At 42.6% G+C, this 288358-nt stretch overlaps 4 protein-coding genes, 1 long non-coding RNA gene and 1 other non-coding gene across 12 annotated transcripts; 2 read left to right on the forward strand and 4 right to left on the reverse strand.

Annotated features, from left to right (window-relative positions):
* Nucleotides 1-565: 565 nt before the first annotated feature.
* LYVE1 (lymphatic vessel endothelial hyaluronan receptor 1) lies at nucleotides 566-14415 on the reverse strand. Its single transcript, XM_027579656.1, has 6 exons — nucleotides 13971-14415; nucleotides 9969-10140; nucleotides 9721-9860; nucleotides 3242-3559; nucleotides 2525-2603; nucleotides 566-1983 (listed from the first exon to the last, which is right to left on the reverse strand). The coding sequence occupies exons 1-6, from the start codon at nucleotides 14050-14052 to the stop codon at nucleotides 1797-1799; spliced, it is 978 nt and encodes a 325-aa protein (XP_027435457.1). The 5' UTR covers nucleotides 14053-14415; the 3' UTR covers nucleotides 566-1796.
* Nucleotides 14416-23162: 8747 nt separating this feature from the next.
* IRAG1 (inositol 1,4,5-triphosphate receptor associated 1) lies at nucleotides 23163-144541 on the reverse strand. 6 transcript variants are annotated; one of them, XM_027579653.1, is made up of 21 exons: nucleotides 144468-144541; nucleotides 99532-99689; nucleotides 81773-81873; nucleotides 80577-80647; nucleotides 78687-78860; nucleotides 78047-78124; nucleotides 77210-77262; nucleotides 76970-77017; nucleotides 75193-75810; nucleotides 73116-73194; nucleotides 61072-61195; nucleotides 55460-55490; nucleotides 52912-53052; nucleotides 52304-52435; nucleotides 50862-51003; nucleotides 44818-44867; nucleotides 44177-44284; nucleotides 42046-42110; nucleotides 33157-33276; nucleotides 31664-31798; nucleotides 23163-26560 (listed from the first exon to the last, which is right to left on the reverse strand). In XM_027579653.1, exons 1-21 carry the CDS (start codon nucleotides 144532-144534, stop codon nucleotides 26317-26319), a joined length of 2739 nt encoding a protein of 912 aa, XP_027435454.1. In that variant the 5' UTR covers nucleotides 144535-144541; the 3' UTR covers nucleotides 23163-26316. The 6 variants fall into 6 exon arrangements, with proteins under 6 accessions (XP_027435454.1, XP_035578788.1, XP_027435455.1 ...); XM_035722895.1 differs by lacking the exon at nucleotides 144468-144541 and adding an exon at nucleotides 144395-144433; XM_027579654.1 differs by lacking the exon at nucleotides 76970-77017.
* Nucleotides 144542-161681: 17140 nt separating this feature from the next.
* On the forward strand, nucleotides 161682-184010 carry LOC113913804. The gene is made up of 3 exons (XR_003517270.1): nucleotides 161682-161753; nucleotides 182289-182353; nucleotides 183735-184010. It is a non-coding gene; the product is annotated as an uncharacterized LOC113913804 (long non-coding RNA).
* An 18440-nt stretch (nucleotides 184011-202450) lies between these two features.
* On the forward strand, nucleotides 202451-231986 carry CTR9 (CTR9 homolog, Paf1/RNA polymerase II complex component). The gene is made up of 25 exons (XM_027580254.2): nucleotides 202451-203351; nucleotides 204603-204701; nucleotides 206683-206922; nucleotides 208178-208295; nucleotides 208872-208961; nucleotides 212204-212352; nucleotides 213716-213823; nucleotides 217506-217613; nucleotides 217753-217989; nucleotides 218225-218314; nucleotides 218568-218696; nucleotides 218805-218988; nucleotides 220596-220684; nucleotides 221388-221573; nucleotides 221659-221746; nucleotides 221920-222068; nucleotides 223749-223865; nucleotides 224044-224189; nucleotides 225116-225187; nucleotides 225664-225799; nucleotides 225952-226098; nucleotides 226497-226654; nucleotides 227731-227827; nucleotides 228062-228174; nucleotides 230909-231986. Exons 1-25 carry the CDS (start codon nucleotides 203307-203309, stop codon nucleotides 231333-231335), a joined length of 3522 nt encoding a protein of 1173 aa, XP_027436055.1. The 5' UTR covers nucleotides 202451-203306; the 3' UTR covers nucleotides 231336-231986.
* A 24854-nt stretch (nucleotides 231987-256840) lies between these two features.
* On the reverse strand, nucleotides 256841-267623 carry EIF4G2 (eukaryotic translation initiation factor 4 gamma 2). 2 transcript variants are annotated; one of them, XM_027580611.1, is made up of 22 exons: nucleotides 267214-267623; nucleotides 266178-266304; nucleotides 265798-265863; nucleotides 264992-265132; nucleotides 264321-264423; nucleotides 263456-263587; nucleotides 263302-263368; nucleotides 263066-263217; nucleotides 262588-262698; nucleotides 262319-262402; nucleotides 262138-262236; nucleotides 261714-261855; nucleotides 261447-261607; nucleotides 260979-261092; nucleotides 260319-260444; nucleotides 260072-260176; nucleotides 259768-259983; nucleotides 259422-259680; nucleotides 258884-259088; nucleotides 258549-258760; nucleotides 258340-258461; nucleotides 256841-257670 (listed from the first exon to the last, which is right to left on the reverse strand). In XM_027580611.1, the coding sequence occupies exons 1-22, from the start codon at nucleotides 267590-267592 to the stop codon at nucleotides 257605-257607; spliced, it is 3189 nt and encodes a 1062-aa protein (XP_027436412.1). In that variant the 5' UTR covers nucleotides 267593-267623; the 3' UTR covers nucleotides 256841-257604. The 2 variants fall into 2 exon arrangements, with proteins under 2 accessions (XP_027436412.1, XP_027436413.1); XM_027580612.1 differs by lacking the exon at nucleotides 260979-261092.
* LOC113915634 lies at nucleotides 260784-260926 on the reverse strand. Its single transcript, XR_003517778.1, has one exon. It is a non-coding gene; the product is annotated as a small nucleolar RNA SNORD97 (small nucleolar RNA).
* Nucleotides 267624-288358: the final 20735 nt, after the last annotated feature.

Here is a 288358-nt window from a genome sequence, read left to right on the forward strand (position 1 = left end):
CCAACATGGGGCTTGAACTCACAACCCCGAGATCAAGAATCACATGCCCTACTGATTGAGCCAGGCAGGGACCACTTGATTTTTCATTCTTGGCAATTAAACCAAAATTTAAGATAATACTCTGTAGGCCAACCACAAAAGACTGTGCTAGCAGTTTATGGTCTGTGAGCTGAAAGGATCATGGAGCTAGCTAGCTGTGGGGTCACTGGTGAGGGGAAGAAGATATTAGCAGTCCAAAAGGGAAGACCAGAGAGAGGGAGAGAGAAAGCTAGAGAAACAGGACAAATTAACAATCCTGAATCCTCAGCTCCCTGTGAACTCTGAAATGCATTATAATGTAGGACCCAAATCCTAAGTAAAGGACTGTTTTATGTGTGCGTACTTGACATGCTTAAAATAAGACCACCTGAAGCAAGAATAGCCCCATATGGTGATATATGTACTACCTGGTTTACAAATATTTGTTTTTCGACAACCAAAATTGTTCCTCTTATTTTTGCAAAAAACAGATTACTTCAGTTTTGCATGAAAGGTATAATGCATCTATGTAAATAAGAGAGCAAAGAAATTTTCTAAATACTTTTATTTTTTTGACACAAATATCTCTGCACCTTTTGGGCTCTTCTTGCTGAAAAAAGGAGAACTGGTGATACATTTGTTAATGACATTTAAAAAATGTGCTTCAGTGCATAGAGGTAATAACGTACTTTTTAAGTATGTTAATAATAAATTAAGGTTATAATGGCTGCCATGTTAGAGAAAATAATGAATAGATTAGTCTTAGTAAAAAATTAGTTTTGCAAGTAGATAAGCTAGGGATATCAAAACAGAAAAATTAGCTTCATACATTTTACTGTATACAAGTTTTTGATAAATAACATTCAATTATAGAATGTAATACCTTACCCAGCACCTGATATATTCAATAAATGTTTGTTAAATTTTACTGCATTTTAACACAGTAATTTTCCTCAGTAATAATTTCTCGGATAAAACTCAGATAAAAATAAAAATTTGTAAGAGATTTGTTTTGGTTCCTTGTAAAAGTGTATACTTCTAGAGAAAATAGCAGCAAGAGAAAGAAAAGAAAGTGTGTGTGTATTCTAAAAAGTGATTCCAACTCAGATTATTCAGAGATGACTACTTTGACCCTATCTGTATTTGTAGTCCCTGCTGGCAATATGCTGACAACATCCTTGGCCTCATTCTTTTTCTCTACTTATTTTGGCTTTACAGAGATCAAGTCTCAAGTCATGGGAATCTCCATGGCCTTCAGATGCTGAACTTTTCTTTCCTTCTTTTGTTCTTGCCTGGCTCAGAAGGGCATGCCAGATGATGTATGTTACCTTTTCAGAGTGAAGAAAGGATCTGGCCTGTGGAATCAATAGAGAAAGCCTTGGTCTCGGTGGTTTCTTGGTTCTCAACTCACCTGTTCTCGGCCAACTAAGAAGCCTCTTTATAAATGTGTTCTGATTAGCTGTTTTAGGTCCCTGTGCTTTGCGAAGCTCCTTTCTCCCACAGAGATATTATTAGGACATAGCCAGGCTAGAAAGGTTGTGGGAAGCTTTGGAGGTAGGAGGATAGGATCCAGAAAGGATTGCAGTAAGAAGAAGGGAATTCTGTTTGGTGAACTCCATAGTCCAAAGGTAGCCCTGAGTTGATTCCATTTAGGAACCAAGGGTGGACATTCTTGTTTGGTTCTTCGGCCCTTTAAGTTTCCCCATCTGGGGCGAGGATATGTATCAGGAAAGAAATCATCCTTGGTGTGTCCTCTCGTTTCTTTTTCTTCTAAACTTCTAAACTTCAGCTTCCAGGCATCGCACTGTAGTTTTGGGTGGACTCTTGGGTTCTTCTGGCTTTTTATCAGTTTTCTTTGATTCCTCATTAGGGTTGCTATCATCGGCCTTCTCCTCCTTTACTACTTTGGTTTCAATCATTTCCTTCTGCTGATTCTTGTTTGTAAAAGGAAAGTTCTTCACATACCTATAGGCATAATTATAAAATTAAAGTGAGAGATTTATTTGTAACACATACACCAATAGATAACGCTTTGTCTGTGATAGCCCATATTAGCACAGTACACTGGGTACCTTTATTTCAGAGAGATGCTAACACATGCACACTCAAATACATTAATGCATCCCCACTGCAGTGGATTCATTTAGATGAGACAGTAAGTTTGCAGGCCAGACTTGAGGCTGACCTCATAACCCTCCCACCAACAACAAAGAACTGAGAATCAAAATAAAATATCTGTTTTCCTCCTAGATGTCAGTCTGTTCTTTTTATCTCTTGATTCTCCAAGGGACAGCATTGACCTGTTTCTAAAGGCTGGATGACAGGCACATGCTGAAATAGTAGAAAGATTGGGTGTGGGAGGAAAGGTGAGATGAGGGAGAAAATTTACGATATAAGAAGACTATCATTTCTGTTTTGACGAGGAAAATGCCAATAACAACCCTGGAAAAACACAAGATAGGAATGTGACATAGATTATAAAACCAACAATGTGCCACAAACCTACCTTTTGACGTAGCAAACTGCCAGACCAGCTGCAGCAGCAAAGAAGAGGAGTGCAAGCACTAGCAGAGCCGTGGGGACACCTGGAGGAAACAGAGACATAGCCTATTGGTCCTTCGTTTATGCATTGTTGGGTGTGGCTCTCGTAACGATTCTTTACACCAAGCCCGACAACAGATAATGCAGGAGAAAAGCTTTCTCTGTGACCACAAAGAGGCTACTTAGAATGTTGGGCCCACATCTGCTTTGCTTCTTGCCTGTAGAAATCCTTGGCCTTGCCTCACATGCTCTCTCTATTTTATAAACTGCAATATGACAGAGTCCATTTCCTCTCTGTGGCCTTGAGATGATATGTTTGGAGCTAATTAAGTGTAAACCCTTCCTTTTAAATAGGAAGACAAACTTTTTAATCATTTTTAATCATTTAAGGTATATATTTTTAAAAGAACTTCGATGTATTAATAGCGATTTATTTTTAAAAGGCTTTGAGTTTTAAAAGTGAAGCTATTTTATACTCATGATTTTTAGTTTAATCATTAAGTTTCTTTAGAGTTCTCAAGTTCTATGACTTTATGAAAACTGAGTTTGCATTCAGGCTTTACTTGTATTTGGCAGGTCCTGAGTACCTAATCTGGAGACAACATGGTTTTTATGTATTGTCTGTTATACATAAACACACACACACACACACACATACAATGCAAACACAGAAAGCTTTTACCTCCAAACCCAACGGCCTCATTCTTGAATGTGGTTTTATATTCAGTATATGACTCAGTTTCTGTTTCTGTAGATATGGTGCTAGTTTCCACAAAGCCTTCTGTTACGCAAATCAATTTTCTTTTCCGTCGAGTAGAAGTGGAAGCCAGAGCAGAAGTAGGAGCAAGAGAAGGTGTAGCAGAATATGGTGCATCAGTAGTTGAAGATGAGTATGCACTGTCACTGACAATCATTTCTGTCGTGTACATTGCCTCTTCAGTGTTGAATATGGGGTCGTTGGTGGAGATAATTTCTGGAAGGCATGAGTTAATCCAAGTATCTGTTGGGGGAGGGAAAAATAAAGTAACAAGTAAGTATTAAAACAGCCTCCTAATTGTTCTTCCTGCCTCTAGTCTTACTCCTCTCCAGTCCCCTTACAGTGTAGCCAGAATGATCTTATAAAAATGCAAATCTAATCATATCACTTCCTTCCTTAGAATTCTTCAGTGACTGCCTCAATTGCATAGCCTATAAGGCCCCCCTGTGATCTGTCCCCTGCTGACATGGCTAGCCTTATCTGATCAGTGTGTCTCTTATTCCTCCTGCCTTCTCACATTTCTTCTGTTCTTTGATATGCTTTCTTTCATATCCAAGCTTTTGACCATGATGCTTTGTTTACCTGTAAGACTCTTTGCCCCTTCTTTACTTAATTCTTACTTATCCTTCAAGTCTCAGATTGAATATCTCTTTATTAGGCAGACTTGATGACTAGATTGGGTCCCTAGGCATATGTTTTTGTACCTCCTTATACTTCCCTTGTCAAGGTTCTCATTGCACTGCTCTACACTGGACTGAGCTCCCTAGAAGCAGGAACCCCATCTGTCTTGGTCATCATGGTGTGTTCTCTGTGTCTAGCACATCGTTCATGCTCAATAAATATTTAATGAATAAAGAAAGGATGCAGAAGTGACAGGATGGAAAGAGTAGATGGGGAGACTGAATATACACACATGACAATATACACTTAAGGACAGAGATCAAAAACCAGATTTCTCTGTGCTCTTCAACATAAAATTTTTTTAAGGAGGGGAGCAGAGGAGGGATATAGATTTGCTTTCCAATCTGATGAATATGATAGAGAGGAAACAACATTTTTTTGAGCATCTTATCTGAGTCAATCATGACACTTCATTTAACAATTTTATTAAACTCTCATTTTATAGGAAGAAACTGAAGTTTAGTGAAATCGAATAACTTGCTGAAATTCACGTAGCTGGTAAATGACAGATCCATGTAATATATTATAATAAGAATTTGCATCTATTTTAAATTCCTACTTATTTCTGGCAGTAGGTAGCATCAGCTGGAATGTTAGTTAAGAAGAAAAAGTTATTCCATTCATTTTTGAAAAATACAATAAATTACCAATCAAGGTCATAGATACTACTGATAAAACATTTTGACTATACACACATTCAGTCAGAATTTTATAATATTTATTTTACTTTGAAAACATCTCTATTCAAACACATATCATCCTTGACTTTTGCCTTGAACTTCTAGCTACATTTCTTATTCTTGAGCACATGCTAAGTTTTTCCTTCAAAAATTGAAAATTTTTTAATATCAGGAAAGAAATACTGAGTACAACATACTATGTTGGGAACTGAAAATACAGAGACATACAGCATAGTTTCAGTTTCCAGGACAGACGTATTTTGATAAAGGTAGGAGGAGGTCACTGGGGATTCACAGAGGAGATGGTATGGAGAATTGACGTGTTTGTTCAAATATTTATTGAGCCCCAACTCTGTGCTAAACACTGTTCCAAATGCTAAGGTCATGGTACAAAGAAGAGAGAGTCCTTACGTTTAAGGGCCCTATATGCTAATGGAAGGATAGATTTAAGGGGGGGGGAAAAGGCCAGGGGAGCCTGAGTGGCTCAGTTGGTTAAGCATCTAACTCTTGATTTCAGCTCAGGTCGTGATCTCAGAGTTGTGCAATCGAGCCCCATGTAGGCCTCCATGCTGGGCATGGAGCCTGCTTAGGATTCTCTCTCTTCCTCTCCCTCTCCCTCTGCACAACCGCCTGCTCCTTTCCATCGCTCTTAAAAAAAAAAAAAAGGCAGAAATTTTAAAGGGTGATAAGTGTTAAGAAGAAAATTAAACAGGATAAAGATTAAACCAGTAGCGGTGGGGAATGGGAAATGGATACTTTGAATAGGATGATATGAGAAAGTGGGGAGGTGGTACTTAAACTGAGACCTAAGTGATAAAAAGTAGCCAGTCACTGAAGATCTAGGGCAAAAGTATTCCAAGTAAAGAGAACAGGAAGTTCAAGAGCCCAAAGTTGAATGAACTCAGTGTGTTTGATGTTTTAGTAAAAGACCAGTATGGCTGGAACACAGCAGTAGCTCATCTAGTATGGAAGAGGGAATACAATATTCCAGTCAATAGGAATAGCATGACCCAAGAATCCAGAAGTTCGAAAAAGTAGTTATATCGAAAAATGACAAGGAGTACAGTGTGGCTGGAGAATGGGGTGTGTATATGATTGGGAGCATGAAAGACTGCAAGTAGGAGATGACTGGGAAGATAGCCTGGAGCCAGAGTATTGAGATTCATAATTGCCACGTTAAAGCATTTGGAATTTATTTTGTAGGAGTTGGAATACTGGGTCCACAAACCTCCTAACTGATATAGGAGTTCTCATACATGCTAATTTTTATGTGTAAAAGGCTTCATAGTTTACATTATATTCTCAAATAGGAAGTCACCCAAGTGCTGTGGAGCAGAGGAGTAATATAATTATCAGTGGATGCATGTGGAGGATGAAATGCAATGTGGAGAGAGGACAATCCAGGAACAAGGAAGGAGATTATTGCAATTACAAAGAAATAGGGGAATCTAGAAGTACCTGGAATCCTAAAACTTAGATCTTAGCGATCTCTTAGGAAAGAGTGATTTTGAACCCTGGCTAACACATTGGAATCATATGAAGAGCTTTTAAAAAACACTGATGCTCAGAACCTGACCAGGGCCTGGTATGTTATTGATGTATATTCATTACCATGGGAGGTGCTATGTGGAAGTAGTATGGCTCAAGACTTAAATCCTGGCTCTTTCCCTTATTGACTATGACCATAGCGAAATACACACTAAGCATCAGTTATTTCTCCTGGAAAATAGAAATGATACATTTGTGTCATTTTACTGAGGATTAATGAGATAATAAATGTGTAGGGCCTAGCATAATGGATGGGCATGTTAGATAGGATCTATCTAAGAATTAGTTTCCTTTGCCTCTCTGTTCATTAAATGTAGCCAAAAAGGCCACAGTGTGAGGGAGCAACAGCAGTCTGATCCTGTGATCCCTGCCGGGTTGAAGGCACACCTAGGAGTGTCAGGACCTAGCTCTCCTTCCCCTGCAAACTATGAATATAATTTCTTTAGAATGTGCCAAGTACTCTGATATTAAACACAGAGTGTGGTTGGACTCCAAGAGGAAAGATAGGAGTAAGGGATATGGGAAGGCTTCTTGAAGAGGCTGGCACTTGAGAATTGAATAAAGAGTAGCAGTTAGCTAAGTGGGGAGGAAGATGGGCACTGTGGCAGAGGGAACAGCATGAAACAGATGGTGCATGCAGAGCGTTCAAAGCACTTTGGTCTGGTCTCCCAGAACCCACAAAGATAGCAATAAAAAAAGACAATTAGGATAAGGTATAGGGTCAGGTTTAGGGTTATTCTAATCCCCAGACCTCACAAGATAGCCATAAAAAAGAAAGTTACAAAAACAAAGAAACATAGGATAAGTTTAGGAGTAGTGTTAGGATAAGGGTTAGGTTAACTCTGATCCTCACAAAGATGGCAAACAGAAGCACATGAGCCTAATTTATTTCAAAATGATAATATAACCACACAGAGTTGTGAATTTTTCAAGTCACCTTTGTACATAGTTTTTTTGACAGTACAACCTTAGAGGGCTATCTTCTGGGGACTGAAAGAAATGCAAAGAAATCTCAAATTTCACTCAATAGGTTCATTATTCCTAATAATGTTTGTTTTATAATTTTGAAACTATTATAGGATAAGAAAGTATATTACTATTATTTATTGGGAACTAAGATCTGTGTAAGAGAAAAAAGATGCAGGTATAAAACAAACTAAGAAAAAATTTGAATTGTTAAATTTGAGTTGGAAATATCAATACAAATTCATAATTTTTAGATATATGTATGTATGTGTAAATATACACATAGCTATCCACTAAAAATACTGAGAAGCAATGAAAACTCCAGTGGTAATGAAAATTACTTGAATCCAGATCTTGGTTTCTAATTAACATTTTCCATTACAAAGAACCTGGGCTTCTTGGAGAAATAAATGGCTGATTCCACATCAGGGGCAGAGAAAGTACAAAGTAAGTCTGGGAAATGCTATTATTATGTTAGAAAGAAAGGAATTGCTCCAATACTAATGGAATAAAGGGCACAAAAGTCAACTAGAAGGGGCTCCTATTCACCAAATTTGGGACAATTTGAGCATCCAAAAGAATAAAAGAATAATAATTGTAAAATTGATCATAACATGTTGAACACACAGAATAAGTAAAATGTCATGTGTCCATAGTAGTATAAGGAGGAGGGAAGAGGTGTGTGTGTGTGTGTGTGTGTGTGTGTGTGTGTGTGTGTGTGTGTGTGAAAGAGAGAGAGAGAGAGAGAGAGAGAAATTCTTATCAAAGAATACCAGCTAACAAATGTAGAAGGGAGATTTAGAAAGTCACCATCTTGTAGCCCTACATATAATAACTGGTTCCAGCAAGAATTACCAATGGCTGCTTAAACTACTAGGTACAAGATAGTTCGAGTCAGAATATTTGCATGGTGCCACAATATCACATTGTAGATTACCTACTCATTGCAAGGGGAAAAGCATATATTTATGAGTTCATTTAGAGAGGTCTGGCATCTTATTCAAATGATCAAAATTAGCATATTAATAATGGGACATACTGACATTAAGTGCCTTTTGTTGAGAAGTGATCTAAAGTACATGGTAATCTAAAGTACACGGTATCATCTATGAGGTCTTTTTTTTTATTATTATCGGTTAGCCACTATATAGTACACCATTAGTTTTTGATGTAGTCTTTTTGCCAAAAATATTGAACAAGAGTTGAATCAAGCCTCTAGATCTAACTTTAATTATACAGGAAAGATAGGGGATGGAAGTACAAGTTAAATGAAACCACAAGGAAACACACAAATCCAAGTCCTCTTCCTCTGATCCCATTTTGTGAAGTCCAGAGGGCTGGGTATCATATCATCACACTGACAGCTGCGAGGAAGGCCAGAAAGTTACAATACCAGGTCATTTGACAAGCATGGGCTGGCTATGAGATATACAGGCATGTGAACCACCAATTCCCCAGCCAAAAGTGGTGGGCAGAAGAGGCAGAGGAGAGGAGGATGATGGTAAAACAAATGTTGAAAGAAGCTTTATGTTCCAGTATTGACTCTGCCACCAACTGAACAAGCCAGACCTCCAATCTGAACTATCATTTCATCCATGAAATGAGGAAAGAGGACAAAGTGTCATTCAGGTCTCTTTTTAGGTCAAAGCCTCCTGATTCAGAGAACTGCTTGGACCCTATGTTGCTTTTGGGCAACACAGTGTTGCTAGTGCACATTTATTTCTTGGATCTTAGAGTATGACTTTGGAATCTATCCTTGTATGTGACCACTTAGCTGTCTGACCTTTGGAATGTCAGATTTATGAGTATGTGTGAAGAGTAATAAATCAGCAGAGGTTCTTACGATCAACTGAGAGCAAGTATTTAGTGAAAGAAAAACTTCCTGAGATATTCCTTAGGTAAAGCACTTGGGATAAAATGATTGTGGTCTCCAAGCAAGGTTAAAAGAACAACTGTGTGACCATGAGCAAACCAATTCTATTTTCTAGCTTTAACTCCTTCCTTCATAAAATGATCTTATCCTTGAAGATGTCAAGTATAGCGTCTGAATTTCTTCTCTTCTAAAAAAAATGAAGGTTATGGGAAAGAGCATGGTTTGAGAGTTAGACCTCTGTTAAAATCTTTGTAGTAGTGAGAACTTAGACAAATGTACTTACATCCTCTGAGCTAAATTTTCCCCTCTACAAAATGAGGGTGACAAAGTGTACCTCAGAGAAAGATTGTCAAGGTTCAGTGTGGTAACTCAGTACATTGCTTTGTCTATAGTGGATATTTCCTTACCTTATAAGATGGAGGGGCATGGGTAATGGAGCCTCCTGGGATGCCCTCTCCCTATATTGCCATTTAGTCATATTTTCCCTAAGTTTTTTTCTCTGAGGGGCACATGGCCACCTCTAGCCCGGTCACAGAGGCATTCTTGGAGTACTAAATGACCATCACCATGATTTCTTCTACTGCTGCTCAGGGTTACTCTTCTTAGACGGATCACAGAACCAGAGAAAACATGGAGAGACTGTAGATCAGACTTACCAGATGAGTTGTAACAGTAGGCCAAGAACTTTTTGCTGACTGAATTTCTCCAAACCAGGACACCTGTCCCATTCTTTCCGCACTTGGGGTTTGGGAGAATCCGAGGGATGACCAAGAACTTATCTGCAACCCATCCATAGCTATAACAGAATGCACAGTATTTGAATGAATACATTGATTTCTATTGCTTGAACAAGAACACAACACTGAAAAGAACTCCAGGAGTGTTTATTCTAGTTGTTTCTCACCTGCAAGTCTCAAAGCCAAACCTCCATGCTGCTTCAACCTGGTCTTTGCTGGCCAAAGTTAGTCCCATCAGCCTGCAGGCCTCCTGGGCTTCTGCAAAATTCAGCTGCTGAGCTGTCTTTTTGTTCACAAGGGTGACCCCCACAATTCTGCATGGCCCTGAGGTGGAAAGTTCTGCAAAGGAATCACAGAAGTCCTCAATTTGCTGCTGTCCTTGTTCCCAGCCTGTAGGCTGTTCTTCCTAGTAGAGCATTATTGTCTTGATATAGCAGTGAGGTCCTCGTGACTGGGATTGAAGTTTAGAAATAACAGAACACAGGCCAGGCATTTCCCACAAGGACATCCCTCTGGGTTAGCTGGGTCTTTGCTCCTGTCCAAGCTGTAACTCTCATCAGATCTGAGTCTATTGTGCCCTGTTGCATTAAGGTGCCTTGTTGTTTATGTGGAGGCTTTGGCTACCAGTTCCTGGGGTTGGGTCTAGGTGATGCAGTTGCTGCAAACCTTTTTGGAGTCTATAAAATGAAAGGTCTGAGACTTTGAGAAAGATAGAATTCAGGGCTGTGGTTAATAGAATAGTTAACAATACTCCAAACCAGTGTGGCTTGGGAACACCAGTATTTCTGAGATGGGCTGAAAAATATTGCACTTGGTGTAACAGAGTGTGAGCTTTCTCAGTCCCAGGTCTTCTCTGACCATTGGGGGGCAGGCTTACTCAGAAGTTCCTGTAGGAACTGGGCAGTGAACCTTGCATGGCAAAGAAACTAAATAAAGTTGAGTTCTAGAGTCAGACCTGTATTTAAATCTGGCCTATGTCACTTGCTAGCTCTGTGATCTTAGGCTAGTTACTTCATCTCTTTGAGACTCAGTTTCCTTATTTATAAAATTGAGAAAGTAACAGTATCTATTGTATAGGGTAGTGAGAGTTGAGTTAATTCAAATAAAAATGCTTAGGATAGTGCCTGCCGCATAGTAGATGCTCAGTAAATCATAAATAACATCATTATGTTATCTTCAAAGCTTTTTGGCTTTAGCCAGCTAATGGTTGATCTCCCTAGGGAAGCTGAGGCAGTTGAACAGATATGTTGTGATTATATTTTACTCAAAAGTTAATGAATCCAAGAATTCTTCTGATCCCCTTTCTTGGTTCTGGGATTTATAGACCTGTATGAAACTGCAAAGTTGTATTGCATTCAGGTACATTATTCCTTTTGGGCTTTATCCACAAAAGTCCTTAAGAGGACATTACAGTCTTCCAAGAAGTTGCTTGTACACAGATCTGTGCATTGGATGCCCAGTCAAATGCTTTGACCACTTTCTATGTTGGTATTTAAAGTTTCTCCTTGCAGGGGCACCTGGGTGGCTTAGTCATTAAGCATCTGCCTTTGGCTCAGGTCATGATCCCAGGGTCCTGGGATCCTAGCCCCGCATTGGGCTCTCTGCTCAGTGGGAAGCCTGCTTCTCCCTCTCCCTATACCATTCCCCCTGCTTGTGTCCCCTCTCTTGCTGTCTCTCTCTCTCTCTCTGACAAATAAATAAATAAAATCTTAAAAAAAAAAATAAAGTTTCTCCTTGCAAACATGAAAGGAACATTTCCAAGTCTTCCATTGACCTTGCTATGCTCTGGAGCCGGGGGTGGGAAGAAGGGATATGTATATGATATACAATATTTTTTTTAATGTTATGTTAGTCATCATACAGTATACGATGTACAGTATTTGTAGATGGCTTTATTTGCTTCCAGACCTTGCTTTCACCAAAAGAGAAACTAGAGAGCCAACACCCCAATATGAGTGTTTGTGACAAAACAGCCTCTTATGACTATATGCACTTATACTAATACCTATACCAATACTGATACTAATACTAATGCTAGTATTAATTCTAACATCTATCATCTGTTTATACTACTCTGTACCAAACCCTGTCTCCTTTAATAAAAAGTGGAGGCTCAGGAAGATTAAGTAACTTTCCCAAGCCCAAGGATATAAAGCAAGGATATAGGGCAGATTGGGGGCACAAACCCAATTATGACTGACTCTGAAACCCCAGTTCTTAATTAAGATACTATTCTGCTTCCCGCTGTATTATGGGGGAGATGAACACACACACACACACACACACAATACAACTAGAACTGGACTCTCCAAACACACGTGTCCTGGAATTTGGCTTATTTAGTCCATGAGCTTGCTGTTGTTCAAATCTCATGGCTGCTTCTTTGGGAATACCTGCAAAGAAGGTTTATTAATTACACTATAAAGTGGTCTTGCTACTTTTTCATCAAAACTCATTTTTACCTTAAAAGTTATTATTTAGAGTAATGATAGACCTATTCTGGGCAATAGACCTAGCCTTGATTATTTCATCTGTTATTAATTGACTCTGGGATGTTGGGCAAGTTAGTGTTAAACGGAGATGGTTATATCTTCACAGAATTTTTGTCAGAATAGATAATTTGTACCTAGCAGGGGCTGGGTCCATCATAGGTAGTCAACAAGTAGTAGTCATTTTTATGCTTTCCTATTTCATTTAAAGACAAAAAGAGGGAGCTGGAATCCAAGAGCTACTCCACTAATCTCTTCCTTAAGATTTTTTTAGGAGGGCGCCTGGGTGGCTCAGTTGGTTAGGCGACTGCCTTCGGCTCAGGTCATGATCCTGGAGTCCCGGGATCGAGTCCCACATCGGGCTCCCGGCTCAGCAGTGAGTCTGCTTCTCCCTCTGACCCTCCCCTCTCTCATGCTCTATCTCATTCTCTCTCTCAAATAAATAAATAAAATCTTTAAAAAAAAAAAAAAAAAAAAAAAAAAAAGATTTTTTTAGGAAACAGCAGGGAAATATTGTATGCTTAGGATCAGACAGAGCCGAATTCAAAGCCAAGCTTTATTATTTACCATTTATATGGCACTAGGCAAGTCACTTGGCTTTACTTGAGCCTTATTTGAGCCTATTTCTTCATCTATAAAATGTCTTCTTAAGAAGATTAAATGAAATTTATATATTACATATATTACATATATAAAAATTATATGTAATATATAGTTTAATTTCCTTAGGAAATTTTTGCCATCATCAGAGAATGGTCTAAAGAATAATTTTCAAAAGTTTGAGTAATGGCAGCATTGGGGGAAACAATGAATAGTATCCCCAGGGGAATTTCAAAGAGGACAAAACTTATTTGAGAGTAACAGTTCTGGTATTTGAAAAAAAATCAATTATATAACTGTAGCCTCTCATAAAATTAAATACAACAATAAATGAATCAAATCAGGATATCTGATTCTAAAATAGTTATATTACAGAACATCTTCCAGCATAGGAATATAAAATTTTCCTTTTAAAGTGCTCAAGTTTTCATTTGCCTGGAGCTGTAATTGAGTGATTTGTGGTTACAGTTTTTTTTTTGCGTACATTGCAGAATGAGGTTACTCCTTAGGCATCTCAAAAGCCCAGAAATCACTTAAAGTCATTCCATTGGTAGGGAGCTAATGACTAATTTTCAAGCCTACATTTTCACAGTTTTTTTTTTCCTCAGTCAATTGGCTGTTTACTTCATATTAAAAACATATATGGTAGTATAGTAAAATTGAAATTAAAATAATTATGCTGACACTTCCAAAAATATAAAACAGGTCAATATTTAGTGAAAGTTGGTCATTTTCCCCAAGCTTAAAATTCATTACAGTCATGGTTTGTTTCTGCAATGAAACACTTTTAAAATCAAATGATCTCTCCTCAATGTTTTGACTCAAGATATTCCCATTAAAAAAAGATTCTGCAACCAAAAATGAAAGTCAAGATTACATAAAGATAAATGTGAATCATTTTGGTGAAGTCGACAATATGGTGAAAACATTTCTGGCAGAGCAATCCTACCAACTAGATCTTCTGTTGACATTGAGGATAACCCCTACTCCCAACAATCCACAGTTAAGAATTAAGTAGGCTTAGGACAAGTTTGCAAGATCTTGCCTTGCCGCAGGTTGGAAATCTGGTAAGAAACCTACCTTCTACACGGAGAGATGTGACCAGGAGCCTTGTGGTCCAGATGGAGGCAAGAAGCAACACCAGGCTGAAGCATTTGGCCATTATGCCAACCCCTTCTCAGCCAGAGAAACACCCTGGATAGTCACTGGCAGTAACAGAGGCAGACAATCACCAGTCTGGATGGAGACTTCTGGAAATATATTGGAGCCCCACTGCTCCACTTCATAACTGAGACATCCGGATTTCCCTGCTTTCAAGCTTCTGACTTGTCAAGGTCACTGGGGGAAATGAGTGACGTCCCTTAAATGCCCAGGCTGTACTTTGTGGATTGCTTTCTGGAAAATTTAGCTAATGCTGACTCAGAAAACACACGAATGAGGAAGGCAGATAGCACAGCATGAACTGCTGGAGGTTTCCCCAATTCCCATATTCCCTGCCACCTCCCGCTTCCCTCACCAGCTCATTCTCACACAGTTAATTGTTATTACCTGTGGAGCCTATTCATTTATCTACTCGTAGGAATGTCCGTCTCTAAAGGAGATTGAGCATGGGTTTTCCTCCCACAGTCAGTGATTTTTTTTTTTTTTTTTCTCCAGCTGCTTATCTTCTGATCTGGGAAGGAATGATGCTAAGGCTCATGAAAGCAAGCGCCCATTTAAGTACTGAGTACAGGGTGTTTATGCCTCCCTTTTCTTTTATACACTTGAAATTTCTACACCACTGCAAGTGATTTTTTCTTCAAAGAAACAAGACATACAATTCATATTTAGAAAACACAACTGGGGGACAATTCATGAAATTTTAGTCATTTTTCACTTTACAAAAGGATTTTTGACTTTATAATAGGAATAACCACAGGGGTCCTTTATATAATAACTCTCTAATAACTTCTCTTGTATTCCGGTAGACCAAAATTCAATTTAGATTTCCTCTTTCATCTTTGATGAATGTGAGGTTTATCTGTACTATATATGAGCAGACCGCACTCTGGTATCCCAGCTAGATATTCAGTGGTTTGTCTTCCATGGCAATTTTGGAATTCTGGCTTGTGAATAATGCCTTGAGCAATGGTTTATGAGTTTTCTCCAAAATGAATGTTATTTATAGGAATGGTGTATGGATAACAATTTCTTTTCTGTACAAGTGGTATCAGTCATAAAATTAGATATCTATATAGAAAATACCAGTAATGAAAGAAGAATTTGCTCTGCATTTAGGTAACTTGTAAGAGACCAGGGGATAACTCTTAAATAACTCTAATATTTAAATATCTGTAGACCTCATTACTTGGGTGAGCACGAGCCCCAGGCTACAGGTACCTCAGAAACATATGTGATTCTATCACCATGGAACCAGGTAGACAAGAAGGCAGGAATCATGTCTTTTTCATCATTATCCTTAAAGCCTAGCACCATGGCCAAAAGAAAGTTAGCCTTCAAGTATTTGCTAAAGTATTTTGAAAAGAAAGAAGGAAGACAGGAAGGGAAAAATGAATCATGGAAAGCAAGGACCTAAATTCTGGAAACAAATTTCTAGAAGGGGAATTATTAGATAAAAGGAGTCTGCACCATGGTGCTGGTGCTTAATAATGAGTTTCTGGAAGAGGAAACAATCTTATTTGATCTGTTCAAATTTTCTACTTCTTCTTGCTTGTTTTGGTATGTTATTTTTTGGATATCCATATTGAGAGAAGTTAAGCCACCATTGGAATGTGAGAATGCTTGACAGGAACTTGTTGCCTCTCTTGTTAAATGTGAATATTCTCAGTCTTCAGCTGTAGGCCTCTCACTCCAGGCAAGTTTCTGAAGAGTTAGTTGCCAGAAGCTAAAAGCTAAACTGGAGAGCTATAAAGAAAGTATTGCCAGTTAATTTCTCTTCACTGTTTTGAGAAACAGTGTTTAGGATGTGGGAAAAAAACCCCAAAACCCAGCAGCACTATCCACTTCTGAAATAACAGCTCATGCTTAATGTCCATTAAGGAGGGCATGGGATGTAATGAGCGCTGGGTATTATATAAGACTGATGAATCACTGAACTCTACCTCTGAAACTAATAATATGCTATATGTTAATTAATTAAATTTAAGTTTAAAAAAATAAAGTAGCAATCTGCCCTAATAAATAAATAAATAAAATAAAATAAAGCTCGCGGTATAATCAAGGAGAATCAACAATTAAAGAAAAAATTTGTAGAATTAGAAGGGAAATTTGAAAAGTTACATGAAATGAAGAGAACAGCAATGAAGTTGCAAAGGAAAGTAGGAAACAGAATATCCAGACCCATTTTCTTTTTTTAATTTGTTTTTTAAATTCTACTATAATATACAGTGTTATATTAGTTTTGGATGTACAATATAGTGATTCAACACTTCCATGCATTACTTAGTGCTCATCATGATAAGTATACCTCTTAATCTCCATCACCTATTTCACTCATTCCCTACTCACCTCCTCTGTGGTTACCATCAGTTTGTTCTCCATATTTAAGAGTCTGGTTTTTTTTTTTTTATCTTTTTTCTTTGTTCATTTGTTTTGCTTCTTAAATTAGACATGAGTCAAACCAAATGGTGTCTTTCTCTGACTGACTTGTTTCATTTAGCATTATACCCTTTAGATCCGTCCATGTTGTTGCAAATGGCAAGATTTTGTTCTTTTTTATGGCCGAGTGGTACACCATATCTTCTTTATCCATTCATCTATTGATGGGCACTTGGGCTGCTTCTATAATTTGGCTGTTGTAAATAATGCTGTAAACATAGGTGTGCTTGTATCCTTTTGAATTAGGGTTTTTGTATTCTTTGGGTAAATCCAGTAGTGCAATTACTGGATTGTAGGGTAGTTCTGTTTTTAATTTTTTGAGGAATCTCCATACTGTTTTCCAGGGTGGTTGCACCAGTTTTCATTCCCACCAACAGTGCAGGGGGGTTCCCTTTCCCCCCATCCTCACCAACACTTGTGTTTCTTGTGTTTTTGATTTTAGGCATTCTGACAGGTGTGAGGTGATTTCTCATTGCCATTTGATTTGCATTTCCCTGATGATGAGTGATGTTGAGCATCTTTTCATGTGTCTGTTAACCATCTTTGTATGTCTTCTTTGGAGAAATGTCTGTTCATGTCTTCTGTCCATTATTTAATTGGATTATTTGTTTGGTTGTTTTTTGTTTTTGTTTTTATTTTTGTTTTTTGGTTTTGAGTTGTATAACTTCTTTATATATTTTGGATACTAACCATTTAGTGGATCTATCATTTGCAGATATCTTCTCCCATTCCATAGGAGTAGGTTGTCTTTAGTTTTGCTGATTATTTCCTTTGCTGTGCCGAAGCTTTATATTTTGATGAAGTCCCAATAGTTTATTTTTGCTTTTATTTCCCTTACCTCAGGAGACATATCTAGAAAAATGTTGCTACCACCAATGTCAAAAAAATTATTGCTTGTGTTCTCTTCAAGGATTTTCATGGTTTCAGGTCTCACATTTAGGTCTTTAATCCATTTTGAGTTTATTTTTGTGTATGGTGTAAGAAGGTGGTCTAATTTCATTCTTTTGCATATAGCTGTCCTGTTTTCCCAACAACATTTACTGAAGACTGTCTTTTTCCTGTTGTATATTCTTGTCTCCTTTGTTGTAGATTAATTGACCATATAATTGTGGGTTTATTTCTGGGCTGTCTATTCTGTTCTATTGTGTCTGTTTTTGTGCCAGTGTCATACTGCTTTGATTAATACAGCTTTGTAGTATACCTTGAAATCTGGGATTATGATACCTCCAATTTTTTTCTTTTTCAAGATTGCTCTGGCTATTTGGGGTCTTTGGGGGTTCCATACAAATTTTAGGATTATTTGTTTTAGTTCTGTGAAAAATGCTGTTGGTTTTTTTATTATTATTATTATGTTAGTCACCATACTGTTGGTTTTTTTGTTTTTTAAGATTTTATTTATTTATTTGACAGAGAGAGACACAGAGAGAGAGGGAACACAAGCAGGGAGGAGGGGTAGAGGGAGAAGCAGACTCACTGCTGGGCAGGGAGCCCAATGCGGGGCTCGATCCCAGGACCCTGGGATCATGACCTGAGCTGAAGGCCGACGCTTAACGACTGAGCCACCCAGGAGCTCCAACCATACTGTTGGTGTTTTGATAAGGATTGCATTAAATCTGTAGATTACTCCAGGTAGTTTGGACATTTAACAATATTTGTTCTCCCAATCCGTGAGCATAGAATGTCTTTTCATTTCTTGTGTTGTCTTCAGTTTCTTTCATCAGTGTGTTATGGTTTTCAAACAGGTCTTTAACCTCCTTGATTATGCTTATTCCTAGGTGTTTTATTATTTTTGATGCAATAGTAAATGGTACTGTTCTCTCTCTGCTGCTTATTAGTGTATAAAAATGCAACAGATTTCTACATATTGATTTTGTACCCTGTGACTTTACTGAATTAACTTATCCATTCTAGTGTTTTTTTGGTGGAGTCTTAGGGTTTTCTATATATAGTATGTCACCTGCAAATAGTGGAAGTTTTACTTTTTCCTTACTGATTTGAATTACTTTTATGTCTTTTTCTTGTTTGATTGCTGTGGCTAGGACTTCCAGTACTATGATGAATAAAAGAGGTCCTTGTCTTGTTCTTGATCCTAGGGGAAAAGCTTTCAGGTTTTCACCATTGAGTATGGTGTTAGCTGTGAGTTTTTCATATATGGCCTTTATTATGTTGAAGTATATTCCCTCTAAATCTACTTTGTTGAGGGTTTTTATCACGAATGGATGTTTACTTTGTCAATTGCTTTTTCTGCATCTATTGAAATGATCATATGGTTTATATCCTTTTTTTTCTTGATGTGGTGTATCACATTGATTCATTTGCAAATATTGAACCACCCTTGCATCCTGGGAATAAATCCTACTTGATTGTGGTGAGTGATTTTGTTAATATATTGTTGGATTTGGTTTACTAATACTTTGTTGAGGATTTTTGCATCTATGTTCATCGGAGATATTGGCCTGTAGTTCTCTTTTTTTGTGGTGTCTTTTTAAAATTTTTTAAAAAGATCTTATTTATTTATTTGACAGAGAGAGACACAGTGGGAGAAGGAACACAAGCAGGGGGAGTGGGAGAGGGAGAAGCAGGCTTCCCGCCGAGCAGGGAGCCCAATGTGGGGCTTGATCCCAGGACCCTGGGATCATGACCCAAGCTGAAGGCAGACGCTTAACAACTGAGCCACCCAGGCACCCCATTTTGTGGTGTCTTTATCTGGTTTTGGTATCAGGGTAATGTTGGCCTCATAGAATGAATTTGGAAGTTTTCCTTCTTCTTCTGTTTTTTGGAATAGTTTGAGAAGAATAAGTGTTAATTTTTCTTTAAATGTTTTGTAGAATTTTCCCATGGAAATTTGGGAAAATCTGGTCCTGGACTTTTTTTGTTGTTGTTGGGAATATTTTGATTACTGATTCAGTATCTTTGCTGGTATTTGATCTGTTCAAATTTTCTACATCTTCCTGATTTAGTTTTGGTAGGTTATATGTTTTCTAGGAATTTATCCATTTCTTCTAGTTTGTCCAATTTATTGGCATATAATTTTTCATAATATTCTTATAATCCTTTGTATGTCTGAGGAGTTGGTTGTTATTTCTCCCCCTTTTTTTTCAAATTTTGATTTAAATTCTACTTAGTTAACATATAGTGTAATACTGGTTTCAGGAGTAGAATTTAGCAATTCATCACTTACATGTAACACCAGTGCTCATCATAACAAGTGCCCTCCTTAATTACCCATCACTCATTTAGCCCATCTCCCACCCACCTCCCTCCACCAACCCTCAGTTTGTTCTCTATCATTAAGAGTCTCTTATGGTTGGACTCTGAAAAACAAACTGAGGGTTCTGGAGGGGAGGGGTGTGGGGGGATGGGTTAGCCTGGTGATGGGTATTAAAGAGGGCACGTTCTCCATGGAGCACTGGGTGTTATACACAAACAATGAATCATGGAACACTACATCAAAGACTAGTGATGTAATGTATGGTGATTAACATAACAATAAAAAATTTAAAGAAAAAAAAGAGTCTCTTATGGTTTGTTTCCCTCTCTCTTTTTTTTTTTTCCTTCCCCAGTGTTCATCTGTTTTGTTTCTTAAATTCCACATATGAGTGAAATCATATTATTTCTCCTCTTTCATTTCTGATTTTGAGTCCTCTCTCTCTCTGAGTCTGGCTACTAATCTATTAATTTTGTTGATCTTCTCAAAGAACAACACCCTTTTACTATCTCAGAATTCTGTAGGTCAGAAGTCTGGGTGGGCTCAGCTGGGTTCTCTGCTGTGGGTCTCACAAAATTAAAATCAATGTGTAGGCAGTGGTGTGCTCTTACCTGGAGGCCCTGGGGAACAATCCACTTTCTTGCTCATTCAGGTTGGTGGCAGAATTCATTTCCTTGAGGCTGTAGGAATGAGGTCCTTGTTTTCTTGCTGGCTGTCAACTGGGGTCTGTTCTCTGCTCCAAAAGGCTGCCTGCTTTTCTTTTCATGGGCTCACTCTATTTTCAAAGCAGCAGTGACACTTTGGGTCCTTCTCACACCTCTAATCTCTCTGACTTCTACCATTAGCTAGAGAAAGCTCTCTGCTTTTTTTTTTTTTAAGATTTTATTTATTCATTTGAGAGAGAGAATGAGAGAGAGAGAGAGCACATGAGAGGGGGGGAGGGTCAGAGGGAGAAACAGACTCCCTGCTGAGCAGGGAGCATGATACGGGACTCGATCCCGGGACTCCAGGATCATGACCTGAGCCGAAGGCAGTCGCTTAACCAACTGAGCCACCCAGGCGCCCGAAAGCTCTCTGCTTTTAAGGGCTGATGTGATTACATTGGGCCCACTGAGATGATTTCCCTATTTTAAGGTCAACTTTACCATATAACATAACAGTAGTAATAGTTCATATGCAAAGGTTTCAGGGATTGGGGTGGGACATCTTGGGGGGTGTATTTTAGAAATTCTTCCTACTATAGTTACTTACCTTTGATTAGATCTTGATTCAGCTTCCTGGGAGAAACTCCCGTGTCCCATGTGTCCACTGATTCTGTAGCCCTTCATTGTATACAATCTTCCTTGGCCACATTTGAAGTAGGATTTAAGGAGTATGCCCTCCTGGGGGGTAACACAGCTTTTGCAATCTGCCTTCTCTTGGTATAAAGCTGAAGATCCCAAAAGTTGTTTTCTAATTTGAACAGTTGAACTTTTTCATCTTGGCTCATGTTTCTTTGTAAATACAATTCCCTCACAAACCTAGATTTCTGACCTTTTTGGTTCCATTTGATTCCGTTCCCAATAACCATACCCCAAATCCTTTCCCAGTCATAATTAGCAAGATGCATTTCTTTGTTTTCTCACTCCATTCCTCTCTCTCTTTCTCTAATTTAATGGTGCCTACACTGAGTTCATGTGAAACCACAGATGGAAGGGCCATATCCTTAATCCGATCTTTGCCATAAGCTGAGTTGATCTGAGTTCAACTGAAAAATTTTATTGGTTCTTTCCCACTGAAAGCTCTTTTTATTCTTACTGTTTGGAGTTTAGAAGCAGTCAGGCTTTCTAAGCCTTCAGTCTGAACCCTCTGTATTTTTTTCCTTCTACTTCCAAATAGCTAATTCTTTCCCATGTGCTTCTTTTTCTTACAATATCTTGCCAAAGGCAGCCAATAAAGCCTCACATGGATTTATTCCAGCCACTTCTCCTAGGGCTATAGGCTGCCCATGGGCTGCCTTTCAAATTATCGTGGGTAATCCTTTGCCAAATATTTTTGTTTTACTCACTACATGAGTCACCATATTTCTAGCTCCTGAAATTAGTTTTCTTGTTTTCTGCTGCTTGACTGCTAAGCCAGTGCCTCATATTTTGAAAACTTGTTATTGAAGCACCACCTTCGTGGTTCAAATCTATGCATTAATCAAAGTAGGCTAACTGCTATAACAAATATTCCTGAATTTCAGTGGCCTGATACACTAAAATTTTATTTCTTGTTCATGTCACAGCTGAATTCTGTGAGTGCCCATTCAAAGGTACAGCTTCCATCTTCTCAGGCCTCAGGTCCTCAACTAAATCCTCTGAATTTGGTAAGAGGGGAAATAAAGACAGTGTGAAATATTGGGCAGGAGAGTCTGTTTTTAGGACATTACTTTCTGAAAGGTCTACATTCCCCTACATCTAGCTGCAAGAGAGATTGAAAAATATACGTATTGCATGGAGCACTGGGTGTTATACACAAATAATGAATCATGGAACACCAAATCAAAAACTAATGATGTACTGTAAGGTGACTAACATAATAAAACATTTTTAGAAAAAGACTGAAAAATACAGTCTAGCTGTGGAAATCATGTTGGTGAAAATTCAGCAGTCTCTAGCACAGCAAAAATATTAATTTTAAGGGACACCTGAGTGGTTCAGTCGGTTAAGCGGCTGCCTTCGGCCCAGGTCATGATCCCAGGGTCCTGGGATCGAGTCCCACATCAGGCTCCTTGCTCAGCAGGGAACCTGCTTCTCTCTCTCTCCCTCTGCTTGTGCTCTCTCTGTCAAATAAATAAAATCTTAAAAAAAATAATTTAAAAAATTAGACAAAAAAAACATACTCTTAAATACAGAGAATAAACTGGTGGTTACTAGAAGGGAGGTGGGTGGGGGCGTGGGTGAAATAGGTAAAGGGGATTAAGAGAACACTCTTTTGATGAGCACTGAGAAATCTATAGAATTGTTGAATCAGGGGCACCTGGGTGGTGCAGTGGGTTGACTATCCTATTCTTGGTTTTGGCTCAGGTTTTGATCTCAAGGTTGTGAGATCAAGCCCCACGTTGGGCTCTGTGCTCAGGTAGGAGTGTGCTTGAGGTTCTCTCTCACTCTCCCTTTGCCCCTCCCACTCATGCTCTTTTCTCTCTCTAAAATAAATGAAATCTTAAAAAAAAAAAAAAGAATTGTTGAATCATATATTGTACACCTGAAAAAAAAAAATTGTAGGCTGAGAAGGTGTAGGAAACTAAGATCAGGAATGAAGAAGAAAGAGAGGAAACAATCCAACCCCTAAGAGGTAGCCCATAGTACAGTGACCCAAGGGCTGGGGACTTTTGGCTTGGTTCTGGGAAGCACTAATATCTAAGGGGATTTAATTCAGAGTTGGGGCAAGATTGTGGCTTAGCTCCATAAAATAAGGAGGCATTTGGCTACTGCCATTGGTTTGGAAATGTGCTTTTATTTTCAAACTCAGGTATGTGACACTCTATAGTTCAATGCTAGCACACCTGTGTGAGGTTTAACAACATTAGGAACTGACAGCCAGTGATACACAAATCCAGTATCTCCCTCTCCATTTACTCTGCCAGGCTGTACGCAGAGAATGATATATATGGATTTTGTGGCAGCCAGAAAGTGAAGGCCCTTTAAGGAGGTGATATCAACAATGACACAAACTACACATCACTGAAACTCAAGATAGGCACCCAGAGTCCTAGGGCTAAGCAGAAATGTCAGACTTCGGAGGCATTTTGAGGGGAACTTTTATTTTAGATCAATATCACTGTTGGAAAGACAGGGCCCATTTCTCTCCATTTCACTGCTGCTTTAGTAACATTCCACCTGCTTCAGATCAAACTTTGCTTTTCATAAAAGAAATGCCGATGAGTACTTTTTTCAGGAATGCCCTTGGAAATGTGGTTACTGTTACAGTTCTTCTTTTCTTCAACCTCTCTTACAGAGTACTTTGGGTGAGGGCCTATGTCTGGAAGTACTCTTGCAGGCTTTTCTATGGAGCAGCTGGAGGTTCAGGAGCTCACTGTAGTTGTTCCCCTGCCTTTGTTTTAATTGGTAACAAAGGTGGGAACCCTGTAGCCAAGGGGACAGTGGGCCAGCTCAACCTTGTCCTTTAAGAGGACTTTGAGACTGGACATTGCCAGTAGAGAGTCCTGCTCCACAGCTACTGTCTCTAGAACTCCATTTGCATCCTGCCTGTGACTCTGAAGGCCTAAAAGATTTTTCAGTGTGTCCAGACCCCTGGTACATCAGGGAAAACCATCCTTCCAGGCCCCCAAAGTCCCTCTGCCTTGATCTGCACCTCTTTACCTTAATGGCACATTCTTGCTCAACCCTGGCTTGGGCTTCACTCACAGTGGTTTTCCAGCCACTGTAAAGGATGCCCCCCACCCCACCTTAAAACAACATGCTGTTTTACAATAGGGCTGATCTAGGTGGGTCTTTCTGAAAGGAGTGGTTGCATCAAGCCCAGTCCTTGAGCTTGGAAATGGTGTTTCCAGTTAGGTCTCATTTCTGCTCTTGCCCAGAGTAGACTGAAAAATAATAGAATAAGTTGAGACTAATAAAGATATTTTTCTTATTGAGATAGTGGCAGTGATGGTACTGGGACTGGGAAGTGTGCAAAATGTCAGCTGTCTCTAGGCTGCTCTCTACCACCTTGAATTCTCACTTGTTCTTTTGACCAGCATTTAATGATACCCTCCCATGTATCAGCCACCATGCTAGGTATTTACCCCAAAGAATGGGTAAGATATTGTTCTTGTCTTTGAGGAAAATAGTAGGGGAGATAGACACACAAAAAGTTATTGTGATATACTGTCACAATTGTCAATAATTAAGATGTTTAAAAAGTGTCAGAAAGTACAGAAGAGGGTGTGACCTATTATGTGGGATATGGTAGGGAGTTGGAGCGAGGTCATCAAAGCTTGTATGGAGGGGATAATTTCTGCACTTGGTTCTGAAGAGTAACCAGTAGAAAAGAGGAGAATGGCAGAAGAAAAACTGGTGAGTAGAGGAATAGAACTATGAGAAAATGACTTAGTCTGGGAACCAGAAATAATCTGGAGTGGTTGAAGGGCTACTTGGGGAAGTGGGACTGAAATGTAAGGCATGCAGTTAGAAGACCACTGGAAAAGGCAATTTTTTGCAGGGGCCAGTCTGTATGGACTTGAGTTCCAGGCCCATAATTTACTAACTGGATGTACTTGGCAAGTTGTGTTTTTGTGCTTCAGTTTCCTTATCTGAAAATGAGGAGATTAGTACCCACCTCATAGGTTTTTCCTTTTTTTTTGAGGATTAAATGAATTAATACCTATATAATACCTAGAACAGTGCTTGGCTCATAGTAAGTTCTATATGAATGTTAGCAACAAAACAACATCAACAACAAAACAAAAACAAGAGCAGAACAACCACAATAAAACCCACAAGAAACCAACACCCCCCAAAACTGATGAGGGATGAATGAAAGCAGTGGCTGTAAAGGTGGAGGGAGAAGTCAAATTGGAGATGAGATGTGCTCCTTCAGTTTTATGCTAAACAATTATGAATGCTCTGAAACATACTTGGGTTGGAAATCCCGTTTAAAGCACTAAGGTGCAACTGCACATTTGCATGTAGGCACACAGGAGCTGAAAGCACACTCTGTCTCCTCCTTCACCTGAGAGGTGGGTTAACTGCTCTCAATAGGAGAGGACAAATAGGGAATAGACTGTGTTGTACAACAGCTTAGAATTAGCACTTGAAATGGAGACCAGCAAGTTCACTGTTGAAACCATGAGTTTTCAGTGTTTTTCAAACATCTTAAATCCATGTGGAGAGCTCATTGAACAGGTGCCTGGTGACTGCCCCACACCTAGTGAAAATTCTGTGGGTTGGCTTTATCCAGAACACACACTGAGAGCACATGTTTGGAAGGTTGTTGGCTTCATGCACATGCATGCTGTGTGTATGTATGTGTTGTGTGTGTATACAGATGCATATATATTAACTCACATCTCCCCATTTCATTCCAAGCACTGGTCTAAATTCAGCCTAAATATTTTTCTGAGAAACCTTTCCTACTTCTGTAAAGAGAAACTCCGGTTCCAAAGGGGAGGAGGGGAGGCTGAAGGAGAGTCTGAGGATGAGATGGAAATGGGATGATAGTCATGTTGTGACTCCAAATTCTAGGTCTGATCATCAGGGTCAGTGTTAGCCTTTGGGAATAATTAATTCTTCTTGATTTCTGACTACAGAGAGGAAAAAAGGGAAGGGAGAGTGAGCTTCTTACTATCTCCTGCAGTGAAAGTGTTTTATTTTCCCCAGCCATCTGAGCTTGGGGCAGATGACTTTCCCTTCTATTAGCGTTCCTTCATAAAGGTGACTTCATCCACCAGATGCTTTACAAGGGCAGTTTTGTTGATCCTCCAAGAACATCAGTTTCTGTGTATGCATAGCTCCCACATGGGTGCTGAGTGTGAAAGAACCCTGCTCATTTCCTAATGGGCTAGCGGTACCATGCCCACACCCGGCCTCAAACACTATGCTTGGGGAAAGGGCAGTCAGCTGCGTGCTGGAGCAGGGTACTGACTGGGTGTCAGGTTTCCTACTGCTCTGCAGGTTGCTCATGCTGGAGTCCTGAGCTCCACCACGAGTCCCTCTGGGCTGATGAGCAAGTGGATCTCCCAAGGGGCCCATCAGCCTGCTCCACACAAGAGTTATAGGAACTGTAGAGCCCCAGCACAACAGTCAAGACCAGCATCACTGTGGCCATCATCCAGATGACTTGCCAGTGCTGACACAGTTTGGGATACATGACTTGTAAGAAATGAACCAATTCTTCAAGTTTGCTGTCAAATGAAAAAATAGGAGAAGGGTTTAGTATATTAGGCACATTAAAATTTTTCCCCAGGTGATTTTAATGCCACCAGTCCATAACCTTGATGTTGGGAGCTACTGGGCCAGAACACTCCTCTTACTCGTTTGATCATTCATTCATTCATACATGCCCTCATCTATTCATGAGATGTTCATTGATATCTGAACTCTCTCAGTCCCCAGGACAGAAGGTTGCCTGACCCATACTCCCATGCATGTAGATGGGACCAGCATCTTTTCTGCACTTAGTGGTATTTAGTGATCAGTTTCAAGTAATCTGTCCCCTGCCTTCAAGTTCTGATGCATACTTTATTGTCCTCAGTTCCACATCTGACTGTGTTCAGAGTAGAAGAACTGTCCTAAACCCCCAGAAAACTCTCCATGTTCAATGCTAAATGACAAGGAACCAGATCAACCTCAAGAGCTCACTTCAAACCATCCCAGGGGCAACCAGAGGACTAGTAGCCTCCAGCAACCTCCCAGTGGCTTAGTCCAGATGTTTTCTCAACCCCAGTAATCTTCACTCCCTAATTTTCCTTCTTCCTTTTTCTCCCTTCTTCACTCTCCCTTTTCTCTCTTTCTTCCTTCCCTTTCATCTCCCTCCCCCGCCCCCATTTTTTGGCTGCTTCACTCCCTTTTTCCCTTTTCGTCTCTTCTCAACTGCCTTTCAACTTTCCCTCTCTCTTTGGGGCCTAGTGAAACAACATTTGGTCATATGGCCTGCTTTGCAGAATCCATTCTTCAAGCTCTCTAGTGAAATCCTGGACATTTTCACTAGGCTAGAGTTTTTTCCTATTTTTTTAAATTTTATTATGTTAATCACCATACATTATATCATTAGTTTTTGATGTAGTGTTCCATGATTCATTGTTTGCGTATAACACCCAGTGCTCCATTCGGTACGTGCCCTCTTTAATATCCATCACCAGGCTAACCGATCCCCCCACCCTCTTCCCCTCTAGAACCCTCAGTTTGTTTCTCAGAGTCCATAGTCTCTCATGGTTCGTCTCCCCCTCCGATTCCCGCCCCCTTCATTTTTCCCTTCCTGCAAGATAGGGAGATAGGAAGATACTTCTTTTTCTTCTTCTTCTTCTTCTTTTTTTTTTTTTTTTTAACATATCTTGCATTATTTGTTTCAGAGGTACAGGTCTGTGATTCAACAGTCTTACACAATTCACAGTGCTCACCATAGCATATACCCTCCCCAGTGTCTCTCACCCAGCCACCACATCCCTCCCGCCCCCCATCCCTCCCGCAACCCTCAGTTTGTTTCCTGAGATTATTCCAATCCCTCATCTATTTTTAAAAATGGAGGAGGTGAGGAAAATGACAGGAGGGCTTTCTGAAGATCTGGAGGCACACATAGACACTGCAATATGCAGGCCATTTGCTGAGAAATAGACAGCTCTAATTTAGTCAGTAGAAAAAAGATGCCTTATGACTGATGGAAAGACTCAACAATACCTTCCTTGGAAAAGGACCAGAGGCTCAGAGTGCCTGCCTCAGATGCTAAGGTACCAATTGGTTTTTCTTCCACATGGGACCCATTTGATGATTGTTTCAGGAACAGTTAGGCAAAGCAAAACAGTGAGCACTTAGCTGAGGTGGAAATCTGGTTATTTTCACAACTGTTGGGGAGGGACAGCTTGGAAATGGAAGCTTATTTTCTTTCAGCCCTGTTTAGATTCTTTAGTTTCTACTTAGATATAATTGGATGCTAAAATGCAGTCTTTCTTTGGGGCTGTATTTCCGTGCTTCAGAACAAGCTGCTAGAGTGGGGAAAATCCCACTGTCACCCCACTCTGAAGTGGGACTGCAGAGGAGGAGGTCAAGATCTGGCTTTGTGAACCTTAGCTGGTCCCCCATTTCTAGCCTATGAAAGAGTTAGAAATAGAATTAGATTAGAAATAGAATCTCTGGGGAAATCAATTTTTGATTTTTGATCTCCCATAGGGAGGGGTGAGGTGGCTTCCTTTTCACCTGGGCCTAGGGAAGAGGGGCTTCAGAGATGCTGTTTGGAGAGCTCGATATGTTGAGGTTTAGGGGACACAGTGGACTGGTGCGTGCCTCACACATGAGCAGTTGGAAGAGCAAGAATTTTGCTGACGTGCTTGATGGCATCAGAGTGGTGGGCCATGATAGGGAAAGCTGTCCTTCTACCAATAGTGAGCCAAAGGTACACATTTTACCTCAACTGATTGTAGTCAGGAGAAGGAGAGCTGACATGGGGCATCACAGATCCTGCCCAGAAATGCTACTTAGAAGCTGAACAGGGAAGGTATACTTCCAGCTGCCCAGGGACTGAGAGGGATTTTAAGTGGCTAGCTAGAAGACTTGCATTTGATCTCATAAAGGGACCAGCAGCTGAGAGGACCTCAGCCATGGTGTGAATGTGTGTGTATGCTGGGAGATGGGAGGAGTGGTTTTCTCTAGAGGTCCCATAAAGCAACACACTAACCAAAGTCAGCAAGTCAGCTTTAAACCCCTGCCAAGCCCTGGAGCCTACTCACAATCTATTCAAGTAATACCTTCCCAATCCCTTCATCTCAGTTCCCTTTCCTAGCATTGATCCTAGAGAGGTCAGATGCTGCACTGGCAAAACTGGAAGAGAGGGTAGAAGTGCAAGTGGGATAGAGAGAAAGAAACCACACTCCCCCTGCCTACTACAGCCTTCTTTCCTGAAGCAGACAAACTGCAGGAAAAAAGAAGGTTGATCTTTGTAAGTTCAGGCTTTTGACTATTTTGGGGAACTGGGCATTTTAATTAATGAAATGAGATTATTCTTGGGACTTAAACTTGACCAGAGGACTTCTGCTTTCTGAGAGTTACTGGAAAAGTAAAGGAATCTGCCTAATATTGTCTAAACTCCATAGAGCCGATTTAAACAGGCAAATGCCAAAATTTAACGGGGAAAATCATGTCTGAGTGCCGGTGCCTGCAGGGAACTGTGTGTCTACAGAACTTAGGAATGAGTGAGGGGATTGCCTCGCATTAAAGACAACAGGCTCTTAGGACCAGTCTGGCTTTGGTGACAGGGGAAGGGACCCTGTAACTGTGAGCGGGCAGTTCATATGTTAGCAGTGTCAGTTGTTACGGAGAAGATGATGCCTCAGTACTGGGCCTGAAAAGGGGAAGCTACAGCCCTGTAATAAAGGACGAGGACCCTTCTATGTGTTGATGTCTGGTATTCATCACCTGAGGTACAGGCGTGTTCTCAAGATCAAAAAGTAAATCCGAGAGGAAGCAAAGGTTAGGAGAGAGAACGAGGCCTCTCAGGATCAGTAGGACCAAGAGGATGCTTTGGGTGGTGGATGTGAAAGGCAGCCATTGCTACGTGCTGCGGACCAGGAGCTGGACAGAGAGCCTTACTTTCCCTGGTAGTTTCACAAAATGGGAGGGAGCTGTGATTAGCAGCTCAGATTTGAGATCAAGTTAGCTAGATAAGGATTCCAGTCTTGTGCTTTGTAAACTAGACTGTTTATATTCCATGTACTCTGTTTAGTTCTCTTTTGTTCTTTCTGAGTACGTGGAAGTGTTAGAAGCTCTAGCTTGTCTTGGCTATATGCAAAGAAGCCGAAGAAAGGGCTGTTGTCCAGGTCTGGGCTTGACTGCATTAAAGGGGGGGAAGATAGTTAGTGACCTCTAAAATATAAGAGCAAAGGACCCCCAAGAAGGAGAGAAGATGTAAGGAGAATAGGATCCAGCTGCTTGGAGTAGGGACTGTACTTTCATTGTTAAAACTTGGGGATTCTTGGGCGCCTGGGTGGCTCAGTTGGTTAAGCGACTGCCTTCAGCTCAGGTCATGGTCCTGGAGTCCCAGGATCGAGTCCCGCATCGGGCTCCCTGCTCGGCGGGGAGTCTGCTTCTCCCTCAGACCCTCCTCCCTCTCATGTGCTCTCTGGCTCTCATTCTCTCTCTCGCAAATAAATAAAACAAACAAACAAACAAAAAAACTTGGGGATTTTCATTAGGGGAGGTGGTACATCCTAGCATAGGTTTGCTTTCAACAGTGAAGCATTTTCTCCAGCTTTCCTAGACCGCTCTTCCCTTGAACAGTAGGGTTGATCCAGGTAGGCTGAGACCTCTCACTCTGGCTGAATCTTTCTCCAACTGGGCTCTATTGGCTGTTCCTATGTGCTTTGAAGCATATCCATCTCACGTCTAATCTTCATTTTATTACCTTATTCACTGCATGCGTGTGATTTTGAGTCTGCAGGCAATGAGGCACAGACACATACCCTGTTTCAAGTTTAGCAGCTGATTAGACAATCATTTTGGCTGGAGCCACACTGGACTCCAAGATAGCCTAGGGTTCTAAAAACAAAGACTTTGGTGAAGTGTTCCAAGTTTTCTATAACCACATTTTTAAAAATCAAAATTGAAAACTAATAGTGACATAAGACAGAATGTATGGAATTGGGGCTATGGTTAAAATTCAAGACACTGATGAGGGCACAGGTATGACAAAATGCAGGATCTATACTATCTTTATCTACATGTTATATATTTTCCCCTATTTAGGGAAAAATACACTTGAAATATAGAGTACATTAAAAAAGAAAGGCCCAACTTTTTCTAATCCAAGTAAAAATCCAAGCTTATCTGGTCAGCATGGAACCTGTTGGAGACTCGCCTTTGCCAATGAGTTGAGTTTTCCCCTACCCCCATGTGTTCTCTTTGCCCCTGTTCTTGTAAGAAACCCACACTAGGGCTTCAGGCCAGCTCCCTTGACCTTGGTTCTTGGCTCCTGGGGATAGTTGGGAAATGAGCTAACTGTGGCTGGGCTAGCGGGGGACTCCAGTCAGGGTCTTTGTAGTTTCTCAGCTCCCACGAGCTCTTGATTGCTGTTGGCCTCACTCTTGACCACCTCTGACCTCCTGGATCTTGCAAACATCTCCTTGTTAACTATTTTGGCTCCTTCCTCTGACTCCTCCCTCAACATGAGTGCCCTCCTTGGTTTCTGTTAACTGTTCACTTGGGCCCCAGACGCACTGCTGCCCTGGAGTGGGCACCTTTAGGGATATTGTGCAATTAAATGAATTGTGACCCATTTCAGCAATGGCAAGGGCTCCAACCTGCTTCTTTGGTCCTTTTCCTCTTCCTCAGTTTCTTCTGCCTCTTCCGCTTCTTCAGGGCATTCACCCTTCTGTTCTTCTTCCTCCTCCTTCAGGTCTTGAAGCTCTTGGGTCTTCTTTAGACCTTCCTGGTATCTGCAGGGCAAAAAGAAACAACTGAGTCTGGAAAGGCCAGGCACAGAGCATCCTTTCCTGAGTTCCTAGAGGTGGGGACTTGAACACCTCCAATAATTAAACACTTCCTGTGGTTCTACACAACAGGAAAAAGCTGGGAAGCTCTACTGAATCCCAAGGTGGCTCATGTCAGTACAATTTCCCCTCACTCCTCAGTCATCCTTCCTGTTTATATGTGAATGTGTGGCAAAACTGACAGGGAAAAAGTGTGGGTGCAGAATCCTGACTGGGTTCTTATCCTACAAAATGTTCAGTGGAGAGAACAGTATATCTGCTTTCTGTGTAACCTGGGTACTTCAGCTTTTCACCTATAAAATGGAAAGTGTGGCCCCTATTTTACAGGGTGTGGGAATGTTCTGAGGAAGGGCCAGGCATATAGCTTGACCTAGGAAGGGTGATACCCATCACATTGGCTTGTTGGGAAGTTTTATGGAAGTGGCAGGCACATACTAGGCCTATAAAGGTACTCAGTAAATGTTTACAAAGCCAATCGAGGTGTTTACTCCCATGCATGCTTAGTATCAAAGATAGTTGTGGGTGAAAAGATAGGCTTCCCAAGAGATACCCTTCTGATGCCCTTCTCCCAGGATCAGTACTCTTTTTGCTTATCCTATAGCTGAATGTTTAAGACAAGCACAGTTTGGCTAGGGCAACCCCACTGCAGTATATATGGCTGCCACACAGAAGCTCACAGGTTCTATAATGATGGGAAGCTGTGTCTTCTTCAGGAGCTATGGAGAAAGAAGAAGCTCAGGATGCTACGCCTGGTCAGAAATACTTCTCTACCTGGCTGGGCTTGGGCCCTGCTTAGTACTCTGTCCCCTTAGTGGCTGACAATGGGCCAAAGGTGTTATTGAAGCTCAATCAGAAAAGGGGACAGTTGGAAGTTGAGGGGACTCCAGTTTACAGAAAGAAGGGATGGCAGTTGGCAGTTCTAGGAAGTAGGGTTACAGCTTCTCCTGCGCATTGTTGAGAGCAACATCACTCCTCTGAGCATGTGTCAGGAAGCCTCAGGCACCACCAAGAGGAACCCACCCAGGGGCCTTATTGCCAGACCATTCTGGGCAGTGGCATTCTGGTGGCTTTCTGCCTAAAAAGAGGGCAGTCTAATTATTGCCTAACCACACCCTCTCACCCTGCTTCCTCTTGTCCTTCCTGTGGAACAGTACTGTCCTTTCTTATGTAGTTCTTTATTAAGGTGAGGAGGTCCTAGGGCCACTGGTTGCTTCCTTAAATCCTCTAAGAAACAGGAAAGGCCCGTGGGAAGGTATCTTCTGAGACCTACCAGGTGACCTCAGGGTGGACGAAGTCTGACTCACCCCTTCTTGTATGCTTCCTCCTCCATCCTGGCCTTGGTCTCCTGGCTAATCTCCTCCAGGCAACTCAAAGTCGGCATGGGAGCAGAGGCTTCACAATCCGGGTCCCCATTTGTCTTTCCACTAGTGAGAAGAGGGAAGTACAGGGTGTCCTTTTAGCCACATTGGGTGTCTGAAAACCAAACCATGTCTTTGGCCTGATTCCTTTTCGGAAGTGAGGAAACTCATTCTAGGCTGAGTTCATTTCAATCCTTCTACCCTGAGACAAGATTTTATAAAGGCCGTAGTCCAAGAATCCTTCCTAGACCTCCAAACATAAAATAATGTGCTAGCTCCCTTTTTCTTCATGCACTCAAATCCACCTTTACTCTTATTCCACAAGACGCTATAAGTGGACAGACAACTGTTGGGAGCTCTATAGCACTAAGATGAGGAAGATGGAGGTGGGTCAAATGTTCAGTCAGTCATTCCATTCCTGTAGTCCATCTTTTGCTTCATTTATTTAAGTATATACTGAGTACTGACTAAGTCACAAGTACCTTGTAATATACTGGGGATACATTAGATGATAAAAGAAATAGTCTTTGCCAACATGGAGCTTAGCAGGAAAGAATGCCCAAAAAAGGAAAGAAAAAGATATGTAGTTAATTACAAATTGTGATAACTTTTATGAAAGAGAAAAACTCTGTGCACTGCAGAAAGTAACAAGGGGAGAATCTACTTCGATTGAGTGGTTAGAAAAGATCTCTCTGAGGTGGTTTAACTGGAGCAAAGACCTGAAAGATGAAAAGTCAGCCATATCTATAGCAGAGGGAAGATCATCCTAGGGGGAGAATGCCGATGTGGAAGACCCTGAGACACAAAAGATGCAGAGATATTTGAGGAACTGAAAAGAGGCAATGAAGCAGTAGTTAACTTTTGGACAAGATAAATTTTCAATGCCAGTGAAATATCCAGATGGAGATGTCAAGTAGGTAGTTCGCTATACCAAATTGAGTTGGAGAAGAGCTCTAGAGGCTGGAGATAAGATTTGGCATCATCAGAATATATATGACATTTAAAGCCAAGGGGATGGATAAGATTGTCTAGGGAGACAGTATGAGGAAATATGAGAAGAGGACCCAGGACCAAGCCGTGGGCATCTCTGCCTTTAGCTCAGGTAGAGAAGAAACTACAGAGGAGTAGCAACCAGAGAGGTAGGAGGAAAACCAGGAGAATATAGAGTCCTGGGAGCCAAGAGAGGAGAGCATGTCAAGGAGGAGTTGATTGTGTCACAGGTTCACTTCTGAGAGTCCAAGTCAGATGAGTATAGAAATCTGCAGATTATTAGATTTGATAATATGGAGGTCAAGAGGAGCTTTGGTGAAATGGTGGGAGCCAAAGACAGATTAGAATGGGCTTAGTAAAGAATGAGAGGCAAGAAAGAGGAAGACCTAGACACAGTAATCTGACTAAAAAGGGAAGTAGAAGAGTATGTTGTGGGATATATAGCTGAAGAAGTGGGTCAAGGAATGAAAGCACATTTGAATGTGGATAGAAGTGATCCCAAGAGGGGATGAGAGAAAGTGGATGACCAAAGGAAAAAATTCTTTGAAAAGAGAAGTAGAGACAGACCTTAGAAAGGTGGAAAAACTTCTCAGTTATAACAAAGGGAAGAAGGTGATGAAGATGGTGGGTTGGGGATCTGGTGAAAGAAGATGAGAGGGCTCCTATCTAATAGCTTAAATTTTCTCTATAAAATGGAAGACAAGGTCATATGCCAAGAGTGAGAGGTAGATAGGCCTAGGAAGGTTTGAGAAGAGAGGAGAAGGTGTGAACGAGTCATGTGAGAAGGGGGAAAACAAATATGCTAGAAAATCATAGGAGGATGGCTAGGCAGTGCTGGGAGTCCATTTGAAGTATGGAAGTGTGAGTTTAAAGGAAGTATCCTGATGGTCATGCCTTCCCTATAAATCCTGCAGCCCACCTAAGGTGTCTGGGACTCCCATTGGGAGTCATGCCATGGGAGGAGCCCTCGAACAAGGCAAAACAGTGAGCAAAGCTTTTCAGCCAGGACTCTGAAGGACTGCAGCTGCTACCCTCCCCAACCTCGCAGGCTATACCAGTGAGCCTTATATTTTTTTATTCTTGGCTTCAGCTTCCCATCCCTTAGTTTTCCTCAGACCTTGTAAAATTTACATTTTATCAGGCTGGAAACCAAAACCCATTGTGAACAAGAAAGATAACACTCTAAAAATATCAGCTATTCATAACATTTCTCCTTTTGCAAATTATATTATCCACTCCCTTCCATGTGACCTTTGCCTAATGTGCAGTTTCCTATTTGTCCAAATGATTGGAACAGAGCAGAAAAACATAGCTACAGGCCAAGGGCAGGGAAAGCAATTCTTTTATGAATATATTTATATATTAGAAATGAAATATTGGTATCAGCCTTTTAATTTCTTTTATCTATAGCTGAATAACCTAAGAGGTTAGTGACAAATATGTATGAAGGAGGACAGTGGAGTGTAGAGGAAAAGAACCTGCCTGAGGCAAACATGGGTTCAAATTCCAGCTGCAATACGTGCAAATTCTTAACACTTCCTGAACTTTAGATCCTCAACTGTAAAATGAGGGTAATAATATGTACCTGATGATGGTAGTGTAGGAATTAATGAAGAAATGTAAGTAAACTTTTTGGAATATAGTACTCAACAAATGATGTTTATCCTCCTCCTCCTCATCACTATTACTTATGTAATAAATTTATTGGTAAATTTGGGGAGCAGTCTGAGGTTCTTCCAAACCTGATCCATAAAAAAAATCCAAGCTGATAAATTACCAGGTGATTATTTATATCTTTAAAGGAGAACTTGATTTATATTACTGTGACACTTCAGAATCAGAGGAACCCAAACTTCCACTATCCTCGGGTCACTGCTCTCTAGAGACTAAAACTTTTCTCTGGTACAGCCAGGAAGCCCATTTCAGTGACCCCTTAACATAAGGATCTTCTGTCCAGGGCCCAACTGTCCCAGGTTATATTGATCACCTTGTCTAACTCACTCACCTCTGGGGCTTCAGTTCTTAACATGCTTTTACATACATTGCCTCACTTGATCCTCCCAATGATAAGAAGAGCTAACATTTATCTTATGTATCAGGCTCTGTGGTAAGATTTCACTTAAGACTCATGGATGACCCATAAGATAGGTAATACTATTGTGCTCAGGTTAGCAGGTGAGGAAACCAAGGCTCAGGGCTGTTAAATAACAGCCCAAGATTACACAACCAGTGTGTGGTAGAGTTTGGATTTGACCCTGGGTAATCTGACACCTGCCCATGCTCTTGACTGCACTAATTGCCACCCATGCAGGATATTATCCCATCTGTGAGATGAAAAACCCAAGCTCAGGTTGATTAAGTGACTTGCCTAAGTTCACATTATTGGTACTTAGTCGGCCTGGCTGGGACTCTCACCTTGGTCTTCCAAATTCATGTCAAGATGCATTTTTCACACCTCCCTGAGCCCTCCCTTTCAGTAGGAGTTTTCCTGGGGCTCTGAGTGGTGTGTGGGGTTCCAGGGTATCTGCTGAGTGAAGCCATTCTTGCTGTTAGGCTGGACCATGGCTTATGATGCTTTTTTTAAAGGGTGCTTGTTTAGAATGTGAGATGGGCTGGGACAGCCTTTGGTTTAATATTGAAAGTAGGGTCGGGAAGTAGGGGAAACACACAATATGTAAAATGTTTGCTGTTATCTCCTGATCCCTAGACTGAGCTAATAGTTCCTTATATATCTTCTCTAACTACCTGGAAGTTTCTTGCTGTGTATCTTTAAAACTCAGCTCAAATACCTTCTCCTCTGTAGAATCTTTCCCAGTGTTTTCCCCTCTCCTACATCTTCTGGTTAAAGTTGATCTCTCCTTCCCTCATGTCCTCATTGTGCCTCTGTTACAGCATAACTCAGAGAGAGGAGATTTTTATGTTTTATATACCTATCCATTCCTCCATATGACTGTGATCACAGAGAGAGAGACTGTGCTTGAGTTATAATTTTGCTTAGCATACAGTAAGTTCCTTTAAGTGTTTGTTGAGTTACACTGACTTCACTGTGGCTTATCCAGTCTGCCTATTAATCTTGTAAAATGGGCAGGTCCTTTCTGTAAATGGCTATTTCCTGAGAACCCAGTGTTTGGGTTGAGCTGAAGGAATCTCTATTCATGGCTGTAAACGTGGAGCTGAGCACGGCCTGTGCCCACCCTAGAGATTTCTGGGCCAAACACAGATGGATCTTGGCATCTATTCCCAGCCTGAAATCTTGCGTGCTTTCTTTCTGGGATGATTCATTAAAATTAGGTTCATTGTTTTCCCATGTCCACCGGGTCAAAATTGTTTGTCATTGTGCTTAGTTCTCAGTAATGTGAGGGGTCCTTCAGTCAAAATGTATTGTTTAACTGGGAGTTATGTTAGAGTCTTTTTTTTTTTTTCCCATGTGGTAAACAATATTTGAAAGTGACTGCAATTCTTTCCAGTGAGCAGATCTTACCTTTTTGGGTTCAGTGATGTCTTGATCACCTCAGACAAGCCCAGCCCAGGGGAACTGAGCTAGAAGACCTTCCTTACTCCTGTTACTCAGTCTAAGATTCCTGGGGTACACTACTAGTTGATGGAGGGCTAATTCATTTCAGAATACTATCAGCAAAGGGGAGTTCACTATACATATTTGATGTCATACAAAACCTTTAGGCAATTTACCCTGGCTGCTTCCAAAATGTAGAAAAATGGTTATTTTAGAGATTATAATGAAAATTTCTCTGTGATACATCATTATAATTGCCCCTTTTGTGAAACTAATGCTGTGCATCATTCACATCCATGGCTTTGCTAATCCCTCAGTGAACTGCTCTGTGTACACCCTCTGCTCCCATCCCACGCTGTACTTCATGCCCAGCCAGTCATTCAAAATAGCTCGCAAGACTTCATGGGTGCCTGGGTGGCTCAGTTGGTTAAGCATCTACCTTCAGCTCAGGTCATGATCCCAGGGTCCTGGGATCGAGTCCCACATTGGGCTCCCTGCTCCACACAGAGCCTGCTTCTCCCTGTGCCTCTGCCTCTCTCTGTCTCTCATGAATAAATAAATAAAATCTTAAAAAAAAGAAGACTTCTTAAAAAAATAGCCCTTAAATGCATCCTCTTGTCTCCAGTCATACTGCACTTCTTTTCATTCTTCTAGTTGGAGTGTCTATTAAGAGGTTAGGAGCATGAGTTCTGTTATCTACTACCGTGTAACCTCAGGCAAGTGATTTCTCTGAGTTTATTTCCACATCTATAAAAGAGGGATATTAGTAGTTAATATTAATAGTTAATATTGATATTAATACCTACCTCATGGGTGTATTGTAAGGATTAAATGAGATTAATGTAAAGCAATTAGAACAGGACTTGGCATAAAGTAAGCATGCTGTAAATAGTAATTATCACCATCATCTTTCTTTTTTTTTTTTTCAATTTATTTGACAGAGAGAGAGACACAGTGAGAGAGGGAACACAAGCAGGGGGACTGGGAGAGAGAGAAGCAGGCTTCCCGCTGAGCAAGGAGCCCGATGTGGGGCTTGATCCCAGGACCCTGGGATCATGACCTGAGCCAAAGGCAAACACTTAATGACTGAGCCACCCAGGTGCCCCATCACCATCATCTTATTATTTCTTAACTACTCCATACTTTCTCACTTCAGAGCCTGGAATGTTGTTAACCTCCAGTTCACTATGTAAAACTTTCAGGTTTCACTTTATTTTTATTTATTTTTAAAGATTGTATTTATTTATTTGTCAGAGAGAGAGACAGAGAGCACAAGCAGGGGGAACGGCAGGCAGAGGGAGAAGCAGGCTTCCCACTGAGCAGGGAGCCCAATGCAGGATTCGATCCCAAGACCCTGGTATCATGACCTGAGCTGAAGGCAGATGCTTAACCGACTGAGCCACCCAGGTGTCCCTCAGGTTTCACTTTAAAAGTAAATTCCTAGAGGAAATATTTTCTGAGGCACCCCTCCCCCACCTATACCAAATCTGGGTTAAGGTGCTCATTTTCTTGTCTACTGTTGCCTTAGCAACCTGTACTTCCTTATGATATCATCCATCACATTGTATTATAATAGGCTGTTTCCCATCTGCTTTTTCCATCAGACTGTGAACTCCTGAGTATATTCTAGATACCTAGACCTTGGTGATTAATTGTCAAAAGAATGAATGAATAAGTCTATAAATAGTTTTCCTATTTATGGAACTCATCATGAGCTTTATTCTGTTTTAATCTTTAAGATTAACTTTAAATATTACTCTGTGTATTTTCCTCTAATTCTGCATATCCCTAGATCTTCCCTGAGTGAAGAACAACTTACTATGAAGTGACCTACAATAGCAACACCCAGAATTCTCTCAAATCACATTGGGCAGTGCAATCAGCTCTCAGGTATTTGCTTGAGAACTAGCTACAGGTAATTTGATCTTCTTATCAACTTTCACATGCTTAGCCAATTCCCTTCCTGCCTGGTCACTGTATACTTAGGGAAATGTGAAATCACTTTAAATCAAGCTAAATATAACAATCTAGAAAGCAATGTATATTAACTTATAATGCATTTTTTCCTCTTTAACAATATGGAGAAGGTAGCTAGAATTGACTGTACTTGTGTTGAAACAGAAGATAGGAATTTATTTTAATTCACAGATTGTCTCATTGTTAGCCTCTTGGCAATCTATTAATATTTCCAGTTTCATGAATTCAGATGGAAATCACTTAGCACCTTTCATAAATCCAGGAGGGGGAAGCTACTGTTAGTGTTAGAATCCCTCCTCTTTTGAATATGTCCTCCCCTTTTTGCAGCCATCTTTATAGGCTGGGTATATTCCCAATAGGCAAGTCAGCCACGGCATGGGTAAAAATCATGGTAGTCTCTCTGGGTAGAAAAGAGTGAGCTGCAGATACCTTCCTTGAGCTTATTGCTTAACTTGTCTCAATCCTCACTCTGTCCCTGTCTCTCCTGGTTCTAAACTCTTGGAATGGTGATGCCACTATTGATCCTCATTCATTGTTGCTTCTGATTTGGGGTCAATGCTTGCTGCTCTTAACTTTGTATCTCACTTTCTCTTACCAAGGATAGCTCAGGTTCTTGATGATCTCCACTGCCTCAGATGGAAGCTGTCAGCTGGCATGATCAATAGTTCTACAGAGTCCAGGCCCTGCTCCATCGTGATTAGAGTCTTTTTCAAAGAGTGAGGACATAGATCTTTGTCCCTGATTGGTTCTATAGGCCAGGAATAGAGAATGGGGCCTTGTTGGGGGCCCTTTTGGAGAAGAGGTTCGTGCACCCAAAGGCAGGATTGGAAGGGAGAATTTTAGTGTCTTCTCACTCAGGGCATCAAGTAACCATTTCTGGAGAGATTCAGAGATCGTGGAGTAAATATTATGACTCTAGGGACTTGATATGTCTTTGTAACCTTGGTTATTTCCACATCATTGTTAGTTCTTCACCCCTTTACAATTTCTTTGTAATGATCTAGAAAATAAGGAAACAAAGATTGAAACAAAAATGCCCTACACAACATGAAGGACCTGTATGCTTACAGAAGGTGAGGTGTCAAAGTAAGGAATTCCTGGACAAACTTCAAGACTAAAGTAGGTGAGTCATTGAGTGATAGGTTAGTGGTTACACATACTGAGAGGTGAGTAAAACAGGCTGAGTCTGGGGGGTGGGGAGCTTGGGAGCTTGTCTGTACTGAAAAGGGACCCAACATAGACTTTCCTAGTCAGGTCAAGCAAAACTATTCTAACAGCAATGAAAAATGAAGGACTAAAGCTGTCTTAAGGCAAAGAAGAAGGAAGAATAAAGGTGTATATTCTACCAAGTGAGAAAAGACACAAGGTGAAAGTTCTGAGAGGTGACAGCTGTGATCCAGATGTTTTCCAGCAAGCTAATGAAAGAATTTGAAAAGCAAGTTATAAACTCTTCTGAGTGTAAAAACAGCCTGCCTTGCTCTGGCTGAGGATGAAAAGACCTGCAAATTGCACAGATGCCTAGAAAAATAGTGTCTGCATGGCAGACACTATTCATTGCCACTCCAGTACTCAATCCTCCTACCTGTTTCCTCATAGCAAATGTGATTTTGCTCAGAAATTTATTCTTCTTCACAGAGCCACTTTGCTTCATGGGAAGCTGACTCTTTGTCCCCATCTCCAGGGCACGGTTTAAACCCATGATGACAATCCTATTCCCAAAGCCTGTGTTTGGTTTAGAAAGGAACTATGTTCCAGATTTACTAACAAGATAAGGGAGACTAAAAAAAAAAGTTTCTGGGTTTGTTCATAAAAAAGAAGCATGGAAAGAGATAGTCCTCTTCTTCTAAATACTTCATGTCTGGATGAATACTTGAAAATAGTAGCCATTTGCCACAAGCCTGCTGATAAAGTCAATGTACAAAGTGGGCAGAAGCAAGCAAGGAAATTGTAGAGGCTGAGCTGGGGCCCTGCTGTACTATACCTGGAAAATTCCTACCTCTGTACACCCTCCGCTCCCATCCCACACTCTACTTCACGTTGGACTTACTATTTAAGCCCCTTCCGGTTGGGGCTTTCTTGTATCTGTAGCCCAAAGAATCCTAACCAAGAGAGAAAGTGTCTGTCTTCTCTGGGCTCTTCTGAGATTGAGGTACACTTGGACTCAGCCACAGCATCTTCCTGGTCCAGATTGCAAACTGACTCTGAAATCTTTGTGGGTCTCAAAGTCCCATGTATTTTCCTTAGAACTTAATTTGCTTTCCATCACATTTTGGGAGTAAGGATGGGAGGAAAAGTGAGTTAGGGAAAATTTTCTCAGAGATCCCCAGAGTTAAGAGGAAGATCAACAAACTTACTCTTCCAAAAGTGCAGGCAGTGCTGAGGTGACAGGTAGGTTGCCTTTCCCATTGGGTGATTCTGACTGGATGAAAAACAGGAGACAGACAATTGAAGATCAGGTAGGAAGGAAGAAGCCAGAGCTGCTACATCTCTGATGATGTGGGGAAGGGGCTGCTGCTCTCCCAGGTCTTCCCCCACCACCATGCTTTCTGATCTGCATCTGAACCCAGGCGTTGGGCCTTTCCTGTCCTCCATTCCTTAGTGCCCCCTGAGGCCCATGCAACTTGTACCTTTTCCTTCTCCTCCTAAGTTTCCCTGAGTGAAGAATTTACATTTTGAGGCCCCATTCTGGAGCAGAGCCTCAGTTTTTCCTCATTCTCAGGTTTACTGACTTGGACTAAATACCAGCAGGCCTCCTAGCAAACAGAGGCCCTTCTCTGCCCTGGGGATATAGCTCCAAGCATAATACTCAGGAGATGCCTGTCATTACTAAAACCCCCCAGGACTACCTCATTGTTTTGTTACAACAGATTTGGTTTAAGAAATGGTTCTTACTTCTGGCTGCATCTTAGAATCACTGGGGAAGATTTAAAGTACTGATCCAATTCAGAATCTTGGGGTGAGGCCTGGGCAATGTTTTAGAAGTACCTTGTGTGATCTTAATGCATATCCGTGGTTGCCAACTTTTAGTCTAAAGGAATATACAGTTGACCTTGAACAACATAGGTTTGAACTGTGCAGGTCTACTTATATATGGATTTTAAATACAGTACAATACTGTAAATGTATTTTCTCTTCCTTATGATTTTCTTAACATTTTCTTTAGCTTACTTTATTATAAGAATACACTATATAATACATATAACATGCAAAATATGTGTTAATTGACTATTTATGTTATTGGTAAGGCTTCCGATCATCAGTAGTTTTTAGGGAGTTAAAAGTTATACACAGATTTTCAACTGTGTGGGGTGGGTGCCCCCAACCCCTGCATTGTTCAAGGGCCAACTGCATGTTTGGAAATAATATTCTTACATTTAGTATAGTATTGGAAATAGGTCCATTAAACACACTAGCTAGACCTCCCTAAGCTCCTTTAAACAAAACAAATTTTTTAGGTTGTTTTAGTGAGTGATTTGGGAGTTTAGGATAATTTCATAGATGATTGAAAGAGAGGTGAAAGAAGCTATTGCTACATACTGGCACAATAGAGCTTGAATCTACTTTACCTATTGCTTACACAATCAGATTGCCTTATAGAGTAGTGCTGGTCATGAACACAGAATAGAGAAGCAACTGAAGAAAGAATTAGAAAAGTTTTAAATAATATTAACTAGATCCACAAAAGCCTGGGATGTAGAAAATATTTTGTTATATAGGAACTGTGTATGTTTAAAATAATTGAAATGAATTTTTTTCTGATTATTAGCAATAGATTCATATTATAGAAATATAAAAAGGCATCAGGAAGAAAATAAAAATCACCTGTGGTTTTACCATTGCCCAGGGTATCCATTAATAGTTTTACATATATTCTTCCAGAATCTGCTATATCTACACATAGAAAAATACTCTTAAAAAAAAAAACCCTACAAAACAGAATTCTACTGCATATACTGTTTTTAATTCCTTTTATTATGGACATTTTTCATGTTACTTTTAACAACTGCACAGAAATCCCTTTTTAGGGCTGTTTATATTTAACCAATTTCTTATTAATGGGCAGTCTGGTAGTTTCTTCTCAAACCCACACCCTGGAATCAGAAAGCCTAGGGTTAAAAGCTCAGCCCTACTACTTACTACACAATGCAACCTTCAGGTATTTAAATCCATTGCAGAGCGGGGTGGGGGGGGGCGGGGCACTACACCCACCTTGGAGGATTGTGGTTTAAGCATGGGAAGAGATACCATTTTCAAAGAACACTCTTTGAGCTGCCAGCACCTTGCTCAAGGATACTGAGTCTTCTTCTCAGGGCAGTGGAAGACACTGGGCCTGGTCTATATTGAGCTTTTTTGAGCCCATACTCCAAAATCTGTGCTGGGAATTTCCTTTCCTTATTGACCCTGCCCCCACCTAGGTCACCCTCATAGTCCTGAGCCTGAGGGAGAGGTTGAAAACGGCTGGGAGGTAGGCATCATCATACTCACCAGGGCTGGTAAGGAGGGGATGGGTGATGAGCTGGGAGTTTGGCCGGCCATGTTCAGGGCATTAAACTTGGGAACCACTGCAACACTGACTCTCCGGCGGGGCATGTTCTGTGGGAAGAGATGTGACCAGGCCCACTGTCAGGGAGGGAGCAGCACCCACAGTTCAGAAAGGCCTGGAAAATGCCTACTAGTTCCTGATGCTGTAATTACATTCATTGGGTATTTTGGCTTTGGGGTAGTGATGGTGTTGAGGGTTGGTTTGGAAAGACTGGCCAAAAGTTGACCCAAGTTTTCTGTTAGTGGTGAGTGATTTCTTAACATGTTCTTATTTTAGCTTATATCCTAAAGAAATGGAACAGAAATGACCCCCAGTCTCTGGGTAACACCTGGAAAGATATGAAAAGGGTAGGAACACCAAGGTTTATGCATCATTCCATGTTCATTTGGGGGATGGTCTAACCAGGGAAACCATGAGGAAGGGAAGGCTGAAGGACAAACTAACAAGTGTGGTAAGCTGAATTAAAGACTCTGTCCAGAGGTTCTCTGGCACCTGTGGATTCAAGCATGAATGACTTTCTGGTGACTATGGAAACTTCTGTTGTAATCCCCCGGGAATCCTGGTATTCCTTGAACATGCATACCTTTCCCAGTGTGAGGGACATGGACCGCGCTGTTCGAGGGACCCCGTCTTCTGCAGCAAGTGGGAACAGAGAAGAGAACTCAGGTAAATTTTCAGAGTAGTCTCCAGCAGAAAACAGATAGTCTGAAACTAAGCTGAGGTATTGATTGGTCAGAACTGGCCCTCAAGAGATAGCCCAAGAGCCTAGGTGTTGGAAACACTAAGTTTGACACTACCCCCTGAGACAATTAGCTGCAGAGTGGGACTTTTCTGGACATAACGTTTATCTTAACTCCTCTGGGCAATATGAGAAACCCATCTTGGGCCTCTGATATCCACCTGACACACTGCACAGTCTCTGGTAATGCCCTGGAGAGTGTGTGAAAAATTACTTGTAGCCATACCAAGGCTTATTGGGTCATTTCTTGCTCATTTAAGAGATGTACACTCAGGGAAATTATGAGCAAGGAAGGTGTGGTATCAGTAAAGAATGCAAACTTGTTGGCACAGTGGTTACAATAAGTCATCTCTAAAACAATTTGGAACAAAGGAAACCAGCACCCCAGGATTTTCAACGTCTTAGTGCATACATTAAGTGATATAATTTATATAAAATGTTTTGCACCACACCTGGATAATACTGCCACCAGAAAACACCAAAATGTACAGAGAAAGGTTTTTAAAAGCTCAATTTCAGTTTCAGTTTGACCAATATCATTTAGCTTGTATATCTGTTTATCCCTCTTATCTATGTATTGTCCCTGTTTTTCTATTTACCTCACTTCATTGACTTTTTTTTTCCTTCCCACCCTTCCCACCCTGCACATTGATTTAGAAGTTATACATTTTAGTTCTAATCTTTAATGTGCCCACTTAAATTTGTAACATATTACGTGACTTTAAATTTTAAATTAATCAAGATTTCTATTCTTTTCCTAATGAAACCTTAAAACAATAACTCCCTCGAATCTACATTGCTTTTCAGTATTTTTGTTTTACTTTGTATTTGTAATCTGATATTATTATGACTGTTGTTTTATATAATAAATACTTGTTTAGATTTACCCACATTTACAAATGTCTGATCACCATTCCTTCTTGCATCCTGCTCCTTTATTTGATCTCAGTTTTGTTTTTCCCTAAGTACACCCTTACTTGTTCTTTTGGCAAGGATCTGTGAGAGGTAAACTTTCTCAGTTGTTTTCTCAAGATATCTTTACCTAGCTCTCAAGCTTGTATCATAGTTTAGCTGGTTATATTTTCTCCAGGTTGATAGTTATTTTTTCTCAGCTCTTTGAAGACTTTAACTTCATTGTCTTTTTTTTAAATTCAATTAATTAACATACAGTGTATTATTGGTTTCAGAGGTACAGGTCAGTGATTCATCAGTCTTATACAACACCCAGTGCTCATTATATCATGTGTCCTCCTTAATGTCCATCACCCAGTTACCCCATCCCCCTGCCCCACTTCATTGTCTTTTGGTACCACTATTGCTATTGAGAATTGTCAGTCTTTTGTAAATCCTCTCTCTTCTCTCTCTGGTTACTTTTAAAATTTTCACTTCATCTTCTATGTGTTTTTATTTCTTCTTGGAATTCACTGTTCTTTCTGAATCCAGTGATTCATGTCTTTCTTTAGTTCTGGGAAATTGTCAGATTCCGGAAAATCTTTTTGAATATTTTCTCTCTCCCTTTCTCCTCTGTGGATCTGCTAATAAATGTATTTGGAACTTTCTCATTTGATACTCTGTATCCCATATCTTATAATACAACATTTCTTTCATATTTTTATTTTTTTAAATTTTTTTTAAGATTATATTTATTTGACAGAGAGAGAGACAGCGAGAGAGGGAACACAAGCATGGGGAGTGGGAGAGGGAGAAGCAGGCCTCCGGCTGAGCAGGGAGCCCGATGCGGGGCCCGATCCCAGGGTCCCAGGACCATGACCTGAGCCGAAGGCAGACGCCCAATGACTAAGCCACCCAGGCACCCTCTTTCATATTTTTAATCAATTTGTCCCTCTAAACTGCATTGTGGGCAACTTCCTCAAATTTGTCTTCCGTTAACTAATTTTTTTCCTCAACTGTGCCCAATCTGATTTAAATGTTGTACCGATAAGCTAGGTTATGCTACCATAATAAACAACCCCAAAGTTTTAGTCACTTATAACAATAAAGATTTATTTCTTCCTTATGTTACATGTCCATTTGCTTCTGAGTTGGCAGCAGGCTCTGCTCTGCATTTCCTCACTTTGGAGTCATATTAATGGAGCTTCTACTGTTCTGGAGCAGTGATGATTGTCATGTGAAGAGGAAGAAACATGGGGTAAATTGCACACCAGTTTCTTTCTTTTTTTTTTAGATTTTATTTATTTATCTGAGAGAGAGAGGGAGAGCACAAGCAGGGGGGCAGCAGAGGGAGAAGGAGAAGCAGACTCGCTGCTGAGCAGGGAGCCCAGTGAGGGGCCCAGGACCCCGGGATCATGACCCGAGCCAAAGGCAGAACTTAACCGACTGAGCCACCCAGGCGCCCCTGCACACTAGTTTCTTAAAGGCCTCAACTCAAAGGTGACACATGTCCTTCTGCTCACATTTTATTTGCCAAATCACATGGCATCACCTAACTTCAAGGGAATGGAGAAGTGTGTCCAAAAGGAGAAAATCTGGAATCTCCATTAGAGTAACTACCACCACTATAGTACCTACCACACCTAAACTACTGAGTTTTTTATTTCCATGATTCTGTTCCTCATTTCTAGTTCTATTTTACTCTTTTTTTGATAATTGTATTTTATTCTCATGTTTTTGATTCATTGTCTGATGCCTCTAATAATTTTTAAACATACCTTTATGTTTTTAAAAAAAAGTATCAGATTGTTTTAGTTTCTGCAATCCTTAGGATATAATCCTATTGTTTAGTGTGTCTGATGATTCTTGTTCAAGGTGGATTGTTTTGTGTATTTTATAATTTTATACTGTAAAATCATCTTTAATGAGGCTTCAGTTAGAGGAATCTTGTGTGTCCTGGGTGAAGCATGTGCCTCTCCAGAGTGGCTTTATGTTTGTTTCTGACAGTGTTCCTGCAGACATTATTGTGATGTTCTTTTCAGATTCTCTGCATATTGCACCACAACTTCTGTCATGGCATATATTTTTCCTACGAGAAAGCAGAAAGTATTTTTCCTACTACAGGGTGAAACAGACTTCCTTGATTTGTGTCTCTGCTGTTTGGCAACTGTTTTTTTTTCTTGTTCAAGTTCTATCTAAAGATGCCCAGTCCTTGGAAAATCTTAACTTTCTATGGGAGTCTCAAAGTCAACTCTCTGTCATAGGTGTCCAAGATATCTCAGATTGCATGCAAGTGCAAAAGTTCAGCACCCAGATAATTGAAGCTGACTCGTGTCCCCAAGGAAGCTGCAGGTTTCAGTTCTCTTTTCTTTTCTGGTATATGAGTATTTCAATTTCTTTTCCTGTAGATTCAGCTATTCTTTTAGACTGTTTGCTTTATTTTATCCAGCAGAAATGTCTAAGTACTTGTGGTCAAGGAGTTTCAAGTTTTCCAGTCAGTCAAAATAGCAGAACCAGAAAATATTTTTTATATGTTGAAGCATTCATACAAATGAATAAAATGCCGATCTTACAAGCAGGCGAAAGATATAATTAGAGAATTTATAAAAGTGGAACTACAAATGGTCCAGTAAACAATTGAAAAGGTAACAAATATAAATTAAAACTATGAGATGAGATATAATCTTGGCCCATCAAAGTCAAAAATAGTTTTAAAGGAAAGGACAAGAATGTCAATGGCACAGTGAACTGAGCGCTATTGTTTCCCATTAAATGGAAATATCAATGGGTTATTTGAAAATAGTTTCCTTTAAGAGCCTTATAAAAATTTCTTTCCTCCAAGCCAGAATTTACACTTCTAGAAATTCATCTTAAGGAAATAATCCAAAATGTAGACAGCCAGTATGTTTCATATTCAGGAAAAAAATTTGATTTTTTAAAATGTGTATCAACTTTCTTTAAATCAGAGATATTTTTATTTCACTATAGTCTTCAGAGTTTCAGGCATAGACAAAGATTTCCAGAAGTCATGTAAAGGCTTAAAAACCAACATTATTAGGGAATGGTCACAGAGTATCCAATGGACACACCTGTTAGGTGGATGCTGGCCCCTCTACACCAGCCCAGGCTGAGAAACAGTGGAATGGGAACAAATGTCTGAAAAACATTTAGTCACCATTTAAGATTCAGCTACCATCTCCCTTCTTATTGTAAGCACTTTCTTATGTCCCCAGACTGAATGTGGGACTCTGCGGTATGCTCCCTATAAGAATCTGCTTACTTTTGTCACTGGGCTGGTTATACTGCTCTGCCCTCTGCACCGGCTGGGAGTTCCTTTGGATCTCAGTGACCATGTGCCCTTTACTTCTATATTTAGTATCATGTGGGGCACAACAAAGGAGCTCAATAAATGTCTTTAGAATGAATGAATGAAACTCATGGGTAACTGTTCCTTTCATAAATCTTGGATAGGGCAATTTACAGGAGACCTTGCACCTTCCAGGACAATAATGCAAGATCCCACATATTAGGATTTCTTCAGTGGCAACTTCCCCAACTCCCAACACTGACAGAAACTAGTTTCCTATAGGCCCAGATGCATGTGGGTCAGGAGTTTTGCTGCCAAGATCAAAAGCAGACAGTCTGGAGCATGTGTACACTGCCTTTGGACTCTGGAAAGTGTCACTGATATTCCCCAGGAAACTTGTGAAACCTCCTGTTTATAAAGGTTTCTCCATCTGTTATACTTTCCCTCCTCCTGCTCTTGGTAACACGGATGTTTGCATTCCACAGAGATTCCTGTCACTAAAAGGTCTGTTTTCTCCTGCTTGCACCATCCTCATCAGCCAGAGCCTACACCCTGGCTCTCAAGGAGGGATCTTGGTCCAAGGCACCATCCTCCTCATCCAGGATTGCAGCAAGTGCCTCTTGACCTGTCTCTCTAGACCTCAGTGTCTACCTTCTCCTGATGTATTGCCCACTCTGAAGTCAGACAAATCTTCTGAAAATAGAATCTGACCATGTTAGATGGTATAAACTCACCAGTGCCTCCTTATAGCCTCAAGGACAAAGGCCCAAATTATTAGGATGACCTGGCATGTGGCCCTGGCCTACCAGGGCTTACCTTCAACCTGTCATCATCACACTCCAACCACATCAAATCCTTTGTTTCATAGCCTTTCCATTCCAACCCTACATCCTTGTACACACTGTTTCCTCTACCTGGGGTATATTTCCCCCTCTTGCCTGGAGAATGCCTATTTTTACTTTGAAACATTGCCCAGATGCCATCCTCTGTAAAACCTTCCTTGACTCCCTCAAGCAGAATCACCTCTGTGCTCCTATAGCAATTGTATAGACCATTTTTTAAAGAGTATTTCTTTAAAACATTTGTCTTTCCCATGAGTCTGCTATTTATCTCAGGAATATCTCCTTTAGCCAGGATCTCATGCCATCCCCACTGCCCAGACTCATCTCTCATCTGGACTATTGTAATAGCAGCTTTGTGGGTTTCCCTGTCTCTGGCTATATCCCACTAATGTAGCTGCCACCTTGTAATCGGAGGGAACGTTCTAAACTCCATATATGAAATGTCATTTCCCTGACTAAAATCTTTGGTTGGATCCCTCATACTTTCTAGAATAAAGTCCAAAATCCTTAGTATGTGTTGGCCCCAAAGCACAAAGACTATAAGGTCTGGGGTCTGTCCTTCTCATAAAGTAGAGTGAGCTCTTTCAGCCTATGGCTTCATATCAGTGGTCAACTGCTCTGGTTAATTGTGTCAGGAGTTGCTTTGGGACTATTCATGTTTCCTGGTTCTAGGTCCCTAGGCTCACCAGAACAGCTGCTGTGAGGCCCCTATGGGCAGCACTAGGCAGGACAATGAGCCTTGCTCAACTAGAACTCCTCAGGCTGCACTGATGGATGTGATCCTGGCCTACAGACACTAGGGACCAACATTGCAGGACCAAGATGGGGGCAGAAGCCCAGTTCCTTACCAGAGGGGCCACAGCTGCGGCTTGAATTCTGATTTGCAAGTTTTTTAAACTCCATGAGCTCTGCATGGTCTTTCTCATACGTCCTCTTCAGATTCTCCACATACTGCATCATTACCTCTGTTGCCTTTGACATGCGCTTTTCCTGCAGGAAAGGAGAGCATGAGCACACAGGGCAATTGGAGGAAAGACTTGTTGGCACTTGTTTGCTCTGAGCTAGCCTGTGGGCTGGGAGAATTAAAAGGACGTAATTAAAAGATGCAGCTCTCCCCTCTAAGAGTTTGCTGTCTGTGATGTGAGCTGAGAGGGGGCTTCGGCACTTGCACTCAGGGAAGACAAGAACAAGCACAACCACAACGCCTCAGGAGATGAGAGGTAGAAAAGTCATCTCTGCTGAGAGATGGGGAAGCTTCCTGGAGGTAGCCACTTGCCTTGAGCTCTCCCTTTGTTGCTCTCCCGGCCAGAGTGACTTCCTGGGTGTGCTGCTGAGTCAGTGCCCTTTCCCCGGAAGAACACAGGGGTGGGACAGCCCAGTGGCTTGTCCTTCCTTCATTCTACAAGAACTGCTCTAGGCTCTGTCCCAGGAACACCCTGCTGATGCAACCAATGCAGCATAACAAGCGAACACAGTGCTAGCAGCAGTGATAATAACTCTAGGTGCTTTGCAAATATTATGGTAAGCCTATATGACAGACACTATCATCATCCGCATTGGTTGGAGAAGTTGGAACACAGAGAGCTCAATAACTGGCCTGAGGTCACACAGTGAATCCTGGTGGAGCCAAGATTAGGCCTCAGGCAGTGTGATCTCATGACACCATCCTGGATCAGGGCGCTGCCCTGTGTGCTTTAGGACTTCAAAGTGGCTGAGAGGGAGCCAAACCTGGGCCTGCACCCCAGCTCTGCCACTCACTAGTGCTGTTACCTTTCTGAAGCTTCCTGTCTTCGTTGTGGGGAAAAGATATTTACTTTACAGGGCTGCTGGGAGGATTAAATGAAACAAAGCAGTTTTTCCTAAAAGCATGTTTGCTAAATACTAGTTCCATGGGAGTTGAATAGGTATTTTACGAGAAAATAGGTATTTTATGGTTCTTCAGTCAAGTGCATTTAGGAAACACACAGGTAGTTTTAAATAGGCTTCTTCACTATAAGATTTCTCAAAGCCTTGATGGTGCCAGTATGTATTAGAAATCTCCAAGAAAGGAAGGTAGTACATAGCAGTTCCCAACTTACATGTTCACAGAAAGCTTTTTCCAGGAAACACCTCAAGGGTTTAGAGGTCCACCAGAAATACTCTTAGTAAAACATAATAATGTACATAGGATGTCTGGCACAGAGGAAGCCATCAGTAAGTAGGATCTGTAGTTGTCATTGCTTACATTATTGCCCTAGTTACTGTGGACAGAGCTGAGCTAGTCAGAGGGCTGGGAGCTGAAGAGGCTTACCTGGCGGACGGCCCCCACCATCTCAGCTCGGCTGGAGAGGCGCGCAGCCAAGCGGTGCAGGACAGCAATATCCTCCAGCAGCTTCTGGTAGGTCTCTCGGTGCTCACAGTGGTGCCATAGTGAAGCTGAGGACTGGGAAGTGAGAAGGAACATCAGCTGGGGTCCTCACATACCAAGACTTGACTTGAGCTGTCACAGACAAGCCCTGGTCCCCATCCTGGCTGAAAAGAATGGCCTCTGCAGGGTCTGGGCTATACCTTCTTCTGGGGATTGGAGAAGCCCAATGTGGACACTATACCTGACTGACCTGAAATAAGGGAATCACATCCAGGTCTCTAGTTCCTAAGGAGCTCTCTTTGCCATCCCAGGTCACCCAACCTCCTCTTGAGAAGCTTCCAAGGACTCAAGAGTCCTTATTCACAGCCCCAAGTTAACCAGGCCTTCAGGTCTCTGCCTTAGTTCCTCCGAGCTCTCTGAGGAAGACACTATCTGGCCTGATTTCTCATGTCAGGGTACTCTACTTGGTGACTGAGAAAAGCAGGACATCTGGCATAGCCCTAGAAGACAGTCCCTCCTCCAAGGATTCCCCCATCAGGCTCCACAATTACCGTAATGGAAGCTTTGAAATTTTCCAGTTCCTTCTCTGTGTTCTCCTCTGTCAGGTTGCGTTCCCTTTCAGCCTGGTTAATTCTAGATTCCAGAGTGTAGCTGTCATTTCTAAAGGCCAAGGACAGTTGTACAAACACATTCTGTTGGGAACAAGAGTATAGGAGAGATGCTAGGAGGAGTTATTACAAGGAACAAAGTCACAGGTGTGTTTCTTGCATGAGCATTTTACATCAGCTCCTGGAACCAGTCACCAAAACAGCCGTGTACAAGTGAAATTCTCCTTTCATAGCAAACTACACAAAAGATGGTGAAATAGTAACCTGAGGTCCATGCTAGGTCCTTTCCAGAACCAGAAGACCAAATGCATTTTACTGAAAAATAATAAGAGAATAACACTTTGCTTTTTCCCAAATTTCAAGAAAATAGCATCCTGTGTTTAGGTTTAGGTAAACTCAGGCCAACATAGCTGATTATGTAAGCAGTTTGGATTCATGCTAGGATTTATTGCACATGCGTTTTGGAGGTTTTGCATGGAACCACTGTATTTAAAGAAACTCCATTTAAAATGTAAGTCTTGTTGACTTAAAGCAAACTTCAACCAGCATCTTGTCTGAGTATTATGAATCCTACACAGAAAGCAGCTTTAAGAAGCTACCAGGAGATTAAATAAGGCCAGGTATGATTCTGTTAGGAGAAGTTTTCTGGAACAAATATTCCATGCCAAAAATGCAGGATGCATGAATGAAACTTTGCAAGGTGGACTGAGCAAACATGAAACTCCTGGCATGATAGGAAACTACTGGGGAGGAGAAATAGACAGATGGACTCTACACAGGAAGAAGCAATGGCCTTCATTTTTATACCATTCATTTGCCCTGAGTCAAGTGGTAGCAGATTTATACCCTTGGCGTGAGCTAACTCTGTCTGAACTTCTGAGTTCATGTGATATGGCCCACAGTGGGTAGACATCTCCAGCTAGAACTAAAGGCCTTGAGCTGACCCAATAACAACATTGATGGCAACATTGGAAGCTACTCCTCATTAAGCATCTACTATATGCTAGCACTGTTGTGAGTTCTGTGCACCTTGACTCATTCAATCCCACAAAAAGCCTCTGCAATAGGAACTGTTATGGCCACTTTATGGGTAAAGCGACTGAGACCAGAGAGGTCATTAACTTGTTCAAGGTGACATGGAGTAGTAGAGCCAGGATTCAACCTTACACTATTTGATTTTAAACCCTGTGCTACTGTCACCATGCTGAGCACTGATTGTGTCAGTATACATCTGCAGGTAGGAGCTGGCCATTAAACAAACTGGCCATTAAACAAACTGCCCATAGCCCATCTTCACCAGTGTCAGTGGGTGGGGATTTTCTGTCCTACCCAAGCCTCAGTCCAGTCAAGTTTATCAGTAATGTTCAATGTTTATTTTTCTATACCTGAGTTATCCCCTTCATGGCAGTGTGATATAGAGAGTCCTGTATTTAGTTAGAATATTTGGGTCTAAATGTTGGTTCTGCTAAGCACTGGGTCTGGGACCTTGGGTAAATTAGTTCATCACTTGGTTTCCTCCTTTGTTCTAATTCCTGCTCTACCAATTTCTCTGAACTGCTTGGAAGATCAGTTGAAAGGATGGATATGAGTGTGTGATGAACTGTAAGTGCAATACCTGTGTGCAAGGTAATTATTACTATCTGTGGCAAACATTTCACATTGTCTTCCTCTGCTTATCCAGTCCATTGAGTCTCAGAAAGGGCATGTTCATTTTCTTATTATCAGTGGCAAACCATGCTACAAAGACTATAAAACCTTCTATTCTCCCAACCTGGAGTAAAGAGAGATTCTGGACTCATCCAGGTTCTTCCTTCCTTCCATTAACTCCAACGTAATTGTCTTGGAAACAAACTAGTGCTGGTGTTGGGGTCCTCACCACCTCACCTGGGATGCACTCTCTTTGTCCATCTACCCTACCCTTTCACCAGAATGAAATACAGACATGTTCCTCTCAGCTCACTCACCAACCCCATAGGGATAGCATCTCTACAGAAAGAAGGAGGCCGCAGGGGAGTAATGGAGGAATCAGGGAAGGCTGGTGAGCTAACAGCACAGCCTCCCACCTTGGCTGAGCTACCTTCCTTATGTCTGGAACCCTCAGAAAGAATCTTCTTCCTCTGGACCAAAGTTGAAAACTTGAAATCTGACCATCTGTTAATAATTTTGAAATAAATTTAATTCAATTCTGCAGCCTCCCAGCTAACTTTGTGTATCTAAGTCATACTTTTAAAGAGCATAAACCATCCTTGAAGAAATGTGGAATTTCCAGCTACCTTCTCATCTCTGACCAAAACTGCCAAAATCTTCCATTACCTGGGATGAGAATCTCAGCAATCTCGGTAGGGCTGATCACAATGTCCATATTACCCCACAATCACACATTCTTGTTTTTGTACAGAATTGTCAGGGCCAGAGGCTAGAGAAGGGAATGTTTTCAATAAACCTAGTCAAACCCAGGCACTAAATTTCATAAAGCACTGGAATCACTTACCTCAACTTCCTTTTCAGTGAGTGGAGGGGCACTGTGAAAAAGAAAAGACATGCAAATGAACTATATCCAACCTATGAAATAAACAAAAAAGTGACTTTGAACAACCAGCAGACCATGTCTTTCCAGGAATGTAGTAAGAAGAATTGGTGAAATGGAAAAGATGCAGGGTACCCTTTGTGTGAGCTCTGTAACCATGAGATATTTGCCCAGATATTGACTCCTACAGAGAAAGGGTGGTGGAAAATATTAGATCTTGGCATCAGTCCTCCATCAGCACCTGTCCTATCTGTGACTTTGGACAAGTTATTTGAGTTTGCTCATCTGTAAAATGGGAATAATATCTACCTTGCAGGAGCATTATAAGTATGTATACATACATATATATGTATAAATGCATGTATGTATATATTCATACACATGACATCCACACACGTATTTATTATGTATGTATGTGTAAATGTGTGTGTGTGTGTACATATTTGTATTATACATGACATCCACACTGAGTAGGCATTCAGGAGATGCTAGCTATTATTATGACTAACTCACAGGCTTGTTGTGAGGACTTAGTAAGAAAATGCATGTGCTATATACTTTATAAACTGTACACATCTGAGTAGCCTTTATAATTTTTTCAGGGCTACCCAGGTCTGTAAAGCCTGACCCTCCTCCTGTCTCTGAGGATTGTGACATGAGTGCACGTAGACCAGAGAATGCAAGGTAGGAAAGGGTGGCCAGAGTTCTTCCCCATAGTGAGAACCTCCTCTGATGGTTGGAATCAGAGACCAGGCAAGAAAGTCCCAGCCAGCACACAGGTGTCATTCTGAGAGGTTCCTCTTCATGTGTGATTCCCACAGTTAGCAGTCCTTTTATCTGCACACTCACTTGCTACTGCTGCTCTTGCTATTGACTAAAGCTAGTCCTGTTCTGAACCCAGACAATGTAAATAATGCATGGGCCCTTTCCTGTGCTGGGGTGGGAGGACTGGGAGGGGTCCCACCAGCGTCACAGGACTTGGCAACAGAGTGCGCCATCGATAAGATTCTCAGGAAACACAGCTTCCTCCCTCTGACGGGTGTGGAGGGACCCCAAGAGCAAAGGTAGGGGTCAGCTGTCTCTGCAAGGGGCTGGTTCTCACCCCTGACAAAGGACTGTGAGAGCCTTCCTGTGAGGATGAGGCAACAAGACCTGATGGCCATCAAGTCAGCAGAGTACAGAGCATGGGACAAAACAACTGCAAAGATGTTTGATGCTGTATTACAATGCTTGTCACAACCCCACCCGCCAGGACCTTTCCTCTGTGGGTCAGCCAACATAATCTTGACTGTCATATAGAGCACATATTGCTTAAACGAATTTAAGCTGCCTTTGACTCCTAGCTTTATTTGGATAGTATGTGAAATATACTGATTTCATTATTAACCAAACTTACTATTTTGATAATTCACTTTCTGCTTTTTTGCTATAGAGCACGAGTTTTCAAATGTGTGAAGCCCTGAGGACTCAAAAAAAAAAAAAAAAAAAAGCCACATAACATGGCCAGCTCCTGATGCAGAGAGCTATATCTTATGAACTGGTATAGACAGCTAGGGGCCAGAGCCGTGGGCCTTCAAAAAAGACGGAACCCAGCAGGTGATGTACAATGAGACTCTTTGGGATGGCAATGCCTGCCTCAGAATTTAAACTCCCTTAAATAGACCTTAGAATAAAATCAAGGTCTTCTGTGAACGAGCCCCTACCAGACTTTCCTTTTCCCATTCTCCAGACCCATTGACCATTCTGCTCCTCAAACAGACTTCATTGTGGTCCCAGGGGCTTTGCATTTACTATTCTTTCCTTTTTTATCCCCACTTTCTTTCATAAAAGCTTTATTTGAAATATAGTCCACATACCATAAAATTTACCCTTTTATAATTTATAATTCAGCAATTTTTAATATATTCACAGAATTATACAGCCATCAATCTACGATAGTTAGTTTTGGAACTTTTCATCATACCCCCAAAGAAACACTGTACCCATTAGTGATCCATCTCCCCCAGCCCCCATTCCCAGCCTTAGGCAATCACTAATCTACTTTCTCACTCTATGGATGTCCCTATTCTGGAAATTTCATATAAATGGAAACATACAACATGTGGCTTTTTGTGACTGGCTTCTTTCACTTAGCATAATATTTTCAAGGTTATCCATGTGGTAGCATATATCAATACTTCATCTTTATGGTTGAATAATATTCCATTGTATGGATATATCATATTTTATTTATCCATTCATGGGACATTTGGGTTTTTTCCACTTTCTGGCTATTATGAAAAATGCTGTTTTTGAACATTTGTGTATAAGTTTTTGTGTAGACACATATTTTCATTTCCCTTTGTTATATACCAAGGAATAGAATTGCTGGGCCACATGGTAACTCCATATTTAACTTTTTGAAGAACTGCCAAACTGTTATTCCAAAGTGGCTGCACCATTTTACCAAGAACTTCGGTTTCTTCACATCCTCACCAATACTTAGTTATTGTCCACCTTTTTTATTGTAGCTGTTCTAGTAGATGTGAAATGGCATCTCATTAACATTTTGATTTGTATTTCCCTAAAAACTAATGACGTTGCACATCCTTTCAGTGCTTATTGACACCTCATATATATCCTTTGAAGAAATGTCTACTTAAATCCTTTACCCTTAAAAAAAATTAGTTATCTTTTTATTAAGTTAGAGAGTTCTTTGTATATTCTGGAAATAAATCCCTTATGAAATACAGGATTTGCAAATATTTTCTCACATTCCATGGGTTGTCTTTTCACTTTCTTAATGGTATTGTTTGCATCATAAAAGCTTTTAATTTTGATGAAATGCTATTCATTTATTTTTTTCTCTTATTGCTTGTGCTTTTAGTGTCATATCTAAGAAACCATGGACTAACCCAAAGTATTGAAGATTTGTTCTTATGTTTTCTTCTAACAGTTTGATAGCATTAGCTCTACATTTTGGCCTGTGGTCCATTTTGAGTTAATTTTTTGTGTATTGTGTGAGGTTAAAGTTACTCCAACTTTACTCTTTTGCATCCATTCATCCCAGCACCATTTGTTGAAATTACTGTGCTTTTTGTCTGGAAATGTCTTCACCAAAATCTTTGCATGGATGACTTCATTTTGTCATTTGCATGTCTCATATTGATTACTACTTTATTATAGAGGCCTTCCTTGACCCTCTACCCAGTGTTGCATTCCTGTGTCATTCTCTGTATGTGCCTATCTCATGGTCTTCTTAGCAGTTTTGCTATCTGGAATTGTTCATTTAGTTACTTGAATATTATTTGTCTCTCTGCCTAGAATGTAAATGCCATAATAACAGTCTGCTTGCTTGTTCTCCATTCTAATGTCTGGCACATAATAGGCACTCAATGACTACTTATTGATTAAGTGCGTATTTATTGCTCCTATTGGTGTTTGATCCAGTGATAAGTCCTCTTTGCACTCTTGTTAATCAACCACTGACCATGTCCCTAATCTGGGTTCCAGACCTGTTTTTTCTTTTTTTTTTTTTTAAAGATTTTATTTATTGATTTGTCAGAGAGAGAGAGTGTGAGCACAAGCAGGAGGAGCGACAGAGGGAGAGGGAGAAGCAGGCTCCTCGCTGAGCAAGGAGCCTGATGTGGGATTGATCCCAGGACCCTGGGATCATGACCTGAGTTGAAGGCAGACGCTTAACTGACTGAGCCACCCAGGCATCCCCAGACCTGATTTTTCTACTGAATTCATTCAACTTGCTGACTCTATGAGCTCCTTCTTGGTATGGTCCAGTCCCAATTCACATAGCCCCCCATAGACCATGAAACCAATCACTTCATATTAAAACTCAAGTGTAATTTCCCCATATTTTTTCTAAGGGAAGGGATCTTGAAGTTCTGGCTTCCTTCTGCTGGGCAACTGTTTGCCTATCTGTCCCAAGCCCCAAACCAGGGGTAGAGAGTTCTGGGCCCAGCCAAGGGCCTAAGCTGCAAAGAGCCTTTACTGAGGCCAGGAGCCGGGAGCCTGTTATAGTGGTTGGAGCAGGGAGTTTGGGGATGGACAATGTGGCTATTGACACAATGCATGAGAGCCACTGACCTCAATCTGAGAGCCTGGACCACAGGTTCAGAAGCTTATCTTAATTCATTGACCATGCAGGCCCACACAGACCCAGTCTGACCTCATGGTTGGTAGCTAGTAGCTATTAACTTACAGAAGATAGAACTGCTCAGTTTCCCTCTCCTGGGGAAGCTGGGGGAATTTAATTAGCTGGAGGTGAGCTCTAACGATACTAATGATCTTCAACTTTACTGAGGAAAAAGAAGCCAATAATACTATTCACCAGCTTTGTTCCTTAGACTAAACAGTACCAGTGATAGTTTTGTTACTTGTAACAGGCCCCTGGTATAGATGGAAATGCACTGAGTCTGCAGTCAGCCCACCCTGAGTTCAATTCCTGACTCTGTAACTTACTAGCACGTTGCTTTGCCTCTCTTCCCTCACTGAAGATAAAATCTTCCTTTTCTGCCCCACTGGGTTGTTACAAACACCAAAAGGCACAGCATGTAAACATGCTCTGTAACCTGCAGTGTGCTGCCATGCTTTCTCCTTCAGTTTCCTGCCTCTGGACAGCCCCACTCTGCCTTCCCTGAGATGAACTGGCCCCACCCATGCCCTCCTCCAGCTGTGGTTGCAACCTGCTTCTGACTTGTTTCTGGCACTTTTCCTGATTCTGGCTTAGTTGCTAGGCCCCTCTGGGTATTGCCCTGATGACTGTTTTAGGTGATGATAATGGGCAGTTTGAATATCACCTCCCCTGGGCAAAACTTGTTTTCCTTTCCCCCAAATCAGGGAGTTCTGTTATGTCTAATTTCTCCTCCTAATGGCCTTTCCCAGGCACCCAACAATTTAGTCTCTAGGTTACTTGAGCTTGGCAGGATGCCTCAGTTGCAGGCACCCACCCAATTCCTATTACTTAGTGGTACCCTCTCTTCTCTCCTTTATATTCCAAACTATTCACTTTTCAATCCAGTTATCAAGGGTCTATCGTGCTGACATGGTTAAGACCATGCTTGCACACTGTCTCTTTTAGCTAGTGCAGCCTTCTACAATGACAGCGCACTTATAACCTCTGTTGTATGGGTGAGGAGGCTGATGTTAGGCAAGTGAAGTCACTTTCTCCCCATGTGTGGAAGAGCCTGGTAGATTTTCCAAGCAATCCTTCTTCGTGTGGTTCCAAATGTTCTACATCTGTATTTATGCAGATATCAGACCGAGAATCTCTTAGTTACAGGTCAGTGATAGATCTCGGACTGAAACCATTTCTCCTGGGCCAATGTCCACCACCCTCTGCAGCCATGAGCCTCTGATGATACCTTATGCCTACCAATAAAACCCACCTGCTCTGAATTAGAACCACCTTATGTGGCTCTTTGTTATTCTTTTTATTTTGGAGCATTAGCCCTGTCTGGACCATTAGACTTTGACCTTTCTGGGGTCAAAAATCAAGGCCCATGCTCCACTATGTCCCATCTAGAGTCTAACACAGGGCCTACCCAATACAGTGTCCTATACAACCCATGCCCTAATTTTACCTTCCAGGGAGAGACCTGTGGACCCGCAGTTTGCGCAGCAGCATATCAGAAATATTGGGCATGACATCCAAGCCACTCTTTGACTCTTCTTCCTCAATAGCTGAGGAGAGTTCAGAAGGGAGCCCTGAAAAAAAAACAAAGTGCTTAACTTATAAAATGTCTGAAACCACAGTAGCACTGTTGGCACCTTGCTTCAGTTTATAAGAACCTAATTATATGCTAGGGCCTTCATCATTGTTATCTTATCTTCACAATGATCCAATGAGCTAGAACTTAATCATCTCATTTTACAAGTAGGTAAGTCAAGACTCAGCAAGGTTAATAACTTAAAGTCATAAAACTAGTAACTGGCATAGTCAGACTTCAGACGATTTCATCTGCTTTAAATTCTAGTTCTTCCCATTGCTCCCCACAGTACCAAGCAGACTCCCGTGTTTGGGGTTCAAGGTTGGTTTCTGGCAACTGAAAGCTAGTTGTTCTTTAGCTGTAATATTTGGAAAAGTCCCCTCTCTTTGGCAGGCTTCTCGGGAGGCCTGTTGCCCAGTTATTCTTCCTAGTGGTTCAATCACCGGTGTCCTACCTAGAAATCTGATTCCATATCCCCAAACATAGAAATAGAAACAGTGTTTTTCCAGGGTAAAGCTAAGGTCATTAGATCTTTTACAGATCTCAGAAATAGGTGCCTCCTAGCTAAAAGAACCAATGAACAGCCTTTTGTTATCTCATAAAACTACCCTGGGTCTGTGCTCTGAAAGCAGAAAGAACCAACCAAGTATTCTCTTTCCCATAAATCTTTCTCCTCTTTGAAGACAGTTCTTGTACCTCTATAAAGCTTCCCTTCTCCAGGCTTTACCCTTGTTTTTCCAACTGCTGGTTGTCACCCACTATGGCCTGTGCCCTCTAGATATCATCCCCTTCCTGCACACATTCTGGTTGTTGCCAGATATGCTCTAACAAGCACTTAACTCAGGAACACGTGGGCAAATGTCCCTGGCATTAACTTTTGTTATCCATGCAGGGTAGACTCACTGTACCTTACTATGGGCTTATGGTACATTTAGGATTAAAAGCCTCAAATCTTTTACTTGATCCAAATTAGGTATCTTCATCCCGCAGTTATCCATGTTCTACCATCTCTCATGGGCAGGTTTCCAACCAGCTCAGTCATTTTCCAGAATTGTAGGCCAGGCCAGAGATCGGGACTAGAGGCATACTTGTGGTAGCCATCTAAGTGCAGCTAAGATTGGGAGTCATGTGAGTTAGAAGTTTCTCCAAAGGAGACCATGCAGAGAGAAGAGGAGTTATAGTTTGGCTCAAGGTAAAGAATATTTAAATATTTTGAATTTCCCAATAACAGAACAGTGTTCAGGAGTTTGCTGACACTCAGGATATCCTGGCAACGTCTGGAGGGCCATCTGTCAGAAATGGGGTAGTCAGTGATCCTTCTTTGGATATAAGATTGGATTAGATGTTCTCTTAGCTACCTGTCATCTCTTGGGTTCTGTCCTGGCACTTACTGCTCTCTGACATTTCCATGTGACAGATGATAAACCTTGTGGTGCCTCTGGCCTTCCTATACCTTTATGTATCCACACGGCACCCAGCAGAGAGATAATTAAGCAGTGGACTCCTGAGAAATCTATATAATTGAGCCATAGAAGAAATAATAATCAAGTAAAAGCCATAACAGGGGCTTTTGCCTAGAGAAGTTGCCTAGGTTGAGCCTCCCCTACCCCACCAAAAAAATAACTAGTTAGGCCTCCTAGTTCTGATAAGATGGCTATCCGAAGGGTGATCCTAGAACTTGTGGATCCTAAATCAGCCACCCTCCTCCTGAAGTCAACAATTACAAAAAATTTTAAACCAACCATAAATATACCAGCAACTCTCAAATATAAGAAAAGGCAATCATCTTTAAAAACAATGGCTAGAGAAGACAGAACTTCCTAGGAATAAATGTAGAGCTCCCACCCTTGACAGCCCTTTCTTCTTTCCTCAAAGAATCATTACTGAGAGGAAGATGTTAAGAGGAAGAATTCTGGCAAGAGTGTAATACCACAGAATGAGAAGGGAAGTAGACTGAGGGGGTGAGCAGGCAGCCTCCAGAGGAAATTCAGAAAGTTTCTTCAGAAAGGAAGGATCTCCATGCTACTACAACAATACTCCAACAAGGGAAAAAACTGCCTGTGCTGCTCTTTGCTTTTCTTACTGAGTAGGAGGGGAGAGGAAAAGCAGAATGATTGCACAGCATTCTACCAGAGCTGATTATCTCAAACAATATGGAGGGATTTACCAGAAAGTAAGACAAAAGAAAAAATAAATAAAGCAAGCCCATCCAATAAAGTGCGGGCAGGAGACACATGGAAAGCCCCAGTTGAAGCTGCCTCTTACCCCTGACCACCACTTTTGAAAAATAGCATAGCGACCAAACTCCTTGGATTTTGTCTACTTTTTCCTTCCTCCGTCTGGCAGGGGAGTGAGAATGGCTGCTGGGAATAGTTGGGCCAAGTCTGGAAAATAAACACCTGGGCTGACTGTCTCTACAATTCTACCCTGAATTGGGAAAATAATCTATAATCTACTACTACTTACCCAAAAGAATAAGATATGCCCACACTGTGGTGTGATAAACTCACGTGTTGGAGTATGCACAAAGTTAGAGAAAAAGAGTAGAAACCAATCCCACAAACACGACTGCCCACAGCTCCATCTGAACTTCCCCTTTTCCCCACTACCCAAGCAGTAATAAAGCAGACACAAAATACCCAGTCTTCAGCTAAGCACTGCAAGAAGACAGAGATCTCAGATAAAGTAGGAAGGAGTCAATGAAAATTGACCTTTACAATATATCTAGGTAAAGAGAAAATCCAGGTGAAAATATCCATATCAAAAAGAAATAAAATGAAAACAATGTCATGGCAACTACATGGCAACTAAGGAAGAAAGACTGAAGTGTTTAGAGATTAAATAATGGACCTGTAGTTGAGATATTGGTGAGAAATTTACAGATTGTGGTGTCTTTGAACTAGTGAACAAAACAAAAGGAACAATGAACATATTCAAAGATACAGGAGAAGAAAATTTTCCTCACTTGAGGGAAAAGCTGAATTTGCAGATTGAAAGAGCATGTCATGTTAAGGAAAAATATATATATATATATTTCTTTATCCATATATATATCCATATCCATATATATACATGTATATCCATATCCATATATATATATATATTATATATATATATATATATGGATATGTATAAAGAAGTGCTTCTCCAACTGCCCTCATGGAAAGAGTAACCCATCTACCGGGAGAGGTGGAGGTTGAGGGCTGCTAGAAATCAGCTGGTCTCAGACTTCTCTACAACATTAAATACAGTGTAGCATCTACCAAGTTCTGAGGGCAAGAATGACCCAGAATTTAAAACTAGCCAAGCTGTCCTTCAGGAATAAAGATAGCATTTTTAAACATAGTAGAATTCAGGAAACAGCACCTCTGAGCCCTTCTAGGAAAACTATTGGATAATAAAATCTAGCTAAACAAGACATAAATCAAAATCATAAACTAGGGAATGGTGAGCGATCATAAAGAGACTGACGGTCAGCATTAAATCCTTTTACATATAAGCTTAGGGCTAACCAACTATGGAAATTATAGTTACAGAATGGAATGTAAATGTTAAAGCCTTGACAGTAAAAAAAGAATAATTTATCATTTGTATCTGTGGAGATGGAAGGATGGGAAGAAATATGAAGGTGGGAAGAAATGCTGTCATTTTCATCTTTTCCCATAGGAAGTCAATAATCCAAATTTGAAACATGTAATGTAAAAAAAGTACCTCAATGACTCCAAACTCTTAATGCATTTCATAATGTATATTTTAAAACTTTTAAAAACTAATCTCTGTTCATCTCTCCCTCCAGTTCCCCCCCCGCCTCATTTTGCCTTTCCTTCTCCTAATGTCCTCCATGCTATTCCTTATGTTGGAGGGAGAGATGAACCATGAGAGACCATGGACTCTGAGAAACAAACAGCGTTTTAGAGGGGAGGGGGGAGGGGGGAGGGGGGATTGGTTAACCCGGTGATGGGTATTAAGGAGGGCACGTACTGCATGGAGCACTGGGTGTTATATGAAAACAATGGATTGTGGATCACCACATCAAAAACTAATGATGTATTGTATGGTGACTAACATAACATAATAAAATTAAAAAAAAAAACTAATCTCTGTTCTCTGGAGGAAGAAATTGCCAAAACTCAGTAATTCCCACAGTTTTACTCTGCTTTAATTCAAGTTCAATTAAATTTTCATACTTTTTATCTAAAATAAGTACATCTAGCAATATAGCATAATCTCCTTCCTTCCTCCCTTCCTCCTGAATTTGTGGGGAAGAGGGCATTTGTTAGAAGCTATATTTACTTTCTTTGTATTTTTCACTATTAGTTGAATATTTTGATAATGTGCAGGAGGTATTTTAACAGAACTATTTTAAACATATCTGCCGGTATTAGCTCGTTCCAATGAAAGCATTTGTTTCTGGCAATCTCCAGGACTTAGAAAAATAACTTTTGGGACTTCTGATTAAAGACGCTCTGAGACTCAGGATGACCCGCAAAAGGCCAAAGCTACTGGTCGGGGATAAACTTTCCTCAGATTGATCTTCTCAAGGAGGCCTTTTCCCTGTCTGAGATCTGAGGGCTCCGAGCTCAGACTGGGGGTGTCTAGAGGGACTTCCCACACCTCTCTCAACCTCCATGTCCAGATATCCAACCACTTTCTAGACGTTGTCCCTTGGATCAAGATGATGAAAACAATTTCAACAGCCACCATTATCAAACATCAACTTGCATTAGATGTAGTTTCTCATTCATTCCTTACAACAGCCTTGCAAGGCAAATACTGCTAAGCCAATTTTCTGTAAACTAGGAAACTTGGGCTCAGCTAAGTTAAGTAGATTTCCCACTGTCCCAGCTAATTAGTGGTAGAACCAGATGCAAAACTAGGTCTGCCAGACTGGGGCATCCAAGCTGCTCTCCATGGGCATTCAACACAACACATCCAAATCCGATCTTGCTGTCTTCCTCCTCAGGTGAGCTCCTTCCTCCTCTTCTCCCCATCCTCATTAATGACACCATCACCCTCCTTGGCCATGTGGACACACACCTGGTTGTCTTTCTGGTCCTCCCCTCTACCTGTCTCCTCACTAAGTCCTGCCAAGCTGACCTCCAAATAGCTCTCAAACCTGTCCCTCCTATGTCTCCTCCTGTCCATCTCAATCTACAGCCTTGTCACCTCTCACCATGCTGTTTCCATACCCTTTTACCGGTCTCCCTGTCTCCAGCCTCTCCCATTTCAGGACAGCTTTCATAATTTGTTGAGAAGAGTTATCCCCAAACTCAGCTTTAATCCTGGTGCTTCCTTATCTGCATGTTTCTCTGGCTTTCCAAGGGGTCCTGAATGAAGTTCAAACTCATTAATTGTCCCTCAAAACCTTCACTCTCCCCGCTTCCCACTTATACTCCGCCCTTACTGCCCATCTCTCTAAAACACGTGACGCACACTTAGTTCACATGGGATCCCTTCTATTCCTGAAACGTAACGAGAACCAGAAGGTGCCTGTGTGCTTTTGCTCCTGCTGTTTCCTCTGCCTAGGATGCCTTTCTTTCCCTCAGCTCAAAACTGCTCCTCCTGGAATCCTGCCCTGACACACTCACCCCTACTGAGCTGCTTGCTTCTTCCTCTGTGTTCCTAGGTACTTTGTATTGTAAAGTCTTAACACAAGGTATTATAGTGACGTTGTCTACCCTTGTGTTTCCTCTCCTAGAAGGTGAAGGTGAGCTCATTCATTTCTTCAGTATTCATTGAGTGCTTACTATGATTCAGGCAACGAACTTGGAGCTAGGGATATAATGCTGAGCAAAACAGGTCACTGTCCTCTGGGAGCTTGTTACCTCATGGGACAGAGATTAATTAGAGAAACACTCAAACATCACATTTCATACCATGGTAGATTTTATAAGACAATTATATGGTTTCACTCATATGTGGAACATAAGCAATAGCACGGAGGACCATACGGGAAGGGAGGGAAATCTGAAGGGGGAGAAATCAGAGCGGGAGAGGAACCATGAGAGACTATGGATCCCAGGAAACAAACTGAGGGTTTCAGTGGGGGCGGGAGCTGGGGGGAGGGGTTAACAGGACGATGGGTATTAAGGAGGGCAAGTGTTGTGAGGAGTACTGGGTGTTATATGCAACTAAGGAATCATTGAACGCTACATCAAAAACGAATGATGTAATATATGATGATTAACATAACAATAAAAAATTAAAAAAAACGAATGATGTACTACACAGTGGCTAACTGAACATAATAATAAAAAAAAAGACAGAAGGATCTGGAGGTACTGGAAAAGTGTTCCCTAGAAAAGTGACATTTGAGCAGAAATCTAAAGACTGAATGAGAGTTCATTAGGCAAAGAAGATGAGAGGAAAAACATTCCTGGTTCTGTGCCTGTGCCAATCCAAGAAGGAGGAATGAGTTGCTGAAGGAAGGCCAAGATATTGAGAGGGAGGAGAGTGGCCCTTGAAGATGTGGGAAAGGGAAACAGGGTTAATTACACAGGGGAAGAGCAGAATGAAGGCCCCTGAAGCTGCTGAAACAGACTTGAATTTCAAAGATTCCTCTGGCTGAGTATGGACAGTGGATTGAGCTGGGTGAGGAGGTCAGGAGTGCTGAGAGATGGGACAGAGGTTGTTGAGGTAGCTGAAGAAACCAATAATGACAGCCAAGAAAAGACCCTCTTCTTGATGGCAGAGCCTGAGTCTTTTTCACCTCTGCATTCCCAGCATGCCGCCTGGAACTAGCTCACAGTCAGCCTCACATCTTTGGCTTGAAATGGCCTGCAAATGACTAGGACCCAAACATCCTACAAATGATCTGTGAAGAGAACTTTTTGGATTGTTGGAAAGACCAGATGCAGCAGGAAAGAGCCTACCAATCTTCAGAAACTGAAGGAGAGCCAAACTTCTTAAGATTCCAGAATGTTCTGATAAGGATCTCCCCCATCTCCCAAAGGAACAGCCAACAATCATCATAAGAGACTCGAGTTTTCCCTATGAGCTCATATACACTGTTGTAATTAGAGCTTGCAAAAAGAGCTAGCCTCTTTAGCTTTCAGTGAGGGCTCCCAAAGTCTTTCATCCTGGATATGAGAGGGGATGATTCAGAATGTTCAGAATGTAGGAAAAGGAAGTCCCCACTTGGCAGATACCAGTCAAACACATGTGGCTGCTCACCACATCTCCAGCACCATCCTACATATACTGTGGAGCACACAGGACAACATCCCATGTGTGATAAAGTTCTACAACCTCGATTATAGGAATTAAAATGCATGGCAGGTTTCTGCTGGAATAAAGACCAGTATCACATAAAAACATTATATCAGCCTATAGTACTATTATTATACCCATTATATAGATGAGCAAACTGAGCCATCTAGAGACTAAGAAACTTGCCCAAGGCTATGCAGCTAAGTGTTGAAGCTTGAGCTCTTAACCACCCAGATCCTAGAAGTGAGAGAAAAACGAGAGGGAGGGTACATAGTAGATATCTAAATTGGTATAATTTTTATAAGTTAATTCGGCAATATGTATATGTATTTAAATATAATGACTTTTGATCAAGCAGTTCCACTTCTAAGATATTATCCCAGGGCAAAACTTATGTATTTCTATAAAGATACATCTAGGAGAATGTATAGAAATGCAGAGAAGAAACTAAGGTCCCTGAATGATTATGTGGAGCAGAGCCACCTGCTAACCTGACAGCTTGCCTTAGAATCATTATTCAAGGCTGAGACATTCTTCTCGACCCTATAGGTTATCATACTTCAGGGCCTCTATGTCACAGCAACTTAGATTTTATCTTAATTAATGCAGAAAGGTTGCAGAATACTTTAAAAGAAATACGGAGAAAATTTGGGAGTACACATAAAAGAAAATACAACATGACCAAATGAATTTTATTCCAGGGCCACAGGGTTTATTTCTAAATATGGAAAATTATTATTATATTAAATGATATAATTTACATAATTCTTCAATAGATACCCAAAGCAAATTGATAAAATTCAATATAAATCTTGAAACTTTAAAGACAAGAATATTTCCTTAAAATAATAAAAATATAAAATACTATACTATATATGTAAAATATATAGTATATATAAACAAAGTATATAAAATATATAAATATACTATATGAAATAATATATTTTTGTATTTTATATATTTTATCTTTTATTACATATATCTTTTTCTATTTAGTAATATAAAATATTAAATAATAAAATAGTACATCTATTTAAGAATCAGACACAACATGAGTCTTCAAATAAAAACACAAAAACAATTCAATTAAAAACAGAAACAAGGCAAGTGTTCTCCTTATCACCATTATCATATTAGAGAATGTTGCCAAAGTAGAAAACATAGACAGATACACAAGGGAAGTACACACACACATGCACAAATACACAACCAAGACAAAGAGTGAATTCAATAAAATAAAAATAACAGATTATGAACGTGAAAAAGGCATTGTGCAAGGTGGTCAAGAGCCTTCGGATTTGGTCACATCTGGGTTCCAAACCTGGCTTCAGAAATTAATAACCATGTGAACTTAACCTCCCCAGTCTTCAATTTCCTGATCTGTAAAATGGGTATAGTAAGGCCTACCTCCTAGGTTTGCTATGAGCATTAAGTGAAATATTATCAAATGCTTACACCAGTACCTGGGATGCAGTAATCACTCTAGTTATAGCAATTGTGCTAGTTAGTCACTGTAGTAATCCCTGTACCATTTCTTAATATACAAGAAACATGTATAATACCAAGCAGCATTCGTCTATGCCACTGATTGTCAGCTAGGAAAATCTAATGAAAAGAGTCTTCTTTATAAATAGGTAAGAATATACAGAATGTGCCCCAATAAGAGATATGGAGACCTGTACAAAGAACCTCCATCTTTTATAGGAAAAGGAAAGGAAAACCCAAATTAATAGAGGGACAAACCATGTGTCCGAATGAGAACTAAATGTTTTCAAAGTTAGTAATTTAAAAGTCTATAAACTATAAAACAAACAACACTGGGACAGTTCTTCTGAATCCAGTGTGTAGCTTTAGAGCAATCGCAATTAAATGTCATATAAAATGGCATAAATTTCACTTAGAGAAATAGGTAGGTAAGAGGCAAAATTAGAAAAGACCTGTAATCCTTGAGTCTTATTTTAGAGCTAAGAGCCTTCTGAGGTCAGCTAGTCCAAGAGGGAACAGAGGTTGAAGAACATATTTAAAGATTCCTTCAGTTGGTTCCTGGACCGAGACAGGAACTCAGATCTCCTGACTTTTTGTCCAGTTGCTCTTTCCATTATTTTACATTGAATCTTTATATCTAGAACATAATCAATATTCTGAAAAAGATGAACAGTGAGAGAGAAGTAACCTTACATAATATATTAATTTTGTATTATAAGGCAGCAGTAATTAAAATGCTTCAGTATTGATCAGAATAAAAGAGAATCAAGGGCTCAGAACTGGTGTTTGGTATATATAAAAAAGAATGTAGTATATGATTGTCTAAGCCACAAAATAATAAGAAATATACATACTATTAAAATATTATCGAGGTAACAGGATCTTAAATTTCCAAATACCTATATCTTAAAATAAATGCCACAGGTATTAGCAAAATAAATATAAATAGATCAAACTATAGACAAACTATTAGAAAATAGATTTGCTATCCCAATTAAGGAGAAATAATGTTTTTATAGTGACTTAAATAATGGAAGACTTCAAAAGAAAAGATAGGCAAAGATGATTACAAAAACTTTACAATTTCTCTAAAAAAAATGGTACAGGGATTACTATAGTGACTAACTAGCACAATTGCTATAACTAGAGTGATCACTGCATCCCAGGTTCTGGACTAAGCATTTGCTTTGTTAAAAAGCAAAAAATGATGGGATGAAAAAGTACTGAGAAAAACACAAATCCAACAAGAGGATATATAACATTTGTAAATATTTACACACCCAACATAGGAGTACCTAAATATAAAACAAATATTAACAGACCTAAAGGGAGAAATTTTCAGCAATACAATAATTGTAAGGGACTTTAATACCCCCATTTTCATCAATGGATAGATTATCCAGACAGAAAATCAATAAGGAAACATTGGCCTTACATGACACATCAGACCTGATGGACCTAATAGACATATACAGAACATTCTACCCAAAAGCAATAGAATACATATTCTTCTCAAGTGCACATGGAATATTCTCTAGGATAGATCATGTTAACAGGAACAAAACAAGTCTCTCAATAAATTTAAGAAGACTGAAATTACATCAAGCATCTTTTCCAAGTGTAATGGTATGAAACTAGAAATCAATTACAAGAGAAAAGTATAGTACAGGTTAGTATCTATAGAGTTTACATATGTACCAACAAAAAATAAACCAACAAAAAACCTAAGGCCCATATGGACACTTGGGTAAAGAGATGAAAAGCTAATCTACCCACTAAGAAAAAAACAGTAATTAAATATTTAAAATGATTAAATTTGAACTTGCTTGCTAGCAAATTAGTTGAAGTAATAACAAAGTGGCATTTATTATCTAATTCTAACTATATTCTGGCCCATAAGGAGTGAAAGCAAAGCAAAGTCCAGTGCTGGTAGTTCTTAGGAGAAAGACTCCTCAGTCTTTGCAGGTAGCAGTCTACATTGGAAGCAATTTGGTAAATGCAAATGTTTCTACACTTTGACCCAGTGAATCTCAAGCCTGAGAATTTGTTCAAGGGAATAACTTGAAGGAAGAAAGAAAAAAACTATGAGTATAGAGTTGTTTAGAGCAGGTTGGTTAATCATGGTTAAAAGAACTGTAAACATCTGAAATACCCAGCAATCAATGCATCAATGCAAAGATACACCCATTAAATGATAAATAAAAGGACAAGTCAAAATATATGGAATCAGTTATGAAAGAAGTTCAAAAAGTAGAAACAAGAAATTATAGCTACACAAATCAATTGTGAAAAACTTACAAATGCAGGTCAATACTGGAAAGAATAAAAATTGCATTTTTTCAGAATTTATGGGGTTGTGGGGCAAATTTTAAGATAAATCTTTTCCTAGTGTTTTGAAGCTGCACATTAAAAATTAAAAGTAGAAAAGTGTATCATATTTTTTTCAAAAGATTTCCTCTAAAGATGGTTAATTTTCTTTAATTAGTTTTTAAAAAGTTGGAAATTTTACTTCTGGGAATCCTGTTAATGTTGAATAGATAGGTGTTAGTTAACTATATTTCAGATCAGGGCTTCCAAAATAGTTGGTGGCATGTGGGCATGCCCATACAACAATCCTGAAGCAGAAGGCTTCTGTGCTAAGAGTGACTACAGGTAGCATGACCCATAGAAGAGGTGAGCCAGGAGGTGGGGGGGCAGGAGGGAGGCAGGAGATCCAAAGTCTTATTTTCTGAAGATGAGTCTGGCAGGGTGGGTGGGTGGGTGGGGACTTGCCAGGCCAGGGAGGAAAGGGCTGGGGTCTGGACTTTGTGGTGACAGCAGATTAGAAAGCAAGAGATGACTCTGATGTCTTGAAAAGAGGAACTGTTCTATTTGAGTGACTTCCTGGGTGTGAGAGGAAAAGGAAGTGTCAAAAGTTGAGGCCTGGGTCACCCTTCCAGGCTTCCTAGGTGCTAACAAGGCTCAGGGAGGGGTGGCAGGGTCTGGAAGGGGGGATGGTTTGAAGGAGACAAGTTTAGAGGTTCTCTGAGTGGGCAGGAAACATAATCTGATTCATTCATTTATCTGCAAATATTTACTGAGGGCCTCCTGTGTGTTTGGTCCACACTCGCCACTGGGACAAAGACCCTGACAGAAGTCTAGTGTTAACACGTTCACCTCCTTTTATCTGGTAAAAATGAATCCAGCCCTGGCCTGAGGAGAGCATCTGCCCCAACCCTACCTACCTTTTTCCTGCTCAGCCACTTCACTAAGTTCTGGAAGCTTGAGCCCCACTAAGTTCTGATTTCTTATCAGGATGTGCTCCTTTTTAGGAAAAGAAAACAACATTTCAGATGATAACATCAGGCGGAACTCTTCTCTTGTTCTGTTTATGGCTCTGTGACCACTCAGCCTTATGTGGGAGGCTGCCCCTAGTGGGGCAGCCTCAAAGGTGGGTGGACAGTCATGACATGGTGACATATGAAGGGCACCTGGAAGACTGCTCCTCTCCCAGTCCATAAACTTGCCTGAAACCCCACCATTAGCACCACATTTCTCGGGTTAAGAATTGTCCTTGGCATGGTCTGCCTTTTTTTTTTTTTTAAGATTTTATTTATTTGACAGAGAGACACAGCAAGAGAGGGAACACAAGCAGAGGGAGTGGGAGAGGGAGAAGCAGGCTTCCCGCCGAGCAGGGAGCCCAATGCAGGGCTCGATCCCAGGACCCTGGGATCATGACCTGAGCCGAAGGCAGATGCTTAACAACTGAGCCACCCAGGCGCCCCGGCATGGTCTGCCTTTTAAATAAGGCTGTGGGCCTCAGGGCAAATGAGCTCCAGCCACACTGTGGCTGAGAGCTATACGACAAACAGAAGCAGAGCCCAGGGCTCTGGGGATAGGGTGGTCACCTGGATGTGTTATGGAGCTTCTGCTGGAAATGATTTTGGTGAGCTCATGACTGTGCTTCAAGCTAGCTAGAGCTTCCTGTCCTGTTGTTCAGGGCAGTAAATGCCCATTTCCAGGAGTTGTGACCTGTCCTACCCCCATTTCCTCAGTGGCTGGTTATGGCACCCCTTGAGTTGTTAAACTCTCCAGACAAATGAGGCCTGAGAATTGCTGCCCCACAATACTGCCCGGGGCCTCAGCAGTCAAAGCCCAGGAGAGATGGGGATGCTGACCACAGGTCAGTCAGCACCAGACCAGCACTTCTAACATCTGACAGATCTCCTCGCCTCTTGTGACTTATGCTTATGAGGGGATTTTCAGTCGTAGCAGGGCCCACTTGAGTGGTTTGCCCCCTGGTAAGGAAGGAAAGGAAGGGGCCAGCAGAGGGTGCTCATGGCTCAAATGGAAGTAATTGGCCAGGGCCCTTTACCTGTTTCCTTAGCAGCTCCCCGGAGCCTCCAATTCAGAGAATTGTAGAAAGTTTCTGAATAGGAATGAGGTTTCTGAATAGGACACATGTGTCCCTGCTAGCACAGAAACCTCCTCACTTGTGCTTTACTGCTATCAGGTACCTCTTTTCCTTCCCCATGTCACACGCATTCTGTAGGGGAGCCAGGGGAGCCTTGTCCAGTTTTAGCTGTGAGGGTGCCAGGTCCCTCCCCATGGAGCCCCTGTAGCCTGGGTTGGCCCTCTGGGGAAATGGGACTGGATAACGATTCCTTGTCCTGTTAATCTCTTCTCACCCTCACACCCTATCTCTGTCCCCTACATTGGTGGATACTCCCAATCACCCCCTGCATAGGGTGGCAGCCCCATGGGAGACTACTGTGCCTGGTTTGATGGCCAGTGAAAGTTGGGGACATCATGGACACTGGAAGAAATTCACCACAGAGGGAGCAGCCCCTCATGGCTGTCATTATACTTAAGGATGGATTTGGGGCCCTTTGTTAACAGGCATCAGGAAGAAAAGTTCGGGGCCTGACAAAGGGAAAAGCTATTCCATCCTTTGGCATGACAAGGCACTCTATTAAGGGCTTCCTGTTTATGAGCTGCCAACTCTGGCTGGAGGGGAAAACACAGCCCAGTACTGAGGGCTCACGTGCCCGCCATACACTTGCCTTCCCCTTAAAATGTGGCTTTGTGTGGCAACTATATCCCACACTGACCTCACCCTGGTAAGTGTGGTAAAATCACCTGAAACATATTTATGAAGAAGATGCTGCACAGTGGGCCTGATTTATCAGGGTGGGGAAGTTTAGGGACCCACAAGGCCCAAGTCCAGGCCACAGCTGCCCTGCTTAGCAGCTCAGCCCAGAGGTCTTCAGCCCAGGGTTACCTGGAGCGCACACCCTGCCCAGCTGGCCCCCAGGAACCTACCTCACGGAGCTTCGACAGTTTTTGCATCCGTACTGGCTGCACTTGTATCTGAAAGTCTTTGAGTCCGGGTGCCTTGGCCAACTTGCTGCCAGCTTTGCCTGAAAAACGCTTCTCTTCCTCTGCCAGAGGCAGCTTAGCAAGCACTTTCTGCAGCCGGGGGCCAGGTTCTTCAGGACCACTGTCCCAGGAGACCCCCCGCTGTAGGGGTGGCCGCGAAGCAGGGGGCCGCAACTCAGCTTTGGAGCCAAATTTTGACCCTGTCGGCTCTCCAGCTGTACCTTTGCCCTGGGGGCTCAGGGGAGCCACCCCTCCAGAGCCCTGGGCTGGATCTCTAGGCAGAGGGTTGCCTTCCCTGGCTGTCTTCAGAAGTGCCTTTCCCAGCTCATTTTCAGCAGGGCCAGGCTGAGGGCTATTCAGGGCCATTTTCCCTCCACTGCCTACGCCAGAAGCTGGGCCTTTGGGTGTGGCCTCAGGGCACTGGAGGGGATCGCAGTTTTCCTTTTGTTCAATTGCAATCTCTTTGGACTTCTCAATTGTGGGAGAACGAGGAGTCAGCCTGCCCTGAGACAATTTCCTCTGGTCATTCTGCTTCCGGTCAGCTAGCCCTTTGGAGACATTCTGAAAGAGACAAGGTAGAACTGGGACTCTGGAAGCAGGCTGGAGAGGAAAGAGGTGGGTCCACTTCCACTGTGGCGCCTCTGTCCCCACAGAACCTGCTCAGGTGCCTGTGTGTATGTGTGTGCACTGAGTGAAAGGGGAGGGCTTCTCAGTCAAGTCTGAGTCAGTAAAGGGGATCTGCAAACAAGTCTGAGGTCTATAAAACAGACAGGACAAGGGGACCTGTCATTCACAATCTTCCAAGAACTTCCCAAGGGCTAGGAGCTGTGGAGGACAGTGGAATAAAGGACAGCTTGGGGGCAGTCACAAATTTTGGTGTTGACTCAGTTGCCCCAGTTTCTAGTCTTGACTCTTCCTGGCAAGGCCCTTAACTGTTAGGGACTCAGATTTCTCATCAGGTTTGTGAACCCTCTGAAATTATTGCAAATGTATATGTGTGTTTAAATGTGCAAGTTGTATGTATTTTTCTGGGGAGAGAATCTGTAGCTTTCAACAATTTCTCAGAGAATTCCATGATCCAAAAGAGGCTAAGGATCTTTGGATCAGGTGATTCTTACAAAGGTGATATCTTACTATGCAGAAGTTCTAAGATTCTGCACTCTTACTTCATTTCCCAAGGGACACCCACTTTGTGAGGAGCATTTGTCTGGCTATCTTGTGTGAGTGGTGAAACTCTCCCAGAGGACTCTATCCTAGCCCCACTTCTAGATGAGATTGTATTTCATGCTGCCCTCGACATCACCTTGAGCACTTTGCTCTGAGCACCCTTCTAGTGCTCATCAGCACCAGATTTTCCAGGCTGCCCCCAAGAAGAATCCCAATCAGGAACTGGAACTTTACCGTAATTTTTACTAGAGTGACAAAAGCAGCAGCCTTGCCTGTTGCCAGGCCCAGCAGTCCCCCTGGTCTATGGCTAGTGGCCTGAGTGAAGGTGCAGTGTTATAGGGTTATAGTGAAAGTGACCTCCACTGAATACTGCCGCCTTACCCCCTCCACTTTAGACTTCCAGTCATGATAGAACAGAGGAACCTTCTAGCTTCCCCAGCCTTGACCCTCCACTCACATACACCAACTTGCAGGCTGCCCAAGGCTAGCCTAGACTTTTGGAACAGTGTCTCCCACACCCACATCATCCAACTTGGGCAGAGCTCACACTCACAGGCTCGCCAAGGTGAGGTGAAGAGACTTCGGCCTCATCCCCCTTCTGCTGGAGAAAGTGAACACAAGTCAGACAGCAATGTGAAGAGACCCTATCTCCTCTTGAAATACCCTCAAAGTGGTGTAGATGCTTTCCCCTCCCAGCACCGTCATCGCAATAGGTCATGGAGACCCTCTTAGGGGTTAAGGGGTAAGAGGAGAGACCAGTTGGCATAGAAACCCCAATCAGGACCCCTGTTACCTGTGGTGGTGCTCCAGACAAAGGGGACTGTGGGCCACTGCATGCATCCAAACCTGGAATGGTCCAGACACTGGTGAGTGATGTCCAGCACCCCAGACCATCAGCTGTCCCTTTAGCAAAAACACATCTACCTCCCCAGAATGCCCTCCCTTGGTTCGCTCAGGTCTGGTGGCCAGTAACGCCTGACATGTTGAATACCTTCCACATGTCAGGTTCTATGGTGAGCACTCATTTAATCAGCACTGAAACCACATGAAGAAACTGAGGCAGAGGGAAGTCAAGGTCACACAGCCAGGAAGTATCAGCACTCCGAACTGAACCCAGGCTGACTGGTCAGAGCCTGAGCTTGCCCCACAGCTCTGACAAGGGCAGGCTGTTCTCCCCGGCACCATGCCCCTTTCCAAGCTGGTTTGAGGGTGTGGCCCCGTACACAGTGTAATGAAAGGGAAGAAACCAAAAAGAAAAGAGTGGCTCAAATAGAGGCCCTTCTAAATAAGCTCTGGGGTGGCCTCTCTGTGAGTCCTCTCTTAGCAGAGAAAGCACCAGTTGTAGCCCCTTTCCCACAACCTTGCCTCCTCCAACCTTCCCACAACCTTCCTCACCTACCTAGACTCATCCTGGGCTAGGCCTGTCTCCCCACACTAGCTCAAAACCCCAACAGAAAGTACATCCACCTCCTCAGAGGCAGCCCCACCAGGCCTAGCTGGGATGCCAAACAGGGGTCCTGACTAGAAAGCCTGTAAGATGGGATGCATCCTGGTGGGGCCAGGGGTTGGACTCAGCTGCTACCCAAAGGGAAAAGCCAGCACAGGAAATGCCAGGGGCACTGGACCTCACCAAGGGGCGTGGAGACAGTAAGCGAGTTGCTTTGCGAGGATGTCGGAGAAGCTCCGGGGCTGAGGTTTGAGGAAACAGCTGTGGAGACAGACACAAACTGGCCAGCATTCATGGAGGTTTACGACTTCAGCCTAACAAAGATATCCTTTCAGGTATTTCTGACCCCTGGGAACTGGGACTGCTTCATCAGGTCAGGGGCTGATTCTGAACTGCTATATAAGGCTCCTACCGCAGGAGGACTCCATCCATGCAGGGTGGTCCAGGAGCCTGTGCACATGGGTATCATACAGGGATTTCTCTCTATGTAGGATTCAGGGAGGGGGAATCCGTGTCATGGGTATCATAAAGGCTCACACTTCTTGGTGAAACAGAAAGACACAATAGGCCCAAAAAAGGAAAAGCAGAGTTTTCTGGGCTAGAGTTGCATCAGTATTTTAAGAGCTTCTGAAATAGGGTAAGATGCCCTGTCTTCACAAGATCCTCTCCACAAGTATCAGTCCTCCTGGTGCCTACAGGCCTGTGGGCAGGCAAGTCAAAGGCCACCCCTTGGAAGCAGGGCTCCCACTACAACTGGGTCCTGGCCCTCCCCATCCCCTACCCCACCTCGGAGGGGCTCAGGGCAGCCACCTGTACATCCTACCTGACGGGGAGTCTCCGGGGCCGCTCCTGGACTTCCTCCCACGGCGGGTCAGGAATCGTTCACTCACCGACTTGGCTTCTTCCAGCAGCGCCAGGTTTTTCTTCTTGTCCTCTTCTGAGATGCTGATATCCGGCAGCTGGTCATTGACCAGGTCAATAATGTGCCCTGCAGGGTCTGCAGTGGGAGGGTGAACTCAAGGCAAGAACCACAGAATCCTTGGCCCCCCACACCTTAGCCCAGGGAAGCTGCCCAGAGTGGACTCAGCCAGCCAAACTTCAGCCCAATGCCAGGCCAGGGAGACAAATAGGGCTACCTCAGTAGGTTTGTAGCCTGTGGCTGTGGCAGGTCCTCTGTAACAAATAGTCATGAAGCCACCTAGGTTCCCAGTACTGTCCTAAACTCTGCCATTAGGGAAGGCCATCAGGAGCTCCACCTCCATGCTATCTTTCCCTAGTGTGTTCTTCTTTCAGGTCTCCAAGCGTTCAACAAGCTAGGGAGCTTAAGATGTGTGGATAAAGAGCACTCCAAAGATCATGGCCACCTTCCCTCCCTTCTTTCCTCTACTCACACTATCTACCTCCACCCTTCTCCAAAACCGCCTCTTCTCCAGCAGCGCTTCAGTGGGTGAATGACACCACTTTCCCCAGCTGCTCAGAAACGTGGGAGTCGCTCCACACTCCTTCCTCAGTCTCTTCACATCCCACCAACTGGTCATCAAGTCCTGATCATAATTCACCTGAGAAATATCTCTGGAACCTGTGCCTCCTCTCCATTCTTGTCCGTTAGATCTTACCTGCACAGTTACAACAGCTGCTTCCTAGGCTTCTACCTTCACGCTCTCCCCTTCCTCCCATCTTCCACTGCCTATCAGAGTCAGCTCCCTAAGAGCCATATCTGACCTTGCACGTTTCCTGCCTCACATCATCAGGATTCCACATGAAAGGAAGTTTGAGAGATGGGATGAGGCAATTGCTAATGACCTAACTTGAGCACCTGCATTCAGCACTCCTTGAAACCACAGGCCCTGGCTTTTATTTTCATGTATGTATGTATGTATGTATGTATGTATGTATGTTTTGGGGGGTAAGATAGTTTGAGTTAGGTTCCATCATTGGGAAGAGCCCTGACTAATACACACAGCAGAGCATTCAGTTGCTCTGTTATGGTTCCTGCTCCCCCACCATGTCGTTTCTTCCACCCAGCATGCTTTTTCTTCCTTTTGTCTATCTGTCCAACTCCCTAAGGCACAACTCAAATACTCTCTCTTCTGGAATATCTATCCAGCCTTCCCCCTCCCCAGATAAAATTGGTCTCCTTCTTGCCTCAGTTTCCCTAACACTTCTTTAAAGGGCCTTATAGTACGGTGTCTTGATTATATCTGTTCACTTCTCAGTCTCTTCATAGACTATGAGCAACATGAAGGCAGAGACCAAGTCTATATAGTATCTGTATTCCAATGGTCCAGAACAGACCCTGAGAAATCATTTGGATAATGAGCTGGTGTTTGGGTCAGAGATGCTTGCATTCAAACACATACCTACCTGGATGGGGGCCTTTCTAGCAGGAGGTAGAGGGCTCTGCCCCCTGTGCCCCAGAATTGAGCCTCACCCTGCTGTTCTGTCTCTTTGACTTCCTCATCTTTCTCTTCACCCTCCGGCCTTGTTTTTTACCAAAATAAATTAAAATTAGATATCATACTTCTCCTGGGCTCAACACAGAAGGGCAGACTGACTTTGCCTTCTTGGGCTCGTAGGTATAGACCTGCCTGAGAATTAGAAGAGGGGTAGGGGCTGAGCTGCCAGATCTCAGTCTTCTTGCTCAAACATACTTTCAGAGGGACCCCTATCTCTGGTTGCAGAAATAAGATAAGATAATTGGACTAGCCCTTACCCACAGAAGTCAGTGAAGCAGTAGAAACCTTCAAGTGTCGGTGAGAAAGCCTCCTGTGGGGACTGTGAGCTCTGAAAGACAGGACAGAGTCATCTTGTTAAAGAAAATTTGTCCACAGCTTGTAAATAGGCAGATACCTGTATATTCTTTCAAAGTCATCCTAGAGCATCGTCTTACGAGCTTGTCTAAGTTTGAGAACTTGTTAGAAATGCAAATTCTCAGGTGCCACCCCAGACTAAATGGATCAGAAACTCTGGGAGGTGGGGCCCCACCATCTGTAATTGAACATGTCCCCCCCAGGTGATTCTGATGCTTGCTAAAGTTTTTGAAAAACTGCCCTAAGGAAATGTAACTTTGGCTATTTACTTTTATTAGGGCCCAGACTCTGAGTGAACATCTAACTGTAGAAAACTCATAAAATATGACTAATTGTCTGGTAGAGATGTAGATGATTTCTGTTGGGGAAGAAAGATAAAAAACAAGGTTTCATTGTCTTGTGGAACATTAACCTATTTTATATCAAACTTAGTAATCTTATTACAGTATTCTTTTCCTCCCCACTGATTATATATATATATATATATATATATATATACATTTCCATTTCTTGTATCCTCTTTTGAACTGACTTTGCCATCAGGATGATTTCCTCATCAATGAGTTAAATAAATCTTTGACACATGCTCACTATATTTTTGTATGAGAATGATCCTTGTAGCTTTTTGAAAATTGTACTTAGTCTTACTCCAGCAAGACCAATGCATATGCTAGTGCTGTGTCACACTGAGGCGGTGACATCCCTGAGTACGTGAGCCAGTGTCCTTCCCAAGGGGTCATCTTCCCCACAGGACCCACTTTGACCAGGGGCAGCATTCTCCAGTCAAAGACCCTTATCTCTCAGGTCTGTTTGCAAATATCTGGGCAGTTATTATGGGAAACTACCCTGCTATGATTTGTGCTTAAAGGCTAGCAAAGTACAAAGAACCAAATCCAGGAAAAGACAAATAATTTGGGGGGGGGGAAGAAAATGGACAAGTCCCAAGCTCTTGCTCTCATTTGGAAAAACTGCTTGATTCTATTTCATCAATAAAATGATCAAGAAAGAAGATTTATAAAAAGTATATATAGCTATCTAATCCTCACGTGCTAGGAAATATTGTTCTTCACAGCACAAAGATTAGGCATATGAGATGTACCTGTTGACCAGGTTTTTGTCAGTTTCTCCTTCCGGTGAACTGGCATCCCCAGTCAGGATGATGGTAGGTGGACTGCAGGATATTCCTGCAGTGTGAGGGCCCTGGCGGTTCAGAATAAAACACAGATGGAGTTAGGCTTAGGATGGTGGAAGCTTCCAGGAGCTGGAGCATTTATTCCAGTATTATGACACTCAAAACTATCTTGATAAGGGTTGAATACGGTTTATTTGGATTATTCAGGGGGAAAAAAGGAAAGAAAGAATGAAAAAAGGCAGTTTCTACTTCATTCCCCAGCAGACATTCACTGAGCTTAACATGGCCTACTTTTCATAAACTAAGATTCTGGAAACTCTAAGCCATCCCTGGTTAATCCTCACTAACAGTCTTGAAAAAGAATGGTACAGAGGCCCCAGGCTGCAGCCAGCCGGGTTGGGGAAGGAGGAAGACCAGGAGAACAGGTGGTGGCACCCACACATTGGGTGGGGATACAGTGAGATCCCACATTGGGTAATTGTGACATTTCGATAAAGGTGATGTGTTCAATGGGTCATGGAATATGCAGTTTAATTGTGTAACCTTGAAAAATGTTTATCTGAATAAATACACATTTCTGAAATTAGAACAAAAGTTATTAGCCAGTCCTTAGATTTTTGAGGTATTTCAAAACCACTAAACAAACAAAACTACTAATAGCAAACATGAGTCATTTCATTCTAGGTTAGTAAGGTTGTAGTTAAATCGGTGTACTATTACACTGTGATGGCCATGTGAATGGTAAAACCATATCTGGACTGCAATAAATATTGATTGAGTGAGTGAGTGAAAGAATAAAATGAAAGCAATATAGGATATACAATAAGGTCCATAAAGATGCACATCAACATGCATTTCCCCACACCTCAGTGTACTGGGGATAAAAATAGGACTAGGTAACAGTAATACACAGTCTCTCCAGTTCTTTGCCACCCACTGTTGTAGTATGTCCATCTAAGAATTGTTCCCAGGTATGTCTGGCAATCTCTCTAGGGGTTTTCTCATATGTCCCCTCATCATTTTCCTTCTCTTCTTCCCTGCCCATCCTTACCGGTGTGTGTTGTCAGGGCTCTCTGTGAACACCCTACCATCCCTGCCAAGGCCTGTCTCCCAGCACTCTCAAGCATGTCACACCGGGTCCCACTGTTGCAGTGGCTTCCTGGAGCATCAGAGCAGTAGGTCCCCATTGCCACGTTCCCTGGGGGCTGTGTCTTTCTGGAGCCTCTGGGCAATAAGCGTTCTCACTTCTACTGGCCCTGCTGAAGCCGTTGCCTGGGGGCTGCCCTTGCAGATCTAGGGCTGAACTGTGTTCTTGAACACTTAGTGTGCAGGTATTGACTCCTTGCAAGCTGGGGAAGAGAATCTCTCTCCTTTTCACATTATTACTTGTTAAGTGGGTTCCATACAGTGCTATGTAAGCTTCTTAAATCCCACAATTTTTAGTGAAACCAGCTCCTCCTGTTTTCATTTGTATCTCCTCCCTCCCTTGGCCTCAGTCATAAGGCCGGTTAAGCTGGAGAAGTGTCTCTGAGTCCCACCAGGGAATGCCAGATCCCTGTGTTCCAGGACCTCTTCAACTGGAGGGAGGTGCAGGGATTGGAGGAGAAGGAAGCACTCAGAATCCCTGGACACATGGAAAGAAAGTTGGGACAGGGACTTTGGCTGGATAGGAAGCAGTAGGAAGCAGCATTGCCTCTTGTAAGAATCAGACAGACCTATGCTCAGATTTCTGCTCATTATCCATTAGCTATGTGTCCTTGAGCAAGTTATTTAACCTCTCTGTGCCCCATGATCATAAAAATCCAACTCACAAGGTTGATGTGAAGATTAAAAATAATATTGAGAAAGCACCTAGCACATGACTGGTGTTTTCAATAAATAGTTATATTACTGTCAGATTACTTTTCTCTTTCATTCAACAAAGACACTTTAGTTTTCCATTATGTGTCAGGAGCAGCTTAAAAAACAAAGACCCTCAAGACCTCACAGATCCCTTGCTTAAGGGATATAGAGAAGTAATGAATAGTTATAATAAATTTAAGCTGATAAGAAATGGACCACATTCTGTGAAAGCTCAAAGGAAAGGGAAAAAAAAATTCCTCAGGGGAGTTGGAGAAGACATTTCAGCTGGGTCTTGAGGGGTGAATGGGAGCTTGTAAGACAAAGATATTAGGGGAGAGGTTTTGGGCAAAGGGAACAGCATTTAGGAAAGGGCAGAACTGGGCATTAGGGATTTATCAGTGTAATCGGAGCATGGACTCTGGGGTATGTAAGATAGGAAAGTTCAGGGATGGGGGCTGCAGTATTGTGGTTTATAAGAAAACATATATATTTGGTCATTCAGATGACCAAAATATATTTTTCATAGACATTTGGTCTTTATCCACAGTTCCTGGCTCACAGCTCCCAAGACCCTTGGAATTTCCTGAGCGATAAGAGCAATGGGAAAATCTTCTGTTATAATATTTGGTCTCCTGTCCTTAGTTCCTAAACTCCCTTCAGAGCCATAAAGGTGAAATGGGTGGCTTGTTATCTATAACAAACCCTTTCCACCGCAACTAGGTTAATGCTAATGAAGGTGACTTTTGCAAAGCACCTAAGTATGGAAGCTGGTTGCCAGGGGAAACAGCCATGAATAGAGGGTTGGAACTTTCAGTCCCACCCCCTGACTTCCTGGGAGAGGAAAGGGGCTAGAGGATGAACCAATCCCCAATGGCCAATGAGTTAATTAATCATGCCTACATAACGACACCTCTATAAAAACCCAAAAGGAGGGGGGTAAGAGAGCTTCCATGTTGGGGAACCAGCACACTTCCACATGCCACTGTGCCACATCCCAAGCTCCACAAGGACAGAAGCTCCTTTATTCAGGACCTCACCCTCTGCAGCTCTTCATCTGACTGTTGATTTGTACCCTTTAATATCCTTTGTGATAAATCATTGACCTAGTGAATAAATGGTTTTTCCTGAGTGCTGTGAGTCACTCTAGGAAATTATCACACCTGAGGAGGAGATCATGGGACCCTCTGATTTCTAGCCAGTCCATCAGAGGCACAGGTGACAACCTGGACTTGTGACTGGTGTCTGAAGTGAAGGCAGTAGGACAGAATCCTTCACCTGTGGATCTGAGTCTGTCTCCAGGTAGATAGTGTCAGAATTGAGCTGAGTTCTTGGACGCCCTGCTTGTGTCAAATAATCGCTTCTTGGTAGGGGAATCCTACAACATACAAACACACACATGTTGGACTTGGGTCCAGGAAGCTAATTTAGAGGCAAATAATGGAAGTAGCATAAAAGGTTGAGCCAGCTTCTGATGGACATTGGGTGTTACCCCAGTGAGTTTGATCTTTGTGGTTTTGGAGATGGGGAATACTGAAGGTCAGGTTTGGGAATAATTTGACCACCCAAAGAGAGAACATAGAAATTTTGACAGGAGATCCATTCATGGGTCATCATAGTGCACATTGGTTGAGATGATGGAAAATGTCCAGTTATTACAGCATCCATCATCTTCCTAGGAATTTGGAGAAGCTTCCAATAAATTGGAGCTGTGTTACTCTCCATTTGGACACCCACAGTTGGCCAAGGTAGAGTGACAGGGAGTCAGCGTGATGCTTACGGCTGGAACCAGGACTGGCCAATCTATCCTCAAAATTACCGAGCTCCAGTCCCTCCAAGAACACAGATACCCATCTTTCTGTCAAGGACTCCTCTTGTAAGAGATGCTCAGGAAGTTTCCCCAAAAAGCAACAGCTCCTTTGGTGGATAGTATAAGCGTGATGGACTAGTGATGGTCACTCTTTATGGTCACTTGCTTTGTCCTTTTGTTACCCTGTCTCTTAGTCCCATAACTATAAAATCGTCAAAGGCCTGCTTTGTCTCAGAAGTTTGTGTGAATAAAATGAAATGATGAATGTGTCTGCACTTTGATAAGTCTCATATGATCTACAAATACCCATTAATCACAATTATCATTAAAATGAACAATGGCTCTACTCAGTTCTTCCCACCTTTTGTCCCCTCATAGGAGGCCAGCAAGCAGCAGAGAGGCTGGGGCCTTCCAAGGGGCCAGGAGGGAAGCAGGAGGATCTTGGGTCATGATGTGGGGCTTGATGATACACAGTGGAACAGTATCCAGAAGAGCTGCTGAGGTCAAAAGGGGAATCGGGGTGTCAAAATGGCAGGTCATGGGCTGGAGCTGGGGCAGGCAGGGCCAGGGGCAGGTGCCTCTTTACTGGGAAAACGGGTAAAGATGGAGGAATTGGGGAGGTTTTCTATTGTGTGGATTCTCCAGTGAGCAGAAAGAAGGGCTGAAATTTTTCCAGAGGCTTCTCTTCATGTCACTACAAGGGTTTCTTGTTATGTGGTTTCTTGGATCTCGGTTAGGGAATTAGCCTATTCTCTGAGCTACAAATTCTCTGAGGTACAAATCAGAGACCTGGAGGACCATTTCCTGCGAGTAGTGTTTATAAGTTTTTATATTAGTTGCCAACATTTTATAATTGGAAGAGTTCCCATAAAGTTCTGGATTTCCTGACCAAGCAATCTTGGGTCTACATTTCTGCAAAGTGAACCTTGGTCTGCTTCTGTTGGCCTGCTTCAATCAGTTGTGCTCCCTGCCTGGCCCTGAAGCATCCAAGTTACTGCCCCTGTGCTACATGATTCTTAACCTGTCATGGTTTTCTGGAGCACAAGAGGTTTATGCTTAAAGCCTCTTCCACTTGTGACACCCTTTTTAAAAACCACTTTATTAAGGTATGATTGACGTATGAAAAGCTATACATATTTCATGTATACAACTTGATGAGTTTAGAGCTAAGTATACACTTGTGAAACCCTCATCATAATTTATGCCATAAACCTATCCATCACTTCCCAAAGTTTCTTCCTACCTTCTTATTTATTTACTACTATTATTATTGTTGCTGTTATAAGATCTACCCCCTTAACAAACTTTTAGGTGTACAATACAGTATTGTTAACTCTGGGCACTAAGCTGTACAATAGATCTCTAGGACTTACTCATCTTGCATAACTCCCACATCATCTTGATGAGGTTTCTTTCCATACAGCCTCATTGGTGACTGCTACCATGGGGATTCCATTTGAGACACTGTCTGTGCTTACAGTATGTTTGAAGTTCCTTCCCTGGGTGGAGTTTATTTTGACCATGACAGTTTGAGCTCTAGAAATTACCTTATTCATGTTTTTCATATTTAGAGAATTTCTATGAATCCTCAAGTGAACAGGAAGAAATGCACTTTGGCTAACATATCATTTTCATGCTCATTATATCATATGGTTTCTGCCATCCCTTAGGGTGGGCTTTTATGAATTCCCAGCAGGCATTAATGCAGATAGGGTAGGTCTACATAAGAGGGGCAGGAGAACCAAACATCACCTTCTTCATGTTGCATTCTGAAAGAAAATTTGTGGTAGTGCTGATGGGATTATAGTATATACCTCCAAGAGTTTCATATATTCAGGCAGCTGAGTAAGTAGAATACAATTCATTTATTGATTTAATTTTCTTGACACACTACCTATTTCCCAAAGCAATTTGAAGCAACCAGCAATAAAATCTAAGATATAAAAACAGGAGGCTATAAAAATGGGGAGATAATTTGATAAATATAAACATCCCCAGGAGATAAAGAGGAATGCATGCCTTTCCTAACCATCCATGGTTTGACTCTGAGGTTAAACTGTTGGACTTGAAACCTAATGAATCTGTGATCCATGTGGTCTAGGCTCTGAGAAAGATTTCTTTAAAGAATTATTCAGCAGACAAAAAAAGCAATACAAAAAGAACTCCATTCTTCACTCTCACCTCTCAAAGGACATGGAATGCTTAACTCCCATCCTCCCTCACCTCTGCCCTTTGACTTTTCACTTGCTTACCCTCCCCACCTGAAGCCCCTCTTCCTCTCCCTCCCTCCTCAATTTACTCTTCCAGCTCCATCAATTTACTTATTGTACAGATTGTCTAACGTTTCTTTTTATGATCGACTCAGTTTTCAAAAGTCTTAGAGTCTAAGAGAGGTCACTGTGTACACTTTCGCACGTTATTTCGCTTTATTCTCTTCATTCATCCAGCAAACTCACCGAATGCTTGTTATGTGCTATGGTCTATGCTAGGGCCCGGGAAGAGAAAAGTGAACTAGGCAGGCCTCTGAAATGCTTCCCAGTTAGCACAGTGGGATGGGGAGTGAGGAAAGTAAACCCCGCCCCCCTCCACCCCAGGTAACACCCAGGGCCTGGTGCCCTTAGTGTTGACTGTGACATAAATGGTCTGCAACACACTGGAGGAACTGCTTTCTGGTGGAAGTTTTCTCTGCCTCCTGGCTAAAGGCCACTTTCAGGAAAAGCTCTCCTGAGGTGGCTATCATGTATGGGACTGTAGGCACCCTTACTCAGAGAAGGGCAGAGGTGCTCACACAGAAAGGCAGAAACAAGCCATGGGTGGCAAGTGCCAAGCATGTAACCACAAACACACACAATTCAAAGCTGCTTAAAAACCAGGAAGCATAAAGCAATCAGGGAGAAATCCTCTAATCCCCTGATGGAATGTCCTGGAATGCTCCTCACTCTCTCTTTCCGATGTGTGCAAAATATACAGTAATAAAATCAAAGTGTCCTTTCCCTAACCGGTACACAGAATGGTTGAACAAGCTCTGGGCAAAACTGTTTTTGCGGGGAACATTCGGTCTTCTGCGGGCTGTTTCAGTTCAGCAGGCACTAGGGAGACCGGAATCCAGGAGAGAGTGAGAGATTCCAGGGGCCCCCTGGAGTGAATTCTGCCAGATTTCAGTGTGTGTGATGAGTGTAAATACTCCTCCCTGCTCCCACCCTGAGCTGCCAAACAGAAGACAGGGCCTCAAGGAAGCTTGCAGTGCAGCGTGTCCAAACACAGAGTCTGCCAGTGAAGTTACTGGCTTCAGGACTTCAAGGGCCTCGGGTTTGGGAGCCACGGGAATTCATGCATGACACAGCTTCTCACTAGCTGTGTGACCTTGGGCAAGTTACCTCACCTCTCTGTGCCTTGGTTACCTCATCTGTAAAAAAACTATCTCACAGGGTAGTTACAATAATTAAATGGATTGATATAGAAATAAGATTGCCAGTTAAAATACGGGATGTCCAGTTATATTTGGACTTCAAATAAACAACAAATAATTTTTTTAGTGTTGTGTGTGTCCCAAATATTGCATGGACATAACTGTGTTTTCATTTGCTAAATGTACAGCTCCAGATAGAAAGCTCATAGAAGAGCACCTGGCACTTAGTAAATGCTCATTAAGTGTCAGATGTTATATTCTGTTATTGTTACCTTTGGGGCTGAATTAATTACTTTGGAGTTTGGTTTTGAGGAGATCGTTGTTCTTAGTTTTGAGTCTGATCAACCATCTAGAGTTAAATTAGGAAGGCCTTGCCCTTCTGGTCATGAAGCCACAGAGCATCTCCCCTGGGCATCTGACCACACAAGCTCCAATGGTCTTGTAATAAATGACTCCCAGAGTCGTCTTGTAATCATTGACTCTCAGAGAAGCCCACCTCCAAGGCCACCTTCACCTGGCTCCACTTCCTCTCTCACCGTCTGCCCCTCAGCTCAAGTAGAGCTGCCCTTTGTGGGTTACAGGCACAAGAAGCAAAGGAACAAATGTGGGTAGAGGGCAGTGACACTTTCTTAGACCTACTATGTGTGGGGCCCTGTCCCAGACACTTCTGGTGTGGTTCCTCACTTCATCCTCTCCAGCAATTCTATGAATGAACCTCAGGATACCCATCTACAAATGGGGGATGATCGTGCCTCCCTGATGTCATCAAATCGTGAAGAGGAAAGTGAAGTCCCTGAGCATGGAATAGGCAATGGATACATTTCTTTTCTCTCCCCCTTTTTTCCCCTTCAATCCCCACTTTACCAATGAAAAAACAGACTTGTCCAGGGCTGTACAGCTGGTAAATAGTGGGAAAGAAGGACAACACACCAAGCTTGTTGGCCTTCCCACTCCACCATGCTGCTCTTAACAATTGTTTCCCCTGGTCTTTGGTCTCACCTCCCCTGGTTCCTGGTATGTGCAGGACACTCTGACACTCCTCTGTTCTTCTCCCAAGCGGCCCCCTCCCTCACAAACCTCTTCTTCTAGGAAGCCCTCCAGCCAGCACAAGTTTGAACATACAGCTGGAAGAGAGATAGCATGGGCATCCCCTTACCTTCCCATGGGCCCAGCCACCCCAGGGGTCCATTTCCCTTCCCTGGAGTCAGCCAAGCACTAGGAGCCTGGGCTGTCTCCCCACAAGTTCACCCTATAATAAGCCAGCAGGTCACATTTTGTTCTCCTTAAATAAACCTTATAGAAACATTTAAATGTTTATTTCACTCATAAATTCCCAGGAATGCGCAACAGTTTCCTAACTGCCTGGGTGCAGGGATAAATATAGGCCAGTGTCATAGATGGGAATATTATCTTCCTTTCCCCTATGTCACATGACTAAGCCTGGACTAGGAAGCTCTAAGCAACAGCTCCAGCCCTGGCAGGACTGAGGAGTTTAGCTCCTGCACTTGGGCCCTGGCAGATAGCCTGGGAGAGAAGGATCCTACTAGAAGCCAGTGTGGGGTAATGAAGTTGGGGAACACTAGCCAGAATCACACCTGGATGACCTTGGGTACTTTACTTAACTTTTCTGAGTTTCATATTCTTAAACATTATGTGGAGCTAATAATCCCCATTTTCCAGGCTTGTTTAAGGATTAGACAAGATAAAGCAACAATAGTGATGATGATGATGATGGTGAGGGTAGTGGTAGAGGTTGGGCCTTGTGGTGGCTGTATCCCCAGGTCCCTCTCTCATAGCCTGGAGGGCAAACAGGGACGGCCTTTGAGAGAGGGGCCCTGGCCACAAAGAGAAGTTGGTGCTCTTGTGATAGGATAAAAGGACCCTGGGGACTCTCGAGGAAATGATTATTCCAGCAGCAAGTCCTAAGTGCATGGGAGAGAGCAGAAATGCCTCTGCTGAAGACTGCTGGACATGGGGCTCTTCCCTATCAAGCACTGAGGACTAGGTTCTGGCTCCCCTAAGCTCCCCAGTGCCCACCTTGTGGATCACCCTGTGCACCCAAAGCCTGCCTTGCCTCTGATGAACCCTCTTTCCTGTATTCCTAGAAGCCAGGGATCAACAACCACTGGATTATCCTGCCCTCTTCATTACTGTTTTCACTCTCATGCCAACAGACACTAGGAGTGTGGATACATGCAATGTCTATTAGTCCTACTCAGTGGAGCATGTATCACCCAGCTAGCCATTCATTCTGGGTAGAGGGCAGTGGAAATCTAACTTCTCCTCCTCCCTTCTTTTCCTCCTGTTCCTTCATTTCTTCCTCTCTCCAATCCAGGCATTTAATCATCCAGCCAGTTATCCACTCAACCTATCCACCCAGCCTATCATCCATCCATCCATCCACCCAGTTATTATCCACCCAACCTATCATCCATCTATCCATCCATTCATCCATCCATCCATCCATCCATCCATCCATCCATCTACCTGCCCATCTGTCACATCCATTCATCCTTCCTTGAGCTCCCACCACATACTAGAGCCTATGTTGAGAATTGGAGATACACACATAAAAGACACAGCCCCTGACCTAAGTTGCTTATGTGTAACATAAGACAGGAGACAGGAGATGGAGAATCAGAGAAACAAAAAATGGTAAGCTACTCCTTTGATCATTGTAGGAACTAAAGACAAATAATTTTAACATACATTTCTGACCTTCTGTAACAATCAACATTTCCAAAACACTTTCTGCTTTTTCTTCAGCACTTCCACAGCTACAATCTCAAAGTTCTTACTCTGTGACCAGAACCACTAGAAGCCATACTGGTGGAACTGTCGTCCTGGCCCTTTCTAAGCCTCTTTTCCATAAAGGATGGGGCATCAAGCAACTGCCCCCCATGCCTAGGGCCTTTGGTGTCTAGGACACTGGCTTTACTGCTGGGTGGAGCTAAGAAAGGAGGCAAAGCTAACAGAAACACTTTAGCAGGAAACTCGGGTTTGAATCTCTACTCAACCACAGCACAGTTATGTGGCCTTTGGCAATTACTTACCCTTGTAGAAATTCAGTTTCTTCTTCTATAAAGTAAAGATAATAATATCTACCTTGAGGGAATGAGACCACATAGCGGGTGCCCAATAGATGGCTCCAATATCTCATACATTAGATCCTAATGTTTTACTGATAATTCACTTGAAGATATTTCACTGAAGATTGTAATTGAGGCTGTTCTTGCAAAAGGTAATGACAAATGGAAATGAGCTCAGAGAGGATTAATTCAAAACCCTCAATTGGACATTCAAGGCACTGGCCAGTTTCTAGTGTTTAGAGTGTACTTACCTACCTCGGCTTTCACATCTGTAAAGTGGAATAATAATCATACCTACTTCCTAGAGTTGTTGTGATAATCATACCTACTTCCTGGAGTTGTTGTGAGGTTACTGCATGTAAAGTGCTTAGAGCAGCACCTGTTACATAGGAAGCCTGGCATGAGGAGGCCCACTGGGTGAGGTGGGGGCATGTCCCCACTCCACACAGCTGTCACCATGTTCCCAGGGTTTTACGTGCACTATTTTGTCTTCATCCCATTCCTTACAGACCATTGATTCTTTGAGTCCCAAACCTTTTTCTCACACATTTCTCAAGGGGTCTCTGAGGAGATGTAGACTGAACCCCAGTCTGCTGGCCAGTGAAGACGGGGCCTGATCAGGCAAGGGAGGATAAAATGAAGAGAAAAGCTGGCAATTTACTTTACATGGTAAAGCATGTTGTTAGGCTCTAGATATTCCTGGGGATAGCAAGACCACCAAGGATCCCCCAATTCCTGATCAGGGAAGAGAACACAGCAGAACACAAAGCAAATTAGATCAGAAAGAAGTCGTCATTAGACTGTAAATCCATGGGGTGGTGAACTCTCTTGCAAGTGGGACCTTAGTGCTTAATAAACATTCGTTGAATGAATTCAGTAAATATTTACAATTAACTCTTGAACAACATGGGTTAGAACTTATATGTGGGTTTTTTTTTTAATAGTATGGTACTGTAAAAGTATTCTCTCTTCCTTATGATTTTCTTAATAACCTTTTCTCTACCTAACTTTATTATAAGAATACAGTGTATAATACATATAACACACAAACTATGTGTTCATGACTGTTTATGCTATCAGAAAGTCTTCCAGTCAACAGTAGTCTATTAGTAGTTAAGTTTTTCAAGACTGAAAAGTTATACATGGATTTTCAACTGTGCAGCGGGGTTGGTGTCCCTAACTCCCACATTGTTCAAGGGTCAACTCTGTTGAATAAGTTCAACTCAATACCATATTTATTGGGTTCCTATCATGTGTAAGTGAATAGTTATCCCTTCCCTGTATGCTCAAACTCTGTTGTGGTATAGTGGGGTAGTTTCTGGACTAGAAAGAAAAAAAATAATGATTCTAGCCCTGTTTCCTCAGCTTACAGCCATGAGGCAGTAGAATCCAGATCTTGCAGCTTCCATGTTATGTCCTTTAGACAACTGACTTAACCTCCCAAGCCTTAGTTTCCTAATCTATAAACTAGGTATGGTCATAGCTACCTTATAGGGCATTAAGAAGGTTATCTGAGATAATGAATATAAAGAGTTTAGCTTAGAACATGGTAGGAGCCCCATGTTTAGCTTCTTTCCCTGCATCTGGATATGATACCTAACTGCTCTGAACTTCCACTTCCCTGGGGATGATGATCGCTGTCCTCACAGTGGGGTTAGGACATCAATTGCAGTAACATAATAAAAACTTTTTTTTAAGATTTTATTTATTTGACAGAAAGAGACACAGCGAGAGAGGGAACACAAGCAGGGGAAGTGGGAGAGGGAGAAGCAGGCTTCCTGCTGAGCAGGGAGCCCGATGTGGGGCTCGATCCCAGGACCCTGGGATCATGACCTGAGCCGAAGGCAGACGCTTAATGACTGAGCCACCCAGTCGCCCCTGTAAAAATTTTTAAAAACTGTTTTGTGCTGTATTAGGGACTGAGACCTATTATCAGATGAGAACCTTGCTTCACACTTTATATATATTATTCTGGTAATTAAAGTCAAGCTGCCTGGGGCTTGACTCTAGGCTCAGTGACTTAGCTGTATTAGCTAGTACACATTATTTTACTTTTCTGTGCTTCAAGTCTTCATCCCTAAATGGAGTAACAATAGTACCTATCCCACAGAGATTTTTCTGAACATTAAATGAGATAAAGTGTTCGAAAAACCTAGCACAATGTCTGGAACATAGGAAAGTTTCCTTAAAAGTTCACTGTTATTAGCAGCTATTACTATCAGGCTTGGCTTGCAGATGAGGAAACAGGCAAAATGAGTAACTCACCCCAGGTCCCACTCAGGTATGTAAAGCCCAGCTCTTTCCACACTGCCACACTACCTATACCTTGCATCTCTATGAAATGGAAGCATTTCCTGTCCCTTCCAGAACTCCCTGGCTGCTTGGGGAGGGCTGCTTGGTATTTTTCTCTTCTAAAAGGACAGTTGAGCAGGCTCAGCTCTGGGTCTGGCCTGCTGACTGATGTTGGTAAGCCAGGATGGGTCCCTCACTACACTGACACAAACAAGGAGAGAATTCCAGATTTGTCATGGCAGCAGCTACGATGATCTCTAATTTTGAGCCAAAAGAGGAGGCCCAGCAGCTTTGTGGTCAGAGGTTCTAGGAGCTCCACAGCAGATCCCTTGCTGTTAGGGCCACACACAGAGGGCTGATTCTCCAGAGCACATTCCAACCTAATTTTCAGTTAATTAAAAATTAGAGGTAGGGAGAGGAATGGGAGCAGGGATGCCACTGGTTTGTTGAGTGCTGCGGTAATCTTAAGTCAACAAGATGCTGCTGTATAACACGGTTAGGCATCAAGTTGTTTAGAGGATCAGAAAGTGCAGTACAAAGTAGGCACATAGGGAGATGTACAGAGAGAGTAACTCGTGTGTAGCCTGAACCAGGAATTGCATAGTGATCTGTGTTTCTAGGAGTCAGTGTGCATCGAGTTGGCCTGTTTTATTGTCTGATGGCTGAAAAGGAATGAAAAAGGCATAGGCAGTACAGTGTCTCAGCAGGATGTGTGACACGGAACTGTATTTTCTGGCCCCATGGACTTAGGCATCTGAGAGGATGGCAAGCAGAAATAAGACCCTGCAGTGCTTTGGAGTGTGCATGGCAGTGTATTTGTAGGGGCCCAGGGTGGCCATCTCAGACAAGGACTTTGGAAGCACAGGACAGTATACCCCTGGCTCAGGCACCAAGGGTTCTCATAGAGGGCCCCAGAGCAAACAGTACTTAGTGCAGGGTAGAGACTAAGAGTATGGGCTCTGAGGCCAGGCTGCCTGGGTTCAAATCCTGGGCCTGCTGCTTATGAGCTATATGATCTTGGAGGAAGCTGCTTAACTTCTCTGTGCTTCAGCTTCCTCAGCTATGAAATGGGGATAATGATACTTACCTCATAAGGTTGACTGAAAGTTAAATAAGTTCATACAGTAGAATAATGCCTGGCATTATTATTAAGTGTTGTGGACAATGGAGATGGGGGTGGGAGTTGGTCAGGGGGTGGTGGAAGGCGGGCTACTGGAACAGCTGATGTGAAAGATGGAGGCCTACTCATGAGTTCACATTGACCTACACCTGGGAGCTTCCAGAAACCCCTGAAAGAGGATGGGGATTGTCTGGGTGGAAACTAGAGCCAGCTGTTAGAGCTGACCTGAACCTCTTTGCACACTCAGGTTTGCAAAGCACTTATCAGGAAGCCATGCTGTTCCAACAAGTCAGCTTTCTGATATGGCTGCTGATCACAGGCCAGGAAATAGTTGATGTCCTGGCCTCGCTGCCTCTGGGGCTCGGGGCCAGGTCTGGTGCCCCATGATTATGGGGAGATAGGTGGGTATGTGCCCAGAGGAGAGATTTGGGAGCAAAGCCTGGAGGAACAGAGGAAAGAGGACTCTGGGAAGATGTGTAAACTGCCTTCCTGCATCTGTAGGTTTTTACCCCACTATAGGCAGTTGTGAAGGGCAGAAGTGAGGAGGAGTCACAAGGAGGCAGTTCCAGCTTGACCAGCAAGCCGAGCTGGCCAACCACAGCACAGACTTCCTTGTGAGGTGAGCAGTTCCCCTGTATGGAGCTACTCCTATAAACTCCCAAGACCCACCCCAGAAGACTCTGATTCAATAGGCCTGGGTTGGCGGAGGAATCCGGGTTTAACAAGCTTCCAGATAACTGTTTGGGGGCTCACATTATGCAGAACTTTGCCTGCCTGAGAGGGAAGGGTCTTAGATGAGATCTAGTATCCCTTCTAGCTCTTAACTCTGATGGTCTGTCATTCTGTGGTCCCTTAAGGTCCCAGGCTTGTGTCCTGATAGCTTTTCTTCCTGCCAGACCTCTTGGCTACAAGCTCATTCCTTTGAGCCCCTCCCTGTTCTAGGGCCAACCCAGAAAACACACTCAGGACACAACTTCACAGAGTGCATTGTCTGGAAGCTTTATTTCTTTGTGGGTCTTGATTACAGCTTCTGATTAGGGACCTCAAGGGTGTGTGTGTGCGCATGCATGCTGAAAGGAAAACAGGATCTAGGTCTACAGCATTTGTGTTTTTGTGTGAGAAGGTCTCAGCTAGTGTTCATGTTAGCATTGGGAAATGGGGGCTGGGGCTTGAGGAACTAGAAGTAGGGCTGGACCCGGGGGAGCTGTAAACTCAGAAGGATGCTCTGGTTCTTTGCCTGCCTCACAGAGAGGGAGTTCACACGGTACTGGGAATTTCAGCCAAATCCTCCTAACCAATCCTGCTTTCCTGGCTGCCTGGTTTCCGCTGCTCCCAGGGACTTGGGCTCCAGCCCCTGGAGGCTCCAGCCCTGTTCACAAGGCCTGACCCTCCCCTGAGGCTGTGGCTGCCTGACAAGCCCAATGTCGGTTGTCTGATGGGTGCAAAGGGGGAGGTGCTCTTCACGGACAATGCTGGTGGGCTTCTGGAAAACTCAAGGAGGCCTAGTGCCTGTCAGTAAGGGCAGAGAATAAAAGGATACTGAATCTGATGTCGCCTTCAGTCTAGGGTCTAACCTGCCCCAGCCCCATGGTCCCTCAAGCCAAAAAAGGTACTAGAGGGCTGGGCCGACCAGAGTCTAGGAGGCAGCCACTAACACTTGCCCTGAGGAAGAGATGAGGAAACAGAGGCACAGAAAAGTTAACAGGCTCACAGGCCTTTTGACCAGGATGTGGAGGAGCCCAGCTTGGTCTGATTCCAGAGTCCACCTTCTTAAATCCTGTGTTAATGGTCCTCCCTTAAGGGCATCAGCTCACCTAAAGTCCTCATGGGTCCTTCTCCTACTGGGCTCCAGCAATGCAGAGGCTATCGGTACCACAAACATTCCCTTTATTGTCTTGACTTCCCACAAGCACAGAGATAGAATCATGGCATTTGAAGGACCTTCAGAGGCCATGGGGGCCCACCCCCTCATGTTACAGAAGTCTGGTCTGGTTCAAGGTCAGCAGGAGAGTGACCTTGTGGAAAGCTGGAATCTGGAGCTCCTGCTGTTCAGCTAGGGCTCTCTGACCCTCAAGTCTGTGGTTAGCTTATGGATTCCCTCCCCTGGCTTGGCTGTACCTGGAAACTCACACTCACCTCTGACCCAGTGGAGCTACACCTAGGTGTGGTTTGAAGTCGTGATGGTAAGAAGGGCCAGCAGGCTTTTGTGCTATCTTGTCTTAGTCTCCTGAGAAGGCTTAAAGGTTCTTTTATTTAGAGAGGTGAGATGATGAACTAAAGGTAAACTAAACTCAGTGTAAAAGGATCTCTTCACTAACGATCAAGTTGTAGCGTTGCCAATCTTTTATTTTTATTTTTTTTAGGAACACTTGTATTCTTGGAGAGCATGGCATGACAGCTGTTTGGGGGAGCTGACTAGGATTCAGGAGCCAGATTTTGCATCAGAATCTGACTTAAGCACACTTTTGTTACTAGTGAGGTGGAAGGGGTCAGGAAGGGCTGTGGTAAGAAGGAAACCAGGGCTAGGGAGTAAGGATGCTAAGGGGACAGAACTTGGGAAAGTCATGACCGAGGAGAGGGAGCAGTCACATTTGAATCCAGATGTGGATGTTTTGCTTTATGCTGTCATTCCCTTCTTTAATCTTCAAACTTTCAGTGGATTAACAAATTTAACAAATTTTTTGTTGGCTAAAACTTATAACCCACTATTACCAGTGTTTTAAGGGAATTGTCCACACTTGGTTAGAAGCAGCAGTAGAAAGGGGGCAGCAGCAGAGCACCCAGTTTGGGGAAGACCAGACATCACCCATAGAAGAGCAGAGGAACAATCTAGAGCCACAAAGAGCAACTGACAAGTAGCATCCACCAGGCTCATGACATTCCTGGAAGAGAGGTTCAATAAAACACTGAGCTGGCTGCCTGTGGCCAAATGCATAGGGGTTTGGCTCACTCCCACTTAGAAATTCAAGGGCTCCCCAAGTGTGCCAAGTTCTGCAACATCTCAGTCCCACGAGTTTGGGGTAGGGAGATACAAGAAGCCACTCTTTTCTAAGTATTTACTATCTGAGTTCCCACAGTTATGACGTGCAAGAAAACAAATGTCATCCTAACATGAAAATGTTCACTGAGAGTCTGCCCGCTTACCAAATTAATGCTCACTCATACATTCTTCCCTCACTTAACAAGTGTCTGTCCCTTTGGGCTGAGGTCAGTTCAGACATCTGTCAGATATAATGGGGTGGTACAAGTGCAAACCAGTGCAAAGTTCATGAAATCAAAGGAAACAGTGTTGGAAAACTTCACATGCACGGTCTTGGACCAGTGAAGAGCATATGGAGCTGGGCAGCTAACAAAGAAAAAATTACAAGGATAATTTGTATTGGCCAAAAATGAAAATGATTTGCATATTGAAGGATCCATAGAGGTCCTTGGGAAAATGAATGAAGCCCTTAAATATTAAACACACAATCTCTTAACAGAGGTGCTGTAAAGTAAAATGTGAGGGATGTGGTTCATATGAACAGATCATCATGTCAGTATAAAGAATAAATATACCAATGCCAAAATCAACAAAATTAATTCTTTGTTCTTTCTAAAAAAGTAGCGTATAATCAATTTTTTGTTATATGTCTAGCTAAAATAATTTGTTTTCATAATTTTATTTGTACAATACAATCTCAATGAGACCTTTTAAATTAATTTCTTTTCATCATTTCTTTTTTATAATACAATTTTACTGAAAATCTTTTCCACTATTTACTATAAAATTTTGATCTTCATTTTAAGTTGACTCAGTTTAAATGGCCTTTTGCTGGTTACCACAACCCTGACATGACAAGGCCCTCTGTGCTGACAGTTCTCCTCCAAGTCTTTCTCCATTCTAGGAAGGTATCTACAGGGTTACGGTGGTTGGACCTCCCAGGAGACTTCAGTCAGACACAGAATAGGAGGTTCCGCTCTCAGGATATATGGGGGGGCTTGGCCAATTCAAATGGACTCTGGGTATTTATTCCTCAGTGTGGTAGCCACACACCTTCCCCCAGTGCGCACTGCAGCCTGAACAGACTGTCAGCAAACCCTCTACCCAGGCTGAGCGATGTGGCACCAGCCCAGGGCACTTGGCTTGGCCCCGGCCAGACTAACTGCAGGCAAGGAGGGGGCACTTACTTGGCCGGTGGGGCTCTGGGCTGCCTGTGGCTCTCCAGGGGGCTCCTCGTCCTCGGGAATGTGGGGCATGGCAGCCTCCTGGCGGGAGTGGCCGCGTGTGCCCGGAACCTCCGCGGCGTCAGCCCCAAAGATGCTCCAAGAGGCCTGGGCTCCGCAGGCTGAGGAGACGCCAAAAGGACAAGTCAAATCCACTCCCATCCCTGACCCAGGCTGGGTTCCATTTCCAGGAGCCATGAGCCACAGAAAAAGCCTGCTTGAGTTTGTATCAACACCAGAGGTTGGACTAGGCTAGGAGAGGGTATTTGGAATTGCATTTCCTCCTGTTCATTTGCTCTGTTTACAAAGTCAGAGATGACCTTAGAGATTTTCCATCTAATTTGGTCCTTACAGTAAACACAGCTATCCCAGAAGGGAGAAAAGTACTTCAAACTCCTCAAAGCCATAGCTAATGGAGGACACTCCATTGGGATCAGATTTGTACTTGTGTATCATTTATTAAGCGCCTACTACATGCCAGGCACTATCTTAAGAGCATTTCCAACATCACCTAATTTAATCCTCATGATGACCTCTGATGCAGGCACTAATACTCATTTTATAGAAGAGAGAATGGCTTCCGAGGGTGGTAGCCATTTGCCAAAATCATACAAAGAATCAAGCATTTGAATCCAGATCTTTCTGATTTTGAGGCCAGGGCTCTTTTCACTCTACCACATAGCCTTCCTTGCCTGGGTTGAGGAAGAGGAGGATGTTTCTTGACTTTCTACCCCATGGCTGATCTCATGTCCTTCAACAGCTTTTCTGACCCTCAGTGTGGGGCTCTCTCACTTGAGGACAACCCTTACTGGGCCTGTGATTCTGGAGGCTCAGCCAAGGTGGATCTTGTGTACCTTCTGCAGTGCCCACCCTGAGCAACCTTTCATTGCTTCCGCAGAAGCCAGGCTTATCCTGTCTCATGGTATAGCAGCCTTGAGGCCCAGCTGGGATTGACCCAGTCATCATAATCTCACTTATCTCACCACAGTGATTGGCTCAGGGATAGAAAATAGGTCCAGTGTAAACCAATGAGCACACTGTAGTGTTCTGGCACCCAGGTGCTTTATCTTGCTCTGGGTGGTAGAATGTGCAGATGTAAAACCTAATGTTACCGATGCCATTTTGTTTCTGTTTGGAAGTCCAGACTGAGGATAAAACTGACACACATAAAGGGGGGTGGGGAGTAGAGCTAAGACACCCGCAGAAAGAAGGTGGATCCCTGATCAAAGTTCACCTGAAGCCTGAATTCTTTCTGGACTAGCCAGTTATACAAACAATTAAATTTCTTAGTGTTTAAGTCAGTTTGGGTTGGGTTTACTTATAACTACTAATTTGTAAGTACTTATATTAACTTGTAACTACTAACAATTGTTACTTGTAACTAGTAACTATTCTTTCATGTTTCTCACCAATCAAGAGACCTAGGACCATGATCTCTCCAACAGACCTGAACCAATGGGCCTGGCCCCTCTGTGTCCTCTTTGAAAAGTGAGGTTTCAATCTGGAGAGGCAAGATAGCAAGGTAGAAAGAACACAGGTCTTGGAACCTTATACTTGGATTTGAGTCCCCACTCTGCCATTCACTGGCTATGTGTCCTTGAACGTTGGCTTTACCTCTGAGCCTTGTCAGGGGAACAGAGATAAGAATGCCTCCCATGCAGGAATATTCTAAGGATGAAATGATATAGAGCGCCAAGCACAGAGTAGGTGCTCACAGAGGCCACCTGCATGGAGGTCTACAGCCCAGGAAGCTTGGCCAGAGTCCAAAGGCCTCTACCTAGCCTCTTTGCCCACTAAACTCCTCCAGGTCCCCTTCCCCTAATGGGGGTGGGAGAACCAGCCTGATCCTATAACTTCAGAGATTCCCTGGAGTTGCTGCTCTGCTAGTCAGCAGATGGAAACCACCAGATGCAGACCCTGCCCTCAGCCACAGCCAGGGGGCTACTGGGACCTACACAGGAGAAACAAAGAACACTGTCATTTACTGAGTACCTACTATGTCCTAGGTCCTATGTAAGGTGCTGACTGCAGGAGGCTATAGGAGGAAGCCAGAAAGCCCCACCACCTCTCATGATACTAGATATTATTCTGGTCCCACAGGAAAGGCCTGAGGGCCTTGGAGCCAGAGGGCCGTGGGCAGGCTCAGATCTGACATCAGCCACAACTCTGACAGATGCCCCCACCCAACACACACACCTTTGACTGAGCTCCCCGAGGAAGGCAAGGGGTCTGATTCATCATAGATAACTAGAAGATTCATCAAAAAATGCTTGTTAATTTATATTTAAAGAACTGGAGAACTTTAGCCATGGGGTTGGTCAATGCGACCACCATCTTGATTTTTGTCAATCTCTGCAGTGGAAAGGTAGCCCCATTCAGCTCGCAAACAATTGGGGTGACCTCTGCTGGTCAACTCAAGAAGTCTTATCTCAAGTAGGAAATTCATGAACTGAATCATTCATTAATTCACCACACTCACTTTACACGTGCTAGGTGCTGGTGACTTAAAGATGATGAAGATGTGGTCTTGGCCCTCTAGGAGCACAGAGTCCAGTGGTGGGAGGCAGTATGAAAACAGTGTAACTGTTAAGACTTCGAAAGTGAGAAGTGACAGAATCTCAGAAAAGGATCCCCAACTATGGAAATTGGGACAGGTGAGATATAGTTTTAGACTAGATCCATGTTAGAAATGGTGTTTGAGGTGAGCCATGAATACTGAAATGCTGAGTGGAATTTCTCTGAACAGAATAGCTAGAGGGAACAGTGAGACAGGAAGGGAGAAGCCCTACTGGACAGATTTAACCTGTCTGTTGGGAATGAGAGTTATAGGGCCAAGGCATACTAGGTCTCTCATCCCAACTGTATGGATAAAATGAGCATCAAATTGACCCAAAGTTTGACTCTGTGATTAATTTCTATCACCTTTACTTGGATTTCAACAGCAATGACATCAGTGGTGCTGGACAAAGTATATGGTCACAGGGGTTGACAGTAGCAAAAGAGTATTCACAAACCCCAATTCTACCGGGAAAATTGGTACACTTCCCTTGAAACCTCTTAAGTGATGATGGATATATGTGCAGGTCCAGCCTGTCTTAATAGTAATATGGTTCCCAAAATATGGGAGGTGACAGTTCTACTTTCCTTTCCACCTTAATCTACACAAAGTATATTGCACTCTGAGTGGTAAGAAGGATTCAGACAAATTGGGGCATGTTCCAAAAAGGGGAAGCAATATGCAGGAAGCAAGAATTTGTTTTTAAAGAACTAAAGATCTTCAGCCTGGAAGAGATGGTGCAGGGAAAAATAAAATCACTTCTCAGATATTTGAAAGTCATTCCTCTAATTCAATTGTCCCCAAAGGATAAGTGCATGACCAATGAATGAAAAGTCAGATCAAGGCAAGGGAATCCTTTCTAGTGGTTAGGACTATTTGAGATGAAACAGGCTACTCTTTAGGGTAACAAACTCCCCCTTCCTGGGAGAGTTCCAGCAAAGGCTGGGGCAATGGTCACAGGATTCCTAACCCACTCCAGGGACCATTTTTAACCCTAGGAGTTGCTGAAATCCTGGACTCTTCTTAGTCACAACAAACCACAAATATAATGGTCCCCTCTCATAGGATTCTGGGATCATGGTATCCCAAAGTCACATAAAAAATTTGTCATTTTCTGACCCTCCACTTTCTTTCCTCCACCTCCTGCTCCTCAGTCAGTCCCTCGGTCAGAAAGCAAAGCAAATACCTATCACCAAGCATTAAGGAGGGCATGTGGTGTAATGAGCACTGGGTGTTATACGCAAATAATGCATCGTGGAACACTACATCAAAAACTAATGATGTACTGTATGGTGACTAACATAACATAATAAAAGAAAAAAAGAAAGCAAAGCAAAACAGAAACGAATTAAGTGAGACAAGCACTAAGAGCTGTCAGCTGCTGCAGGACAAAGCAGAGTGGAGGCTGTCTGTGGTCCCACACTTTACAAGACAGAACCCTGAGCTCCTCAGGGGGAGCCCCAGGCCCCTGCCTTCCCAGGCCATTCCCACGCTGCTCCTGCCCCATTTGCTTGCTCTCCCATCCATTATATAAACTCCCTGCTTAAAATAGCAAGGTAACAGCAGAGTCCTTCCCCCAGCGTGACATCTGGGTTCTGCTGGCGCTTGTGGGCACATGGACCTTGCATCCATCACAACAAAGTTAGGAATATAATCTGCAGGAAGTGGTGATCTAGAGCACCGACCCATAAAAGGAAAAAGTATTTAGTAATGTTTGGTCTCTGAACCGCTCCTTCTTTAACCCATTTTCGGGGCCCTTCTAACTACCTCTTTAGCCTGGTCAGTAAAGGGTTAGATGGGTCATTGTCAAGAGCCAGTCAGCTCTTCGGATTCTACTCATTCTGTCCCCAGTCAGTGCTTAAGTATATAGTTTGGCCCATTTTACGGGAAGGATAACTGAGGTGCAAAGGAGGGAAACAACTTAACTAGATCCAGTAACCTTTGTACCTGGTGCAAATGATTTAAGCCTCTGCTGGGATAACTTTCCAATCATTTGTGTAACTGACAAGGCCAAAAGTCTCTAATCCATGTTTAAATATTTCATCTGCTCCTGGCCATGCTCATGAAAGAAAGCAAACTAGTATACTTTTCTTCATTCTCTCGTCCATTAGATATTTCTAGTTTGCCTACTGAGTGTCAAATACCATGCTAGGTGCATTTCAAGTGCTATCTTTCTTAACCCCTGTGAGATGGGTTTTATTATTTCCATTTTACATATTAAGGAACTTAGGATCAGAGAGGTTCAGTAACTTGCTTGAGATCCCACAGCTAATAAGCGCCAGGCCAAGGATTATAACGCAGGCTAGTCTGACCCCAAACCCATCATCTCCCCCTCCTCTCCTCTGCCTCCTCCACCTGGAGTTCTGCTAAAGTGCAGTAGAACCCAACATAGGAACCTGCCCCACAGAGAACTGGAATGTGCATTCCCAGTGGGGCCATGGGGGGGGGGGCAGGGCAGAGCAAGCAGCAGCTTGTCAGACAGGGGTCTTATGAGGGCAAAAGTGTGGGCCCACAGTTTGAGGTTGCAGGATCCCCACTGTAGGGTGACAAATCCACCCATTCACCCATCCATCTGTCTGTCAGGCTATCCATTCACCCACATGCCTTCTGACTCCTCCATTCATATAACTGTCCATTAATTTGCCTTTGAAACTTTCACCCCCAGAAAGTCCCACACTTAATAGATCAGCTGCACAGGCTCTGCCCCCTGGAAAAGCCACTGTAGGGCCCTGTGGACTGTGGGGAGAGGGCAAGAGGGCAGGAGAGGACTGCTCTGATGGAGTGGCCATTCAAACATAGGAATGCCCATCCACAGCTGGCAGAACACCTCCAACCTGCATCCCTCAGCCAGTGGGCGGGGCCCTGGCTTCCTGTGGGGGTTGCCCGTGTCACTGCAAGCATCATCAGGGCTCATTATTTAGCAAGGGCCTTTACAGAAACCTCTTAAGTACTATTATAATTAACATTATTAGTCCCATTTTACAATGAAGAAACAGAGCCCTGAAGACTAACCCAAAGTCACAAAACCCATGAGGTCTATCTGACTCCCCAGTCCCCAACTGGTCAAGCCCGTCGGCTCACGGGTGGTGGTCTTGGCAAGCAGTGGCCTTTATAATGGCCCCAAGGAAGCCTCTCCCAAAAACTTGCAACTAGCCCAGAGCAAACCAAACCCCTCTCTGAACCACAGTGTCCCAGGAGCACAGTCTACAAGCTGAGCGGCTCTCACATTTTCTTTGTTAATCTTTGGGTGTCCAGGGAAGAGCCAGAGGCCCTCCTGGGAAAAAAAAACGGGTTAACCCAGACTCCACTGACCTTTCTGGAGTGACTCAGAATTCTCAGAAGGGAGGGTTTTTGTTCTTCCAGCTTTGAATTTTTGCTTTCATTTTAGCAACACAAAGAATTTGAAAGAGATTAGGTTGCTATTAATACCACTGGTCTATCTCTAGATGAAGAATTTGATGAAGGGAATTGTTTGGGGTGACTGCACACACATCTCTCTCAGTCCCTCTGCAAATTCAGAGATGATAGGGAGGGCCACTGGAGTTCAGCCAGTCCTGCCTCCTGCTCCCATCTTACAGGCCCAGACAGGGACAAAGACTCAATCAAAGCCATACTTGTGAGTGAGGGGCCGTCAGAGAAAGTCCCAGAACCCCTATTCCCCAGGCCCTGCTACAGACATCAGCTTTCTGCCTCTAATTTTGAACAGCTTGCTTTTGGTAAATGATAAACAAATGTGTCCATGCTGTGAAAGCAGGCATCCTTTGGCAGTGCCTCCCAATCTTCCTCCTCCTTGTGGTCACTCTCATTGGAGAGAGAGGGTGCTCCCTGGTCCCTGATCTCACCCCAGGGCAGTCCTGGACACACTTGGGAAATCTGGGGCATCAGAGATCAGGTCAAAGTGCTGAGAGGCTCTTCTGTGGGTCCCTGGGCCTGACTAACTGCAGAACTGGGTCCTAGATCCCACAAGCAAGCCTGAGCAGCGCTCAACTCAGGAGAACACCATCCTGCTTCCTAACCTTGGGATGCTACAAGAGGGCTTTGGAACTTGGAAGATTGGGTTCTAATTCTCTTCTGCCTCTTCCCTGCTGGATTAGTCTCCCCTGGCCTTTGTTTCTTCATCTGTAAAATGGAGACCCTTTTAGGGTTGTTGTAAGGATTAACTTAGGGAATACATGTAAGATGCTGGCATACAGTATGTACTCAATGAGTTCCCTTCTCGCTCTCTGAATAGGGCAGCTGAGTTCTCTGAGCCATGGCATAAAAATCCAACCAGGCCCAGTCAGTCTGCCGTTCATTCTGAATAGCAGAGTTCCAGCTTTGTTTCTTGCAGGTAAAGGAGATATATTCCTGGTCTGGCCAGGACTTCTCTGTATAAACAAGTAGATAAAAGGCCATCAGACATGATTGTAATTAAACCCATCAGGAACTAAGCACTCTGACATTTACTCTTGCTGACATTTACTCTGCTGTGGGGCAGCCAGTGGTGGCAGACAGTGGGGTTAGAGGGAGAGGGTACAGTACTGTGGTCATCCCAGGTCTATGCTGTGGTCAGTCCCAGGTCTGCATTGTGGTCAGCCATTGATCTGTGCTGTGGTCATCTCAAATCTGTTCTGTGGTCATCCCAGGTCTACATGGTGGTCAGCCCTAGATCTGTGCTGTGGTCAGTCTCAGGGGAGCAAGGGTAGAATAGAAGGGCAGAAGAAAGAAGCAACAGAGAGGGGAAGACGAGGGGCTGGATGGGACTTCCCAATGACTTCTTGCCCTCAACACAACCCCTCTGTTCCAGGGGCTGCAGACCACAGGGGCTGCAATCTGGCAGTGCTTCAGGGAGGCTAGTCCTGAGCACTTCCCAATACCTCCTGGGGTCTGCACCCTCTAGCCATGCTCTCCAGGCCTGAGGATCTCTTATAGGTTCTTTGGCTGGGAGTGCCTTCCTCCCCCTGATTCAGACCCATTCCAGCCCCGGGAGTGAACCAGCTTCTGCTCAGACTAGTGTCAGGACAATATCCAGGAGGAGAGGCTGAGTCAGCCCCAGTAAGAAGACTGCAAGAGTCGGCACCCACTGTGCTCAGCAGGGGGCTGGAGTAAGGGACACCTGAGATAGTGAAAATAGTTACTGACCCCTCCCTTCCCCTCATACCTCCTTTCCCCCCATTGCCTTTCCCTTCACACAAACATGGAGGCCATTCTGTGCTCATTGCCTCAGGGAAGGGTATAGCAGCAGGGGGTAGAGAAAAGGGAGTCTGTCTCTGCCTCATTTGTAGTGAAGGGCTCTCCCTTAGGGAAATAGAGAGGGCTCAGGGTACAGAAAAGAGATTTGGGAAAAGCATCCTAAGTAAGGTTAAGTCTTCCCCAAACCCTGGGACTAGTAAAAGACTATGGGGCAAGGGGCAGACAGGAGAGGGCACATAGAAGTAATGAGAGTAGGGACTCTGGTGAGGCACTAGAAAAGAGCCTGTGCCCTGCTTCTCTGGAGAGATGGGGGAAAGTCCCGAACTCTAAGAGCAGAGAGGTCTTGGGTCCCGTTTCCCAGACAGAACCCTGAGGGAAAGACCCCAAAGAGAGGAAATGGTTGTTTGGAATGACCTGATAGACAAGGCCTTCAGACAGCCTCACAAGACTCCTCATTCCGGAGCTGGGGGGGGGGGGGTGGCAGCGGTGAGGAGGGGTGAGGGCAGGGGGCACATGGCACAATCATTTCTGTGTAGCCAGCAGCAGAGTTGCCAGACTTGAAGGTGCCTTGAGAAGGCTGATTCAGAGGTCACCTACTGACCAATGACTCACAGAAAGCATGGTGGACATCTTGTAAAGTGGGCCGGGACAGATGATATCAGGCACCAGCGCACCCTCCTTCACCCCAGTTCCCTGGCACTCGGGAAGTTCCTTGGACCCTGAGTACCATTTTGGAGGAAGAGGGTTGGTGAAACCCTGAAATTCCTGGGATCATGTTCTAAGTACCCTGAAAAATGGTCAAGCCAGGGCCAGACCTCACTCCAGCCCATCCCACCCCCCAGCCATAACAGGATGTCAGCCAAAACATCTCCCCAGGTTTCCTCCCCAGCTTGTTCACTTCAGCAATTCTTTTATAAAAATAAGTCCACTTGAAAAAATTTTCTCTTCTTGGAAATATGTGCAATTGCTCAATCAGAGGCAGTTCAAAGGCACTGGAAACAGCAGAAAAGTATCTGAGCCTCCCATTTAGCTCCTAGCAGAAATAAATCTTGTTCAGTTCTCTTTGTTCCAGGCTGCCCAGCAGCCTCTTCCCTGAGTCACTCACTCCAGGGTGACATGAATCATCGTCCTGGGGTCAAGGACCACACGGTTTTCCCCGGGTCTGTGTGGCTGACCAGGGCACTGAGGGGCCAACAGGAAGCATGGAGGACCAAGAGCCTCCTCCTAGGTCCTGGGCCTGACTCTGCCCTCCCAGATGTGTGACCCTGGGGAGTCCCTCAACCTGTCTGACAAGGAGGTGGATTTATAGCTCTTCCAACTTGTACTTTCTTGGAGCTTCTCCAGTGGTGTGCTAATTGTCAAGAATTTTGTGAGCTGGTTGTTAAACACAGACATCATTAAAAATTGAATTATAGCTTTGTGCAGTGGATATTGTAGCCAATGAGGTTTATCCAAGGCATGATTATTGCTAATTAAGAATTAAGTTACAATTAAATTACACTAAAAACAAAGGAAATAAATACCCACAATAATCACATCCTAATTATTTTGCTACATCTTATTGTTATCTATACTCTTGAGATGATTTAGTTCTGTTGTATCTGTGGGGGGAAAACATTATATAATGATGTGCTACTGTGCATCTCTTTCCAACTTCACATTCAGTGATGTGCAGTTAGTAGCTGAAATTGGTCATGGTGCCACAGAAATCAGCAAATCCGCAAATGCTCCATATCAAGGCTTTTTGTCCAAGAGAGCCAGCTGTTAAACATTTACCAGCTCACCACTAAGCCTCTCCATCCTGGGCTCGGCTCCTCACCCCTGCCAGGGTGCGGAAGGAATGCAGATGACTTTAATACCACCCCCACGGTAGCAGAATTACAGAGATTTGATTGCCAGTTACCTTTGCACAATGCTGCTTAGGTGTACCATGTCCCAAACAAGATCCATCATTTCTTCCCCTCCCCGGTCCTGCCTTCTCCCAAGCCCACTCCTCCTGTACCCTAGTGAATGCTACTCAGACTAAAAACCCAGAAGTCATCATGACTCCTCTCTCTCCGTCGCCCCCACAATCAGTTAGACTCCGAGTCCCGGCAGTCCTAGGTCAGACATGTCTTTGACTGCTTCCCTCCTTCCCCTGGCCACCACCCCTGCCATGGATCTGGGTGACCTGTGTCACTGCAAAAACCTCCTTTTTCTCGTTCCCTCTGGTCTGGCCCTTTCCAACCACTCTCTACAAGATGCCAGAGAAGTTTCTCTAACATACAAAGTTGGCCTGTCCTGCCCCTTCTTATGGAAGACAGAGTGTGGCAGGCCGGGGAGTACTGGTGCCATCTAATGAGCAGTTAGTATTCAGTTCTGAGGTCATGAAAAATTATGTGGGAGGCCAAGCCCTGCTCCACACAGAAGCATCTCACCAGTCCAGTGGCCATGCCTCTGACAATGTCATCGGTGCAAACCCAGAACAAGATTTGGTAGCAAGCATGAGATATGGTACGGTGAAAATAGCAGGGGTTTGGAAGTGAAATAGACCAGGTTCCAGAAGAGCTCTGGCCCTCACAGCTCCGTGACCCTTGACAAAGCAATGAATGTTCTCTGGGATCAGGCTGTCATTTGGAAGATGGAGCTAAGATACTTCTCTCAAAGGGTTGTTAGGAGATTTAAATAAAATAAGGCATGTATCCAGAACATAGTAGATACTTAGGAAATGTTCTTTTACTCGCCTCTGAGAAAGAGAATATTGATGAACAAAAGTCACTTTGCTTCATGCCACCCAGGCCTTCACTTACAACCTAGGTATACTCCTTCCCATGCACTTTACAGGCTTGGTTTTCTGCTTTGCCAGCCCTTAAAAGCAGTGAGAAGGGACAACTGACTGCAGGAAGGAAGCAGACACATTCTTAAGAGCGGATACAAGCACTCAGCTCGGCACACTCTCTGACACCTTCCTAGTCAACTGAGTTCAGCCCTGGTTTATAGCCCAGCCCAAAGCTGGCGAGCATGAATGAAGCAAAGCTCTGATGTTGGCTCCCTGGAAAAGACAGGAGAGCAAGTTCCATTTCAGAACATTTCTATCCAAGATGGTTAAAATGCATAGTTTGACACTTTATACATAATCATTTTTGTTCACAATATATTGATTGGGGGACAAAAACAGGTGGTGTGATTGTACTTTCATTTCAAAATTATATATATTTTTATGTGAAATAGATATAGATAGATTATGGCTATCTATTAGGGAGGGAAGCCCAGAAGGTTAAAACCCACATGTTAAAAGGGGTCATCTTCAAATGGAATTATGAATAAAATCAATTTAACACCTTTTAAATATTTATCTCTGTATTTTTTCATTTTTTTCCCACAGTGAGCATGACTTACTTGTATAATAAATGATGGAATTGTTAAAGGAAAAAAAGAGTCTCTTTGTTGTCCTGAAAAATTACTTAGAGAGGACAGTTTATGCCTGATCATGGACTACTTAGGCATTATTGGTCCTTGCTTCAGCATGTGTTGGTTGAGGTTCTGAACCTTCTTGTGGACTCTCCTGTCTGGGAATTCCCTGGCCAACTATTGTTCATCCTTTAGTACTCTGTTCAAGTGTCACTTCCACCAGGAAATCTCCCTGACTCTCTCTTCTGATGCCACTCTTCTAGACTCCGGCAGGCCCACGTTCTCCCTTGCCTTGTGGCTCTTCACCTTGTCTTACAATCATCTGTTTACTGCACGGGCTGTTCTTAGCCTTTTTGCTACCCAGTCCCCCTAAAGTATATGTCAAATTTCTGTTAACTAACAGGGCCTAAATCTCCAGGGTACAGAAGCATGAATTGTCCTCCAGTGAACTCTGATGAGGCCCCCCCATTGGGCGCACTATCCCCTCCACCCCCTATCCATCTTCCCCCTTCTCAGCCACGCTTCATTAAGAATCATATTCTAAACAGTGGGCTCCTTGATGGCAGAGCCAGCATAGAATTCATCTGCCAGGATTTCTTGAATAGATGAATAAATGAATGAGTAAGTGAGAGAGCAGAAGAAAATATGTCACAGACTCTGATACAGAGTTGTTAAAGAGTTCAAACCCTGGTTTTTGAGGAAGACTTGGAAGTCAAATGACCCCTCCAGGCTGATTTCACTTATGGCCCCATCATGGCCTTGGAGTTCCTCATGTGAGAAGTGGGGAAAACAAAGCCCCGTTTTCCTCTTACTTTTTTTAAAATTTGTTTTATTAACATATAATGTATTATTTGTGTCAGGGGTACAGGTCTGTGATTCATCAGTCTTACACAATTCACAGCGCTCACCATAGCACATACCCTCCCCAGTGTCCATCACCCAGCCACCCCATCCCTCCCACCTCCTTCCACTCCAGCAACCCTCAGTTTGTTTCCTGAGATTAAGAGTCTCTTATGGTTTATCTTCCTCTCTGGTTTCGTCTTGTTTCATTTTTCCCTCCCTTCCCCTATGATCCTCTGTCTTGTTCTCAAATTCCTCATATCAGTGAGATCATATGATAATTGACTTATTTCGCTTAGCGTAATACCCTCTAGTTCCATCCACGTCGTTGTACACCAATGTTAATAGCAGCAATGTCCACAATAGCCAAACTATGGAAAGAGCCTAGGTGTCCATCAACAGATGAATGGATAAAGAAGACGTTTTCTTCTTACTTAAATGATATGAGCACACATCATCCGGGCAGCTGCATATGCAGGTAGATGGCCTTACCTGCCCCGTTCCTACGGAGCTTGCCCAGGTTAACAGCTGAGTTTTCTCTCTCAGTGATGTAAGTGGGTTTCCTGTCTTCTCTGACACACAGGTGTGCAGATTTTCCTCATAAGATTCTACCAACTGAAACCTCACAAAGAGCAGGGCCTCCTCCTCTGCCACCTACATGCCTCTGTTTGACCAGGAGTACTTGGCAAAGTGACTTTTAGGATTCACTTACCAATGGGACTGGCAGCTTTCACTTAAATCCTGCAGGAAGCCACAGAGCAGCCCCACTTGCCCTTCCAGCTCCACTTTGAGAACTAGCTAAAGCAGTCCCCAAATTGCTGCCAGTGGCACATACTCAAATGTGTCAACACCCTAGGGTCTGTTGCCATGGCGCTTCTGGAACCGTGCCCCCCCTGCAAAAGAGTTAAGCCATGAGGCTTGGCAAAATGGTCATAGCCTCCGAAGCCAAACCTGGACACATGGCCCAACTCCTGCTCTGATGAGGGCACAGACTCTGATGTTGGGCGTCTGGGAATCCAGAACCCAGAATCTTCCACTCCTGTGAAACAGGCCTCTGAGAACTGTGGTCTCATTTCAGGAAGAAGGCCAGAGGAATTGAGCCAGCCTGATGGGACCCCGGCAACAGCTAGTTCTGCCCACACTGCACATGCAGACTCTCTCAGAAGCCAAAAGTGGGGCCAAATCTCAGCTAACAACCTCTTCCTTGAATCTTCTGGCTTCTGTGTCTGAAGACATTCATTCCTTGGGATGAGGAAAGGATGGAGTAAGACAAGTGGTGCTTTGTCCAAGACATGAGATGTGTCAAGGGCCACCCAGGAGCAGCCTGTCTGAAAAACGAGGATCAGCAAACTATCACTTCGGGAACTTTGTTCCAAATAAAAATAAAACTTCTTTCTTGACTCAGCAAGACCCCTAATCCCAACCTAAATAAATAAATACATAAATACATAAATACATAAATAAATAAATATCCAGTTCCCAGTTCTTTGCCAGTTCTTCCCTCCCACTCTCCCTCTTCTCCTCCCTTCCCAGCTTTGTTCTGGGAAGTGACCATAGAGGTCTAAATGCAGGAGCTGGTTTTGGAAAGTCCAAAGGAAAAGATGGCCTTCACAGTGCCTGCCTAAGTCATTCTTTCATTCAACAAATGCTTAGTGGGTGCCTCCTTAGTGTCAGATACTAGGCTAGGCCCTGGGCTCTGAGATGTGTCCTTCAGGCTGCCTTTCCAAGGAAGCCTTTCCTGACCTCTCCAGGATACTGTGTGCTCTCTGGTCTATGATAGCATGGTGCAGCAGCCCCCTATCTGCCCCACAGTGGTCTCTGTTTCCTGTACATTAATCGCCTCTGCCAAGCCTGATGGTGCAGAGCTTTCTTTTGTGCCCCAAGCTGTGGAAATATAGCATAGGTCCAGAGCAATTGCTCAATACCTGGTGGATCCCTCCTTTGAAAGCAAAGACTCTAGGAATCAAACCTCACTTTTCATATGGCCTACTATCCTCCCAGCACAATATACATATTAGCTCTTGAACCCTGTCCGCTCTGTGAGGAAGGTATATCTCTACTTTACAGACGAGGTGAACCAAGCCTCAAAGAGGTAAAGTGACTTGCTCTAGATCACACAGTCAAGAAACAGAGTCAATACCAAAACCTGAGTCTCCTGTACCCAAAATGGTGTCTTTGGCCCTTCTTGAGTGAGAACCCATTCTTGTTCTTCTCCACCCTCAGCAGAGACAGAACAAGAATATCGGAAGAAAGTTCCTTAGGGGGGAATCTTGATTGTTCCAGATCACAGCCCTACGTCAGGGCCAGCGAGGACAACTGTGGCTGAGGCACGGAACTGAAAGTCTTTCTCACAGCATCCCCTGGAATAGATAGGAAGCAGCTGCATCAGCTAAGATAAGCAGAAGAGATAGCTCTTCCCTGCTGGGATGGAGTGCCCCAGCTCAATTCCTTGCCTGTTTATCTCCACTCTGGGAATCCCAGCTCTCAGAAGCTTTGGAAAGGGGCCCAAAACCTGGTGCTGGGCTTCAGGGCACAGTGTGGCCTAATATGTACTTCAGGAGGCTAAAGGAAGGATTGCAGAGGCTCACTGACAGGGTCCTTCTGGGGGAGGAAAGAGCAGACTGTGAAGCCATCCACTTGTGTGGCAGTGGGTTCCTTTACCACTCAGGCCTCAGTCTTCCCATCTCCACAGTAGAGAGTTGGACTAATTTGCCAGCCTGAGCCCCACTTTCTACCCCATGAGTTTGGGGATCCATGTTGTCTATGGAGAGCAGTCATCAGTCAGAGGTGAGGGGTCTAACTGGCAACCCCAGGGCTGGAGGCTACCTTTGAACATCTTTGCATCACATCCCTCCAGTTACAGGGATTTGTTCAAGGTGAACATGTGACCTACCTAGAGCCAATGAGACACAATGAGATTTTTCTGGAAAAGAGAGTCTTAACTGCAAATCTTAAATGTAAGAGGGTGGAAACAGAATCCTTATGGTCTAAGAATGGAATCAATGTGAAAGAGAAGATAGCAAGGAGCTAGAAACTAGGCCCTGAGGTTGTCACCTTATGCCCTGATCAAGCTATGCCTGATATCGCCTGATAATCCCTAGCCTTTTATGTTTCAAGAACCAACAAATACCCCTTTTTGCTTAAACTGGTTTGTGTTGGCTTTTTTGACACTTGCGATAAAGAATTCCTACTGGTACAAACAGCTTAGCCTTTGTAAAGTGGGCTGTATAGGGTCTTTCTGGACACCAGGGGCTTCTCTCACCTTGCTGCTCCGCTGCCAACATGAGTCTGAGCTGGAATGCTTAGATCAAGAGCAAATGAGCTTGCCCTAAGTTATTCCCTAACCCAAACGTATCACCATGTGCCTTTCCTCAGAACCTGCTTCTCCTTCTGCATTCCCTGACCATGTTGATGGAATCAGTGTCCTCCCTGAAACCCCAGCCCAAACCTCTGAATCGTCCACCCCCACAGTGCCTGCCCCCCACCCTACCTTCCACCATACATGTATACATTTAAACATACACTCAGGTTCTAAAGGAGGAACTAGCTTTGACCAATCTCCTTGTTCCTGCCTAAAAGATAACCTGGTGAATATAAAGACATGTTTATTGAATTAAATTTCAACCTTCGAATGATTTTCCAACATTGTTGTTTCCTCCCAGATGACCACCAGGAACTCACTCGACCTATTCCTCAGTTCAGCATTGGATGGGATCCGACTGCTAACTGTTCCCAGGAGAGCAGGCTCCAAAACCTGGGCAATGGGAGGCTTTATGAACAGGTTTGCCACCCTGAACCCTTGCCCCACAGTTTGGGGTGAGAACTCCAGTTTACAGGACAAGGAAGAAGCTCACACCTTGCCCACTGAGAACAGTGGAGGTGATAGGAGCAGTTGTGGATCTTGGCCAGGGTCATCAGGGGAATCTGAACTGAAATGAATTTGCAGTTTGGTCAACTCAGAACCTGGACAGAGGCTGTGGCCACAAGAAGCCACGTGTGAAAGTAAAGTGGAGCAGTTCCCTTGGCATCCAAATCTATGCAAATAGCCACAGGATTTGAATCTTTAGACACCATTTGAGAACAGACTATGGTAAACAGTGTTGTGAAATGGTGTTGAGGAAGGTGAAGGCAGGAGCTTGGGAACGGCTTTCTCAACAGCAAACTCTGGTGGCCTGAGGCACATGAATTTCAGTGTGTTCCTCATAAACAAGCTTGTGCAACAGTGGCTGCTTGATAATATGAGACAGGAAGTAACCATAGAGGATTTCTCTCCAGGGAGTTGTCATTTTTCCACAATGGAAAGATGGGAAATGCATAAAAACAATTTTGAGGCATCAGCAGAAGAGAACCAATATTTATTGCACCAGGTGCTCAATCTGACTCTTTATATCCTTCATCTTATTCAGTCCTTACAATACCCTGCATGGAATTGTTATTCCCATTTTATAGGTGAGAAAACTAAAGCTCAGAAAGGATAATTTGCTCCACGCATCACAATTACTAAGCACTTTCAACAGGGTTTGAGCTCAGGGTAGTCTGACTCCAAGCCCAGGATTCTGTTCATCACACCATGCTGAGGCTTCTAGGGCAACACAGAACCCAGCAGCACTGTTGTCAACCACCACTGCCACAGAAGAAACATTGACATGGGACCAGAGGACCAGAAGATGTTTTTCTGGCTAAGGATTCACCATTTGATTCATCATGGAAAAGGTATTGTCCTTAACTCAGAATCACAGATGTTCTGCTAAATTGCATTTTGTTATTTGTATACTCTCTCTCCTTAAATTAACTGTTTAGTCAACAGCATAGAGTTCAACCCAGGGTTTAAGCTGAGTTATTCTTTAAAAGCCTGTGCAAATGCAGAAACTTCTGGAAATTTCTCATCTGCACTTCCAGATGAGAGAAGCTGATAACTAACCAGAAATGGACCTCTGGGCAGGTTCATTCTCCTAATAATCCATCTTTCAAGTAGAAGTGGCCTTTTTAAAGCAACTTTGGTTATATTTCTCCTTTGATTAAAACATTTCACTGGCTCTTCATGCACTGATTCCTAAATCCAAGAATCATCTGAGGTATTTGATAAAATGCATACTCCTGGTTCCATCCCAGATCTACTGGATCAAAATATCTGGGGACAGGGCCCAGGAATCTGTACGGCTAATAGTCCCTCAGGGGAGTCTGATGCAGCCTATCTAGAAGACTAGAGCTGGAAAATCCCTGGTCCCTAGATAAAGTCCACGGTCTCTGGCACGTATGCCAGACTTCCTGTTCTGAGCTACCAAATTCTCTTGTTTCTTCTCTAGCCACTACCACCAAGGTATCCCACACCCCAGCATCACCTAATGCCCCTGTTTCCAAAATGTTCCATGTGCTTTCAAACCTCCGTTCCGCTCTCTGCCTCAAAGACCTATCTCTTCTCTCTGCCTCCATGGAAGATTCTCCTCATCCTGTAGGAACCACCTCATGATCCTCCCCAGATGAACTCCTTCTGCCCATTTTTTTTCAGAATTTTAAGTTGTTTATCTGGGAACATAGACTGTAGAGCCAAACAGGTTCAGGCTTTACCTTGTGTTTGTCACTTGCTAACTCTGTGACTTTGACTGTTGAATCTCAGTGTCCTCACAAGTTGTTGTGAAAAATAAGTATGCAAATATATGTGAATTATAGAGATAGTGCCTGGTGTAGGGTCACTAGCAGAGTTAGCTATCAAAATGGTAGCTTTTATTATTATTAAAATAATAGTAATTAACAATTACTATTGTTATTATTATTTGTTTTGCATATTATTATGACATTTCTCTAACACAGGGTTCAGCAAACTACGGCCTGTGAACCAAATCTGACCAACTGACTATTTTTATATAAAGAAAATTTTATTGGAACATAACCACAATCGTTGATTATGTATTGCCTATGGCCATTTTTGCATTACAAGGGCAGAGTTGAGTAGCTGAGACAGACTCTATCTGACTCATAAAGCCTAAAATATTTACTATTTGGCTTTTTACAGAAAAAGTTTGCCAACCCTGCTCTAACTGCAATTATTTGTTTGCAAGTTGGTCTTTCCCACTTGACTGATAGCAACTCAGTGGTTTTCATGGCAGACTCTTACTTGTCCTTTAAAACCCAATCTTTCTCATCTTTGTATCCCTGACACTTGATACATAATTAGTGTTTGACAAATGTTGAACTGAATCAAATAATTCCTTAACCCAGTTTAAATGCACACATCTCCAGAAAAGCCCCTGAGGGGAAAGGGGCCAAGACTTCCTGTAGGTCCCGGGCTGAGTTAATAGAGATATACAACTTGGAGAAAGCAGAGACACCTGGGAAGTAAAATCAGGCCTTCATGGGATGTGAGATTTTCACTGCAGCCTTGGTTCTGAGTTCCTGGTTCAGGGAGGCCCTGCCCTCAGTGCAATGAACAGTCTCATTGTCTCCAACCACCTGACCCCAGCACCCTGGGCTTTGCAGTTTGAATATTTTCGCTGATGGAGAGGAGAGGAAAAGCACCTTATAGGAAATTCTCTTCCGAAGGTTAGTGTAGTCTCATTTTCTAAGAGGACATAAATGGTTGGTCCAAATGGTCTTATGACCCTCACGGTACTTATAGCGGGCAATTTGATATACTCATTTTTAATAAATGAACTGATTGATATTTTTTCTATGTAGATTTACTTTTTTTTTTTTTTTTTTGGTTTTGACTCCCCATGAATTTGCATTTTCTGAGCAAAGCTCCTCTTGGAAGAGAACTAGGATTTCGAAGCAGTGGGGCCATTTCTTTGTGAGCTGGTTATGAAACCACTCTGTGATCTTGGTCCAGTCATGCCTGTCTCTGGGCCTAGCTTTCAGCTGCTGTACAGTGACTTTCAGACTTTTGAATCCCTGGAGTTCTGGCTGGAGGGATGGCCTCTCCCAACTCATGGTGACCAAAAGCTGTGACCTGACAACAGACAGCTTGATAGAACTTCTTTCTTCTCGCATGTCTCTGCTACAGTAACCTTCCTTCCCCCATCCCCTGCAAATACAATTCATTCCTACTTCCCTTTCTTGAGGCTCAGAGAAGAGACTTTAGCTCTGAAGCAGATCCACAGACGATAAGAAAATGCCACTGATGTGGTTGGAAAAATCTGAGCTGGATGAAATGGAAACACAGAACTCTCCCCTGAGGCTGGATGAGAAGTGTGTGGATAGAAGCCAAGTCCATCCCTTCCTTGAGCCTCTGGGAGCTGGCAGCTCATCACCTCTCTCAGAATGTAGTGCCCCCTTATTCTTCACCCTTCTTTTAGATACCTCCATGGGTATAACTGCTGAGCCCGCAGGATCCTGGTTATCTGGGGGCAAATCAGTCTTACTGTGGATTGAACTTGTTTTTATTGATTTCTCTGTGGATGATTTATAACTGCCTGCTTCCTAAAAGAGTTCATGGCCAGATGTCAATAAAAACACTCAAAGGGCAAGAGAGTTAAAAATAAGACTAAAAAGGGGAGCAGAAAATGTGCAAAGGAAAGAGGGAGAGAAGCCCACCAGCCAAGGTGGGATGACGCCTTAACTCAGATGACCTGGGAGGAAATCTTGATTTTCAGTTCCTACTGATACAATTGAGATCAGTAGCATCTTGCTTTTGGCTACTATAAAAAGTACAGAGCAAAGAATACTTACATCTTGAGCTTCCAAAACTGACCCTTCACTCAAAAGAGAACAAAATTAGAGTGAACTTTTTAAGAAGTTTAAAGTTCATTTCACATGAGTCTTTCTGTTTAAGAACTTCAAATTTTACTCACAGAAGGACTCCTCATGCAAGTCCATGACCATACTGTTCACACAGCACAATTTGGAATTACTTTTGCTTTTTTTTTTTTTAAGATTTTAAGTATTTATTTGAGAGAGAGAGAGAAAGGGAGCACAAGTGTGGGGGGAGGGGCAGAAGGAGAGGGACAAGCAGACTCCTGAGCCCGACTCAGGGCTTGATTCCAGGACCCTGGGATCATGACCTGAACTGAAGGCAGTTGCTTAACTGACTGAACCACCTGTTGTTGTTGTTGTTGTTGTTTTAAAGCAGTCAGTATAAATAGAGGTTCTGGGTGTTATGTGCATGTCTATGTCTGATGGCTGGTACTAACCTTCCTTGATGTGGCTGTAAAGAAGATTGACTAATTGAGCTCAGGGAACATGCAAAAACACACATGAGGATCCTTTATCACTATAGGCAGTGCCTTTTAGTTCTGGCTGCAGGCCAATGTAATTTAGTGGTCATATGAATGGATTATTTAAACAAATCTGCCTTCCCTAGTTGCAACTAACCAGAGATCAGATCTCTCAGAGGAACACCCATAGGCTATTGTTTGGCGCTGAACTGTGTCCCAAAATTCATATACTGAATCCCGAATCCCCAGCACCTCAGAATGTGACTATATATAGAGATAGGTCTTAAAAGAGGTGATTAAGTTAAAATGAGGCTGATCACTTCTTGGCCTTTTGGCTAAGATCAAGTGAAGTTAAAATGACGCTGTTAGAGGGAGCCCTGATCCTATCTGACTTGTATTCTTATAAGAAGAGAAAATTTGGACACAGAGAGACACCAGGAATGTGCATGCACAGAGGAAAGACCATTAACTGATACAGAAAGAAGGTGGCCATTAGCAAGTCAAGGAGAGAAACCACAGGAGAAACCAAATCTGCCAACATCTTGATCTTGGGCATCTCTAGAACTGTGAGAAAATTGATTCTGTTGGTTAAGACTTAAATACCTTATGGTATTTTATTACGGGACCCCTAGCAAACTAATGCAACTACTAATAGAATTTCTTGGCTGTATCAGGTTTGGGGATAACTGCTTTAGTATTTTTCAAGCCAACCACAAAGCTCCTTTCAGGACCCTCTAAAGAAATAAAAATACTCTGGATTAGGGCCCCAAAATTCTAGTTTTGAAGAAGTAAAACTACTATTACTTGCAGATGGCATAAACTTGTGTATATAAAATCCTAAGGAATCCACTAAAAATCTATTTGAATTAATAAATGAGTTCAACAAGTTTGCAGAATATAAGATTAATATATGAAAATCAACTATATTTCTATACACTAGCAATGAACAATTTGAAAATGAAATTAAGAGACATAATACTAGCATCAAAAAGCTTAACATACTTAGGAATACATTCAACAAAAGAAATTAAAAATGTATACTCTGAAAACAACAAAACATTGTTAAGAAAATTAAAGAAGATCTCAAAAGATGGAGCACCATCCCATGTTCATGGATCAGAAGACACTTTTTTTTTTTAAGATTTATCCATCTATCTTAAAAAAAGAGAGAGTAGGGGTGGGGTGCAGAGGGAGAGGGAGAGAGTCTCAAACAGACTCTAAGCTGAGTTTGGAGCCTCACATGGGGCTTGATCCCATAACCCTGAGATCATGACCTGAACCAAAACCAAGAGTCAGACACTCAACAAACTGCACCACCCAGACACCCTGGGATCAGAAGACTTAATATTGTTAAGGCAGAAATATCCCCCAAATTGATTTACTTATTCAACACAATCCCTATTAAAATCCTAGCTGCCTTTTTTTTTTCTGCAAAAATTGACAAATAGATCCTCAATTTAATATGGAAATGCAAGGGACCAAGAATAACCAAAACAATCTCGAAAAAAGAAGGGAAAAAAGGATAAATTGCATCTCTCAATTTAAAAACTTAATATATAAAATTACAGTAAGACAGTATGGCACTAGATACTATACAAGGATAGACATACATATTAATGGAAGAGAATTGAGAGTCCATAAATAGATTCTTCCATATTTATAGTCAATTGATTTTAATAAGGGTGACAAGATAATTCAATGGGGAAAGAACAGTCTTCAACAAATAGTTCCGGAACAACTGGATATCCACATTCAAAAGAATAAAATTGGATCCCTTCCTTATACCATATACAAAAATTGGATCAAAATGGACCAAGTGCCTAAATGGAAAAGGTAAAACTATAAAGCTCTTTGATGAAAACGTAGGAGTAAATCTTTGTTTCCTTGTGTTAGGCAATACCTTCTTAGATACAATACCAAAAATACAGGCAACAAAAGAAAAAATAAATAAATTGGATTTCACCAAAATTAAAAACTTTTGCACTGGGAATAATACCACTGAGAAATGAAAATACAACCCATAGAATATAATAAAATATTTGCAAATGATATATCTAATATGAGACTTGTACTCAGAATATGTAAAGAACTCTTACAAATCAATAATAAAAAGACAAATACTTTTAAAATGGCCAAAAGAATCAAATAAATGTTTCTCCAAAGAAGATACATAAATGCCCAATAAACATATAAAAAGATGCTCAATATCATTAGCCTTCAGAGAAGTACAAATCAAAACAACAATGAGATACCACTTCACATCCATTAAAATGTACAAAAGATAGATAAGAACAAATATTGGTAAGGATGTGGAAAATTTGGGGCCCTTATGCATTGCTGGCGGAAATGTAAAATCATACAGCTACTTTGGAAAACACACTGGCAGTTCCTTAACATGTTAAACATAGATTTGCAATATGGCCCACCAATTCCACTTCTAGGTATAAACCAAAGAGAAATTAAAATGTGTGTCCACACAAAAACATGCACACAATGTTCATAGCAGCATTATTCATAATAGCCAAAAAGTGAAAACAAATGAAATGTCCAGCTAATTAACAGATGAATAAAATGTGGTATATTAATATGGTGGAATATTACTTAGCCACAAAAGGGAATGAAGTTCTGATACATGCTAAAATATGGGTAACCTTGAAAACTTTATGCTAAGTGAAAGAAGTCAGTCACAAAAGACCATATGTTGTATGACTGCATGATAGCCTTTATATGAAATGTCAAGAATCGAGAAATTTGTAGAGACAGAAAGTAGATTAGTGGTTGCTTAGGACTGGAAGAATGGGGGAAATGGGAAGTGACTATTAATAAATATAGGGTTTCTTTTTGGGTAATGAAAATTTTCTGGAATGAAATAGTGGTGATGGCTGCACAATTCTCTGTGCTAAAAACCATTGAATTATACATTTTAAGTGGGTGAATTGTAGGGCATGTGAACTATAGCTTAATAAAGCTGTTAAAAATAAAACTTCTTCAAAAACAACAACAACAACAACACAGAAACTACCTTTGGTTCTTAATACATGGAGATCTGTCTGGACATAGTTTCCTCAAACAGAAAATGTGGAAATTCAGCTACCTGATTTCTAAGTTTCCTTCCATCTCTAAAATTCCTGAGTATATATGATTTAAGAAAACAGGTTGGGGAAAAGAGATGGAATCTGTGTATATGTGTCTAGGATGGGGTTATGTGGAGAGAAATGAAGGAGGGGACAACAAAAAGACTAAAAGAGAGATGAAGGGACATGGGACATGAGCTCAGAGAGACAGATACATAGAGACACAGAAGCAAGACTATGCTCAAAAAGAAACTTGCCAAAATGCATGTGCAGATCAGTCATCCATTTTTCCATTTAGCAAAAATTTACTGAGGACCTACAAAGCCAAGCTCTGTATTCAATAGTAAACCAGGTAGACCGAGGCACTGAGCTCAGCAATTAGAAGCACAGCAGCAATCAGGCAATTGTAAGCATGGACAGTGAGAGCCAGGGTGCCATAGTTCAAGATGCTCTGGAAATACACAGGTTGCATGCATGCACACGTGCACACACACATACACACACTCACACCACACACAACACACGCAATATTCCCAAAAGTCAAATCAATTTTGCAAGGTGCACCATTTCTCACCTGAGGCATTTCGAATTCTGCTAGCAAAGACATTCAAATATATGTTGCGTTTTTACAAGGATGGGCACAAATGGGAATGACATCTTTTATTCTCACACTGAAGTCTCTATAAAATGAGGCTCAAGGAAAGGATTCATCCCTCAGTTTGGAGATTCCTCCTACACTTTCCCCTTCATCAGGAAGGACTGGCTTTGGAAACAGAGAGGAATGTGATCTATTACAAGCACACCAGCCCTAGTCCTCTGGGCTTTCAGTTGGGAAAGTTCCCAAAACACATTCTGTCCTACTCTGCTTCCATCCCATCCAGACGTGGCCCAATAAAGGCATCATGTGTTGCCCATTTTCCCTGTCTTGTGGCTCCTCTACTGCTGAAAGTATGACATGCTGACAGCATGGGAGGAAATCTCAGCTCAACAGGGAAAGTTGACTCTGTTTCATGCACAGTGTCTGCAATAAGTGCTTCTGAATGACCACCAGGTTATACTCCATGTCTGGAGAGTCGCACATGAACATACATGCTGGCCTCCCGGCCCCGATCAACCCTGATTCCCGGGTCCTTGCCCATGGGACAAGAGCGATGCAGGGCATGAGCATCTCCCCCGCTTCATGGAGTCTGACCTCTAGTCTCCTAGCAATTAAAAGGTCAGGACCTATAACCACTGCAATTTCAAACTGAAATGCAGTTTGAGTGTCTCTCAGCTTATAGATCATGCACTTTTGTTCTCCTTTTCTTAGCTGTGACCCTTGTGCTGACTCTTGACCTCTCTAAGAGATTCCCATGCAGCACAGAACAGAAAAAGTGTTCATAGGGTAGGAAGGGAGGACAAGGTAGTCTATGCCTGATTTTCATCCCCTCAAAATGGAGATAATTGTTTCTACCTCAGGATGGTTGACGGGATGAAATGAGATGTGTAAACGACTTGGCACAGAGTTGGTGCTTTGGGGGAACACCTGCAGTTTTTGCCTGTTTTCTACCACGGTTCCTCTTCTTCTGGTAACAGCAGCATCTTCATCGTCCCTGTGCTTGGGGTGGGGGTGGTTGACCCCACCGTGGGAGTGGGAATGTAACACAGGGCTGACCCATCAGACACCCTGTGGCCCTGGCCCTGGTGATCAAGGAATGGGCACATGATCCAGACTGAATGATAAATTCATCTCAGTAATTTGTTGGAATGACTGGGGGAGTTCTTGCTGCCGGGGTTTCTGAGAGGATAGGATGTAAGCTGGGGACCACAAGTTCCAGGTTGTCACCATGAGGCACAGGCCACCTGAGAAGAGATCCAATACCAAGGACAGTTGGGAGGTAGAGGGAATGAGCCCCATGCATCCAGCTACACCTGAACCTGCCCTAGACTTGTTGGTTATGTAACCCAGAAAATTCTGGTTATTGTCAAATCTAATTTGAGTAAGTTTCTGTTCCATGCAGACAAGAATCTTGGCTAATGCAAAGCTCACCCGATTTGGTTCACCCTTCCCCCTCCCACTGCCATTGGTCTGGAGGGGCCTTTCTTGAGCCCTGCAGAGACTTTGCCACAGCTCATCTCCCCATCCTCAGTCTCTTTCCCTTCAGTCCATCTTCCACTACACTGATCATTCTCAGCACAGGCTTAGTCACGTTACTTCTCAGCTTAGAGGACTCCTTGACTCGCCACCGCCTGGAGAGCGAGTCCTGGCTTCCTCAGCTCTACCTTCAAAGCCCTCCACAATCTGACCCCAATTCCTCTGTTGTTTTCTCTCTTTTTTTTTTAACTGAGGTATAATTGACATATAACATTATATTAGTTTCGGGTGTGCATCATAACAATTCGATATTTGTATATATTGCAAAAAGATCTCCACTAGAGGTTTAGTTAATATCTGTCACCATACATAGTTACAAAAAAATTTTTTTCTTGCAATGAGAACTTTTAAGATCTACTTTTTTAAATTTAATTTAATTTTATTGTGTTATGTTAGTCACCATACAAATACATCATTAGGTTTTCTTTTAAGATTTTATTTATTTATTTGACAGAGATAGAGAGAGAGAACACAAGCAGGCAGAGAGGCAGGCAGAGGGAGAGGGAGAAGCAGGCTCCCTGCTGAGCAGGAAGCTGGATGCGGGACTCAATCCCAGGACCCTGGGATCATGACCTGAACTGAAGGCAGCTGCTTAACCAACTGAGCCACCCAGATGCCCAAATCATTAGTTTTTGATGTAGTAATCCATGATTCGTTGTTTTCATATAACACCCAGTGCTCCATGCAGTACATGCCCTCCTTAAAAGATCTACTTTCTTAGCAACCCTAATTCCTTTTGAGCTTATCTCTCACAACCATCTCCCATGGCTCTGCACATGCTGCGCCTGATTGACATCAACCCAATCCCCTACTCCGCAGTGCTTCCGTACTCTCTCACTCTGTGTATTTCCCCAGAAGACCTTCCACTTCTTACCTATTTACCAAAATCCCACGTACTCAACTATCTTCTCTTCCAAGAAGGCCTCACAGATGGCCAAGGCAGAATAAATGTCTCACTCCCATGAATTTACTCCCTTGTAATATATAGTACCTATCAGTCTGTCCTTACCTAAGAATAATGTATATACTTTGAGAGCAGGGAGCATGTTGTACTTGATTCTGGATCCTCCTGGAGCCCTCACACATAGGCCTGCCATAGGCCCCTCGTGAATATATTGACACAAGACCCCAGCTCTCTGCTCACAAACTCAATCCCCCGTCCTCTCCTCAACTCCACTCTAGGAGGGAGGATCCTAACATTTGAATCGCATTTCCTCTTCACCAGGTTACCTTTTTTTAATTGTGGTAAAATACATGTAACATAAAATCTACAATTTTATCCATCTTAAAAGTACAATTCAGTAGCATTAAGTACGTTCACAATGTCGTACACCTATTACCACTCTCTAGCTCCGGAACTTTTTCTTCACCCCAAAATGAAACTTCATACTCATCAAGCAGTTGCTTCCCATTCCCCTTTTCCCCCAGCCCCTGAAAATCATTAGTTTGCCCTTTGTCTCCGTGGATTTGCTTGTTGTGGACATTTCATATAAATGGAAGCATGCAATATGTGGTCTTTTGTGTCTGACTCCTTTCACATAGCATAATGTTTACAAGATTCATTCATGTTGTAGCATGCATCAGTACTTCAGTTCCTTCTTATGACTGAATAATATTCCATTGCAAGGGTATATCTCATTTTATTCATGCATTCATCAGTTGATGGACATTTGGGTTGTTTCTACCTTTTGACCACTGTGAACGGTGCTGCTATGAACATTCATGTACAAGTTTTTGTGTGAACACCTGTTTTCAATCTTCTTCTATACCTAGAAGTGGAAAGGCTGGGTCATATGGGAACTCTGTACTTACCAGGAAGCCTCCTACACTTGCCATCTCCAGCTCTCATCAACATCCTGGATCTGCTTGGCTGACTTCATCTTGGAAGAGTCCATTGGCTTTTTAGAAGGGAGCTATTTCATCTTGATTGTTGTCTCCTGATGGCAATCCTTAAAGGGCATTCCTAGTCTTTAATATTAACCTCTTACTATTTGGAGCTCTCTATTGTCTACCTATTTCAGATCCTCTCTTTAGTTTGTTCCTCACAACACCACTACAAAATAGATTCTATTATGTCTGTTTTTCAGATGAGGAGGCTGACAAGGCTGAGGCTGACTCCCAGCCCAGTGCCCTTTCCATACAACCACAGAGGCCCTCTCTCAATTAGCCTCTCTGTCCAAGGTCTTTGTAAGAAATAATCACCTTCTGAAATTTATTCTCAGATCCATCATTGTTCAGAAAGCCCCCTTGCTAGGAGGCCAGTCAAAAGCTGGCACAGACTTCTGCCACACTCTGCCAGTTGGCATTTCATTTATAATCAAAACAGTTTTTTCATTATATTTAAATATTTTGCCGGTACCTAGAAGATCAACTTTTGCCTTTTCTAGGTCTTCAGGAACCTTTTGGAATCCTGAGTTAATCCTCCCTTTTGATGTTGATATGAAGCTAAATCTGAGCATGTCCCATAAGCTCAACCTCAGCTCTCAAAATTTCCTCCCTATTCTTTTGTTCAACCCAAGAGCATTTCCTTCCCCTTCTCAGGAGAAGGCTATCCCTTGGACTGGAGAGTCCCTGACCTCTTTGGAGCAGAAAAAAAAAAAAAAAGCACAATGACCCCTAGACTGCTCCCTGGAAGCCCCCCATCCTACTGTCCTATGTCCTATGTCCAAGCGGGACTGGAAACCAGCAGAGTCCATGCTGTACCCACTCTGGTCACTGTCTGATTCCCCAGGGAGAAGCTTTTGGGGCTGACCTGACCCACTTAGAACCTATGCTGGCAGTTCTACAAGTAGTGAGGGCTTTCTAGATGCCACGTGCCCCACCTCATGTCCACTCAAGCAAGGATGTCCCTAGCCACTTTTTTCCAAAGTGTGTTCTCTGCAACCCTTGTTCTGGGTGATTTTGTGATTTTGTTAGTAGCTATGAAAATAGAGATTTCTGTGTTTCAGTGCATTTGGAGACATCAGCACCAGACAGATTTCTGTACCACAGGGCTTCTCAGGTTTTAGAAGCAAATATGCAGGATAAACCTTCAAAAGGAAGAGAAAGTATAGAAAGTTTCCCAAACGTGGGAAATGGATATTTGACCATGAATGTTTTTTCAAGGAGTATCTCAGTGTGTCTTCCTCAAAGCACTAGTCAAAGATGCCCCCAGGCCCTCTCGGACTGGTGGGGGCCCAGAGGTGAGAAGCAGAGTGTTTGTGCACATGGGCACTGGAGCCAAGCTGCCTGGGATCATATCCCAGCCCTTCCACATAGTAGCTGGGTGACCTTGGGCAAATTACTTCAGCTGTCTATGCCTCAGTTTCCCCATCTGTAAAATGCAGATGGTGATAATCATGTACATTATATAATACTTCTTAGAGCAGTGTTTGGCACATAGTCGGTGCTCACTAAATGTTACCTGGCGTTTTGAATCCTTCATGAACTTTGCAGAAAGGGATTCCTCACATCCCCTCAGGAGCAGCAGTCTGTACCTGGCATTCCCCACCCCCAGCAAACGGCATCCTCTCAGTTTATGAAACCTCTCAGCCAAGATGGCATGAAGCCCCATAAAAGCCAGCCATGGTTCCCTAGGAGTAACCTTTCCTGACCTTGATGGCCACAAATACCTCCTTCTACTTCATTTTTAATCCCTTACAGAGAGGCACATAAGATTCAGAAAACCTAGATTCTATACACAAGTTACTCATTTTCCAATGGGATCTCAAGTTTCCTTCCCTATAACATATAACAGTTTCCTTCCCTATTAACAAGGCTCTAATCCAAGGACATGGCACAGAGAAGGGTGTGGTTAGAACAGTAAGCAGGCAGAGGGGTTGGATAGCAAAGCAGCAGGGAGAGGATAGCACCAGTGACAGGTGTTAAGTGTGTTCCCCTTTTGAGGAAATGGGAGAGGGTGCCTATGACAAGGGTGCTTGGGTAGTGAATTAGGATAATTAACAGTAGGGGCATCTGGGTGGCTCAGGTCATGATCCCAGGGTCTTGAGATTGAGCCCTGCATTGGGCTCCCTGCTCAGTGAAGAGTCTGCTTCTCCCTCTCCCTCTGTGCCCCTCCAGGTAAATAAATAAAATATTTTTAAAAAACAATAATTAACATTAGCTGCTGCAACAGACCCCAAATCTCAGTGTCTTTGTGCATCTTGCTAAGTCTAATGCAAGTTGAGATGCCCACCTCCATCTTGTAGCAAGAAATTCTATAACAGAAAATCCCATGTGGAGTATATAAGTGGGTGTGTGGTTGCCAAGAATCCCTGGATGACCCTGGCTGCCAAAGCTGTACTCCTCTGTTGCCCAATTGTGCTCCCTTCCCCCTTTTGGAGAAGTAAGGCCTGTTTGCCTGAGTTAATTCTCCCGGCTTTTCTAAGACTCTGCAAACTCAGAGTCTCTGGTTGGCCACATTATGGTATTTTAATTTCTCATTTGTGGGAGGCCTCAGGCTCTGCTGTTACCGGCCTCACTAATCCTCCGCCTCTGGCAGAGATGGTTAGCACTCTCTGAGTGTTCCTGTGCTCTTCTGCATTGCCAGCCTCTCTTGTAGGTGGTTGGGGCCCTGCCACTAGCTCTGGCCAAGAGACTATGCGTCCCCTCTGGGCTGAGGTATGGAGAGCCATGCCTCCTGCATTCCTCCCTTCCCTCTATTGAGATGTCTCTGGAGGTCTGTTTCCTGTTTCACAGGAAAGCTGAAAGAACCAACTCAGAAACAAATTGCCCCCTCCTCCTAAGTGTCATTTCTCCAATGGGGGTGGGGAGAAGTGGGAAGCATTAGATGGGTAAAAGGAAAGGGGCTTGGGCAGACAGGACTATCCAGGAATTCTTGGCCTTTATATAGCCATTTAATGATTTAATGCCAGGTATATCTTCCAGATGGGATTTTCTGTCATGAAACTTCTTGCTGTAATTTGAAATAACAGTGTGACCTGTGATTCAGATACTCCCAGTAGCACCATGGACAGTGCGGCAGGTGGCATGTCTCAGACTGTGATGCTCACATGAATCACCTAAGGGTCTCGTTAAGCTGCAGAGTCTGACTCAGTAGGTCTGAGGCAGCACTCGGGAGTGTGCATTGCTAACAAGCTCCCAAGTGATGATGATGAGGTTGGTCCTTTGTGCTCTGAAAAGTAAGGTGATAGGGGCAGGGCTATATATAATGCATAAAATTATGAAATCCCGACAATCCATGTGAGGTTACACAGATATGGCTGTGTGGTCCTCTGGGAGGATCCCCTGAGATACAGTCTGAGAACATGCTCTGCAGAGGGTAGCTAGCTGCTCAAATCATTTTAGGGGGTCTCCTCAAGTTCCCAAGATCTCCTCCACTTAGGGAGCTCTGAAGGGGTACCCAGTATCTCCTGAAGGTCCTCAAATTCTGGTGTCCCACATCTCTTCCAAAGGACCTCCAGTCTTTTTGCCTCCAACTCCATCCCATAGTACACACCCAGCTGCTCCCAGAGCCGAAGGGCTTGGAGCAGCTGACCCTGTAGTGTGAGGGAAGAGGAACCAGGCTCCAGAGGCTGCTTTTGTTAGCAACAAACACAACACATCTCTGATCTGAACAGCAAATGTGCAAAGCATGAGTCAAGTGCCTTGTTAATAAGAAAGAGAATGAATAAGCATTCCCTTCAGCAGCAAATGTTTTCTTACATATACAGCCTTCCATTTTACTCTGGACCTGATGCCAGTTCTGACTGCCCACAAAGGCACTGCATGGGCTTTTAGAAAACAGACAATAATAGCTGACTCTTCTAACACACCTGCAATCCTTGTCACAGATGCAGCAACTAACACAATCAGTGCTCCAGGATGGCCTCAGTCATACGACTATTGAGGTAAATCACTGGGGCTTGGAGAATGAAAGGCTCACAGATGAGGAAACCAAGGCCTCGGAAGGCAGAAGTAATTTGCTCAAGGGCACAAAATGAGTTGGAAGCAGAGCCAAGCCTAGAACCTGGCACCCCTTGCTTATATGTTGTCTTAATTTCAGCACCAGGGATGGATATTGGAAGATATTCACTGTCTTCAAACCTAGGAGTGTTTGTTCATTCATTCACTCACTCAGTATCCACCAAGAACCAGCTATGAACTTGCCATGGTTCTAGCTTCCCTAAATACCACTCTATAAATCCATGATGACCTAACCTTTTTAAAGGTCTTACTGGTGCAGCCTCTACCTCCTCCTGGCCTGAGAGCTCCAAGTGTGATATTCCATCTGTTGATGGGCTGCATGTACTTTGCACCAAGCGCAATTGAGCCTTGACCTTGCCACTTTCCACGGAAATCCTGAGTTAACTAATGAACCTCAGAAAGCTTTGGTTTTCTCATCAGCAAACTGGAGATAATATTATTACCTACCTCACAGGGTGCTACAAAAATATGAGAGAATATACATAAAGCACTTAATGCAATATGTAACTGGTGGTGTTCAACAAATGATAGCTCTTACAGTAACCAATAAGTACATTATTATCACTTTTCTTGTTGTCAAGCAAAACAAGCCCCCTAGAGATTTCAGCAAGTAGAATCTTCCCCTCCAGGACTCTAAAAAGGCAGGCTTGCTTTTTTGTGTGTCAGAGCAACTTTGGTATCTTACAGACTGTAGGAGTCATGAGACAGGGACAATTTGCCAAGTGTTTCTAATGTGCCATATCCTTGAGATCTATCCCCACACCCCTCTTTCTCTGCTGGGCCCAGCTGACCAGAGAACCGTCTGCCTCTATCAGCGTAAGGCCCTATGAACCACAGACCTGTCAGAATTGTCTGTACATGGGGAAATGAGGCTGCCTTCCAATACAACCATGTGCAAAAACCACATGCAAGGGATATGATTAGTTATCTATGGAAGTAATGCAAGAAATTGTCTGTAAATGTGGTTGAAGGGTTAAGAGGCTTGACTGGGGGCCACCTGGGCGGCTAAGTCAGTTAAGCGTCTGCCTTTGGCTTGGGTCATGATCTTAGGCTGGGATCGAGGCTCCATGTCAGGCTCCCTGCTCCCTCTGCCTCCTCCCCGCCGCTCATGCTCTGTCCCTCTATCTCAAATAAATAAATAAATAATTTTTAAGATTTTATTTATTTAAGTCAAGCAGAGAAAGTCAATTATCATATGGTTTCACTTATTTGTGGAACATAAGGAACAGCATGGAGGACATGAGGGGAAGGAAGGGAAAAATGAAGGGGGGGAATCAGAGGGGGAGATGAATCATGAGAGACTATGGACTCTGGGAAAGAAACTGAGCATTTTAGAGACAGGGGGTCGTGGGATCGGTTAGCCCGGTGATGGGTATTAAGGAGGGCATGTATTTCATGGAGCACTGGTTGTTACACACAAAATGAATCATGGAACAAGATTCATGGTACATCATCAACAAATGATGTACTGTATGGTGACTAACATAACATAATAAAAAATAAATAAATGAAATGAATAGCCATTAAACAACAAAAAAAAGATTGTATTTATTTATTTGAGAGAGAGAGAGAGGGCATGCACAAGTGGTGGGAGGGGCAGAGGGAGAGAGGATCTCTTAAGCAGACTCTGTGCTGAGCACAGAGCCCCACATGGGGCTCGATCCCAGAAGCTGAGATCATAACCTGACCCAAAATCAAAAGTCGGATGCTTAACTGACTGAGCCACCCAGGTGGCCCCCAGTCAAGCCTAATTTAGGCACCCCTAAATAAATAAAATCTTTAAAAAAAAAAAGAGGCTTGACTGGGATCTCCAGATGGCAGGACAGGAAGATGATTATGAGTTGGCAGGTGACGACATCCTTTGGAAAGATTTTGCTTTGGGCAGTTTCCCCTTCTCTAGGAGGAACCCCTATATACAAGGGATGGTTCTCCATGACCACATCTGTACTCCACTCTGAGTATGAGTGCCCAGGGAATGTGCAAGGTAATCCTGTGGAATGGGAAGACAACTGGAACCTGTTACTCATTTCTAATTTCTTAGTATTAAATAAGCAGATTGACAATGGTGCCTTCATTCAGTCCCTATGTTGAAAGGTCACTGTCACATCCAGTTTGTAAGATGTCCTGAAGGGACAAGAGAAACTCTGCAATGCTAAGGGACTGACATACTAGCACCCTCATGTATTCATTTGCTTTCAGTGAAGTATGACATAATTTGTATGTGCCCAAGCAAATGGATTAGTGAAATATATTTATCTAGGTTTAACCAAACCAACCATCATAAAATGGACAAGTGGCTTAAAAGGCTCCTGCAAAAAATGTGGAATAAAGACACTACCAATACTACTAACACCAAAAGCAACAACTCTCAGTGTTTGCAAACTGGTGAATCTAACTGAAAGTTCTGCTTACAATTTTACTTACAATTCAGTAAGTAAAGGTGCCCTTCTCCATCAGCTATCTGAGCTGGTTATCCTCTTCCCAACCTCCCTGTCTCCCTGCCTCCGCCGCCCCCAATCCATTCTGTGCCCTGTGCTCTCAGATGACACCCACAGGATGTACCACTTGGGCTTCCATGCATGCTACCTGAGATTGGTCAGTGGGCCAGCAAGAGGTGGGAGCGAGGGAAAGGCTGGGGCATTTTCTTCCCTGTTCCTTCTTGCTTCAACACTACCTCTCTGGCATGGCTGTATCTATCCTTAACTACAGCTCATTCTGGAGGGACCTTCTTCCTTGGCTCCCATGTCACTGGATTCTGGCCTCACTATTTTTTTCTCCTGCCCCCTCCAGCTAGGCACCATCCTTTGTAAATAATCCTTCTGTTAAAGTCTCTTGAGCCAGGTGAGTTGGATTTGGTTCCTTGCTAGGAGACTGATTGTTACAGTATCTCATTTATCATGATAGTCATTAAAGCCAGGAGTTATCCAAAGTGCTGAGATTTTAAAACTTAATGAGCTCTCTCACTAAGGAATACTCTTTTAAGGAAAGCTGGTGGCACTGTTTAAAAAAATAAAGCATGGTTTTCATATATAATTTCATCTTTGTCTACCCTTAAACATTTCTGTTTTTATGTGTTTTATAAAATAACTGGCATATTAATGTAGCTCATGAATATGATTTAAAATAAAGAAATGAACATAAATTGGAGGTACATGCTAAAACAATTTTTTTAATTGATGAGATGAACCATCAAAAAACCTTTGTCCTAGAGAAGACCTTTGCTCTAGAAAAACAGTTGATAATTCCTGCTATAAGGTCCCCAGTACTGCCCTGGGGATTATCTTCCTGACACCTAGCTGTCTACTTTTTCCTTTGATTCTCTGAACTACCTTCCAGCAAACCCCATCTTTCTACAAAATAAAAAGGGACTCCAAAGAGAAATGCTTATCTAAGGCTTCCAGGAGCCTGTGCTCTGGGAAAGTCTCTCTGTTGTAGGCAGAGATGGCTACCGGACCAGATTATAGCCTAGGTGAAACACTCCTCAGAATTTTCTACCTTCTGAGCAAAATCTTCATCTTCCAGGTCTTTTGGTCACTGGAAAGGGTTATCTCTCACCATACATTGGCACACAGATGCTCAGAATTAGATACTTGAGTCTCTTATGAGTTTGATTATCATGGGTCAGTCTCCATGTGAACAATCAACTCCAGGCCACTGACCAGGCTTAGGGATAGGTCTAAGGACCTTGGAACGTCCCCAACATGATGTTTCTTAGAGGGTCCTCTTGGCATACAGTCATCTAGATTCCTCCTGACAATACTTAGCCTCGTCACCTTCCAACTTATATTAGGGACCAGTTTGACTTCAGCTGGAGAACAGAAAAGATGTCTTAGGTAAGAAGCCCAGGAAGACATTATATTCTTTCTACCAGGGAACCAAGCCCCAAACAAGTTGAAAATATCATGACAAGAGAGCCCTTTGAAAAACCTGACCATCTGGGGCCACAGAATAGAGGAGTTTCATGAGCTCAATGTTAACCTGGGCTTGAATAATAGTTATTATTCGTTGAGTACTTATACACAGATAAGTTATTTAAATACACCAATCCATTTCATCATCATAACAAGTCTTTGAGCAAGATATATTGTGGTCACCATCAGCCCTATTTTATACATCAGGAAAGTAAGAAGAGGTTAGATCATTTGCCCAAGCCGGACAGAAGGTTGCAAGGCTGAGACTTGAATTCAGGTCATTTGATTTGAGAAGCTTAGGTCCCAACCACTACCCCACACTGCCTCTGAGGCAGACTGGGTGACCATGGCAGGATCTGTAATCTTTTAGGGCACAAGACGGTGAGTCGGAGAGTGTAGGACATGGCATTTCTTGCAATAGAGATTCTAAACTTGTATTTTCCTACTAGAAGAAGGGGCTTGCCCGTAGACAAGGTTATGAGACCTGATCAAGATTGTCACATACTGAAAGAAGACAAAAGAGAGATACAAAGCAGAGAAGGCTAAATAGAGTAGCTGCCCAGACTCTTGCCCAAAAGCTCAGAGCCTCTGCTCTAAGCAGCAGTGCCAGGACCTCCTGGGCTCCAACTACAGGAGCAGGGACAGGGGCTGGACACTCTTACTCTGCCTTATGGCCTGGCTGTATGAGCCAGACAGATGGAAGTTGCTGTGGATTAGGGGTTTGATGGCTTTTTAATTTATTCCCCTTTCTTTACTTACTAGTTACTCTTAGTTGTCTTGAATAAGTGGCCTGAGTTGGTTGCTCACAAATATCTCCCTTAGATGGTTATGGTCTGAGTTTAACAAAATAGTACATATAAAATGCCTGGTATGAACAGCATGCTCAAACGATGGTAGTTCTGAACCCCTCCTCTCATTGTCTATCTATATAAAGTATCCCAGAAGAAGGGGTGATTAGGAGGTCATTTGCTCTCTGACTGGAGCTGCCTAAATGGAATTTGCATGAAACCAAATTCACACCACACACTTCTAGTTGGATGTTTGTCTTGTCCTCAGAAGGACTGTTCTTCGAACAGGTGCCCACTGAGCAACTCGTGAAGAGAAAGGATGGGATTCCATCCTTTCCATCCCTGGGGAAAAGGGAGAAGCTGGGATGTCCACCCTCTTGGGACTATGTGGCAGCCCCTGTAACCTGAAAGCTCCCTACCTGTTACTAGGGTGTGACACATCTGCCAAATGTACATCACCTGAGAGACCAGCTTTGCAACAGGGCTTGGGCTAGGGCCTCACTGTGGTACCATTAGGGTCATAATGCTTCTCCTACATGATTGTTTCATTCACGTGGGAAGACCTCCACCTGCCAGGAGAATGTCTATCTGATAGTGAGTTCTGACAAGGGTCAACCTGACTAGCTCAGCCCTTTCCTCTTCCCTTTCTCCTGGGAATGTGCTGCCTGCAGGGGGGCCTGCCTCCACTAGAGGGCACTCCAAAGGGATGGGGTGAATTGGCTTAACTCAACTTTCAAAAGCCTACTTCTTTGACAAAGAAGGTAAGAATATGCAATAGGAAAAAGATAGTCTCTTCAAAAAATGGTGTTGGGAAAACTGGAAAGCCACATGCAAATGGAATATTATTCAGTCATCAAAAAGAATGAAATCTTGCCATTTGCAACAACGTGGATGGAACTAGAGTATTATGCTAAATGAAATAAGCCAGTCAGAGAAAGACAAGCACCATATAACGTCACTCATATGTGTAATTTAAAAAACAAAATAGATGAACATAGGGGAAGGGGAGGAAAAATAAAATAAGATAAAAACAGAGAGGGAGACAAACCATAAGAGACTCTTAACTCTAGGAAACAAACTGAGGGTTTTTGGAGGGGAGGTGGGTGGGGGGATGGGGTAACTGAGTGATGGGCACTTGATGTAATGAGCACTGGGTATTATATGCACCTAACGAATCACTAAATTCTATCCCTGAAATTAATAATACAGTATATGTTAATGAAATAGAATTTAAAAAAGAAAAAATGAAACTGGACCACTTTCTAACATCATACACAAAAATAAACTCAAAATGGATTAAAGACCTAAATGTGAAACCTGAAACCATAAAAATCCTAGAAGAGAACACAGGCAATAATTTTTCTGACATTGGCCATAGCAAGATTTTTCTAGATATGTCTCCTGAGGCAAGGGAATAAAAAGCAAAAAGAAACTATTGGGACTTCATCAAAATAAAAATTATCTGCACAGTGAAGGAGACAATTGACAAAACTAAAAAGCAACCTACTGAATGGGAGAAAATATTTGCAAATGACATACTCATTGAAGGGTTAGTATCCAAAATATATAAAGAACTTATACAACTCAACACCAGAAAACCCCAAATAATCCAACTTAAAAATGAGCAGAAGACACGAATAGACATTTCTCCAAGGAAGACATACAGATGGCCAGCAGACATGTGAAAAGATGTTTAACATCAGGGGAATGCAAATCAAACCCACAATGAGATATTACCTCACACCTGTCAGAATGCCTAAAATCAAAAACTCAAGAGACAAGTGTTGGCGAGGATATGGAGCAAAAGGAACCCTCAGGTACTGTTGGTGGGAGTGCATGAGGGAAAACGGTATGGAAAATTCTTAAAAACAGAATTACCATATGATCCACAACTGTGTATTTACCGAATACAAAAACACTAATCCGAAGAGATATATGCACCCCTGTATTTATAGCAGCATTATTTATAATAGTCAAATTATAGAAACAGTCCAAGTGTCCATCAGCTGATAAAGAAGATGTGATATACGTATATATAGTGGAATATTACTCAGCCATAAATGAGAATGAAATCTTACCATTTACAACAATATGGATGGATCTAGAGAGAATAATGGTAAGTGAAATAAGTCAGTCAGAGAAAGACAAATACCATAGGATTTCACTCATATGTGGAATTTAAGAAACAAAACAACCAAAAAAGAAAAAAAGAGACAAACCAAGAAACAGACTCTTAGCTATAGAGAACAAACTGGTGGTTACCAGAGGGGAGGAGCGTGGAAGGATGGGTGGGGCGTACACCTGAAATTAATATAACACTATATGTTAATTAAACTGGAATTAAATTTTTTAAAAATAATAATAAAGAAAGCCTACTTGCTTTCCAGTATAAGCCCCATTCTCCAATACCAGCCTTATCAGTCATGAGGGAGATGTTAGATTGACTTCTCCACGAGACTTACAGCCTAAGTGAAGGAATAAGGTGTTTTCACTGGGCTTCCTTAGAGAACCCACCAGGTGCCAGTGGCCAGTCATCTAGAGGATAAGTTCGCTACTGTCCTTGAGGCATTAACGGAGGTGAGGATAGAACCCAGAATTATGGGCCAAGCCTCACACCCCATACAGAAATCTCCTTGATGGAATCTGAAAGAGGACAGACAGAGGCTAGCTACAATAATAGCCAATGTTTATTGGGTGCTAAGAACAGACCCTGGCTAAGGGATTTCACCCTGTAAAGCACCATCATTATCTCCATCTCACAGGAGAAGAAACTGAAGCTCAGCAGGAGTAGGTACAGCCAAGATGGACAGCTGGCCCATGGTGGAGCCACACGATCACTCCAGGGGCTGCACTTTCCACCAGAACACAGTGCTGCCTCTAGCTCGAGATGACATCTCCCACTCTGATAATGAGGGAAGACGTGGTCGACACTGAGCCCACCTCCTGACTGGGGGCCAACACTCTTGACCACACATGTATAAGCAACATCAAGGGTGTCTTCAGGCTTTCTCTCCTTCTGATGAACTAGGAACCTTGGGCCTTCTGTAAACATCCTCCCAGTTAGCCTGTCAGTGACAGAAGTCCGTGTGGTTCTGTGTGTCCCTTCCCAGGGCAGCTGCCATGCCCTCTGCACTGCATGCCAGCCTGCAGCCTCACTGTGAGCAATGTATGATCTCATCCCCCACATCCTGCGTTCACTGGTACCCCCTGCTCCTAGAACCCCGGTTTCCTCCACGCCAGTGTTTCCTAAGCTTGAGTCATCTGCCCACCACCCTCACATTTTTTGCCATGTCCGTGTGCCACCTATACATTGATTGATTTAACATTCTTTAATTTGCCTTAGCAATAAGCCAGAAAACCAGGGTTGAAATCCCGACTCTGCCGTTTACCAGCTTTGTGTTGCTAGACAAGCGCCTTGCCCTCTCTGTGCCTCAGTTTCCTAATCTGTATAACAGGGATAATCATAGTAACTACTTCAGGGGGTTGCTGGGTGGACGAAATGAGGCACTGCCAGTAAAGCCTTAGAACAGCACCTAGCACAAAGTAAGTGCTCAGTAAGTGTCAGCTACCCTTGTCATTACATTTATCCAAAAACGAAACTTTATATCCCTACCATAAAGGGAAAAAATCTACTGCTTATACCACAAAGAGAGGACTTATAAAAATAAATTAAGTAAAAACACTTACTAAATATGAGCTATTGCCTGACCTAGGCTCCAGGCCTGAGGCTTGCTCTCATTTTGTCAGGAAGGGAGACAGGCCAGGGTCTGAAAGATGTTGAAGGCACACTCGGTTCAAGCAAGGGTGAACAACTTGTCCTGAGTGGCCTCGGACTTCTGGTTTTAGTGCTAAAAGTCCTGTAAGCCTCAGATCGAGGCTTTCTTCTTCATGGAAGGACTAGAAATAGCTGACAAGGGAATAACATTCTTGTGATGTGAGTTCGTGTGTTTCAGGCTGAGTCAGTATCCCACTTACTATCATCTTGCAGGATAAGCCACACCTTGGGCCCCACCACACAAGCCCGCCTGAGTTTCCAAACATCACACATGTACAGAAAAGCCATCATGTGTGTGCCCATGGGACTGTCCCTAAAGAAAAACCACATTTGTACATGCCCAACAAGAGAAACGATGATTAAACCATGGCACAGCTAAAATTACTCTACTATACAATCATCAAAACATCATGTTTTGAAGTATCTTTAATGAGAGGGGAAAATGATGGTGATAGAACATCCAGTTAAAAAAAAAAAAAAGCAGACTAACTAAGATGTCCTCAGTTAAGTGAGTGGATAAATAAACTGTAGTACATCAGGACAGCAGAATATTATCCGGTGCTAAAAAGAAATGAGTTAGCAAGCCATGGAAGAGACTCAAATGCACATTGCTAAGTGAAAGAAGCCAGTCGGAAAAGGCCACATACTGTGTGATTCCAACTATCTGACATTCTGGAAAAGGCCGAACTATGGAGAAAGTAAAAAGATTGGTGGTTGCTAAGAGCTGGGGTTGGGAGGAAGGGTGTGTAGCTGGAACACAGGGGGTCTTTAGGGCAGTGAAGCTACTCTGCATGATACTATAATGGTGGATACATGTCCTTATACATTTGCCTAAACCCAGATGAACACCACGAAGAGTGAACCCGAAGGTAAATTATGGATTTGGGGTCATAATGATGTGTCAGTGTAGGTTTGCCAGTTGTAAAAAATGAACCACTCTGGTAGGGGGTGTTACTAATGCGGGAGGGTGTGCATGTGTGAAGCAGGGGGTATGTGGGAAATCTCTGTACCTTCCTTCCTGCTGTGAGCCTAAAACTGCCCTAGAAAAATAAAGTCTTTAAAAATTTTTTAAAGCGGGGGCGCCTGGGTGGCTCAGTCAGTTAAGCGTCTGCCTTCAGCTCAGGTCATGATCCCAGGGTCCTGGGATAGAGCCCCACGTTGTCAGGCTCCCTGCTCAGCGGGGAGTCTACTTCCTCTCCCTCTGCCCCTCCCCACCCCCACCCCCTCTCTCTTTCTCTCAAATAAATAAATAAAATCTTTTAAAAAAATTTTTTAAGCGGACTAGAAAATCACATATAGTAAGACCTTAGTTTTACAAAATACGGAGAAAGATAAAGAAAGAAATACACTGTAATATTAACAATATTTGGGGCACCTGGTTGGCTCAGTCAGTTAAGTGTCTGCCTTCAGCTCAGGTCATGATCCCAGGGTCCTGGGATCAAGCCCTGAGTCAGGCTCCCTGCTCAGTGGGGAGCCTGCTTCTTCCTTTCCTGTGCCACCTGCTTGTACTCTCTCTCTGTCAAATAAATGGGTGAAATCCTTAAAAAAAACCCAAAAAACAAAAAACAAACCAATATTTATCTCTGAGTGACAGGATTCTGGAGGGATTTTTTAATTCTTCACATTTACTTCTGTATTTCTTATTTATATCTATTTCTATATTTTCTAAGAAATTTTAGCACAGAACATATATTACTTTTATTACCAGGGAAAGAAGTGGAATAAAAATTATACATATAGGGCGCCTGAGTGGCTCAGTTGGTTAAGTGACTGCCTTCGGCTCAGGTCATGATCCTGGAGTCCCGGGATCGAGTCCCACATCGGGCTCCTTGCTCAGCGGGGGGTCTGCTTCTCCCTCTGACCCTCCCCCCCCTCATGTGCGCTCTCTCTCTCTCTGAAATAAATAAATAAAAATCTAAAAAAAATTATACATATAAAAAGTACTAGGAAGAAAGTAACCAGAATTGATTAACCCCAGCCTTTGAAAATTGTTTTTTACAGCTGTGGCCCGCTGGGAGGGAGGTCTTCTGGCTGACTGGCTGTCACCTGCTTTCCTTCTCCTCTAGAGAAGGCCCTTGCAGAGAAGGCAGGGCTTGTCCAAGGTCACGGGCTTCTGTTGCCTCTGCATCCCATCTAGTGAGGCTGTCTTGAGCTGTCCCCTAACCTCAGGCTCTGGCCTCCAAGGTTTATAGGGCAAACACAATATCCCTTTCCCCCCTTTTCTTGATTTTTCCATAATTTGGACTGTGGCACTCAATAACTTCCCCAAGACGCGTGTTACTAACTAGAGGCAGGGTGGCATCTAACACAGGAAGTCCCCGTTTTGGACCCAAGCAGCCTGAGCTGGAGTGCCTGCTCACCACCTACCAGCTGCATGGCCTTGGGCACATCGCTATACCTCTTTCCACCACAGTGGCCTCATCTCTATCACAAGGATTAAGTGAAATAACGTTCTAGCACAGATCCCAGCACAAGGACCTCAAGTGGGACTCAATTTATATCAATTTGTACATTTACTACACAAGAACTCAGTTCTCTATCTCCCTCCCACTAATTCAAAGAGCTCCCCAAGTGGCAGGGGCAAAATCTCTCCTCTACCACCCATCCAGGTCTCTGCTCCTCCTTGGTCAGAAGCCCTCAGATGACTGCTGAACCACAGAGAGAATGGCTGAGAGGCAGCCCAGTGGCCCCATGGGACTACCCAGAAGAGATGGCAGGGTGAGGGGAGATGGCTAACTTGAGACCCACACTTGCCAGCCTAAAAGAATCTGATCATCATACATACATATACAATAAACGAGGGCCCCGTTTAACTGCAACCCACTTGTGAGCATTATGTCCATTTCTTCATACGGAAAACAAATTGATCCTGAACACTCAGTACCTCCCAGCATCATTCTGGATGCAGGACACACAGTGGGGAATGAGACAAGGTCTCTGCCCTCACAGGGCTCAGTCTCCACTCCTGCTGGAGGTGTGAGCTGCATCCAGCCACCTTCATTACCAAGACTTGGGGAAAGGAGGCAGGGCCATTTGAGAAGCTGAGAACCGTACTTGTAGTTCAGCCCATCAGGCCAGGCACCCAGCTTCCTCTCACAGGGACTCAGAACCCCTCATCCTGAAGCTATGAGCCCACTGGTCCCCCTGACAATCAATGCCGAGAAGAAGGCATTAATTATCCTCATCCAAGACTAAATTCCCCTGCTCCATCATTTGGTGGCTGGGTGACCTTGGACAAGTCATTTAACATCCCCTAGTCCTCATGTCCTCCCTATAAAACTGGGTAAAGATACCACCCTCACAGCATTACTGAGGAGAGCACAAGAAATCCCGCCTGGAAAGCTTTAGGCAGAGCATGGACAGAGAGTCAGTGCTTCCCCCACGGCCCTCTAGGACGTGGTACCAACTGGAGACGAACAGAGCGTGGTGGTTAGGAGCAGAGCCTCCAGAGACAAGCTGCCTGGGGTCAAATGCCAGTGCCACCTCTCACCAGCTGTGTGACCTCTCTATGCTAAAATGTCCCCATCTACAAAACGAGGATGTAACAATAATCCCTACCCTAGAGGGGTGTGGATGCTGAATTACTGTACGGGAAGTGCTTAGAACAGGGTTCGATGCACGTTAAGAATGGTGTGTTTGCTATTTTTTTTCTTCTTCCAGAAAACATTTTTATGGGATCATTGATCGTGTTGTAGCAATTAGCACCTGATTGTATCTCCCAGATGACCTTTGAGAGTAGGCAGGAATGTCCCACTGACTAGAAGCATAAAGAAAGTTACATTAGCTGTGAATATAGTCACTCCCAACACAGACACACACACACACAGACACACACACACACACACACACACACACACCCCACTGTATCAAGGATAACCAAACATGATGGTGACAACTGTATTGTCCGTTTGGTCGGAAATCACAAGAAGCAAGAGTACCCTCTCACTCACAACTATGTTGACTCAGCCATTAGAGTCAAACTTGGGTTCGAGTCCTAGAAACCGCTCTTCCTTAGTGGTCTCACCTTAGGCAAGTCATTTAACCTGTGTTTCCTCCCCAGAAAAGGGCTGGGTGAGGTTGCAGGGGAGTTAACCCCAGCTGTCTCACCAGCATGTCATTGCCCCCTGGTGGGGATGGTAGAACCCTTCAGAGACTCCGACTCCCTTGTGCTTCCAGCCATAACAGTTCTGGGAAGCTTCCTCCTTTCCCCTGCAGGAGACCCAGTTCAGACAAGCCCGTGGGCTGCTTTACTCCTCCCACCCATCAGACCCCCAAAGAGCAGCCTGAGAGTGTTAAGAGGACACCAGCTGCTGAGCTCTGGGAGGCAGGAGCACTGGCCACAGATCCCAGACCCTGTACTCTGTTGACCCAAACTGCAGAGCATCTCCAGGATTTCACAAACATTTCCTGGGCAGGAGGGAGCAAGACAGCTAGGCCTTTCTCTGCCCTCTGCGCCCCGGCCTCTCCTTTGGAGAAAGCCAGTCTGAGTGCCATTTATTGTAGGATAGCTTTGACACCGAGCTCCTGGAGGTGAGCATGGCTAGGGGCACAGGTTGGGCACAGGTACTCCCTCAATGGAGGAGGAAAGGGGCACAGGGGGCAAAGCTGGACACAGAAGGAGAGTTAGAGACAGAGATGAAAACAGGGGCTGCGACCAGAAAACACAGGATAGGAGGGGCAGGGACAGAAACAGGGGCAGGTCAAGGATGGAGACAAGGCTGGGCCCACACAGGGTCCTAAGTGGACCGGGCTGCGGCACAGGGTTGGGTGGGAGGGCGGAGGGAGGCACAAGTAAGCACAGAGCCGAGCTGGGAAAAGGGTAGCAGGCAATGGGGAGAAAGCACTGCCCGGAGGGCTTACATAAGCTGAGGACCCACTATTCCCTAGAGGGGTGCACAGGAAATCTGGGGGTGGGCTCTCCAGTCAGATCCCACATTTTCACCCTAGCTTGCGCATGCTTTCCTCCAACAGCAGCAGACAGAGCGCGGTTTAGTTAAGTTAGGACTGGCAAGATACACTTCTTATTTAAAAATCATGACAGCAACAATAAAAACACTCAGCTGAAATGGCACCCAACAAAGCCAACTCCCCTGAAAGTTAAAGTCAAGCGCCCCCAACCCAGCACCCTGTACCTTTAAGGAGGAGAAGGGTTCCCTCGCGTCCCAGCTGAAGAGCAGGTTATTCTTAGATATTGCAATGACTTACCTAAAACTGAGTTATTCCCCTTTCCTCCTCTGGCCAGCCTCTCTTCACTCTGGGGAGCTTTTACCATTTAAGGTCAATGTTACATCTGGCTCTGGAGCTCCGAGCTGAGAAGCCTCTGGCTGCTGAGCCTCAGCCACCGCCTCCTCCTAGAGGGGCTGGGACTTGGAGCCTGGAGCTCCTCGGGGAGCCCCCTCTGGTCCCACTCAGGGGACTAACAGCAGGGGAAGCTGACCAGGCCAGCCCCAGAACTCAGGGCAGGGTGGGCCTGTGAGGCAGGAGCTTGCCCTGAGTACCTCCCATGGGCACCCACACAGTGGATGGCAGTGCCCATGGGCAGCCCACACCGCTGGGCACTGTCCTGGCCAGACGGGGACCAAAGAAACTGCAGATCCGCCTCCGAGCCTGGAATCCCCAGCAAGCATGTGAGGCTGGACAAGACCCTGGCCACAGGCCAGGAGAAAGTGGGAACACTTCCTGTCCCGGGGATTCATGGGTGGGGGCTGCTCCCACCTTAAACCCTTGGGATTACCAGAGAGAAGGGCCTAGGAGGTTCAGCTAATTCCAGACCTGGCAGCAGCCCCAGGGGCTTCAATCCCTGCTGCCGCACTCAGCAGTCCTGTGGTCTTTGCTTTGTGGAGTTCTAGTCTCCTCATCTCTAAGACAGGGATAACAGCAATAACACCTAACTCAAAGAGTTGCAGGGGGGCTAAAGGACACCATAGTGAAGGTTTAGCACAGTGCCAGCGTCTCATTGCGTTGATCAGCACAAATTCATTTCCTGCCCCTGCCCAGACGCAGACAAGGACAGGCTGTCTCCCTCCTGGAAGTCCACATGCTGACCCTACTTACTCCTCACCCACCTTGGGTGCAGTGCTGACCTTCGGCCAAAGTCACGGAGCTCTAGATTCTGTGTAAGTCACATGGGGGCTCCAGCCCTCTTCTGAGGTTAGAGGCAGCTCAGAAAGGCCCTGGGTAGGGTTGCCAGATAAAATATAAGACACCCACTTAAATCTGAATTTCAGATAAACAACACATAACTTTTGTAGTGTAAGTATGTCCCAAATGTTGTATGGGACATACTTGTTATATATATGATATTTGAAATTATCTGAAATTATTTTTTTTAAAGATTTTATTTATTTATTTAACAGAGAGAGACACAGCGAGAGAGGGAACATGAGCAGGGGGAGTGGGAGAGGGAGAAGCAGGCTTCCTGCCGAGCAGGGAGCCCGATGTGGGGCTCGATGTGGGGCTCGATCCCAGGACCCTGGGATCATAACCTGAGCCAAAGGCAGACGCTTAACAACTGAGCCACCCAGGCGCCCCTGAAATTATCTGAAATTCTAATTGAACTGCACGTCATGTATTTTTATTTGCTAAATCTGGCAACTCCAGCCCTAGACCATCACTTACCACCCCAGAATCATCCACCCGTTCTGAGAGTTATAGAGATTGGTACTTCAAATCCTGTGCCCTCAAGCCCTCCCGGTGACCACTGTCTGGCTTTATACAGTCCTATTCCCAGCTCCTGGCCATGGGTCAGCCACCCCAGCCATGGCAGGCTTTCTCCACCAAACCTGACACCCTGGGCCTCCATCCCAATCCTTACCATAGGCATCTAGTCCTGGTTATTATGACAAAGATTCCTGATGAGAATAAGGTTCATGCTGTCTGTTACACCCATAAATAATAGTATTTTTGTAGATGGAACCAGAAGAGACTGTCCCACGTACTAGTCCTGCTTTCTCTCAGGTGTCTACACCTATCCATTTGCTGGGTATAGGCTCCCACTAACAAAGCCACATCGTGGTAACTACTAGAATTTCTGGTATAGGGACTAGAAGGAATTTATCAAACTGTATGGTACTGTTTCTCTAACTTCATTGTGTATGAGAATCCCCAAGCATGAAGCTCCTTGAACCCCTCTTCCAAAAGTTCTAACTCCGTTTAACTGCAGTGGGACCCAGGAATCTGCATTTTAATTAAGGCCCTCAGGTGACTCTTATGCAGTTGGTCTAAGGACCCCTGGTGGGGATGGTGGTATGATGCTCCAAGGGTTGATCTTGTGACTCTAGCAGGAGTTACTCCAGAGACAACTAGAAACTTAGGTTGAAAAGGAATAGAAGGCATTGTGTACACATGAGGGTGTGTGTGGGAGCAAGGTGTGGCTGTGTATACAAACCATCTATTGAGCACCTGCCATATTCCAGCCTCTGCATTAGATGCTCTACACGAAAGTATGTATGTATCCTCACAAGTGCCCTATGAAATAGGATTATTGTACTTTTCCTTCCAAAAGGAAACTGAGACATGAAGAGGTGAAAGCACTTGCCTGACATTCCACAGCTGGGAAATGGTAGAGTTAAGGGGTGAAGTTAGGTGGGTTGGCCCTAAAGCTCTTTCCCCCTCAGCCAGGGTGTCTTAAACTAGGGTTCATGGATAGCCCTCAGGAGTTTCTGAACCAATTGAAATTGTATGTGAAATACTGTATGATTTGTGTTTGTCTTGGGTCCAGGTCCGTAGCTTTCACCAGTCTCACAAATAAATACCTTTCAAAATCACTGCATTAATACAAGCATTTCATAAAACACATTACTGATGGGTGTGTAATATGGAACAAGCTCTATAGAAGACAATTTAGCCTTCTCAAGATTATAAGGCTCAGATCTTTTGACCCAATTCCACCTCTAGGAATTTATTCTATAAACACACTTCCACACTTGGGAAGTGACAAGTGAACAAGATTATTCATTACAGCTTTGTCTATACAAGCAATAGGATTGGAAACAACATGAATGTCTATCAATGGGGGGCCATAAAAGATGTTGGGGTACAGGGGGACCTGGGTGGCTTGGTTGGTTAAGCATCTGACTCTTGATTTCAGTTCAGGTCATGATCTCGGGTCGTGAGATGAAGCCCCACATCCAGCTCCATGCTGGGCATGGGGCTTGCTTAAGAGTCTCTCTCTCCCTCTCCCTTTGCCTCTCCCCCCTCCCTCTCTCTAAAAATAATGATGTGGTACAGCCATAACAGATGATAAGGAAGCTCTTTGTATAGTGATATTAAAAACCTCCAAGATAAAGTGGGAAAATAAAATAACAGAACAGTATATAAATATACACGTGCACAAATATACTTATGATCACACATACATATTCACAAGTACATGTGTGTATGTGTGCACACAATCTCAGGAAAATTAGCACAAGAAACAAATAACCTTAACAATAGTTGCCAATGGGGAGGGAAACAGAGTGGCTGAGGCAGAGAATATCCACTGTAGACCTCATTTATATATTCAAAAATTTGAATCATATGAATAAATCATATGTTGACATTAAAAATAATAATGAAATAAAAGCATTGCCATGAACAGGGATTTAATCAATTCATCTTTCAGCGTGGCTTCCTCCAAGTGTCAAAGAGTATTGACACGAGCGTAACTAAAGGTTATTTTTGTTGCTTTTATTTTTTATTTTGGAATAATTACAGACACACAGGAAGTTGCAAAAATAGTACAAAGAGTCCCATGTACCCTTTACCCAGCTTCCTCCAGTGGTGACATCTTGCACGGCTGTTGTACAATGTGAAAACCTGGAAGTTGGCATCAGTGCGTTACTATTGACTCAACTACAGATCTTATTCTAAGGGCTGTTTTTAAAATATAACCTTCTCACAGCTCATAAATTCATTTAAAAATGTTTATTGAGCACCTTTGGTGTGCCAGACCCACACCAGGGACACTTCAGACCCATCCCTGGGTAGGGACACCTCAGATGCATCCCTGCCCCCATGGAGTGTAGACTAGTGAAGGTGACCCCCTTACTTAAGTGAGAATAGCATCACAGAAGTCCAGGAGCCAGCAGTACACAGGGAGTGCTGACCAAACCTCTAAAAAAGGAACCGTGTCCCTTGCTGTCCTGGTCACGGAGCTTCACAGCTTGCCTGAAAGCTGACTTTTAATCCTTAAAAGAGCATGAGCAATTACTCGGGCTATTTTTATCCTCATTCCTGGAGCCACACAGGGATTTGGCCTCACTCTACTAAAGTCTTCAGCTCATCACTCATTCCCATCAGAGACAATCATATGTCCTCAGCATAAAAGTGGTGCCCAGCGGAGGCACACTGGCACACAGCTGGGGGAAGCTCTCCCAACAGACCATTTGGCTCCAGGCCATGAAAGAAGTTTAGAAGTCCCAGACCAAAAGCTTGTCCTGGGACTGAAGGAAGCCAAGCCTGGAGAAGCAGCATCTTGCCAAAAACACTGCCAGCTTAGAGACTGGCAGTTGGGGTGACCACAATGGGAACTGAGACCTCCCTGCCCCTTTTATGCTCAGGGACTCCACTATGCCCAGCACTTAGTAGGTCCGGGATGAGTAAGCAAACAAATAAGTGGCCAATCAGTGAGAATTGTACCCAGGTGTCAATCAGATGACAATGACAGGTGCCATTTACTGCCCACGGTGCCAAGCACTGTGTCAGCCACTTTACATGTAAGGTCTAGTTCAGTCCTCACTAAATCCATGTGAGGTATGGCCTCTCACCCTCACATCCTAGAGGAGGAATCTGAGACACACAGAGGTCAAGGAGTGTGCCCATGTCTCACAGTTTATAAAGCTAGATCTTCCTGACTCTAGAGTCCCTGGGGGAAGGTACAGCCAACAGAATGGGAACGTAAGGCGTCTTTTCTCCTTCCCAGGATCCCACTGAAATGATAGCAAAGGACTCCTTAAAAAGGAATAAATCTTAGTCACAAAGAGAATAGGAGGAGGCATGAGTGAGGACATTTCCGGAACTGGCGAGAGGAGGGAGGAGGGTAACCTAATGAAGGAGGGAGGGGGCGGCCTCAGCCCAGTGTAGAAGACCCATGGAGAAGGGGATCTACTGCTCTGGTGCTTCTGGAAGGCTCTGTACCTGAAGAGCCAGTTGTGACAAATACAGAAGTGAGATATGGAGCCAAGCGGATGGTTCAAAGTCTGTAGAGAGAAGGGGCTGGAAAGGAACTACCTTGGGTAACTTTTGTACATAGCATTTGGACTAAATGCCTTCAGGCTAAGGGAAGACAAGAACTATAAACAAATATTGGGTAGATTTCTTTTTCATATGGATTATCAATTCTCAAAGTACTTCCTGTGCATTCCAGGACTGAGCATATTAGTAAATATGTTGTTAATAATGAGAATCAAGTTTCTCACTTGTGAGAGGAGGGAGCTATGAACACAGAAAGGAGGGAAAATCAAAAAAACCACGTGTGCTGGTCTGAAACCGTAGGTACTGGCATGGACTAGATTGGTAAGTAGGTAGATAGAGGGGGAGAGAGAGAGGGAAGGTCTAGATAGATAAGTGGGTGGGCATGTGTATGTAAATATATGTATTTATATACATACAGATGGTTGTGTGTGCATGACATACATCTGTTTCCTAGCTCTGTCCACTGAGAGGGCCCAGAAATAACATGCTCCAGTCGCAGTGAGCACACTTTGTACACAGATTGGTTTATAAATACCATTCTCCAATAAAAGGATCTAGGACTCCTTAGAGAAATGAATACTTGTAGGGCTGGGATAGGGAAAGTACAAGATGAGCTGGAACATCTGATTGTGCCAAATAGTAAGGACTGTTTCCAGAATTATGGTGACATGTCAAAGGACAGAGGGCCACCTAAAGGGGCTCTCACTGGCCAAATCGAAGACAATATGCCAGTTAACTAATGATGATAAAGGATGATAACCCATGAATAAAATAAGAACCCTCAAGTGGTCCTGGGGTGAGCTGGAAGAGAAAGGGTCCTGGCATCCTGACTTTGCTTTAGGCCACTCCTAGGGGGAAGAACTGCTGGAAAAATTGTCATCCACTTTCCCCACTCTGCCTCAAGAGCGTGCCTTTACCCATTTGTTTCAAGGAAGTACACTGCACACATACCTTGTGCCTCGGCTTCTGCTAGGCAGTGAGGTGACAGAGGTAAGCCAAACATGACTCCTGCCCTCTAGGAGCTTATGGTATGAGACTGGAGAAAGGAAGTAACACTTGTGATAGAAAGTATGTGAAAGTGGTTTGCAAAGTATCCATTGGTTCACTTACATGATATATTATTAGTAAAATTGTTCTATAAGGAAGAACATAGGTGGGCCAGGGTGAGGTTATTGAACTTAAACCAAGTGCTGTAGGAGTTCCAAGGAAGAAGAAGTGGGGGCTTTAGGGAGATTTGCTTCCCTACAGGAGTTGGCATTTGAGGCAAGGTCAAAGTTTCAAGAGGTCAAAGTTTCAAGAGGTGGAGAGTGGGTTAGGGAGGGTGTTCCTAGAGGAAGAAGTGGTGTGGGCCTAAGTATGGCAGTGGGAAAGTGCTCAGGAATGCAGGGACAGGGGTTCTGTGATGGGGCTGGCTGAGTAGGTCAGACTCTGAAGGTGCCTTAAACCCCAGGCTTCAGAGTTTGGATCTAGCTGCTGGAAGCCCTAGGGGGTTTCTAAGCAGGGATCATGTACTCAAAAGTTTTCATCCCAGGACAGGTAGAGAGAATGTTAATGTCACAGGGAAGCCAGGAGCAGGAGCACACTGCTTAAAGAAGACATGAGTTCAGTTTGAGATGCTGCTGGAATGAGCAGGTGGAAACGCCCACAAGATGGTTAGAAATGCAGGATTGCAAGATTGTTGCTTGAGAGAGGTCCCAACTGGTGACATATATTTTAGGAATATGGATCTGTAGGAGAGCTTGAAGTCACACATGAAGATTGTAAACAAGCTATTGGACTTTGAGAGAGCCTTGTGTATAGACTGATGGGATCAGAAGCCAATTTGCAGAGGTTAGTTATGGGGTTTAGATGTGAAGGCACTGCTCAGTTCTTCATTCATCCAGCAACCAAGTGATCACATGAGTGTGTGGGAAGAGGGAGGGTGGATGTTGGTAAGGATGGACTGTGATACCAGGGTGACCTTAGAAATCCCCATAAAGGGGAGGTGGTCAGGGGAGGATTTCAGAGAAGGCAATACTGCTCTTTGGAGAAGTCTGGATGAGTTTGTCCCCTCCTCTGGGCTCCCCTGCGCCCCAAGCTCACATACATCCATCAAAGAAGCAGCTCAGGGGGAGGAGAGGCCTCTGGGGCCTGGGTTGCTCAGGAAGGGCTTTGTGGGAGAAGTAGGAAATTCAGCTGGGCCTCAAGTGCTGAGTAGAACAGGGAAAGTCAAGGAGAAAGAAGGAATTCCAGGCTGGGCCAATGTGTGAGCAGAATTAAGGGCAGAACAGATGGGTTAAATGTAGGATTCTTTAAGTTGCAAAGAACAGAAACCCATTCTGGCTGGCTCAACTGTATAGGGGCCTTGTGCCAATGATAACTGAGCCCTCACAGAACCCAAGGACAAGAAAGGAAGTATACTGCGGCCTTGAGGGAACAGAGAGCCATCAGGACTTGAGGCCCTACTCTGTGTCTGTATCCCTCTGTCTCCCACAAACCATGTGATTCTCTCTCCCCCTCTCCCTCTTTCTCCTTCTCTCTGCATGTCTTCTTCCTCCTTCTCCTCTCTCTTTTTTTTGCATACTCTTCTTGCTATGGCTCATATGGCCTCTCAGCTCCAGCCCTGTCCTCCCCACAACCATCTGACAACTGTCTTGTTTCAGACTCTCAAAAGCTTCTGACTGGCCTAGCTTGTCTGTTTAAGCCAAGTCTCATAAGTCATTAACTACCCCAGGGGCAGGTATCCTGGTCTGACCTAGTAGTCATAGCTGAAGCCATGTGATAAATACGGTGTCCCTCTTCAGAGGCTGTGGGTGGGACAGGCAACAAAGGATGTCATGCACAAGGAGTGAGGAAAAGACCACAGATGTATCAAGCTCCTGCTATGAGCCAAAACCCATGCTGGGTGACCTGTGTTATGTCATTCAATGGCCTATGAGATAGCTTTCGTCCTATTTTACAAACGAAGAAACTGAGGTTAAAAGAGATTAAGCCACTGGCCCAGGGTCACTTAGGTAGAAGGGAACTGAGCTAGAATTTAAACCAAGTTCTGTCTAACTCTGAAATCAATGTTCTTCCCACCAGACCACTCTGCCAAGGAATGGGGAGCTAGTTAGCACCAGTGAACTTAGTCTAAGAACACCACAGAGGTCAAACAGTCTTACAGCCCATCCTGCTTAAAGGATTGGCAATCTCTCTCATACCCTGGCAGTCCTTCAATATCTGAAGACAGTGACAGCTGAGGCCAGAAGCCTGTCATTTTTTAGACTCTTGTCCCATGCCAGTCCCTCTTGCCACTAAAAAACGCAAACTTTGCCAAAGTCTGGCTCACAATACAAAACCCAGAACAGTATAGGGGGCTGCTAGTGTCACCCAGCCAACAGTCTCTTTATTTAGGGGATTCTGATTTCATATGGCCAGAACACCAGATTGCTTTGAATTCAACCTACAATTATATTGGCTCCTGGAACAACCATGTCATTATGTGCCTCATAAAAACCCATGGTCCACTGAGACTCCCAGATCTATATCACTAACCCTACCTTGCCCTTTCCTAAACTATCCTGAGTCATCTCAATCTGTTCTTCAAACACAGGGTTTCTGTGCTGCTGCCATGACACACAGATTGTTTATCTCACCAAAGGAAGAGTCAAACCTTTTTCAGACTTTCCCTCCTGGCCTTACATAGTTTTTCTTTTGGATGAAAAAAGGGGAAGAGATGTGAAGCAGAAAAGGATTTTTGAGGTTTTCAAGTTGACATTCCACCATTAACTTAATGCTAACAAAAGCTTGATTTCACTAATCCTGAGAGGAACTTGATGTCCAGATGCACTGAGCTTGCTGGTTCGATGACTGCACCACGAACAAGGCTTACTTCCACAGCCCAGAGTTGAGTGTTTTTCCTTTTTAAAAGACTCTCAAGTTGCAAAGAGCATATATCGCTTTTTGACCAAACCCAAAATAAATTTGGTAAGCAGCTTTGCTCAAGTGAAGGCTAACTGAATTAAATAGAACAGTTCCCTTTCATAACCATAAAAGAAGAAGAAAGATGATGAGGAGGAAGGCGGGGGGATGCATTTGTTCCCCCTCACCTCCCCGAAGCTTAACGCTGAGCTGCTCGAGGGCTTAGTTCTCAGACCTGGATTCTCTTCTCCCTGCACTCACTCCCAAGGGGATCTTGTCCAAGTTCATGACTTTAAATACTTAAATACTATCTATAATCTTGCAAATGTTTATGTCTAGTCTGGACCTCTCCCCCAAACCCCAGAGTCATACATCCAACTGCCGTTTCAATACCTCTTCTTCAGTGTGTCATAGACTTCTCCAGCTTACCCCATCCAACCTGCACTACCTGCTCTCCCCTCAGCCTTTTCCATCTCAGTAAATGGCAAGTCCATTCTTCAAGTTGCTGAAGCTTAAAATAGGAATCATTCATGATTCCCCACTTGCTGCTCCCCACACACCCCACAGTGAGTCCATCAGAAAATTATCTTGGCTCTATCTTCAACATACATCCAGAATCTGAGCACCTCTTACTACTTTTACCACTACCACCCTGGTCTAGGTGGCCATGACTTCTTGCAGTGGCATCAATGCAGCTGACTCCTAACTGCTCTCCTGCCCCCGCACATAGCAAGCAGAGTGATTCTTTTTTTTTAATTTTTATTTTAATTTATTTTAATTCAGTTAATTAACATATAATGTGTTATTGGTTTCAGAGGTACAGGTCAGTGATTCCTCAGTCTTATATAATACCCAGTGCTCATTACATCACATGCCTTCCTTAATGTCTATCACCCAGTTACCCCATCCCCTCCACCCGCTCCCCTCCAGCAACCCCCAGTTTGTTTCCTATGATTAAGAGTCTCTTATGGTTTGTCTCCCTCTCTGGTTTTGTCTTGTTTTATTTTTTCCTCTCTTCTGCTATGATCTTCTGTTTTATTTCTTAAATTCCACATATTAGTGAGATCATATGGTAATTGTCTTTCTCTGATTGACTTATTTCACTTAGCATATGAAACCCTCTAGTTTCATCCACATCACTGCAAATGGCAAGATTTCATTTTTGACGGCTGCGTAATATTCCTGTGTGTGTGTGTGTGTGTGTGTGTGTGTGTGTGTGTGTGTGTGTACCATATCTTCTTTTTTAATTTTATTATATTATGTTATGTTAGTTGTCATTCATTACATCATTAGTTTTTGATGTAGTGTTCCATGATTCATTGTTTGCGTATAACACCCAGTGCTCCATACAATACATGCCCTCTTTAATACCCATCACCAGGCCAACCCATCCCCCCACCCCCCTCCCCTCTAAAACCTGTTTGTTTCTCAGAGTCCATAGTGTCTCATGGTTTGTCTCCCTCTCCAATTCCCCCCTCCTTCATTTTTCCCTTTCTACTATCTTCTTTTTTTTTAAACATATAATGTATTATTTGTTTCAGAGGTACAGGTCTGTGATTCATCAGTCTTACACAATTCACAGCACTCACCATAGCACATACCCTCCCCAAAGTCCATCATCCAGCCACCCCATCCCTCCCACCTCCACCACTCCAGCAACCCTCAGTTTGTTTCCTGAGATTAAGAGTCTCTTATGGTTTGTCTCCCTCTCTGGTTTCATCTTGCTTCATTTTTTCCTCCCTTCCCCTGTGGTCCTCTGTCTTGTTTCTCATATACCATATCTTCTTTATCCATTCATCTGTTGATGGACATCAGGGCTCTTTCTGTAGTTTGGCTATTGTGGACATTGCTGCTATAAACATTGGGGAGCAGGTGCCCCTTTGGATCACTACATTTGTATCTTTGGGGTAAATACCCAGTAGTGCAATTGCTGGGTCATAGGGTAGCTCTTATTTTCAACTTTTTGAGGAATCTCCATACTGTTTTCCAGAGTGGCTGTACCAGCTTGCATTCCCACCAACAGTGTAGGAGGGTTCCCCTTTGTCCAAATCCTCACCAAAATCTGTCATTTCCTGACTTGTTAATTTTAGCCATTCTGACAGGTGTGAGGTGGTTTTAATTTGTACTTCCCTGATGCCAAGTGATGTTGAGCATTTTTCATGTGTCTATTGGCCATTTGGATGTCTTCTTCGGATAAATGTCTATAGGCAGAGTGATTCTTTTCAATTATAAGTTAGATTACATCTTTTAAGACTTACTTTGTAACAGGTACCATACACAGCAATTTCTATACATCACTCATTCTCAAAAAATACTCTCCAAAAATGTCCAGTCTGCATTTTCCAGTAAGAGAACAAAGCCTAGAGAGATAGAGTACCTTGTCCCCAATCACGCAGCTGCTCTATGAAAGAGCTGGACCTGGGACTCCTGGGTGGCTCAGTCAGTTAAGTGTCTGCCTTTGGCTCACATCATGATCCTAGGGTCCTGGTATCAAGTCCCACATCAGACTCCTTGCTCAGCGGAAAGCCTGCTTCTCTCTTTGTCTCCCATTTCTTCTGGTTGTGCTTTCTCTCTCTCTCCCTCTGACAAATAAATAGATAAAATCTTTAAAAATAAAAAAGAAAGAGCTGGACCTGACATCTCAAGGCCATGCTCTTTCCTTCAATCCAGTTGCTGAAGAAGAATTCCATTCTCAGAGTGCCTGGGTGGCTCAGTCAGTTAAGCATCCAACTCCTGATTTCTGTTCAGGTCATGATCCTTGAGTCATCCCATTGAGCCCTGCATCAGGCTCTGCACCCCACAGGGAGTCTGCTTGAGACCCTCTCCTTCTGCCCCCCCTCTCTAAAATAAATAAGTAAATAAAATAAAATCTTAAAAAAAATAGAGGGGCGCCTCGGTGGCTCAGTCAGTTAAGCATCCGCCTTCGGTTCAGGTCATGTTCCCAGGGTCCTGGGATCAAGCCCCATGTTGGGCTCCCTGCTCAGCAGGGGAGTCTGCTTCTCCTTCTTCCTCTCCCTCTGCCCCTGTTCATGTACTCTCTCTCTCACTCACTCTCTCAAATAAATAAAATCTTTTTTTAAAAAAAAAGAATTCTCTTTTCCCCCACCTCTAGGAAATCCCTTTCTCAAAGCTGCCTGATCAAGTCAATGCCATCTAAAGTCAAGTTCATAAAAAGAGATTTTAACAAAAGCAAATAGGTAAGGATGGGAGAAAAGCAGAAATAACTACCTATCTTCTTGATAGCAGCTTACTTGCTCAATTTATTCCCTTCAATCAGTGAATTCATCCAATTTATGAGTTGATATGTCAGAAAAGGTTTTTCAATCATCCTGGGACCACATGAGGATAATACCAACCAGGGCCGTATTTCCTCTCCTTCCCTTCCTTGGGATTCTGGGCCCCATACTATCATTTACTTATTTTTCACAGCATTCTGGGTTCAGTGTTCCACAGCCTCAGTACCTCTTTTATTTCAACAATGACAAAAATTGCACAAACAAATATCTGAGCACATCCTCCAAACATGGAGAAATGTCTATGCTTCAAAATTCACAAATGCCCCATCCAATTCATTTGTTTTTGTACACTTGAACTTTCACATTTAAAATAAACCATGTACTAGACAAAAGAATTCACTTTGGATCCGAGCCCTTCCTTTGTGTTCTTCCTTCCTTTTTCTGGATTAAAAACCAAAGACATCTTCTTAAAGCATCTAAGCCTGTTTTGGATTCTCCAAAAGCTAGTTTTGAGCGATGTTAGGGACTTTCTTCATCTTTCTTGGGTAGGAATGTTGTCTGCTTTTTTAAAATAAATATGAAAACATTCTGGGAATGGAAAACTGCAAGGCAGGCCCCTCGTGGTGGATGTATAGACCCTGGGTGATGGGTTCCCCCAAAGTAGCAAGGGCCTCAGTGGAATGGGTAACCCTCTAGAATGCACACAGCCTTTGGCAGCTAAGCTGTCATTCCCTGTCCCACAAGTAACCTGCCTGTGTTTTGAATGTGGATGTAGAATGTTAGGGATTATGGTGAGATTAAAATGTGTTGTGAACCAGAATGGCCCTGAGAAAAGATAGTATCTAATATTAAATAAGACACAGCTTGGACTACCAGAGGTGAAGAAGTGGAAGGCACAAAAGCACAGAATCAGACTCAATGCCAGCTTGTGACCAACTTTAAAATCCCAAAGAACTCAGAGAAAAACAGGGTAGGATCTCAGGGATACAGCCAAAGGTACCTGCCTAGAAGGGAGGGAGTGGGAATCTATAGGGTCAGTGGAGGAGAGCAGGCAGGGAAATGTTTTATTCTTCCAGAAGTCTGAAGACACACCACAGTCCTTAAGGAAGATGGCACATGCCACAGAGCAGGGACCCAAAGCCACAGCTTAATATCCACAGCTTAATATTAATTTATTTATTCATTCACTCAATAAACATGTATATTTTCTACTTCCCCTAACTAGTCTATTTGTCTCTACTCTTGCCTCTATCCCCAATCCCCCCATAGCAGCCAGAGAGGTACTTACAAAGTGCTGTTCTGTTGTTTACACCCTCTGGCAGAGGGAGACCAGATACCAGTGACTGAAAGGATTCTACTCCTTGCATCAAGAAACCTCCCTGAGCTCTGAAAGGCAGCCCTCCTCCTTCCTACTTACAAGATCCACTGCTGACCTTGGACCCTCACATACCTTCTCTACTTGTACTAATATCAAATCCCATCACAAAAGCCTGATTGATGCTGCCTTTCATTTTCATTTTATTTTGTATTGAAATATTTTTTTAATTCTTGGGGTTCAATCTTATTCTTTGGGTTTTTAGAAGAGGAAAAAGGAGAGTGGGGTAGAATGCCTCCCATCTACCCCCATTTACCCCTTTATTCTTCCCCCAGACCTTCTCACTGAGGCCTCCATATAACATCTACATGTAACAGAGTGGCTGCTAATGTAGACTTCAAAAAAATAAGTAAAATTTCTGCTATGTTTAGAAGTAGGAGTAGCAAATCTCACTGGAGTAGGTGGCACTTACTATGAAAAAAAAATCAACTAGTGACTTCCCCTAACAAATATAAGGTAAATAGTCACTCATACACAAGAAAGAGATGTAACAGAAACTCCTGAGCCTGATAAAGACTAGCTCTCCCAAATGTCTGTGGTATGCCAAATTGTCTACTGGGGTAAATCTGCATAGGAGACAAGGGCATTGACCCCTGACCCATTCCTTTTGCAGGGACATTATTATTAGAATATCACTGATGTATTTGGAGAGCTCCTATTGGAATCTGCAATCATGAAGGGACACTAGTGCCCCAGAGGGGAATATACCATGAGGGTCTGGGCTGGTAATCCAGCTTTTAATAAGAGCCTAAGTGTTCATGGAGGAATATACATTCATGGTAGAGCATGTAGTAAAGCTAGAGGTCCCTCTCAACTAAGCTACCCTGGCATGGTGGTATGCTTTGTGTATAATGCCTGAGTTGAATGAATGAACTAAAACAGCTATAACTATAGAACCTAAATATGAGGCTCTCCTGTGACCCAGGTGTGTATATCAGCCAGGTAAAGAAGATAATGCTATAGTAACAAACAACTCCAAAATCTTGGTGGCTTACAATAGTAAATAGTCTTAATCATATTACATGCTGGCTATGGTTTGACCATAGCTCTGTTCCATGAACTCTTCACTCCAGGCCTCAAACTGACGAGTAATTCCTACATGGGACAGTGCCATTTTTGTGACAGAGGAAAAGACAGATTGTGATGGATTTTAAAGCTTCTGATTAGAGAGCAGAGGCTGCGGGGAAGATGGCAGAGTAGGAGGACCCTGGGCTCACTTCTTGCTATGTGGCCACCTAGAGAACACCCACAATGGCATAAATAACCCAGAAAGCAACCTGAAGACTGACAGAACAGGCTCTCCACAGCCGGATGTAGACAAGAGGCCACAGCGAAGCGGATCCTCCTGCTCCGATCGCTCTTGGCAAGATCCCATCAAATCAGTGCCACAAGCCTGGCAGTTTGCAAGCAGCCCAGACAAGGGCCAACACCACTCCAAAGTGAGTTCTGCTCCAGAGAGAGGGGAAGATAACCACACGCCAGTCTTACTGTGACCCTAGCAGTGGGCTGGGGACAGGCAGCTGTTCTGACTGCAGGCACCACCCACCAACAAAAACTTCTCAGGAGACAACACAGGGAAAGTGTCCTGCAGTTTGGTGCTACTTCATCTCTGGCAAACACCTAGTCTGACTCAGCTCAAACCAAGGTGACCCTGGACCAGCCCACTAACATCACAGGGACCAGACTCTGCCTACAATAGGCAGAGAGCCATATTGCAGACTGGACTGAAGGCAAACACAGCTCCACCACAATGGTAGGACACCCCTGTAGCAACACACATAGAAGATACCCCTGAAGCACCATTTTCTGATGAAAAGGAGACATTGCACTGCGGGGCACTATAAGCCTGCTTCTTTATAAAGCCACTACTTTCAAGTGCGGGAGACATAGCCGACTTTCCTAACACATAGAAACAAACACAGCAATAGACAAAATGGGAGACAGAGGAATATGTCCCAAATGAAAAAGCGGAACAAAATCATGGCAAGAGACCTAAACAAAATGGAGATAAATAATATGTCTGATAGCGAATTTTAAAGTAATGCTCATAAAGATACTCACTAGAATTGAGGAAGGAGTGTAGGACCTTCATGACACCCTCCACCAAGAGATAGGAGACCTAAAAAAGATCCAATTAGAGATATTGAACTCACTAAATGAAAATAAAAATAGACCACTTAGAATAAATAACAAACAAAAGGAAGTAAAAGAACAAATCAGCAACCTGGAGGACAGAGTAAAGGAAAGTAATCAAGCTGAGTAGATGAAGGGAAAAAAATAGTCAAAATGAGAATAGACCCAGGGAACTCAGCAACACTGTCAAGCACAACAGTCACATGATGGGGATCCCAGAAGGAGAAGAGCAAGAAAAGGGGGCAGAAGATTTATCTGAAGAAATAATAGCTGAAAACTTCCTGAATCTGGGGAAGGAAAGAGAAATCCAGATCCAGGAGGCACAGAGAACCCCCAATAAAAGCAACCCAAAGAGGTCTGCACCAAGACACAAAGTAAATAAGATGGCCAAAAGTAGTGATAAAGAGAGAATTTTAAAAGCAGCAAAAGAAAGGAAAGCAGTTACATACAAGGGAAACCCCATAAGGCTATCAGTGAGTTTTTCAGCAGAAACTTTGCAGGCCAAAAGGGAGCAGCATGATAAATTCCAAGTGCTAAAAGGAAAAAAAAATCTACAGCCAGGAATACTCTATCCAGCAAGGTTTTCATTTGGAATAGAAGGAGAGATAGAGTTTCCCAGAAAAACAGAAGTTAAAAGCAAAACCAGCCACATCCCCATCACACATGATGCCATCAGCCTGTGGATTCCAAATTCACAGTCCAGCCGCCCTCCTGCCCGAGTCAGCATGCACAGCCTGCCACCTGCTCAATGCCAAGTCAACACGCCTTCACCTCAGATTGACAAGGGCTCAAACTGACACTCTTCCCCTCAAATTCCAGCCCCTGTGCTCAAGTTTATGCACAAAAGTGGGCATAATTATAACAGCAGAATGAAGCAGCCCAAATAGTGACACTAATTCTGTGCAATATATAATGGATAAAAGGAATGTGCTAGATTGAGAACATCTCCAACAAGCACATCAAAGAACAATACATACAGCATGATTTTGGTTAGTAAAAGAAAAAACCCAGGAAAAATAAAACAAGATGAAATCAGAGAGGGAGACAAACCATAAGAGACTCTTTTTTTTTTAAAGAACCTCTTAATCATAGAAAACAAACTGAGGGTAGCTGGAGGAGAGGGTGTTGGGGGTTGGGGTAACTGGGTGATGGGCATTAAGGAGGGCACTGGATGGAATGAGCACTGGGTATTATATAAGATTGATGAATCACTGGACTCTACCTCTGAAACTAATAATACACTGTATGTTAATTTAATTCAAATTTTTAAGAAAAGAAACCCCTCCCAAAAAACTTCTGATTAGAAGTAGCACATGTTACTTCCACCTCATTGGCCAAAGCAAGTCATCGGGCCAAGCTGGACAGCAGTAGAGTGAGAAATACAATCCATTTGCAAGAAGGGCCCAGTAAGGACAATCTACTACAAAGTTTAGACCAATGAGGGCAATATCATGGCGATGATCCACAACTACATGGGACCTGTTTTCAATTATGACACCATATGATGGCAACAGAAATAGTGACAACATCATCATTGGACCAATGAGATTCTAGAGTTCTTTCTCTGGCTAGCATTTGGCTGTAGGACTGACTATCCCTCTGGACTGAATGAGCCAACGGAGGTTATTAGAAAATTCAAGGGAGTGTATATCTCAAGTGGAAAATATTGGACATCCTGCTAAAAGATAGGTACGTGGGTGCTTGGAAAATTTAAGAGAGGTGATTTTAGTTGTACTCCAAGTTGTGGAGGCAGTTCATACTGATTATAAACTAAATCAAGAAGGTAGTCTATGGTTATGACAATATAGAGTAAATCAATGGTGACTATGCTAGATAGGCACTGGTAAGCACTTCATATGAATTACTTTAATCCACACAAGAATTTTTAAGTAGGTAGTATTATTACCCTTCTTATTACAGAAACTAAGACTTTGAAAGGTAAAGTATCCTTTCTAAGGATACATGGCTAGCAGGTAGCCAAATTCTGATTCAAAACAAAATCTGTATAACTCCAGAATTCTCCCTAAATCACAATATTCACTTGCCTCCCTCTGGGGCCCTTGATCTGATACCTGCCTCTTCAACCTTTTCCTCTTCTAATTTGACTCTATTTCCTATTTCATATCTTTGTCTGTTTTTCTCTTAGACATTTCCTCTATTACTACAGTGCTAGGATCCTGCCCAGTGAAGGACCCCCATTCTGTCTCCATATCCCAAAAGTCAAAAAATAAACCTGCCCAGGTCCAGCTCTAAAGGTCAAAGTTGCTCTGGAGTGTGCGGGATTTCATGCCCCTTCCTCATCTGCCAAGAATGGCCACCTCCCTGCCTCAAGTCCATCGCTCACTGGGAGCTTCCAGCTCTGTTAGAGAGGGAGTGAGAGACCCTGCAACAAGTGCTCCAAACAAGGCCAACTTGTCCTAATTCACAAGAAGAGGTCTCCATTTCTAGAAGAAGCAAATCCTATCAGTGAAGAACACAACTCAGGAGTTTTAAAACACTGAAAATTCTCCAAGAACCAGGTCCAGACTGTCCAAGCAGCTCCATACTTGGCATCAGGTGCCAGCAATCACCATTTCAACTGAACAAATGGCATCCTAACATTTAGCCTTAGAAGGGTAACCATATGCTCTGAACCAAAAATTAGATAGACACTTCACCAAGAGAGAGCTTTCTTTTCTGATTTGTGAATGTACTTAAAGGAAGTCTCCCAATGACCTATAATTCATATTACATTTGGTTTTCATTCAACAAAATCCCTTCTATAAATAAAAATAGAATTACATGAAATTGGAATTGTGGCCCCCTCCAATTAACTTGTCAAAGCAGGCTTATATCTGGATGCCTTCTCCTAAAGTAGTGAATCCCAACATGTGATCACCTACTATGCTTGCTTTTAATTAGGCTTCTAAATTCTGTTCCAGGTTGGAGGTAGTAGAATATAAACTTCGGTCATTTCTAATGAGCTTTCTAAGAAATTCCCACTGAAATTTGAGAACCACTGTTCTAACTAGTGAAAGGCAAAAAACAAAACAAAACAAAGAACCCCCCCCCACACACACACACACAAACCCAACCAATTCTAACAAACTCATGTGAAATGGAAGGTTTGGAATCCCCCAAATGCCTATAACTTCTCTCAAAAAATAATCTATGCAAGTACTTGCAAAAGATTGCTAGTATGTTCTAAACAAGGAAATAGTGAGAATAATTCCTCGAAACATAAGAATATTCTATTGCAAGGAGATGGTTTGTCCTCAGTGCAGAAGAAGAATAGCTTTAGGGCAGAGATGTTCAGTTTTACCAGGTGTCCTCTCCAGCTGGGGGTTGTAGGAGCAGACTGAAGCTGGGGGAGGAGACAGCAGCTAGCCACAATTCTGGACCTGGAAGCAGAGCCACAGCAGTGCTCTGTGTGGGAGGCACCCCACTTTTGTTTGTGCATCCACACAGCTTCATGTTTCAATGGACTCTACCATATCTCATCATCAGGGGATGATTCTGCTTAATTTAAGCAGTCACAGATCCCATTCCCCTTTCCAGCTGTGGGTTTAGGCATGTGACCAAATCCAGCCAATTAGATGGGAAGGTAACTTCTACTGAGGAGCTTCTGGGAAAAGTGTACTCCATAAAAAGGAAAAGATGTAGGAAGAGAACCACCCCTTCTTGTTCTGCACATTGTGGGGTCTGGCTATGATGCCTGGAACTGCAGTAGCCATCTTGCTACCAGTCTGAGGGCAAGTTTGGGACAAAACCAAGAGGCAGAGCTGGGATCCTGGGGCTTGGAGCCAACCTGTCTCTGGGCTTCTAATTTTGTGAGATAATAACTGTCTTTAACATGTAGGACACTTAGAATTAAGTTTCTATTAAATTGCATCTACAGTATCCTAATGGCTAGAGGGAACTTTTAAAAACCCAACTCTGAGTTTGATACATGTGAAATCAGACAGAAAAATTTTTATTATTGTAAGAGTTGGCACTAGAATTCCTTCAAGGGTGAGAACTGCTTTGTTGAGAAAAACGTGGAAAATTGTTGGGGTAGAATGTGGAGTGTCAAAACTCTGAGTGTTAGCTGGAAAAGAAGGGTCAGATGGGGGACAGCTCTGCACAGTAAAGGAGAAAGGATGGGCACCTGGGTGGCTTAGTCAGTTAAGCATCTGCCTTTGGCTCAGGTCATGATCTCAGGGTCCTGGGATTGAGCCAAGCCCCGTGTTGGGCTCCCTGCTCAGCAGGAAGTCTGCTTCTCCCTCTCCCTTTGCCCCTCCCTGACCCCCTCTTGTCCTCTCTCCCTCACTCTCTCACATTCTCTCAAATAATAAATAAAATATTTAAAAGAAAAAAAGGAGACTTCTGGATACTCTGGAGGAAGACATGATGGAAATAAGAGAAAGGAACCAACAAGAAGGTTTTGGATATGCCCCCTCTCCCTCTGCTAGGTTCACAAATATTCATTGAATTGATCTCTTGTGGACTCTTGCAAGAGCCCAGAAGCAGAAGCACCAGAATTCACAGAAGACTTACTTTGGAATTCCCTGGACTGTGGAATTGAGGATTGGGAGCAATCTCTTCCAGAGCTCAAATACTAAGGAAGCCCCAGCTGACAACTGAGTTACAGAAACCCAGGAGAGCCTATGTGAGGAGAAGGCCAAAGGCTTAATCAAGACCTCTCTATATTGTAGCTTGTCAGTAAAGCAGCAAAAATTCCAGACAGTGTGAAGGAAAAGAAAAAAAAGTAAGACCTGATCCAATGTCCAGCATTTGAGGAGTGGGGTATCCCTGCAAAGTGGAGTAGCTAAAGTTACTTAACAAGTATAGGGCCATTCCTGCAGAACCAGCGATGATTTAACTAGTAAACATGGGGGAGTATTAGCCTAGCTGCCTTGGGCTCTGGGAGAAGAGATGGTGGTTGTTCTCTTGCTCTGCCCTGGCCTGGGCCACATGCCTGGACCTTGCATCTGGGATGTAATAAGGGGTCTGCTGAGGTTGTCCAAACTTGCCCCTAATCCCCATTTCTGCTATCTCATGGAAAGAGCAATGGAAAAGTGAGAAGAGACTCAAGAAGCATGTCTAGGGATATCAGAAGACCCCTAAGAGCACAGAACCAGTACTTTCATTACATCTTTCTTACAACTGAAGGCTGAGTCTTGGAAAATATGAGAGGCTTTGAGGAAGAAGCTCTGGCTATAGGGATCAGGCCAGAGGGTGGAATTTGCAATTCTTGGACTCTAGTCCAAGGGCAAACATGGAATAACAAATAAGGGCAAACATGGAAGACAAGCTTGCCCAGATACTTGCTTATCTGACCGAGTCCTGAGTATAGGCCAGAATGGAGAAAGTGCCCAGTCAAAACATACAACAAGGCAGGATCCATAACAGAACTCTTGACTTCAGGGCACCTGCCAAGAATTCCAGCCCAAGTCCAGCTGTTGTGGACTTGGGCTTTCCTGTCCTCATGCTCACCACCAGCTTAATTTAGACCCATGCTTTTGAAGGACATGAGACAATTGCTGCTTACTCCTTGCTCACCACCTATGCCAGTTAGAATCCTCTGTGTGTCACTTCCTCCAGCAGCTGCCCAGCTTGGGGTAGAGGGGGCAGTCCTGGTCCCTAGCCTCTCCTGCTCATCCTAGTCTAAGTGACCATTCATCCATTCTGTCTTTAACCTGTGAAACCTGCCCAACCATCTTTCTGCTGGACCATTGCAGCAGCCTCCAGCTTGTGCTCCCCCCGCCCTCCACCACCCACAGCCTCTACCACATGAATCCATAGCTACAGAAAGCTACCTGATCAGTCTTCTTAAGATACAATTTGGATCAGCTTGTACTTGGTCTGAACATCCTCATCACTTATAGAACAAAAGCTAAGTCCCTTAGTAGGACATCTAGAATCCTACACAATCTAGGCACAACTTTCTAGTTTCATCTCCTATTCTACTCCCACATAAACCCTCCACCCCATGCTCAAGCCACACCTAAACACTTGTTCTCCCATAATGCTCTACATGTTCTAAACTTCCTATCTTTTCTCAATCTGTTCTTTCCACTCCGAAGCCTTTCTCCCTCACTGCTTCCATTGAAATTCTAGCCATTCTTCAAAGCTCAAGACAAATACCACCTCCACCATGAAGCCTTTCTAGTTGGAAGTAAATCCTCATTTTTCTCTGCCTCTTAGCACTTATCATCTAAATAGCCATCCCTTGTATATATGAACCACATCTTCTTTATCCATTCATCTGTTGAAGGACATCTCGGCTCTTTCCACAGTTTGGCTATTGTGGACATTGCTCCTATGAACATTGGGGTGCATGTGCCCCTTCTTTTCACTACATCTGTATCTTTGAGGTAAATACCTAGTAGTGCAATTGGTGGGTCATAGGGTAGCTCCATTTTTTTTTAGTTTTTTTTAAATTTTTATTGTTATGTTAATCACCATACATTATATCATTAGTTTTTGATGTAGTGTTCCATGATTCATTGTTTGTGTATAACACCCAGTGCTCCATGCAGAACGTGCCCTCTTTAATACCCATCACCAGGCTAACCCATCCTCCCACCCCCAGGTAGCTCTATTTTTAACATCTTGAGGAACCTCCCTACTGTTCAGAAAGGATGAAAATGAAAACCTACCATTTGCATCAATATGGATGGAACTGGAAGTGATTATGTTAAGGGAAATAAGTCAAGCAGAGAAAGACAATTATCATATGGTTTCACTCATATGTGGATCATAAGGAATACTGCAGAGGACCACAGTGGAAGGGAGGGAAAACTGAATGGGAAGAAATCAGAGAGGAAGACAAACCATGAGAGACTCTGGACTCCGGGAAACAAACTGAGGGTTACAAAAGGGAGGGGAATGGGGTAACTGGGTAATGGGTATTAAGGAGGGCATGTGTTGTGATGAGCACTGGGTGTTATATGCAACTAATGAATCACTGAACACTACATCAAAAACTTATGATGTACTTATATGTTGACTAACTGAACATAATAAAAAAGTAAAATAAAAATAGAAAATAAATAAATAAAAATAACCATCCCTTTCTCTGCCTATGTTCCAATTAATTTTTCCTTGTCTTTTTTTAAGATTTATTTATTTGTTTGTTTATTTGAAAGAGAGAGAGTTGGGGGAGGAGCAAAGGGAGAGAATCTTCAAGCAAATTCCCCACTGAATGCAGAGCCCAACACAGGGCTTGATCTCACAACCTATGAGGTCATGACCTGAGCTGAAACCAAGAGCTGGATGCTTAACCAACTGAGCCACACAGGCACCCCTTTCCTTGCCTTTTTGTAACCCTTATTTGAACTAATCTCCTTGAGGGCTGTACCATGTATTGAATTGCTAGCATGGTGTGTATATTCAATAAATATTTGTTGAAACTGAGCTGAGCTAGAAGATCAAATTAGAAAGGGAATTCTGAGGGGCGCCTTGGTGGCTCAGTCGTTAAGCGTCTGCCTTCAGCTCAGGCCATGGTCCCAGGGTCCTGGGATCGAGCCCCGCATCGGGCTCCCTGCTTGGTGGGAAGCCTGCTTCTCCCTCCCCCACTCCCCTTGCTTGTGTTCCCTCTCTCGCTGTGTCTCTCTCTGTCAAATAAATAAATAAAATCTTAAAAAAAAAGAAAGGGAATTCTGAGATAGTTAATAGAAGAGAGAAAAGATAGAGATCTGTCCCCATGTCCCCCTCAAAGCCAGCCTGCCCTCAAGAATGACATTAAGGAGGAAGTTGCAGTGTCCCCAGGCTTGGCCACACCCCAAGGGCTCACAACTATCTCCAGCCATACAAATCCTACCACAATGTTCAGAGGCATAGCCTTGACCTGGTGGGAAGCAGACATGACAACTGTCCAAGCTACAGGTCACTGGGGTGCGGAGGGGTTGAGATGTTAATGCCAGAAGTGGGCATGCCAGACACTTGCGCTCCCTGCTGTCATGCCTCACTCTCAGGGCAGGGACTTCCTGAATATGGCTTCCCTTGGAGGAGGGATAGGGAGAATCAGCCATGACACTGGGCTCCAGTGAACAGCACCAAGATGGATATTTGTGCGAAGATTATAGAGGTCATGAAAGGTCTTCCATCCCACTCTGCACAAACCTCAATATCCCTCTGCTTTCAGCTTTCCTACTTCCATTGGTGTGGCATAAAGAAGGCCCAGTTGTCAGCTGCTGGGTACTGCTTGTACTCCTGCCTCCATAGGAGCCCAGCTTTTCTACAGAACAGGGAGAGTGGTGGGCCACCCTCCCCTCCACTTCTTAAGGAATGAATTCCCAATGATTTTGGAATTTGCTTTGAGGCATGGAGCTTCTTCATATTGACTTGGGTGGGAGGTAGGACAAGAGGAAGTGAGCAGAGTCAAGAGCTAGCCCTGGACCTCAGCCCTAGAGATCCAACATGGACACCAGGCTCAAGTATAGTCTGTCTGACACTTGGGAGTTTACCATCACCACCACCATCACTACCCCATGACCACTGCTACCACTGGTTAGGGAAAAGGAAAAACAAAAATCTTTTCACAGTTAGCTCCTACACATGAACTTGGAGGCTTGTGAGGTCACCCATAGACCTACCATTACCAGTGACTGATACAATGGTATTTCAAGTAGATTGTGGTTCACTGTGTAAGTTTGAATGGTCACCATTTAATTCCACTAAAACCCCATCAATAATCATGGCTTTATAAGAGCTCCTGACAAATAATGACCTGTAGCTTGGACAGTGAGCCCTTGGGGTGTGGCCAAGCCTGGGGACACTGCAACTTCCTCCTTAATGTCATTCTTGAGGGCAGGCTGGCTTTATAATGATAGCTTACTATTATGGGTTGAATTGTGCCACCCCAAAATTCACATGTTGAAGTCCTAACACCCAAGTACTGCAGAATGTGACCATATTTGGAAATAGGGTTGTTTCAGATGTAATTAGTTAAGATGAGGTCACTAGGGTGGGCCCTAATCCAATGACTGGTATCCTTATTAAAAAAAAAAAGGAAATTTGGACACAGAGACACACATGCAGGGAGAGTACCATGTAAAGAGACACAGGGAAAACATGACCATCTACAAGCCAACGTGTAAGGCCTGAACACCTCCTTCCCCCACAGATTGCAGAAAGAACCGATCCCACAGACATCTTGATTTTGAACTTCTAGCCTCCAGAACTGTGAGGCAAAATATTTCAAAGTTTAAGCCATTCACTTTGTGATACTCTATTATGGCAGTCCTAATAAACTAATACATTTACCATTTAAAAATTCTCACTAGAAACCATGATCACTAATTTCAGTTAATCCTTAAAACAACCCAATGAGTTAGGTACTTTTATATATCCTCATTTTCTAAATGAGGACTCTAAGACTATGAAAGATTAAAAAATCTGCCCAGGCTATTAAGTTGCAGAGCCAAGATTTGACCTCTGCTGCCTAACTCTGAAATCCCTGTTCTTTTCTATACCATCCATCACTGCCTCAGACAGAAGGGATATTGTGTCCCAGGCTTATGTGAGCTATGCCTGGTTATTTTACTGTCTGTGTGAACACACTCAATTCACTATTGTCAACACAATGGGCTTCCTGCCATGCCACACAGGATAGACAACAATTTGGCAGCTCCCAGATGGCCACTCAGGAGCCAGGATAGCTAACAGGCCAGTAAGGGCTGACAGTTGAGGCCCAGCTGGCAGAGGAGGCCAGAGGATAAGGCCAATATTCATGGACCTGACAGGCTCCTTCACAGTTCTACAGAGTGAGTGGTTTTGGGCACTAAGAGAAGCCCATGAGAATCTACGATAAGCAGGAAACAGATGGGCAGTTATGTGAAATTGAGCCTGGAGAGGACCAAGGACAAGACAGGGGGAGAAATGCAAGATCTGAAACCCATAAAGACCAAAAAGGCTTCAATTCAGGGTGAAAGGGATCCCAGGGCTGGTCAGAAGGTGGGCTGGGGAGTGGCCATAGGAGCCCCTCAGGGAAGATGCTGCCCAAGGTCAGAAGTAACTGGTCTCTGAAGCTGATTCCCATGGGTCTGACTTCAGTGGGAACAAGAGAGAGAAGAGAAGAGGCTTCTTGCCCAACCACCAGAAAAATAAGTACCCTCATGCAAATGAAGCAAATGGGAAACATCTCCTGCAAGGCAGTTCACCCAGCTGTCGACTTAGAGCTATTCTGGCTTTCATTTGGGGTTCCCCTGCCCCTGTTATTTGTAATTCGAGTCCAAGAATCATGAAAGGCCTTTAACAGCTCTGGGCACAACATCCCTTCCTCTTTTCTTTTCTGATTCCAAGCCCTCACTTCCTACCAGATAGTGTACCAACAGGCCCAGCAGATGTGCCCCAGCCACTTCCTGAGTGTTTCCTAGCAACTATCAGCCAGCCACCATTGCTTCCCCAAGTGTCTGGGGTCTCAGATATGAGCTTCTGGGCTCACCGGATGGGACTAAGGCTGGCCTTCAGGAAGTTGGTAGCAGGGGACTTGCTTCCCCTCTGCTCACCCATCTTTACACCGTTCCAGGATTTTCTCAAGTGTGCACACTTACCTTTGGTGGGACATGGATAAGCACTTTAAATGTCATTAGTCGTATATTCTAATCTAATACACATTTTGAAAAAAAACAAAATTTCAGAATCCCATATTAGGTTGAGCTTATAGAAGAGAGAGAAAATATGTCCTATTCAATCCATTCTGATTGATTAGTAGCTGCCTGGAGGAGCATTATGTTGAGAAGGATTCTGAAGAAGCACCTGGGATCAGCAAGAAAGATCCATGATCAATCATTAGACAAAAGTATGGACATGGGGAGTGGAGCATAGATGCCACACGTTTACTACTTCTGGCCTGTGGCTTCCCTAGTGTTTGTGGCCACCCTCTGTACCATGCCCTGACCCCCAAGCTTGTCAGCACCGTGGAGCTAGGAGCTAGGAGCCAAGCTGGATACCTGAGCCAGCTCAGCCTCCGTGGCATCATAGTGTGGCACAGGGACTGGCACATAGCAGGCATCCATATTTACATGTTGATCTGTCAGACTTTGTGAAGAGCATCTCAACTGACAGATTCAAGAAATGTGCATCCTAAGCTGGGGTTCCTTTCAACCTCCCCCACACACAAAGGGGAGCAGCATAAGTAGCAGCATAGTTCTTACAGCCCTTTGGGATAACAATTTAACAATGTCACGAGAGCCATAAAGAAATTCCTAGAAATTGACCCAGTAATAGCACGCTTATGAAGTTGTGCTAAGGAAACATTCAAGAGATAGGGGACATATCTGTTCATGAACTTAGTAAACGTGCTAAAGATGTGAGGGCTGCACAGAGGGGTCACTTTGCAGGCCCTCATATTCCATCTGGTCAATACCTCCTACTTCCCCACTCTCCCTCTCCCCTTCCCACCTCTCTACCTGAGGTGGCCACAGGCTCCAAGTGCCTCCCCTGCTCTCATAAGGAGCAATTCAGTTCTCCACAACTCAATCCTGACTGCCCACCAACCCATTGGGTACCCTGTCAACATCCTTGCTCCCTACTCCATGGAAGGCTGTGCAAAGTGGTTATTCTCAGCATACTTCCATTTTTTCTCTCACTACAGTGTATTAGATAGCTGTTAGAAAACACAGCAAATTTGATCTGTACATACTAACATAACCAAAGGTGTTGGTGATTTGTCATCAAATGAAAAAACAAACAAGTTGCAGGGCAATATATATAACATGTGACACCTACATGAGGTCTGGCAGGCTACATGCCCAACTCTTAGCAGTAGTTAGTTACCTGTGGGGAGGAAATAGGATGAGGTAGGGGGTGGATGGTAAAAGGGAACATTCTCTTTTTTACTCCATATAATTGGAGTAGTTTGAACTTTATTTTACAATAAAATGTATTATGTAAGTTTTAAAAAAAAGATATAGAATTCCAGCATGGGGAAAACACACCGAGCATTACCAAAGCTCTACCTTCTTGGAGAAGCCAATTTTTACCCTAAGCTGGTTTGCTTTAGACTAGCTGTTCACTTATCCCCAACTTCCTCAAGAAGCTGAGAAATACACCCCTCTGCTGGAGGCATCGCTTGGAGAGCTGGCTTAATGATCTTGTGTTACTGCTGGGTAAGAGCCCTTCTCTCTCTGCTATACAGAACAGCCTTTCCAGACCACTCGCCTGCACACAGGGCACCAGGGTAGTCTGGGGGAAGGGGGGGTCTGGAAGACCCCTTCTTTTTTTTTTAATTTTTTTATTGTTATGTTAATCACCATATATTACATCATTAGTTTTTGATGTAGTGTTCCATGATTCATTGTTTGTGCATAACACCCAGTGCTCCATGCAGAATGTGCCCTCTTTAATACCCATCACCAGGCTAACCCATTCCCCTACCCTCCTCCCCTCTAGAATCCTCAGTTTGTTTTTCAGAGTCCATCATCTCTCATGGTTCGTCTCCCCCTCCGACTTACTCCCCTTCATTCTTCCCCTCCTGCTGTCTTCTTCTTTTTCTTTTTTCTTAACATATGTTGCATTATTTGTTTCAGAAGTACAGATCTGTGATTCAACAGTCTTGCACAATTCACAGCGCTCACCATAGCACATACCCTCCCCAATGTCTATCACCCAGCCACCCCATCCCTCCCACCCCCCACCACTCCAGCAACCCTCAGTTTGTTTCCTGAGATTAAGAATTCCTCATATCAGTGAGGTCATATGATACATGTCTTTCTCTGATTCACTTATTTCGCTCACCATAACACCCTCCAGTTCCATCCACGTCCTTGCAAATGGCAAGATCTCATTCCTTTTGATGGCTGCATAATATTCCATTGTGTATATATACCACTTCTTCTTTATCCATTCATCTGTCGATGGACATCTTGACTCTTTCCACAGTTTGGCTATTGTGGACACTGCTGCTATAAACATTGGGGTGCACGTACCCCTTCGGATCCCTACATTTGTATCTTTGTGGTAAATACCCAGTAGTGCAATTGCTGGATTGTATGGTAGCTCTATTTTCAACTGTTTGAGGAACCTCCATACTGTTTTCCAGAGGGGTTGCACAAGCTTGCATTCCCACCAACAGTGTAGGAGGGTTCCCCTTTCTCCACATCCCCGCGAACATCTGTTGTTTCCTGACTTGTGAATTTTAGCCATTCTGACTGGTGTGAGGTGGTATCTCATTGAGGTTTTGATTTGGATTTCCCTGATGCCGAGCGATGTTGAGCACTTTTCCATGTGTCTGTTGGCCATTTGGATGTCTTCTTTGGAAAAATGTCTGTTCATGTCTTCTGCCCATTTCTTGATTGGATTATTTGTTCTTTGGGTGTTGAGCTTGATAAGTTCTTTATAGATTTTGGATACTAGCCCTTTATCTGATGTGTCATTTGCAAATATTTTCTCCCATTCTGTCAGTTGTCTTTTGGTTTTGTGGACTGTTTCTTTTGCTGTGCAAAAGCTTTTTATCTTGATGAAATCCCAATAGTTCATTTTTGCCCTTGCTTCCCTTGCCTTTGGCGATGTTTCTAGGAAGAAGTTGCTGCGGCTGGGGTCAAAGAGGTTGCTACCTGTGTTCTCCTTTAGGATTTTGATGGACTTCTGTCTCACGTGTAGGTCTTTCAACCATTTGGAGTCTATTTTTGTGTGTGGTGTAAGGAAATGGTCCAGTTTCATTCTTCTGCATGTGGCTGTCCAATTTTCCCAACACCATTTGTTGAAGAGACTGTCTTTTTGCCATTGGACATTCTTTCCTGCTTTGTCAAAAATGAGTTGACCATAGAGTTGAGGGTCCATTTCTGGGCTCTCTATTCTGTTCCATTGCTCTATGTGTCTGTTTTTGTGCCAGTACCATACTGTCTTGATGATGACAGCTTTGTAATAGAGCTGGAAGTCTGGAATTGTGAGGCCGCCAGCTTTGCTTTTCTTTTTCAATATTCCTCTGGCTATTCGGGGTCTCTTCTGGTTCCATACAAATTTTAGGATTATTTGTTCCATTTCTTTGAAAAAGGTGGATGGTATTTTGATGGGGATTGCATTGAATGTGTAGATTGCTCTAGGTAGCATTGACATCTTCACAATGTTGGTTCTTCCAATCCATGAGCATGGAACGTTTTTCCATTTCTTTGTGTCTTCTTCAATTTCTTTCATGAGTATTTTATAGTTTTCTGAGTACAGATCCTTTGCCTCTTTGGTTAAATTTATTCCTAGGCATCTTATGGTTTTGGGTGCAATTGTAAATGGGATTGACTCCTTGATTTGTCTCTCTTCTGTCTTGTTGTTGGTGTATAGGAATGCCACTGATTTCTGTGCATTGATTTTTATATCCTGCTACTTGACTGAATTCCTGTATGAGTTCTAGCAGTTTTGGGGTGGAGTCTTTTGGGTTTTCCACATACAGTATCATATCATCTGCAAAGAGTGAGAGTTTGACTTCCTCTTTGCCGATTTGGATGCCTTTGATTTCTTTTTGTTGTCTGATTGCTGGGGCTAGGACTTCTAATACTATGTTGAATAGCAGTGGTGAGAGTGGACATCCCTGCCGTGTTCCTGACCTTAGGGGAAAAGCTCTCAGCTTTTCCCCATTGAGAATGATATTCGCTGTAGGTTTTTCATAGATGGCTTTTATGATATTGAGGTATGTACCCTCTATCCCTATACTCTGAAGAGTTTTGATCAAGAAAGGATGCTGTACTTTGTCAAATGCTTTTTCTGCATCTATTGAGAGGATCATATGATTCTTGTTCTTTCTTTTGTTAATGTATTGTATCACGTTGGTTGATTTGTGGATGTTGAACCATCCTTGCAACCCAGGGATAAATCCTACTTGGTCGTGGTGAATAATCCTTTTAATGTACTGTTGGATCCTATTGGCTAGTATTTTGGTGAGAATTTTTGCATCCATGTTCATCAAGGATATTGGTCTGTAATTCTCCTTTTTGATGGGGTCTTTGTCTGGTTTTGGGATCAAGGTAATGCTGGCCTCATAAAATGAGTTTGGAAGTTTTCCTTCCATTTCTATTTTTTGGAACAGTTTCAGGAGAATAGGTATTAATTCTTCTTTAAATGTCTGATAGAATTCCCCTGGGAAGCCATCTGGCCCTGGGCTTTTGTTTGTTGGGAGATTTTGGATGACTGCTTCAATTTCCTTAGTGGCTATAGGTCTGTTCAGGTTTTCTATTTCTTCCTGGTTCAGTTTTGGTAGTTGATATCTCTAGGAATGCACCCATTTCTTCCAGGTTATCTAATTTGCTGGCATAGAGTTGCTCATAATATGTTCTTATAATTGTTTGTATTTCTTTGGTGTTGGTTGTGATCTCTCCTCTTTCATTCATGATTTTGTGGATTTGGGTCATTTCTCTTTTCTTTTTGATAAGTGTGGCCAGGGGTTTATCAATCTTGTTAATTCTTTCAAAGAACCAGCTCCTAGTTTTGTTGATCTGTTCTACTGTTCTTTTGGTTTCTAGTTCATTGATTTCCGCTCTGATCTTTATTATTTCTCTTCTCCTGCTGGGTTTAGGCTTTATTTGTTGTTCTTTGTCCAGCTCCTTTAGGTGTAGGGTTAGGTTGTGTATTTGAGACCTTTCTTGTTTCTTGAGAAAGGCTTGTATTGCTATATACTTTCCTCTCAGGACTGCCTTTGCTGTATCCCAAAGATTTTGAACAGTTGTGTTTTCATTTTCATTGGTTTCCATGAATTTTTTAAATTCCTCTTTAATTTCCTGGTTGACTCATTCATTCTTTAGTAGGATGCTCTTTAGCCTCCATGTATTTGAGTTCTTTCCAACTTTCCTCTTGTGATTGAGTTCTAGTTTCAAAGCATTGTGGTCTAAAAATATGCAGGGAATAATCCCAATCTTTTGGTACCGGTTGAGACCTGATTTGTGACCTAGGATGTGATCAATTCTGGAGAATGTTCCATGGGCACTAGGGAAGAATGTGTATTCTGTTGCTTTGGGATGGAATGTTCTGAATACGTCCATGAAGTCCATTTTGTCCAGTGTGTCATTTAAAGTCTTTATTTCCTTGTTGATCTTTTGCTTAGATGATCTGTCCATTTCAGTCAGGGGGGTGTTAAAGTCCCCCACTATTATTGTATTGTTGTCAATGTGTTTCTTCGCTTTTGTTATTAATTGCCTTATATAACTGGCTGCTCCCATGTTAGGGGCATAGATATTTACAATTGTTAGATCTTCTTGTTGGATAGACCCTTTAAGTAGGATATAGTGTCCTTCCTCACCTCTTATTACAGTCTTTGTTTTAAAATCTAATTTGTCTGATATAAGGATTGCCACCCCAGCTTTCTTTTGGTGTCCATTAGCATGGTAAATGGTTTTCCACCCCCTCACTTTCAATCTGGGGGTGTCTTTGGGTCTAAAATGAGTCTCTTGCAGACAGCATATCGATGGGTCTTGTTTTTTAATCCAATCTGATAGCCTGTGTCTTTTGATTGGGGCATTGAGCCCATTTACATTCAGGGTAACTATTGAAAGGTATGAATTTAGTGCCATCGTATTGCCTGTAAGGTGACTGTGACTGTATATTGTCTGTGTTCCTTTCTGATCTATGCTGCTTTTAGGTTCTCTCTTTGCTTAGAGGACCCCTTTCAATATTTCTTGGAGGGCTGGTTTCGTGTTTGCAAATTCCTTTAGTTTTTGTTTGTCCTGGAAGCTTTTTATCTCTCCTTCTATTTTCAATGACAGCCTAGCTGGATATAGTATTCTTGGCTGCATATTTTTCTCATTTAGTGCTCTGAAGATATCTTGCCAGTCCTTTCTGGCCTGCCAGGTCTCTGTGGTTAGGTCTGTTGCCAATCTAATATTTCTACCATTCTAGGTTACATATCTCTTCTCCCGAGCTGCTTTCAGGATTATCTCTTTGTCTCTGACACTCGTAAGTTTTACTATTAGATGTCGGGGTGTTGACTTATTATTATTGATTTTGAGAGGGGTTCTCTGTGCCTCCTGGATTTTGATGCCTGTTTTCTTCCTCACATTAGGGAAGTTCTCTGCTATTATTTGCTCCAATATACTTTCTGCCCCTCTCTCTCTTTCTTCTTCTTCTGGGATCCCAATTATTCTAATGTTGTTTCGTCTTATCGTATCGCTTATCTCTCGAATTCTGCCCTCGTGATCCTGTAGTTGTTTATCTCTCTTTTTCTCAGCCTCTTTATTTTCCATCATTTGGTCTTCTATATTGCTGATTCTCTCTTCTGCCTCATTTATCCTAGCAGTTAGTGCCCCCATTTTTGATTGCACCTCATCAATAGCCTTTTTGATTTCGACTTGGTTAGATTTTAGTTCTTTTATTTCTCCAGAAAGGTTTCTCTAATAACTTCCACGCTTTTTTCAAGCCCAGCTAGTATCTTTAAAGTCATGATTCTGAACTCTAGGTCCGACATCGTACTAATGTCTGTATTGAGTAGGTCCCTGGCTGACGGTACTACCTCTTGTTCTTTTTGCTGAGGTGATTTTTTTCGTCTTGTCATTTTGTCCAGAGGAGAATAGATGAATGAGAGAACAAAATGCTAACAGGTTAACAACATCCCCAGCAAATATACTGTATACAAATCAGAAAAGACCTGAAACCAGGGGAAAAGAAAGGGAAGGAAAGAAAAAAGAAAGAGAGAAAAAAAAAGATAAAAACAAAAACAGAACAATACAAAAAAAGCAGAATATGATCAAATATGATCAGGCTAGTGCATAGATCAGTGCCACACACTAGATTTTGGGCGTATTTTGGTCTGTTAGGAAAAAGTGCCTCCTAAAATTTTAAAGGAAGAAAGACATATGTGTACAAAATAAGGGTTGATACAATGAAGGGATGGAAGATGACTGTAAAGATGAAAATTATAAAAGATTTTATAAAAGGAATTGATACGTTGTTTGAAAAAAGAAAGAAGATTTAAAAAAAAAAAAGAAAAAAGGGAGAGAATGTGATCAGGCAGGAGACTAGAACAAAGCCATACACTAGTGATTTAGGGTATATTTTGATCTGTTAGAAGAAACTGTATCTCAAAATTTTAAAGAGAGAACAACTTATATATATATGCCAAAAATAAGGGTAACTACTATGAAGGGATAAAATATGACTCTAAAAATGAAAAATAAAAAATGTTTTTTTTAAAAAGGGGATTAATAAGATGTTGGTTGAAAAAGGGAAAAAGAAAAATTAAAAAAAAAACAGTTAAAAAAATTAACTTTGATGAACTAATGAATCATGGTAAAAAAAAAGCCATGAATTCTATGTGTAGTATTCCCCTATCGCTGGAGTTCTCCCATTCTCCTTGATCGGTAAACTTGGTCTTGGCTTGCTGGCTGTTCGTGCTGATCTTCTGGGGGAGGGGCCTGTTGCCGTGGTTTCCAAATGTCTTTGCCGGAGGCGGAATTGCCCTGCCCTTGTGAGTCCGGGCTAAGCAAGCTGCTCGGGTTTGCTCTCAGGAGCTTTTGTTCCCTGCAAGCTCTCGGTACAGCTTTGTAGGACCAGGGCAAAAATGGTGGCCTCCCAATCTCCACCCGGAGAAGCTGAGAACTGGGGGCCCCGCTCCTCAGTGCGCCCCCAAAGAAAAGCAGTCAGTCACTCCCGTCTCCCCGGTCTCCGGCCGCACTCCGTGCTCACCCGGCCTGTGACCGAGCGTTTCTATCTCTGGCCCCCGACCCCGTGTGGAGTCTCCAAACCCAGCAGATCCCTGCGGTGCGCTCCTGCGCCGCTCCCCCCGGGGGAGGAAGGGGAGTCTCCCCGGCTCTGCCACTTGTTGGGTCCCTGCTGGAGGAGCAGTGGCCCGACTGGGCCGCGGATCACAGTTTATGGCCACCCCGAGCTGAGAGCCCACGCCTCGGCTCCGTCTCTGCAGCCGGCTTCCCCGCTCCGGTACCTGGGAGCTCTGCCACACTCAGGCACCCCCGGTCTTTCTGTGACCCCGAGGGTCCTGAGACCACACTGTCCCGGGAGGGTTCCACCCCCCGCTTAGCCACTGCAGTGACGTCTCTCAGCGGAGTGGCTTCTAAAAGTTCCGATTTTGTGCTCCGCGGCTCTATCACTTGCCAGAAGCAGCCGACGGAGGCCCCCTCCCCCGCCGTCTATCCTCCCGAATATCGCCTTGGATTCACTTCTCCGCACGTCCTACCTTCCAGTAAGTGGTCGCTTCTCTGTTCAGAGAGTTGTTGCTACTCTCCTCTTCGATCTCCTGTTGAGTTCGTAGGTGTTCAGAACGGTTTGATCCCTATTCAGCTGAATTCCTGAGACCAGAACCAGACGAAATCCAGGTCTCCTACTCCTCCGCCATCTTGCTCCGCCCCCTGGCTGGAAGACCCCTTCTTGAGTGGCTCTCCTTCCTCTGGTAAGAGCTGTGCTGGAAACTTGGGGTTCACCAGGACCACAAGATCCTCTTCGATGAGGAGAGGTGAGGGGACCCTGAGCTGCAGGTGCCCTTCCTCACCCTTCTCGGCAGGATCGGTCAGACTTAGCCAAAGCCAACCAGAAACACTGAGTGAAAACAGGGACCTCCCAGCCTCACTTCTATCCTGTCTGGTCTCAATGCCTTCTGTCCACCATGCCCCACCTCACAGGAAATAAAGAGGATAAGTCAACAGGCTGTGGTTGTTAACCACTTTAATGGACTGGGGAGGGAAGGTCCTTGATTGTCTTCCCAGGTCAGATGGGAGTCTCCCTCCTGGAAGAAGGAAACACCTGGCAGGTTAGTGCTGGTTGTTGGCAGGAGGCCTCAGATCCTTGCCACCTGGACCTCTCCTTAGGGCTGCTTGAGTGTCATAACCTTGGGAGCCAGGGATCCAAAAGCAATCGAGCTGCATCTTTTATGACCTAGTCTCAGAAGCCACACATCACTTTGCCACATTCTGTTCTCTAGGAGAAAGTCATTGTAGTCCAGGCTCAAAAAGAGGGGAATTAGGCTCCACTTTTTGAAGAGAGAGGTATCAAAAAATCTGTGGGCATAGCTATTACCTAACAGTCCTTGTATAAGTGCAAGAGACATAGAAATGAGACATACAAAATCCCTGCCCTCAAGAAACTTTCCGCTTAACAAAGGAGACCAACATTTTACCTAAGCTTTGGGAGCACAGAGAAGGAAGTTTCTACTGGGGGAAGGGAGGCAAGCGGGAGAGGAGTCTCTGAGAGGAATAGCATTTGATGTGGGCCTTGGATTGTGAGTAGGAATGTGTTAGATAAAGTGAACCCCATTCCAGCCTCCTTCCCCTATTCCAGAAGCTGATAAGATAAAACTACATTTCCCAGTAAGATGCACAAAAGCAAGATTTGAAGAGGAGAAGTCAGGCATGGGCTAAGCTCCCATCCCTTCTGCCATTTCTGCTCACAAACCTGCCATGGGAGTGTTTGCTTTTTCTGAGACACCCGTGGCAGTGGCGCCGGTGTTCAGACACAGGCTCGTGGATATCCAGGGAAAAAGCGCTAATGAGATTGTGGCTGGTGAGGATGGTTCTGCGGTGGCAGATGTGCCAAATGACGGGTGACTTCCTGAGGGTAAAAAACGCTCAGGCCTTGCAGAGCCTCTTCTAGAGCTGGGGTAGAAGGACTCAGAGCACATGGACAGCTTCCTTAAACTTTCCCTCCAGTGTCCCCTCCTTCTGGCCACCTCAACTTCAACTTTTCTCTGTTCTTAGGCAAGTGTGAGGTCACCCTGTTGCAAGCACTCAGAGGTGATCTTAATTAGGAAAGGGCCAGGATCTTGAGCCTTCACTGCAACTGAGAGGGAAGCCATTTCATTTTACCAACTAATTACTCCATAAAATCCATAAAATGACAACAAAAAAATTAATCTGGCCTTTTCCAGACTTTTACTGTTTCCTTCACTGAACCCATCTACATACCCACGGGCAAAGCTGCCAGCCATATGAGGTGTTGCTGGCTTCGTTTAAGAGATAAAGATGGGGGGACGCCTGGGTGGCTCAGTCGGTTAAGCGGCTGCCTTCGGCCCTGGTCATGATCCCGGGGTCCTGGGATCGAGTCCCACATCGGGCTCCTTGCTCAGCAGGGAGCCTGCTTCTCCCTCTCTCTCCCTCTGCTTGTGCTCTCTCTGTCAAATAAATAAAATCTTTAAAAAAGAGAGAGAGATGAAGATGGGAACTTGAGAAAGTTTATAAACTCAGCAGTGCTGGGAAGCCAACTTTGCTTCACTGGTATTTGCCTGTGGTTTCTGGGCTGAGATATGCAGGTTGTACAGACTCATCTGCCACCCGCCCTGGGCTGCGAAGACACTGACTTGGGCAGGGCTCTAGCTGCTTATCTTCAATCTTTAATGCATCAGCATCACATGGCAGTCTCCCCCATCTCTCACTTGCCCAGCACCACCTCCTACATACACACCACCCCAGACACTCTCTGGAGACTGCCATCTCCACCCTCACTTGCCTAAATATATAGCTTAAGAGACAGCAGGCTGGAAAGCACACAACAACCATGGATCTCACCCTCAGTGGGACTTGCCTGGTGTCCGTCTGGCTTGTAACCTCTCTGAGTGCCGGGCAAGGCAAGGGTGTCATCTGGGGAAGAGGCGATAAACATACACTTCTTGGCTGAAGCCCTAATTGACAGAATCTTGAAACCAGAAGCCTAGATTTCCTGCATAGCCCACGAGCCTTGGATGTCCATGGGTACACACCCTCGATGGAAGACAAGCATGAGGATGAAATGAATTTGACATTTGAAAGATGACTCTTTCTTTTCTTTTGTTAATTTAAATTCAATTTAATTAACATATAGTGGTAACTTAGTGATTTCATCACTAAGAGGTAACTTAGTGATTCATCAGTTGCATATAACACCCATTGCTCATTACATCAAGTGCCCTCCTTAATGCCCATCACCCAGTTACCCCATTACCCCACCCAATGCCCCTCCAGCGACCCTCAGTTTGTTTCCTAGAGTTAAGGGTCTCTTGTGGTTTGTCTCCTCTCTGTTTTTGTCTTATTTTTCCTTCCCTTCCCCTATGTTCATCTGTTTTGTTCTTAAATTCCAGATATGAGTGAAATCATATGGTGTTTGTCTTTCCCTGACCAACTTATTTCGCTTCGCATAATACCCTCTAGTTCCATCCATGTTGTTGCAAATGGCAAGATTTCATTCTTTTTGATGGCTGAGTAGTGTTCCTGTGTGTGTGTGTGTGTGTGTGTGTGTGTGTGTGTGTGTGTGTGTGTGTGTATCACATCTTCTTTAGCCATAAAATGCCTCTTTCTTGAACAGCAGCAATAAAAGGGGGGTCCAAAAAAAGACCTCATGCAGCTTCTAAACATTTTCTAGGTCCTGGATGCCTTTCAGAATATGGTTAAAGCTCTGAGTACCCTCCCCCAGGAAAATGCATGCAGGTACGTACACACAACACTGTGCATGTAATAACTTCAGATATTGAAAGATAAATTAGACTCAGGCCTTTACCTTCCATAAGCTAACAGTCTTACAGAGAAGGTAAACAAACAAAGAAAAAAGCACATAAATATAAATGAGAACATGATCAGCACTGAAGGACTGTGGTGTGTAAGGACTTGGAGAGTTCCTGAGGGAGAGATCAAGCTGTAAGGTAAAGGGCCAAGCAGAACGGAAAGGAACCAGTCCCAGCTGCTACTCATGTGTACTCCAGATGTCCGCTGAGGGCCTCCACTCCTTGATGTCCAAGTGAGGTGGGCTTGGACTTCTGAATCCCATGGACTAGGGAGTTCCACACCTTCTCCAATATTTCGTCTGGCTCCGTGTGGGGACCTTGGTCTCCTGGCCCTTCTACCTCTCAAAATCCCGGCTTTCTCACATACCACTTCTGGCCCCATACTACATCCTCCCCAGCATGAAAGTCAGTCACTCCTTTGGTTTCCACAGAAAAAAAAAAAAATTCAGTCACACCACAAGTTTTATAAACCATGAGAAAGGGGGTCCTGTAAAGGGATCATGTTATACAGCACCTGGCCTTCAGTCATCCATTGAGTTCCTCTGCCTTCTCTCCACACTTTTGTCCCTTTCTTCCTGTCTTTCAGGAGCTACTCTTAAAGTTCCTGAGCCTTAGTGTCCCCTGACATGTTGGCCCCAGGAAGGATGAGGTGACAGTTGGTGGGGAGAGGGACCACACCCTCTCCAAGCACTTATCAAAGTATCCTTCCAGCACACACACACACACACACACACACACACACACACACACACACACACTGCTTTCTCCAAGAGCAATTTAGCAATTGAAGTTTCTCCATCCATCCCACTTGTACTGGTTAGTTGAAGAGAACAAAATCCACTCCAGCTAGATTAAGTGAGAAAGGGTTTATGGCAGGATATTGTCTTATAGAACTACTAGGAGGAATTTAGAAAGGACTTCGGGTGGAGCTTTCAGAAAAGCTTCCCAAAGAAGATCTGGGCCACCGAGGAAGCTGCTTACTCCAGAACCAGTGCTGCCCCTGCCACAAGGCCACCAGCATCCCTGAGGCTAGTGACCGGACACTAGGATGTCCCTTCATGCTGCCAGAGAAATCTCAGTCAGTCCCTCCATGGCAATGCCAGCAGAAGCAGCAGGAGCAGCAGAGGTGTGGTCTCTGCCTGGCTTCCACTCAGCTCTCCTAGTGCATCTGGTAGTTGGGCCTTACTTACCTTACTTACCTCTGGATCCCTGATTGCACAGGAGTCTGGGAAATGTGGTTTTTAGCTTTCCAGCCTTTGCAATACTGGAATTCTTACTTGAATTCTCTCTCTCTCTTGCCCTCTCAGCTTGGTGGCTTGCATGCTGCCATGCTGGAGAGGCCCACATGGCAAGGAACTGACAGAGGCCTCAGCCAACAGCTAGGAAGAAACAGCTAGAAGAAATTTGTATGCCAATAGACATACAAGCAAGCTTAAGATGAAGATCTTTCTTCAGTCAGGCCTTGAGATGACTATACCCCAGGTGAAACCTTGATTCCAGACTGTGAGAGACCCTGAAGCAGAGAGCCCAGGTAAGCTGTGCCTGGATTCCTCACCTACAGAAACAGTGAAAACATAAATATTGTTGCTTTAAGCCACTAAGTTTTGGGAAAATTCGTTATGTTGCAATAGATAACTAATATAGTTCCCTTCACGGTATCATGGGTTCCCTTTCTGGGCCAGCTTGCTCTGTGAATGAAGAGAAGAAAGGAACATGCTCTCTTTTGCATCATACTCTGAGGTCTGATCTTCCACCCAAGGGAAGATATCTGAGAGTCTATTCACAGTCAGAATCTACTGGGCCTGCCCACCAGGTGCACACTCTGGCCTGAGCACTCATCCGTGTGATGTGGGCCACACACACTGTGTGCCCTTCACCACACAGCTGTCTCCCTCACTCAGACACAGAAGCTGTGATGCCAGGCTCCCCTTCCCCTTGGCACCAGGCCGAGCCAGGACTGGGGTGAGGCAAGGGAGGTGCCCAGGGGGCAAAATTGTAGGAGATATTCCCTCTCTGACTTATGCAAATGTGGGATTGGCACCTGAAAGTGAGTGTCTCTTTAAATTTAGTGCCCTCAGTACCTCATTCACTTCATCTTAGTTCTGGCCCGCTCCCAAGGCAGACCTCCCCTGCATAGCCCTGGCCTTGACAGTCCCGGAAACAGGTCCTGGCCAGCACAATAGTCAGATTTCCTGCCACCTCCAGCTTGATTTCTGGGCCAGATGTCAGAGGGGCTCTCTGAGAGCCAACCCTTCTACACCAGCATTCTGTAACTCAGGAGTCTTCAGCAGATGCATTTAAATCCCTCTGTCCTGATGTCTCCATGAGGGATAATGGTCTTTTGTCTTTTGTAGTAAGGAGCTTCCTTCTCCTTTTTCACACCAATGGCCAATAACAGAGATAGAATATGGCTAAGGTCACCTCACTTCCCACTAACTCACTCTCAAGGGAGAAAAAAGAAGATAAGCACTGCGGTAAAAATAGGTAAGTTCAATGACGTCAAAATTTAAAACTTCTGTGCATCAAAGGACACAATCAACAAAGTGAAAAGGCAACACACAGAATGGAAGAACATATTTGTAAATCATATATCTCACACAGAATTAATATCCAGAATACATAAAGAACTCATACGAATCAATAACAGTAAGCTGATTGTAAAAATGGGCAAAGGGCTTGAGGAGACATTTCTCCAAAGAAGATATACAAATGCTAATAATCAGATGTAAAGATGGTCAACATTACTAATCATTAGCGAAATGCAAATCAGAACCACAATGAGATACCACCTCACACCCACACACCCACTAGGATGCCTCCTATCAAAAGAAAGAAAGGAAGAAAGGAAGAAAGAAAGGAAGAAAGAAAGAAAGAAAGAAAGAGAGGGAGAGAGAGAGAGAAGGAGAGAGGGAGGAAGGGGGGAAGGAAGGAAAAAACAAGTGATGAGGATGTGGAGAAATTGGAACATTTGTACAATGGTGCAGCTACTGTGGAAAACAGTATGACAGTTCCTCCAAAAATTAAAAATAGAATTGCTATATGATCCAGCAATTAGCACTTCTAGCTATATACCCAAAATAACTGAGAGCAAGGTCTCAAAGAGTTATTTGTACACCCATATTCATAGGAGCATTATTCACAATAGCCAAAAGGTAGAAACAACCCAAGTGTCTATTGACAGATGAATAGATAAACAAAGTGTGGTGTATACATACAATGGAATATTATTCAGCCTTAAAAGGAAGGAAATTCTGACACATGCTACAACATGTATGAACAGTGGCTGGAGAACATCATTCTAAGTGAAATAAAACAATCACAAAAAGACAAATATCGTTTGATTCCACTTACCCAGAGTAGTCAAATTCATAGAGACAGAAAATAGAATGGTGATTGCCAGGGGCTGAGGGAGGGAAGAATGGGGAGTGTAATGGGTATAGAGTTTTAGTTTTGCAAGATGAAAAGAATCCTGGAGATCGGTTGCACAATGAGATGTACTTTACTGAACTCTACACTTAGAAATAGTGAAGATGATAGATTTTGATGTTACGTGCAACTTACCACAATTAAAAATTTTACAAAAAGATAAGTACTGTATATGAACTGCCTCCCTCTGACTTCTCTGTATCATACAATGTTTGAGCATTGCGATTTGGACCAGAATGGCCTTTAGAATGTCCCCTGAGTCTGCAGAGCACTGTGTACTTTAATGTAGTGAGACAACAGCTACCATTCAGGGGTGCGAGGCACTGTGATAAGTGCTTTACTTGTGGTTTCTTATTTAACCCATATGAAGATCCTAGGAGGTAGGTCTCATTATTAGAGATGAAACTCAGGCTTTGACAGATTAAGTAACTTGCCTGAAGTCACAGAGCTAATACATTATGGCCCTGGGGCCTGAACATAGGACTAGTGGGTTCTGAGGCTGCTTGCCCAACCACTATGTCACACTGCCTCCCTAGCACAGGTTGATTTTTCAAACGTCCACTTTGCTTCTCCTTCCTACCACAGTCAGAACCCTAGTAAAGGGGTTTTCTATCTTCCTCATTCCCACCACCACACCCAGGAAATGTTAAGAAATATACAAGAATAGGGGCGCCTGGGTGGCTCAGTCGTTAAGTGTCTGCCTTCGGCTCGGGTCATGATCCCAGGGTCCTGGGATCGAGCCCCGCATTGGGCTCCCTGCTTGGCAGGAAGCCTGCTTCTCCCTCTCCCACTCCCCCTGCTTGTGTTCCGGCTCTCGCTATCTCTCTCTCTGTCAAATAAATAAATAAAAATCTTTTAAGAAGAAATATACAAGGATAATTTCATACCTGTTCCTCACCCTCCTCCCCAAAAAGCCCACTTAGACCCAATCACCTACAGGAGACCGCCATGGGTGTGGTAGGTGGCATGCTACCCTGGAAGGGAGGCCATGAAGTTTAGAGCCAAAGAGCCCTGGGTTGGAAGCCCAGCTCCACCCCTTTGTAGCTGTTTGACACTGAGCAGGTGACACTCTCTCTGACTATCATTCATCATCTTTAAAATGGTAAGGAACGCTCACCTCTCAGGGAGGTTAGATAGTATATATATATTATATATATAATATATATGTTATATATGTTATATATATTATATATATAATATATGTTATATATATTATATATATAATATATATGTTATATATATTATATATATAATATATATGTTATATATATTATATATATATATTTTATATATATATAAAATCTCCCATGTCATCCAAGCTTGTCTGCTCTTTGAAATTCAAAACCATTGGCTTGAATCTCATCTTAGCTTCTGCAAAGGATGAGATCCATTTAGAGACTTATTCCTCTATATATTACAATTGTGTCATTTTCCGTAGAAGGCAAAGAAGCTACAATGGACTTTGGACATTATTTTCTTCTTCTCTATTATATGTGGAAAGCTCTGAGAACTGTGCCAGCTCCATTGTGATCACTTTGAGGACCAAGAGGCCTCTTGGAGAGCTAGGAAGGAACAGTTCTCCTTATTAAAGCAGAGGCTTAACCCTTCCAGGCTTCCTGCAGAAGAGTTCTGTGAGAAGTTAATCCACTCTGAGGTTTTCTGATATCGGAAGCCCAACCTACAGGCCTTAAACAACCAAGACAACTTACCGGTTCATGAAATCTTCAGTTCAGAGGTAGTATGGGTTTCCGGCACAGGTTGTTCAGAGGCTCCCAATGTTTTGGGTTCTATAACTCTGCCTGAGTTTCTCACCTCCACCCACCCCCATCAGCGTTTTCTAACCCAGCCTTTTCTGGGGGAGGTGGGGGGCTGCTGGCTACATGCTAACTCATTCACATCCAATGGGTCGATGTAGTTGTATGTCCACTCCTAAAACAACCCCAGTAACCAAGGGAGCCCCAAGGGGGTAGGGATTATGTTGACGATTAGGCCAATTAGAACCTACCCCTGAAACCAAGAGTTGATTTGATCCTAGACTTAAACCACATTGTTGCTACACACAATGTGATGGCTGCCATCCAGTAGGGATGTGGGTGTGTTATGTTTCGTCAGTGTGTGTGAGACGTGTGTGTGTATGAGGGTGTGTTAAGTGTATGTAATGTGTCTGTGTGAGCATGTGTGTGAGATGTATATATGTGTGTATGTGCGTGTGTGTGTGCGTGCGCATGTGTGTGCGTGTGTGTGTGTGTGTGTGTTGGAAGACGATGTGCCCAGATTAAGCATCCCTTCCTTTTGGGGCCTTTCACTCTGACCTCCGCTGGCCCCTAGGGGGTACTGTGCTCCCCTTTTGACCCTATGGTCAGTGTTTGTGCAAAATCCTTTTTCGCCTAAGCACAGATGATAGGTTACAAATTTTAAAAACATCTTTACAAATAAAAAAGGAGGCCAGAAAGGAAATCAATCCAGAAAGCATAAGAAACATACAGTTATTCCTGATAAGGTACATCGCTGAGCCAATAACTATCTCCTTTCCCCAAAGTGCTGTCTTTGAGGCTTCCCAGCTTCTGCCTGGCTCTAACTGACCAGCACCACATTATTCCCCTGCTTTGCAGAACAGTCTCCAGGAGGCCCGACTCCTTGCAGCCTTCACTCGGGGCCCTTTCTCCTCCCCCATCACGGTTCTAGGACACCCTTTGCCCTTCCCAACAGCAAGGAGTCCACAGTATAACCAGCTTCCTTACACTTAAAGTGGTAAGAATCAGCACCACCTAAACACAACAGGAAGGTTGCCTCACGCCCTCCATCAGGGCACTTTAGATTCCTACAAAGGACTAGACGGTCCCTTCTGCCCAGACACTAATCTAGTTCCGGTTCTAGCTGCCTGGCCTGCTGCCCAGCCCCTCCCCTCCCCCCACCCCCACCCCCACTCTAGCACACCCACCGCGCAATGAAGCAGAACCACAGCCCTCCGCTGCTCTCTGCTGGGGCCTTGCTGTCACAGCCCTGGAGTTCTGCAACAGGAACCAGGGGCTCGTCTCCCCAAATGTTTCAGATTTCTCCTTTGGGCCAGTCACTGGTGCACAGATATCGGTATTTTAACCCACGCATCGCTAGTCAGATGCTCAACTATAAAACTAGGAATAAATAAAGAGGTGGAGGGATAAAACGCTCACCTCGAGGGCCATAGTGAAGACTAAAATGCGTACTCATGCATTCATTCATGAGTCAAACGTTTATCACATGCCAACTATTTGCTAGACACCGTGTTGACACTAAGGATACTAAAAGGAATAAAAAAGAAACATCCCATAAAGGAAATAAATAAGCTGCTGGGGGGGAATATAACAAGGGGAAGCTACTTGGATGAGAAAGAAGCAACACACCAAGAACAGGATAAGGGGGGGCCTGAGTCTCCCCAGCAGAGAGGCAAGAAGACCACTGTGAGGCCCAAAGAAGGTGCCTGAGGTTGGGAGTAGCTAGAGCTGCAGTGGGGGTAGTAGACACTGGCCAGAGCAGGCAGAGCGTCGCAGAGGGTGGGAAGAAGTCTGGGCATGACTGTCAGTGCGGTGGAAGCCATCAAAGACTTGGAAGTGGGGTTCTGAGTCCTCCCACTCCTCCAACCATACCCCTCGCTGCTCCACAGTCTCTCACTGACTCCCTCTCCTCTACCCATCTCTAAATGTTGCTGTTCCTCAAGGCTCTGTCCTAGCTCTCTTTCCTCTTTCCACTCTCTCTTCTCCCTCCATCACCCCACCCACTCCCACAATTCAAAACAGCATTCATATGTGGGGTGGTGGCTCCACCTGGACCTCTCCTTCTGGCTCCAGATCCACATATCAAACAGCGTACTTGCTGTCCGCTTTGGATTCCTCAGACGTCTCAAGCGGAACATCTCAGCCCCGCACTCATTTCTGTCACCGCAGCCCACTCACCTTCCTTCCCAAACCCATCTCTCCTCTAAAACTTCCCCATCTCAGCAAATGGCACCACTTGCGGTGACACCATAATGCAAAAAAACCCGAATAAATGGAAAGGATCCGATCTAGCTGCCTGGCCTGCTCCCCAGCCCCTCCCCTCACCAGCCCCACAACGCCCGCGAAGCAGAGCCACAGCCCTCTGCTGCCCTCTGCTGGGGTCTTGCTGTCACAGCCCGGGAGTTCAGCAGCGGGGACCAGGGCTCTCTTTCTTCCCCAACTTTTTCAGAGTTGCCCTTTGGTCCAGAAAGGTGCAAAATGAAAAGAAGGCCCCCGGGAATCAGCTGTGATTCCTTCCTGTGACTTACCTTATACCCAAGCTATCAACAAATTTGTTGATTCTACTTTCAGAATGTGTCTCAGAGTTGCCCATTTGTCCCCAGCAGCACTGCCCCTCTGGCCTACCACCATCCCTGGTCCAGATCGCTGCGAGGACCCCCTAACTGACCTCCTCCCTGCAGCTTTTGTTCTCCTCCCACTCAGCTCCACATAACAGCCAGAGCGATGGTGTTAGGCTCTGGGAAATGGGAGCATGGCATCTCCCTACTCCAAATCCGTTCTCATCATCCCTTTGTACTTAGGACAAAACCAAGCTTTCCTAACAAAATCTGGCCTATCTTTCTAACCCCATCTCACCTCTTTCTGTCCTGTGTTTACTGTGCTCACCACACTAGTCTTTTTTTAGTGCCTTCAAACACACCAGGCTGTTTTGTGCCTGCCAACATTTGGATACGTAGCTTCCTTTACCTGGACCGCTCCTGCCTCCACCTCCATGAGGCTGATCACTTCTCATTCTTCAAATGTCAGCTCTTAGCAAGGTCCTGTCTGTCCACCTTGTCCAAAGCATGTCCACTTCTAGGGCTCTCCGATACCAAAACATATTTTTAAACATCAATCAATAAAGAAGTTCGATATAAGAGAAGAAATTAATGGAACCAAAGAAAAATCAAAAATAGACTGTAATGCACAAGGGAATTTAGTATGCCATAAAGGTGTTAAGGTGAGATTTCAAATCACTGGGGAAAAGAGAGATGAGTAAATAAACGGTGACCTTGTAATAGTCAATGTCTACTGAGGTAAGAGCAAAGCCGGGGCCTTGTCACACTCCTTATGCCCAAGTCGATTTCAGATAGATCAAATATTTAATGAAAAAATAAATCATAAAATATCCAAAAATGTGGATTAATTTAGCACTAATCTAAAAAAGAGGCTTTTCTGAGAAGGCTTTAAATCCAAAAGCTATAAAGGGAAAAGTTGATAAATTCATCTAAGTAACAAGGTAACTCTGATATAGAAAAAGAAAGGAAAAAGAAACACCTAAAGCTTAAATCAAAAGACTAAGTTCCAAAACAGGGAAAATACATTTAAAACAGATTTCTCAAAGAGCTCTTTTCCTTAAGTAGAATTGATACAAATGAATATTTAAGAAAAGAAGAGCTCAGGAGAAAATTGTGCGAGGGATAGAAATAGTTTATAGAAAAACAAATTCAAAAGATGATAAACATAAGGTAAGATGCACTACTTCGTGTATAATTTTCTAAACACAAATCAAAATAGTAAGAAAACATTTTTTTCTTTACTCGTCAGACTGGTACAAGGCTTCCCTGATGCTGGCAGGACTGTGAGGGGAATGAATCCTCTTGCCCACTTGTGATGGGAGAGGCCACAAACCAGTGCGTTACTGCAGGTTAATGTGATAAATTCCAAAGTTTTGAAGGCACATAACCTTTTGCATAACAAAGAATTTACATATGGTTATACGTGCAAAAATGCAGCCATATATACGTACAAGAATCTTCTTGGCAGAATTTTTATAAAAGTAACACCCAAAGTGTCTATTAAAAGTAAGTAAATTATATGTCCTCCACATGACACAATACTGTGCAGTGATTAAAGAGAATAAAGGAGACTTGGTTGTGCTGATTGGGGAAGAGTTTTAAGACATATTAAGAGAAAAAAAGCATAGTGCTGAGGAAAATGATCCCTTTTGTATAAATTATAACATTGACGTGTATGTGAGTAAATGCATTTTTTTTTTCGGGAAGGACCCACAGGAAACTGCTTTTTACCTTTGGGGAGAGAAAATGGGATATGAAGGGAAGGAGTGAGATTTTCCCTTCTCATTTTGTATCTTTCTAGAGTAAAGTGGAAGATCTTGAAACTTTTTACTTGGATTTACATATCAACAGTTTTTTAAAATTTGGCACTAAATCATTCATTATCATGTTATGACTTCTCACCTCTGGATGCACATTTCAAAATACGCTCTGTGCTAACCATAAAGGTATGCATTTCTCCTTTAAATGGAGTAAGATGTGAACTTTCTCAGTTGAAGTCACTGGAAGGACGTTGCTGGAGGAAGAGGCTTTCCTGCCGTTTTCTGGGGCAGATGTGTGCGTATGAGGATGCGTGCTGAAGCCTACACCAGCCGTGGGCCCGGAGCACCATCCCTCTGTAACCCTGCAGCCTCAGCCCACTGATAACCTTTCCACAGCCTCTCCACAAGCACTAAGCCCCATGCACTCCACATGTTCTAATGGCCTCCTGCCCACTCCTGGGCCCCAGACCACCCAGACCACCCAGACCACCAGGTACTGATGGCCTACATCCCCTCCTGCCATCTAGAAGGTGGCCTACTGCTTGTTCAGTGATTCCAGACTAGCCCCAGCCTAGCCAAACCAGTCAACTTCTCTACTATCAGATGTCTGAACCACACTGCTATGGATTGAATTGTGTCCCCCAAAATTCATATATTAAACCCTAACCTCCCACAGAATAATATTTGGAGATGGGGCATTTGGGAGATGATTACATTTAGAAGAGGTCTTGAGGGTGGGGCTGTCATGATGGGATTAGCGCCTTATAAGAAGAAACTCCAGAGAACACTGTCTCTGTCTCTCCCCCTGCCCAACTCTTTGCTCACTGTGAGGAGGCAGCCAAAACCCAGCAGGCTGAAAACCAGGAAGAAAGCCCTCACGAAAGAACTTATCAACTGGCACTTCGATCTTGGACTTTCAGTCTCCAGAACTGTGAGAAATAAATGCCTATCGTTTAAGCCACCAAGTCTATAGTATTTTGCTATGGCAGCTTGAGCTAATGCCATACCTTCCCTAATGAAACCTGAATCCCTTCCAAGTTTGTCCTTTGGGTACACTCCATCAGCTCCAGGGTCCCAGATAGTGTCCTTACACCCTGTAGTTACTCTTTTATCACAGTTAATAATTCTTGATACTAAACTGCCCCCATTTTACCTGCTGTGTGGTTTCTGTCACCTGTTTGGACTCAAACTGCTTCACTCATACTTTCTGTCTTAATACCCATTTCTTTCATAGCACATATTCTAATTTGCAATTCTTTTATTTCTTTTATTTATTTACTTATTGCTTATGTCTCCTGATAAACTGTACACTCCATGATGACAAGGACCCTGTCTCTCTTCTGTATCTCTTCACTCTGTGCATAGTGGGTGCTCGGTAAAGCCCTGTTGAATGAGTGGAAAGCAGGAAACTGTAGTGATTAAGGGTTTGGATTCTGGAGCCATGCTCTGCAGGTTAAAATTCTGACTCAGTCTCTTGATAACTGTGTGGCCTTGGCGAGGGTACTTGCCTGTGCCTCAGTTTCCCCATCTATAAAATGGGGTAATAATCATGCCTACCTCAGAGGATTTTTGTGAGGATTTAATTAGTTCATATACATAATGCTCTTGGGAGAGTTCCTGACACACCGTAAATGCTATGTAAACAATGTTATATGGGGAAAGATTGGGGGAATGAAGACAGTTTCAGGACTGTTGGAAAGACCATTGTCTTCAAATATCTGAAGGACTGTCATGGACAAGACCCCGTTAGACAAAACTGCAACATAAGTGGAAACTATAGGAAAGAAGGTTGGGCTCATTTATAATGTATTTGAAATGGTTTGAGCCATCCCAGAGACACCCATTATTCCCAAGCAGCCCTGCACTGTCTGCGTTTTAAAACTGAAAGTCCCACCCTGGATCTCAGGCAAACTAGCTTTCCCCCAGTGAGGCCTCCTTCCTGAAGTAGCCAGTGCCCCCTGTGGCAGGTTTGAGCAGAAGCCAAAGAACCATGGTTCCGAGATGTTAGAGAAATTATTCCTGCATGAGGAAGGAGCTGGAGCTAGAACTTTAATCCAGATGAAAAAGCAGACTTTAGCAGGAGTACCATGCACCTGGAGACCGAAAGCCCAGGTTCAAACTCTGGCTCTGCCACTTACTAGCTGTGTGATCTTGGATTACTTAATTAATGTTCTGAGCCTCAGCTCCTTGATCTGTAAAATAGGGACACTCATTCCCAGCTTGTGAGGCTGCTGTCTGGTCATACAAAATGTATGCAAAGTGACTTGCACAGGGCCTGGCATAGTGTAAGTATTCAAGAAAGTAAAACTTTTCTTGTGGAGTTCTGACTCTAGGCCTCTCTAATCCCGGGCTCCCTAAACAGTGGTTCTCAAAGTGTAGTCGCTGGACCAAGGGCGTCAGCACCACCTAAGAAATTAGAAACGCAAATTCCCCAACCCAACATAACACCTACTGAATCAGAAACTGGGGTGGGGCCCAGAAATCTGAGTTTCAACTAGCTCTCTGGGTGATGCTTGTTACACTAAAAAGTTTAAAAAGCACCGTTCCCAAGGATAGTCCTATCTCTGAAATACAAAAATGAAAATCTCTCCAAAACTTGAAATGCTCTCCCTTTATTCCTCTGTGAAATTGTTATTTTATTTTATTTTTTTAAAGTTTTTTGTTTTTTTTTTTTTAATTTGACAGAGAGAGAGAGACAAGCGAGAGCAGGAACACAAGCGGGGGGAGTGGGAGAGGGAGAAGCAGGCTTCCCGCCCAGCAGGGACCCCGATGCGGGGCTCGATCCCAGGACGCTGGGATCATGACCTGAGCCGAAGGCAGACGCCCAACGACTGAGCCACCCAGGCGCCCCAGAAATTAAGTTATTTTAAAATGAAAATAATGCTGAAATGTTGATCCTAATGTCTTTTTTTTTTTTTTTCACCATTGCCTTTGTAAACAGGCCTCACAGGCAGGAGTCTGACCTGCCCTTGCCTCATCATCAGCCAAAAGAACTGATAAATTGGCTAAGGTTGGTTATACTGTGTAAGCTACTTGACGAATCATAAACTACACAGTCAAGCTGATTTTCCACACTTATAGAGGTGAGTAAGTGGGTAGGATAGTTGGGAAAGAATTTCTTAAGTTGTTATAACATACTTGTTTCCACATAAAGTCACCACAGGGTTAAGTAAAAAGAATTCTCACTGGAGGGCACATTATTTTTTCTTTGCCCTAACAAGTCCCAGAACACAGTGATGTGTTTAGAACATACATAAAGATAAAGAATCAGGTAAAAGTATTTTTAAACAGCAATAAACTCATTTTATAAACAAAGATCTTTTAATATACAAACCCTCAGATAATTCAGTCAAAATAATCCATCTTTTCTTGAATTTGTAATGCTTCCCACAATTTTTAGGCATGAATGTGAAGAGCAATCTTCACTTTTCAAGGTTCTGAAAATATCTTCAAAATATTTATTTAAACACTTAAACAGAAAGCTTTGTCTACACAAAGCAATAGCATACAAATTCCATCAGTACGTTTACTTTGGGAAGCAATATCCTCTGCTTTACTTCTGTGACTTTGACAAAGCAATTCCAAATCTATTGATGTACTGAGCACCTCCTAACTTCCTTACACTAGGAGAAGGGAGTATTGCCCAGAACTATTCTGACCTTCCGGAAGGGCAAAGTCAGAGGGGAGAAAAGACTACATTCAAAAAAATGTAGTTTAAATATACTGTGATATATATACTGTTCTTCCAAACTGAATTTAGCTCCATACCAAGCTACTTTTGGAGACAATAAGAAACATGGGAAGGACAGAGTATCTTAAAGGAAGGCTTCCGGGAGGAGACAGAACACTGACGGATATCAAGGAATTATCAAAGGTTTTTTGTTTTTTTGTTTTGTTTTATATTTTGCTTTTTGTTTTTAGGAATTACCAAGTTTTAGTGCTGTGATGTGTTTACTTGTCACTGGCCTTTAAAGAGTATTATTCCTGCTGTTAAGATTTTGTTCACTCTCTGTTCTGCTTGAAACACTCGTCCCACATTCAGCCTATTCAAATTCCACTCATCGTTTAAGGCCACCTCAAATTCTCTCCTTCCTTCAACAAGAATCAATGATGAAATCCTTAAAACAAGAAGGGATCTTATGTTTCTTATCTTTGGGGACAACAAGAAAGGGAGGAAGAGAAGAGTTTGAGAGTCTGTGTCCTACTTGAAGTGAGAAAACCCCAAGGGATAAAGCATATGGTCACAGTTTCCAAAGTAGAGTCACATAAGCATTGACCTCTCCCATTACTCCTCATCTTACTTCCACACCAACCCTAGAAGACAGATATGACCACTCCTCATTGCCCCACACCATTGACAGATTACTGTACCCACGTCACAGGGTTGTTCTAAAGATTAATGAGTTTTGGCATGTAGAGTGATGACACAATAATCTTTCAATACCTGTTAGTTACTAGTATCTAATTCCCACTAGGAGAAATAAGTATCAATCAAGAAGATTAAGTAATTTGCCTGGGCATCCCAAAGATACCACACACTTAGGGATATTTCCTATGCTAATGTCTTGCCTTGGGAATTCCCAGACCAACTAGGTAATGTCAGACATCAAACCTACCTGAGATACAGACCAGTGGTTGCAAATTCCCAAGGGAAACTCTCCCACCCCTCTCCTGGCCACTTCCATCACCACTACAACCACCCTCTGCAACTTGTAAATCCAGAGGCCAGACCATCATCTGTCTTGGTAGGGTTTTTTCTTTAGTTCCACCCTACCCACTGCCCTTTTTACTGAGGGTGTAGTTTTTAAGACTTGCAGCAGAGGCCCAAAGCTTCTAATTCTGTCTCTGTGTGAGTGTTCTCAAGTCCTTGAAGTAATGGAAAACAACATCCTTCTTGTACCCACCACTAATTGGGTAGTGTTCATATAGGGTTAAATTTCTGTTACTCAGATTATTAGATCTATTAGCTATGCATTTATAAGGATGTTTACTAGGTTATTCTTTTTGGTTTTTAACCCAGCATATCTAGGTCTTTTATAGCTGCAGGATTGTCTGGTTATTCCAATTTGCCAGAACTAAGATTCCCATCATAGTTTTTCACTGACAATCAAATTAGGCCTGTTTATCTTTTTCATTCTCAGTCCTTACCTAAGGGAGTGTTTTATGTAATTTTAAACTCCTAAAAATAAGCTCATGTTTTAGAGATGAATGTTTGTTGAAAACCCAGAGGAAACTATGGCATAAATTGTAAAGCAACTGCCCAGATAAATGTAATGACAAATTATAACCCTAAAATGGTTTACTATGGATCATATATCCTAATATTTCAGAAACAAGCCTTACTTTAATACTTTACAGGGGAAAGCACAATTGATTCTTTAAAAAAAAAAAAGATTTATTTATTTATTTGTCAGAGAGAAAGAGAGCAAGCACAAGCAGGGGGAGTGGCAGGCAGAGGGAGAAGCAGGCTCCCCAACGAGCAAGGAGCCCGATGCGGGACTTGATCCCAGGACCCTGGGATCATGACCTGAGCCAGAGGCAGATGCTTAACCGACTGAGCCACCCAGATGTCCCATTTTTTAAAATCTTTTAAAAAAAGATTTTTATTTATTTGTCAGAGAGAGAAAGGGAAAAGCACAATTTTAAAATTTCACCTGCAAAGACTTATTCTATTGATCAGCTCTGCTAAGGGCTGAATTCTGTCTTTCCAAAATTCATATGCTGTACTTGTAACCTCCACTATCTCAGAATGTGACCATATTTGGAGACAGGATCTTAAAAGAGATAATTGAGTTAAAATGAGGTCATTAGGGTGGGTCCTAATCCAATACGACCGGTATCCTTATAAGAAGAAGAAATTAGGACACAGACACACACAGAGGGAAGACATGGGGAAAAGAGGGCCACTTACAAGCCAAGGAGAGAGGCCTGAGAAGAAACCAATTCTGCCACCACCTTGATCTTGGACTTCCAGCCTCCAGAATTGTAGGAAAATAAATTCCTGTTGTTTGAGTCACACAGTCAGTGGTACTTTGCTATGGCAGCCCTAGCAAATTAATACAGCTGCCAATTCTTTCTCACTAATGTCGACAAACTACTTGAAATACTTCCCTTTGTGTTCTATTTAAAAGATATCTAGGGGCGCCTGGGTCGCTCAGTCATTGGGCATCTGCCTTTGGCTCAGGTCATGATCCCAGGGTCCTGGGATCAAGCCCTGCATCAGGCTCCCTTCTCCCTCCCTTCTCTGTAGGAAGCCTGCTTCTCCCTCTCCCACTCCCCCTGCTTGTGTTCTCCCTTTCGCTGTGTGTCTCTCTGTCAAATAAATAAATAAAATCTTAAAAATAAATAAATAAATAAATAAAAATAAATAAAAGATATCTAATTTAAGGTCTCAAACGTACTTTGTTAAGAGAAAATATTCTTTACTCCTTTTTAATAATTAGCATATTGTATCAACATATAAAATAGTTCACTTTTTGGGGGTGCCTGGGTGGCTCAGTTGGTTGAGCATCAGACTTGGTTTTGGCTCAGGTCATGATCTCAGGGTCGTGAGATCTTTCTGGGGTTCCATGCTCAGTGGGGAGTCTGCTTCCCCTCTCCCTCTCTTCTGCCCCTCCTCCTGCTCACGCACTCTCTCTCTCTCAAATAAATAAATCTTTAAAAAAAAATAGCTTACTCTTTGGATTGCCTAAACATATGTATTTACCAACACTATAACCAACCACAATATCAATAACAGAAAACTAAGGAATCTTAGCTGTCTTTTGTATGTATTCAAAAAAGCCCACACTGACCAAATACACTAATTGCTTTACCTGGATCTGGTGCACTCAAGCCCAATGTGGAGAATGGCATTTTGTGAACGGACATTGCACGATCACGTCAGCGGAAATAAAATCTTTGTACTCACTCGAAAACTGGATGTTATAGCTCAAAAATGCCTAATTTCATCCAGACCTGCTACAGTTGGGGAAATACAAAGAACTGCCTATAGGTAGCAGAGTTGAGTTGCAGTTTCCATCCTGACTGATGTCAGGTGGCTTTTCTCTGTCCAATCCTCTGATTCTTTGCAGACCCTCTTCCCCTGCCAGCCCGCTGTATGCTAGAATGCCTCAGAGCTTGGTCCGGGGCTTTGTCCTGTCACCCTACACACTCTCTCTAGATTATCTCATACAATTCCATCGTTTTAAATTTCATTTATAAGTCAGCAGCTCTCAGACTCATTTCTCGGCTCAGAAACTGTCTTTTGACCTCCAGATCTGTATATCCAACTGCCTGAGATCTGTCTCAGACATACCTCTGATACTCAACTTGGGATCTAGCCTTGCCCTAATTTACTCCTCTATAATCATTCCTGTCTTGGAAAATGACACTTCATTCACCCAGTAATTCATGGCTGAACTCTGGAAGCCCTTCCTGACACCACTTTTTCAATGACGCATATATCCAATGCATTATTAAGACCTAGTGATTAAGATTTATTTATTGCTTGATTGATTGTAGTGGAGGTGGAGAGAAATGGAGATACAGTATATATCTCTCTCCACCTCCACTACCCTAAAGCTATTCCTAGATATTTATCATGTGTCACCTGGACAGTCACCAGGACTAGTTTCCCAGTTGGCCTGCCCACATCCTCTCAAATACTTCTAATCCATTCTCTACAATGTAGCCAGAACAATCTTTTAAAACCATAGAACCAATTCTCTCTCTCTCTTTCACACACACATACTGATTGAAACATATAAACATCATTTCAAACTTTTTAGTTACATTGCACCTAAAATAAAATCCAAATTCCTTAACATATCCTATGTTAAAAGAAGTCTCAGAGACAAAAGCATTTAGAGAAAAAATAAGTTTTCATAGAAAAACACTTGCAAAAGTTTACAAGTGAGTTCAACTTTATTTTTTTTAAAGATTTTATTTATTTATTCATGAGAGAGAGAGAGAGAGAAGCAGAGGGAGAAGCAGGCTCCCAAGGAGCAAGGAGCCCGATGTGGGACTCGATCCCAGGACCCTGGGATCCTGACCTGAGCTGAAGGCAGACGCTTAACCATCTGAGCCACCCAGGCGCCCCTGAGTTCAACTTTAGAAGGACTGGTTCAGAAAACACACACACCCCAAGGTTATATGGTTCATGATGGAAAAAATAACTTTCTCATATGATTGCCATACTCCCCCAAATTATTGTGTATCACCAGACTTATAAAAGACAAAAGTCGGCATTATAAAAGCCAGTGATTAAATTGTTTTTGTTAAGGAATCAGAAACATGTGAGAAAGGCTACAAGTTTCATTCATTTTGGAAACTATGGATATTATGACACTGTTCTTTTTTGGCTTACCTCGGAGCACAAAGTGTTTTGTTTTTCCTAACTGTGGTATGTGACATTTATACTTATTCATATTGGAAGCAGGACAAGGTGCCGATTTTGCTTTACAAAGATAAATCTGGGCATGATCTGGCTACTTCTTATGTCTTCATCCTCAACTTATGCTACTCTCCCCCTCATTTCTATGTTCCAGCCGCTTGGCCTTCTTTCAGGTTCACAAGCTCTTCCCTAGCACAGTATTCCTTCTCTCTGGTACACACTCCCCTTATAACCTTTACCCAGCCAAATTTTACTCATCTTCCCAGTTGCAACTTAAATGTCACTTCCTCCAAATCCCAATCTAAGTCAATACTCCTATTATTCAATCAGTCATAGTGTCTGTATTATAAGTTAGAATGGCTTTGGTTGTCAGTAACTCAAAAATTAATTCAAATGTATTGCTAGTGTCTTTAAGGCCAGGGAGTTTTGAGCATAGAGAACACTCACCACTATGTGTACTTTTGTTTAAAGCTCACTATATAAACCTTAGTATGTAGTAAACAGTATTTCCTGGAAATACTGTTCAAAACAGTATCCATTAACCACACGTGGCTATTGACACTTGAAATATAGCTAATTCAAGTGAGGAATTAAATTTTTAATTTTATTTTTAATTAAAATTTAAAGCTGAAAATTTCTTCAGTGACTGGAAATTTTTAAGTGCATTTGGAAAAACTCAAGTATGTGAATCTATCTTTTCTCAACTGTAAATTTTATGAAATCTAATACAGTTCCAGTATTTCCAATTGAAATTAAGCCATTAAGAATAAAGTACATAGATGGAACTAGAGGGTATTATGCTAAGTTTTCTCAATCAGAGAAAGACAATTATCATATGATCTCACTGATATGTTGAATTTAAGAAACAAAACAGAGGAGCATAAGGGAAGAGAGGAAAAAATAAAACAAGACGAAACCAGAGAGGGAGACAAACCATAAGACTCTTAATCATAGGAAACAAACTGAGGGTTGCTGGAGGGGAGGGGGGTGGAGGCATGGGGTAACTGGGTGATAGACATTAAGGAGGGCATGTGATGTAATGAGCACTGGGTATTATGTAAGACACTGACCTCTACCTCTGAAAACAATAATACATTATATGTTAATTGAATTTAAATTTAAAAAATAAAATTAAAAAAGAATAAAGTATATAAGTGTAAAGTATATACTGGATTTCCAAGACTTGCATGAAAAAAATATAAATTATCTGTTTTTATATTGATTACATGTTGAAATTATATTTTGGATATATTGGGTTAAATAAAATACATTAGTAAAATTAATTTCATCTATTTGTTTTTGCTTTTTTTATGTGGCTAATAGAAAACTTTAAATCACCTAGCTTATTTTAAATTACATGGCTAATTACAGGGTTAACATTATGTTGGACAGCATAGCTCCTGAAGTTACTCAACTAATGAAAAGCATAAATTTAACAAAGTTTCCACGTAAAGGCTTACAAAGTGCCCAGTTAAAGTTTTTGAGGGAGTGGGAGGAAATAACAAACATCAAATTGGTATTTTTAAAAGATAAGTGTGTAGGGACGCCTGGGTGGCTCGGTCGTTAAGCGTCTGCCTTCGGCTCAGGTCATGATCCCAGAGTCCTGGAATCGAGCCCCGCATCGGGCTCCCTGCTCCGCGGGAAGCCTGCTTCTCCCTCTCTCACTCCCCCTGCTTGTGTTCCCTCTCTTGCTATGTCTCTGTCAAATAAATAAATAAAATCTTTAAAAAAAAAAGATAAGTGTGTAAAATGCTGAAGCTGGATGGGAATTTAGGGCGAGTGACTGGAGTGTTTGGTAAAATGGGAAGCTACTGCAGTAAACCAGGCAGAAAAGAATATTGGTTTGGGCTAGAATGGAGGTGGCGAGATGAAGAGAAGATACATCTGAGAGACACTTGGGAGATAAAACTGACAAAGTTTTAAAATTTATTTAATCAGATTATCCGACTGAATCAAAACACTGATTACAGTTTAATCATTTTCTACAATGAAAACAGTAATTAAAATGTATTTAATCAAATTATATAATTTAATCAAAACACTGATTACAGGTTTAATCAAATTCTTCAACAATTTTATTAAAATCACAAATCTAGCAGATTCTCATATCCTTCTAAGAACCGAAAACGCACACACACACACACCCCAGGAACTATCGCAAGGTTACAAATCTAGCAGATTCTCATATCCTTCTAAGAACCGAAAACACACACACACGCACCGAAAACACACACACACACACACACCTCAGGAACTATCGCAAGGTTACAAATCTAGCAGATTCTCATATCCTTCTAAGAACCGAAAATACACACACACACACCCACACAATTCATTGTCACCTTATATTTAAACTGATCACAAAGGTAGCACAGGTATGACTTGCACCTCACATCTGCTAAACGAGGAGCCCTTGTCTGGGCTGAGGAATGAATGATTGAATTATTCACGGCAATCTTGTGCAGAAAAGATCCGCCAAGTCCGGGGCGCGGAGGCGGAGTCCGGCTCGGACACGACTGCCAGAATTGGCCGGAGGTCCCACGTCAGTCAGTGGCCAGGCCCAGAACCCATGCCTCATTCGTCGCCCCGCCCACCGCGGGGTTCGGGCGGCTACGCCTTCAGCGTTTTCATTCAGGCTGCGCCAGTGCGGGCCTGATTCAGAAGCCGCAGACCCGCCGAGGGGCTGACACGCTAACGAAAACCTCGACGTCGTGGTTCCACGGTCGAGGAAACGCCAGAACCACAGGCTGAGCCTGCCGTCTGACAGGCCCTCCAGCCGGGAATGCTTCCGGGTCAGGGGGCGGGGCTGCCGGAAGTGACCGGACGCCGTCTGCTGTTCGTTGTTTAAGCGGCTGACGGGAAGGAGAAGCCCAAGCTCCGGCGGCGCCGCGGGGCGGCAGTCACGACCTGACCCCGGGACGCCGCTAACCCTCTCGACGAGCCAGAAGAGAGGCGTACCGGCTGCGGAGCGGAAGGGCGAGACACCCGCTCGCCTTCTGATCTCATCATGTCGCGGGGCTCCATCGAGATTCCCCTCCGGGACACTGACGAGGTAAGTATCGAGTATGGGGGAGGGTGGGGGCCTTGAACTTGGATGATCCCTTCCTTCCCCCTTTTTTCGACTTCGCCTCCGAAGCGGAAGCACCTTCTCCCCCAGGAGCCCAGGTCGAAATCCCCGACCGAAGCCCCAGTCACCTCCTTTCCCAGCCCCTGCACCTTTCCAGGCTGGCACCATCACATCCCCGCAGCCTTGGGGCCACGCCGAGGAGTTCTTGAAAGTTCCTTTCCTACCTGTTCGTATGTGACAGTACTCTGCTCTCTTCCTAATTGTCGGGCGCAGGGGTTCGAGAGTGCGGATAAATTGTAAGGCGCCTCGCAGATTAAAGAGGTGGGCGCTGATGTCACCGTGGTCTCTGCTGCTCAAACTATCTTTCCCTGAGAATACATAGGATGTCGCCCTTTATCCCTTAGAAACTCGAGTCTGTCATGGTGCAGTGTCCCCCACACACGGCTCCATCGGTGAAATAGAGACTCCGAGATATAGCCGCCACGATGTGCTGATAGAACTAGCCCTCTTTCCCTTCCCCAGCCTCATCATGGGTAGCCTGTGGCTTGTCTGAGTAAAGCCCTCAGCATCGATGTTGTCTATATCCAGTATAATCTCATACTCTCATTTTTGTTCGATTGAGATATAATATTGAGATATAATTGACTTAGCATAAAATCCAGTGGTTTTTCTTTTTTTTAAGCAAGTGTGCCCAGGTCACTTTTGTTGTAAAGTTGTGTAAACCATCACCACCATCTAATTCCAGAACATTTGCCTACTGTTAAATTTTGTGCCCACATTCAGGAGTGTCTGTGACACACAAATGCTGTCTCCCTGATGAATGTACAGTGGCATTCAGGTTCACATAGCCTCTAGGATTGTGCTTCTCAAGTTGTCAGGCCTGTGGCATCAGAGTCTCTGGGGTGCTTATCTGCACTTCACCTGGATTATATGTTAGGCAGGGTTTTGTATTGTTCTTTTTGAGTAAGCAAAGCTTTTGTAACATTTTATAGTTCTTGTGATTTGAAGACAACTAGCAGTATTTGTTTGCTTCTCTATGCTTTTACCTTAATATTCTCATATGACCTATTTTGACATGTGTGCCTTAAACATGTCTTAACATATACTTGCTCAGCCCTATTGCGAGTGAACACAAACCCTATGTATATCCATATTGGTGTATATTCTGAAAAGCAGCAAAGAAGAAATGTGAATTTAAAGGAGAAATATGAGTCAAAACTGCATTTTGTGTTTTAGGTCATTGAACTTGACTTCGATCAGTTACCGGAGGGAGATGAAGTTATCAGTATTCTGAAACAGGAACACACACAACTGCACATATGGATTGCTTTGGCGGTCAGTGTTCATGTAACAAATATTTTTTATATGTTGACTGGGAGAAATATTTGGTTTCTGTTTTCAGATATAGTAATAGCCAGCTTGGGAGCAGGATAAATAAATAGTACCATATGTATGGAAGTTAATTGTATTACCATTTGTAGCACAAGAAGGCCAGTTTCCTAAATACTACTCCACTGGTAAATTAATATATGTTGGTAAAGGCAAAATTCATTTAAGTTAAATAGGACTCTGTACTGTGTATTTGATTATTAATCACTCAGTGAAGACTGGTTTATGCTTTGTAGATAATCTGAGAAAAAACAAGGTGCCACCATGTAAACATTGTTACTTAGCATTGTTTTCCATAACAATAAAACATTTTCCATAAAATAGTCTAGAAGGTGATTATATTCCAGGCTAACTAACAAAAGGCCTTTTGGATGAAGTTTATCTCAGGCTTGTTTTTTGTCCTGTTTGGTCCCTTCCATAACATAAACTCTACTGGAGATTCTCAGGAGAGTCACCTCAGCCTAAAATTCTAACACCCTTCACTCTCCCCAGCACCAACTGCCTCATGTTTCCTTTTTATGAGAACATCATAATAAATTATTCTGGTAATATAATCTAGCATATACTAAAATCATTTTTTTAAGCAAGTGTGCCCAGGTCACTTTTGTGTAAAGATACGTAGGAGGCTCCTCCTATTATCTTGAAAGGAGAAGTCGATCTGCAGTTGGGCTTATATCCAGTGCTCAAGCCTAACGGTAAAGAATTTCTTAGATAAGGATTTATGGAGAAATACTTTTAGTGACAGTAGTGCCTTTCTGAAGTGTTAAGTTTTCCTGGTCTATGGAGAACAAGCCATTAATGTTGTCACACAGTTTTTAAAGCCAGAGGGGGAGTTTAGGTTTTCTTTAGTACAAATGTCTCCTTAACAGCACTTACAGAAAAAATGAAGGATTGAAAGATCAGTGTGGCACCTGTGGTAAAAATGATGAAACATTGTGGGCTGTAGAGTGTTACAGAGAAAAGAGTGTAGGCTTTGGGATCAGAGAAGCCTTTGTTCCAATTCCCACTTGGCTGCTAACTAGCTGTGTGACCTTAGACAAATGATTACCTTCTGAGCCTGTTTTCTCATCTAAAATATGGGAATGTTAGCATTCATTTTAAGGGTGATTGTACAGAATCAAAATAAGTATATAAAGTTCCTGGCATAATCTGTGGCCCACAGTAGGTGGGTAATAAATGGCAGATCTTCCTTTTAGTATTAATAAATGAAACGTGCCCAGGGAAGTTATTTAGCAGGCCCAAAGTCATGGATAATTTTGATAGATCTAGAACCAGAACCTAAGTTTTCTGTTTAGAATTCTATATCCCCCTCATTATTGCTTTTTCTCTTGGGCTCTGATTTAGTTTGAAATCAACTATTGCTAGGTAAGTAGTAATTTGGCAACATTTATAGTGATTATCACTTTTTTAACAACTTTATTAGGCATAATGCACCTACAGTAAGCTGCACATATTTGACATATACCATTTGAGAAGTTTTAGCATATTTCACACCTGTGAAATCATCACTACAATCAAGATAATGAATATAACCATCACCCCCAAACCTTCCACCAAACTCTTCCCCACACCCCACAGTGCTCAGCCAATCCTTGATCTGCTTTTTGTTTCTAAAGAGTGCATGTTCTAGAGTTCTTATACAAATGGAATCATTACAGTATGTACTCTTTTTGGTCTGGCTTCTCTCACTCAGCATAATTATCTTGGACTTACCCACATTGTAGCATGTATCAGTGGTTCTTTTTTCTGCTGAGCAGCAGCCATTGTACAGATGTACCACAACTTGTTTGTCCATTCACCTGTTGATCAACAATTGAGTTGTTTCCAGTTTTTGGCTATTACAAATAGAGCTGCTATAAATGTTTATGTGCAGCTTTTTGTATGGACATATGCTTTAATAATTCTAATTTGATTCTTTATCTTTTAGCTGGAATATTACAAGCAAGGAAAAACAGAAGAGTTTGTAAAGTTGTTGGAAGCAGCACGTATAGATGGCAATTTGGACTATAGAGACCATGAAAAAGACCAGATGACTTGCTTGGATACATTGGCAGCCTATTATGTACAACAGGCTCGGAAGGAAAAGAATAAGGACAATAAGAAAGATCTTATTACACAGGCAACCCTGTTGTATACCATGGCTGATAAAATTATTATGTATGATCAGGTAAATAAGTCAGATTTCTTTGAATTTATGAAAGGGGAAAAAATACCACATGAGAGTAAACTGTGTGTTTGATAGGCAACAGATTTTTTTTTTTTGGAAAGAATTTTTTTTAAAATAACATGGTTGATGATAAAAATATCAAAAGAAGAAGAATTCTCTGTTAAAATTGGAATTTCTTTGGTTGTTGTACTGTTGAAAGTAATGTGGGCAAATTTAGCATATATAAAACTTATCCAGGGGCACCTGGGTGGCTCGGTCGGTTAGGCGTGTGCCTTCAGCTTGGGTCGTGATCTCAGGGTCCTGGGATTAAGCCCCACATTGGGCTCTCTGCTTGGTGGGGAGTCCACTTCTCCCTCTCACTCTCCTTCTGTGCTTTTGCTCCCTCTCTCAAATGAATAAATAAAATCTTTAAAATAAATAAATAAATAAAACTTATCCACAGGTTGAGTCACTAATTCCATCATCTCCAGGTGAATTTCAAGTATATTTTTAAAAATTTTTTATTTAAGTTCAATTTAATTAACATGTGCTGCATTATTAGTTTCAGAGGTAGAGTTTAGTGTTTCATCAGTTGCATATAACACCCAGTGCTCATTACTTCAAGTGCCCTACTTAATGCCCATCACCCAATTACCCCATTCCCCCCACCCACTTCCCCTCCAGCAACCCTCAGTTTATTTCCTATAGTTAAGAGTTTCTAGGACTTGCCTCCCTCTGTTTTCATCTTATTTTATTTTTCCTTCCCTTCCCCTATGTTCATCTGTTTGGTTTCTTAAATTCCACATATGAGTAAACTTATAGGGTATTTGTCTTTCTCATTTCACTTAGCATGATACCCTCTAGTTCCATCATCGAAAGATTTCATTCTTTTTGGTGGCTGAGTAATATTCCATTGTGTATATATAGACATATATATGTGTGTCTGTATACACACTACATCTTTATTCATTCATCTGTCGAGGGACATCTGGGTTCTTTCCATCTTCTGGCTATTGTGGAAGAATGAACTTGACCTTGTTCCTGGCACAGAAGACTTGCATTTCTGCATAATTTCTTGATTTGTAATTAAGAATTGCCCGTTGGTAGTTTAAACACATTATAATTGACAGAGGAATTTGTGTGATACTCCACCTCCTTCCTGTATGGTTTTCATTTTAGTGTTACTGTTAAATTGTGGTTGCTCAAAAAAAAAAAAAAAAAAATTGTGGTTGCTCCTTGGTAAAGTCAAGTCTAAGATGATATATTACTTTCTCAGAATCACTTGTTGGGAAGAGCTTGCTTCTGTCTACTTGAAGGTGACAAAATGGATCAGGCTGATGCACAGTTTCATTTTGTACTCAACCAATCTCCAAATAATATTCCAGCCCTTCTTGGTAAGTCATTTGCGGCAACCATCTTAGGAAACTGTATCTTTCATCATATGCCTGTAATATATTTCTTTGACTGGGCTGGACAGCAATGTAGAAGAGCTTTACTTTATAAAAATGAAACTATCTGTAATAGATCATTGTTTCTTTTGCAGTTACAATCACAGACCTGTACCCCTGAAACAAATAATACATTATATGTTAATTAATTGAATTTAAATTTTAAAAAAGGAAAGAACTTCCTTTACCATTAAAGTCACTTCAAAATATTGTATATATAATATATATATATAATATACCAGTTAAGAATAATTTGTTATCCACTTCTAAAGAGTCAATAAGCAATGTCTATTTGGACAACTATAAGCTATTTTAATTGTTTTATACCATTTAACAGGACTGTTTTATTTATAGGCATAAATTAATATATCCTTATGGAAAACAAGTTTAAGTATGAAATCATTTTCACCATTTTCAAGTATTTCTTACTCAGAGATGTGTTTGATTTAGGTGAGTTCATGTAGGACATATGAGACTTGTGTTCTTTAGTCAATACATGTTTATTTTTAAAAATTATTATAGGTAAAGCTTGCATTTCATTCAACAAGAAGGATTACAGAGGAGCTCTTGCTTACTATAAGAAAGCATTGCGTACTAACCCAGGATGTCCAGGTAAGAAAAAACTTTATTTGAAGTCTAAGCTCTATATGATCCAACTGTGAAAATATTGAAGATTTGGTAATTGCCTCTGAAGTTAGTTGTGAAAAGATGCTATAGGGTTGTTAAAATGACAGAATTGAAATTTTAAAAAAAATACTATGATCCAAAAGCTGAATAGCAGATCTTATTTTTTTTTTTAAGATTTATTTATTTTAGAGATAGAAAACATGCATGAGTGGGGGTGGGAGGGAGAGGGAGAGAATCTTTAAGCAGACACGCTGCTGAGCATGGAGCCTGATGCAGGGTTCGATCTCATGACCCATGAGATCGTGACGTGAGCTGAAACCCAAGATTCAGAAGCTTAACCATCTGAGGCATCCAGGCATTCCGAGCAGATCATATTATAATCTTTTTGCTTTATACTATTTTTCTATTGAAAATCTCAGTCATTTAGCAAATCTTATTGAGGATTTGCCAGGCATTGTTCTAGACTGAAGGAATGCAGCAGTAAACCAAAGAGACAAAAATCCCTGCCCTGGGGTGCCTGGGTGGCTCAGTGGATTGAGCATCAGACTCTTGGTTTCGGCTTAGGTCATGATCTTGGGGTCATGGGATTGAGCCCCCTGTTGTGCTCCATGCTCAGCAGGGAGTCTGATGGAGATTCTCTCCCTCTCCCTCTGTCCCTCCCCCTGCTTGCTCTCTCTCTCTGGAATGAATAAATAAATCTTAAAAAAATAAAAATAAAAAATCCCTGCCCTCATGGAATTCATTTTGCAGTGTGGAAGATAAAATGAGTAAAATATATACTACATAAGATATCAGTAAAAGGAAAGTAAAGCAGAAAAGGTGTATGAGAAGAATTGGGAGATTGCTTAGAAAGGTTAACCAGGGAGCTCCTGGGGGCCTCAGTCAGTCAAACATCCGACTCTTGATTTTGGCTTGGGTCATGATCTCAGGGTTGTGAGGTCAAGTCCTGCGTTGGGCTCTGCGCTGGGCATAGAACCTGCTTAAGATTCTCTCTCTTGGGGAGCCTGGGTGGCTCAGTCAGTTAAGCATCTGACTCTTAATTTCAGCTCAGGGTCTTGACATCAAGCCCTGCATTGGGCTTGTGCTCAGTGAGGAGCCTGCTTCTCCCTCTTCCCTCTGCCCCTCCCCCTGCTCATGCTCTGTCTCTCTCTCAAATAAATAAAATCTTAAAAAAAAAAGATTCTCTCTGTCCCCTTCTGCTCCTCCCCCCCCCCAAAAAAGGTTGACCAGGAGAATAGTAACAATTAAGTAAAGACCTTAAAATAATAGACCTGTAGATATATGGAAGAAGATTATTCCCAGAGAGAGGGAATAGGAGGTACAAAGGTCCTGAGGAAAGCGTGGGTCTGGCAAGTCTGAAGAACGGTGAGGAAGCTAGTATATCTGGAATGGAGAGAGAAAATGAGGAGGAAAAGTAGTAAGAATTGGGTCAGAGATAGAACCAGGGACCAATCATGTAAGGCATCATAGGTTATTATAAGGACTTAGGCTTTTACTATGATAGACATAAGAAACCATTTGAGGACTTTGGGCAAAGGAGTAAGTAATGATCTGACTTATATTTAAAAGGATCATTTGGGCTTCTGGGTTGAGACTAGTGTGAGGCAAGGATAGAAATGGGGAGACCAGGTAGAAGGCTGTTGCAGTCATGTAGGTCAGAGATGATTGTGGCTTGCACTAGGGTGGTAATAGTAGAGGTGCAAATGATCAGAATCTATGTATATTTTGAAGGAAGAACTGATGGAGTAGATGTGATGTATGAGACAAAGGAGGAATCAAAGGTAACTCCTTGTAAGAGTAGAGTTATATTTCAGTACATCTGGAAAATATAATTCAAAACGAATTAGTTTTAGACATGAAAATTTTAGGGCACCTGGGTGCCTCAGATGGTTAAGCGTCTGCCTTCGGCTCAGGTCATGATCCCAGGGTCCTGGGATCGAGTCCCACATCGGGCTCCCTGCTCCTTGGGAGCCTGCTTCTCCCTCTGCTTCTCTCTCTCTCTCTCTCTCTCCCTCTGTCTCTCATGAATAAATAAATAAAATATAAAAAAAAAAAAATAGACATGAAAATTTTAAAATACCTTTTAGACCTACAAGTGGAGAGGTCAGGAGGGCGGTCATTCAGGAAAGAGGTCTGAGCTGAAGTAATTAATTTGGAAGTCATCAACATATAGATGGTGCATAAAGCCGTGAAAATATGAGGTCACCAGGGGAATGAGTAGAGATAGAAAAGAGGTTCAAGGATGTTGTTCTAGGGCACTGTGACATTTGTAGAAGGGAAATGAAGAAGAACCAACAAAGGAGCCTGAGAAGGAGCAGCCAGAGATGTAAGAGGAAAAGAGAGTGAGAGCAATGTCCTTGAAGTCAGAGGTAAAATGTTTCCAGGACAGGGTCAGACACTGTCACATTCTTTCAAGTAAAATAGGAACCCAGAATTGATCATTGAATTCAGTAGCATAGTAATCGTTAGTGACCTTGATAAAAGCAGTTTTACTGGAATGGTGGGGGTGAGATGCTTGGTGGATACATTTAACAGAAAATGGAAAAGGAAAGTTAGAGAGGCAGCAACTATAGATAGATCTTTCAAGGAGTTTTGCTATCAAGGGAAGAATAGGAGAGGGTTGACAATTGGAAAGGGAAATGGAATCAAGAGAGGATTTTTTTTTTAAGATGGGAGAATGTATGTGGATGAGAAAAATGTAGTAGAGGGAGAAAATTTGATGGTGCAGGAAAAATAGGAGAGGGTTGCTGGAGCAGTGTCCTTAAATAGATGAGAAGGGTAAGATCCAGTAACCAGTGGGGAGGTTGGCCCTTCATGGGAACATGGTGGAGTTTTGGCAGGACCTTGAAGTTGGGGAGCAAATATAAGCCCAGCTCCGAAGGGAATGACAGTAGGTGCACGTAGTCAGTCACAATATTGAAGACCTTTGTGAAACTTTTTGCTGTCTTTAAAAATTGCTGTTTGAAAATTAGATATTGAAGGTACAGTATAGGCAGCAGTGCAGGAAAAATACCAGTATTGTAGGTATTCTGTTTATGGTGAGGAAGGGGTGGGCGCTGTGGTATAATATCCACTGAAACCAAATTTGTGATATACCAAAAGATTTTATAGTGTAGTTATACTGAGGTTAATTTTGAGATTTTGCAACTCATAGAGAATGTTTAAGCATTTTGTTTAATTCAAACCCTAAAAAATGCCCCAGTTTGACAGATTGACTATTTTTTTAGCGGAAGTTCGTTTAGGAATGGGCCATTGCTTTGTGAAACTCAACAAACTGGAGAAAGCTCGTCTGGCATTCAGCAGAGCCCTGGAACTCAATTCCAAATGTGTGGGAGCATTGGTTGGACTGGCTGTACTAGAACTTAACAATAAAGAGGTATGTGAATGAAAAAATTCTTTTGTGACTGATCTGTCAGGCTCACAATTCCTTTTCTAAAACTCTTGAGACCAGAGTGTTTTAGAGGTCAAGATTGCAGATAATAGAAATGTAATATGATGTCTGCACTGTATAATTTATAACACCCAGGTATTAGGACACCACCCCAATGGTGGTGGTGTCCTAATATAATATAAATATTATAAAGTTGAAACTGACCATAAAATATAATATAATATTATATTTCTCTGTCAGAATGAGTGACTGTGCACACTAATAGGATAACCTCACAATTCCGGTAAAGTTTTGCCCCCATGTAAGCTTGCTCTAAGATTACCAAACTTGTTTTTTAAGAAGTTTTTGGATTTCAGAATTTCACATAAAGACCTGTGCAATGTATGTCAGTTTGGAATGCTTTCCATTGCAAGTAACAAAAAGCCTACTGCGGTGACTTAAACATGAGGGTTTTTATCGTCTACTAAACCAGCTATCTAAGGTCTTGGATTTAGCACCTCAGTATCCTCAAACCCAGAATTTTACATCTTTCTGTCCTTCCTTAGTATGTAGATTTTCCTCCTTGTGTCTGTCACCTCATAGTTGCAAGATAGCTGCTGTATCTCCAAGGCTCTCGTTATTTCATCAACCTTATATAGAGGGAGGAAAGGGAAAGGATAAATGGCTTTCTCTTAGAGCAGTTCTATCCCCATCACGCTTCCCCTTGTATATAATTGTCTAGACAGGGTTATCAGAGTTTCTCAGCCTTAGTACTATTGACTTGAGCTAGATAATTTTTTGTTGTGGGAAATTATCCTACCCATTGGTAGGATGTTCAGCAGCATCCCTGACCTCTGCCTACTAAATGCCAGCATGTCCTCCCTGTTGTGATAATGAAAAATGACCTCGCCCCCAGTTTAGAACCACTGCCTTAGACTTATCCCCAGAGAAGGGGAATAGGTTATCTTGACTGGTTTAGATCAATCATCATTCATCCCCTGGGGCTTGAGAAGAGGAGAAGGGAACTTTCCTTCCTGAAATTAAAAGATCACAAGCTGTGAAGTCTGGACTCTATTTAAACAGAGTAAGGGGGGTAAACTGGCTGTTGGGTAATCCACAGACATCTGCCACATCAAGAAAACAGCCAGGATCTATAAAAATACCAAAGGTGACTGTTTGTGAGGGAAGTTCTAACAGTTTAATTCACTATTTGAAATTTGTTTATCCCTGCTGAAGGTTAACTGAAACAAGAGCTATATTTTGGTGTCTGAACTTAGATTTCTGTAACCTTATTTCTTCAGACTATAAAGAAAACTTCAGAAAAAATGCTAATTGAGTAATGACCCTGTTGTCATTGTTTTTCTTTTAGGCTGATTCCATAAAAAATGGTGTCCAGCTTCTTTCCAGAGCCTATACTATTGATCCCAGCAACCCCATGGTATTGAACCACTTGGCAAATCACTTTTTCTTCAAAAAGGTCAGAGAAGCCAATTTATTAAAGTTGTTTGCTTTTAAATCCTGATTTGTTTTTCTTTTCTGCAGTTGATACTTTATTTTTTTAACTTGGAAAAAAATTGAAAATGTCAAGAGTTTTTTTCAAATTAAAATTTGTATAGTTAATTGGGGGTGGGTATGTTTGTTCGTTCACTCATTTAATATTTATTGACCCTTCATACTGTACCCAACACTGCAGTAGACATGTGGAGACCAGTAAAGTATGGTTTCTGCATTCGGTTCGACTTCGTAGAAAACACAGACGTGTAAACAAATGTAAATATAGAAATAAAGGTCTCTATCTTGATGTGATAGAGAAACGAAAGAGGAAGTAACCAAGTGGTTAAAAAGGGTTTTCACCAAGAAGGAAAAGCTCTTGAACCAGGTTTTTAGGAGGAGGTCTTTAGGTAGTTGAAAGGGGAAAGGCACAGATGTAGAATAGTCTCTGGTTTAGTAAAAGCATGGCATATGGTGGGCTCATGCTAGATAATGCATTGGGTCCAGATAGTGGGGCACTTGTGTGATATAAGGAGTTTGGACCTATTTATGTAGGCAACCAAGAAGTCATTAAAGTTTTTGTTTATTTTTGCATATTGATCAAGATGTAATTTTTAAAGTTGCCACTAATTCCGTAGAAGCAATGGTATTTTAGATTTCTTGAATACTAAATCCAAGATTTCATTGGCAAAGTTTTTATACAGTAAGTACAAAAGTTTTACTTCCCCTATGGAAGTACTAAATTGTACTAGGAACTTTAATTAAATAGCAATTTAATTTAAAAAGTTCACAGGACTGTATCAATTCTTATTTATAATAGCATATCACTGTTATTGCTATTAATATGCAGTTAATACTTACTAAATATCAAGTATTATTAAAAATGAAATCCATGGGGGTGCCTGGCTGGCTCCGACAAAAGAGCATATGACTCTTGATCTCAGGGTCGTGAGTTTGAGCCCCATGTTGGATGTAGAGATTACTGAAATAAAACTTAAAAAAAATGTATTCCATGAATTTGTAGAATAGTCAGAGGTAGTTAATATTATCCCCATTTTGTGGATGAATAATTGAGGCAGAGGTAATAGCCTAAGGTCATACAGCTATTAACCATGATGCTTTATTCCCTCTGGCTATAGAAGCATACTCCCCATTCCTAATGAATTATTAATTAAGCTTTATGCTGTAACTCTTATAGTAGGGAAAGGCAACTATTTAGGGAGAAGATAGAAATGTATCTTATAAGTACTTGAAGTGTTACTGTTTCAGATAAAAGAGTTACCCAAGTATGCTTTTTACTGAAAAGAAAAACAAAGGACTAATAATCCTAAATATTTGAGTACATATTTAATAATCATTACTCACAGCTGTTAGGACAGCTTCCTTGAACCAAATAAAAATTATTCAGTTTCTAATTTTCAATGCTAATCACCCTTCCACTACTGAAGATAAAGTCTTGGCTTTAACAAACTCAAAACCTTTTAGATTGTGTATGTGAAATATGTAAATCAAGCCAATCTATTTGAGTGTTACTGAACACCTGATACGTGATCAGCACTGTGAAGTCATCTTGGCACTGAATATATGTACTAAAGGTTTACAGAGCATGCTAACATATGTTTTCTTGATCTGTCATTAGAGCAGCCCTAGGAGGTAGGCAGGATATTTGTTTCCCTTTCTATGGATAAAGAAAATTGAGACTCAGCAAAGTTAAGTAACATCACTTGCCAAAATTACTCAGCTAGCAGGTAGTACAGTTGAGATGTAATATTTTAATTCTCTGCCCACCACACTACATTGCCTCCCCTATAGAAGAATCATTTACCTGGGAAGAAAGGTATTATTAATTAACATCCCAGACACTTCAGTAATTAAGTAGTAAAGTGGGTTTAGAGGTCGGAGCTATGATGACTCCTGGAGCAATTAACACAGACTTCCAGAAAAAACTGGGAATTGAGCTTGGTATTTTGATTAGAAAGAGAAGCAGCTAAAATGCAGAGGGGAGGGGCGCCTGGGTAGCTCATTCGTTAAGCATCTGCCTTCGGCTCAGGTCATGATCCCGGGGTCCTGGGATCGAGCCCCGCATCGGGCTCCCTGCTCAGCGGAAAGCCTGCTTCTCCCTCTCCCACTCCCCCTGCTTGTGTTTCCTCTCTCGCTGTCTGTCTCTGTCAAATAAATAAAATCTTTAAAAAAAAAATGCAGAGGGGACTGGGGACAAAAATTGGAGCATGAGGGGGAACCAAAGAGATGTGAATCAGGATTTTAAAATGGACTGTAATCTCTAATACATTTCAAAATGGAACCATTTTATTCCCTAAAAGATGTGTCATGAGTCAAAGAATAATAAAAATAGAAAAATTAAAGTATATTCCAAACCCAACATTTGACCTTTACCTCATCCCAGGGAGCAATATGTAAATTTAGCTAAAAGGCTGTGCAACATAATTCCAATTGTAGAGTTTGAATCACTTTGCTCAAATTCAGGTGCCACCATTATATAGTTATGTGGCTTTGGGCAAATAATTTCCCTAAACTTTAATTTCCTCACTTGTAAAACAGTAATAATATCTACTTTATAGGATTTGAGGAGTGGCAGTTAGGATTAAATGTCATGTGCATATTAAATACTTACCAAATGAAAAACAGTTGCTGTTTAAAACAGCAATCACGGGGTGCCTGGGAGGCTCAGATGGTTGAGCATCTGCCTTCGGCTCAGGTCATGATCTCAGGGTCCTGGGATTGAGCCCCACATGGGCTCCCTGCTCAGCAGGGAATCTACTTCTCCCTCTCCCTAGGCCCCTCCCCCTGCTTGTGCTCGCTCATGCTGTCAAATAAATAAAATATTAAAAATAAATAAATAAAACAGCAGTCACATTATTATTCCTAATTAAAAAAAAAAAAAAGTTGAAACTGACCATTGACCAAACAAAGGCTCTCCAGACCAGATTACTAGTCAAATGGATGAAACGTCCCTATTAAAATCAGAAAGTTGTTTTCCACCCCTGATGTATGAACTCTGACTTTGAGACTCTCCAGAGATTAGTTCTGTAATCCAAATTAAGTCAGGTCTAATGGGAAAGTCATGACCCATGCATTCGAAGAGAGCTGAATTCAAATCCAGTCACTTAATCTTGCTACCCTCGTGTGTTAGAACATTTCCCTGGAGTCAGAAAAAAATTAAATCCAGATTCTAACTTTTCCACCTAAGACAACATACTTTATTTCTTTAAGCCTCCATTTCCCCATCAATAAAATGGTAATAATGATACTCTTTGCAGGGTTTTTGACTGAGGCTAGAATAATTATAAGTATCATACCTACCACAGTGCTTAGTATATAATAGTTCTCAATAAATTGTAACTGCTACCTCTACTAGTAATAAGGGACTTAACCTCTCAGATTTTCTCATCACAAAAATAGGACTGATACCTCAAAGGATTGTTGCAGGATTAAATAAAGTAATAGATGTGATGGGTAGATGTTAAGTTCTAAGTAAATGAATTTATCTGCAAGGGGAATGAGAAAAATGATTCATAATTCTGCATATGGCACTGTTATTGGTAATTCAGTGAACACATTTTAAAAAGTGAAATTTGAGGAAGCCTTATAATTGAGACTGTTAGAGCTGTTTGAATTGACTCAGTTGATTTCTGGATCTCATTGTTCAGGATTATAGTAAAGTCCAGCACTTGGCTCTCCATGCATTCCATAATACAGAAGTGGAGGCTATGCAAGCAGAAAGTTGTTATCAGCTGGCTAGATCATTCCACGTTCAGGTAAGATCATTTTAAACCTTCTCTGAATATCTAATTCTTTTGTTTCATAGTGTTTCAAGTCTTTTAAAAACTTTTGTACATGAAAAAGAAAATAAACGTCTGTATACACTGTTGGTCTTGTTTTATTTTCATTTTTTAGGAAGATTATGACCAAGCTTTCCAGTACTACTATCAAGCCACACAATTCGCTTCATCCTCTTTTGTGCTGCCTTTTTTTGGTTTGGGACAAATGTACATTTATCGAGGTGACAAAGAAAATGCATCTCAGTGCTTTGAGAAAGTTTTGAAAGCTTATCCTAATAATTATGAAACTATGAAAATTCTTGGCTCGCTATATGCTGCCTCAGAAGATCAAGAAAAACGAGATATTGCCAAGGTACTTTTAAAAAATTGTAGCTATTTTCTCATAGTTATCACTAGACTGTCATGCCTCATTCTTGTTATTGCTAGTAGAGATATGATGGAAGCAGTTTTGTTAGCCGAGCTTGTTCCAGTTGAAATAACGAACAGTTGACGTATTAAACAAGGTAGAGTAGCTACCACTTTTTACTTTGACAGCCTGTAGTTGCTGAATTAAGCCTGCGTCAGCTTAATGACTTCTTTTATCCCAGGGCCATTTGAAGAAAGTCACAGAACAGTATCCTGATGACGTTGAAGCATGGATTGAATTGGCACAAATCTTAGAACAGACTGACATACAGGTATTTTTTTTAATTTTTTTATTGTTATGTTAATCACCATACATCATTAGTTTTTGATGTAGTATTCCATGATTCATTGTTTGTGCATAACACCCAGTGCTCCACGCTGAACGTGCCCTCTTTAATACCCTGACATACAGGTATTTTAGCAGTGTGTTTGGTCTTCTACCTAAAGTGTTTTTTGAAAGCGTGGTGTCATGTTTCTCCCTTTCATTTTCACTTACCCCTTATTGTCTCCACCATGAAAATACAGGGTGCCCTTTCAGCCTATGGAACAGCTACACGGATCCTTCAGGAGAAAGTGCAGGCCGATGTCCCGCCAGAGATTCTGAATAATGTGGGTGCCCTCCATTTTAGACTTGGAAATCTAGGGGAGGCAAAGGTAGGGAACTGGAAATATCCCCTTCTTCCATACTGTCAAATTGAATGCACACTTTTTTAGATATATCATCTGTCTTTTAACAATGTAATTTTCTTTTCTTTTTCATAGAAATATTTTTTGGCATCATTGGATCGTGCAAAGGCAGAAGCTGAACATGATGAACATTATTATAATGCCATTTCTGTTACAACATCATATAATTTAGCCAGGCTGTATGAGGCAATGTGTGAATTCCATGAAGCAGAAAAACTATATAAAAACATCTTACGGGAACATCCTAATTATGTTGACTGTAAGAATCGTAAACTTTTTTTTTTTTAAGATTTTATTTATTCATTTGACAGCACAAGCAGGAGGAGCAGCAGGCAGAGGGAGAGGGAGCAGCAGACTCCCCACTGAGCAGGGAGCCCAGTGCGGGGCTTGATCCTTGGGATCATGACCTGGGCAGAAGGCAGATGCTTAACTGACTGAGCCACCCAGGCGCCCCAAGAATTATAAACTTTTTTTTATGAATTAAAATTCCCACAACAGCAGCAAAAATTCAGCCTGAAAAAAAATCTTTCTTAGAACCAAGAGTAAAAAAATGTGAAGGTTATAACGTCCCCTTTTCCTTTGAGGCAAATTTATGGCCTTAAAAAAAAAATGCAGCTTCACTTAAATTTATGCTAGAAACTAAAAGAAATAACTAAAAACCAGTTGAACCATATATTTCATAGGGTAGGTGATCTTCAGTGGGTCAGCTACCTTTATTAGACTTTGAACAACTCCTTGACTTATTTGGTGATGGATGGACCTTTATGATGCTCCTGCTCTGATTTTGTATTAACATTTTTGCAATGTTTATAATAGTAAGAAAGAGCATTGTTTTACTTTGAAATAATTATTAGTAAAATATCCTACCTTGAGTTTACACACTAGACATTGTAAAATTTGGAAAGCTTTTTTTTTCCTTTTTTTTTTTTTTTATGTTAGAGAGACAGCGAGAGAGGGAACACAAGCAGGGGGAGTAAGAGAGGGAGAAGCAGGCCTCCCGCCGAGGAGCTCCCTCCCTCCCGTCGGGAGCCCGATGCGGGGCTCAATCCCAGGACCCTGAGTTCATGACCTGAGCCGAAGGCAGTTGCTTAACCCACTGAGCCACCCAGGCGCCCCGGAAAGCTTTTAATTAAAAATAATTTACAATACTGTACTTCCCTTAAAAGAACCTAAAGCTATGATATTTTGACTCTGGTTAAATCAGGAGCCATTAACTTGGCCTTGCTCATGCTGTTATGGATGCAGAAGTGATTTAAAAAAAAAATACGATTTTAATTGAATGCCAGGCTAAACTTGAATTGGTTTGATAGGCAATAGTAAGCCATTGTTCGTTGCCTGAGGAGAGTGACATTTTCTGGAGAAAATAACAACTTAAATTTGTGTGACACTTTCTTACTGTTCTTTAAGTGGAGTTAGAGCCCAGATTTTCTAACTAGTAATCCCTAGTAGTCTCTGCTTTCACTCTTTTGCCATATGACAAGCAGCTTTTTAAGAAAAAGTGACGGTGCTATGCATCAGAGAGAAACTGGAAACAGAACTGCTCCAAGCTTCTTAAGTAACTTTGGTGGAGATGAGGACTTGAACCAGGGTGCTAGCCTTGGAAATAGAGTGGCAGAGATAGATCTTTTTCATAGAAATGTTTTTTGGCATCATTGGATTTCAGGCAGTGAGACTTCATGGTGACAGAGTTGTTCTTTAACTTGTTAGATTATTTGTTTTTTTGGTGCTCAATATTTTTTCACTTGTGGGATTTTTCTGTTCATTGTATGAATGTAATAAAATGCAGTCATTTTGAAAGTATGACTTTAAAAGTATGATCTTTTATAGCTAATATTTTAAACATAACTTTTAAATGTATGTTTTCAGGCTATTTGCGCCTAGGAGCCATGGCTAGAGATAAAGGAAATTTTTATGAGGCTTCAGATTGGTTTAAGGAAGCTCTTCAAATTAATCAGGTTGGTAGTATGAACTCTTAGGTTTGAAAAACAATTTTCTCACCTTTTTTTTCCTAGTAAATCAGTTTTTCATTTTATTTTTTTTTTTAAAGATTTTATTTTTTTATTTGAGAGAGAGAGAATGAGAGATAGAGAGCACAAGAGGGAAGAGGGTCAGAGGGAGAAGCAGACTCCCTGCTGAGCAGGGAGCCCAATGTGGGACTCGATCCCAGGACTCCAGGATCATGACCTGAGCCGAAGGCAGTCACTTAACCAACTGAGCCACCCAGGCGCCCCAGTTTTTCATTTTAATGTCTATCATATTTCTAGTATCTTGACATCTCCCTGTTTAATTTTTACTTGTGAAAGATACTAGAGTGTAGAAGTCATCTAAACTTTTTGATTGTGTCCCACAGAAATAGATTTTACATCATAGCCTAGTACACACAACGAGTGTATACAAACAACTAAAACGAAAGTGTTGAAATCTTTATGTGCCGTTGCCTTGTGCTGTACACTGATGACCTTCCTATATTCCATTCTGTTGCATTTCTTATGCTGATAATTACACACTAAATTGATTTTACAATTCATTCTTCCATCTCCACTCTAAATTTGTAAATGTAGCTTGTAAACCTCTTCAGCAATCAGCTATCATGGAAAAGTGATCGATGTCTCTGAATCCAAATTACAGATTTTGATTCTTTACACATGTGTGTTTCAGGACCATCCAGATGCTTGGTCTTTGATTGGTAATCTTCATTTAGCAAAACAAGAATGGGGTCCAGGACAGAAAAAATTTGAGAGGATATTAAAACAACCATCTACGCAGAGTGATACTTACTCTATGCTGGCCCTTGGCAACGTCTGGCTCCAAACTTTGCATCAGCCCACCCGAGATCGAGAAAAGGTAATTTCTTTTTGTCCCTTTAAAACAAAACTGACACTTGACTCCTGTTTGAATTTTGTTTTATAATGTTTATTTCTTTTTATAGGAGAAGCGTCATCAAGATCGTGCTCTGGCCATCTATAAACAAGTACTCAGAAATGATGCAAAGAATCTGTATGCTGCTAATGGCATAGGTGATTATAAGACATGGACATCGTAGTGTGAAATAAGTGATTTCAAAGGAATGTTTGTAGATCATAATTTCTCCCTAAGTGTAATAAACATAGTTGTTTTAAAACAGGACTTCCAGTTGTTTTTCTGGCTACAATTAGAAAATTCTTAAATGTAAGCCTTTTTATAATTTTAGGAGCTGTTTTGGCCCACAAAGGGTATTTTCGTGAAGCTCGTGATGTATTTGCCCAAGTAAGAGAAGCAACAGCAGATATCAGTGATGTGTGGTTGAACCTAGCACACATCTACGTGGAACAGAAGCAGTATATCAGTGCTGTTCAGATGGTAATAGCTTATCTTTCAAGAATTTTTATATTGTGTTCATTGTTGAGCAAATGTGTTCTTAACCATCCTGACCCTGTTGTGGAGCTGTGTGCTATTTCGTGTGATACTGGGTCTGTTCAGAGACTTATATAACGTTAAGGCCAGTCTTTGGTGTCCAGACAGAGATTTGAGTCCTGGTTCTACCCCTAATCACATGCCTTGGGCAGAGGACATCCTCTCTGAGCCAGTTTCCCCATTTGTAAAATGGAGATCATGTACCTTAAATTCACAGAATTGTATGAGGATCCAGTATGAAAAGGACTGGATACCAAACTTGTCACTAACATGCCTAGTGTATCAGTAAATCCCCAGAAGATAGGAGGATTTAATATTTATTTCCTTGTTTCTTCTTTCTCAGATTAAATGACATTTTGGAAAGAGAAAAACTCCATGGGGATTAGTTTTCATCACTATAGAATTTTGTTAGGCTTTTCATATTTGTGGAGTGCTTGAACTTGAAGTAAAAGAGTCATATTTAGGATATAGGGGTGTCTGGTTGGCTCAATCGGTAGAGCCGTGACTCTTGATCTCAGGGTCGTGAGTTTAAAATCTTTTATATATATATAGCATCTATAGCATATTAAAATGTAAAAAATTCTTAGGCTCTATGGGAAATAGTATGGTCAGAAAAAACAAGGTTCTTTTTTTTTAAGATTTTATTTATTCATTTGAGACAGAGGGATAGAAAGAGAGAGAGCATGAGCAGGGGGAGAGGCAGAAGCAGGCTCTCTGCTGAGCCAGGAGCCCGATGTGGGACTTGATCCCAGGACCCCGGGATCAGGACCTGAGCCGAAGGTGGACACCCAACCACCATCTGAGCCACCCAGGCAGCCCAGAAAAAACAAGGTTCTTACCAGAGGTAGAAGACAAGCGCAGTCAGGCTCCTGGAAGTGGTTAACCTTTTTTCTAAGAATGGTGGGTATTGTTTTCAAATTCAGAATATTTGAAAGGCACCAGTCACAAAGATTTATAGAACCCAGATTGCATATGGTAGACTCAGAGGTGGTGTTTTTGGAGGTGGGACTTCCCGAACTCCAGAATGATAATGTTGCCTTTTAAAAATGCAAATTAATTACTGGGGATATTCAAGAGGAAACTCTTTAGCCACCTTCCTTGAAAAAGATCATACCTATGACAGAAGAGGTTCCATGGTCAAAAAGTGAAGTGTTCATGGCAAAATTGACACCAGGACTGCTATATATTGGTTTTACCAAGAAGTTAACCAGAACTGTGAGTTGCCAGTAGGTTCCACCAATCCTAAAGAAAGGTGGTAGAGAGTATAACCCAAAGGAGCCAGGTGTGTCACTTTTAATAAATTGTCAGCTGATTCTAGATAGTATTGCTAGAGATATGAAAAAGACCGTCCAGTCTATTTATCCTTTCAGTGTTGGTCCGAGTTTCAAATGGAAAAACTATTTTGAGTATCTAGTTGTGGGTTTTGGGGTTTTTTTTTATCAGATTTTCATGTTGTGAAAATGTATCCTGGAGAATGTCAAAAATCATTCTTAAAATTATTCTTTAAAATTAACCACTCAAAAGGTAAAACACCTTTTCACATAGCTTTAAAATCACTTGAAATCTTGTTATGACAACATTATTTAATCCTTATTGCATTTTAACTAACTTTTTCTTTTATTATAGTATGAAAACTGTCTCAGAAAATTCTATAAGCACCAGAACACTGAAGTTGTGTTGTATTTGGCCCGGGCCCTCTTCAAGTGTGGCAAGTTACAGGAGTGCAAGCAGACTTTGCTAAAGGTAAAAAGGAAAATTCATTATTCTCATTTAGTTCTATGCTGCATTGTATTTTTTTTTAATTCTATTTTATGCATGTTCATATATAATATATATATTTATACATCTAACACTCTATTTGGCTAAAATCCTTTTCACGTCTTCAATTATATGAAGTATTTGCTTTGTTTCTTATTTATAGGCTAGGCATGTGGCCCCCAGTGATACAGTACTTATGTTTAATGTGGCCTTGGTCCTGCAAAGATTAGCTACCTCTGTTCTGAAAGATGAAAAGAGTAATCTGAAGGAAGTACTTAATGCTGTGAAAGAACTGGAGCTTGCACATAGGTAAAGATTTTGTAGAAACAACTTTTGAAATGTTTAGTTTCTTTAAAAACATTTGTCTCAAAAGGTGCTGAAAATCACTTCCCTCAAGAGAATCATTTTTTATTAGAAGCATTCCAGTGATTTTTAAGCCAAAGCAGACAGTGCCACCAGGTGGCGCCAAACTGTGGCCAGGTTCCTGCCAAATTTGGATCATGTAGCGTCCCCTAGAACTGGCTGGCTAGCTTTGCAAGTTTGCCCCAGATTTTCATTAATCTAACAATAAAATGACCCAGCATTTTACACACTTGAAATTTTTAGGCTTCACTTATATTGGTTTTACTACTTATACTGGTGTGTCTTTCATGGGTTACTAATTTTCATAGGGCTAAGATTATTAAGGCCTATCCTCATAAATATTGAATAGGTTTATTGGACTTAGCTCAAAATTTATGTACCTTCATAGGATTTATTTGGTAATTCAGTTTGTGGTGAAATCAAAGCCTGACATCTCTTCAGGTTTTGTCCAACCTTATTTAAATTCTTATATAAGCATTCCTTGCCTTCCCTGGTACATTAGTTGTGTTTTCATGGCCTACACCTCCTAAACTCCATGCTGACATATTTAGTAAATACAGTGGTTAGTAAATACTTGTTGCTTGAGCTGATTTTTGGTTCTTTATGAATTTACTGATAATATTAAATATGACTACTTAGTGAAATTGTTTTTTATTAAACATATTGAGTGTTATAATGATGAGAGTCTTTTTTTAAGTGAGTTTCATATATAATTATATTGAGATGATAGCCTTTCATGTATCAAACAGGTTCATGTAAGTCAGTAAACCTATTCTCAGACTGACTGTTTTGTAGAGCAGATTAAAAATGTAAAGAGCCTATTTCATTAGAATTTTTTTAAGTGAAGTATTTTATTTTCTCATTCCATTTAGATACTTCAGTTACTTGAGTAAAGTGGGAGACAAAATGAGATTCGATTTGGCCCTTGCTGCTACAGAAGCCAGGTAGTGTTACTACTTCTGAAAGGTGACTTTGGGTGAGGCAGTGATATCAATGTGCACCGGGTAGCCTTCCAGGGGTCAGTCTTTCCCACTCCTCTGTGGGACTCCCCAGCCTGGGTCAAGGCTTTTTTCTAAGGGTCCTTTCAGGGAATATGACAAAGTCAGTTTAGTACAAGTATTTAAGTTGTGTGGAGAAAATACTTTCCTATCTATCCTGACTGTTTGAGTCACATGTGAAGATAATGTTGAAAATCTTTATATTTATGCTTGGAGAGGACACTTATAATTCGGAAAGTTACTGTAATTGACAGTCTTGACTTTGAGAAACTTAAGTTAATTTTGCTAATTAAAATATCCCTTAGATATCAGCTAATGATCCTGCTTCAGACTTTTTAGTTTGTGTAAGGAAAACAGATGCTCTGAGTTTTTGAACAAAATACTAACTGCATTCATGTCTCTCTGAATCTGGAATGTTGTAGGCAATGCTCTGACTTACTGAGCCAGGCCCAGTACCACGTGGCCCGGGCACGTAAACAAGATGAAGAAGAAAGGGAGTTACGGGCCAAACAAGAGCAAGAAAAGGAACTGTTAAGGCAGAAACTTCTTAAAGAACAGGTATTTATTGTGTTTGCAGTTATACTAGAACTAAAGAATTGTGTGCATACATACACCTTGTATGTTAAGAAAGAAGTCCTTCTGATGGTCGTCATGATATTTTTTCACATAACATTTTGATGCAGTGTTTTCCTACTCTTTGTCCCTCCTAGGAAGAGAAACGTCTCAGAGAAAAGGAAGAGCAAAAGAAACTTTTGGAACAGCGGGCCCAGTATGTAGAGAAGACCAAAAATATTCTTATGTTTACTGGAGAGACTGAAGCAACAAAAGAAAAGAAAAGAGGTGGTGGTGGTGGACGGGTAAGATGGGACTCCTGCTAACACTGGTGGCCGCAGTCGCTGTCGTTTGACTCCCAGAAGCGGATATCAGTGGTTGTATTTACTCAGTGCTTAGTTCTTAAGTTTGACTTCCTCCTTTGCTAAGAGACAGTTTCTGAACCCAGTGCTTTCAGTCGTATCCTTAGAAATTCATTGCAGTGTTAGTCCAGTACGCTGTACCTTGTAGTGGCCTGAGTAGTTGATGATTTTTGATATCTGAGCAATTTACCCTAATTAGAAGTCTTTAACATTGGGCTTCATCAAGCCCCTTCCTTGCAACTTGGTAAAAAAAAGACACTTTGTTTGTTAAATGACTGATAGGATATGGCCTCACTCCACCAGCCAGGAGAGAACTGATCGTAGTCTCATTTGGATTTCAGCGTTCTAAAAAGGGAGGCGAGTTTGATGAATTTGTCAATGATGATACTGACGATGACCTGCCTATATCCAAAAAGAAGAAGAGAAGAAAGGGCAGTGGTAGTGAACAAGAAGGCGAAGAAGAGGAGAGTGGTGAGAGGAAGAAGAAAAAGAGGAGAAGGTATTACCAGTGTGTTGTGAATAGCCTCATGAAGGTGACAGACAACCTCTCACCTGAATCTCTCTTGGGTTAGAATTCATGAAACCTGGTGATCACTTGATCTTTGCAGACAGTGAAGCCTTTTGTTCCCCCACTTCCTAACTTTAATCGTAATAATCCTAAGAAAGACCCCTCCACACCAAATCCCCTGAGTACTTGGAGTCTGCCACACCTCTCCACAGCTTCCTGTGAGAGCTGCAGGAAGGGCCTTTGAATCTTCCAGGCCATTCGCTGTTACGATAAGTGGTGTGCTGCCCGGCCCTCATCTGGAGGTGCCCCTGAGCTATCCTGTTCCTGTCTCACGGTGCTCCCCTGTCCCGGAACCTATAGTTGGCTGTCTCAGCGAGACCTGTTCTTCCCAGCCCTTTGCTGCCTCTACTGAGGGAAGAACCCAGTGAATTCATTCAGACACAGACCTGTAGAATGGAAACTGTGATAGGACCTCAGGAGGCCCGGAATGAGTAGCTGGGAAGGAAGGAAGAGGAGAGGAAAGATGTAAGGGCTGCAGCCTGGGTCTTTTGTCCCATCCTCTATCCCTCCACCAAGTGCAAGATTCAAGCTTACCTTAGATTAATAAGAGGACTTGACAGAGACGTAATTATTTGGTAGACATCACAGAAATCCATGGTGTTTGCAGACTCCTGAGCTGTGTGCAGCAATTGTAAATGATGGCCTTTGCCCTTGAGGAGGGACAGTGTGGTTGAGAGCACATGTAGAGAATAGTATTCAGAATGAAAATGTGTTGATCAGGGCGCCTGGGTGGCTCAGTCGTTAAGCGTCTGCCTTCGGCTCAGGTCATGATCCCAGGGTCTTGGGATCGAGCCCCGCATCGGGCTCCCTGCTCGGCAGGAAGCCTGCTTCTCCCTCTCCCACTCCCCCTGCTTGTGTTCCCTCTCTTGCTGTGTCTCTCTCTGTTAAATAAATAAGTAAAATCTTAAAAAAGAAAAGAAAAGAAAAAATGTGTCGACAAAGTAGTCTTAGACTTTGTAGGTATGAGTGAATCTTGACAGACTTTCCCTTGATGTCCGCTATGTAAGACCTCCAAAGGGAGAAGAAGGGTCTGACGATGAGGAAACCGAAAATGGCCCCAAACCAAAAAAGCGCCGTCCCCCAAGAGCGGAGAAGAAGAAGGCTGTAAGTTTATACTCCTGTGGTTTTCATCCCCGTTGTCGGCAGGAAGGGTTGCACTACACCAGAATACATTCTTTCCCTGCACGTTCCTTCAAGTACAAATGCTTCTTTTTGAAGTGTATTGGGCTGCTGTTTGATTGTTATCATTACACTGCAAACTTAGTTTAACAAGACGTCCTAATGTGATGTAACCTCAGAGTCTTGAATAATCTGTTATGTTTGGTCTTCTTTCTTTAGCCCAAGCCAGAACGTCTGCCTCCTTCAATGAAGGGCAAAATAAAATCGAAAGCCATAATATCGTCAAGTGATGATTCTTCAGACGAAGATAAACTTAAAATTGCTGATGAAGGGTAGGAATTGTTCCCTTAGTGTATTCTTCTAATGAAAGATAAAAGTGGTCACTGCCAAATGTCTTCCCTCCAGCTTCTTAGAATGTCAGAGCTGGCAGAAACCTCAACACACATCTTATTCTAACCTTGTCATTTTGTCCTGTCACATGTTTTTCCCTCAGAGAAGAAAACCTATTTTGAAATCTTATTTCTCTGTGGATATTAGCTGAAATTTCCTGGATGGCATCCTTCTATTTTTTTCAATAGTGAAATTTGCTTTTATTTTACTATATTTTATTATTATTGTTTTTTGCTGTTTTATTTCATTTTTTTATTTTTTTATTTAAATTTTAGGGAGTTAACATCCAGTGCAATATTGGTTTCCGGAGTAGAATTCAGTGGTTCATCACTTACATATAACACTCAGTGCTTATCACAAGTGCCCTCCTTAGTGCCCATCACCCATCTAGCTCATCCCCCACTCACCTCCCTCCATCAACCCTCAGTTTGTTCTCTGTTGTTAAGAGTCTCTTATGGCATCTCTCTCTCCTTTTTTTCTTTTCCCCCCTTCCCATATGTTCATCTGTTTTCTTTCTTAAATTCCACATATGAGTGAGATCATATGGTATTTGTTTTTCTCTGACTGACTTATTTCACTTAGCTTAATATGCTCTAGCTCTGGATGGCATCCTTCTAAATGGAATGTATCACTTTGCTACACTGCCAGACCGGCTAAAACTGTTAGAGGAGACTGATCCTGCTCACGTGGGGATGGGACTTTCTTGACCATTTCCTCCGTTGTGGGGCAGTGGTGACTCAGCTCTGCCTGCTCCGTGAAAGGGCTTTCCTAGACCGCTTGTCCAGTACTCTCCTTTAGCTCATGGCGCACCTGGAAAAGTAGTCTTTGATTTTTCTTGTCCTAAACTTGTCCCTCAAGCTGGAGGTTCCCCCCAACTTAGATTTGCAGACTGGGACTCTGAATGCTGTACCACACTGTGTATTTCTTCTGATGGCCATCATTTCATTCATTCATTCCACAGTCACTTGAACATCCACTGAGAATTCTGTGAGACAGTGTGCTGAGTGCCAGGGATACAGAGGAAAGAGTCAGACTCTGCCCTCAAGGAGTTTATGCTTTAGAGGCAGTGGAGAATAACAGATAAACCAAAAACCACGTTATTGTGAGATAAGTGTTATCACTTATGGTTTCCTTTATTGCTCTCCAGGGACTATACCTAATTTGGAGTTGAGAGGAGGGTTGTAGGAGACAGGCTTTGTAAAAGGAAGGCTGTTTGAGTTGAGTCTTGGTTAGCATGTCGAGGGAGCTAAGGGTGCTGGCGGGGGTGCTGGCCTCATAGGTAGCAAGCTTTAGGGAACCATCTGTAAAGACTTGCAGTCCCCTTTTCTCTGAAGACACTAGCTGACATACATTGGGGTTGCTTTGCCCTTTGCCCACAGTGTTACCCTGGCCAGTGGTGAGAGGCATGCACGAGCAGAGCAATGAGATGTCTGGTTTTAGAATGAGCATTGTTAAAATGTGTAGGCAGAAGGGTCCATGTGACAGGCTGAGCTACTGCTAAACTATATCTGAGGTCAAGACCATGTTGATTTGAGCCACTTGTATCAGTTAAACTTGGTCCTGACCATCACGAAGTGTTTGCTTATTTGGCCAGGTAGAATGGTGGGAATTAGATCCCAGGAGGCCCCTGGCCTTTAGCAGATACACAGAACAGAATGAATATACAGTGTCCTCTTCTTAGTCACTCTTCATGTCCAGCCATGGTGACCTGAGTTGCGTATTATATGTCTGGGTTTCTTCTTTCAGATTTAAGCACAAAGAGCCTTTCTTTAGTCATGCAGAGATGGTTTCATATCCGAACAGAGGAATATATTTCATCGTCTTCTCTCTTCTTAGACTGAACCCTGTGGGATTTAATATTCCTTTCCTGGAATCTTTGTCATGGAGACCAAAACTGAGGAATATGCCACAGGAGCAGTATGTCCTCCTGTCCAAAGCTCTGGGCTGTGAGCCACTGTCACAGCAGTTACAGGAATGCTCTTTCCCCCAGAGCCTCCGGGAAGCCAAGATTTCCTGGGTGCCACCACCATTCCAAGCATAGGTGCAAGTCCCCTTCCCTTTAACCCATCAACTGATAAGTAGAGGGGACCTCAGAGCAGAAGTAAGCAAGCTACAGAAGCCTTTTAGCTCCAGCTTCTTCTCTTAAGTAAGTCGTGTTGGTGGAGGGCCCTAGTGCAGGTCATGGTTAGAAACAGTGCCTTTGCTCTTCAGGTGTCTGATAGGACGGGGACAAGTCCCACTCATCCAGCCTTGGTAGAGGGTTAATTCCTCTACAGCCAAGCAAGATCCTGGGTTTCACCTCTGCTGCTGTGAATTTGTTTATAGAAATAAATTATCCCTTCCTTTTCATAATTTTATGTATGAAATTGAGAAGTGCTTCATTCTGATGAAAGGTGCCTGATATAAGCCAATGAGAGTCTTCATTTATTGTTTAAATGTTGTGTTACAATCAAAGTGCCGTATTCTTTTTTCCTTTCAATCCTTTTTTTTTTTTTTTTTTACTGTGAAATAGATCAAATTTACAAAACAGGACACGGCACAAGTATCACAAAATGAACACCTGTGTCAACACCATCCAGGTCAAGAAATAGAACAGTAAATGCCCTGACATTTTGAAAGCACTCTGTGCTCGTCGAGCTCCCCTTGACCGGTCTAACCCGCCCTTGTCTTTACCAGGCATCACCGGACCAGCAACAGCAACAGCGACTCGGACGAGGGCGAGCGGCGGAAGAAGGGGGCCTCCTCAGAGAGCGATTCTGATGAGAACCAGAACAAGTCTGGCAGCGAGGCCGGCAGCCCCCGGAGGCCCCGCAGACAGCAGTCAGATGAGGATTCAGACAGTGACCAGCCTGCCAGAAAGAGAAGGCCCTCGGGTTCTGACCAGTCTGACAATGAGTCTGTGCAGTCCGGGAGGAGCCGCTCTGGAGGCTCAGACATGGACTCCCGCCCAGCTTCTCCGAGCGCCGAGTCTGATCACGATTCCGAGAGAGGCTCAGATAATGAGGGCTCTGGCCACGGCTCTGGCAATGAATCCGAACCAGAGGGATCCAACAACGAGGCCTCGGATCGGGGCTCAGAACATGGGTCAGATGATAGCGACTAGGTTTTATGTCATAAATAAGCCTCATCTCTGGAGGAAACTTTTTTAATATATGAAAGCTGTGATAAAAACGTTTCAGATGTTTAGTCAAACAATTGTGAAATTTTTCCTAAGGCAGTTTTTTTTCCTACCCATTTGTATATTATAAGCCCCAAGAGATATTTCCTGTGCTAGAGTCCAATATTTGAGTCTCTTGAGCAAATGAAGAATGTGACTATTCTTCATTATGGTACAATTCCACTTGTCATATGTGAAAACAGCAGTAAAAATAAACCCAGATGCTAAATCATTCCTACAGAGGTTTGACTGAAACTGGCAGATGTCTCATCATCTTGTATGTTAAGCAGCATACCGTTTTGGTTTTTATTACAATCTTTTACTGAGTGGTGCAAGAAACTTGGTATTAATGTCTTTGTTCCATTTTAAGTTGAGATTGAGAATATTTTTATTTTCTGGACGAAAAGAGATCTACTGTATAATTGCACCAAAGTACAAGTCAAAGGAAGGTTTTCTTCAATGTAGTGTAATACTGCAGCCATGTAGATAAGACCACAGATACATAATCTGTTAGGTCGATAAGATGTGGAAAAATGCTTTTCTGTTAGTAGAATGCAAAGACCTACATAAGCCACACAATAAAATTCTTTTACCAACTTTTATGGGTAACATCGTGTCCTTTGTATTTGCTCAATACATTTGTATATGAAAATTGAGCATAAACCAACTATGCAAATACTTGGAAGAACCTGAACTAAGCTGAAGGTTGTTTACTCAAAACTTACCATTTTTTTTAAAGATTTTATTTTTAAGTAACCTCTAAACCCAACATGGGCTCATACTTACAACGGGAAATCAAAAGTCTCATGCTCCACTGACCCAAGCCAGCCAGGCGCCCTAAAACTTTTATAATAACCTTATAGATTTGTGGGGGTTTTTTAAGGTACATACTAGTACTAATTTTAGAAATATTACTTTGTTTTTGGTAATTCAGTGATTAATTTATGAATAACATTTTTATGTTGCACTGTACGGTTCATAAGAAAGCTGTAATTAACTTAGGGGCACCTGGGTGACTCAGTTGGTTAAGTGTCTGACTCTTGATTTCAGCTCAGGTCATGATCTCAGGGTCGTGAGGTCAAGCGCCATGTTGGGCTCCACACTGGGCGTGGAGCCTGCTTAAGATTCTCTCCCTCTCCTCTTCCCCTCACACTTTCTCTCCCTCAAAATAAAACCTTTTGGGGCGCCTGGGTGGCTCAATCAGTTAAGCATCGGCCTTCGGCTCAGGTCATGATCTCAGAATCCTGGGATCGAGCCCCGCATGGGGCTCCCTGTTGAGCAGGGAGTCTGCTTCTCCCTCTCCCCCTACCCCTGCCCACTGCTCATGCTGTCTCTCACACACACACACTCTTTGATCTCAAAGTCTTTAAAAAAAAATAAAAACCTTTTTTAAAAAGCTCTAATTAATTTAGTCAATAAGTATCATACTAGACATTGAGAATGCAGAGATAAAATGTCTTTCCTGCCAAAAATATAATGGAGAAGTAAGTTCATTGTCCCTATGGTGTGAAAACGGTAACGTTTGCACAGGTGGTGGGTGCAGAAGGGAGGTTGAAGTCAAGGCAAGGTTTCCTGAAGGTCGGGAGACCTTCAATAACTCAAGGGACCGGGCAAGTGGAGAGTCAAGGGAGGGTGTTCGAGGCCGTGGGAGGCGCGCGTGCAACTCTGGGAACTAGAATGTAAGAGGCAATGTGAATTTCTGCCTTTGAAAGATGAAGAGCCTGAGATTCAGAAGTTCATGCTGCTAGTAAAGATGAGATTCGAACCAGAATCCAGGTCTCTCTGCTCCTTCCAATATGTCATGTGTACTGAGGTGAACTACTTAATCCCCAAGTGATAAGAATCTAAGTTTAAAAACGTTTCCCAACCGAAGGCTCAACATCAAACAGTAACTAAAGCAAGTTGGTAGAAGGTCCTTCGGAGAGCTATTTATGGAGGAGGGATTTAACATAATGCTGTTTCACTGCTTCAGGTTTTGGCTACAAAGGTGATTTTTAGTACATGTTCTGATTTCTAATTTGGAGCAGTTCCACCTCAATATGGGTGTTTCTTCCAGGTGTGCCCTCAGATTAGCCGAGCAGCAACGTTCTCTGGCCACGGGGCCCACATCAGTAGCCGCTGCGAGGTTTCTTCTGGCATGACTCCCCTCTGGCCACAGTTGGGAGCCTGGAGATGGCAGAAATGATCAAGAACTGGGCAATGCCCCACTGAGGAAGGGGGAGGCCCTTCTGACAAGAAGCCTTTGCTCTGCTGCCACCCACTGCCCTCAGGATCAGCCTTTGATTTCTTTCCTTTTCTTTCTTTCTTTCTTCTTTCTTCCTTCCTTCCTTTCTTTTTCTTTCTTTCTTTCTTTTTCTTTCTTTTTCTTTTTTTTGAAGTATAATTGGCAGATAACATTTTATTACTTTCAGGTCTACAGCATAATGGTTTGATATTTGTATATGTTGCAAAATAATCACAGTAAGTCTAGTTAACATCCATCACCACACATGACAAAAAATGGAAAATAGTATGGAAGTTCCTCAAAAAAAGTAAAAATAGAACAAGCATATGATTCAACAATTTCACTTCTGTGTATTTGTCAGAAGAAAATGAAAACACTAACTTGAAAAGATACATGCACCCCCATGTTCACTGCAGCATTATTTATACGAGCCAAGATATAGACACATTCTAAGTGTCTATGGATGGATGAATGGATAAAGAAAATGTGAGATATATTCCATTACATACACATAATGGAATATTATTCAGTCATAAAGAAGAATGAAATCTGGCCATTTGGGACAATATGGATGGACCCTGAGGGCATTATGCTAAGTGAAATAAGAGAAAAAAGACAAAAAAGCATATGATCTCACTTATCTGTGGAATCTAAAAAATGAAATGAAGCTCCTGGATACAGAGAACAGATTGGTGGTCTCTAGAGGTGGGGGGTTAGGGAGGACTAGGTGAAGGGACTCAAAAGGTACAAACTTCCAGTTACAAAATAAATCATGGGGATGTCAGGGACAGCTTGGCAACTAGAGTCAATACTACTGTAATGCATATTTGAAAGCCGCTAAGAGAATATATCTTAAAAGTTACAATCACAAGAAAAAAAAATGTTAACTATGCACGGTGACTCGAAACTCATCATTCAATCCTTCCCTAGTTCTTGGTTCTCTCTCAAACCTTTCTGATTGTCCAAGCCGCCTATTTTATTTTTCATAGCTCCCAGTGGTTGAGGGTGTGCCATGATCTGTCAGTGTCCCAAAGTGTCCCAGAGGACACCTAGGTTCAGGCTGATTGGAAGCCAGAGCCTCGGGCAGCAGCAGTGATGACTAGCTAACAGGTCCCTTTCACAGGAAGACTGAGTTCTGGGTCCATTGCCTGTTGCTGTGCCCCGAGGGTGGTAGCTATTGAAGCTATCAGACAGCTGCAGCCCGGCCGAGAGTACAAAGATTGCTTCCACCGGCCTCCGTTCCTTGCGTGCAGCTCCGCAGACCCCAGTCAGTGGCCAGGCCGAAGCTCCTGACCGAGCAGGCAGGCCTCTTGCCCAGCAAGACGGGGTTATGTTGCAGTGTGCTGTCTATGCAGTGGCCGGAACGGCTCCGCGCTTACAGTCCCGTGGGACCCGGGGACACGGCCCCCCGGCGCCCAGAGCCAGGAGATCAAGGGGCATCCCCTGGGCTACGGGCGCAAAAACCGGGTCACCGTAAGAACCAGGCACCAGAGGTGGGTAGAAGCTTGTCTCTGGGGAGCAGAGCGGGTCGGGGCGGGGGGGGGGGGACGCGAAGATGGCGCCCCGAAGATGCCCAGGAGGCAGCAGAAAGAGAGCGCCTGCCGGTTTCCTCCCGAGAGAGTATCCCAGCAGGCCCCTGCCCGCCCACGCTTTTTAAAAAATGAGCAAATGAGCTTCTCTCACAGAAAGACCGAGCACTTTCCAAAGGCCGCTTCTGTGCTGGGCGTGGGGCGAGTGAGTCCACGTGTGCGTTCTCTAAGAGCTGTTTCTCAGTTTGCCGCAGCCCCACGGGTCTTTTGGGCTTGAGCCTCATTGGTTTTCAAAGGTAGCTGTTCTGAGGGGCTTGTCTTTCGGGAGTGGGTCTTAAAGTTGGGGTGCTTAGTATGGGGTACCAACTCAGGTTGAAGCTCTGGCTTTTTGAGTTCCCTCCCAATTGTCGGTTGCTGTTGAGGGGTGGGAGGTGAGGGGGTTGGCGGGTAAGGGGGTTGGGGGGGTGAGAGGGTTGGGGTGGGGAGGTGAGGGGGTAGGGGCGTGGGGCGGTTAATGGTGAGGTGCTTTCTCAGCCTTTCTACCCACTTTGTGATTTTTTTTTTTTTTTTCTCATGTGCTAGATGTGAAGGGGTCGTTCTGCTGGTTTGGGTTTTGTTTTGTTTTTTTTCACTGTAGATTCAGTGCGTCCATGGGGGGACGTGAGTTCGGGATCCTCCCATGTCACCGTCTGGAACACACACCTCAGCCCTCCACTTCCTAGTGCGGTGGGTGTCAGCGGGAGAGGCGGCCGGGGAGAGCTGGTTGTGAGCACAGATACTGGAACCCAGGCGTCCTCCAGTGGAATCCCACTTTGTGACACTGACAAGCCATGTGACCTTGAGCAAGTTACTTCCCTGTTTGGGTCACTCTCCCTTTTATAAAACAAGCCATTTCTACACCATAAGTTTTTGTTTTTAAAATTCATTTATTTGAGAGAGAGCATGCGCGGTGGGGAGAGGGAGAGAGACTCTCAATCAGGCTCCTTGTGCAATGCTCATGGCAGGGCCCCCAATAGGGGGCCCGATCTCACGACCCTGAGACCATAACCCGAGGCAAAGTCAAGAGTCAGACACTTAACCGACTGTGCCACCCAGGCACCCCCTCCTACACCGTAAGTTTTGAGGGCCTCAGATGGATCTGTCACAATTCGAGAATGTGATTTGCCTTGGCCTTCAAGTTAATTCAGAACTAGACCAAGTACCACAACTATTGGAGCTATTAAACTTTAAAATAAATTTTGCTTAAGTTTAGGCAAGAAAACCCACTTCATTATTCTGACTGAAACTCGATCACTTCCTTTGCTGAAATTGCTATTTTTATAGCATGAGTTTTCTGAAGTGGGCTGCTCTGCCACTGTAGTGAACTGTAGTGAAAGGCTGTACGTAACTCCTGGGATTGCTGTGAGGATTATGAAGGCAGGTTCAGTGACCGGCCTGTGATGAACTCCCAGGAAAGTCCTGCCTGTGACTGATTGGGTCTGAATGTCTTGTACTGTTTGCCAAGCAAACAGCTGATCCTTGTTTAGGCTGAGTGGGGACTAGGTCAGTTACTCTTTCATAGATCATCCTTTAAAAAATTCTTGCTTCTGCCTAGTTCCTCTGGAAACAAATATTTTTTTAAAGATTTTATTGAGATCGAGAGCACAAGCAGGGGGAGGGGCAGAGGGAAAAAGGGGCTGCGCATGGAGCCCGATATAGTGTGGATTCCAGGACCCCGAGATCATGACCTGAGCTGAAATCAGAAGTTGGGCACTTAACCGACTGAGCCACCCTGGCGCCCCTGAAGAAAAATATTTTTAATCTCCAGGAAATGTGACTTTCCTGGAGCTTTCTAAGTATCCCTTGTTTTGATTCTACTCACAAACAATTTCTTCCCTGGGAGAGTAAGTACCCAATAGAGTCAAGATAGACCTTTTAAAGGAGACTGTATCCGCTTCTAAAACCAGAATTTGGAGCACAGCCCAGTGTGGTTTTTCCTAAAGGTAGTTTCTGATGCTTTGGTCTTCTGGGAGTGTTAGCACTGTGCAGTGTCCTTCGTAATGCTCGCCATGTTGCATCAGGAACACAGGGAAGGGTACTGCCGGCAAATCAAGTTCATCTAGACCTCAGTGCATCCACTGATTGGGGAGGAGCAAACCAACAGACTGTCTTCGGGCCTCACTTGGCATCAGGCCCTGGCTCCTAGCCCGACTCTGACACACTGATGGGACAAAGCACTACACTTTTCAGCCTCAGTATCCCTGTCTATAAAATAAGCTTGTTTGAGCAGTGCCTGGGTGGCTCAGTCAGTTAAGCATCTGCTTTCGGCTCAGGTCATGGTCCCAGGGTCCTGGGATCAAGCCCCGCATCGGGCTCCCGGCTTGGCGGGGAGCCTGCTTCTCCCTCTCCCTCTGCCTGCCTACTTATGCGCTCTCTCTCTCTCTCTCAGCCAAATAAGTAAATAAAATCTAAAAAAAATTAGGTTGTTTGAGATCCTTTTAAGTTAAGCAGTCCAGGGTCATTGCAGAGAATTTTGAACAGACTGTCTAGTCTACTGCAACTGCCTGAGTAACTTGAGGTCTTTCGTTCCAAGGAATTGGAAACGATGTCTGCTATTTCACGCCTAGTTTTTGCATAGATACAGATAGATTATATTTTTTGCATATGAACTATATATATTCGCTCTTGATTTTTGCTTTTCTTTATTCTGTTTACTACAGCCAAAATGTTTTGTAACATTTGTCCTTCTGAACATATTGAGTTTTAGAAAATATCTCAACTTTTCATGCATTTTCCTTGACCTGGCTGATGTATTCTAGATTGCCACCACTATAGCCCCCCAGGGGCAGATCCATACTTGTTCATGCGGTCCGCAGCTAGGTAGTGAAGAGAACACTTACTAGGTGCAAGACATTGGGGCTGGATTTTGAAGTGTCTTATCCAGAAGTCACTAAACTAGTAAATTCACCTTCTTGTCAGTTCTGTCTCCTAAATCTCTAATCCAGTGTGTCCCCCAGCATGTTGGGACACTAGTCCCAAAAGAGACTCCTTAAAGAAAAATTCTATATCCAAATAAGTGAGGAAAACACTGAATTTGCTGAATTCTATAGTCCTTTGCAGTTAGGATGTTTTGGGTGATAAACCACAGAAAACGCTATTTCAGACTGATTTGAAAATTAAGATGATTGTGTCCTGTGCTGGACATGTGGGGGTGGGAGGTAGGAAGGGACAGTTCAGTCAGATGACAGGATTGTCAAAAACTCTGCTTCATTCATTCATTTATCACGCATGCAGAAGAAGGTGTAATGTAGTAAATATGAACATAATATCTCTGCCCCTACCAGAGGCTGCCTGTATACCTTTTCTCAATTGCACCTCTCTCCATCCCGCATATGATATTGCTAAGTGAGGTATTTACCCCTCTTTTGATGATCCAGCGTCCTGTTATTGTCATCTGCTCCTACAGAAAGTGAGGTATGTCAGGCTGCTCACCTTTGCCCTGAACAACCTCAGAGTATATTGATTGAAATAATCTCTTCATATGTCCCCACCAGCGAGTGAACTCGAGGGCAGGGATTCTTTTTCATCTATTTTCCAAGAGCCGAACCTAAGATTTGGCAAGAAGTAGGTACTCATTTATCTTTTGTTCTTAAAATTCTGGATGTTGCGGGAAAGGACAGGGCTCTGCTCTGAGGTCTCTGGAACAAGTTTTAGCAAATTCATTGTGTGGGAGTCCTGCGTCCCTTTGACCTGTGACTGGCAGCCATTTGGTGTGAGTCCAGGTGCCCCTCACGGACATGGTGCCCGCCACCCTGTGTGCCGCCTGACTGTGCGTCTGTATGTTGTGAAGGTGGTTGTTTCTTAGAAACCATTCTTCTTACTCAACAGATTTTGTTCTCATTTTTACAATAGTGAAGGTACTGAGCGTTCGTCAAACTGCTGAAAGATCCCCGCTCTTGAGCGTGAGTGGAATAAATGAACCTGTGCGTTGCTCTCTAGTGCCACACAGTCTGGCTTTATCTAAGTAGGGTGGAGCGCCTCTGATAGCGACTTCTGCCGGAGCGGGATTGCTGCCAAAACCTTTGTTCTCTCCTGGACTTTTTTGTTCTCGGGAACAATGCTGCTTTGATTTCTCCAGTGGGAGCCAGGGCTCCAAGTCCTTTCGCTGCTGAGAAGGGGAGACTTCGTTTCCTGCCTTCACTCGCTGCTGGATTGTCCTGGCCCGCTTGTGTGTAGACATACTCCTCCCTATCTCTCCTCCTGCTGCTTCCAACTTGGAAGTGGCAGCAGGAGCGATGCGAAGGAAGCACTCTTGGACCAAGGAGGTGTGAAAAGGGAGCATCACCATATTCCTGACCTTGAGCAATTAAGTGAGAGATGAGTGCTGGGGTTGGTGTGAAGAACGGTAAAGCCTTGCTTCAGCACTGGCGGCCCTCTACCCTGAACACTCTGGCCTCGGAATCTCACACACCCTTCCTTTGCTTGGCCCACAGAAATCACAGAGCTCAGCTTTCACCCATCGCACCCTCCAGGAAGACTCAGGGACTCTTCCTGCTGGAATCTCACATTGCAAACAGCTGATCTTGTCAAAAAACCTCGATTCGAGGCAGATTGGAGGCTCTCCGTTGTCCTATGAGATGGCATGGATTCCCATTGACTCCCAGTGACCTCTGTGCTGTGGCCACTGGCCCTGACATTTGCACCCTGTCATGGGGATGGCAAGTGCTCTACAGTTATTTGGCCCCAGGGAATGGGGTCTGAGAATGGGGAAAGGGTTTGGTCTTTGGAAAGAGCTGGAACTCCATCCATAGTAAAAGGGGGGGAGGGCCGTTGTTGGCGAGTCGGTCTTCTGGAAGGCAGGAAGGCATGGGGGGAGGGTAGAATTGCTCCTCAGTGAAGTAGAAGCTGAGTCCCAGACTGCCACACCTGGGGATGCAGTATAATCCTTGGGGGTCATCAAGGGAGCCTTATTATGTTGTGTACCAGGGCTTATCAAACTTTAATGGGCTCACAAATCACCTAGAGTTTCAGGTCCAGTAGGTCTGGAATGAGACCAGATATTTTGGGATTCTAACAAGCTCCCAGACGATACTAGTCCAAAGACTACGATTTGAGTGGCCAGGTTGTACATCATGACCAGTGTAGCCTTGCTGGGGGTGGTTTCATGGGGGCAGTGGTGTGGAAAGATAGGGACGAGAGAGGGAAGAGCCCGAGAAGGCTTCGGGAAACAGGAGAAGAGAGGAAACCATGACTTTGAAGAGCAGGAGAGTGAGCATACCTGGGAGGAATAAGTGCGATGGTGTCAACTTCTAAGGGTCTGGGTCGTTGGAAGAAAAGAGGACAGAAGTGGCTGGAAGGTGCTGGAGGGAAGCAAGGTGGCCAGTAGCACGAGAGGAAGACAGCAGGGGAAGTGATGGGCTCAGGGAACAGCCTGGTTTCCTTCAGAGCAAGAAGATGACGGTAATGTTCAGAGAGAGATTGAGCGTATGGGGACATTTGCTGGTGATCGACTGTGGGACGCAGAGGGCACGAAGGAAGGGTGTGAGAGAGCAGGGGTGGGGAATTGGGACAGATTAGCATATATACAGAAAAGTTTGGGGGTGAGGGGCCAGGGTGGAGGGCTCCTAGAGGGCTGGGGTGGGAGTGAGGCAGGATGGGAAGAAAGGTGGCCAGGTTAGGCTGCATAGAGCAGGAGTGTGGTCTCCGGCAGCTCCAGACAGGCATCCTTGGAGGGGGCTGGGGGAGAGGAGGGGCATAGGAACTACAGGACGGGTGTCCCTCCTGGACCCAGAGGCCGGGGTGCCTCTTCCCAAGGGCCTGTTGCATTGTGGCACCAGGCAGGAGGGGTGTGGTTGTGACCTCGTCTCTCCATGGCACGTTGTTACTGATGTTGCTTTTTTTTTTTTTTAAAGATTTTTATTTATTGAGAGAGAGACAGAGAATGGTAGAGAGAGAGCACGAGAGGGAAGAAGGTCAGAGGGAGAAGCAGACTCCCTGCTGAGCAGGGAGCCCGATGCGGGACTCGATCCCCGGACTCCAGGATCATGACCTGAGCCGAAGGCAGTCGCTTAACCAACTGGGCCACCCAGGCGCCCCACTGATGTTGCTTTTTAAAAAGCAGTGTGGTTAGACAATGAAGCTTCCACAGGATTCCCTGCTCAGCATTTTCAAAGATAAAGCGACAGTTGTGGTTTGAGTCCCAAATATCATATATGCCCAGATATAAGGTAGCCTAAATTACAGTGTGACCCCATTCCCACTTTTAAGGTTCTCTCACAGCTCAAAAGTGTTTTTTTAAAAATTTTATTTATTTACTTGAAAGATAGAGTGTGTGTGCAGGGGGAGCAGAGGGAGAGGGAAGAGGAGAAAAACAGACTCCCCACTGAGCGGGGAGCCTGATGCAGGGCTCCATCTTACAACCCCTGAGACAAGACCTGAGCCAAAACCGAGTCAGATGCTTAACAACTGTGCCACCCAGGGGCCCCTGCTCAAAAGGTTTTTATTAACTTAAGTTTATAGACTTTTGGGATATAGGTGAAATAGTTCAATGTCTATTAATAACATTTATTACAAACATATTTAAAACCACATATAAAACAAAACATTAAGAACTAGTGCTTTTTGGGGCGCCTGGGTGGCTCAGTAGTTAAGCATCTGCCTTTGGCTCAGGTCATGATCCCGGGGTCCTGGGATCAAGCCCCACATCAGGCTCCCTGCTCGGCCAGGAGCCTGCTTCTCCCTCTGCCGCTCCCCCTGCTGTGTGTGCTCTCTCTCTCTCTCTCAAATAAATGAATAAAATCGAGAGAGAGAGAGAGCAGGAACACAAGCAGGGGGAGTGGGAGAGGGAGAAGCAGGCTTCCTGGTGAGCAGGGAGCACGATGCGGGGCTTGATCCCAGGACCCTGGGACCATGACCTGAGCTGAAGGCAGACGCTCAACCACTGAGCCACCCAGGCGCCCCATAAATGAATAAAATCTTAAAAAAAAAAAACTAGTGCTTTTCTCCATTCACCCTTCATAAAATAATTTTACTCAAATTCATCACAAAATCTCTGACAGGGTCTTGGTCTCCAGCCGTGTCCCAAACCCTCCAACATGGTTTTTAAGAGAGTGTAGCCTTTCCTTCCATGGTATTGTTTGTGGATGCAGGCCTGAGAATCTCTGTTTGGCTGGAAATGTACCTCATGTGTTCACTTATATCACATTAAGACTTTCAGCCTTTCTATTTGTCTAGTAGGTGTATGTTGTCCTGATTTAGCATACTGATTTTTATTTATCTTTAAAGATCTTTATTTATTTGAGAGAGAAAAAGAGCATGAGTGAGCGGGGGTCAGGGGGCTGAGGGAGAGGGAGAAGCAGAAGCAGACTCCCCACTGAGCAAGAAGCCGGACGTGTGGCTCACTCTTTAGATTGTGTGATCATGCCCCCAGAATAATGATTAAATCTGTGTTAAATTTCTCTGTGCTTTTTTGGTTTTGTTTTGTTTTCTTCACCGAGCCCAATGAGGGGATCTCCATACATGTCAAAAACTAACATTGGTTGGACCATTTCGAGTTTGTGTGTCATCCCCAAACAGTACATCCTTGTGCACAAACAGTAATTTTGTGTCATTGTGTCATTGGAAATAAATGTGTCATTGGAAATAAATTGTTAGCACTAAAATGTCAGGCCAGTCCCTCTCTTGGGGGTAATTTGGGGATGAAAAACTGCAGGGCTGCCATGTTTTACTTTCCCCACTTTTGGAAATCAGCTCCAATTTTGACCATATCTGATGGAAAACATATGAGCTTTAGATTATTCTTCCAATGACAAACTATGCAACTTTGAACTGTGGCTTCATTTGAATGTGGCCTCATGTCACTTAGCTCTGATTTCCTACTGATTAAACTGGGATAACAATGTCTGCATCCCAGGACTGCTCTGAGAATCCTGTGCCATAATGCATGCCATGCACCAGGCACATAGTTGGGGTCCCCAAAGTTAGCCTTTTTCTTACTGATTTCTAAGAGCTTTTTGTGGTTAACCTTTTATTGTGAGTATGGCAAATATTTTTCTTAGTTTGTCCTTTGTTTTGGTAAAAACAGGTTAATTAGGCAAATCCATCAACACTTTCCTTTGTGGTTTCTGGATTTTTTTTTTCCATGCAGAGGTGGATTTTCCATGAAGTTGAAGAAGCTTATGCTTCAGGGTCCCCCCTCTCCTTGGGCCCTGTACCTAATTCTGTATTTGTAATTTTGTGTGTGTTTTTCCTAAAAGGGCCTCTCAAATGATTTAAACTTCAGGGCCCACAAAATCTGGAACTGCCACCGATGTCATGCTTGGAATGGTCACCTTGCCCCAAATTAAGAAAACCTTTGATATGATTAACTATATCTTTTCGCTTATTTTTATTTTCTAAGTTTTCAGTGCTAAAATGGGTTACCAGTTCAGTCATTTTCTTTAGAGTTGATTTTTCTCAAAACTAAATAGAGCTCCACTGTTCATTCGTTCATCTAAGTGCTTCCCTCCCCTTCTGCACCCAGCTGAGCAGTAAAGCCAGTTCTGGGGAGGGGATCGGATGGGGGGGATCGACAGGCATCATGGTGGCGGCCACGTGGGTGCTGCTAGAGCAAGGGCAGCACATTAGTTACCTAGGGCTGAAACCAAGTGCTGTAAAACAACAGAAATGTACTCTCTCCTAATTCTGGAGGCTAGAAGTCTGAAATCTCAGTGTTGGCAGGACACCTGAAGGCTGTAGAGGAGAATGTGGTCCAGGCTGTTATCTTAGCCTCTGGTATTGCTGGCGGTCCTTGGCATCCCTTGGCTTGGGAGAGCCAGAGTGATGTAGACACATCACTCTGATCTCCACCTCTGTTGTCCTATGGCCTTGTCTCTATGTGTCCCTTTTCTTATAAGGACACCATCCTATTGGATTAGGATCCACCTAATGGCTTCATCTTGATTACATCTGATCAAAGACCCAATTTCCAAATAAGGTTACATTCACAGGTTCCTGCAGTTAGGACTTCAGCATATGTTTAGGTGGGACACAACTCAACCCATAACAGGGGGATCTGGAGGCTGATTGTTCCTCACCTCAGGTCCTGTGGCCCAACATTCGGAGGCACCTGCTCCTTCAGGTGCTCGCTCAGGTCTGATCCGCACACTCCCAGGAAGGAGAAGTTTGCTGCCTCTGGGTGAGTCTCTTCCTTTCTTTCCTTTCCTCCTGCCCCACCCCCCCATCAGGCTTAGCGGTGATGAGTACTGGCTCCTGAAATGCAGTGCAGGGTTTGAATGATGACCCCATGACAATGCTGTATCCTAGCGCATCAAAAGAGCACCCAGAAGGTGCTCATCACTACGTGTTAAATAAATGAAAGACCTTAGGAAAGCTCCTTCACTTTTTTTTTTTTAAAGATTTTATTTATTTGTTTGACAGAGAGAGACATAGTGAGAGAGGGAACAAAAGCAGGGGGAGTGGGAGAGGGAGAAGCAGGCTTCCCGCGGAGCAGGGAGCCGATGTGGGGCTTGAGCCCAGGACCCTGGGATCATGACCCGAGCCGAAGGCAGACGCTTAACGACTGAGCCACCCAGGTGTCCCTCTTTCACTTTTTTGAGACTTGGTTTCCTCATCAATAAAATGGAGACAATAAAGTACCTGCCTCAAAGAGGTTGGGAAGATTAAATGGGATTAATGGACCTAATCTAGCCTGCATATACTACATGCTCAAGCAATGTTAGCTAGAATAATCAGTAATATGCCATAGCAAAGCATGGATAATACTCATGATTAATATTTTATTTATTTATTTATTTAACATATAATGTAGTATTTGTTTCAGGGGTACAGGTCCGTGATTCATCAGTCTAACACAATTCACAGCGCTCACCATAGCACATACCCTCCCCAGTGCCCATCACCCAGCCACCCCATCCCTCCCACCCCGCTCCACTCCAGCAACCCTCAGTTTGTTTTCTGAGATTAAGAGTCTCTTATGGTTTGTCTCCCTCTCTGGTTTTGTCTTATTTTTCCCTCCCTTCCCCTATGATCCTGTCTTGTTTCTCAAATTCCTCATATCCGTGAGATCATATGATACTTGTCTTTCTATGATTGACTTATTTCACTTAGCATAATACTTTCTAGTTCCATCCATGTCATTGCAAATGGCAAGATTTCATTTTTGATGGCTGCATAATATTCCATTGTATGTATATATGTGTATGTGTATATATACACCACATCTTCTTTATCCATTCATCAGTTGATGGACATCTAGGCTCTTTCCATAGTTTGGCTATTGTGGACATTGCTGCTATAAACATTGGGGTGCATGTGCCCCTTCAGATACCTACATTTGTATCTTTGGGGTAAATATCCAGTAGTGCAAATTGCTGGGTCGTAGGGAAGCTCTATTTTCAACTTTTTGAGAAACCTCCATATTGTTTTCCAGAGTGGCTGCACCAGCTTGCATTCCCACCAACAGTGTAGGAGGGTTCCCCTTTCTCTGCATCCTCGCCAACATCTGTCGTTTCCTGACTTGTTAATTTTAGCCATTCTGACTGGTGTGAGGTGGTATCTCATTGAGGTTTTGATTTGGATTTCCCTGATGCCGAGTGATGTTGAACACTTTTTCATGTGTCTATTGGCCATTTGGATGTCTTCTTTGGAGAAATGTTTGTTCATACCTTCTGTCCATTTCTTGATTGGATTATTTGTTCTTTGGGTATTGAGTTTGATAAGTTCTTTTTTTTTTTTTTTAAAGATTTTATTTATTTATTTGACAGAGAGAGACACAGTGAGAGAGGGAACACAAGCAGGAAGAGTGGGAGAGGGAGAAGCAGGCTTCCCGCGGAGCAGGGAGCCCGATGTGGGGCTCGATCCCGGGACCCTGGGATCATGACCTGAGCCGAAGGCAGACGCTAAACGACTGAGCCACCCAGGCACCCCGAGTTTGATAAGTTCTTTACAGATTTTGGATACTAGCCCTTTATCTGATATGTCTTTTGCAAATATCTTCTCCCATTCTGTCAGTTGTCTTTTGGTTTTGTGGACTGTTTCTTTTGCTGTGCAAAAGCTTTTTATCTTGATGAAGTCCCTAATAGTTCATTTTTGCCCTTGCTTCGCTTGTCTTTGGCGATGTTTCTAGGAAGAAGTTGCTGTGGCTGAGGTCGAAGAGGTTGCTGCCTGTGTTCTCCTCAAGGATTTTGATGGATTCCTGTCTCACATTTAGGTCTTTCATCCATTTTGAGTATATTTTTGTGTGTCAGGTAAGGAAATGGTCTAGTTTCATTCTTCTGCATGTGGCTGTACAATTTTCACAACACCATTTGTTGAAGAGACTGTCTTTTTTCCTTCAGACATTCTTTCCTGCTTTGTCAAAGATGAGTTGACCATAGAGTTGAGGGTCCATTTCTGGGCTCTCTATTCTGTTCCATTGATCCATGTGTCTGTTTTTGTGCCAGTACCATACTGTTTTGATGATTACAGCTTTGTAATAGAGCTTGAAGTCGGAATTATGTTGCCACTGGCTTTGCTTTTCTTTTTCAACATTACTTTGGCTATTCGGGGTCTTTTCTGGTTTCATACAAATTTTAGGATTATTTCTTCCATATCTTTGAAAAAAGTTGATGGTATTTTGATAGGGATTGCATTAAATGTGTAGATTGCTCTAAGCATAGACATGTTCACAATATTTTTTCTCCAGTCCATGAGCATGGAATGTTTTTCATTTCTTTGTGTCTTCCTCAATTTCTTTCATGAGTATTCTATAGTTTGAGTACAGATTCTTTTTTTGTTTTTTTGTTTTTTTAAAGATCTTATTTATTTATTTGACAGAGAAAGAGACAGAAAGTGAAAACAAGCAGGGGGAGTGGGAGAGGGAGAAGCAGGCCTCCCCCTGAGCAGGGAGCCCGATGTGGGACTCGATCCCAGGACCCCAGGATCATGACCCGAGCCGAAGGCAAACGCTCAACAACTGAGTCACCCAGGCACCCCTGAGTACATATTCTTTGCCTCTTTGGTTAGATTTATTCCTAGGTATCTTATGGTTTTGGGTGCAATTGTAAATGGGATCAACTCCTTAATTTCTCTTTCTTCTGTCTTGCTGTTGGTGTATAGGAATGCCACTGATTTCTGTGCATTGATTTTATATCCTGCTACTCTCCTGAATTCCTGTATGAGTTCTAGCAATTTTGGGGTGGAGTCTTTTGGGTTTTCCACATAAAGTATCATATCATCTGCAAAGAGTGAGAGTTTGACTTCTTCTTTGCCAATTTGAATACTTTTATTTCTTTCTGTTGTCTGATTGCTGAGGCTAGGACTTCTAATACTATGTTGAATAGCAGTGGTGAGAGTGGACATCCTTGCTGTGTTCCTGACCTTAGGGGGAAAGTTCTCAGTTTTTCCCCATTGAGAATGCTATTTGCTGTGGGTTTTTCATGTGGCTTTTATGATTTTGAGGTATGTACCCTCTATCCCTGCACTCTGAAGAGTTTTAATCAAGAAAGGATGCTATACTCTGTCAAATGCTTTTTCTGAATCTGTTGAGAGGATCATATGGTTCTTGTTCTTTCTTTTATTAATGTATTGTATGACATTGATTGATTTGCAGATGTTGAACCAACCTTGCAGCCCAGGAATAAATCCCACTTGGTCGTGGTGAATAATCCTTTTAATGTACTGTTGGATCCTTCCTACTGGCTAGTATTTTGGTGAGAATTTTTGCATCTGTGTTTATCAGGTATATTGGTCTGTAGTTCTCCTTTTTGATGGGGTCTTTGTCTGGTTTTGGGATCAAGATAATGCTGGCCTCATAAAATGAGTTTGGAAGTTTTCCTTCCATTTCTATTTTTTGGAACAGTTTTAGAAGAATAGGTATTAATTCTTTAAATATTTGGTGGAATTCCCCTGGGAAGCCATCTGGCTCTGGGCTCTTGTTTGTTGGGAGATTTTTGATTACTGGTTCAATTTCCTTACTGGTTATGGGTCTGTTCAGGTTTTCTATTTCTTCCTGGTTCAGTTTTGGTAGTTTATATGTCTCTAGGAATGCATCCATTTCTTCCAGGTTGTCTAATTTGCTGGCATAGAGATGCTCATAATATGTTCTTATAATTGTTTGTATTTCTTTGGTGTTGGTTGTGATCTCTCCTCTTTCATTCATGATTTTGTTGATTTGGGTCCTTTTTCTTTTCTTTTTGATAAATCTGGCCAGGGGTTTATCAATCTTATTCTTTCAAAGAACCAGCTCCTAGTTTCATTGATCTGTTCTACTGTTCTTTTGGTTTCTGTTTCATTGATTTCTGCTCTGATCTTTATTATTTCTCTTCTGCTGCTGGGTTTAGGCTTTATTTGCTGTTCTTTCTCCAGCTCCTTTAGGTGTAGGGTTAGGTTGTGTATTTGATACCTTTCTTGTTTCTTGAGAAAGGCTTGTATTGCTATATACTTTCCTCTTAGGACTGCCTTTGCTGCAATCCCAAAGATTTTTGAACAGTTGTGTTTTCATTTTTCATTTGTTTCCATGAATTTTTTAAATTCTTCTCTGATTTCCTGGTTGACCCATTCATTCTTTAGTAGGATGCTCTTTAGCTTCCATGTATTTAAGTTCTTTCCAACTTTCCTCTTGTGACTGAGTTGTAGTTTCAAAGCATTGCAGTCCGAAAATATGCAGGGAATGATCCCAATCTTTTGGTACCAATCTCCCAATGGAGACCTGATTTGTGACCCAGTATGTGATCTATTCTGGAGAATGTTCCATGTGCACTAGAGAAGAATGTGTATTCTGTTGCTTTGGGATGGAAAGTTCTGAAAATATCTGTGAGGTCCATCTGGTCCAGTGTGTCATTTAAAGCCTTTATTTCCTTGTTGATCTTTTGCTTAGATGATCTGTCCATTTCAGTGAGGGGGGTGTTAAAGTCCCCTGCTATTATTGTATTGTCGATGTGTTTCTTTGATTTTGTTAATAATTGGCTTATATAATTGACTGCTCCCATGTTAGGGGCATAGATATTTACAATTGTTAGATCTTCTTGTTGGATAGACCCTTGAAGTATGTCCTTCCTCATCTCTTATTATTGTCTTGGTTTAAAATCTAATTTGTCTGTTATAAGGATGGCCACCCCAGCTTTCTTTGGATGTCCATGGTAAATGGTTTTCCACCCCCTCACTTTAAATCTGGAGATGTCTTTGGGTGTAAAATGAGTCTCTTGCAGACAACATATCGATAGGTCTTGTTTTTTTTTTTTTAATCCAATCTGATACCCTGTGTCTTTTGATTGGGGCATTTAGCCCATTTACATTCAGGGTAACTATTGAAAGATATGAATTCAGTGCCATTGTATTGCCTATAAGGTGACTGTTACTGTATATTGCCTCTGTTCCTTTCTGGTCAATGTTACTTTTAGGCTCTCTCTTTACTTAGAGGACCCCTTTCAATATTTCTTTTAGGGCTGGTTTAGTGTTTGCAAATTCTTATGTTGTTGTTGTTTTTTTTTTTGTTTTTTTTTTGTCCTGGAAGCTTTTTATCGCTCCTATTTTCAATGACAGCCTAGCTGGATATAGTATTCTTGGCTGCATATTTTTCTCGTCTAGTGCCCTGAATCTATCATGCCAGTCCTTTCTGGCCGGCCAGGTCTCTGTGGATAGACCTACCAATCTAATGTTTCTACCATGTAGGTTACAGACCTCTTGTCCCGAGCTGCTTTCAGGATTTTCTCTTTGTCGCTGAGACTTGTGATTTTTCCTATTAGATGTTGTGGTGTTGACCTATTTTTATTGATTTTCACTGGGGTTCTCTGTGCCTCCTGGATTTTGATGCCTGTTTCCTTCCTCAAATTAAGGAAGTTCTCTGCTATAATTTGCTCCAATATACTTTCTGCCCCCCTCTCTCTTTCTTCTTCTGGGATCCCAACTATTCTAATATTGTTTCATCTTATGGTATCACTTATCTATAGAATTCTCCCTGGTGATCCAGTAGTTGTTAATCTCTCTTTTTCTCAGCTTCTGTATTCTCCATCATTTGGTCTTCTATATCACTAATTCTCTCTTCTGTCTCATTTATCCTAGCAGTTAGAACCTCCATTTTTAATCGCACCTCATTAATATCCTTTTTGATTTCGACTTGGTTAGATTTTAGTTCTTTTATTTCTCCAGAAAGGGATTCTCTAGTATCTTCTTTGGTTTTTTCAAGCCCAGCTAGTATCTTTATAATCGTCATTCTGAACTCTGGTTCCAACATCTTAATTAATGTTTGTATTGATTAGGTCCCTGGCAGTCGGTACTGTCTCTTGTTCTTTTTTTCGAGGTGAGTGTTTCCGTTTTGTCATTTTGTCCAGAGGAGAATAGATGAATGAGAGAACAAAATGCTAAAAGGGTAACAATGATCCCAGAAAAATATACAGCAAACAAATCAGAAGAGACCCAAAACTGGAGGGGGAAAGAAAAGGGAGAAAGAATAAAAAGAATATGATCAGGCTGGTGAATAGAACAGAGCCACACACTAGATTTGGGGTGTTTTTGGTCCGTTAGAAGAAACTGCCTCCCAAAATTTTAAAGAAAGAGCAACTTATATATATACAAAAATAAGGGTAAATACAATGAAGGGATGGACTATAATGGTAAAGATGGAAATTAAAAAAGATTTTAAAAAAGAATTGATAAGTTCATTAAAAAAAAGAATGTGATCAGGTGAGAGACTAGGACAACATCATACGCTAGATTTAAGGTATATTTTGGTCCGTTAGAAGAAACTGTATCCCAAAATTTTAAAGAAAGAAAAACTTACATATATACAAAAAATAAGGTTAATACAATGAAGGGATAGAATATGACTGTAAAAATGAAAATTAAAAAATTTTAGAAAAGGAATCGGTAAGATAAGATGTTGGTTGAAAAAAAAAAGGAAAGAAGAAAAATCCAAAAAAAATAGAAAAAGAAAAATAATTAAATAAATTAACTTTGGAAAACTAAGGAATCATGGTGAAAAAGCCATGAATTCTATGTGCAGTATTCCCCTAGCAGGGAGTTCTGCCATTCTCATTGATCGGTAAACTTGGTCTTGGCCGGCTGTTTTTGCTGATCTTCTGGGGGAGGGACCTGTTGCCATGGTTCCCAAATGTCTTTGTCTGAGGCGGAATCGCCCCACCCTTGCCAGTCCGGGCTAAGTAATCTGCTCGGGTTTGCTCTGGGGAGCTTTTGTTCCCTGCAAGCTCTCGGTACAGCTTTGGAGGACGAGAGTGAAAATGGTGGCCTCCCAATCTCTGCCCTGGAGGAGCTGAGAACTTGGGGCCCCGCTCCTAGTGAGCCCCAGAGAAAAGCAATCACTCCCGTCTCCCCAGTCTCCGGCCGCACTCCATGCTCACCCGGCCTGTGACCGAGTGTTTCTATCTCTGGCACCCGACCCCGTGTGGAGTCTCCAAACCCAGCAGATCCCTGCGGTGCGCTCCCGCGCCGCTCCTCCCGGGGGAGGAAGAGGAGTCTCCCTGGCTCTGCCGCTTGTTGGGTCCCTGCTGGAGGAGCAGTGGCCCGACTGTGCTGCAGATCACAGTTTATGGCCACCCCGAGCTGAGAGCCCGCGCCTCGGCTCCGTCTCTGCAGCTGGCTTCCCCGCTCCGATACCTGGGAGCTCTGCCGCACTCAGGCACCCCCGGTCCTTCTGTGACTCCGAGGGTCCTGAGACCACACTGTCCCGCGAGGGTTCCACCCCCCGCTTAGCCACTGGAGCGAGCGACGTCCCTCAGCGGAGCCAACTTCTAAAAGTTCCGATTTTGTGCTCCGCGGCTCTATCACTTGCCAGAAGCGGCCGACGGAGGCCCCCTCTCCACCGTCTATCCTTCCGAATATTGCTTCGGCTTTACTTCTCCGCATGTCCTACCTTCTAGTAAGTGGTCACTTTTCTGTTCAGAGTTGCTGCTATTTTCTTCGATCTCCTGTTGAGTTCGTAGGTGTTCAGAATGGTTTGATCCCTATCCAGCTGAATTCCTGGGACCAGACAAAATCCAGGCCTCCTACTCCTCCGCCATCTTGCTCCTCCAGTCTCAAATGATTATCATTTTTAATAAATAATACTAGTAATCCTCCAAAGGCCGCCCATCCCACTTAGAATAAAAGCTGCAGTCCTCACTGTGTCTGGCTAGTTCCCGTGCCCCCAGCCTCTCTCCAGCCTCAGCGCCTGCTCTCTGCTCAGCTGCACTGGCTCCCTCATTGGTCCTCAGACGCCCCTTGTGTGTTTCCATCTCAGGGCTGTTGGCTTTGCTTCCCCTGTGCCTGGAAGGTTCTTCCTCCAAATACCTGCATAATTCACTCTCTCACTTTATATAGATCTTTGCTGCAGGGTCACTTGCACATAAGGCCTTCCCTGAATGCCCTATTTCAGCGAGCATTCACATCACTCCCTGGTACTCTGTTTTATTTCTCTGTGTGTAGCACTTTCTAATGGATCCTACACACTTGTTCTCTCTCCTATTGGCCAGAATGTGTGCTCCATAAGAAGCCTTTGCCTCATTCACTGTCACATCCTTAGCACTGGAGTAGTGCCCAACATGTAGTTGGTTCTCCATAAATACTTCTGAGATGAATGGACCCGTAGAGTAATCCCATACCTGTCGAACACAGTTTTTCATTACATGTCTGGTTCCTCGCAACGACCCTAGGAGGCCAAACCAAGGATGATTTCATAGATAAGGCAGATGAAGCCCAGAGAAGTGAGGCAATTGGCCTAAGCATGGGACTAATTACTTGGGAAGCTGAGATTCCCAAGTAATTAGAGTCATAGACCAAACCAGGCTCTGAGTCCCATGCGGGCATGAGCAGCCCTCGAGGATTCACTGCTTATCGGTCACACTGTTGCATCATCTGCAGTGGACAGGGGGACCGACCCAAAGCCAATTCTCACTCCCTGCTACCCCCTTGGTGAACATGTCCGGTAGGTTTGGTCCTTTCTCTTGGGGTGTTCAAGACAAGTACCCTTGTATCCTCCTCCAGGGAGGGGTGGAGTGTCTTCTCCTGGTGAGCCCAGAGCAGAGAGCGCCATGGAGACAGGAAGCCTGATCCTGGCTCTGTCCCGTCCTCCTGGACTAACCCAAGGTGAGGTGGGGTGGGAGGACAGTCTGTGGGTCTGGGCAGCCTGTGTGCCTTCTGGGTCCTCTTTCGGCTCCTCTCTGCTCTGTGCTCAGATGTCTCCTTGACCAGAGCCCGGCGCTTCCTTGGAGGACACCCCTTGGAAGGCTGTCTCTAAATGTACTGAGGTGAGGGAGCTTTGGAATTCCCTGTCCTCCTGGCCCCACTGCAGAGCTGGTACCTGACGCAGCTGTGCACTGCCACCTCCAGCAGCAGACGAAAGATGTCCCCTCACTCAGGAGTGTTGGTGGACTCTGCCTCTGGGGCAGAGGAGAAGGGAGATGGGGGCTCCGCGGAGCCGGGAGGAAGGTGGAAGTCGGGTTCCCCGCCTCTGCCTGGAGAGCCCTCCTTCAAATGCTCGTCAGGAGAGTGACTCTTTCTTGAAGTTCCAGCTTCTCCAGCAAGTTTCCTCCTCTCAGCTGAGGAGGCCCATCACCTGCCCACGGCGACAGGGTCCGCTCCTGGCCGTCTCCCCCACCAGATCGTGGGTGCTTGCAGGGCAGAGATGGTGTCTTACTCCTGCTGTGTCCCGGCCCTTAGCACAAGGCTGGCGGGGCTAAGGTGCTCACTTCTGAATGTCTGAAGGAATAAATCAATGTGGGGAGCTGAGTGCTTTGTAATTGGAGTGGCAGCAGATCTGGTACAGAACGGGACAGTTACCACGCTGTAGGGTATCAACTGTAGTCACTTCTTCCTAGAGTTGCCATGAAGTCAGTGAGCTTAAGTTCAAGACCAGAATCTTACAGAGGAATCTATCTGGACCCTGACCCCAAGTTTGTAGTTTGTGTTGTTTAAGAGTTGCATCATCCTTTTTTTTGCTGTCCTAAATTATTAGGTAAGAATTCTACAAACATTATTTGTATCAGCAGTCATGGTGGAGCTGGGGAGTGTCGTGTCTTCTCCGTGCCCCACAGCGAGAACCACCAAGTGTGGTGAGACTTGTGACCCTTTCCAAGGCCACGGCTCTTGCGGCCTGCAGACGTCCGCCCTCGCACCTCCCTGTGCTCGTGGACTGGTTTGGTGATCTGCTGGGTGTCAGGATTTCCTCCCATAGCTTTATGGAGTGGATCAGTGAGTATAACTTCAAAGCATTTGTACACGCAATCTTAGCCAACCCAGCAAGAATTCAGGACTCTTGAGAGCCGCACAGGGGCATTGAGCTCACTCCTCTGGCAAGACTGAGGGCTTCGGGCTGATTTCGCCTGGTTAGCACCACAATGGACAGGCTTGCCTTGTAATTGGACCCTCTTCCTCCTGCCCCAATTACAGAAAACTCAGGTTCCACAAAACCTGGATTCATTGTTGCATTCCATCCGTTTATTGGTACTTGTGTTCAGCACAGTGCTAAGGCCTGGGGAGAGGAATGAACAAGAGACACTCCCCCAGCCTCCGGGAGCTCTTCTCAGCACCGTGGAAAAGCAGGCGGTAAGCAGGTGGTCACAACGCAGCGGGGTGAAGTGCTAGATGGGGAGCGGGAGTAGAGGCCTCATAGCAGATGACTGTTTTGGCTCTCTACCCGTTTCGAGTTCTTCCTTCCCTCCTACACTGTCAGTCTTCACGGGAGTCTGGGCCTGCCTGACACAGCAGAACCCAGGCGGCCAGATCCGTGCTCTGCTCCAGTAAACAAAGTAAAGGGTGAACACATGATCCAAGCCCAGTCAGTTGTGGGCTTCTCTCTGGAGCCCTGAACCTGGCCCTGGTGTCCCTGGGAAAGTCAGACGCTGGCACAGGCTCTGGGTTTGGATGGGATGCTCACAACACTGCTCTAGCAGAGTTCTGTAGTTCAGGCAACCCAGCTTCCCTTCGTCCCCCTTCATTTCTAAGCCTGGTTCTCTGGGCTTCCTTTGCATCCCTTAAGTGAGATGCCAATAAATTCCCTTTCTAGCCTGTCCAGCAACCACGAACTCTTGATTGGTACAAACTCCTCAATCTTGGCAGAGAAAGGCAAACTTTCCAAATGTGGGATATTTATGCTAATGCCTGAAGGGATGAGTAAGAAGTTAAGATGGAGGGAGAGGTGGAACAGTGAAGGAGAACAAGGGCTCTCACAGCCCCACAAACAGATGGAAAGAAAAAAAAATGTAAAGGGACAAACAGCAGGTAACTCCCTTTTTTTTTTTTTTAAAGATTTTGAGAGAGACACAGCGAGAGAGGGAACACAAGCAGGGGGAGTGGGAGAGGGAGCAGCAGACTTCCCACTGAGCAGGGAGCCCGATGTGGGACTCGATCCCAGGACCCTGGGATCATGACCTGAGCTGAAGGCAGACGCTTAATGACTGAGCCACCCAGGCGCCCACTCCCTTGTTAGTTTGTATTTTCTTGAGGAAAACTTGGGGCCACTAAAAGGGCAGAGGAAGGACCAGTTTTACAACAGTGATGTTAAGAAGGGAGTGGAAGGAGAGCAAAATGAACTAGAGGGTGACCCTTAAGTCAATTGCAATAGTTCAGGCTTAAGACAGTGGGGCCTGGACTGGGCAGTGCAGGGGAGATGGGGTTGAAGTCAAGGGCTTCAGATAGTCATCATGGAAGACAGACAATGTGGGAACCAGTGGGGAAATGTCCAGCTGTTGGATGCACCTGCTGGATGACCTGGGAAGGCTTGGACTCTTCAGCATGTAGAGGAAACTGGAGCGCTCTAGGAGCTGAGCATAGTAACATGCACACTGCAGGCTAGAAAAGAGCCTTTAGAAGCCTGAAGGCAAATAACCAACTGTTGCATGCTTTTGATAGGTCAGTTAAGACTGAGAAATGCCCCTTGGATTTATCTGCGGATTGGCAGCTTAGCATGGAAGCAGCTCTTCTGAAAAGGCAGAAGCTACTGAGAAGGTAAAGTATGAATTCACGTGTACTAAAATGCCTCCTCCTGTGCAAGGCGCTCTTGCTAGGGACATTCTATTACCTTTAGTGATCGTGGCCCCGTTTAAAAAAAAAACAGCTCAGAGGAATGAAACAAATCTTAAGATCTCACTGCTCTGAAGTAGTAGGGATGAATGCAGTCTTAGAGCTCAGGTCTTGTGTTCTACTTTAATGTCCAGATCCTGCCACATAGGATAAGTTCATTAATGTGTGATTTGGTTCAGTAAATATGCTTACTGTGCGTAGGTACTGTTCTAGGTGCTGGGGCAACAGCAGTGAACAAAAAAGTTTTAATCTCACACGCTCAAAGTCACATATAAATACGCAGTTAAGTCACAGTAATGGTGGACATGGCAAATGTAAAAAAGGGGGAAGAGGTATAGCAAGAATGTGTTGTTACATTTTTCAATAGAGGGGACGGGCCCTTATGAATTAACCTGACATTTGAGTCTTAGGGAGGCGGTCCTCTAGTTATGGGGTGGTGAGAAGAATGCATGGCACATCCCAGGAGGCAGGAGCAGAATGAGCAAGGGCAAAAGTTGCAAGAAATTGGATCAGACTAGAGGAGGGCCAACTAGATCAGATGTAGGGCAGTGTAGACCAAGGCTAGTGTTTTTACTTAGAAATGATACCAAGTTTTTTGCTACACATCTAAATTCGTGAGACTTACCTCTGAATTCTGTGTCTTGCCATGGGAAGTTCCCAAGTCCTCAAATCTAAGATAGGAGTAGTCTTTATAAATTTGTGGCTGCTACTTAAGTCACACACAACTCTTATCAAGTATCACAATGTTTATTGATAGATACAAGTATATAAAATCAGGGCATGAACATGACTTGATAAATTAAGTAGACTTAATTTCAATACTATAATAAGAGGGACCAATTCAAATTCTCACCATTTGTTTCACACCCACAAAACCACTTCAAGGGCATTAACGATCTCTCAAAACTGATCAGTTTTGTGCAAGTAAACCATGTTTCTTTTAAAAAGACTTGTGCACTTGCCCAGGCTCAAGGATATTAAAATCTAGCACATAAAGCCCATTACTAGAGGTAGAAATACAGGCAATATACTATTACGGCAACAACCATCAATTACAGTTAAGAATTTTTCTGTAACAACCAAATGGATAATCAAATATTGCAACAACTCAAGTATTACTGAGCAAAGTGCATTTCTACAGTATTCAGTGTTGCTATTCAGTTTTCTAACTTAAAACAGCCTATGATAACTGGCAGCAAAGAAGGTCCTTGCAATAGACTGCCTCTGCTTGAGAACTTAGGATGTAATTATTGCATGCTGCTAATATACTATCTAAACATTAAAGATACTCCTAAAATATTTGATGGTAGACTATGATTAAGACATTACACTACAAAAAAACCTTATGCAGAAGGAAATCCTAACTGACGTGCTTCTGCTTTAAATATTGTGAAAACATTACAGCGGAATGAATTTTCGCAGTGGTTAGGTCAGATGCAGTTACGTCATAGCAACAGTATGTTTTGCACAATTTAAGGCTTTGGCTGGTTCTTTAGTCAGCTTCTTCCTCGGACTCCTCCTCTTCAGCAGTTTCTAGCCAGGTTAGCCACTGATTCACCTGTGAATTTGTCATTCCACAAAATTAAGCCACACTTATAGAAGACAGAAAAACTCCAACCAATAGTTTTGATTTAGGACCGAGCTAGCAAACATAACCAGAGGAGAAAAGTTTTAGGTAGTATTATCTTTTAGGATTGCTAAAGCCTTCAGAACATACTGCTAATATTGTCTATTGGCTAGAAGTTATTTAAAAAGGTGTGGAGTCGTATTTGGGAAGCGGTACACAGCCAGTGAGCTTGGACAAATTCTGGGACACTACTTCCAGTTACCTTGCAGGTTCATTTTCGTACAGGACAGGGGCTTGTCCTGAACCTACAATAGGTTTAAGCAGGGGCAGGGGGAAGAGTCCTAGAAGTAGATTTCCAGCCCTACCCCAGAATTGCTCAATCAGATTCCCCAAGAACAGGGCTAATGATAAAGGCTTCACAGATGCTTCTCACAAAAAGACATTGTGGAGAAGGCTGCCCCCCTGGAAAACCACAGACCCTTCCATAAGCTAGAGTAAACAGCACAATGAGGTAAAGCCATGAAGCGATGAAAGGCTTCCAACAGTGCAGAAGAGGAGGTACGGATAAAACTAATGAAGAGTCTTTAAAACAAATATAGGATGCAAAATACCAAGCAAATTGAAAAAGGCAGACTAAAATGCCTCCAACAAAAGATTTACCTGGAACAAAGCCTTGCCTTTCCCAGGAAACTCTTGGGTTATATCTTCTTTCCAAGCCAAGAAAGCTTCTTCTTCAATAATTTCCATGTCATAAAAGTGAACAAAAAAGCGGAGTAACATGCCTACAAGACAACATGCAATCCCATTATCTAGTGCGCTGTTGGGGAGACGTGGCCCCCACTCAACCGTCCCCCCAGCCCCTCATTCACCTTTGGGGAAGTTGCTGTGGTAGCAGTGCACCTGCAGAGCATACAGGGCACTGACTTGCAGATCAACATGATCATGAAGAAATTTCTGCATTACTGGCTTGAAAGAAAGCAGCAGTTGTTTTTCCTGCTCTAACTGTTCTTTGGAAGGAGCAGAGGAAGAATCTGTCTCATCACTGGGTGGGTTTACTTCACTAGAAATATACTGTAAGAAGCTGCAAAGAAAGATCTTGTTAGAACCCAAAAGCAAAATTTTCCAGCTCAAGAAAGACAATTCTTAGTCTCTTGCCTGAAGACATTTTTCTAGTCAATAAAGCACTAACTCGAGTTTTTCTTACCTAGTCATTAAGATGTTCACAAATCCTTTATCTACATGAAGTTTGGGGGAGATGTTATCTTTAATCCATTTATATATGGTTTGAGGGGATGGATCCAACTTTATTTGCTTCAACAGTTCCTTCTCCAATTTGAGGAGTGGGAATAAGAAACTCAGTCCCTTTCCTTCCAATATCTCCAACATGCGGTCCTTATTCTGATCAATTTCTGAAAAGACAAAAGCCATCTCCATCATCAAGTAGTTCATTTTAGCCGGTTGGCCTGTCTATAGAGAACAGCTTCATAAATTATTTCCCATAGGTAGATTAACATAAAAGAATAAAGAACCCAGCAAAGGAAACACTTAGTATTTGGATCAAATGAAAAGTCATTAAATCATAATCACTTTTTATAAAAGGTGCTATCTAGCCTGTGGTAATGCTTATGATTATCTGGACAGGATAATCAAACAGTGTGATGATTTATATAAAACCACTCAAGGTACCAAGACTCTCTAGACTTACTATTCAAAACAAACAAAAATCCCCAGCATTCTCTTACCTGGGAGCATTTTCTGCATATTGACCTTGCTTTGTTGAAAAAGTTCTGTTAACCATTCTCGATCTTGTAATTTAGCTAATTGCTGAAGACAAAGTAAGAAGAGAGGAAAATGGGTGCCACTTTCCAGTGGTTGAGCTAGTTCTGAAATGCTCACCAGCTCTGAAATGATGGCACGAGCTGCAAACTGTGCTAAATAGGATTTCACCAAGGGGATGTCAACCTCCAGTTTGGGGCACTGGTCCAATACATTCAGGAAAGCCTTAGAAGGAATACATAACATAGTCAGTTTATCAATTCTCAAATATAAATGCAAAAGAGTCTTCACAGAATCAGACAAGTGTTGTACCTGCATAAAGTTGTCACTCGTGGCTATCCCCTCCTGTTTGAGCAAACTGATCAAAGAACTTGCTTTTTCTTTATCTTCATCACTTCTATCTAGTGACAGGATAATTACTTTGCTTAACATCTCAGGAAGAAAGTGTTTAGGAGCCCTCATTTCTCGGACACCACTGACAGCTTCATTTGCATTCCCACTATTCAGATATTCAGTCACAACAGTTTCCTGAAAAGAACATAATCCAAGTATCTTTAGTGTTTTCCTATCTCAGATACACTTCATGAATTTGACTATGTGATTATTTGAAACTTACAGTTAGTTTAAGTAGTTCTTCCTTTGATGGTGGTGGCTTTTTACTGGTCTTAGCAGGCTTTTCCTGGATAAGTGGTGGATTAGTTTTGAGACCAAGCTGAGGTGTCTAAAAAAAAAACCAAAAAAACCAGGTATGAATGTTTAATTAAAAAAAAAAACACTCATGAAGTTACAGGGAAGACACACACACACACAAAATCTTCAGAAGTACTCTATCAAGAGAAAATGTTGTCACATTGCAGTCATACCTGTCCCAGTGGCGGTGTTTGAGTGCGTGGTGGTTGTGCACTAGGAGGAATCATAGTTATCTGGGGCTGAAGCTTTGGCACTTGATTTTTATTCATTAGGAACGACTGAGCAGGCCTCAGACTAATCTAGAATTGAAAACAAAAAACGGCAACATGCAGTTGGCAAACATTAGATCCAACACCTACAATTCAATTCAGCATATACAAACATCCTAGAACCTAAGGCAGAAATTTTGAGTACTGATGGCTGAAAAAGTTGCTCCATGTTAACGTAACTTCAGGCAAGAAAACTAAAGATCTGATCCACACAAAAGATACTGGTCAACAAATCTTGTATTTGTACTAGAATTCTCCTAGGAGAAGCATCATTAAGATATTAAAAATTAGAAAATTAGTTTACAGGAAAATCGCAATCGAAATCTTGACAACCATTTTCTTTGCTCTAACTGAAGACTTTTAAGAGACTTGCCCTCATATCTCATAATCTTCGCTCATAGGACGCTGGACATCCAAAGAAAGAAAAAGTAGTACAGAAAAGAAAGAAGAAGGTGAAGAACTCCAGCATTAAGTCCTCTTAATAACGCGTCTTATTTATAATCATCGGGCAATCGATTTCGGATTTGACAAACTTTGGTAGATAAGTAACACAGGCAAATGTACCTCATCTGCATTAAGCTGTCCTTTCTTAGAAAACCGAGGTGGCATATCCTTCGACTGTCCTTGCAGCTGGGATAAGAGTCCCTGACTCTGGTTATGGTAGAGCTGGCTTAGCCCCTATTTTAGAAAGGGAGAAAGAAAGTCTAGATAAAAAGGGGTCCACAAATTATGGTAATCAAGTACCAAAGGGATGAGCCAAGCCATAGGGAAAGTTTAAACTGAATTTGCCCAGAGGAAGTAAAAGATGAAACAAGGGAAGAACAAAAATCTAGCCTGTCAAATAAAGTGCTGTGATTTTACCAATCGTAAGGGTATCTCACCCAGTTTTAAGGAACTGTCATAGATAATAAATTTGGTTTAGAAAAACACACATGACCCTAAAATATTTTCACTTTTAAAAAAGCGAACAGTAAATCACATACATTACTGGATTTAATACTTGTTACCTAAGCATTCTCAATGTTTTCTTACCTGGCTTTTCATGAACTTGCCTCCCATCTCTCCGAACTGCGATTGTGTGGGAGGCATGATGTGTCCCCCATGGCCATTGAAGAGTTGATTCGAACGATGACGCCCCATGGTGGGTGAAAATCTATCCTGGATAACTCCTGGACCAGTACCAATTCCGCTACCTTAAAATACATACAGATGAACAAACAACTCTTTACAACTCTGCTACTATTAGTGTTTGAGGTTTTTTTTTTTTTTTTAATCGAAACCAGTTTCAGTCACAATCACCTGGCATTTGTCCAAACATATCAGCAAGTCCTCCTAGTGGGTCCCTATCCATTTTCATCCTGGGTGGCATGAACGGTCCCTCCAGAAAGAAGTCACTTCTCATCCCTTGAGCCATAGGAGCAGGAATAAACACTCCTAGATCCTTTAAAAATAAAGTGAATGAACACCTGATTCTAGACACTATTTTACATAAAACTAAAATCCTTATAACTGAGAAAAACAACTTCTAGGCTACTAGAGTGCTAATTATGTAATTTCTATATATAACTTCTTCCCATATTACACAAAACTAAAAACATTAAGCTCCACCAGTAAGGAGTCTCACTCAAATAAATGTTAATAGGATCCTTGCAGTTTCATAAATTTAAAAACCACTTGATTAAAAAATTAAAAAAAAAAACCAAACAAACCATCAGCATCTTACTTTTACTGCATCTTGACGGATTTGATTGATCGTCTTTGGTCCATTGTCAAGAAAAGCCTTGCGAGGAACCCAATGGTGTTCTCGCAACTCTACGGTATCCTTTAATTTAAAAAGTTTTATTAAGTTTTAATATTCCCAAAGAGAAGAACTCAGCTTATCAACATATTTAAACCAGTTTTACCTGCAGCAGGAAACGAATCCTTGCTGGCAATTCCTTACTTAACATCAAGGAGCACATTCGGGCAAAGTACTGATCCATTAAGGACTAATAAAATAGAAAAATACCTCATTAGAAAAAAGTGCTATGGCAAATGAATACCATCATTTAAGTATGTTAAGACCTCTCGGTTTATAATCAAGAATGGGACAATCCCCTGTATCACAAAATCAAGTCATTTAAATAAAATTAAAACAAGCTACTTATACCACTTTTGTCAGCAACACACATACCTTAGCTCGTTCATGGTCTAATCTAGGTCCCACTGTCCTCATTATCTGACAGAGGCACTCCAAATCCTCTCCCATATCTTTGAGTTGGACTCTCTTCTTCTTTTCCAAAAGCTACCGAAGAAATAAACGCCACGGGTTGACAAAAATCTTACTTGGTTTATAGTTTTAACACTTCTCCTTATGTTTGCACTGACAGAGAGCACACTCATCATACACAGTAGTAAGTACAGTACTGTTTGATCTGCACAGAAATCCTTCCAAATTATGCAGTTTTAACAGAAGTAGGTAATTCTATCTGTACTTTACAAAACACACCGTGTACTTTAAGTACCTGTTTATAACATTTAAGTTTTGCTAGTCATCTGAAATATTTAACGTGCCTACCAACATTCTCCAATGGCACAAAGCAATTATAATGAGACTTTCCCCCAAATGACGATGTACCCAACGACTGATCTAAACCAAAATCCATACTTACTGTTTTGATGCACTTATGAAGGATAGATTCATGAATAAGATCAAGCTTTCCAAGTTCTCCAATGAATTTGATGTTCCCCAACATCTTGATCTTAGCAATGGCTCTCTGTTCCTCCTCCTCGGGGAGGAGGGGATTTTCACGCTTATCATAGACTGAAGAAAAACAAAAAAAAAGTCAGCTTTCAGAATAAAGTTGAAAATACACCGTACTACTAAGTATCAAATATAAACTCTCACCATCAACATTTCTGGTTCGGTTTTCAAATTCATCTTGTAATTTGGAAATTAGGAGGCGTCTGAATGTCTATAGGAAACAAAGACATTTGGCAGGTTTTGTTAATGAAATCTTTCAAATCAATTTTAAAATAAGCAAGCAAACACCACCACTTACTGTGCTTTGCTTCTGTCCTGGCTGACCCTCTGCTGCTGGGCCATCAAAGTTTGGTGCATCTTCTGCCAATCGCAGACATAGCTGAGCATACAGTGAGCTATACTTTGGCTCTTCTAGGGCTTTGTCCACAATCTACAGAAAATAGGCATGTTTTAAACTAAACACGGCAACTTTTTGCAAGAACCCTCGCTTTAACTTAATACTTCCTTACAAGTCTTAAGGATCTTTAAATCCTGTGGCAACTTTCTGACAAAATCTAGGCCTCATCTACCTTGTAAAATCATTAGCACACAGCCTGGAAAAATACAAGCACTTATATATTAGCTCTAAGATGGTACCAAAAAAGTCCAACTGTACAGATCTCATGAGTAACAACCCACCACCAGGAGTTGAAAATATCTCGGGATATTGAAGCTATAAACTGACACTGGAATCTTACTATCAACTATCCTGCGATTCATTTCTAAGACCAAAACAGGCTTTCCACAGAAAGAAAAACATTAAAAAAACCCCAAAACCTGAATAGCTGTGCTTAGCCCGTCTTCACTCTCCAAACGTAATATGAACATGTTTTTTTAGTACAATTTAAAATGCACCTTTTATGACAAAGGACAACCACACTTGCAGTAAACAGTTTAATGTATCCAATTATCAAATCACTTATGTTGTACACCTGAAACATTTTTGTCTATACTTTAATATAAAAATAAACATTCACCTCTTAAATCTGATGCTATTAAAAGTTGGTAGTTCTTTAAAATCAACAGTTCACGCCTGAGTTTTAAACAACAGTCCAAGTGTACCAAAAAAAACCCCTTGGGTTTGTTAACTATTTTACTTTCAGTTAAACCAACTTTTAACTTACCAGCAGTATGACCCCTTTAAGGATGAGTTTAGACTCTACACCCACATTGAGGAGCTCAAGGCATAGCTTGTCAAACTTTTCAGGAGTAAGCTTATTTAGTATGCTGGGGAGAAAGGAATCACACTGAAGTGTCAGGCAACACACAAAGAATTAGAATTGAAAAACTACTTTTAAGTTATGTTCATCTTTTCCTTCCATCAGGGAGTATCTAAGACCTACCACCCTCTTACCCACCCAGCCAAGGCGATGTTAAAATAAACCTCGCACTACTATTCAGATCATGTTTGTACCTGCTGGGGGTTCCCAGCTGTTTGACAAATCTTTCTCACTATCTCAAAACCCAGGGAACAAGAATCTCCTTATTAGCAAGGCCAAAATCCAGGAACTAAGACCATTATGCTTCAGTGTGTTACACACCAGGCATGGGAAACATCGGGACAGAAGTTTTGTGGATTTTAACCCAATGACTGCAACTCTTAGGCCTCAAGATACCTATTATGCTGCTGTCTTCAATTTAAGATAAAACTGCCAACACTGGCAGTCATTAAAATACACACTTTGGACATGAACACTGCCTCCTGGATAATATAGCACATACACAAGAAAAACACAGCCAACTCATTCCCCCTCCCCCTCCTTTTAGAAAAGACAAAACCGATCTATAAACTTACCCTCTTACTTTCCTGAAGATTGCATCATGTCGTTCTTTTTCATTTGCGGAGTTGTTTGCTGCGGAGTTGTCATCTCGTCTAGTGCTTCGTGCAGGAATCCATTTCTGAGCGTTTTGCCCTGGGGTTTTCCCCAGGAACTCGCTAGTAAAAATTAAGATATATAATTAAAATTAAAGTTTTAATTTAAATGTAAACCCTAGCACTGTGACATATCAAATGTCATACCGGTCAGACATCTTTCTAAATAGAAAGTTTACATTTTTTCAACTTCCCTTACAATTAAGCAACTCACAATCAGTGCTTCTCAAAGGGTGAGCATCAGAATCACCTGAAGGGCTTGTTAAGACAAACTGCTGGGCCCACCCCCAGTTTGTTTTACTGGAGCTGGGACACGGCCAGATACTTTGCCTTTTTAACAAACTCCCAGATGATGCCAATGCTGCTGCTCCAAGCGCCACACCTTAAGAACATCTTCTCAAGTCCTATGACCATGTTGCATGCATACTACACTTTACTACCAAATCAGTATGGATAACTGCTGATAATAATTTCTGATTTCAGAAATAACATTAGTGAAAACAATCCAAAGAGTTAAGGGAACAAAATAGCAGTCTGAGAGCCCTAATTCAGTGATTTACCAAAAGAACAATCAAGAGCTGATATTCTAAATTAAGGATATGTAGCAGAAACCATGCCCGGTAGGATTAAGATTCCTGATATCTATTGCTGTATGTACTCTTATGCATGAGAAAGACTATTCATCTAAATGTTTTATAAAGCTCATTGTTACTACACACTTACTATACCTGTTGCCAGCAGTCTTGGGATAGTGCTGAGGTGCACCCCTACTTCCTCCTCCGCCCGAAGAAGCACTATTAAAAACAAAACAAAAACAAAAACTGTATGCCAACTGTCTCACCTAAAAGAGCTAATGGGTCTCTTGAATTATTCTGTATTTCAGAAATTACACCACAGATGAAGACTGAACTTGGGCCTAACTGGAAATGATTTATCCTCCAGATGGCAAACAGAAGGTAATGCAAATTTAAGAACTTAAAAAAAATAAATGGCATTATTACACATTAAACTTGCAGCACATTAAGTCAGAATTATTTGGTGTGGTTAATTCTTTTAATCTTGTGATTAGCCTCTTCATAACAATTGCCAAAAATAAATCCACACATACCTGAAACGAGAAGCACCCCCTTCTGCGATCGCACTCTCCACTTTGGCGGCTTGACAACGAAGAATCTTCAAAAGAATAATATTAATGGATGGGGTGGGGAGGGAAGAGGTTGGGAGAAATGAAAAACCTAGAATGAGAGAGAGTACCAAAATTAGACACTGCTAATATTCCAATCTATAAACCTTCCTTCAATTATATATTTTAGATCCTGGCACTGCAGTTGATTGAGCTTTCACTGCATTGCAGATAGATCTAAGACTAAAATTTAATGTACTCAAACACAAATGGACAGATTTTATTTTGTTTAGCCACCTGGAAATTCCCTTTATGTTCAAAAATGCAAAGAGCCTTCGCAGAAACATAACATCCCGCCTGCGAACAAACCTTCTGAAAGAGCCACTTTCTTGAGAACTAAGCACTGAGATCAATAAGAAAATCTAACTCCATCAACACGAGCACATTATGTGGGAAATGTCCTAAGCTTTCACTGCCTCGACGAGCCCAGCGGACTAGATAAGGAATTAACTAAAAGGCTGTTGAGTCTTCTTCACTGTCCATTCTTTCAACACCCCCGCACAGAGGGCATCCGGGAAGATGCGAGAGGGACTTGGGTGTACAGTGGCTGGCACTCGGCAGGCAGAAGACACGGGCAACAACATGGCAGCAGGAACCTCCGCCCATTTTTCCCCTTCCTGGGAACAAAAGAGCAGTGGATTCCTCCCACCCAGGCTGGAGTTAGGGAAGTGCTTCCGACAGCCTCCCGGCGAAGCCGCTGGGGGCAAGCCCCGGCGGGGAGGAACGGAGGCCGCCCCCGCCGGCCCAGCGCCCCGCTCTTTGTTCTCCAGGCAGGAAGGCGGCCTCCTTCCCACCCGCCGCCTCCGAGCGGACCCCCTCCTTCCCCATAAATCCCCGAGGGACTGACAGCCGCCTCTCCATTCCCTTCCCAGCTGACAAAAGGACGCAGATTCCTTTCTCTCCCCTCTTCTCCTGTCCCAGGCGGAACCCGCTCCCCGCCCGCACCGGGGCCTCAACATACCGCCTCCCCGCCGGGAGGCCGGGCTCCGGGACTCCTGCGCCTCGGCTGGTCCCGCGCCAACGGCCGGGCCCTCCCCGCCGGCCGGCACGTCGCTCCCCGCTGCGGCACGCGCAGCCCCGCCACGCTCTCTTCCCGTCCGAACACACCAGCGCCGAGGCCCGCCCGGACCCCGGCCACCGACACCCACGATGACGGCTGGAGGCCGCCACGGCTGCCGGTTTCCTTCTACTCCGTCAGCAACGCAATAGGAGAACAAAGATGAAGAATTTCTAGATGCCTGAAGAGCGGAAAAAACGCTAACAAGGGTCGCCCCGCCCGTCTCCGCCTGCGGCCGCCATTTTGTACCACTCGAGAAGAAGCGGCCGGGGACGGCGGCCATTTTAGAGCGCTCTGCTCGGCGGCGGCGGCTCCACTCACCTTCACCGAGAACTCAGCAGCTGCCGCCGCAGCTGCCTCCTCAGGATCCGGTAGTCGGGGACAGGGAAAGGAGGGGAAAGGGGAACGGAAAACAAAAAAGGGGGAGGGAAGGGGGAGGAAGGAGTCGGAACGGCTTGGAAACGCTCAGTTCAGAGGAGTCGCTGCTGCAGCCACCACCCGGTACTCGCCGCCACCTCCATAGAGCTCCGACTCGCTGCTGGCGCTGAGGCGTGTCTGAAGCCGAACTTATCACTCTTGGGCAGCCGAACCCACCAGGGCCGCCCCGAATGGCTCCTTCGCCGCCCAATCAGCAGCCGGACTTCAGCCTGCCACCAATCCTCGGAGAGCGGCGGGGAGGAGCCACAGGGCCAAGCTCGGTTGCGGCGCAGTGCCGCCGCAGTGCGCAAAGCCATATTCGCGAAGGCTCTGAAGCCAAGCTAGTGGCGTAAGGGGCGCTGAGCACGGTCGAGATGTGGGCCACTTGCGTAAAGTCGGAGAGCCCTTCTGAGTCTGCGTTGGTGTGGCTGTCTCATCTTCCTCCTGTCTCTTTGTTCCCTGACTCTACCCCATGCCCGAGTTGTGCAGTTCTCTTCCCCTCTACCTCGTTTTCTCAGAATGGGGGGTGGGGTGGGGTGCGAGGGACCTTTACCCTACCCTACCGGATTCCTGTCCGTGGCGTGTCAGAGCATTGATCTTCCTGGCGCCCCCAAGGCGCCGTGATTGCCCCTCGCAGGCTGGGCCTCCCGGGACGGGCCTGAGGTTTGAGGCCTGGCGCCCCCGGGGCGCAGTGCCTGGAATAACTATCGGTCTCCAGGTGCTCAGCGTCGGCAGCTTTAGGTGGGGGAGCCGGGAGGATAGGGTTCAGGAAACAAGACGGTGCACCCAGATGCGTAAAGAAGGCTTCATTCAGCTCCCTATTTATTCCACCCCCTGCAGAGTGAATGAGAAAGGGATAAAAGGAGGGAGTTTACTGTCTTTGTACCTCACACGAGAAGCAGCTTTTCCCGAAGGAATGTCCGGCCAGCGGTCACGGAGGAATACCCAGACCATACCAGACTTCTTTGGAATAACTGTTTGCGGAGCGCGGGCGTTTGGAGGATTTTAATTGCTAGCTCCCGGGTTTTTGTTTTTTGGATTTTGTTTGTTTTTAAGCACGTTGAAGACTGTCAGCTGTGTATTTCCATTTTATGTAAGCTCCACCATAACAAATAGGATTAGGCTTTTCAAAGCCAGCAGGACGAACTATTAATACTTCTCAGGTAATATTTTAAAGTAGGGCTATCGTAAAATGAAGTGTTCCATCGTTTGCGACATTTTAGCTGCATGAAAATGGAGTCCTGGCTATACAAAAATGGAGTCATATTTCCATATACTTAGCAGAAATTTTCCCATCTTCATTTTGAACATGCAGTTCTTGATACAATGTGTATCAAAAGCAAGAAACTGTTTTAACATGCATATCTTTTAAAGAGTCCAATAAACGGCAAGGTTTTCAAAGACCAGACTTAACGTTTGACATGTCAAAACAGTTCTTGGTGTTGAAAGCACCTAGTCGGTAAGACAGTCTTCATGAAAGTTGCAGTTTGTCCTAGGACGTTTAAACCTGATAATAGAGGGGTGTGGTGCGGCTCTGAAGATTTCTAACACAATCCCAGCATCTTTAGATCTTTGCCGTACATGAGGCTGATCATTACCCCTCATTATATTACTACAGTTATTGCTATTAAGTCTATTTCACTTAAGTGAAAAATATCTCATTGTTGGAGTTAGTTATATGTGGAAAATAAAAGACATTTTGGGGAAGGGTGAAAATTGTGTTTCAAATACAAGAGGTTTCACTTTGTAATTTCAGGACCCTTGTCGCTTCAAAATAACACCAGAACAATATTTCTTTATAATATTCTTACAGGTCTTTACAGTTTGCAAAAATGTTTTCATTTTTGTGATACTTTATTTTTAAATAACTGGTTTACATTCTTCATAATTGATAATACATTAATCTAATGGAATAATGTTCAAAAACACTAGTCTAGATTTCAAAGATAGTATTTACTGAGCCCTAAAACCAGGATGGTCTTTTGAGGAGCCTGAAACTCAATAATTAAAAATAAAAAAGGTTTTACTTAATCTTTGCTAATTGTGAACCAACCCCTCTGCTATGGACTTCGCAGTGTGTGTGAGAAACTGGGCTGGGAGAAAGTAACCCAATGTAAAAAGGTGAAAATATGGATAAAATGTAATCTTTCAATTATCTTTCAATCAGGAGAGAGATTCACAGTTTTGAAATGTTTCCATCACATCATGGATGTATGAAAATTCAAGTCATTATCTGGAATTTAGCTTTTAGTTTATAGAAAATTGAATTTTAAATACACCCACTTCAATCTGCTAGTTTTAACATTTCCATTTTATGTCAGTTTTCTAGAAGACTGCAAAACTCTTAAGAGTCCTGACTGACTTGTTAACTCATATATTGTTGCATTCTTTTAACTAGTCATGTCAAATGCTGGTTATTATTCTAACACATACAACTCCTGGAGCATCTGCTACTTCTCTGTGCTTAAGGATTCCCCCTAATACATCTCGGGCTCACATCTCTAAGTTCAGTTCTGAATTTCTAACAGCCTATTATTGATCAGAGATGCACACTTGTAGCCATATTTCATTCGGGCCACACAGTAATTTTAAACATTTGAATTAGTTGACATTTAAATTTTAGGAGATTTTACACAGAAATCTAGATTTACATCTTTTCATGAAAAATCTTAAAATATGGCAATACTGGGCCCGAAATTCCAACAGGGCAACATTTAAGTATAGCTGAGTAGTGACTGCCTCATTTAAATGTTTTCATTTCACCACAGTTAACTCTGACTTGATCCACTCATTTATGTTCCTGTCTGGCCTCTACAGCCATTTTGCTTTTTTGAGTTATTTGTTCAAACTCAAAACAATTCAGTATGTAACTGATCATCTTCCTATCATAAGGAAAAGGAGTCAGACTGGTTAGTTCAACTACCTTCTCTACTTCTTACTGTGTAATATTAGACAAATTATTTAACTGCTCTCTCTTCTTAGTTTCTAAATCTGTAAAATGGGAATAACAGTATTTATAGAGTTGTACAGATTAAATGAGATTAATGTATGTAAAGCACATAACATAGTCCCAGACATAATTACCTAATGTCTGTTATCATATTATCAATAATATTGATTAACCAACTGACAACTACTTTAGTTTTGCTAAGGATTCCACTATTATTCTATACTAGAAACTTGACACTACATTTTCTCTTTCCTTTTGACCATGAACACAAATTTCATCCTTCCCCAAAATGTCTTTTATTTTCCACATGTAACAAATATTCAATTAATTACTAAGTGCTTGTGTTACTTCCCTCTAAATCATCTTTTCCCTACATTCATCTTCTTCCCTACAATGTTATTGCATACATGCTAATCTAGGCCTTAGTATATTTTTCTCCTAAATTATTGGAAATTTCCAGTTGGTCTCCTATAATCTTTCCCCTTTACTCTGTATACTCATATTAGTCCTCCTTAAAACACTTTTTTCCCAACATATTAGCCACCATGTTCAAGAATATTAGTGCTTCACTATTTTCTGCATCAGTTGATCTCAACCTTGGCTGCACAGTAGAATCACCTGAGGACCTTTTATTTTTTTATTATTTATTTTTAAAAATATTTTATTTTTAAGTAATTTCTATACACAACGTGGGGTATTGAACTCAAGACCCCGAGATCAAAAGTCACACACTCTACTGACTGAGACTGCCAGGCACCCCCTCCTCCCCACCGCCCACCCCAATGCCCAGGGTGCATCCAGGACCAGATAAATCTGAATCTCTCAGAGTGGGATCCAGGCATCAACCACTTTTAAAGCTCTCCATGTGATTCCAATGTACAGTTAAGGTTTGAGAACTACTGTAGCAGGTCAGAGTTTCATAGCAAATAATTTTACAGCTGAAGAAAACCCTAAGAAAAGGAAACTGGGTTCTAGAAAAGATAAAGGACTTTCCCCAAGTAGGGAAACAGGCGTTAGAACCCAGGGATCCCAGGTCATAATGCTTTTGCCTAGCTTTCAAGCCCTTCATATTCTGGCCCTACCCGACCTCTCTGATGGCCATATTTTTCGCCACTCCCAGACACACAATCTTCTCTCATAGAGCCAGTTAAACTGGTATTGCTGCCTCAAAAAATTCACTCTACTGATTCTCCATTGCTTCCAGTTTTGAGGCCATTCTCATTTATCCCCTCTACCAATTCATTTCTGAAGCACAGATATGGGTATATAATTGCCCTGCTCAAAAAACCTCAGTAAGGTTTCCCATAACAGAATAACATCCAGACTCCTTAGTTTGGTATAAAAGGCTCTTTGCAAACTTGTTTTAGACTACTTCCCTGTTCCTAGGCACATCCTTCCTCCATTCCTAGTTATCCATAATTTAGTTCTATGGTACTCAAATTTTGCTTCATTATTACACCGGTGTTCTATATCATATGACTAAAATTTGGAGTTCTTTGTCTATACTTGGCAGAAAAAAAATAAAGCTAATGAGTTAACATACTAGACATGGACCTTGGGCTTAATGTCTTTAAGGAGCTCACAATCTAGACAAAAGATACATACACCAATTACATACAAGGACAGGGAAGGATAGAACAAATGCTAAACTGAGCCACCAAGAAAAAGTGCTAAAAGGTTTCATGAGACTGCGGCCATCCTTCCTTGAGTGCCAGAATGATGATTTGGGACTGTCTATATGGGCAAAGAAAATTCCTGAGCTGATCAGAACTCTGATGATTTTTAGTTTAAAGCTAATCAGTTTTAATTGATTGGAGTGCTGTTTTAGGGAGATCAACCTTGTGCCTGGAGTAGAACGGATTGAAAGGCAAACCTGAAGATAGGGAAATCAGAAGGCTATGTACTGTATTATTTTTATGGGGCTTATTTTTATCTCCATTCCAAAATCAAAAGGTCCTTGAGATCAGGAACATTGCTTTTGCATTTCCAGTAGAGTTCTTTGTACACAGCAGGAGCTGAGAAAATATTTATGCATAGTATCCTGTTGACATTTATTCATTTTTCTCTTGGCTTTGGTGACTTTACATTTTCCAGGATTTCCTCCTACCTCATTGTCTCCTTCACCAATTCAGCTGTCTTTTCTGGCTTCTCCTCCTCTGCTTGACCTCTAAATATTAAAGTACCCAAGGATTTATTCTGGACCTTCTTCTCTTCCCTCTGAATACTTCCCCTTATGCTATGACTTTAAATACCATTTACATGATGATGATTTCCACATTCATAACTCCATCTCTGATTCATCCCTCCCCCCATGCAACTATAGATATATATATCGAATTGCCTACTGAAATTTCCCCTTGGCTATCTGAAAGGCATTTCAAATTTAACATGTTCAGAATAGATGTTCCTCCATTGTTCACCATCTGCCAGTTGCTAAGGCCAAAACCCTATGAATTATTCTTAATTCTTGTCTCTCTTCTCCCATATCCAATGCATCAAAGTTCTACTGCCACCACTATCTCCAAAATATATCTTAAGTTCGTCCACTTCTCTTGTCTACATTGCTGTCACTTTAACCTAGCCACCATTATCTCTAGCTTGGATTACTGCAAGAGCCTCCTAACTCGTCTCTCAACTTCACCTCTTGCTCTCTAATACATTCTCTACCCAGAATCCAGTCATTTTTAAAAAATGAAAATCAGATAACACCGCTTCCATGTTTAAAACCCTTTGGTCATGGATATACATTATATTCACAGTGAAATCCAAACTTCTCATTGTGGCTTACATAGCTTTACATGATCCAGTCCTTGAATATCACTCTGGCTTTATCTCCTATCACGTTCCTCCCTGTCCTCTATACTTCAGTCACACTGGTCTTTTTTTCTGTTCTTCACACATTTCAAGTTCCTGCAAAGCTTTCTTTTCCTCCAACATGCAAAAACTATAGCTACTTCTTTTTCAAGGGCCACTGTCCAAAAAGCTCTTATTCCAGTTTTTTTCCATGGCTGGCTCTTTTTCATAATTTAGGACTCAGCTTTATCAACTGTGGTCACCTCTTTAGAAAAGCCTTCCCTCCTGATCATCCTATATAATATTTCTTTTTCCAGCCACTCTATCATTATTATTCCACTTATTTTTTTTTTAAGATTTTATTTATTTGACAGAGAGAGACACAGTGAGAGAGGGAACACAAGCAGGGGGAGTGGGAGAGGGAGAAGCAGGCTTCCCGCCGAGCGGGAGCCCGATGCAGGGCTCGATCCCAGGACCCTGGGATCATGACCTGAGCCGAAGGCAGACGCTTAACGACTGAGCCACCCAGGCACCCCTCCACTTATTTTTTTCATAGTCCTTATCACTGTATGAAATGATTTTACATTCTTTCTTGTACATTGTCTGCTTACTGCATTGGTATGTAAGCTGAATGACAGCAGGAACCCTGTCATTTTCACTGTTACATCCCTTAGACACAGTGCTTTTAGAACAGTTTCTGGCATATAGTAAACATCAGTGAATATTTATTGAATATAATATATATATTCTCTTATTTGAGTCTCAGTACAAATCATGTGGGTAGGTAGGGAAGTGTCATTTCCCATTTCAAAGATAGGGAAATTGAAGGTTAGGTGACTTTTCCAATGTAATTCAGTTAGACTGTGGCAGGATCTCATACTTTCCCAAGTGCCCCAAGCTCTTTTCTATAGCAACATTACTAACTACAATGGGGATGTTCCTTTTTTTTGGTCACTTATTTATTTAAAGATTTTGTTTATTTGTCAGAGAGAGAGAGCACAAGCAGGGGGAGTGGCAGGGAGAGGGAGAAACAGGCTCCCCACTGAGCTAGAAGCCCAATTCGGAACTCGATCCCAGGACCCTGAGATCATGACCTGAGCTTAAGACAGACGCTTAACCAACTAAGCCACCCAGGAGTCCCTTTTTTGGTCACTTCTGCATGCAATGTGTAAGACGCTTGCATTAGTTTCCTGTGGCTGCTATAACAAACGGTCCCAAAGTGGGTGGTCGAAAACAACATAAATTAACTTTGTCACACTTCTGGAGGTCTGAAGTCCAAAATCAAGGTGTTATCAAGACTGTACTCCCTACAGAGGTTCTAGAGAATTCTCTAGAATCCATCTCTTGCCTTTTCCAGCTTCTGGTGGTTGTTGGCATTCCTTGGCTTATGGCTGCATCTCCCTTGGCTCTGTCTTCACGTTGCCTTCTCCTCTGTGTGTCACAAAACTTTCTCTGACTTTCTCTTATGGTACATACGATTGCACTCAGATAACTGAGAATAAACTCCTCTCAAGATCTTTAACTTAGGGGTGCCTGGGTGGCTGAACCTATTAAGTGTCTGCCTTTGGCTCAGGTCATGATCCCAGGGTCCTGGGATGGAGCCCCATGTCAGGCTTTCTGCTCAGTGGAGAGAGCCTGCTTCCCCTCTCCCTCTGCCTGCCACTCCCCCTCCCTCTGCCTGCCACTCCCCTGCCTGTGCTCTCTCTTGCTCTCTGTCAAATAAATAAAAAAATAAATAAATAAATAATAAATAAATAAATAAATAAAATCTTAAATAAAAAAGATCCTTAAGTTCATTTTTTGCTACATAAGGTAATATTCACGGGTTTCAGGGATTAGGACATGGACATATCTTTTGGGGGGTCATTTTCAGCCCACTAAATTGCTCATAGCATTTTAGTGCAGAACTAAATTCTTGCAACTCTGTGATAGTTAATTTTACGTGTCAACTTGCCAAGGCCATGGTGCCCAGATACTTGGTCAAACATTCTGGATATTTCTCTGAAAGCGTTTTTTGGATGAAATTAATATTTTAATTTGTAGACTTTGAGTAAAGCAGATTACCCTCCATAATGTGGGTGGGCCTCATTCAATCAGTTGAAAGCCTTAATAGAAAAAGGAGTAACTGCTCCCAAACAAGGAACACTGCCTTTGGACTCAAACTGCAACTCCTCCCTGGGTCTCCAGCTTGCCCCATTAGATTTTGGACTCACCAAGGCTCAACAATAACATGAGCCAATTCCTTAAAATAAATCTCTCTCTGTATATAAATACAAATCCTGCTGGTTCTGTTTGTCTGGAGAAACCTGACTGATCTAGCAGCTATATGGAAAACTATTGTGACCAGGTGAGTTGTCTTCTTAGAGAAGCTGACATTAATCTCATTTTCTTACTTTCTCTGGAAGGATTGCTGGTTAACTTAAAAAGTTGGTCATTTAAAAGAAATCCTGGTCTTAGGTAATTTTTAAAGTGGAACTATAGATATGCAAGACATTTAAACACACAATTACTAGGGTGTGAGTTTTAAATGCCAGAGGATGGGTTAATTCATGCTGTTGCTCTGAGAACTGGTGTATATATATATATTTATATGTACTGGAATGGAATTAACCTACTAACTTGTTTGAAAAGTTAAGTTATTTAAAAGTACTGAGAATTACAGAATTTTCCTAGAGATATGCTATATGAATACATGTTTCTCTTTATAAATCCTTGAGTTTCTCTGATGAAAGAAGCAGAAATCATGATAAGTACCTAGTATAGGATGATGACAATAAGCATAATGATAATAATAATACTTCATAGCTGTGCAGCACTATTTTTCTGAGTAGTCCAAAGCACTTTCTCATGTCAGATCACAGAATCTTTGAGGGGGGATGGTAAGGGATAGGTAGTAGTATTACAATTCTACAGATGATGCAACTGAGGCGCTCCAAGTTCTATACTTAGGGTCTTGCCCCTGAAGTTGCCCAAGGCAGGGTCTAGAAACCAGGATATCCAGTTCCCTGGCCAAGTACTTTTCCTTTTTTTAAAGTTGTTTGCCTCATATGTTTCCTGGGTTAGGAATTCAGGATCCCTGATCCTCCTCCAGATTCAGGCAGTAAACCAGAGCTGTACTTGCTATATGTTTAAATATTCTATATTTCTAGTAATTTTGCCACAGACTGTAGTATAACCCTGAAGGACCACTTCAATGATGGAGTGAAAATTTCAAAGATTTATGAATACTGTTGAGAATTCCAGCACATCTGGACCTGCAGTACTCTAGTACTCATCATGGCCTCTAATTTTAGACTAAAAATATTAGCGAACATGGGAAAGATCTGAGAAAATGAGAAATGGGAAAGTTTTGTGATGTCAGGTGAAGGAGTTTTTATAGCTTAACCAGCTGTGTGCTGTGTGTGTGTGTGTGTGTGTGTGTGTGTGTGTGTGTGTTTTGAAACTTAAATTTTGGCAGTGAAATTGAAATGTAAAAGAGTGTTCATTTTTATCCATCAAATTATAAATTCATTAAATGTGATTGCTCTGGTTCATGTAAAAACTGCTCAAAGTATAGTAGCCATTCTATCAATACTTTTGGTAGGAGAGTTTTTGTGTTCCTAAAGATAATATCTTAGTAAAAATAACTTATATTCTCAATGATTGAATAATGATTTGCTCTATAGAAAAAGAATAGAGAGCCAATTATACAAGGGCAAGAAATTTGAAGATAGTGCGGCAGACTTATGCATAACAAAGTGAATTTGGGTTGCTACTGCACCAAATACTTACCTTTCCTTGGCTATAAATACACTGTTCTCTGGTTGAGAGTTGTATTTTATTGTGGCTGATCAGATAAAGGGTGGAGAGAGAGAATATTTGTGAACCAAGGAACTCAAAACAAAAAGCAAAGTATCATAGTGAACCAACGCTGATCCAGTTACACAGTGCTGTCTCAGGGACTTTACTCTTTGTCCCACAGCACTGCACATCTTCATTTTTACATCCCTGCAGGGGAACTCAGAGCCTGTCCATGACTCCTCCCCTCCCTTAAAAGAGAGAGTAACTTTCGGAGTACACAAATCAACAAAAATCTAGGTTTTGGATGCAGAATAATAAACCAGATAAAAAGGATTGTCCTTATTTTTAGGTAATTCATTGTATCCTTTCTTTCCCTCTCAACCATCATTTAAATTAGAACTTCATATTTTATTTTGGAAAGTATTCTTATTCTCTTCTAGATAGAATGTTTTAAGTTTGCCTGCTTTCAGCATTGATTCACTGTGATTGCAAGGCAGAGATAAAATCCAGCTAGACCTGGGAAACAACTGGTGAGAAAGAGACTTAAATAAGTACATTTATCCAATGGTAAACTCACTCACAACTCTCTGATTCAGCTCACCTTTCCACATCTCACTAGAGCCGAAGGGCAAACACATATATACCGACATACAACCAAATCAAAACCAGAGGGGTAAAAAAGGGGCCAGAGGCATTTCAAGGTCCAAAGTAATGATTTTTGAGAACTTGGAGAACTGATGATTTGGGAATGAGAAAGTATTGTTTATTTTTAATTATAGGAAAAAATATAATTTTAACAATCCCTGGTAAATTTACAAGAGAAATAAGGGAGATCATGATCTATGATTACAAAATGCACTTCTAAGCTCTCAAAGGAAACAGAATATAAGATAATATTAGAAGTCAAAGGGTAAACATTCTTTCTTGCATTTAAGAGTCAATGGAGAAAACCTAGAGGGCCTATCTAAATACACAGCTACCTCTTTGCCACCATTATCATCTGTAGACCAAATGCAGCTCACTGAGAAACAAATGCAGCATTAATTTCTGCTTCATCTCTGTGTTCTGCCTAGCAGTGTCTGGCACATTGTGGTCATTCAATAAACATTTGCTGAATTGTTAGTGTGGTAGAAATAACACAGATCTCTTCCCAACACCATGGATCAACTCATAATAATAATTAACAAAACTGTGCTTACTAAGTTACAAAGTTATGTTCTAAATATTTTACATGTGTACACCAATCCTAGGAGGTAGTGGATACTATTCTCTCTTTCACAGAGAAGGAAGCTGAGGCACAGAGAAAAGATTATGTAGCAGACTCAGAATTTGAGATTAGGTAGCATGGGTCCTAGGTCCCAAAAACTATACCACCACGTATACTGCCTCAGGTCAATCAGGAGAGCCCCAGGGTAACTCCATGCTAAATTAAAGCAAAGTTGGATACCTGCCTAACCCAAGAACCAAGAGGAGGAAGTGTGCCACTAGGTTGGGGAATTACCATAGATAGGAGTTGGCTGATAGTAAGCCCTGGCAGTCAGAAAGGGCCCCTGCTAGCTTATGGAGAGGGACAAACTCACTTATATACACAGCTTGGTTAGTGGATAGTGAAATAGTAGATTTCAGATCTTCAAAAGGTCTTTCAGACCACTTGTCTGGCCACCTTTATGTTGTATTGAAATTGGAAAAGGAGAGAGGGTAGGGGGCGGGTGGAGAGGGAAAGAGAAAGAGGGATTAGAACCCAAGAACAAAAACTGGCATGGGAGAAAGGGGAGATGGAGCCAGACACTGATAAATCCATTATAGTGGTAGTATGCTCAAACTGAGGGAGTTTCAAAAGCTTCCTCTTACCCCCACCCCTCAAATTCTGCTAAAAAGCTTTGTTTCTTTTGATCAGAGGGACATTATTTATAGTATTTTATAGTATTAGTATTTTAGTATTTATACTACCAAGTAATAATGAACATGGTTTTTAAAAAATCAATCTCAAATCAATCTTATGACAGAAAGACTAGAAGGAGAAGGAATATATGAAATTTAGCTTGACTTGGAGTTTTTAAATTTATGTAGCATAACAATCTGAGGAGACAGTTAGAAATGGTCCTGGGTAGACAAGAGTAGTACATGATTTTTTTTTTTCCTTCACTGACTAAAGGGGCCTGCAATCACCCTTGGTCGAATTGCTACATGTAAATCCACAGAATCTACAAGTAGATGCACAGATAAACCACAGATAGGGCAGTTTGAACAGGCGAAGAGTAAGGGCAAGTTTATCCAAAAATGGCCTGAAAATCCATTCATATGCAATTTTCCCCAGGGCTTACAAGTCTGAGACCTCAAGGAAGGAAGGTAACAAAGGAGGTGAGTGGCACCCTCAAGTAGGCTATGGAACAAATACCATGAGTCTGGTCGTCAATTAACCTGTGTTAGAACACAAGGTTATACTTTCTAAATTGGAATTTTCCTTTTTGTAGTTTCTTTGCTGAACTACCTTTTGGAATCCATTATATTTTAATAAAACTCATTCTGGAAAAAAAAAATACCTCAAAAGCACTAACAAGGAAATTACCTACTATATGCCAGGCATTGTGCTAAGAGTGCTAGGGATATGATAATGAAGGCAGAAATGGCCTCTACCTTCATGTAGCTCAAAGTCTTTTGGGGAAGAGAGACACTGAAAAAGAAATTCAAATGTGATGTGTTATGAAAGAGGAAGTACAAGTTGCTAGGGGCATTAGTGGAGAGAGCAATTAGACATAAGCAGAAAAGAAATTTTCAGTGGAAAGAAATCAAAAGCCAAAATAAAAACCAGGAACTCTCAAGAATAAGTGGGAATAGATGGAGATCCATGAAGTTAAGATTTTATTCTTTTGACATCAAGTGGGTTGAATATTTCAATTAGGTAAGGACCCTATTTTTTTTTTTTCTTTTTGGGCCTTTGCCCAGAGAGAGTGGGAGCACTCTGAAAGATCTTGTCTGAATCTGAGCTCTTTCATTATTTTTATGGATTAATTAAAACTGTTATACACAACAGGGCTACAGAATGTGGGAGACAGGGCTATTGTTCAGGAGAGCTCAGAGCCTAGAGAGACAATGTATAAAAATGAAAGAAATACAAGCAGTTTGTCAAGAGACTATACATAAATAAAGCCTTATAGAAGGCAGAGGAAGAAATTGCTATGGGCAGGAACGATAAGGGACGATGTCATGATGGAGATGTCCTATTTTAGAACTTACTGGTGAGTTATGACACTCCAAGACAGGGCTTAGTGTACAAGCCTGGGGCTTAAAATTAGACCAGGATTTATCAACTTGAACGTTATTGACATTTTGGGTCAGATAATTCTTTGTTATAGGAGGCTGTCCTGTGTATTGTAGGATATTAGCAGCAATCCTGGCCTCCACTGAATCACATCCAGCAGCAACAGTCCCCCCAGTTATGACAACCAAATGTCTCTTAGCATTATCAAAATGTCCCCGGGGAGGCAAATCACCTTCCAGTTGAGAACCACTACATTAGACCCTGATACCATGTTGAGCCTTGCTCATGGCATATGCAGGTTCAGCAGTACAGGGGAGATGCAGTAGCCAAAGATGGGTTGACCTACAGTCATGATGAGACAAATAATTTACATCAAGATTACACATTCTGGTATCTAGGAGGAGCATCTTGAACTACAGAATGCCAGGCAAAAACTTCCCTTTCAGTATGAGACATTATGGGTTCAACTGTCCTTGAGACTAAATATCCAATGATCAGGACTAGACAGCTATTTCTTGGCCAAATGAACAGGGAAGATAATTCCATACTAAGTCTCACTCAAAGGGAAGATAGGGGTGCCTGGGTGGCTCAGTCGTTGAGCGTCTGCCTTCGGCTCAGGTCATGATCCCACGGTCCTGGGATCGAGCCCCACATTGGGCTCCCTGCTCCACGGGAAGCCTGCTTCTCCCTCTCCCACTCCCCACTTGTGTTCCCTCTCTCGCTGTGTCTCTCTCTGTGTCAAATAAATAAATAAAATCTTTAAAAAAAAGAAAAGGGAAGATAAAAATCTACTCAAACAAGTATCTATCAGGGATCTACAGTACACCTGTGTCAACATATAGGGGATGAACAGGTTAAGCCATGAAGAGCTGGGGCAGGAAGACATAGATGTGAAATCCCTTCTTTTAGGTTTGGGCTTATTCATTGGTAGTAGGGTGCTGGGCTAGATAGATAACTCTTTCAATTCCAAAGTTATAGCTATGAGATAAGGGAAGACATTTTAATATATATTTAATATAATGTATATTATTCAATATATACTTCTTAGTGTCTACTATGTGCCAAGTACTTTAAAAACATTATCTCACTTAGTTAGTCCTTAGGGCAACTTTGGATTACTATCCTCACAGTATAGCCAAGGTTTAGAGGAGTTAATAACTTGCCCCAGGTTATACAGCTAGTATATAGATAAGCCAAAATTCAAACCCAAATTTGTCTGACCCCCAAAACTTTGATGTTTCCAATCACTATGATGTCTTCTAAGGTGTGAAAAGAAAGGAAATGATGTGAAGGAAATTTCAGTTTCAGTAAGGGGTGGGGTAGGGGAAATGAGTAGGCTCTAGCTCAAAGAGGAATTGTATAAGGATGAGTCTTTACTCATACATACAAAGGTTCTTAGCAAATATTTAATGAAAGTTTGTAAAATAGTATTGTGTTTAATTAAGGGATTATGTTTGAGGGAGGCACTGATGAATGCTGGGTATCTAAAATATAAATAAAATTTTTATCCCTGTTCTTTTTTTTTTAATTTTTTTTATTATGTTATGTTAGTCACCATACATCATTAGTTTTTTTTTTTTTTTTTTCAAGCTCAAACGCAAGTTTATATGCTGAGTATTTTTAAAGGGTTTAAAAAGCATGCTCAGTTAGCATACAGCCTTTTCTCACTCATATAACAGATGCATTTCTATCTGCTTGTGTACAGCAAAGGGTTAGAACCTGAATCAACTTACTTATGACTTCAGAAATGTGCTACTTCAAAAATGTATTCCATGGAATTTTTTTCACTGCTCCTACCACTGATTCTTCAAAATAAGCAAAGTACAGAGGGTCTCATCCCTACCCTTGAAACTGTTTTTATAAACACCAGCACTTTAAACTGAAAGACAGGTAGAACCCTAGCAATTCCTGGTACAGTGCCTGGACTTTGTCTTAATTAATGTTGAGAGTTGAATGTACAACAGAAAATTTATCATTTCTTTATCCTTGGAGGAGAGGGAGGGAGAAAAAGGAGAGGTGGGGAATACGGTGCAGTATTTAGGAGCTAAACAGGAGCACAATGACTCATCAACCCCAAAATGAAGAACCATGGATCTCAACAATTTTATAATTCATGTTGGATCAAGAAGTTTGGTTCCCCTCTATGTGTATCAATGAATTCATACCTCATACTCTCCAAACTATGAAGATGAATAATGTAAGATAAACTCCAACTGCAACAGTATTTCCCAAGTAGAAGACTGAACACCAAAGGGAATCCCTCCTTCCAACATCTTTTGACATGGTAAGATTTCACCAAAGTGGAAACCTATAATTTAAATGAAATTGCTTGGCCAAGTAAGAAACTACAGCTGTTATGGGTATTACCTTACATAATCACTATATTACATATTAAACCCAGCAACATCATTAGTTTTTGACGTGGTGATCCACGATCCATTGTTTTCATATAACACCCAGTGCTCCATGCAATACATGCCCTCCTTAATACCCATCACCAGGCTAACCCATCCCCCCACTCCCTCCCCTCTAAAACCCTCAGTTTGTTTCTCAGAGTCCATAGTCTTTCATGGTTCATCTCTCCCTCCGATTTCCCCCTCTTCATTTTTCCCTTCCTCTCCTAATGTCCTTCATATTTTGAAAGAATTCTCAATCTAATATAGCAGATACAACTTACAATTCTACAGAATAATAATAATACTTGATGTGAACAAAATGCTATGGGAGCTGTGGGTTGATGCTCAACCTCTTTCTAATCTGAAAAAACTGGAAAGCTAGTATGTGACAATTCCCAGACTCCTTTTCAGTTAGGATTTTAGATGTGATTGAGTTCAATGGATCTTGTGAGAAATGAACTCAGAACTGAGCCATGTGAGGAGAAAGGAAAGATACATGGAATCTAATTTGCTTGTGTGTATTTGGCAGAGGCGATATATGTGATTCTGGAGCTAGCGGTTTCCTGTAACAGCAGTAGCAGCAGCTGCAGCAATTCATGCAGTTCTGTGGTGAACAACAATGGCAGCAGCTTCCTACAGCAACAGCAGTGGGAACATTTCTAATCATGGTAGAAATACCATGGTTGTAAGGGCTGAACGTTATTCCAAGGAGTTGGACCTAGAAGTTGCTCCTCTACTTCTTTCAATGATTTTGTAAGCACTCAGTTCCTCATTTTAAATCTCTTTTTGCCTAAACTAGATGATTCTGTGTTATGCAACTGAACACTGAGGCAGTAATAAGAAAAGTTGTTAATGAATGATTTTTCCAGGAAATGGGAATGTGGGATGCCTTATCTGACTTGGATGTATCTGAAGGCAGCGGGGATCTGGTTACTATTAGTGGAGACTGGTAGTCTAAGATACACAGAAGAGAAACAGTTATTTAAATGATCACCTATGGACTAAAATAAACTAGTGAAATATAAGCTAAAGACCATTTCTGCCATCACATGATGGGAAGAGTCTCTCTGAGAACAGACAACAGAGGAAGGTAGAGTCAAGTGATGGCAAGGGATAGATTCTTATAGACATTTGAGTCCCTGGATCCAGGCCTATCTGTAGACTTTTCAGTTACATTAGAAAATACATTCCATTTTTACTTTAAAAAATTATCATCTGGGGACCCTGAGTGGCTCAGTCAGTAAAGCGTCCAACTCTTGATTTCAGCTCAGGTCATGATCTCTCGGTTGTGAGGTAGAGCCCTGTGTTGGGCTTGCACTGGGCATGGAGCCTACTTAAGATTGTCTCTCTCTCTCCCTCTGCTCTTCCCTTGCTCTTTCCAAAAACAAACAAACAAACAAAAAACCCAAAATTATCATCTGGTGTTAGCCAGAATGAAGTGCCTATCAAAAGTAAGACTTTGGCGGACCAACTGGCTGCTAAGTCAGAGTATTATGAAATGCTGAAGAAATACAAGGGTAGGGATTACTTCTAATTGTGCTAGAAAAACCTAAAGAAAATTATAGGCTCAAGATTTCACATTTTTAGCTCAGGACATGTTAAAAAAAAAAACAGCGGTTTTCTATGATTGCTCTAAAAACATCCTTTATCATTTTTTGAAAAAAAAAGATTTTATTTATTTATTTGACAGAGAGAGAGCACAAGCAGGCAGAGCAGCAGGCAGAGGGAGAGGGAGAAGCAGGCTCCCGGCTGAGCCAAAGAGCCCAACGTGGGGCTTGATCCCAGGACCCTGAGGTCATAACCCAAGCCAAAGGCAGACATTTAACTGACTGAGCCACCCAGGAACCCCATATATCCTTAATCTCTTAAAGCCACAGGTCTAACACACCAAAAATTAGAAATAGAATCTTCTTTAGTAAAATGCTGAATTATGAAAGAGGTAGAATTAACAGCTTCACTTGATCTCTGATGTGGAAGTTTCAGTACCGACAGTAAGAGAGTTGTATTCCAAACAAAAATGGTATCCTGTGCTGCCAAACTCCACCGAGTGTCCCTTGCCTGCAGAAGTAGCTCCCTTCTTGCCCTGGTCTTATCTTCCTTGAAAAGCCTAGAGACCTTATAGTAACCAATTTCCAAGAAGATTTCAGTGATTTGCACCTCTTAGTATTAAATGCCCCATGTAGTCCCCTCCCACAATGAAAAGGGCTGACCTTTATAACCTATTGGATATCACAGAAATGATGGTGTGTGGCTTCCAAGGCCAGGCCATAAAAGATAGAAGTATGAAATCTATGAAAAGGTTTCTGAAGAAACAAACATTGAAGAGGGTTGTCATTTGTATTGGATCATCCACCCCTACTTATGACCCCAAAAGGACCTAGAGCACACCCTCTCTTCACCCTATAGCATGAACAAATAGATTGAGTACAGCACAAGCATCCCTGAATGTTACTGTAATAGCTGTCCTCTGGGGATAAAGGTTGCATGTGTTGCCATTCAAATGGGTTTTCTAATTTCAGTGATGTTGAGGGATCCTGAGGTCAGGCAGCAGAACATAACTGCTATAGACACAGTGGGCACAATTACCAATAAAAAGTTGTAGCAGAGTAGTAATTGAAAGGTTTTGATCTACAGAGATCTTTGGTGGTGGTTAACTTTTTTATGGAGTTTCCAGTATTAAAATAGAAGGGTAGCTCACTAAGGTCATACATATTTGTGTAATTGAACAATCCCTAGGTTGGGAAAACAGAGGCTAGAGATACCACTAAGAGTAATGCAATAGCTTTCACCCATTTCCTAGTTCTGGAAAGTTCACAAACCCAGAGGCCCTTGAATACGGAGTATGCTAGGTACCTATGAGAAAGGACCTTGTGATAACATCAAAAGTATGATGTGTGAATCTCTCAACCTTTCCTCAAAGGGACATACAGTTATTTCCTAGGATAAAACTGTGCACTGGTAGGGGAAAAGGGGGAAGACATGGACAATGGTGTTAATCCCTGGTGACCCAAAATATTATGCACGCAAGACTCACTGGTCTTATTGTATATTCCCATCATCCAGTAGCAGCTTGCCTTTAGAACTCTTGAGTGGTCTTCTGAAGACTCAGTTCCAGTGTCAGCAGGGAGGGAACAATTTGCAAAGTAAGGGTGTTGTCCTACAGCAGGGATTAGGGATTAGCAAATTAGACTTTGAGGGCTAAACCTGGCCCACATCCTGTTTTTGTACAGTTTTAAGAATGGCTTTTACACTTTTTTACATTTTATTTATTTATTTGGGAGAGAGAGAGAGAGAGAGAGAGAGAGACAGAGACACAGAGAGCATGAGGAGGGAGGGGCAGAGGGAGAAGCAGACTCCCCACTGAGCAGGGAGCTCAAGACGGGGCTTCATCCCAGGACCTTATGATCATGACCTGAGCCGAAGGCAGATGCCTGACTGAGCTACCCAGGTACCCTGGCTTTTACATTTTTTAAGGGCTGTAAACAAAAACAAAGAATATGTGACAGATACCATATGTAATCCTTAAACACTAGAATATTTACTATCTGGCCCTTTACAGGAGAAAGTTTGCCAACTCCTGTTCTACAGTGTGTTGTACACACTGTACAATACAATGTGTTGTGAACTAGCAACTAACATAGAATGTTGTTTCTTCCTTATCTACGGCACAGGAGCTGGGGAACCCAGGAGTGAGACAGACAGCTCCCACTCATACCTATCAATCTACCCATAAAATGTTTTGCTTTCTATTCCCATAATTTTGAGGTTTGACCATTTAAAGTTCTCAGTATCCAAGGGAGGACTATGTTCCCCAGAAAACTCAACAATGGTTCCACTTAACTGGAAGTTTATACTACTAGTTGATTATTTTGGGCTCTTCTTGACATTTGAACAATAGGGGGGAAAAAGAGGTTATAGTGTAGGCTGCACAATTTATCCTTGATACCAAGGGAAAGTTTGATTGCTGCTACGTAATAGGAACAAGGATGAGACTGTCTTGAAACCTGGGAGATGCTTTGGGTCACCTCCTAGTATTGCTATGTACAGCAGAAAATAGGAAACTATAGCAACTGAATTCAAGCAGAAGCACCAAGGACTCATTCCCGAAGAATGAAAATTACCACATCATGTGAAAACCTCAACCAGCTGTAGATACTGGCAAAATGAATATGAAATAATGATGCATGTTATTTAAAAAAAAGCCTCAAGACCAGTTATAGAAATGAGGATATAGTAACTATCTATCTCCTTTGTTCTGTTTTACATATATCTGTATATGTTAATCATACCCATTGACTTGTTTTCATCCTACTTGATATAAGGTATATTTGCAGTTTAATTAATGGTATTGTACCGGTGTTAATTTATTAATTTGTGTAATTTTAATATGGTGATATAAGATGTTAACATTACAAGAAGCTAGGTGAAGGGCATCTGTACTATGTTTGCAGCTTTTCTGTAAGTCTAAATTTATTTCAAAATAAAAAGCTAAAAAGCACAATTATAAAAACATAAAATATGTGTTATAATTTAGAAATACAGATCGTAAAAAGTGATGAAATTTTAGATGCAACCTGCAGTAAAAAATAAGATGCACTTACTTAATGTTTGATCTTTTTAAAAAGTACAGATGGCATTAAATATTTCTTCTAAATTACACTAGTCATACCAGGATTTTCTTCTATTATTTCTTCAGTTAATGCTGCCTTAAAATTCTCTCTCATCTCTTCTTTGGAAATATGAAATATTGGAATTTCTGGATTTTTCTTTCATCTTAAACCACCTCTCCTTCAATATCTTTGTTCTTTTGGAATAATTTTTCAGCTTATTCTTCCAGTTTTGCTAATTTGCTTTTCATCAAAGTCCACTTGCATCCTAGACCATGCTTTATTTGTTAATTTAAACAATCTTTAACTCGTCCTTTTTCATGAAATTTGACACAATATTCTCTCACAGTCTCTCATATTCCTCTGGGGATATTCTGCATAAGGATAAAAATTTTAAAGTACATGTAAGGTGCTTATTAGAACAATGCCTGATACCACACCCATTATGCAGTAAATAATTATTATTTCCAAGATCCTCCTCTGCTTTCTCTAATAACTATTTGCTTGGGTGTTAGTTCTTTTGTTGATTGGTATCAACTTTTCATAGCATTGGTTTTCCTTGGGTATTTGGTGGTTCTTGATTTTGTATTGATCTTCCTTGGGTATTTGATGGTTCTTCGTCTTGGTATTCCTTGTTCTCTGTGCATGATGCTGTTTGTTTACCATAGTTTGCTCTGATGATTGTGAGGGAGGGCTTAGTAACTAATATTCTGGGTGTGACGTAAGGCTTCCTTTCCCGGATATAGTCTCCTGGGGTACAGCCTGGCTCATCTGCCACAAGTTTCTAGAGTCAATGAGCTAGCTTAGGGGCAAATACCATTCCAGAGTACCCTTAACTTTGAAG

The sequence above is a fragment of the Zalophus californianus genome, chromosome 11 (assembly GCF_009762305.2).
Source record: "Zalophus californianus isolate mZalCal1 chromosome 11, mZalCal1.pri.v2, whole genome shotgun sequence".
NCBI lineage: Eukaryota > Metazoa > Chordata > Mammalia > Carnivora > Otariidae > Zalophus > Zalophus californianus.

What these genes read in the sequence shown, in the direction of transcription:
- LYVE1 (XM_027579656.1), bottom strand. Translation starts at nt 14,052, where the DNA reads ATGGCCAAATGCTTCAGCCTGGTGTTGCTTCTTGCCTCCATCTGGACC. An exon ending in CTACTGTTACAACTCATCTG is followed by an intron (nt 3,560 to 9,720) that starts GTAAGTCTGATC and finishes CTCCCCCAACAG; the next exon opens with ATACTTGGATTAACTCATGC. An exon ending in GCAGTTTGCTACGTCAAAAG is followed by an intron (nt 1,984 to 2,524) that starts GTAGGTTTGTGG and finishes TTATGCCTATAG; the next exon opens with GTATGTGAAGAACTTTCCTT.
- IRAG1 (XM_027579652.1), bottom strand. Translation starts at nt 99,765, where the DNA reads ATGGCTCCTGGAAATGGAACCCAGCCTGGGTCAGGGATGGGAGTGGAT. An exon ending in TACTGTCTCCACGCCCCTTG is followed by an intron (nt 77,263 to 78,046) that starts GTGAGGTCCAGT and finishes GGACCATTCCAG; the next exon opens with GTTTGGATGCATGCAGTGGC. An exon ending in AACTGTCGAAGCTCCGTGAG is followed by an intron (nt 73,195 to 75,192) that starts GTAGGTTCCTGG and finishes TTTCCTAAAAAG; the next exon opens with GAGCACATCCTGATAAGAAA.
- CTR9 (XM_027580254.2), top strand. Translation starts at nt 203,307, where the DNA reads ATGTCGCGGGGCTCCATCGAGATTCCCCTCCGGGACACTGACGAG. An exon ending in CCACCCGAGATCGAGAAAAG is followed by an intron (nt 221,574 to 221,658) that starts GTAATTTCTTTT and finishes TTCTTTTTATAG; the next exon opens with GAGAAGCGTCATCAAGATCG. An exon ending in ATATCAGTGCTGTTCAGATG is followed by an intron (nt 222,069 to 223,748) that starts GTAATAGCTTAT and finishes CTTTTATTATAG; the next exon opens with TATGAAAACTGTCTCAGAAA.
- EIF4G2 (XM_027580611.1), bottom strand. Translation starts at nt 267,592, where the DNA reads ATGGCCGCCGTCCCCGGCCGCTTCTTCTCGAGTGGTACAAAATGGCGG. An exon ending in GGGGGTGCTTCTCGTTTCAG is followed by an intron (nt 265,864 to 266,177) that starts GTATGTGTGGAT and finishes TGTTTTTAATAG; the next exon opens with TGCTTCTTCGGGCGGAGGAG. An exon ending in CAGGACAGAAGCAAAGCACA is followed by an intron (nt 263,369 to 263,455) that starts GTAAGTGGTGGT and finishes TGTTTCCTATAG; the next exon opens with ACATTCAGACGCCTCCTAAT.